Source organism: Aphelocoma coerulescens, chromosome 12 (assembly GCF_041296385.1).
Source record: "Aphelocoma coerulescens isolate FSJ_1873_10779 chromosome 12, UR_Acoe_1.0, whole genome shotgun sequence".
NCBI lineage: Eukaryota > Metazoa > Chordata > Aves > Passeriformes > Corvidae > Aphelocoma > Aphelocoma coerulescens.
Window position 1 is genome coordinate 11,152,434 of NC_091026.1, and position 236,709 is coordinate 11,389,142.

General features: G+C 45.8%; 3 protein-coding genes and 2 long non-coding RNA genes across 12 annotated transcripts; 1 reads left to right on the forward strand and 4 right to left on the reverse strand.

Annotated features, from left to right (window-relative positions):
- The first annotated feature begins 10,732 nt into the window (after positions 1 to 10,732).
- On the forward strand, positions 10,733 to 39,393 carry CHST13 (carbohydrate sulfotransferase 13). The gene is made up of 3 exons (XM_069028205.1): positions 10,733 to 10,859; positions 35,089 to 35,165; positions 38,083 to 39,393. The coding sequence occupies exons 1-3, from the start codon at positions 10,766 to 10,768 to the stop codon at positions 38,926 to 38,928; spliced, it is 1,017 nt and encodes a 338-aa protein (XP_068884306.1). The 5' UTR covers positions 10,733 to 10,765; the 3' UTR covers positions 38,929 to 39,393.
- Positions 39,394 to 46,698: 7,305 nt separating this feature from the next.
- Positions 46,699 to 72,141, reverse strand: SLC41A3 (solute carrier family 41 member 3). Of its 3 annotated transcripts, XM_069027375.1 has the most exons (11): positions 72,042 to 72,141; positions 70,681 to 70,997; positions 60,313 to 60,420; positions 59,423 to 59,494; positions 58,490 to 58,634; positions 56,281 to 56,427; positions 53,536 to 53,680; positions 52,748 to 52,827; positions 50,877 to 51,011; positions 49,935 to 50,083; positions 46,699 to 47,626 (listed from the first exon to the last, which is right to left on the reverse strand). In XM_069027375.1, the coding sequence occupies exons 2-11, from the start codon at positions 70,969 to 70,971 to the stop codon at positions 47,441 to 47,443; spliced, it is 1,458 nt and encodes a 485-aa protein (XP_068883476.1). In that variant the 5' UTR covers positions 70,972 to 70,997; positions 72,042 to 72,141; the 3' UTR covers positions 46,699 to 47,440. The 3 variants fall into 3 exon arrangements, with proteins under 3 accessions (XP_068883476.1, XP_068883477.1, XP_068883478.1); XM_069027376.1 differs by lacking the exons at positions 70,681 to 70,997; positions 72,042 to 72,141 and adding an exon at positions 65,969 to 66,291; XM_069027377.1 differs by lacking the exons at positions 70,681 to 70,997; positions 72,042 to 72,141 and adding an exon at positions 60,899 to 61,751.
- Positions 72,142 to 78,994: 6,853 nt separating this feature from the next.
- LOC138117436 (uncharacterized) lies at positions 78,995 to 196,389 on the reverse strand. Of its 3 annotated transcripts, none has more exons than XR_011154639.1 (5): positions 196,251 to 196,389; positions 89,494 to 89,678; positions 85,819 to 88,804; positions 80,108 to 80,829; positions 78,995 to 79,943 (listed from the first exon to the last, which is right to left on the reverse strand). It is a non-coding gene; the product is annotated as an uncharacterized lncRNA (long non-coding RNA). The 3 variants fall into 3 exon arrangements; XR_011154641.1 differs by having other exon boundaries at positions 80,417 to 80,829; positions 196,251 to 196,386; XR_011154640.1 differs by lacking the exon at positions 196,251 to 196,389 and adding an exon at positions 170,624 to 170,678.
- Positions 196,390 to 204,420: 8,031 nt separating this feature from the next.
- Positions 204,421 to 218,288, reverse strand: KLF15 (KLF transcription factor 15). Of its 4 annotated transcripts, none has more exons than XM_069027609.1 (3): positions 217,899 to 218,288; positions 212,533 to 213,640; positions 204,421 to 206,439 (listed from the first exon to the last, which is right to left on the reverse strand). In XM_069027609.1, the coding sequence occupies exons 2-3, from the start codon at positions 213,573 to 213,575 to the stop codon at positions 206,271 to 206,273; spliced, it is 1,212 nt and encodes a 403-aa protein (XP_068883710.1). In that variant the 5' UTR covers positions 213,576 to 213,640; positions 217,899 to 218,288; the 3' UTR covers positions 204,421 to 206,270. The 4 variants fall into 4 exon arrangements, with proteins under 4 accessions (XP_068883710.1, XP_068883712.1, XP_068883709.1 ...); XM_069027611.1 differs by lacking the exon at positions 217,899 to 218,288 and adding an exon at positions 217,306 to 217,497; XM_069027608.1 differs by lacking the exon at positions 217,899 to 218,288 and adding an exon at positions 217,125 to 217,259.
- Positions 218,289 to 220,062: 1,774 nt separating this feature from the next.
- LOC138117458 (uncharacterized) lies at positions 220,063 to 232,029 on the reverse strand. The gene is made up of 3 exons (XR_011154650.1): positions 231,941 to 232,029; positions 226,036 to 226,140; positions 220,063 to 224,294 (listed from the first exon to the last, which is right to left on the reverse strand). It is a non-coding gene; the product is annotated as an uncharacterized lncRNA (long non-coding RNA).
- Positions 232,030 to 236,709: the final 4,680 nt, after the last annotated feature.

Below are 236,709 nucleotides of genomic sequence, written 5' to 3' on the forward strand. Positions count from 1 at the left end.
TGCAACTATTTGGGCTGAAATGTACTAAGCAGAGAGTGTCTGCTTCATGCTGATTAATTTGCTTTAAATATCAGCAAAAATGTTTCAGCTGTTCTTTGGCCAAGGTTAAAGAGATGTAATACTGGACATTGTTCTTACTACTTTGCTTATGGTGGAGGTTTTTATCCCTTTCATAAAAGAAATTCTACCACCCACATGTGTTGTACTCTAAGCTTGTCATTTCTTGGATGTGCTTTCTGGTGTCAGGCAGGGCTGTCCTGAGAGCCTCTATGAAACAAATGGTAAAATCACAGCCCATTTCATTGCCTCCTGTTATAGTCTGTCTCCTGGAAATCTCGCTTTCCCTGTTCCTGTCCTCAATCCCACCATCCAAGCCAAGTAGCTTTCTGCTGTGCCCTCTTTCAATCAAATACACTTGTGGTTTCACATCTCCTTCCCCTCTGTGTGGCAAAGCTGGTCCTTACAAATCTGTCCCAGGTGCTCAGGTGTACTTTTTTCCCTCCCTCAAGTCAGCAAATGGGCTGATTTGAGTTGGTTGTACGAGTCTGGACATTTTGAACATTTCCCACTTGATAAAACCTCTCTGCACTTTCTGCATCTGGAGAGGGTATGGACACTGAACTCCTGGGAAATGCTTGTGTTATGTGAGTTTATTCTGGCTTCTTCAGATTGTTGATTGATTTTACGCCAATATTCTTAGGGGCAAGTGGGTGGAAGAGGTTTATTGAATGAGAAGAGAACCAGATACCTGAAGCTAGTTAAGGAAAGATTCCTCCCCCTCCCACCCCCCACTTAGTTAATATGATAATTACTTAATATCACTTAATATGATTTAAAGTTGGCAAGAAAGATTTGCTGCAGGAAAACAGAAATATTCACATCTGTCACTGTAACTAACGGGGACTTTCTCTGAGCACAGCCCAGAAAGTCAGGTGCATTTGTTTTCATTGCTGTTGGATCTTTCACCAAAAGCATTTGGTTCCCCAGCAGGATTTCCTGCTCTGGCTTTCATGAGATTAATTGTTTCAAAAGCTGGAGTGGATGGAAAGTTGTGATGGTGAAGTCCACATAGAGCTAGCGTTAACTCTCCATGCAGGAAAAGCTGATATTTTCAGCAGTGCCATGTGTTTCTGTGCAGCCTAATATTTCATTCAGCTGTTATATATTTTTACTTTATTAAGATATTTTTTAACACATTAAGGAAGGAGATGAAGAGGTTTCATGCTGCTGTTGATTGATACCTTTTCCTTTATAGTCTTCTCACAGCAATTTTTAAAGTTTCATTGTCACACCACAAATATCAACATGCAGTCACAGATCAGACTTCTTCAAACCCAGGGCAGGTGTTTGAGGCACTGCAATCAAAATGAGGAGATTTTGCTTTGTGTCATTCACTGCTACTCTCAACCGTGGTCACAAAGAGTGGCATTTAGGATTAAGTTTCTCTCTGCAGTCCTGACTGATTGCAGAATACATTTGAGAGACTTCAGCTGAGAATGGTTTTCTTTTCTTGGCTTCTGCCTTGTCCAGTGAAGATTTCATTGGAAAACCAGTTAAGTATATCTCTTCTTCAGCTGAAGCTGTAGCAACCACATAGCTATAAATTCCTGTGTAGTCAGACAGTGCCTCACAAGATCCATGGAGTCATGCCGACTTTGTCAAGCTCTGGACATCCTGACAGGAGACTCTGGAAAGTTAGCATTTGCCTTGACTGCATGCTTGGCTGGTTTAACACCATGAGTCTCTGCTGGGCTCTGCAGGAATAGTTTGGCTGGCTACAAACCAATGACCAGAGAAAGTACAGCTAAGGGAGCAGAATAGAAGAGGACAGTAGTCGTGGTTTAACCCAGCAGGTAGTAAAACACCACACAGCTGCTTGACAGACTCTCAGACACACACACGACTGGGGAGAGAACTGGGAACAAAAAGTACAGGACAACAGTAAGGTCATATACACTGCACTGCAACTGACAGAATAGCAGACCTTTATTACATTTTTTCCCCTAATTCCTAACCTTTTCCTAGCATGGAGCCAGAGTTTATATTCTGGGCCAGCCCTATTTCTAGATAATGTTTAACCATGATTCCCTCCCACTGATTGTCTTACAGCTCCGTTTCAGCTGCTTTGCTGGGCAGCACAAAGCTTTTCCACATGGTCTGTGGACATCATTAAAACGTGACATGAACTCAGTGCTTTCAGCCCAGAGGGATTTGATCCCCCTTCAGCAGAGGGCTGAGGCACAGCAGCAGCCCCTGGCTCTTCCCAGCCTCATGGTGCAAAGAGGAGCTCTGCACAGGGAGCTTCAGCCTGCACACTCTGTGCAAGCTTGGATGAGAGCCATGTTGCAGTACAGTATGGATTCATAGTTCGCTCACAGCATGTCCCTCTCTGCCACCCCTGCAATCTGAGCAGCAGGTTTGTATTTCCCCACTAATTATTAGGCATTCCTTGTCTTGCTTTGTTCAAACCAGGAGGTTGGGAGTGGCTATAGTCCCCCATCCTGCATTTGGGAGAGCCCTCTGGAAGACTGCAGGACAGAACTGTTGGCCAGGGGCATCTCAGGGCATAAGCCACAGAGAGGCTGACTGAGGCACTTTGTTCAAGCTCCTTCACTCCATTAGCTCCAGGATGCCAAATGGAAATAAAACAGAGCAAGCTTCAGTGCAGTTCTCATTGCTTCAGGTTTTAAACATCGCAACACACGCCTGAGCTACCTTGTACTGCATCCAGCTGGTGCTTTCTGGACGTGCCCTCATTGAAAGAGATAATCATGTTTTGTTTAAATTAATTTCTGAAGTTTAAAAGCCCATTTATATCTGTGCAGTTCACTGAATTGAACCTCTGCACAGTAGCATATTCAGTTTCTGCTGTAACCTGCTACTGCTGCTTTTAGCTGTAGCTGTAACCACAGAAGTAGCAGCCAAGAAAAAAAAACCCACCAACACTCTACTTGCTTCATTTTTTTCTATTTTTTTTTTCCAATGACACTGCCTGCACTGTTCATTAGAATGAGTGTTTGGGCAAGGCATTATGATCGTGCTGTCTTCCTCAACTGAGAGAGGAACTGGAATTCTCTCTGGCTTTGCTGAAATCACACTGTTGCTGAGAGCGTCTGTAGAAACGAAGTAGCTTTTTCTCTTCCCCTCTCACTGATGGTAAACTTCAGAGAAGGTCAGGCTCATGGGTGTTTCTGTGGATTATTTTCATGACACTGAAAAGGATAGAGCCTGTCTCACTGCAACCTGCTGGAAATACAGCAACTCTTTAATAGCTGCCATCAATATATAGATTTGGTAGTAGTCAGACTGTTCTTCAACACTGTCAGCAGTACTAACACAACAAGCCAAGCTCTGAGAGGAGGTCTGGCCGTGCCCTGGGCAGTGCAGAGCACCAGTAACTCACCCACACTATCTGTGCTTGAATGCTGGTGCCTCCACCAGGGTGGCCCATAGTAGGGGACAGGCTGCAACTGAGCGCATTTGGAAACTAAGAGTGGAACTCACAGGCTTCAGTTTCTGGGAGCTCATGGAGCAGAAGCTCATGAATCATCCCTCCATGGCCAATCTCTGCAAGAAGAGGCCAAGGCACTACCTGGAAACCTTTGATCTGAGTGGTTTGGCCTGCAATCTGCAGGGCTACTTGGGCTGTTTCTCCTGAATTAATTGTGGTAGTAATAAAAGCTCCAGCTGCAAATCCAGTGCCCTGCTGCCTTCTGTCTTTGGACACTGGGCTGAAGTGCTTGTTTGAGAGATCTCTTTAGGAAAGACTGAAGCCAGCTGGCTAGGCTTTCTTTGCAATGGCTCAGAGACTTGGAATGGGCTTTCTCCACTCCATACTAAGCTGATTTGGTACCTCTCCAGGACTAAACTTCTTGCAAAAGATACCTCCAGATATAGTTTCTGGTGGAGGCAGACACCATGCCTCCTTGATAGACCTCCTAGACATTATGGGTCAGTGGCTGTCTGATTTTAGCAGTGCTGGAATTTTCTAATGCAGATGTAATTCAATTAAGGCACCCAGAGGATTGAAGAAAAGCCTTTATTATTTTTATTCTAAATAAAAATAGTGTCTCAGGCTTCCTAGAATAGTGAAAACGTAGAGTATCATGAACAAGAGCTGGACTAAGAATATTTATATGCCTTTTCAGCCAGGGTTTCCATGAAACAGAAGCTGTTTGAATTGGATTTGACCAGCCCTGTCATGTTCAGACATATGCAATTACTTCTCTATGCTTAAAATTGCAGTAACAAACCTGAGTCTGACTTTGTACAGGCTACAGCCTCACTAATGGTATTTAGTTGATGATGATGATTATTTTAACTTCACCTCCTTCAGTAAACAAGAAGCTCTGTTTTTAGTCATGAAGGGAATGTTTCAGCAGTCCTAAAGGGATTTGGGAACCTACAACCTCATCTAGACATGGTCAGTGAGGACAGTACCTAAGATACACCGGTTTCTTTGAAAATGTCATTCCATACCATTATCTTTGTCCATTTTCCTCTCTCCCCAGGGCCAGGCTGCTTCACTGTAGAAAGATTCAGCAATGTCAGTATTTCAGGATGGTCTGGTTGTGCTGTCATGGGGTGCTTGTTATGGAAGGGGAGAAAGGACAGACCTGCTCAAGCTTCCCTGATGTGAGAGGGACAAGAACAAATGGGACCTCTGTCCCTGCCTATAACACAGGGTTTAAGGAAAAAGAGAAGTTTCTCAACATGTTCATTCTGTGGTTGAGGAGACTTCTATAGTACTGCTCTGACCACTGATGGCAATTCACACTTGTTATTTACAGTGTGGGTATTTCTCCCTCCCTTTGGAGCCATTTCGGATGGACGTGTGCATTGTAGCAGCAATGTGAATGCTCCAGGGAAGAGAGCTTGCTCCAGCAATGCCCTGCAGGGCTGGGAAGATGCTTCCCTTGGCCACAAGCATTTGTCCCCACAAAACACCCCCTCACTCCGCTCTCAGGGACTAATTTGCCTTTGCTCAGACCAGAGGAGTTATAGAGTTACAGACAGGTCACAATCTTGTGCTCAGTGCTGCTGTGCTAAGAAAGAGACGCTCCAGATGAGGTGCTAAAGCTGAGGTATCTCTCATGCTGTTTCTTGGCTGTGGCTGGTTGGATGCAGAAGATCCCAAGACCTAGGATTCTGGTCATGAACAGTCAGTGTAAATAAACTGAAGTCCAGGAAACAGGACTTTCCAGAGAGATTTCTGAGCAGTCTTTGCTATCTGCTCTGCTCCTAAGACACACCAGGCTTGTCTGTGCTGCTGAGTTATGTGCTTTCAAGCAAATAAAGCCCAGTTTAGAATAATCTACCTTTTGTGAAGGCATAAAAGCATGCTGTTAACAAATTTCTTTCTATCAAATGTATGTATCCTGGACGTGGTCCCTCAGCTGGAATAAAAATGAATACAGTCTCTGAGCAAATGCTTAGAGTAGCCACAGATCTGGCCTTTTCATTACAGGCTTCAATCGAACAATCCTGGGTTGCAAATCCATCACAAAGGCACTGTGTCTGCATGGGTAAGCACTGCCTTTTGCTTCCCTATCACCAGCTTCAGCCAAATGGTTGAAAGCACGGTGCTCAAATTGCCCTGAAATATGGAGAGGTTTCTCAATGGCATCTCTAAGGCCCTCTTTCCCCATTTTGGGAATATTTAGAATGCAAACTGTGCCTCCAAGGAGAGAATTTCTTGTTCTGACATGCTGGAACTGTGGTAGCAAGGTCAGCGTGTGGTGCAGGTTTTGTACCCATCTCACCTGGCTCTGCTGGGGAGGTCCAAGAGCGCCTGAATGCCGACAGAGGCTTAACAGAGCTGCCAACACTGGATTCCCAAACACCTTAACCAAGTCATGGTGAATTTCTGTGAGGTTTAGGGCTACCCAGTAATGCAGACCCTGCAGCGTGTTCCCCCCAGATGTAGAGAGTAGTCAAATGAAGCATTTTTTTGGGGAAGACTAGCCATGACCTGTTTTTAACCCCAAATTTGGGCAGTAGTGCAGCTCTCATAATCCCCCAGGGATTTAAATACTGCTGTGTCGCACTGTGAGGTGATGCAGCAAGGTGTAGGATGCAGTCAGGCTTTTCCATTGGTTCAAAAATTACAGGCTTGGGCCTTTGAGAGACCATTCTGCCCTGAGGGATTTGGGTATATAACTATAGGAATATTTGCATTTTTTTTCCCCAAGACAGGATTTGATGTTGTTGGGATTTGCAGTACGAGGTATGAACAAGAAAGAAGGTATTTTTATTAAATAGTGAACACTCAGTGGTGACAAATACTGAGAATCCTGCAAGAGAAGGTAATTTGGGTCCTATAAAAAGTCTGACAATGTACCTGGTCTGAGTTAGGTGTTTGTGAGCCAGGCAAAATTCTATGGGTCTTGTTTCAGGAGTTTTTACCCTTCCCTTCAGAACCCTTGTGATACTGTGGACACAGTTCTTCCTTGGAGGGAGCAACAGCTTAAGGAATGAGAGGGAGAAATTCCCACCTCCAGAGGAAACTTGAAATGCATGGGGTTTTATTTGTGCATGAAATGCTCTAATTCCTCTTTCCCAGCCACCATAACCAGGCTGTAAGAATGAGCACTGAGCATGAGAGACCCTGATCTGTGCAAAGCCTTGTGCACAGGAGATCTGTGTGACACAGCAGAAAAATTCCTTCCCTCCATCTCCTCCCTCTGAGTTGTGTTCCCTTGCAAGCCAGAGAAGCTGAGTATTGAGCTGCTCTGCTCTGCTACATGATGGGCACGAGCCTGGCGAGGTTTTGCTGCAGAGATTTACTGGGTTCCTTTGGGATACGAGGTCCTTGGCTGGTTCCCATCTCAGCCATCATCTGCTGTTTGTACAACCCTGACCACAGCTGGTACAGAGGTGCAGGGCAGAGCCAACCAGCTGCTCTGGGCAGCAGGGAGAAAAGCTGTGGCTTTCTGCTCGGAGTGTGCAAGAAACAGCAGAGCAAGAGACAAACCCTGACCGTGCTCCTCATGGGAGGCTTGGCAGGTTTACTGCTCTTGCTGTTGAAGGAACTGCACAACTCCCATCATCATGCCAAGGTCAATTGGCTTTCCAGTGTCTATCTGTAAATCACATCCCTTTCTCAGGCGAGCCTCTCAATCAGACATCAGCAGAGAGCAAGCTCCCAGCTGGGAACAGTATATAAACTAATGAAATATAAATGCCTGGTACAAAAGACAATACAGTCCCTAGTTGCCACCACTGAATAAAAAGGTTGATGGGAGTTTCCATCCTACCAACAGCATTTCCTGTAGATGCAGGCAGAGAGTTGTCCTGAGAGCCTGTAATTTGGTTTGCTTCCATTACCACTGGTGCTTTTAAAAGAAAACAGCTGCTGGGTTTTGTTTTATTTTATTTCATTTTTAAATTGTGGTAGAAAGAAAGTTAAAGGTATGTTTCCTTGAAATATATTTTGACAGAGACCAGCATGTCAAAATGAGAAAAGACAGCCCAGTTTTTAGTTCCTTGGTCTTCAGGAAGATTTCCAAGGAGATCAGGAGATAATCGTAAAAGGATCCCTGGGAAGTCATTAGCTTTTTCTTTTTTAGGCGGTGAGGGGGTAACAGAAAGGTTGAGAAGCTGTGAAATTAGCCAGGTGACAATACTGACTACTCAGAAGCAGATGCTATGTGCACCAGGGCCACCAGCAGATGGGAGTCACACCGGCAGGAGGCCAGGGAAAACTGCTTCTGCAGCTCCAGAACTAAACAACTGGGTGCAAAGTCAAAATATCCCTTAAAAAAGCTCTTTTTCACAGTGGCTGGACAGCCAGGCCTCGGGGAAGAGTACAACAGATTCCTCAGTTTCCAGCAGAAACTAGACGCTGTTTAATTTCTATTCAACATGGTCATCAGACCAAAGCTCGGGGTTAATCTCACTCAGTGGCACCAAGGTCCTGGGAAAAAGCAAAGCATGTGGGAGAAACCTGCTGAGAAGACAGTAATGAGCACTACTAATGAGCAGGGGGGGAATCAAGCATGAATCAAGCATGCACTGCATCAAAGGCACAGCATCGTTCTGTAGGCAAACAGCACTTCCTCTTCACCTACAAGTCAGCTGCAGTTCAGACCTTGGCATTAACAAATAATTTCCCTCCGCAGCATGTTTTTAGTGCCTTTTGATCATTATTTTTGGTTATCAGTATTGTTTTAACAGTCATAAACAGCCCCAGCCATGGTCTGAACCCCACGGTGGGAGGCACTGTGCAGACAGGGAGCAGGGCGGCCATTCCAGGAAGAGTTCACAGGCTGTCAGGGAAGGAGCCATTGCCATACTCGTTTCTCAGTTCTTCCAATTAACCTGGCAAAGCAACAGATTAAGGCACCAGGGATCAGTGCTTGCCACATTCATTTCACATGTGCTGCTGAGCAGTTGTATTTTTATGTGTGCTCTATGCATCTGCTGTTCTCCAGCCACCAGTGGTGCCTGGGGAGGGAGAGAAGGGCTTCTCCAAAGCAGACTGAATCTGATTATTCCATTAGTAATAGGCTTGGGATCATAATCTGAGACTCTGACAGTTTAATCTCATGCCCTTCTACATATCTGGGGTGGCCTTTCTTCTCAAGCAAGCCCTGGTCACTGTTGTCTTAACGGGCTGGGGTTGCTCTTTTCTGAATGGTGGGGTTGCAGGGGAAGGAGGACGGTACAAGAGAGCAGCATGTGTGACCAGGAAGGTCTGTCACACCACAGGAATGGGCAACAGCAAAGGCCTGACCTCCCAGCAGCTGGTGCCATTGCCAGCAGTCACTTCTTACCATAATGTACCTCTTCCCCCTGGAAAACGTGTTTGTCCATCTAAAAGGGGTTTGTCCTTTGAAAAAGGGTGCATTTGCAGCTGAGTTCACATAGGAATCCTATGAAATCCTCATGATGTGCTTCTGCTTTTAGCCCTGTGGATCTGAACAGCACGTTCACCTCGCTGCTGGATGACCAGCCTCGCATATGTGATGTGCTCACAGATGGCCCTGGCCCTGCCCCCGGGGGTGAAATACAGACAGCAGGCAGCAGGACTCAACAGGTCAGTGCCTGAGTTTCTAGTGGGATGTTTTACTGTATCTTCTTTAAAGAATTTCCAGCTATGGGTGAAGTTTGGTCATTTCTACTGTTTTTATTCCTCCTGCTGAACCCAGGGAAGCTGGGCTAAAGGGATGATTATTTTCCTTAGCTCCTCTGGGGGCCTTAGGCTAGATTTTCTGGTGTTTCAGTACTGGGAGATGCAAATAATGAAAAATTCACCAACAGTCTCAAGTACACCTTCCAGCTCCTGGAAAGCTACTCCAAAGGGGTTCCCACTGCCCGGGCTGGATATGCCTTCAGTCTTTGAACTCTCTCTAGCCTCAAGGACAGCAGTACCAGCCATCCCTTTTGCTGCCCCTGAGGTCTCTCAGCCCATCTTCGCACGTCAGGCAGACCCCAAATCTTTCCACACTCATCAAGAGGCCAAAATTACCGCACCATTTGCAACAGAGAGCAAGGTGCATCTGCAGAGCCATTGCCAGCCAGCAGTGCTCTCCTAGCACTTTATCCTGCTCCCCAGTGGTTGGAGTCACAGTCTTTCCCTGCATGCATCAAACAGGCACAGGGCTCTGATGCCGAGGTTATCTTAGTGGCTGGTTACTGCACACACTGGTGTGCCCTTGCAAGAAGCTCTCAGTTGTGGTCTCATTTCTATTGCCCCTCTCTAGACCATCCAACAAGGACTTGAAAGAACTGTGTAATTCCACGGTCATAGCCCAAGGCAGCCGGCAAGGTGCTGCATGTGCTCTTATTTCATTGCAACTTCCTTCACTACAGTGAGATTTTCCTCCTGGTTTCCTCTGCCCTAAATGAGGGCAGAATGAAGCCCAGCATGCACATATACCCAGACTTTCTTTGTCATTCCCAGTGGCTCCTCCTTGAGCTATCCTCTTTTTCTTAAAACTAAGTGTGTTGGGGCTGAAGAGAAGCAGTGAATGAGTGTTGTCAGTGGAATCTAGCTCTCGGCCTGGCTAATTTGGCAGGTGGCCTTTGAGTAGATCTCAAGTGTTTTACAGAGCTTGGTGAAGAGCATTGCTGCTATTTCAAAACTGGGGCAAAAGAAGCTCCGGGCTGGTTCTGCCTGTGATTACAGAGCCTGGGGGATAGAGGATGCAGTAAGAGAACTTTGCGCTCTCACTTTCCAAAAGCATGCCGAGAGTAGTAGAAAATTATGTCCTCCTTCTACAGAAATTTATTGCTTGAGGTGGAATTAGTCAGAAGCATTACTGCTTTCACTAAAAGTCTGCAGGGCCGGGGGTAGCCAAAAGAATATTAAGAAAAAAAAAAAAAAAAAAAAAGGTGTATTTTAAGGCCACGAAACTTTGTGATGCTTCCGAAGTACTGACCGTGCAGAGGAAAGTCACTAGGAAACTCCCGACCCTGCCAGCACATCAGCGACTCCCTCTTCCCCTCGGGGACTCCTGGAGCCGTGACGGGAGCTGGGCAGGGAAGCGCGCACTCCTGAGCTCCGCCGGGGCGCGGACACGGCACCGGGCGAGGGCGAGGCAGCCCCCCCCGGCCCCCGCCCCCCGCGGCGGGGCTGGCCGGGCCGAGCCGCCGCCGGCGCCGCGGGGCTCTCGGGGGGCGAAGTTCCCGTTGAGCCGCCCCGTGTCACTTCCTGCGGGCGGGCGCGGGGCCGCGGGCGCGGGGCGGGGCGGCGGCGGCGCCCGGCGGGGCTCGGCGGGCCGGGGCCGCGGGCGCTGCGCTGCGCCGCCAGCCGCGGCCGAGGATGCGGCGGAGCCGGGCGCCGCGGCTGGCGCTGGCCGCCGGCCTCGGCTCGGTCTTACTCGTCCTCTTCTACTTCCAGAGCAGCCTCAGCCCAGGTGGGTCCGGGAGCGCCGCGCTCTCGGAGGGTCCCCCGGCGGGAGCGGGCGGGCGGAGCGGGGAGCGAGGCACGGCGGGCAGCCCCTTCCTTGCTCCCGGAGCCCCTCGGGTGTCGGCCGGTCCGCGGCGAGCTGAAGTTGCGTCCGCCGGTGAACTGGCCGGGGGTTGCCCATCCCTCGGCTGAGCCCATTGAACTTCGCCGCTGCGCTCGCCCGCGGCGTGAGCGGCGTTACCGTCCCGGCTGTTCCGCAGTGGGACCCGCGTCTCCTTTCTAAGCCTTCTCTCGGGCGGCTGTCCCGCTCGGTGTCCCTGCGGGGCATGAAAGAGTGTTCTGCGCGGTCATGGAACTGTGCACAGCTTCGTGCAGCCCTCCCGAGGCTGTGCCGGGGTCGGGACGGGAAAGGGGAGCTGCTCTGTCCCGCAAGCGCCGATTTACACCCGCGGTCACTAAAATTCCTGGGGAATCTGTTTGAATGGCTCAAGGGACTTCACTAGTGTGTGCTTTTAGAAGTTTCTTTCAAGTTGGGAAACAATTCTGAACTAAAATCTAGACCGTTTTGTGTTGGGGGGGGTAATTTATTTCCCTGCCTTTTTCTGCTCCTTTGGGGAAATTAGTTCCTCTTTCCTAAGAAACGTTATTGGGTAATTCCTGCCGTTTTAACAATGTACTAATGTTTTCTGAGTACAGCAGCAATCCATCAATGGGGCCTTTAGAGCTACATCTTAAAATTCAGAAGACTGACTTGACTGAAACGCTAATGGAATTTTATCAGTATGGACTAAATGAAATGTGATTTCCTTTTATAGGGGCTGCTCCATCACTTTAATGTGGTTTTTTCCTAAAAATAAAATAGGCATAACTTGTTGGCTGAGTAAGATTGAAAAGGAGTTGGGTTTCAGTGAGCATTTGTTATTTCTAGATGAGCATGTGAAGTTTGTCAGATGAATTCAGAAATCCCAGAAGACCATAATCAGTATTGTATTCCTTGGTAACTTTCTTTTTTTAAGGAAATGATTTATGCATCCTATTTTAGTATTGGGGCTGCTCAGTAAAAAGTGCGGCGTTGAATCAGCTTTAATCTCCAGGGGGGCTAATGAAGAGATGATTGTGTTTCACACGGGATATACTTTCTAGCATCTGACTGGAAAACGTGTCTCTTTTCAGGGCTCTGGTTTTCAAAAATGAGATTCTGCTGGTCTGAGTCAGCAGAACTTTCTGTGCTTGGTTGACTTTAATTCCTTACCTGATCTCAACACAGTTTCACACAGAGTTCCCGTGAGGTCGGAGCAAACCAGGGTGATGGTAATGCTGGTGGTGTCTCACGACAGGTTGGAGGGAATTTGGGTCTGGAATGCTACCTTGAGAAGCGCTGGCCAGCTGAGTCCTTGGGAAATGCAATGCCCTGCGAATCTGTTCTTTCACGTGGGCCAAGTGTGGTTTCTGAAAGTTCCCGTAGGTGGTGACAGGTCTGAGGTAGGGATCTCCAACTAGTGCAACCAAGTAATGTTTGTCACTCAGCGGGAACCCATTTGTGAGGGTGGTGGATGCCCTCTGCAGATTTGCCCCTTTGGGTTCAAAAAAGCAATATTCATGTTCTCTAACATTGGCTTATTTTCTAGCCACACAGTTCTCTCCCTGGGTCCAGCCTTCTTTTTTGTGCCATTTCTTTCCCTTATTATTTTTGCAGTTTACAGTTTTTCCTTTCCTCTTCAGATCAGTGAGAGAAAAAGCAGAGGAAAGGTCATTACCATATACAGAAAAGAAGCAAGCTAAAGATTGCTTCATTTTTTATCCCAAAGGAAAACAAACTGAGGCCAATTACTTGAATTTTAGAAGTTACAAGTTACAATAACAGGTAAACAATTTGCAAACGAAAATGTCATCCTTAAAGTGATGTCTGCCTGGGGGTTATTTGGAGTTCTAGTTGTCTGGTGTCATTTGGTTTTTATACAATAATGAAGAAAAATGCTAGGAAAAAAAAGCAGCAATGCTAGGAGTTTCCCTCAGGAGCAGTCAGATCCTTTCTCTGTCGTTAGCAGGATTGAGCAGGTTGCCTTCCCTGGGCCACCCACAGTCCATGGAACATGCTGAATTAATCCTTGCTAATGGCACATAGAGACCAAACCTTCCTGTGACCAGGACAAGGAATAGAACATGGGAAGAAAGATGATATAACCAGAAACCTTTAAGCTTGAGAGTGCTAAGGGCTCACTCAGCTCAGGGAGCAGGAATTAACTGCTCTGTTTGCATTGCCCACTTATAACTCCATCCGGACAGTTGTATGCCAGAGTGGTTTGCACTGAGCTCCATGGCTGTGCTGGAATAAGGCTTTCTTGTTCTACCTCAGGAACACCCACACACCAGCCTGGGCTGAAATAACTCTGTTCCTAAATGCCACTGAGTTGGTTATTTTGGTGGTGGGCTGAATTTGTTTGTACTGAAGTCAGTGGCAGAATTCCCCGTTGTACCTCCTGGAGGCAGGAATGGGCTTGGTGTGTTTGCCAGAGGGGTGGGACAGGTCTCGGTGCTCCACACAGAGATGGGCTTGAGTGCCCTGACTTCGTGGCCCTGGTTGTTTTCTGTTGCCTTTCCTTCCTGCTGGCTGTACCAGTGAGCAGACACGGGGGCTGTGGTCCCAGCTCTGCCCTGGCCCTGGGGTGCAGCTGTGCCATGGACTGTCCTCTGCTCGCTTCAAGTCGGTGATGTCCTGTCTGTCCTGTTGGCCATCAGTTGTCCCGCTCCAGGCTCACAGATACGTGGCCAAGGGCAGGATGTCTGCGTTGCAGGAAGGTGTTGAAGTGGTGCTGAGCACACTGGCCACTGGACCTTCCACACCCTGCCACAGTGAGTAGTTCAGGGGTTTACCTGGAGCAGTCACCTTTCAACACCTCCTGCGCCATGGTCAGGTGCGCTCATCTCCCAGGCAAACCTCATGCCATCTCAGCTGGGCTCAGGGAGTGATGAGGGCCATCAGGAGGCCTTGGCTTTACTGGTGCCCACCCTACAGCCATCCAGGAGATCCTGTCTGGCCTCGGCATGATCGTCATCCATCTTCTGAGTTGACGTTCCTCTGCTGTTCCCTGCAGGAATAGCGCACCGTTAGCTGTGCTGACTTGTGCACACTGTACATTTTCTGCATAGAGGTGAGAATACGCAGCGGGGCTCTCAGGCTGGTGTTTCATCTCACTCTGCTGGCAGCACATCTAGGCTGGCACAGCAGGAGATACTGGAGGCTGCCATTCCTTGTCTACATCAGAGCTTTGGTCACTGCTGTTCTCAGGGGGACCACACTGATTTTAGCAACAGTGGGGGAGGCGGGATGACTCTGCTAGTACAGATGTGGGATAGAGGGAAGCGGGAACATGTGAAGGAGGTCGAGGGAGGTGAGTGGCAGGTCCTAAGGCCCTGTGTTCTTCTGGTCTGAGGTTTCTGCAGGCCACTGCTGTGGGGCCACCCCAATGGTATGTCTTTGGGGCAACCGTGAGTAGGCAAATTGCACTGACATCCAGAGAGCTGGCAGATTTTCTCCAATAAAAAAGAAGGAAAAGCTCTCAATCTCAAAGTACACCTGTATTTCTGCTCTGGTTCTGTCCATCTGCAGCACCCAGATGTTGTTTCTTAGGTCCTTTTAGCAGCACTTGCTCAACGCTGGGTTCTGCACTCCCTGTGTTGTTTCACAACCTGCTGTCAGCACAAGCTGTTGGACCTCATGGGGCTTTGCAGGTGAGACATACTCAGCCTTTGGTCTGACTCTTTCCCAAGGAGAGATACCAGAAGTGCCAAGGTTGTGATACTGTTTCAGAAAGCTTTCCAAGTGAGAAAGCAGCAAGAGCCCTCTCTCCACCCTGATCTTCTCCTGTATCAACTAGCTGGATCTCCTCCGGGCACTGAGGAAAGCCTTCTCCAACCACTCCTGGAGTGGAGGTACCCCTTCACCAGCCTGAGAGAGAAGGGTTGGGGTGTTGCAGGAGGATGAGCAGCAATGCCAGAAGCCACATCAACACATGTAGCAGATATCACAGGTAGGAAACTGCCTCACCATTTTTGTGTGTTTCTTAGCCCTCTGATGTGCCAAGGTGGATATGGAAGGCACCACTGCCACAACTCTCTGCCAGTTCTCAGGTGGTTTCAGTTGCCCAGCCCAACACCCCTCAGCACCAGCAGGTCTTGGAGGAACTCTTGCTTCTCATTGTTCCAGATTTATTGATCTCAGTCAGCTCCATCTCTGTGCCTAAAGATTGGTCCCTTCAGGGGAGTACAAATTATTATAGAGATTATAGAGTTGATCAGTGATTTGACCCGCAGAGCCCTAGTCCCTGAACCTACAAGTGCACCTAGACCTGGTGTGAATGGAGATAAATACACACTTAAATATTAGCAGACCTTTGTAAACCAGGGATTTTTTTTTTTTTTTCAGAACAGGAAAGAGCTTATTTTAGGCCTCAGTTCCTCCCCATTGTTTAAAGGTATTTGGAGGCTGAAATTCAGCCGCTGCCTTGGGACGTGCACAGCCAGCGAATGCTCTGAGCCTGGGTCATGCCTGCAGCTGGCTGACACATGTCCTCAGCCTTCCAGATAAGGAGGGCAGTGCTGCTCTTACCCTGGCTAGGGCTGCAAGTACAGGCTGGGATGAAAAATCTAAGACACCCTCAGATGGTGTTGGTTTTCTTTTCTTTGTTTTGGTCATGGGGCAGTTTTGCCCAGCTCATTTTCCCAGTCAGAGTTGTGATGCCCAGGATGCAGCCCCTTCCTTTTGAGGAGCCAGTACTCGAAGTACAGAAACATTTGTCAGCCAAGATGTTGGCAAACACAGGCTGGAAGGCCTCAGATTTGCTGTGTTTGGAAAAGACATGAAATGCTCCATCCATGACCTGTCAGGGTAGAAAAATCCACCCCGTCTGGTGCTGAGAGCAGGACAGTAATGAAGCCCATCTGCTCCCGAGGGCTGGGCTTTTCATGAGGAATGCTTTCTCTTGTCCTTCTTGGCTTTATACGGTTTCCTGAGAATCTCTGATACGTGCAAGAGATTTTGGAGGGGAAAGGAGTGGGCTTAGCACACCTGGAGTTAACTCTGTCCCCACAGGAGAAATTCGTATCCCAGTGGCTCTGCCAACTGGATCCAGCATCTCCTGGCCTCGCATTCCTCTGGCATCTCAGCCTGGCTGTTTCTGTCTGGCAGCACGATGCACCTGCACCCACTCACAAAACTACGGTATCCTGCAAAAATTACTCCACAAAAACATCACCAGTAGGACTTTTGCCTGTGTTGGTTCAGGTCGGTGAGGTCCGAGGCTGGGAGATAAGTGCTCATGCAGTGGCAGGGCTCTCCTCGGGGTGTTGGGATTTGTTATGTGCTTGGTTTTCTTTCTTGGTCCTTGCTTCCTGCAAGCATCTGAATGGAGAGCATGACAAACCCTCCATCTTAATTCCAGTGCAAACACAGCTGTCTGTCCCGGGATTCGTTATCAGAAGCCAAGAAACTGCAAAGGCATTAGGTACTTAACTCCCAGTACTCCCCCTTGGAGCTGAGTACCCAAAGAAGAGTTTAACTCCCCAAATACTTCTGAGGGGCCTAGGAGGGATGTTTCACTTTGAGGCTTTGAGGCGTAGCTGGGCAAAAGCCCAAAACTTGCCTTGTTCAAAGGCAGTTAAGGACTACTACCAGTCTGAGCAGGGGGAAACATCTCACTGAGTAGCTCTGGTGGCCTGAAAGGCCCGGGTTTAACACTCTTGTGCCTTGGTCCTGCCTGCACAGTACAGCTTGCACTGAGAGTGAAAACAGGGACAAATGGACCTGCCCTAGGAGCTGGAGGTATTTTTTTCCCCCAGTAAAATTCTTCATGGATGGAGGAGAGCGACTGGTCTCCATGGGGAGTTGAACGCCACATTCCCAGGCCCTGCTGCCCAGTTCAGCCCAGTCTGCTCTCTGCCATACTTGCACCTGTACCTGCAGAGCTTGCAGTGCTGTAAACTGGGACACCCTTTCTCTGTCTCCTGTCTGGATCTGCAGCTATGGGACATGTCTGTATTCAACCACAAGCTCTCTGCAATTTCCCCACTGATTCACACAGATCTTTTAATTTTTCCCTTCTTCAAATGCAACCCCCCGCCTTGGCAGTAAAATCCTCCCAGCAGGGCTGGGTGGTGGGAGGTATTGCTAAATGGCCCCTATGTATGCTGCTGCCCTATGAGGTTGTCCCCCATCCCTGATGCTCATTTCCAGATATGGGATCCTTGCTTCATGGCTGGTTGTTGTGGTTTGTTCCAGCTATGCCAGTTTTTGCTGTTGCAGGTTTGTACCCATGTCATTCTAATAAATTACCCATTATAGTCAGTTCTAGAGCTCTGATAAATAGGGCTCAACCCCCAAATGTCTCTTCTTTCTCTGTTCTCCATTTCCCAGTTGCCTGTGGGTTCCACTGGGAAGCCAAAATTTCAGTCTAAGTTAAAGCCCTACACAGGCAAAGGTGAAGAAAGAGTTTCTCTGTATCCCCAGGAGCTGGGTGGCCACTGCTTGGATAAACTCTTCCGGCATGTCCTTCACAGGAGATCACTCAGTGTAGGAAATAGCACTGGGCCATAGGGCTGTTTGGTTTCTCTTACAGTTCAGTGAGCTGGGGAGCAGAGATGATGCTTCATTCGTTGTGTTGGAAGGAGAGCGTGATGCTCTGAGAGACACCCAGTGTGCATGGGGACAGGGAAGGGAAGGGGAGCCAGAGGACACTGTGAGAAATGGCTCTGTGTGACTTGGATCCTGGACACAAATGATATCAGCATTGCCACTGCAAGGCTCATGCTGTCAGGAGCCCTGGTGTGCTGGCTGCTCAGCAGATGGGGGCTGCAGCAGCACCAGCCAGACTGTGCAGGAGGCAGCACGGGTGGTTCCAGCAGCCACCAGTGCCAGTTCCCCTCTGCATGGAGCTGAGCAAGCCCAGGACACCCAGTAGCCAGAGGAACCTGCAGTGACCGACATCCTGAACTGTCACCCCAGCACTTCACAACCCACAAATCTCTGCTCCCCTCTTGCTGGGCTGAACCTGTCAGAGCTCAGTAGTGCCGGGGGTGTGCTTTCAGTCTGAGCCCCTCAGACAGGACAGCGATTGCAAAAAGCAAACACGCACACACTGCCCTGTGCACACACACTCCCCTGCTGCTGGCATGTTGGTCTCTGCATCAGCCCCACACATTGCTGTGGCTCGCCCTGGGCAGCTGCCTAAAATATGGATTTTCAGTCTGAAAAGCTGAGAGGGCACCTCATGGGCTCAGGGCCACAGCCATGCCATCGGAGCTCCATCTTAGACCTGGTGCTGTGCTTCTGACCTGCCAGCCTGGCAGGACCTGTGGATGTGGGGACATCTTTATGCTGGCTTCTGGTGGGCAGGGGGAGGGCAAGTGGGAGGGAAGCTGAGCTCTCTTCCAGCATTTCTTCTGAATGCTACTGAGCAAGTTTCACTTTTCCCCAGCCCCTTTGCAGCAGACCTTATTGGGATGTTTGGGGTCTATAGACTTTTTGAAGGTCCCTGCCTTATAACCCTTTCCACTTCCCACCTTTTAAAGCCTCAGAGGCAAAGGTCTGCCTGCATTTTGTTTCTAGACGTGGTGATTCTTGCCTCAGAGATCCTTGCACAAGTCCGCTCCCTTTAGCTTGCTGGGGTGGCACTGAACACAATTAGCTTCAGGGTGTGGAGGTGTCCAGCCTTGAACAGCCAGTGGGGAATTCCTGCAGCCTGTTGGAGGAAGAGGCTGGCTGCTCTACCTGCTCCTGTTTTCCCCACAGTGCCCCTGAGCTCTTAATATCTGGATGAGCTTTGACTAAATAAATAGTTGTAAATTTATGGGCAGGCAGACTGATGGGAATTTGTCTAGGAAGGGCTTGGAGTTGGTCTTTCCTGGAAGAAGAAAGCAGAGTTTCTCTGCTGGCTAGGACTGCAGTGGCTCCGCCACCCTGGGTTCGGCAGCTACATCCTCAGCTGAGGTGGCTCGTCACTGTCTAGCAGTGCAGGAAAGCCTGGCCACATAACCCACATCCTCTGGCAGCTCTGTGCTGAGAGGACAATCACCATTTGGTGTTGAACATGGTTGAGAGCCTGGTTTTGAGGGTGTGAGTGTGTGTGGATTCAGTGTCTGCTGATTTTTCTGTCCCAGTTGAACATGCTGTCCCGTGCCACCTCAGGTCCTTCCTTGTGAGAGCTTCCTGACCTACAGTGGGTCTCTTCAAGCACCAGCCACCCCCAGCCCTGTAGACGGCCCCAGCCTGGCTCTTTTGAGTCCTGGTTGCCTCTATGTCTGTTGGCATGTCCTGCCTTCTCTCCACCTTTCCAGTGATCCCTGATACACTGGAGCAGGGTGAGTGGCAAAGGTGCTCCCAGCAGTGCTGCATCTCTGGTCGCTGTCACCAAGCCCTCGTCACTGACCTGTCGGGGTGGTGTCACACTGTGGGGCTGTTTTGGCAGCTGTGAGATGCTGAAAACCACAGTGCCCCAGGTCTGTGTTTGGTGTTGTGCTCGGGGGAGTCTGTTACGTGGCTGTGTATACAAACCCCTGAGCGTGGATGCTGAGACCTGCTGTGCTGAAGAAGCACCGGATTCTGGTGAGACCCAGCTTTTTCACAATTGGACTTAATTTTCATAGACTCCCTCAGAGCAGTATCCAACTGGACTTGAGCTGTTTTCTCCCCAAAGAGTGTCTCTGAAGGTGTTGCTGCCTCTGCAGTGGCTCAAGTCACAGATGAGGAAGACTCTAGCCTGGGCATGGCAGATGGGCAGGTGCTGGTGTCTCTACCCATGGTGCTTGTGCAAGGAGATGTGCCATTGAATGTTTTGGATCTTCACAGCAGTGCACAGGCCCTGTAGGTCCCTTCCCATCAGCTTGTCACCTGTGATATGGAGGAATGCTGAGGCCGTGAGTCCTGGCCTCCAGTCACAACGTGCTCACAGCTTTTCCTTCTCCATGTAAATGCCACTTGATTTATAGCCCTCCATCTCCTGGCTGCTTTCCCAGCTCTTTCAGGGAGGGAGCAGCAGCAGGTTTGAGCCATCCCTTGCAGTGCTCTCTCTCCCTACAAGTTTGCAGCCTCACTGCTGATGTGGAACCCAATCCAAGCCTGCTCTCTGGCCAGATGTTGCCTCACTGACCTCGCAGGAAGATGGGTAATATCGACATGAGGTTCAAAGGTGATGTTTGTTTGGAGCTGCTGAGCGTGGTGTCTCTGGGGCTGCCTTGCCTGTTCCAGAGGGCTTTCTTCAAAGCAGGGACCTGAGAAATCAGCACAAACTAATTGGAGGTCAGAAGCTCCTCAGCAGTTCCCCACCCCCATTTGTACTGTGTTGCCCTGCAAGCGTGTGGCTCTGCCTGCCATGGGAGTGTCTCTGCACTGGCAGATTTCCTCATGACAGGGGAAGGCAGCGAGTTCAGTCCTGCACATATCTACAGAGCCAGGCCCTTCCTTTTGGCAAGGGTGCAGGGGTAGCATATTCACAGCTGGGTCTCTTCCAAGTTTACTCCTGGCAGTATCAGGGAGATTGATTTCCCTTTAGCTTAATAGCATCAGCAGACACAGGCGCTGTGAGACCCAAACAAGGCTGACCTGATGCTGGTGGAGTTTTGCATCAGTAGCCCATAGCTGCTGCTGGGTGGGGTAGACACAAGCCTCCCAGTTCCCTTCTTCCTGAGGTCCCCATCAGAGCTTGCTCACTCCCTGTGAAAAGGAGAGAGATGTCCCCAGAGCCAACAGCCACTCAGGAAGGGTTACATCCAGCAGCCACTCAGACAAGCAGCTACCAGTGATGCTGCCATCTGTTGTGCCTCAGAGCTGCTATGGCACTGGAGATGTTTGTGTCCTCTGCTGAACATGCTGGCTGGGGAGACAGGGCTCTTTGATGGCCTCAGGCAGTGGTCATTACTAAATGCAGCAGAAGTAGGCACAAGGGGCCATGTGGTGGGACCGTGTGTGCTGGAGATGGTTCTCAGAGATGGTTCTCCCTAGTCTCCAGCCGGCTATAATTTGCTACTCTCCTCTGTGAGCTCGTGCATCCCTTCAACTCTTTGTAAAGCCTCTTATGGTGCATCTTGTGACAGAGAGTCTCACTAACTAATGACCTGTGCCATATAGAAAGGCAGGACACAGCCCCTCGGCTGCCTCTGTTGGGAGCAGAGGGATGAGAACCATGAAGCAAAGCCTGGGGAGGGATGGCTGCCTGCAAACTGCTGCCCTGGGAAGAGTTTGTTGAGTGTGCATTTTTTCTCAGATCAGCTTATTGAGGCTTTCATCAATCCCAGATGCACAGAGCTGAGAAGATGGCTTGAAATATTCAGCAGGCAAGCTGAGCCATCTGACATGAGAGAGACTCCTGTTTGTTGTACCTGTGCAGGTGGCCTGTGTGCAGAGGGCACAAACAGCATCTGCCCAAACCAGACCTGAGTGCGGGCAGGTTTTGAGCAAGCCCAGCCTGGTCCCCTGCACGCTGGCCTGCCGTGGCCTCAGCAGCTGAGCAGGAGGCAGCAGGCTGGCGCAGATGGTCTCTTGGCTTGGCAGCTCCGTGGTGCTCTGTGAGCAGCTGTGGGCTGCCTGAGCCTGCCTGGAGATGGGGGCCTACGGACACCACAGGAGCGGCATTTTAGGGAGAGGTGGATCTCTGGTGCAGCCTTGCCCAGGGAATATCAGCCGCTGTCCATCCAGGCAAGGATCCCTGCCTTGGCACTGCTGGTGCAAGCCCTTCTTCTGCAGTTCCTTCGGGCAGCAGGCTGCAAAGGAGGAGTTTATTGACAAGGAATGGAAATGCTGGCAGTTCAGGCTTGTACTATAAATGTAGGCAGCCAACTGGGGCCAGGAGAATGACAGGCATAATGGGGAAGAGAAATTGCTCTTGGAAAGCTTCTAGCTTGGCTTATAGGAGGAATTAACCATTTGAAAACAGAAGATTGCATGGTACTTAAACACAAATACTTTATTTGCTCACAGAGACCGTATTTCTGCTGGATATTGTTAATTTTCTGTTTCCTATAAAGATCTTAACTGCAGTCATTGTGACAGCAGAGACCTAGGGACATTGCCCCAGCAAAATGCATCCCTCCACCTCAAATGCCTGTGATCTTTCTATTAAACCTTCCTGGCATCTGCCTCAGGCTGGTACCAGGTGACCAGAGCCTCCTGCTGCTGAGGAGACATGAAGGTTTAGGAAGAACCACTGAATGGGGCAGAGTGTCCAGACCAGCTGCCATTGGCTCTGTTCCTAATATGATCCCCACAGACCATGCTGGGGCATTTGGCAGGCTCCTTGAAGCAGCTGGATCCTTCTCTCTCTTTCTGCATGATTTATTGTGAGCTAATCCTATCACTGTCACCGTTTTCCATCACTTGATTAGTTTCCCTGGCTGATCCTTGACTCAAATTGAATAAATGGGAGTAAGAAGGCCTTCCTTGAAAAACAGAGCCTGAGCCATCCCCGCTTCTGGGGAGGAGAGAGCCACACAGCCAAAGCCCAGCTGTGCCAGCCCCTGTGCCTGGTTATGGCTGGTAGCACTGTGATGGTCCAAGAGGTGTCATCGGTGAGAAATGAAGAAAAATTATCTTTAGAAACATAAAGGCAAAGGAAGCTGTGCAAGAAAGCGGGAGCCAAAAGAGAAAAGAGCTTTCATGAAGCTTTATAGAAAACAAGGACGTTCTTTATGTAATTTTAATATCTTCTAATGGCAATGGCAATAACTTCTTCCTAAGTAAACCTTCCAGGATCTCGAACATCAAGAGCAATGCACAAGTGGTTTTAAAGCATGTCCAGAAGCCAGATCTCTGAATCAGTCACTTCTGGAACCAGTGGTAGCCAGTCCCTGCACTGGCTTGGGTACAGCCAGCACTCCCTAAGTAGGCATCTGGCTGAAGCCAGAATCCCTGAAGACCAGGGATTTCAGATTTCAGAAGTCTCTTCCAGGTGGTTAAAAGCTGAGCAGCCTCCTGTTAGGGGGGGAAAAAAAAAAAAAAAAAAAAAAAAAAAAAGGAAAGGCAAAACAATAAAGTTAGAAAGATAATTATTTTCCTGCCCAATGTGTATGACACGCAGTAGAAATCTAAACTAGTGCAGGATGTTCTGACCCCATGTCACGTCAAGAGTTTAATGTTCTTTTTGTAGCAGCTTAAAAAAACATCCATCTGATGACACCCCCTCAAACCTCACAGTCACCTCTGCGGCTGCTGCCTGAGCTTTGTGTACAGCAGATGGAAGGCAGAGAGGCAGCGCTGGCTGCAAACCCCTCAGCGCTGGATCGTCCCTCAGCCTGTGCTAGCTGCAGAGTGCTGAGTGTGCACTGCAAGTATGAAGCTCTGTGGGCTGGGTTTGTCAGCCAGGCACGAGGAGCAAAACACACACAAGTCCATTGTGTCTTTTGCCAGGCAAGTGCTCCAGCAGCCTGCTGGGAAGTGCCCCTCCAAAGGGTGATGGTAGGGGCTGCACGCAGGGTCACACTGGCTTTGCTCATCTGGGAGTTCTTGCACGCCTTGGCTGGTGAAAAGTCAGCTCCAAGCTTTCCAGTTCCTGCTAAACCTGTAAGAGCATTAATAGAAGTGGACAGTGGAGATTATACTGTCAGCAGTGCTGGCTGTGTTTCTTTGGAGCACTTTCAGCAGAGATCCCTCTTTTTTTAGTGGTTTGGAGAAAAACCCAAATAGCTCTGAACATTGGCCTGTTGCCTCCCTCCCTCCTATCCCACATCCCACGTGGTGCTGAATGGGACACGCTGGCTGTGTTGCGGCAGGGGCTGGTCTCACCCAGTCCTGTTCCCAGCCATGAACTGTGCCAAAGGCACAGCAGATCCTGGGGAGTGGGAATGGAGAAGTTGCCCCTTGGAGAGGCAGTTTCTGGATCCTTTCAGTGGAGGAGGCAGTGGTGATGGGAAATAAGGTCCAGTTGTCACATTTCTGTAGTGACGGCAGTGGCAGCCCCGTGTGTGATCTGTCAGAAGGCTCTCTTCAGGTGTGACTGCTGGCAAGGAACATGGCTGGGACATGTTCAAGCTAAAAGAGAAGATGCTGAAAAGTTGGTGGCAAGGGCAACAGCCACGAGGAGCCTGTGGCTGGGAAGGGGGTCAGGTCAGCTGTGGGGCTGCTGCCTGTCACACACCGGCTCAGGAGGCGTCTGCACTGTTCTTGGCACAGGAGCATTGCCTGCCCCACAAAGGTTACCTCAGCACTTGAGAGGCTGGGCTGAGGCATTTTCCGATGAAAGTCAATGTGTCTGTCCTGAGCTGGATCCAGATGGAGAAACCTGAAGTCTGGTGGCACTTGGTGCCAGCGGCACCTTATGCTGCTGGCCACTGCCTCGTGTCTGCTGTCTGCGGTTTTATTGCATCTGGCATGAGTCACTGAGTGTGAAAATGGTTGTGGGTAGGTGACAGTCGTGAGCACGGGTCACTGCAACCCCAGACTGAGGAAGCAGGGAGCATCCATCTGCTTCTCACAGGCTGGAAACCATGTGAGTGCATCTAATGTGCCTGGGGCTTCTGGGCTGTCCCTATGCCTGTCAGCCCTCGGATTTCGGCGTGAGAGTCCTGCGCTGTGAGTAATTTGCACTCTGTGGTTGGCATAAGTGCCCCAGTATGAGACAGAGAGGTGATGCAGCTCTGCTGCCTCTCCATCCCCCAGTGCAGCATGCCAGGGGCACTCCAGTCCCATGAGCCCCATTTACAGGGGTGCTGCCTGCAGATGACTGTGCACAGATATCAGGGATCTTGGGCACAAGTGGAGGCAGGTGTGCTTGGATTTTTGGTCCCACTTCAGTTTCCTGAGGCTGTGTGTTTCCACCTCCAGACATTCACCACAACCACTTCTGCTTCTGGCAGGCCTGGCTGTTCCCTGTCTGGCTGGAATGAGAGCAGGACATGTACTCACTCCTCTGCATTGCTCTTCCCATCCATCACTTTCCAGAGAAAATAGCTGAGAACCTTCTTCCACGCCCTGCATTGACATTTCCTGAAGGCAGCACACCCCTTGTCCCTCTCTTGCCCATGGGCTGCTGCCTTCCAGCCAGCAGGCCAGATCCCTGGAGGAGTGAATGAGTTTTCCTGTTAAAGGTGGTGCAGTCCCTCGAGCTATCCCATGTAAAGCAAGGACTCATTGTCCCCTCTTTGGAGTGTGTTTCTTGGCTGGAGGAAGGCTGTTGTCAGTGCCAGGGAGCCTGGCTGCCATCACCACCCAGTTGTGCCACACAGCCCTGCCACTCTGGAGAAGCTGCAAGGGGGTAATTGCTGAAAACGAGGGTATTATTTTTAGGGGTTGACACCTCCTTTCATCTCCTTCCCAAATGAAGCAATCTTGGACATCTTGCCCATGCACGCCTCGTAATGGATCCCCAACACTTCTACATTTGAGTGTGTGTAGGAACTGTGTGGTTTGGGGCAGAAAATGCTGCAGAAGGGTTTGTCCCAGGGGATGGTAGCTGTGGAGCATAGGCATTTGGGGGAAGGAGTTTGGAAAATATTCCTTGCCCTCTTGGCTAAGAGGTTTGTACCGCTGTGCCTCCTCAGAAATGAGCTGTGTCACCTCAGTTCAGTGCCTGTGGAGCCTCTTCTGAGAAAGGTGGCTGGGAAGGAGGTACTGGGGTGCTTCAGCAGCATAGACATGGGATGAAAATGGGTCCTGGGGATGGGTGCCCCATCACCATCTGTGACTGCTTGGAGTTGGCCTTAAGGAGTGTTTTTCTTCCCAGAAAACAAAAGAGTCATTTGTGCAAAAAGGGGAGATGTCTGGGGAGGAAGGTCTGTGTGATAGAGACTGTAGGAGTCCTCCTCTGGCTCCACAGGAATGGGAAGTGTTATAGCCAGGTACTGGAGAAGAAGAAGATGATGGGCCATTGTGCAGCCTTCCTCCCTCTACCACACCCCACCCATCATACTGCCCTGAAATGGTACTTCATCATTGTGGCTAAAACATCACTTCTTAGTGATCCTGGTGCCTGTGGAGATGCAAAACCACCCTCTCCCATATGGAAACATGTGCAGGTTCACCTCTCTGAGCTGATGGGAGAGAGGACCTGTCATCCCTGCTGCAGCTTGTTGTCCGTGGGCTGTTCTCTGTGTAAACCTACTCATGTGCACGCCCTGTCTTGCCCCGCTCAGGTTTGCCCTGAGCTGCTTTCCTTGTGGTTTTTCCCCGGCTTTGTGGGTAACCTCCTCCCAGTGCATCTTTATTTCCAAGTGCTGGGAGGTGAGGGGAGGTAGGGGGGGTTTAATTACTTGGTTTGGCTGTTTCAAGAGAGCTAGGGGGGATGGGAGAAAATGTGCAGCTCTGGGAAAAAAAGCCTGAGCTAAGCTTTCAAGCATCTCTGTGTTGCTGGCACTCAGTTCTGTCTGACCCAGCCAAGTTCTAGTCACTTGGTTTAATTTCTGCTAAATGAAATATCATTAAGTCAAGAGCCACCAAATGGAGTCCCTTTGCCATGGGGATAACCAGGCTGACAACATCCAGGTGCTGGCTGTGCTTCAAAATAGAGTTGTATGGCCCACAACCAAGCTACTTGAGGCAATTTCTGAGCCTGAGAGTTAGGGTGCAGGGCTGGTGACAGACACTTGCCCAGTGGTTTCAGAGGGACAGTTGAGCTTCCTGGTGCCATGCCAGTGCCTGAGGGTTGTGGCTGAACTGGTGACATGGAGGAATGCCACTGAATCATGTGATGACTTTGCAGGGCGCAGGGATGTGCCTGCCTGCTGATCTGCTCAGGGAAGCAGAATCACAGAGGTCCTGCCCTTCTGATGAACTGCGTTAGCCTGGCTGGGTTGTCTGGGAAGGACCTGCTCCAGGACCCTTGCAGGGGCACAACCATCCTGGCCCTTGGCTCTGCTCTAATGTCTAAAAATGCTCTGGAGCAAGTATAGGGAAGGTCCTGCATCCTCCCCAGGATGCTCCAGGTTGTCAGTCTGCTGTAGGGAACAGGAGGGGAGCTGGCCGGGGAAGGTCTGATGGAGAATTATTCCTGTTCCCTAACAAGTGAGCTGAGACAGACATCTCCAACAGACTCTCCACCGCCTGTACCTCAGCAGAGAGACACGCAGAGCAGGCAGCGCTTTCCAAGGCTTGGCCCACAGAGCTGAGGGCAGGCTGTCAGGAATGGCTTGGGTTATACATTGCTGGCTTGTTCATGAGCAAGGAAAACACTGGAGGAGGCCAGTGGTGGGTCTGCCTGTGACCACACTGCATGGGGCTGTGTTAGGTGGCAGTCTGCTACCTGTGTCAGTGCAGAGCCTCTGCTAGAGGACATTGTCATGAGGCAGAACAGGCTGAGCAAGGCATAACTGGGGAGAAAAGCACCCTAAGAAGAGAAGCAATGGTGGGAAGGGCCACGGGGGCATTTCCTGAGCTACAGAGGATGTTGGTCTGGAACAAGAAAAGCATGTTTGTATTGTAAATATTGGAGTTACAGAGTTTGAGAGTTGATGCCAGCTCCTCTCCGTCACTCTTCCTGCTCACCACTCGCTGGCACAGCCCCAGGATGAACAAAAGAGGTCAAGTGCAGTGTTTGCTCCGCAGGGATCTGTTCGCTGCCACGTGGAAGCTGTGCAAGGTGGGGGCTGTTGTGGGTTGATATCTGAGCTCTCAACTTCTTGGGGAGCAGTGCTGACCCTGGGAGAGGCCCAGGGAAGAGACCAGAAATCATCTCTTCTGGTTTTTCTCCATAGGGCTGGTTGCTTTTTGCCATTGCCTGTGCTTGTCTGAATATTGCTGTGACATGTTTTCTCTCCCCAAAATTCTTTCTTATGTATGTGCTCTGCTGCCAGTTACCTGCCAAAATGGGGCATGGGTGCTGCCCACTCCCTCTGAGTGTTCTGGGTGCAGACACCTGGGTGAGCCCAGCCACTTACACCTCCTTACACTTGCAGCTCCCCAGCAGATGTGGTTGTGTCTGAATTCACAAAGCTGAAGGATGCATTTAAGCAAATCAATCATGTGGCTCTATTAGATTTCTTTTCATTTCTTAAGCTTTTTAATTAAGCCTCTGTTGTCTATATCCTTGACTTTCTAGATGCAGTAAAAATGAGCAGTCACAAGAATCTAAGGAGATTTGATTGCCTCTATGAAGCCAAAAATTTGATTTGCTTTTGGAGCTAAAAATTCCCATTCCCAAATCAAAACCTTTCAGTGAGGATTAAAATAGGAATAATTCCCAGAGGTCCTCCTCTAGCTCTGTGAACACCAGAATTGCCACAGTTCTTCACAGCCAAGTGTATGATGTGAGAAAGCAAATAGTCACTTATTTGGTCATCTTGTCTGTCAAACTGAGGTCACTGCCTTCCACAACTTTAAGGCAGTAAGTGAGTCTGGAGGTCTCTGTGGGATTCTGATGTTGGTTTCTCACATCACCATTGTTTTGAGAAGGATCTGTCTTTTAAAAGAAAACCAAAACAACAAGCAATAATCAGCCTTTGTGCGTAGGCAGAAATTAAGGAAATGTGTTCTCCACCAGTAGGAGCCCAAGCATAAAAGCCAGAGCTTCCTAGAAGTAAACTGCTTTCTGAAGACAGCCCTGTTTGACCCTATAGCTCTGATCCTTCCAGGCAGGGCTCTTCACGTGGACCACTGAACACTGCCCAGGAGTTCAACTGGTGCTCCCATGTGGGATTTCTTGGCATCCATGTCCTGGACCATCCTCATGTAGTCTGGGTTTCTAGCTGCATGTCCCAGTCTTTGCTATCAAACCAGAAGGGAAAACTGAGCTCAGACTGCAAGAACTTTCTGGATCCATCACTGCTGCTGCCAAACTCTATTTTATTTTTCTCCTTTTTTCCTTTTTTTCGTCCTGCTTGGATGTTAAAATCAAAACATGGACAGATTTAGCAGCCGGTGGCTGCAGCTAGGGTTTGGCTTTGACTAGCACAGTCACAATATCTTCTCGGAAATTCTCTGTGTCTCTTGGGTGCATTATTTCAGTAGTGAGGAGCCTGTCTTTGTGGAGCGGCATCTTTGTGGTCAGGGGTGAGTGAGCCGTCACTGCTGTGACTGAAGCACTCACTCATTGCCCCTGGCAGGTCCTGGAGAGGAGTCAGCAAGGTCTGGAGAAGCTCATTGCTGTGCCCACAAAGAGATCCAGGTCCTAATTTCTGGCTCTTTCAGTGACTGACTTAAAACAAGTGCTAATCCCTGTACACCGTAGAGCTCTGGGCATTGTTTACCCTTCTAGTAACACAGTTATTTGTTTCCCACTGCACACTCTTCCTTGTCCCATGAATGCAGTTCAGCTGCACACATGGCATGTGTGCCAGGCAGACATGCCTGTCACCAGTCCTTTTTCCTTTGTTCAAGTCAGAATCTGTCAAAAATATCGCCTTCATTTTCAGAACTTTTTCTTTGGTGTGAGAGAGAACATCCCCTTCTGAGAGGGTCTGCCCTGAGAACTGAGTCTTCCTACAGAACAAAGCACCTCTCCCACTGACTGGCTGGCATTTGCAGGCTGTCATTTACACTGATCATTTCAGGCACCACAATTATTTTTTTCTCTTTTTTTAGGTTTTGCACAGACACAACAGGAAGCAAAGCTGGGGCTGCGAGACGGCAGCGGGGAGGCAGTGGTGGGGTCAGGATTAGCTCCTCAGGGCCTCTGGGGTGCCTGCTCATGTGCAAGTACTTGTGCTCTCTCTTCACTTCCCTTGGCTGGAGACCACTGGATTTCCTCCAGGTGTTAACTCTCTCCAGTGCTTTGTATTGGAGACCACATGTAGAGTTTTTGGCTCCTTGTGGCCCCAGGGTCCAGCCTGGAAAATATCTGAAAGCTTCATCCTCCATCCCAAAATGAGTTAGGATTCCTCCTGTTGCATCCCAGCCACTGACTCTGACCGATCTGGGGTTTCCAAACCTCTTCCTATCTGGTACCTGAGCGAATGGGCATGAAGATGTCCTGCATGTGAAACAGCTCCCATCCCTCTCTGCTGGCCTGTTGAAGGGGCAGTCGCATCCCAGCCAGCTCATACACACATCCAACCTTTGCAGCCTCCCATGGCACAGCAGGTCCTGGGGTCACCTGGCAGCGCCTCTCAGCAGCTCTGGATCTGCCTTGGTCCCAGGAGAGCAGAGCTGTCAGTGCTGCAGGTGAGGGTCACCAATGCTATGGGTAATACCATATGGATAATGCTGTCTTTTGCTGCGATGGCAAATATCTCACCTGATTTGTTTCAGGGCTTCATTTGCCTTTTTTTATGACTGTCACACTAGCAGTTGATGGCCCAGAACTAATGCATCCGGGACCTCCTGCCATTTCCAGCACCAAAGTACCAGAAACTGCTGAATTCCAACATTGTGAAATTAAATGCTATTAAATTTCCACTCCCCTCATCCAGGAAGAACTTCAGGTCCCCCGTTGGTCTTTCAGTCTCTTCCTGCCATGGCAGCCTTTCTCAGTTCTTTCTCCATCATCAGTATCTTTCTGGGTTTATGTCAACTCCTTCTCAAAGTACTAATCCCAAAGCCAGTCTGGGAGGTATTTTTCTAGAAATCTGCCCTCTGCCCAGTATTTCTCATTTAAGTGCCACTTGCTTTCTCATTGCTCGTGATCTTTACAGTTCACCTTCTAAACTTCATCCTCTCTGACTGAAGTCCTTGTTTCCTGTGCTGTGTTGCCTCTCATGTACTGTGTGTATCTGGGTGAGGATCTACCACATAGGCTTGATCTACAGAAACAGCTTATTTTATTTACAGACAAGTTTGCTTGGGTATGAGCAGTGCCTGGTAAATGCCATGTTGATTTTCATTCTAAGTTATTTATTATCCAGTTGCACCCACATCTTTTAATTGCTTTCTTTCCTTCAGACTGTTTTCTAAAGCCTGGGTAATGCTGATGTCAGCCTAGCAGGCTTGTTGCTGCCTGAATCCTGTCTCCAAGCCAAACTCTTCAATTCACGCACTGGATTTGCTGTTGTGGTTGCAGAGAACCTCCCTCCCTTATTAAGGGTCTCTGCAGCCAAAACAGCATATTCTTTCACTGCTGCTTCCAGAAGTCTGGAATTGGCATGATCCAGTCTTTCCCTCACTTCACACATGTCTGGCTGTCTTTGCAATCAGCTAGTACACCTAAATATTCACAGCTTTAAAATCTATTCCCTTTTCCAAGGACAGCTGGCAAGACATTGAAGCCCCAGATCCTGCTTCGGTCTTGATGTCACACACTGCAAGAGAGTAGCTTCAGCTGTAATGGGACAGCACTGAAATCTGGGCTACAGGAGGAAAGAAGGGAGGAAGTGTGGCACCTTTTTAAGCTCCAAAAGAAAGTTTGAAAGCCCTTGTAGCACAGGAGATTCAAAAATGTTCCTGAGCTTCCTTTCAGGCGCATCTTATTCAGTGATTTCTGGTCAGTGTCCCTACCTCAGCACAGTGGTTTTGGTCTCCTGCTCCACATCACTCCTATTCCCTTGCCTCACCATTTGAAGATTCAAAGGACACGTGATACTTCCTTCTGCTTGTCTCAGTGAAAAACACTTCAGATTTGGATCATGGACATGTACTGTGTTGATACTCCTCACCCAAATAGTGATCCTGCACTTGCCAATGGTTGGTGTTTTTTCTGCTTTAGAAAGTTGATATGCCTTGGCTAAGTGATGTCCCTGCTTTCAGATGCAATTGTGGCAATGCTAAATTGCCAAGGATTACCACTGTGTGTGGTGGAATCTGGAAGCCTCGGCAACAAGCTATAAAGTCAGGAGAAGAGCCAGGATGTGAAGATCTTGGCAGCTCCTGCATGATGGAATATCCTTCTGTACTCAGGGCCATGGTACCAAAATGCAGCACAAACCATTAATTCACTCACATGATACTCCCTCCTCAACACCATTTATTTCAGTACTCCTTGGCCTTCCCAAACTTCTTGGGAGTCCCAGGGCATTCCAGATATGGGTAGACCATAAATGGGATGCTTGACTCACTCTCAGCATGAATGAGTGGAGTAGGAGAGATGTGTAAATTCCAGCCAGTGTCTGGCAACAGGGAGGGCTGAGACAGGACTGTGTGAGCAGTGTGCTGCATGTGGTGGGGCTGAGGGGTGGTGAACAGGGGGTGGCCACAGCTTGGGGTCATGGGGCAGGGCTGTGTTGGGTGTCAAAGGCTGATTTAGTGGGGTGGACTCCATTAAATCACTGTCTACAGCCTGCTGCTGGCTCAAGTGGGTTGCAGCAGCCCTGGCCCGCCTACCGCTGTGACAGCCAGGTGATCCCAGATGTTTTGGGGATGCTTTGGGCACAGACAGCCTGGACTTGTCTCTGTTCACACACCTGCAGCCGCTCTGACCCAGCCTTATGGAGAATGGACATTCCATCCCATGGGACACAGTGGATGCTGCCCTCCTCATGCACCGATGCTTCCTGGAGCCGTGCAGGGCCACAGCTGCATCTGCCCCTCTGCCACGGGGCTTAACCCTGGCTCCAAAAGTCACTGTCATGGCCCAGCCAGGATCCCGGCTGCCTTTCTCCTCGGGATGCCGTGTGCAGTGCGAGCAGACAGTTTCTGAGCAGGGAGACTTCTTGCAGTGGAGCCTTGTAATAACCAAAAACCTGCTGCTGGGCCAGGCCTTGCTCTGAAGGCTTTGGCAGCACACGGGGCAGGGATGGTGTCATCGCTTCGGAGCGCACAGGCCGTCAGGATGCGGCCAGCGCCGGTGTCTTCCCCTGCCAGCTCAGCACTCCCGGCCTCCTCCAGCTGCACGGGAGCAGCCTGGCAGGGATTTTTTTCCATTTTTTTTTTTTTTTCCTCTCTTCCCCTTTTTTTTTCTGGAGCCCTGTACAGCCAGAGCATAGCAGGGATCCTAGGGCGTTTGCTGCTATCCAGAGAAGATGCCTTGTTCTCTGCCAGATCTTGCGCTGGGGAAGGGCTGGAGGAAATCCATTCTGCAACGTTTCAGCTGGGGCTGTTGGCAAGAGCCCCGCGAGGTGCAGCAGCCACTGGCCAGGCTGGTCCCTCTGAAAAGGACTAAAGAGGTCAGAGCATGGCTGTGATCTGCCTGACCTCTGCTCCCTCCCCACTTTGCTGCAGATTTGCCTTTTGTTGATCCCAAAGAGCCTCCTGCCGAGCCAGCGCTCCTCCAGGGGCCATGACCTGACGCTGCAACAGGCACTGAAGCCTTTCCCTGGGACATTTCCATGCTGCTCTGAGCAGCACCAGCACGAACTATTTGCATTTCGAGCAGCCTTCAGTCAGCCTGAACCACCCGGGGTTTGCTTCTGTCCCGGTGAGAAAGGTTCTGGCTGATGTGCCTGTTAATCTCGAAAACAAACGCCTCCACATTGTTTTTACTAAATATAGGAGCAGTGTCTGCTGCAAGGTGCTGCTGGCAGCCCTCAGCGGGGTCACAGTCCTGCATCCCACGGGAGTTTATCAGCCCCAGCCAAAGGGGAAAGGGGCTCAAGTTTAGTGTTCTCTGTTCGCAGATGTGAGCTGCAGTGAGTCGAGTTTTCAAGGTCGATCTCATTCCCTGCCATTTGCAGAGAGCTGAGCCTGGAAATGTGAAATGGAGCTCCTCTGGGATGAGCATCTCAGCCCAGCACTGTACATTGGATTTTCTGCTTATCTCCCACTGGCACAGATGCCATTTCACCCTCCCGTGGGGTAACTGATATAGAGGATTGAGGAAGAAACTGTACCTTCTCATTGAGTCACATCTTGATCAATTCAGTGCTGCAGGAAGTGTCATTTCCCACAGCCACGCAAGCATACAGGCACTGCTGATGAAATCTTGTGAGGTCAGGCAGTCATTTCCTCCTAATTACAGCTCCAGGAATGAATAATGTTTAGCTGAGACCCTGGTGACTTTGTGCTTTGGAGCAGTTTTCATTTAAGCAAAATACAAGCCTGTGAAAATGAATACAGGATCTGGATATTTCCTTCTGGTTATTTTGGCTATACAGATGCCATATGGGACTTGTATAACAAATTTGGGGTTGTTTGGTGACGGTCAGTGAATGAAAAGATCCAGAGCTCCAAACTGTCATACGAAAAGCTTCTGTTAGAAACCTTCACATTGCCAGAAATGGCTTGTGGCAGATGCTTTTTCCAGGAACTTGGAGGACTGGAAGAGCCTCCCAGGCCACAGTTTCCTGAACAATGTGTCCTATCTTCCCCTTCAGAAAAAACATAATTCTCAATTTTAAAACTCATGGTGTGATTCCTTCTGTGGAAGCCAACTCCAGGGCTGCACAACCCCCATGGTTACAAACCTTCTCATGTGGAGACTGTCGTGGCATCCTCTGCCAATGGAGAGAGAGCCAAGAAGCAGAGGGTGGGTGGGTGGTGGGAGAGCTGCTTGGAGGTGTTGCTGCAAGCAAGAGCCTGTGTCCCTGCCATGGCTGGCTCCATGGGTTGGGTTTGGGATATCCAGGCCACATGGTTCGCCCCCCCTGTGCTGGAAACAGGTCCCTGGGGCTGAGGAATGGCAGCTGAAGCAGATGCTTCCTAGCCTGGAAGGTGGTTGCATCCCTAAATAATTTATGAACATGAGAACTTGAGCAGCTGTCACTGATTGGGTTTCTGGTGCAGCGCTCATGGCTGGCCAGATCCAGCCTTGGGTTTGGTGCTGCTGCAAATGGAGCTCCAAAGTGAAACAGCTGATCTGCAGGGCAGGGAGGGGGCAAGGACTGTCTGGGTGGCTGTCTTGAGCTTCACACCAGAGGAGATGCTGCTGGTTTAGAAGGAAAGAAAAAATATATAAATAGCTAATAAGAACTTCAGTTGATTTACCACTCAGAACAAAGCACCTGACCAGTTTGTGTGCTCCTGTCCGTGTCTCTGAGCCTGGAAGTGCAAACTCTGAGCCTGTGGGGGCTCAGCACAGAGCTGCCAGTGTTGGATCTGCCCCTTACCTCTGCCAAGCACAGAGGACATCTCACCCCTCACAGGGCTGTGGCAATGCCAGTCAGGTCCTGTCTCCTCTGGGCCATTCCCTCAAACATACAGCCTGGGGGAAGTGGCATTTCCCAAAAGCATATGGATCAAACTTTTCCCAATTGCTCTTGAGATTGTAACAAGAGCAATTACCTTTATTTATGGTCTTTTATTTGTTAAAAAATAGGTCTGGACCTTTTGACTCCTAACTGCAGGTTTTGTTAAAAAGTAAGGGGCAGGGACAAGCATTGCTTGAGCATCACTTCCAGAGCAAAATGGGTTTGTCTCTTCTTGGTAGATGTTGTCTTATCCCGACTTGGGCATCTCAAGAGAAGGTGAGGGAAGCAGACCCTTCCAACCCCTCTGACTTTCCTCACTCCTTTTTCAGCCTCTGAAGATATGAGATCCACCTGGCAAGGCAAGGCTGGTCGAAGCCCACTCCAGGCCCTGTATGAGAGTGACCAGGTAAGGGGACAGGGACCGAGAAGTGGTGGGGTGAAGATCGAGTGGAGCACTGAGTGCTGACCCTGAGCTGTGCCACCGATACCTGCTGAAAAATGAGCAGCCAGGCACAGCCTGGGAGGAGAATCACTCCCCTCCAGGTGGGGTTAGTGGGTCCCTCCCTGTGCAGGAATCAGGGAAGGTGTCCCGCTTCCCCTTCACATCGGGGTTTGTGGTTGGAGCTGCAAAAAGTGTTTGTTTGTTTCTTTCTGCTGCGTTTCCCCCAGGGCAGGCAGTTTTCCCCTCGTGCAGCCACACATGCCTTTGCAGAGGGATCTTCACCCACAGCTTCTCTGCAGGAAGTCCTGTGGGAAACCACCCTCCAACGGGTGCCATGCCACGTGCCCCAGCCACCGAATGTGCCCTGCATCTCCCCGTGTCCGTGGGGCTGTCATCTGCTGCAGCCCCCGAGAGCAGAGGGCAGTGCTGTGCCATCCCTGCTGCCTCCCCACTGCCCATGGGCAGTTCCCAGTGCAGCCAGGGCCAGATCTTTCCATGTGTGTTGCTCTGTGTTACTGTCTAGGTTGATGCTCTTGTGTCTCTAAGCAGCCAAAGTACGTTTGCTCTCTGAAAAATGGCAAATATGGACTCCCTTGGCCACGATGCCAGCAAACCCTGATGCTGATGGAATGTCGTGGTGTTATTTCCTTAAAAGTGATACTTAATTTCCCTGGCTTTTTAAGGGAAGGAAATGAAGGGAGCAATTTTGCTCTGAAATAACTGCAAGACATGCATTTATTCCAGTGGGCGGCTGCTGCAAAGTAGTTACATTTATTTGTTGCCATGCCTGCAGACAGTGTCTGTCTGTCTGTCTGTCTCTCTGAGTTTTGAATTATGCAAGTGCAGGAAAAAATACCTGAAAAAAATCACATTATTAAAATGCCTCTTTTTTTAAGCCTTTGCAAAAAGGTTTTCCAATTCTAAAAGCTGATGGGGAGGCTCCAAACAAAAGAAATTTCTACTGAAAGGTTTGGCTGTGTTGCAAGGCAGCATGAGATTGCTTCTTTAGCCGTGGTTATCACCTCCATTGGTGCTGTATTTTCTTTGTAGCCCAGTAGCCAACAATGTCAGTCATATCTTGGTGGCAGTCACCACCACATCTATTCACCTGCATTTCCTTTGTTTGGGCATTCTCCCCGTTGGCAGGAGCAAAGATGGGATGCTTTCTCCTGTCCCTGTCTCAGAGTACTGCCCATGCAGGTTCCTGGAGAAAGTGGTCACTAAGGTGACCTGGGAGAGGTTATTTGTTTTGTGGAAATGAGATCCAAAAGGGTCTGAGTGGGGTTCATCCCTTGCAGAAGGAGCTGTTTGCCCAGATGTTAGTGTCTCTCTGAAGATGGCAGGTCTGCTGGGTCATCCACAGGATGGACAGTTTGTCTCAGTGTCCCAGCTCCTGGCAGGAGCTTTACAAAGCCTTACAGCACTGCCCCTCGAAACACCTCATTAGCCCCCAGGGAACAGTGAGGGAGCACCTGAAGCCTGGCAAAGGGTATCCTTAGGCATGTCTAGGCAGTGACACCTCTCAGCAGCCATGTAGGCACCAAGGCCTGCCCTTGCCCTTCATCTGGAGGTTGTCACATCTGTGCACTTGCAGAGCTGTTTGCTGTGGCACCCTCTGACACTGGGAGGACTGTCTGTACAGCCCCGAAGTGGGAGCCACCGTGATGTTGTGACATGGTGGTCACTGCATGGCATTAAAGCCACAGCCCTGTGGGGTCAGGGCCTCCCTGGGTTAGTGGGTGCTTGGTGCAGCCGTTCCCAGACGAGGCTGTTGGATCTTCCCAGCAACGGCAAACACGGAACTTCCCAACCCTTGTGAGCAAAACAGGGACAGAGTGGGCAGGAGGAGGAGGGGACCTTCCCCTTCTGACTTCCTGGAAATAGTTTCTTTCCCCAGATGTTCTAATGACATTTTGGGATTTTTTTATGAAAACCATGACAGAAAAGGTCGTGTACCCAGATCTGGAGGGGGTTTTCAGCTGGGTCAGGGGTTAAGGGACTCTGGGCTTCTGGCAAGCCAGTGCAGCAGCTTCCAGTTCTTGATGGAGGGGTCAGAAGGGTTCAAGATAAAGGACCATGTGTTGATTCCTCGTCCCTGCGGCCAAAGGAAACTGTGACCAGAGCTGAGGCATTGGGCTGGCCTGTGTGTAAGAAGTCCCTCAGGAGAAGGAACCCAAAGCCCTCAGGAAGGGCCCCACCACCACCTACTCAGCCCCTTGCTCCTCTCCATCATACCTGCCACCCCACCTCATCTCTAGCTCCCCTTCTGCTCACCAGGGTTTGACCGTCAGTGTTAGAGACCATTTCCATTTGCCTTTCCTTGGCAGGACGCCCAGATTGCTTCCATCCAGCAGGTCCAAATGTGTGTGCCACGTTTCTGCCCTCGGCTGGGTGTCACAGCAAGCACACGTGTGTGGGTGTCAGTGAGAGGCAGCAATGCCCCATCGCAGCAGGAGGTGTGCAGGGCCCTGTCCCAACAAACAGGCTGTGCTTTCTGTCCCTGGGGCCATGCATCCCCCTGAGCTGGTGTAAGGGAGAGCATGTTAGCCCTGTGTGTGTGTGTGTGTGTCTGCTTTTAAAAAAATGCTCCCTTACTGACCCTCTCTGCAGCGCCTGTTCTTCCCTCACCCCCTTTGATTTTTCTTCTCATCCAGCTCCTCATCACATTTTGTCCTTTCTTTTGATGCCAGCCTGTCCAAGGATTAAATGCACCAAATCGATTGTGTTCAAAGTCAGTGCTGTCTCCAAAAATCCCACATGGGTGACAGACCAACCCAGTAAAGGGGAGGCAGTGGGGACAACTGCGGGCCAGGTGTTGTGTGTAGGCCACAGTCAGCTTGGGCAAGTTGGTGACCATCTCTGTTGGGTTTTTTCTCCCCAGTTTGAGCAGTCGTCCCTGCAGGCAGTTCACCAGCAGAGACGGGAGATGTTGAGCAACGTCTGCAGCCGTTACACCCGCAAGCGGCGTCTCCTGCAGCCGGATGACTTGCGGCACTTGGTGGTAGACGACACACACGGGCTGCTCTACTGCTACGTGCCCAAAGTGGCCTGCACGAACTGGAAGCGGGTGATGATGGTCCTAACGGGGCAAGGCAAGTACCAGGACCCACTGGAAATCCCTGCCCACGAGGCCCACGTCCCCTCCAACCTGCGCACCCTCTCCGAGTACAGCGTTCCCGAGATCAACTACCGCCTGCGCAGCTACCTCAAGTTCGTCTTCGTGCGGGAGCCCTTCGAGCGCCTGGTCTCGGCCTATCGCAACAAGTTCACCCTCAGCTACAACACGGCCTTCCACAAGCGCTACGGGACCAAGATCATCCGGCGGCACCGGCACGAGCCCAGCGACAGGGCCCTGGAGCGCGGGGACGACGTGCGCTTCGAGGAGTTCGTGTACTACCTGCTGGATCCGCGGACGCAGCAGGAGGAGCCCTTCAACGAGCACTGGGAGCGGGTGCACTCGCTCTGCCACCCCTGCATCATCCACTATGATGTGGTGGGCAAGTATGAGACCTTGGCCGAAGATGCCAACTACATCCTGCAGCTGGTGGGGGCCGACACGAGCGTCAAGTTCCCGGCTTCATCCAAGACCACCAGGACAACAGACGACATGACGGCCCAGTTCTTCCAGGACATTAGCCCCTTCTACCAAAGGAGACTCTTTAATTTATACAAAATGGACTACTTGCTCTTCAATTACTCCATCCCCTCGTACCTCCGCATCCGATGAGGCAGGGGCTGGGGGGAAGAGGTGAGGGAGAGCTGGATAACTCTCATCTTGCCACAATTCCTCCCTCTCACCTTGTGCTCTTCTCTTGGTTGACTTCTTCCCTGTGCCCTTTTGCTGGGGTCTGCTCCACCTCCTGATGCCTTGTTCATGTATGGTCTGGAGGAAGACCACTTCTCATAACGCTGGGGCTGGAGCTTTTCCTTCCCTTTCCCTCCCAGCCTTCAGTATCTACAGGGAATGGTAGTGGGACTGGACGCTGCTTGCCTTGGTTGGGGACTTCCTTTTAACTAAGAGACTCCTCTGTAGATCCAAGTCTTGGGAAGGCTCCTTTTTTGGGCAGGATCCCTTCGGGTCTTCCTCCTCCTTACTTGGCCTGTTTGGGGGCAGACATGGAGTCTCAGGAGTCAGAGTGGAGTGTATCAGACACTTGCATAGAACCAGAAATAAAGCAATAATTTAATGTAACTTTTCCCTTTTATTTAAAATTGCTCCCACCTTTTCTTTTTGTCTTGTTCTCCTCTGTCCTCATCCCACTTCCCACGCTGTCCCCCACTGAGGGGGATGTAACACACAGAGGTGTGTTGCTCTGACCACATATTTATCCCTGGAGGGGCTTTTTGTTCCTCTCCTTCCACAAGCGCTCAGTTGGGGTGCAAAATACTCCAAAGACAGAGAGGAAAGGCTTGCAGCAGGTCCACAGTGCTTTCTACTGAACTACCACAGCAGAGTGCTCAGTGCCTGTGTGTGCATATCTCTGGATTTCTGGTCAAATCCGTTAAATCCAGGCCCCACACATCCCATTTTTTGAAAGCAGGTGATAACAGTTGTAAAGGCATATGTACAGCAGGGGTGCAGGTGTCTGCTCTGATGAAATCCCATCGTCCACAGTGTCCTGCCCATGGCCCCACTGGGCAGGCAGGGCCCTGCTGGCAGCGCTGGTTTCTCTTCCCCTGACAGCACAGGCTTCTCTGTGTGCAGCCCCTTTATAAAAGTTATGAAGTGTTTTGGGGAGCACTGGGCTGGGGTGTGGGAGGTTGCTGTGGGAACGGAGAGGTAATGTTGGACTGGGAGGCCAGGTCCATGTATGTGTGTGTGTCCCTGTGTGTGTGAGAGAGAAAAAACAGAATAAAAACAGGAGAGAGACACCTAGAGGGAATCAGTCCTTTGGCTGGCTGCCTTTGGATAATCATTCCTTGAATTAAAAATGGGGAGGAGGGGGTGAAACACAAAAGGAAATGACAAACCGAGCCCTAGGATTTTAAATTAAAGCCAGTCCATATTTCAGTCTTTCCTTTTCTCTGTTTGGCTTTGTCTTGCTGGCCGCCTTTGTAAATAAGCACACTGGTAATAGATGCTGTGGAGTGTGTCTGCTGGCTTGGCTGCAAACACTTGACTTATTAGTGCAATACAATGGGAGGTTTTATAAAACCACAGCGCTCTCAGGCTCTGCAAAAAAATGATGTTTCCATCTAACAACTTTCAGCTGTTGTATCTTAACCTTTTTCCTCTCTGCCTCTCACTGGCACCTACATGTTGACACTCCCTCCTTGCTTGCTCCATGCGCAGATTGAGTTTAGCAAAGCAATGAAAAAGAAAAGTAGATGAAGCTGCTGGTGATCCTGGCAGTGTGACTGATTCTCCTAATCTGGACTGGAGATCTCGCAGAAATGGCCTTTCTCGTGCTATCTTAGAATCTCCCTGTCTAGCTGAAACACAAAGCACAGAAACAGATAATGTGATGCAACAAATTTCATCTGCAGCGTTCAGGCTTGGAGTGCATTCCTCCTGCTTTCTCAGGAGTCTCGTGTTCCCTGCTTAGAGCGGCCTCTGCTTGGAAAAATCATTTTTCAAATCACTGCAAGATCTTTTCATCGCTTGTTGTCATGAATCATAATTTGGGGAGGGATGCAGAGTCATAAAGGGATGGATTTTTGGATGGTTGTTTGTTTGTTTTTTTTCCTAAATACTGTTCCCTTCAGGTACCTCTAAAGAGCTGATGGCACAGTGAGTGGCAAGGACAGATATACTTGCTCCCAGCTGTGCTGTCTGTAGGTGTTTAGAAAATATCTGGCTGGCTGGGAGCCGCTTTGGGCTTTCTTTGGTGTGAAAGTGAGGGAATAGCAACCTCGGGGCTTTGTTCTTCAGCCACGCGGTTTCTACTCTTTCCTGCAATGGTGACAGTGGGGAGATGCTCCCAGTTGTGAGTGGCTGACTGGCAGCCTGTCTGTCCCTGGCATCCCCATCAGACCTGACCCACTGACCCAGTCAACAGCCCAGCCACACACGAATGGAGCAAATGCAGCCCTCCAGCCTTGGCCTGGACTGCTAAAGGCAGCACCCTATAAAGGTGTCTTTTGGGTCACATAGAACCTTCAGAAATACCCATCTTTGGGCTGTTTCTATGAAATCCCAACAGCCAGCATCCTCAATCCAACCCACTTAGGTCATACCCTTGGCTTCCTCTCTGCCTACATTCAAAGCTTTCCAAAGCAAAACCTAACCTTGCAAACAGAAAAAAGGCACTTTGTATTTCTGAAGTGAACATCTTCAGCCTGGGCTGGAGCTTTCCGGGCCGGGAATTGCTCTGCCCGTGCCAAAGCCGAATTGCTGGGACCAGGATGCTCCGGGGCCAGCTCTGGAGTCGGGATGCTGTGGAGCAGGGATGCTGCGGGACAGGGGCCGGGATACTGCGGGACGAGTGTCGGGATGCTGCGGGGCCGGGATGCTGTGGGACGGGGGCCTGGATGCTGCGGAGCCGGGATGCTGTGGGACCATGATGCTGTGGGACGGCGGTCGGGATGCTGCAGGGCTAGGATGCTGCGGGATGGGGGTCGGGATGCTGCGGGACGAGAGTCGGGATGCTGTGGGACGGGGGTCGGGATGCTGCAGGGTCGGGATGCTGCGGGACGAGGGTTGGGATGCTGCGGGACGAGGGTCGGGATGATGCGGGACGAGGGTCGGGATGATGCGGGACGAGGGTCGGGATGCTGCGGCACCGAGGCCGGCGCTGGGCAGCAGCGGCCCTCGCCGCAGGCACGGTGCGACCCTTCCCGGTCCGACCCTTCCCGGTCCGACGGAAAGCGCTGGAGGACGGGAGCAGGACGGAGCTAGGAGGACCCCGTGTGACCGGTGATCCCAACTACAGGCGGTGTAATTCCCTGTACGGGGGCTGGGAACAATTTCTCTGAGGGCTCCTGCTTGGTTGTGGCTTCACAAACTGTTTCACTGCGTCCCTTTTTCTTTTTAAGGAGAAAATATCAAGGAGGCCTGGGTCACCTCTAAAGTGTAACTGGATTTGGTTTTCTCCTCTGCGTGGAAGGGGGAATGTGGCCGTGCCTGATGTGCAGCAAGGGCATGAACTACAAGGGGATGCCCCGGGGTCTGCCCCCAGGAGCAGGGCAGGGCATCATCCCCTCGGCCCTGCCCGAGCAGTCCTCTGTGAGCAGGGAATGTGACCAGGAGAAGGTGCCAGTCCTGGTCTCGCTGAAGAGAGGACCGTGATAGTAATGTCCCCCAGCCTCCTGCAAGGTTCCCAACCTGGCTTCAGGCTGCAGAGCTTGGGGACAAGCAACTCTAAATGAGTCAGGTTGGTCCTGGAGTTTGGCCCAAGGCTTGGGAGCTACTGGGGAGCTCTCAGAGCACTAGGGACACAAAAAAACCAAGAACAGCCTCACTTTGATATGTCCACATGTGCACAAATACACAATGAAAATAATGATTATATTATAATGTATAATAGAATTACTGCTGGGTCAATCTACATATTCTATATTGAACAATTACATTTGTATATGGTTCTAATACTTAATAGACATTTGGCTTATGCATGTGTACATATGTGTGTCTGAACACCATCCCATTTATTATATAAATACTCACATACCCCCCAGCATAAAAGAGAGAGTACCTTTCCTTGCTGCGCTGTTGAGCTTTGCCACAGTCCAGTGTGGCTCAGCAGTTAATGAAGAGCCAGCCCCTTCCTCCCAGTGCCTCCAACAGCTCCAGCCTTCGGAGTGGTGGGCACTCTGCCTGTGCTGTGGGTTTTCCATGCTGTGGAGCTGCTGTCCCCGTCCCTCATGGCCCATGTGAAACTGTTGAGTTTCTCCTTCCAGTGGAACAAAACAGAGCTTCAGTGATCAGGAGGTTTCCTTCCAGAGCTTGCTGTGCACCACAGATTAGGTTGTTTACCAGCTGGAGGATTAAATAAACTTTCATTGAAGGGGGAAAAAAAAAGGGTGTTCAAGTATGTCTTGGAAGCAGTGTCTCCCTTGAAGGAGGCTTTTCAGACTTCCTGTGTTTGCTGGCTGGCACTTCGCTTGTCCTTGGTAAGGAAGCTCCATTTCACAGAGAGTTTCTGGAAAATTACTGTGTTAGGATGGAGGCAGTAAGTGGAAGCAGTGGGGGGAGAAAAATAAATGGTTTGACTGTCCCTGAAAACAAACCCCTGTTCCTATCTGCATCTACAGATGGTGACAGCCCCTTCTTTGCCTGCAAAGAGAGACCCTTATGCATCCAGGAATGGGGGAGCCCCTGACCAACCTTCCTCTCTAGTTCAGCTGGGATCTCCCCAAGGTCCCAGCAGCCACCCCAGCACCCCAACACGTGTGGTGGTGCAGGGCAGGCACCCACCCTCTCCCAAACTCCAGTGCTCTTCCTCAGTCCCCATCCCACAACACTGACATGAACCTGAGATTTAGTTTATTGGGGGACAACCAGTGGCTGATGTCAGGAGAGAACCTACCTGCACTGCTAATACAGTGGGAAATAAAACCATGGGACATTAGGAAAAATTATATTGTTTCACTGCCCACTACTAGAGTCTAGATCAGCTGGCTGATGGCTGCACAGGGCTCAAAAATAGCCAATCTCATTCTCTACCAACACTCCACATTTTCCTTTATTCCCTCTAAAGGTTACAACAAGGTAAGCCTTCCACTAGCATCTCACAGCATTGGATGCATTTCTCAGGCCAGGGCCAGCACTGAGCCCAAAGGGGCAATTCAGCAGCCAAGGACTAAAGAGCAGCAAAAAGAAGTTCTCTTCTTCCACCTCCTCCTTTTTTAAGGCTATTGCTTATTTGGGAGCCATGAGGACTAAATACAAATAAAAGCACTGTCGGCTGGAACTGAGGTGCTGGTGACTCTGGCAGGGTGGGTCCAGCCCAGTGAAAATCTGGGCACTGTAATGACACAGACACAGCAGCAGAGAAGCCAGGCCCACTGCTGGCAGTGACTTTCATGCTGGGTTAGACTGAAGACAGAAATCACTATGAAATGTCCCCACCCTGTCTGGGCTCTGCTACCCACACAAGTCTGCTCTGAAACTGGAATTTGTGGAGGAAAAGGGAGGAAAAAAATCCCCTCCCCAAATCTTCTCCCTCACAAAATCACTCCAACACAACACCACAGGGAGCATAAAACCAGGTAGGACCCTGCTGTGATGTACTGAAAGTTCTCAAAAGCTGAGGAGCCTGCAGGTATTTAAGCATCAAATTTCTGCTTTTAAGGGGAGGGAAGGGGGAGGATGCCTGGACAACTCAGGAGCTTCTGGCCCTGCTGGGGCAATTGGTGCCAGGGGACAGAGCAGTGCTGCCCACTCACTGGAAGGGCTGGGGGTGCTTTCTTAGAGGAGCAAGTTCAGATGGAGTTACAGGAATGCTGATCCAAGTTGTGCTCCGGGGTTACATATAAGCTTTGTTAGCAAAGGCCCTTTCTCATTTGCACAAAGAAAAAAGGAGGAAAGAGAAAGAGTAAACAGGCTGAGCAGCCAAATAACTAGCCTCTCACTGCCCTTAAAAAAAAAAGGAAAAAAATCCCCTTTTATTGAAACCATTTCCTTTGGTTATATCATTTCTCTTGAGGCTGGAGGCAATTTTAAGTGCGTTCCCTGCACTAAGTGCACGGGCACGAGGCTGATGCTTGGCTGCCCACCAAGGGGTGCCCTGGAGAGCAGCACGTCTCGCTGTGCCCTGTGCCATCCTCCCCACATCACCTCTGAGCCTCAGTGCCTCCTGCAAGGGGGCAGCCCTCGAGCCCAGCATGGACAAGGTGCAGCACAGGTCACCTTGGTGCAGCTGTGTCCCACAAGTAGGACACAGATGGCATCCATTACGTGTTCCCATCCATGTCCTCTGTCAACAGTGACAAGCAGATTAAGCTGAGTTCTGCCCAGAAATCCCCCGATGAAGGGACATACCAGTGCCAGGGCTTTGCTGCAAGCACACAGCAGAGAAGCAGCCAGCGTTGGGCACTGGGATTTGATGCTGGAGGAGTGTGACTCGGGTCCCTCATAGTCTGCACCAGCCACCCCCTCCAGTCTAAGTCTTATGCAGGATTGGAGGAAGCAGGGGCAAATCTGTGTTAGTAAGAGAAAAGCAGAAAGAGTTTCATGTGTTCAGGATCCTGTAGAGGGCTGGGGTATCCCCAGCATCTTGGCTTTAGCACCAGCCTTACCTGATTCACAAGATCAGCAAAAGCACCAAGCTCCAGAGAGGACCTCTCTGAGGTGGTGGGGACAATGCAGCAAGGAGGAGGAAACATGGTGTTGAGGCAGGAGGAGTTATTTGCCAGGACTGCTCAAGCCAGTGCCAAATTGGAGCTAATAAAGGTTTACAAAGTAAAGCACTAAGCTTAAGTTATTAAAATATATATGTACATCTGCTCTAATGCAGCCCCTGAAACTGGGACTGGCAGGCAGATGCTTTGCTTTCCCCACAGGCCCCCTCAGCTGCTGCTGCTGCTGCAATTCTCACCCATGGGTGCTCTGGCCAAGCAGAGCTGACAGCACAGAGGCTGCAGGGGAAGATAAAGCAGCGAGACCCGAGCCAGGGTAGTCTGTGCCTCACATCCTGCAACCTCCCTGCCGGGGAGCTGCCGTGCACAGCCTCTCCAGCTCTGCAGCATGGGGCAATTTGTCCCTCGTGACAATAAAAGGAAGAGGAAGCTTGGAGAAAGGGGAGACAACAGCTTATTTCATTCTCAGGGAGTGCTTCTCCCCATGCCTGGCAGCCCAGAGCTGAACAGCTTTTGCTCTTAGGGACCTTCAGCCATGTGTCAAACCCATGCAGGGGCTTCAGCTTTGCAGCAGCTCTGGGACACCAGAGCAGAACTGGGAGCAAAGAAACACCCAAGGCCAGCAGGCACCCAACACATCTCAGATTTAAGTGTTTTAGAGATGGCAGGTCCTTGAATAAGGCATCTGTCAGCCAGCAGACTGGGGGACTTCACCTCCACTTTCCCCTTCTCCAACAACAAGGCAGATAATAAATAAAGGTGAGGCCTAGTGACATTTTTCAAAGGTTTGATCCGTGTCCTCGACTCCTGACTCTTCAGCATCTTATTATCTTGAGGATTCTATTGCTTCTTCAATTTCAGGGAGAAATTGGCTGCTTTCAGCCCCACAAGCCTCCCTGACATGTCCCTGGTAGCACCAGATTGCCACCCTGGAGCAAGGACCTGAGGAGTCACTGGCCACAGCCTTGTGCCTGATCGTCACCCAGACCAACACAGGCGGCTTCTGGACTCATCCCAGAGCAATTGTTAATGAGTGGATGGTGACTGTGGGAGAGGGAATGGGCTTTAGTTCTAACTTGAAACATATGGGTGGCAAAAAGTTCTTGGTCAGGAAACACTGATTTTCCTGAAGCCCTATTAAAATTGTGCTGTCCAACACTGAGTGGATGAGAAAGAAGCAACAAGTTCTACCTGACAAGTTAGAACTAGAAACAGGCAGAGTCATGGCAACAAAAAAGCAACCCTCAAATCCACAGCATTACTTTTTTTTTTACCCACTTTATTTATGTGTGTGTTTCTATAAACATTTTAACTACTGGACATTTCATAAACCGTAAAAACAAACCTTCCTGCCCCCAAAATGCAATCTAACCAGCTTTTTGGTCAGACACCAGCAATGCTGCCAGGGCAGGTAGGTGGTATCCCTAGATAACCTCCTGCTGGGCCTGAGCCAGCAGCTCACTGCCTCAGATCCTGAGCCTCTGAGCGATGGAGAGGAGACAAGTTTAAAGACCTGGTTGCTCTCCTACTCCAGGGATTCAGCAGGAGGAAAGTGGGCTGAATCAAGAATTTCCCTTGATGGAAAGTCAGAGTCCGATGGAGGGGCTGCAACACCCACTTGCAGGATCAGACACAGTGACCTCAGCAGGCTTTGGAGCAGCCTCGGGGCCGTATCAGGGCTGGGCACTGAAACCACGGCCCAAATGCTCCTTCCTTCCAGTGGCCCAAATGCTCCCTGTTGCCTTGTTTGCCAGGTGCAGGTGTGAGCAGCAGCTGCTTCTTAAAACCGTCTCGCTCACTTGCAAGGGCACGAGTTTGTGGGTGCTGATTCCTCGAGGCGGGTGAGCCTGGCTTTAAGGCACCATGGGGAGGGCAGGTGGGGTGTCGGGGTGGCAGGGGATGCCCAACCCAGCCGGGTGACCCAGCGTGGATCGCCAGGAACCCCGTTGTCCTGAGGAAAGCACCGTATCACACGAGTGATGAGAGCAGCACGTGGACTCTCAGTTCCCCAGGTTCATGTCTGTGCCGTGGATGAGCCAAACCAGGCGGAAACAGATGGCCAGGAATCCAGTGCCCAGGAGATCACCCAGGGCAGTGAGGTAGGGGATGGAGAAATTATCCGGGTCCAGAGCCTTCCTCCACATCAGGCGCACGATCAGGTCGGCCACGTAGAGCAGGATCCCCACCTGAGAGAGGCAAGACAGGCCCTGCTGTGAGGCAGGGAAGGTAACGCCCAGAAACCCTCAGCTCAAAGCCATGTGGCCATGGCCAGGGTACCAGGGCTAACAGGAGTCACTGAGCAGCCACACCTTCCCCAGAGAGCTGGTGTGGAGATCCTGCTTGAACTGCTCACCAGCACCGCCTGCCCAAGCCAGAGCCTGGCCACACCAAAAGCATCTCCCAAAGGTGCGGTTCCTACCTCCCATGCCTTGAATGGGAGTGCTCCCACTCCCTCCACCAGATGAAGGGTTCCTGTGAATATGCAGGCAACCCCAAAGGACAAATTCGTAGCCAGACTTTTTTTCTCTTCAACCTTCTTTTTTCCATTAGAAATTCAGGTCACGTCTACTTTGTTTTTCCTAAAAGTCTCAGTGGACAACTGGAGTTTGAGGCAGTTTTTACATCAAAGCTATCCCAAGCAGAACTGACATGTGAAAAAAATAAAATAATTTCTTTTTTTTCACCTCAACATTTTAAAAATCTTTGTTGTGATTTCTTTTAATTCTTATTTCATTCCCAATTCTGATAAACAGATGGAGGAAAAAAATACTTTGGTTAAAGACTGTCTAGTTAATTGAACTAAGAAGGGAGAGAGAATTTGCACCCCACATCTGTGGTCCCTCCATGGGAGACCACAGCACATCAGGAACCAAAGCCTGAGGTAGCATTTCTAAAGGTGAAAACTGCAAGCTGGGTTGGGAGAAAGGGAGGAGGAGAGATGGGGGAAGCAAATTAAATAACAGAATCACAGAAACTAAAGCTGGCTGGAAACGGAAACTTGAGAGTTTTACCAAGATCATTTGTCTTCCTCAATTCAGGATCAAATACATCCACATCTTTCCTGATGGAAAATTTGTTTAACTTGTGCTGAACAACCCTCAGAGATGGAGATGCCACACTAAGCAATCAACCCCATGGCTTTTTTCCCCCGTTTTTGTTTTTCCCAAGGCCTAACATGAATCTGCCTTTTTCCATTTGAAATCCATGATTTCATGTTTCCTCCCCTAGTGACCACACAGCACATGTTATTCTGTCCCTCCCTACAGAAATTTGGTAGTTTAAAGGTAGTTTAACCAGATTTTTCTCAAGCCTCTCTACTTTGGACTAATTAACCCCAGTCCATTCAATCACTCCTCTGAGGTCTTTTTTTCTGGGCCTCTGATCTTTCTCTTTGGGCTTCCTCCAACTGACCCAAACTTTTCCCACCCCTTCTTTCTTACTGTCTTTCTTTATAAAAAGTGTAACAGAGGGGAAAAAAGGACCAGGCTGAGTGTATTCTCCTCCTTTGGCCTCCACGGGAATCTTTCGGGGTCAGTGGTGTTGCTGGGATGCTGCTCTTTATGCTGTCATTTATTCTTCGTATTTTCATGCTTGGCTTTGGTTGAGGAGTTACCTCGATGCATAAAGAGAAGAATAAATATTTTCCTTTACAACTATGGCTGTGCTGCTGGGCTCAGGGTTGTGCAAAGGTCGAGAAAAACTGATTGTTTACACACACAAGGAATTCACCCTCAGAGACAAGGGTGCTTGTAAGGCAAAGTGAGAGTCAGCCACCTCACTGTGCAAATTAATTAATCACTGATTTAAAAGGGCAAATGAAGTCAGAGCCTCTGTGAGTTCAGGCAACAGCCACATGCATTTCTGAGTGAGAATAATAAAGTTTACAGGGCAGGAAAAAACAGCAAAAGGGAACAAGCAGGACAAATCAGATGATCTGCCCATTGCCTACCACAAATTTTTACTTTTGAAGAAGAACTGCTCAGGGCCTGGGTTTTCCCCTTGTTTTTTACCCACATGGCCCTGCCAGCAGGGATTCTCTAGGTCTTCACCATAATATGTGACACTGGTTTCCAAAAAGGGTGGGGAAACCTGCTGGCTGGAGTTCACTGCTTTTCACTTGCCCCTTGCTGGGGTGACTAGAGGCAGCCTAGAAATACTTGGAGCTTAGAGACTGAAGAAGTGAACACTTTAAAACAAGGTACTTCCTTGCTAAGTGTGTCTCTGCACACTCACTGCAGCTCAGTGGACCTTGAGAACTTGTTCCTCCTCTCACCCTAAAGCACAGTCGTGCTCATGTGGGAAACCAGAGCCTGGCAATTTGGGTGAAGTATTAGTGGACCTACAGAAGGTACATGATGCTTGGTAGAAGCACACCTGAGACGACAGGAAGCAGAGGCTGCTGCTGGATGTTTTACTGTGACTCCTTTTTAACCTGGAGAACGCTGGTTTTATGTTATCTGATAGGTCCCTTTTGGATGAGAGTTTGGGGTTTACCTGCAGCAAAGCAGCGGCCAGATAGAACATCACAAAGGTGAAGGACAGGGACGTGTGGCCTCCCTGCAGCAGGTGGATGGTGTAGAGGAACACGAGGTGTCCTGGGATAACCAGGAGGAACAGGACCCGGGCTGACTTGGAATTCACCCCTGCAGAGCACAGAGACAGAAACAGGGGTAACAGCAGCTGCAGAGGGTGGGGGAGGGCAGGACACGGTGCATGTTTTAATGCATAAACCTGGGGCTGTCCCCTCCCACCAACCACACTGCTAATGCCTTCTCCAGATCACACAGACATGGGAAGCATCTGCAGGATCAGCCCAGCAGCTTTGTCTAGCACTGAAACTACATGCCAAAGACTTTGTGCTCCGTGCTCATCCACTCTGATTCTTGCAGACACTCCTCTCAGCTGCTCTCTGCCTCTCACAACTTCTGCTCTGCCTTGCTGCAACAGATTTTCCCAGTTTATAGTTTGATCTAGCACTAACTCTCAACCTAACAGGGAAAATCAAGAGGAACTCTATAAAGACAACAGACCCAAAATTGAGTTTTGCTGATGCTTAAGTATTTCCAGTGCTGAAGACGGAGGAATTGCTGATTTTCAGCAAGATTATGGTCTATTCACTGCTCTGTCCACAGGTGACAGCTCTAGGCTGGCCATTAAAATGACTTTCTGTTAGATCAGATCTAAGATTCTTTTTCAATTACTTTCTTTAGTGCTCCCTGAAGGCCACTTTCTCTGCATGCCAGTGAGCAAATATGCCATAAGCCTTTTTTTCACCTGCCCACTGCAAAGATGTTTTCTCTCTGATCTGAGAATTCTCTGTGGAAGGGGGAAGTTCTGCCTTTGAAACCCACCTAGTCCTTCACCAACCAGGCTTGGGAAAGGAGCTATCTGTGATCACAGGCCTTGAGACATGGACACCAAGGGTTCAGGGTCTACCTGATGAGAAGAATGTGGTGCATGGGTTGGGCCAATTCTGCCTCATCTTGTATGGCAAAACTCCAGGCATGCTCCAGAAGTGCAGGAATGTAGAAATTCGGCTGGCTTGGATGGCAACCAGATTCCCTCCAACACCTGTGAGGCCAAAACGCAGAAAACTTATAAACCAGCTTCACCAGAGCAGGAAACATCAATCTAAAACCTAACCCAAGGTGAGTCGACCTGCATCCACTGAGAGCAGCAGGGAGAGAAAGAGAAAACCTGAACCCTGCATCCCTAGTGGTGCTGAACTATTCACTTTGCAGGAACAGCTCTTAAAAATCAGGAAGGCTCCAGTAATTGTATCCTTCTGACTGCTGACTGAAAACATTTTCCCTTTGTCCCCAGCACTGGATGTAAATGCCATGTGTCCTCCGAAGAGGATGTAATTGCACCTGGTGTGACACAGTCTGTGAACAACATCCAGGGAAAGCAGTGCAGATGCTGCTCATGGCCACTTCTTGGATTTACTCTCTCAGAGAACCATTATTATTTAAAAGGCGACAAACATCACAGAGAGTGATTGTATGTCTGTCTGAAGGTACCTAACACATTGTTAAATGAGAAGGAATCATGAGAATGAATTAGAACCCAAATATGTTAGCTAATCAAAGTAAATTAATTCCTTCCAGACTGATTAATTCTAGCAAACATGAAAAAGCCGCTACATTTTCCAGTAGAAAATAGAGAGATAATGATCTGTGGAGCAAACCATCACCACCCTAAGTATTTTCAGGGTGAAAATGCCACATGAAAGATGACGGTGAGCCAGATGCTACAGGCTTCTCATGTTTTCCCTTCCCTGGAGAAGAAATCATCATTAAATGTGAAATTTTCCAGACAGGAATCAAAGTGAAAATACTCAGGCTGTCTCATTGTGGCTCAAGGTGGGACCTGAGCCATGCACTGCCATGCTTTGCACATTCAAACTGAAGAGCTGCCTGTGCAAAGACACAGAGCATTGCATAACTCTGCCACCAGCTCTGCCAAACGAGTCACCTGTCCCCACAGAGCCACCTCTGAGTCAATCATTGCTCAACTAAATGGTTGTTGACTTTCCCAAGCAGGTTCCTTGGCTAACCCTGCTGGAAAGGGTTTGTCAGCAAGGTGGTTGTCTTTATGCAGATCCAGTAAGGTGGCAGCTGGGTGACACCCTCTGGCACTGCAACAGGACACCATGCTTTGGGGGTGACATGAGGCCAAGCCTGCCCTAGGAACCTGGGTTTCCCCTGGAATGGCCTGTCCTACAAGAATGTTATAATAGCAGATAAATAAGCCAGTGGATCTTCAGTGATACAAGGATTCCCAGCAGTTTGTACTGATAGGTGTGTGTATAAAAGTACTGTGAATATAAACATAAATACACACAAAATATGTTGAGACATATATATTAAAAAATCCAATTATATCCAATCCACATATATAATCTTTTATATACATACACATATATAATCTTATTATATTAATATTTATCAACAATCTGTATAGGGGATGCTTGCACAGCACAAATTACTGAGTGGAGGGAAGGAAACAAGGGAAAATGGATTTATTGTGACATCCCAGTAGGTTTGATGTTATGAGAAATGTCAATGTAGCTCTCAGAGATGCTGTTAACCTTTCTGCACAGCTCTGTCCTCGCTGCAATTTTGCTCCAGAGACACTTCAAAACATAAGCAGGGATGTGATGGGGACCAGTAGTTCCACTTCCACTCATAATGGGAGCAGGGACTTGAACATTGCTCTCTCTGCAGGGGCAACAGTGGATACCAGAACCCTTGGGAGGAGGAGGAGGGATAAATAAAAGCATGCATAACCCCCCAAGCCCAACCTACCGTTAATCACAGGTGTGAAAACTGCCATGCCTTCAAAGTTTGGGTCAGTTACAGTTTTGTCCAGGATGAGCCCACCAATGCTGTTAAAAAAAGGACAGGCAATGAGGGTGGATCAGTCTTTTCCCAGGGAAGTTCCTACACTGTGAAAATAGCACACTGATGTGGGTTACTGCATCTTCCCCATTGCCAGGGTGGGACTGTTCACCATGTACCCCTTTTACAGCTCAGTTTTCACCAACAGAAAGCATTACACATTTTGTGAATGGCATAATGAGTTTAGAAGGACCTCTTGGCCACCCCCAGGCAAAACTGGTAGTAGTTAGGAAAGCTTTATTATCCTCGCACTAAGTTTTGTTACACTTCTATACTGGCCTTAGCAGTTTTTAAAAATTCTCTCCCAGATCTCTGCTGCTTGTGAAAGATGTAACACAGGAGGAATGAACTACCTGGCTCTATGTTTACCAATATTTTCCCCTTGCAGCTGGATAAGAATGAGGTTGAAGCCTGACAATTTGTGATGATCCTCATCTGTGCTTTCAGTCTCCTGGCTTTCACCCATGTGGTGCCTGGATGTGCGAGTGAGACTTAAAATGATTTGCTTTTTCCAGTCCTTTGGGGGCTCCTTATCTGCTGTCTTGCAGCCTGTTGGAGAGTCACCAAGGGCTGAGAAGCTCTGGGCAAACACCCTTCTGCAGTCCCTTCCAGTGTCACTTTTGATGGCCTAAGTGAGCACGGGGTCTCTCTGCAGTGTGCACACAGGGGTGGGCTGGGAGCAGTGCCTCCTTTACCTGCTGATGCTCATGGCAACAATAACCGGCTGCCACCCAGATTTCAGGACTTCGGCCAGGGAAGGACTTTGCTTGGCTATAGCAACCCAGAGGGGGATCATGACAATGAAGACAGCACAGATCAGAGGAGAAAGGTACTTCACATCTGGCAAGGAAAAGAAATCTTGAATTAAATGCCGGTAGCTTCACTGGTTGCCAAAATCGTATTGCACAAAGATGGGAAGAAAGGCAGCAGGACTCTTGCTCCAACCGAGTTATGTTAGATGAAAAATCACATGAACCATGATAGTCCCCACAAAGCCACCTCATTCCACCACAGAAATCCATAATTAATCCCTGAAAATCACTGCTAGAGGATGCTGCCTGAAAATCAGCAGGATTCAAAGCAAGTTATATTTGAAGACGAACAACTCTCTAATTCCATCTCCAACTAAGAAAGACAAAAAGTCACAAAATTTCTGGCTTCAGGGTACAAATCAAACAGCAGGGCAAGGGGGAAACTCCTCTGTGGAACCTGTATCCTACTTAGGGCACAGCTCACACCTCACACTTTCACCTAAAACAGGTAAGAGGTAATTTAGGAGGCAAGCAAGCAGAATTGCTGAGCAGCTGGTCTGCTCTATAGGAACAAATGTTCTCTGGCATGTATAAGCCACTTAAGATCTGGGGTTTCTTTTGTGCTAGCTTGCATGTGTTTCCATTAGGTGCTTTTTCCATTCAGCAGAGGCATAGCCTTGGAGTGATCTTTAGAAGCAAAGAAATAAAAAAAATAAGTAGATGTGCAGCACTAAAAGAAAATAAACATGACTCAGAAGCATGAGAAACACCTTCGAGCAATGGGGCTGTTGCCAACCCTTTTGATACAAAAATGCTTCTTCAACAAAGCTCTCCATCTGGTCTCTGAGCTGGGGCCAAAGGCAGTGGGATGTAACACCGACTTTGCAGGTAATCTGGGACATGAAGCAGCTCCAAGTGTGCATTTTTAAAAACATCATTGCCAGGGCCTTGGGCTACCTGGATGCAACAGCACTGACGTGATGGCATCTTCTGTGAAGCAAAGGCTCTTACACAAAGCAGTGCAACTCTTTATGAGTGACTTCAGTGGGCACTGAAATGCAACTCCTGGGGAGTTAAGAGTTTTGTCAATGCACTTTGCCCCCTGGAGTCATCCAGGACAGGTGGGTTGTATTACAGACTTAGCTGCTGTACTGGGTCTCTTACCCACACCCCTCGTTGTTTCCAGCAATTAATTCCTTCTTAAATAATGCAGACACAGAGCACTGGAGTCTATCAAACCTTATCAGAGCCCACAGAAAGACTCCTGGTAGGATGAATGATCTTCAGGCTCCACATTCCAGTTCTGCCACATTCTCTCACAGGCATAAGCAAGCTGAAACCCTTTGGCACAGTTTGTATCTCCACTGTGCAGGACCAAGAAGGACCAGAGAAAATTTTTTAAAAATTAAGCATCTTCTCTGGCAAGAGGATATTCTGCAGAAGGAGATGGTGCTGCATCAGGTGGCACACAGTACTTCAAACTTTACAGACTCATCATTATTTTTGAAGGATAGATATATATTTTGCTAGGACTCAGAAGTTTTTAGAGTGTGACCTGTTCCTTACTACACACTGGGGAGGGAAATGGATTTGTTCAAGCACCATCAGCAGTGCCATCCTCCTACCTGCCTCACTTCATGCTCTCAATGACTTGGGTGCTGACTATTTTCCATCTCAAAAGGCTCTCTAAACTACTCTGGCAACCCCACAAATGCTCTCTGGTCATGGCCATAGAGGTTATCAGTTGTTCTGCCATGTGCTCCCTGGGAGATATTATCTGAGGCATAGCAACTGAAAGACAGATCAGCTTTACAGAGGCAGGTGTGATGGCATCATGGAAAAATCCTATTGAAAAAAAGCACCTCTGAAGCTCAAGGAGGACAGGATGGAAGCGATTCATAGGCCTCTCCCTGCAGTGTGTGCTCCTTCACTCCCTCACTTGTGCTTGCACATGGAATGAGTTATGCAAACTGAGAACAGCTGCCTCACTGCTTTTGCTCACAGTCTGAAGCAACAGTTTGGGTTTCAAATGGTATTGAGTTTGCTGGATCTTTTTATTTTCCCATTTCTGTTCTAGGTTAGGCTCACAGTAAATAGCCTAACACCTTAAAAGCAAGTCAGACATATATCACCAATGTTTTGAGCTTCTGAGGTTCAGCAGGTGCCCAAGTCTTTGGCAACCAGCAGCACAGCTAACCCCAGAGCCACAACTCCTACTCAAGAGTCCTGCAAGCACAAAACACTGCAGACTGCTTCCCTCCAGCTGGATAGCTTGTTTATCCATGACTCTCCATGTGAGAGGATACAAGAATATTTTACAAAGGCCAAAACCCTGAAATTGCCTTGTGAAGAAGGACCTGCTATTACCCATGCACAGGAAGTAGTTTTGCTTGGCTAGTGGCAAATCCAGGAACAGAGTCAGTGTCACATATGTCAGCCTGCTGTTCCAAAGCTGCACAATACATGTTGGTCATTTCTTTGACAAATCCCAGTTGTGTTTATTAGGCTCTGCCTCCCAGTTTGTTACTAAAAGAAAGCCTGGAAAAAACCTCTTTGGTTATTTTTCTACCCCAGTGGCATGACAGCCTCCGTTGTGAATCATGCCAGAAATCTTAGGCAGCCTGCAGTAATTTCACAAGGATTTGTGAGCTCCCTTGCTGAGCTGCAATTGCCTGCCCAACACTGTACCTATGTACTTGAAGAGTGTACTGCTGATTCCTGCCAGGAGGGAAAGGGTTATCAAATCTCCAAGGCTCGCTGCTATGGGTGTGGCGACGTTGTCTGGATTGATCCCAACTTTCCTTGCTCCGATGATCACTCCAATCATCACCAGACCTAGAGAAGACACAGAGCAGGCATCAGAGGAAGCATTCTGCTATGTTTTGCCCCAGAGGGACGTGGGGGTCTAAGAGAAGCGAGAAGCACATTACCCACAGCAGCACCACACAGCTGCAGGTTGGACACCCCAGGAATTTGTCCTCTTGCTTTCACCAACCTGAAGGGCATGACTCTGCCCTTATGAACTGCACCAAGGGCCCAGAGGCACACAAGCAAATTCCAGGGATCAAAGGAGATACCAGCAGGCAGCCCAAATGTAGAAGCTCCCCTCCTGAGCAGCCTAATCTTTACTGCCTTGAAGCAGGACCAGGCACGAAGCACACTCATAGATAAGCACACAGCAGGGATACAGCAGCCTTCTGGTGCCATCCCCTCCTCTGGATTCCATAGCACAAAGATATTTTCCATATTAGACCAAAATTCCTCAAAGTTTGAATCACCAAGGAGCAATGAGTTTCCTTACAGGAGCCTGCATTAGCCTGCCAGCCCAGCCATCAGACTGAGCCCTCATGTCCCAGAGTCTTTGGGGCTACTTTAATTTGCACAGGGTGGATATTGATGCTGTGAGCAGCTCCAGAGCCAAGGGGTTATGGAGGTGGCCCCCATCTCTTCCCTTGTACTCTGAGGTGCACCTGGAATACTGAGCTGCATTTCAGCATTGTAGGGGAGGAGGGAAGTTTTGCTTGCCTAGGTAAGTTTAGGAGCACAAACCCCAAACCCTGATGAACATGTGGGAATTCCTCAGCTATCACATCTCTCACAGGCCTGTGGAAGAGGCACCTAGAATAAGCCCTGCCTGGCCAGGTCCCGCTGCTGTGTAAGTAGCATGGGCAGCCTTGAGACAAGACAGAAGACATCTCTTCAAAGTCCTTCCGTGGCTGACAGGCTGCACCAAAGGAAGCCTGAGAAATGGTGATTCCCTCTAGCCCCCCACCTCTCTGTGCCTGTCTACACAGCCCCTCCAAAGCTGAGCATGCACAGGAGCATCAGCTCTACCCCAAGAAATGCCACATGTGCACCTTCTCTGATACAACATCCCTCATGCAAAAACACATCCTCACACAGCATGACATCTCCACAGCGGCCCTCCCAGACACCCACGCTCCCCTCCCCACAGCACACTTCATGCTGCTTCTCTCCCTGGCCATAAAAATAGCAGCTTCCCATCGTGCACACCCCCACACAGGCTGCCTGTGACCGTGTCCAGGGAAAAAACTAATGTCAGCAGCAAACCTGAGCCAGTACAGCAGCAAAGCCTCTCTGTACCACACCAAGCAGGGAGATTGTAGGGAAGGGTAATGAAAGCTGAGGTGCTGCTTTTTAACAACTGCCTCATCCCACGTTTTTCATCAAAGGCATCTACAATCACCCTCTGACTCCAGCTTCGGGATATGCACTTGTTCTAACTCGTCCTTTTCATTTAGAAAACTTGCTGTATCCGATGTGCCAGCTGCCTCTATTCAGGGTACCATGCTGCCCTCGTATGGCAGACCTACAAACTGGCGATCTCCAGGCCACTCAGAACAGCTCCTACTGTCCAGCCCGTGAGTTCCCCTGGAAGAGGAAGAGCCTGGGGAGACGACTGCCTGGTTCCCAGCTCACACCAGGTAAAACACAGCGCTGGCCACAACCCCACTCAGGGTATGAGGTGACCCAAGTCCATCTCGAGCGTGGTCTGGATTTGTCTGCTAACAGACCCTCCATTTCCTGGGTGACATTATTTCACCCTCCCCTGGGAAAGGGCCAGTGTAGATGGCTCATGGGGCACCCAAGGGACACGAAGTGGGGGGGGGTGGTGTACACCCATGCACAGTGTGTGGCATTTTTCATGTGATTTGATTGCTGCCTGTGGATGCTGAGAGCCCAGTGAGCAACAGATGATGGGGGAAGAGAAGCAAAGGCAGGATGCAGAGAGGATGAAAGCAGCAGACACAGCTCCCTGCCTCCCTCCTTCCTCTGCCAGACCAGAGGGATGCCAGCTGGGCCTCCCTGGTGGCAGGGACAGTTCATTCCTCACCTGAGTGCTGCACGTTTGATCTGAGGAAGCAGAGCCACTCACCGAGGGAAAGTGCAGCTATGAAGGCCGTGGTCACGCTGCTGGCACACAGCACAGCAGCCTGGCTCAGCTCCACAGAGCCCTTGGAGATGGCTCCCAGGATCACAGCAGCAACAGCAGCCAGAAGTCCCACCACAGTGGCCTGGACCTGGGGACCAAAGGACAGCTGGTGAGCACTCGCCCACATCTGCTCCCCGGGAGCCCTGGCTCCACACTGCCACACAGCTTGGAGGGCAAAGCCTGGCACAGATGCTGATTGTTTATGTATTTAAACAGCATCCCTGCAAGGCTCCACTGGATCAAAAAACAAATCCTGACAAAGTTTGGAGAAAAACTCTGTGGGCCTGCAAAGGGCAGATAACACTTCAGCATAGGATACCATCGGCAAAGGAATAGCCCTGGTCAACACAAACCTGGGCTCCCCATCAGCACTGCACTCCTAGGAGGCTGGGAGCTGTGGAGGGAGATAAGGGAAAGCACACAGACCCGTGTCACAAGCCCTGTGGTCTTGCCATGTCCAAACTCTAGGCTGGTTCCTGGATTTTAACAAGCAGAAGGAGCTATAAGGGGCATTTCCTCCCATCTCTCCCCTCCTGCCCAAGGCTGATTCCCAAACACTGCCAGTAAATGACAGGCTTTATCCAGGGGCTGCTGTGAAACAGGGATTGTGCCACAGCTCCTGCTGCAAAAGGAGTTTTATTATTTCAGTTTGTCCACAAAGGCAATGAATGTCTAGATGTGTTTTACAGCTAAACTACAAGCTCTGGGGCCACACAGAGCTTTACTGGAGGTCAAGTCCTGGCTCTGCTTGGCTGTGTTGAGGATACCTGCCCCAAATCACCAGCTCTGCATTCAGCACTGCTGGAACAGATGCTGCTGATCTGCAGCATAGCAAGAGAAAAGGGACTTTTTCATCTCCCAGCTGAAGTGACTTACCTGGATAAGGGCTAAATTGCAGGTGGCCATTTTCCATTGCTTCTGAGCATCATCCATCTGTCCAGTGTTAGCCTAGGAGTCAAGAGAGACATCCTGAAAAGCTGTTTCTGTGCTACAGGTGGCTGCTGAAGGCAGCTTCACCTGGTCCCTGGGGGAAAGGGGCTGTCAGAGAGATGCAAATGAAGGGTCACCATCTCCCAGCCTTCCCTGCACTTCCCTCTTGACACTTCTCCACCATGCCCCAGCCCAGTGTCCCAGGGGCATTAGAGGCTCACGCTGGAGGTGCAGAGGTGTTGCAGGGCACCCGGATAAAGGTGGAGTGGGCATATCCACCACGACCCACACATAGAAAAAGCTGAACAAATTAAACCATTTTTCATCCTTTGTTCCCCCTAAATTGCTCTGGTAAGCTACAGTTTCTCCTGAGGCACAATAAAAAGAGGCCAAAGTAAACGAAATTGCTTAGGGAGATAGGCGAGATCAAATATAGAGTAGCAAAAGCTGCTGCAGGTTCCAAGAAGCCTCGGTCTGCTCCCCTTGAAGTAGGATTGCTGGGAAGTCCTCAAGGATCCATACCCACAGAAAAGCAATCCAGTACTGCAGTTGACAGCTGTGGAGCCCTGGCTTTGTCTCCTTCATGTGTCACAGGGCCCCAAATATCAGCAAGTGGCCACTCAGGGATTAATTCACCTTCAAAGTGCAGATGGAAATTCTCTGTTCCAGTTAAAAAACGAGGGCAAACACATTATTTTAATGCTGACACCCCACTAGTTTCTACTTAGCAGAAAAGGGCATCTCTCATACAGTGTGATTATATAAATGAAGAATCTCCTGATGCCCCCTGTTAATCACCCCCCTCCCCACACCCCCACCAGCTTGTTAACACTCACAGCAGTGGAGAGCCTGGATGCCAGTGTCATCTCCAGATTACCCTTTAGGCCAACCAAGGCAGGAACCAGGATAAACACTTCTGTAATTGTCCGAAACACATCCCAGTGCTGGAAGAAAACAAAGGCAGCGACCTCAGTTTGTGATGCTGACCAGTCCAATGCTGTTGCACCCCAGGGCAGCAGGTTCTTGGCTCACCACCTCCAGGTATCCTGTGCACATGGGGGCAGATGCTGCCCTGATGCATTTTGTGGTTTGCATTTTGGGAGGGAAGGAAGGAATTTTCAGCTTGCAGTATTCTTTCTCGCTTCATGCACAACAAAGCACTACCCTAACAAGGAAGGATTTTTCTTTCTGGGGGCAACAGAAGATTTTGGAAACCCACAAATTAAAATGTGCCTTTAGCATTAGCTAAGAACAACACGGAAAATAATTAAGGTTCACAAACCAAACAAAATAGAGCATGTTCTCCATCCTTTGCACTGACACTAGATACAGGAACCTCTATTGCTAACCAAACTCATAAGAACAAAAACAAAGATCTGGAAAATTATCTAACAACAAGAAATTGTGTCTGTCTTTTCTCACCAAACTTGTAGTCAAGCATCTAAGACTCATGGTGGGAGGGAATGAGATTTCTGCATCTCTTCTCCACAGGCAGCTCCTAAATCTTCTTGTTACCAAGTACATTCCCAGTACAGCTGGAAAAAGGTTTTGAATTAAGATATCTCATAAGACAAACTGCTGGGCCAATATCTTGACTGTTGTTTCTCCTCTGAAGCTGAACTGTATAAAGCTGTTGAGTCAGCTGCAACACCAGAGACAAAAGGAAAACTTAAGAAACTTTTTTGACTGACATGTCTTCTCTAATTTCTGTTCCATACAGTGCCTTGTAATATAATTAATTCCTCTTCTGTGCTTTCAAGGGTGTTGGCAAAGTCCTGCTGTAGCCAGAGAGGTTTAAATCAGGATGAGATCACAGAATGGGGCAGCTCAGCATGAAGGAAAAGTAATGAGCCCAACATCTAAGAGCAGAATACATGGAAAAAAGGGTGGCTGTAATGAGTCAGGTCAAAGGTCCATCTAACCCATCCTTAGCTCTGCCAATAATCAAATTTGGGTGTATAAAACAAGAATGTACAAAAATGGCAAGTCAATGGGATAATTCTCCTGTGTATTCTCCAGACTATGACTATCTGCCACAGGGTACTGAGCTGCTGAGTGTTTTCTGCACACTTACCAGTGTTGAAAGCATTTCTCTTTCAGGCCCCCATCCAAACTCCCCCCTCCAACCCATGTGCCATCCTGTGGCAAAAATTTCCATGGTTTAGCTACGCACCATGTGAAGGATCAATTTGTTCCTCACTTCCAACCTGTCACTGGCTAGTACCCATGGTGGTCCTGAATCCTGGCACTAGAGGACAAAACAAACCACACATCCCTACCCACCTTTTCCACATCCACTGGGATTCTATAAACCTGAATATCCAGGCAGTTGGGCAGACTCAATAAATGTTGACACATTCAGCTGCCAGCCTGTTAGGAAATATATACAGGGTGTAACAGCTCAGTGTTTTTCTCTGGCTGTGCCATGGGAAGCTGTGGGAAGCTGTGGGAAGGTGGTGGTGTCTGTCTGCTGGGAAGACCTCACAGGTTCCTTCTCAGTCAGGATGAATGAAATTGGAGCTGAGCACGTTGTGGGAGGCACCTCTCAGAAGTGCAGATAACAGGCAAAACATTATTATCAATATAAAAAAGGTGCTTTTCCTGGCAGTGGTGACCTGGAAAAAGGCACGTTTGAAAATGTTAAAGGTACGTTACTGTTGTGTAAACAACCAACAACACTACAACAGTCCCCTTATTTGACACACTACAGTTTTGTTTAAATTTGTTAACATGGAACTTAAATACCTGACAAAAGCTAGGGGCGGACATCTTTTTTAAAGATTCATATCCCCCTCTCTCCTCTCTCTTTAATTAAGAATAAAGATCCAAACATATCTTTGACACTTTCAAAAGAAAGAGGAGAAAAAACAGACTTTGTAGTCACAAGGTAAAAACCCCCAGTGCTAACCTATGACACCCAGTCATTTAAAGCACAGAGGCGTGCAGAAATTCATACTTAAGACCTTGCATATTTTGCACATAAAAAGACATAAATAGAAAGCAACAGGAAAACTCAACTGTTTGTATTTTCTGTGCATGCCACCTTTAGGAAAAATGACTTTGGTATATATAGGTAAGCTCCAATCCTTGTGACATAATAGATTTTGCAGGCCTCAAGCCATCATAACAGAAGTTTCAGCATATGAGGTATGATTTTTTGGGACTCTGCCTTACATATAATTACACCTAAAAGCTCTGAACAATTAATAATCACACAACTGTGCTAATAAAAAAAGCTGACTTAATTGCCTCTATTTGAGTCTCATTAGTGACTCATCATGAGCCCGAGGACAGATTCATAATGATTTATACCACAGCATCCAGGACTCCATTGTGTTAGTGACTGCAGAAATACACAATAAACAGATGATGCCTGTGCCATCAACTTGCAGGACTGTCAGCTGGAGGAGTGGGTGAGTGGGGCAATTTGGAGCCATGCAGGCAAGGAATGACCTGAATGAAGACACCTGAACAAAGCCTAGAAAATGTCTCTGTCCTTTGAGACAAAAACTGGCCTCAAAAGAACAAAAACATTCCATGCAGCATTGCAAACCCACAGGGTGACACAGAGCCAGGAAGAGACTCCTTGCCACTTCACATTTTCATACTGGAGTTTCAGCTCTAAAACTCAGCTCTGAGGAAATTTGGTTAACCCTGTGATCTACCCATGGTGGCAGGATCTGCTTGTGGGGTCCCTCAGACAGGTCATGATGGATGCACTGAGCCAGCTTCCCCAGCTGCAGTGCTTTAATCCTGCTCCTCACACTGTCCTCACAGACCCACACACGACCTGTTACCTCCCCAGGACATCCATCTCCCATGGCAGCAGCTTAGAAGCCTCAGAGGTTTTCCATTGCTCTGCACAAGTCAACAGAAAGATCAAAATATCCTGGAGTACAAAATGCAAGCCAATTCAAAATCTTTTTCAAAGCTAATCAGCTCACGGGCTTTTGTGAACAAAGGACAGAGATACCTTATGTCTGTGACTTTTATTTGGACTGTGTCCCACTCCAGGAAAGGAAAATGAAAGGGAAGCTTTCCTCCTGGATTCTCTGCTTCGAAATCTGATCATCCAGCTTCAATCTGATTCTTCACTTTACTGTAAAAGAGTGGGCCAAACACTGGTAGGGCCCAGCAACACCAGCCAGCCCAAAATCCAGATGGACCAGCTGGCCAAGGATCACTGGAGCAGAGGCAGAAAGAGAGTCCAGAAGAGAAAAACCTGTGCCGTGCTATCAGCCTTGCAGAGAGGCTGCATCACCTGCACACACAGGAAGAGAAAATGGCAAACATCTACTTCTTTGGGCATCCCTTTCCTACAGCATGGGAGAGCCAGGTTTGAGCCTTAGAGTCAACTGGGCTAGATAAATCTCTTTTGTTTATTTTTCTTTTAAACAGTAACATGAACAGTTCTTGGTTTCATCCCAGGGCAGATCAGAAACTGCTAAAATCCTTAGAAGTTTGATAAGATACAAATGAGCAAATTCCACTTTGTTCTCTTTACAGCAATATGAGCACTGCAAAAGACAGCATCAGCTGGACTCACAACACAGAACCAAGTTATTTCAAGATATTTTGTATGTAATAAAAGAAGGGTAGCAGGATTAAACTCAGTATTATCTATGCTCTAGATACCATCCTTAAGCTTGCCCATATATCTCCCTGTCCAAGGCAGACACAGTTTCCTAAGAACGTTTTGCAGTCACTACAAATAGGGCAAAACATTCCTCAGCCAGATGAACCACTAGAAAACGGGCAAATCACAGACTCCTGGACTTGAAAAACCTGTAGTTTCAGAATGTGAGCCCTCATGACTGGCAACATGAGTCTTATGGGACCTGGCCTCAAGCAAACAAACTTAGTGTCAGGTTTTAGTTGGACAGGACTGTTTCTAGCTCTCACACTTGCAGGGAGTTGAAAATAAACAGCTCAAAGACAAAGAAGCACAGAAGAATATCCCAAACCTTTAAAGGCTAAGAGCTCTGCACTTTCCCAGCTACTGGTTTTGTTTTTAGCTATGTGGTTGTTGATAGCATGGCAGCTCACCTTGCTACATCTCTCCTGTGCCAGTTGGGACTCTCAATGCACTGGGCTCCCTCCTCTGGGAGCTGAACTCATGGACTGACGGCTTCTATTTCAACACAGTTCACCAGAAAGTACACTTCTTATGGTTGTGCTTCATGCCTGACTCCATTTCTAGAGTCTAGTGAGCAAATACACAAACTAGATTGCACATTGTTATTTAAAGGACAGGTGCAATGCACACATACATGGCTTGTGGTTTCCATCAGTTTGGATACAGTTACATTTTTGAACCCAGCCCAGTTCTTAAGTGAATTGATTCCTTCTAGACAAAGACCAATTCACTCCAAGGTACAGAGTGGGTATGTTCTGTCTTTCTCCTTGTCTGAGACAACTGCTAACTATTAGCATAACATCTTGGGTAGTTTGAGAACTTCTGTAATGCTGCAAGACAGGTCTGTGCCTAAGCACAGCACAAGGTGGAGATGACAAACACAGCTCACAACAGCCTGTGCCACTCCAGTTAACCCTTCTTTGATATTCCTTGTGTTCCCTTTAATTCAACCTCCTGCCTTCTTTGTTTCTTCCAGTGCAAGAAAAAAACAAGCAAGGTATTGTCTTTCCAAACATTCAAGTATCCATATTTAGCTCCTCCTGTGGTATTAATGCCAGAGAATCCAATGTACTCCAGTGAGCTCAGAGTGCAGGATATATCCTTGGGAAACTCTGCCAGCCTTTTGATTTGTAAATCCACCGGCATGAGATGCCCAAACTAGATCAAATTTTACATTTCTATTTGTGCCACTGGTACAAAGGAAAGATGGATGGGATAGATCCTGCTTGTGGGCACAATGGGGAAAATGCAGCAGCACTTCCTGGAAGTCAGTGGAAGTTATTCAATTTAGAATTCCCACCTCAGAAACTGCCCAAGAAGCACACAGTTTGTAGGCAATGCTAATCATCTTATGGTGGCATGCCTCTCATCACAGCATCTAAATGCTTTCTAGACCAAAGATTACATCAAGTTGTTTCCAAAGAACTGAAAGCATGAACTTGCCTCTAAGTAAAACAGGTAGTTAGTAACAACCCTGGCCTAGATCTCCTTATCATCAATTTTTGAAGGAAAGAAATGCTATCATGCAACTGGGGAATATGCTGCAGTCTGATCCAGTTGCTTCACAGCAGTCCTTACCAAAGTGTTTAGCTCAATACAGAAAAGGGAGCACCCAGTCTAATGCACCCAGCACAGTGTTAGGCAGCCAGTCTGAAAACCACGATCCCACATTATAAGGAGCCCAGCTACTGATCTAAAGGAGATGGATAGTGTCCCTCTAGCACAGCAAAAGCCTACAGCCACACTACTGACTGGCTGCTAGGACTGCACTCATTAAAAACAAACAAGCACAAATACTCAAGGTCAGAGCCTTAGCCCACCCTCTCACCACAAGTTGCCTAATCACAGGTACCTACTTGAACAACATCCATCAAGAGGCCAGCAGCTACCATTCCCAAGCCAGCCAGAAGGAACGGCACAAAAATCTGGGAGGCAATGGAGAATGAAGTCTCTGGGAGAAATCCACTGGCTGACCTGGTCAACTTGCAGGTGAAACCTCTCAGCTTCTTGCCATGGAAGCACAGTTCCAACTGTAACTGGGTGACCACCATGGTCACACACTGTTACCCCATGCTCAGCAGGAAAATGGAGAGAGATCAGGACATCAGACAGATCCTCCTTGTAGCTCTCTCCAAAGTCAAAAGGAATGTTTTTCCTCAAACTACAGCAACGATGCCAAATTGCTTTAGTTTCTTCTCCTCCGAGGAGCACGTCCAGACGATTGCAGCAAGGGTATCCTCCAAAATTGGTTCAGCTGGGTTGAGCCCAGGTGGCAGCAAACTTGATGGACACAATTTCTCTGATTTATATCCAGGGGGGAATTAAAAAAGAGAAGAGAAGATTGCAGAGATGTCTGTGGATGAATAGAAATGAGCCCACACCCCATTCAGCTCCCACCACTTCGGTAAAAACCAGTAAGACCTGCTCAGGCTACAGCACTGAAAGAGTGACAGGTCATACAAGAATCCCTCAGCATGCTCAAACACACTGGTGTCCTTTCTCCTCGGGTTACACTTCTTGTCAGAGCACGGCGTGCGTCTGATACGATGGTTTAATGTGTAAGCCTGCTGCAAACCAGCCCAGCTCCCTCGCTCCCACCGCAAGCACTGCTGAACTTTCCTCACTGTCCCGAGGCCGAGGAGGTGGGGAGTTACCGACCACGATCCATTCTGCACTTCTCCAAGGTGAAGGAAGGTCAAGAAAACACGAGCCCGCGTTTCTCTCAGCTGACGGCACTACGCAGGTCCCAGCCCCGGGCAGGTGACACAGCTGAGCCGGCTGGTGACACAAGATCTGCCCTTCTAGACCCCGGCCCCTCGTGTCCGCTCCGTGGTCTCCGCGGGACACAACAATCGGGCTATGCCAGCTGTACCTCTGAATGACTGGCTCTCAGGGGGAAAAAGGTTCAGAGCCAGCCAATAAGCTTCAAAAGCGAACACCCTTATCTGCTGTCATCACTTCAACTTTCTGCTAGTTTGCAAAGGCCAAGATAAGAGTCATAGCCGGAGCCTATTTAAGGTAGCTCCATAATCTCTGTGTGCTACAGGCAAGGGAGAGAAAGGGCACTCTGTGAGCTGCTCTCCCTTCCTGCTCTGAAGTGAAACACGCTGCCCCTGCATGCTCCCGGGAAGGCACTGTCTTTGAGAGAGGGGGTCTCACCCCAGAGCCTTCATGGTTAAGCAGCTGATACAAGGTCAAAAACCAGAGCTACATACGGCCAAAAAAAATTTTGTATCCTGCTCCATAAAGGCTTCAGCTCAAAGTCAAGGATGTAGGGAAAAGAGTCATGGTATTTTGCTGGGGCTCCTTTCTAATAATGAATCTGGGCAGACTAATTGAATCAGAGGGTCAAAAATCTCTAAAAAACACAATTTAGGACGGATCAACCCCTTCCCTCACACCCTCTGCAGAGAGAAAAATGGCTTGTGGACTCTGTCCTTGTGACAGGGTCCCCAGCATTGCGGGGGAGTTGGAGAGAACGTGATGTGCTCGCAGCTAAATAGGGAACTGAGGAAGCTCTCAGCCATTTAGACAGTGTTTCCTTGGTCTGAATTCACACAAACCAAAGCCCGGAGCCTAACAGGCTGAGGTGACAGCAGATCTCCCTGGAAGCATGGCAGGGTGGAAAACAAACCCAGGCTGCAGAGGCTCTGTCCTTCGCTGTTTTCTAGGCTGTTATTTTGGTACAGCCCCTAAAACCTTCTCCACTCCCAGCTGCCTTGGTGTGTACATGTGTCTCCACCACCTAACAATGGCCCAGTGAGCTGAAAGCTAACAGGAGAGTACATTTAAGCTAATCTAACTGGAAAAAGATCCCACAATAGCTGGAAGAGGGGGGTTAATAAAAATCCTGTAATAAGCACACACAACCCAACCTCTTTATACCAGCTGGGAATAGAGAAATGACAGTATGAAGGCCCAGTTCTGGTTAGTCATTCACAGAGGCTTCAAGGAAATAAAAGACAATTTCTGGACAACTACCATAGGTTTTCAAGTTCAAATAATGTGCCTACCTAGTCCCATACGTCACTGTATAAGCTAACTGGGTTGATGACAGGCAGAAACATTAATGTAAAGGAAATATCAATGAGCCTAAATGACTCAAATGACATTAAAAAACACAGCAGCAACACATCCTGTACTAAACGTCAGCCTGACAGGGTTTATGAGTTTATCACGCTCCATCTCTCACCTTCTAAGCAGGCACCATAAAAAGCCCTCAACCGATAAATCAGTATGCAGAGAAGGTAATTGGTTCAGGTGACCCATGTGTGCACATTGGGTCCTTTTATTATGCATTTAAGGAGCCTCTGATAAAGAGCTACACCATATTCGTGAGCAGGGAGATGCATCACATTTTCCTGGCAAATAAATATACCTTATTTGTCCAGAATAGATACAGCAGCTTTGAGAAGAAAGATAGCATTGCTCAACAGTGGGAAAAAAGATTGTTAACAACTAGTGAAAAAATGAAAAAAAAAATCCCCAACAGCTGATGGCTGTACCACTCAAGATGGTAAAACGTGGGGAGGTGCACTGCTGCCCTTCTCTGCACACAGATACACCCTATCCCCACACTGCCAACCAGTCAATGAGTAGCATTGCCCTGGAGGAGCCAAAGCAGAAACAGCCTCTTTGGTGAGCCCTGACCCTGATCTGGGGCCTCCATCCACTGGCACAGTACAAAAAACAGAACAGAAAGATGGCAAGTGTCTGAGAGCACATTCTCATATGTACCTTATCATCCCTGCAAAGAAGAGACAGAAATGCCCGTGCATGCTCTCACAACATGGCAGTGTGAGCAACAGGCAGTTCTATTCCAACACCACGGACTCACAGGAGGACAATGATTTTCAGGGACTGCACGTCCCACTTGCTCGAGCACTACTACTCCTGATTGAGCCCTCTGTCACATCAAGCAGTGTATTTTTGTTTCTAACCTTGCTCTTCTCTTCCCCACTTTAGGAAAGCGCAGAGAAGAGAACTTGTGTGGAGAGAAGGAAAGCAGGCAGATGGAGAGTGCCTGGGGCCCCAGGACTCTCAGGGACCCACTGTTGTTCCACAGAAACAGCAGCAGCAGCAGCCAGGCAAAGGCCAGGAAGGAAGGGCAGCAGCAAGTCCATGATGAGATGTGCTCAAGCAGTCCATGGTCATGCACGAACAGCCGCTGTGCTAATTGCCAGAAGCCACGTTTCCTATGGGATGTTGCATGGGTTGATTTCCCATACTTTAAGCACTAACATGATACCTTTTAGTAAGCTCTTTATTTGGAAAAACAGAAACCAGACTTTTGCAGTTTCAGAGGAGAATGAGGTTTGCCTCACATTTTGTTCATATTAGTGGCTCAGTTCTTCCTAGAAAAAAAAAAACTCCCAGGGAAGAAACATTGAAAGAAAAGTGCTCCTCCAACATCATAAACCCATCTGCAATCCATTTCACACTTTAATAACTCACAGTAGGAAGAAACATACATTTAATGTCAGAGATCCATTGGAACAGGCAGGTCTAAAAAGTCTAAAAAATAAAAATGGAAGTGGCTGCTCAGTGTTCAAGACTCTTGGGAATAATGTCTAAGGACACAAAAAGTGGTTTGACACTGTGTTCTGGATTTGCCTGGTGTTCTGTGATCTGACTAGACATTTTGCTGGGTACCAAGTACATGCTAAGGTCAGTTAAGGATACTGTGTCACTCCTAAGCCTTTATAGCTCTTCTAGCTCAGGGAGATCAGCCCTGGGTTAATGACAAAGGAACACAGCTCCAGATTTGTGAAAGGTGTCGATGTAAGCACAGTAGTTTCAGTGTCACTGTATCAGATAGGTCAGGGTAGTTTGACCTCACAGCTAGTTAGTCAAATAACAAGGTTAACAAAGAGGCATGCAGTGAGAGTAACCCAGAGTGCAGAGGCACGGCAATTTATAATCTGGAAATTAACTGCAGCTTTAAACTGTCTAAAATTAGGTGCTGACAACTGACTTAAAGGTCTGTATTGCTGCAGCATAGGAGGAAAGATCCCTGACCATCACGGAGTCAGAAATGGGACTTGAAGGATTCAAGCCATCAGCTGTGAGGCCTTATAAAAGGATGTGGTGCACAGGCAGGGCTGAGCTGTTGTATGAAGTGTTAACAGTGCTGGGCTAGCTGACGCCTTGTGCAAGGAAGCAGCGGATGCAGGGCTGTCCAGAGCTACCTCCGTGAGTGGTATCACCACTCTATCTGCTGCAGGACAGCACTGTGCCACCCCAGCCTTGGGGCTGCACTCACCCACCCTCTTCCCAGGGCCAAAGGGAGATCTCTGCAAGGACTGCATGCTCCTAATCATCCTTCAGGTACTCTTTAGTACCGTGTTCTCTTTTTTATCCAGAGGAGGAAAGGTGCCAGAAAAGCACCACAGGTTGTCTCTTGAGAGCTGCACAGTGCATAATAGCTGACTTTGAGGGACATGATGGCATAGGAAACTGCTGCAAATCCTCCCTTACTATGCCATTCCCAGAGCAAGTCCCCTGCCTCTGAAGGAAAGTCCCCCAATTATCCCATATCGGGTATGTCAAATGAGTTTCTTTCCCTTACCTGAACATAATCCAAAACCATGCCTGCCAAGACCATGCCAAGCCCAGCTAGGAGGTATGGCAGGAGCACTTGCAGGCAAATTGAGATGGCTGACTCTTCCTGTGACTTTGCCATGGCCGCTTCCTCCTCAGCCAGCAGCTTCTGCTGTGCATGCAGAGAGACATCCTCTGCTTCCTGGCTGCCAAGTCGTCTCTCTCTGTGTTTACCCTTGCTCTTTCCTTTGTGCCTGGATCGCTCTCCATTCCTAGACCTTCCCTCTTTTCTCCTCTGCCGAACTTCCTCACCTTTCATAGTGGCTCTCTTGAATCACAGTTTTTCTGAAAAAAGAAGTCAGAAACAATGAGATAACAAAAAGAAGGATCAAGTAGGTGAGAGACAGGAAATCCTTTGTCCTTTGTGCACTCCATTAACCTGACAGCAAACTACCACCTACTCCCCAAACCCAAGATGCTCTGCTGGCCCAAATACTAGTACTTAGTTTACCTTCAACTTTGTACAGTGTCAAACCAATCTCCCTTTCTGTAGTTGCACCTCTTCTTCGGCCTGTGTTCATGCTGCAGTGCTTGCTGTGCATCCGGGCTCTTCCCCTGAGAACACTTAGAAGAATGCAGAAGGTGCTGCACATGGCCTGAACTCTTGACCCACCAGCTCTCACGCTGGGAGTCACACGAACTTATGAGCCCAGCAGAATCCAACCCTTTTCAGGACCTGACCCCCAGCCAATAAATGGGAGCAGTTGACTTCCTTATATCCTAGCATCCCACAGTCCAGCAAAGGACCGGCATCCAGCTGTGTGCTATGCATACTACCTAGCACAGCTGTCCAGCACTCCTCAATAACAAGACAGTTCTTTGATCTTCATGCTAACCCGGATACTTTTCCTTCCTTTTGTGCCTTACTTGACCCGCATGCACTACATGACTCATCTATCTGCAAGGAAGTTGCCATGACCCCACAACATCTTTTAAGAAAAAATAGACATGCAAAGCTCTCACCAGTAGCCCTTTTGCTGCCATCAGATCTCATTTCTTGATAGAACTGTCATCCATACTGCCTGTCCCACTGCTGGCCCAGGCAGTGCCCCAAGTCTTTCACCCATCACCTCCTGCCAGCTCTCATCTGGATCAGCCTCTGCCAGATGTTCTCTGATGCTCTCATTTTCAGGATGGCCCCCTAACACCCCGAGGCCCTGCGCTACCCCACGTAGGACCAGTCCACTTCTTGCCCAACATCTGGGGGAGCAGAGGAAACAGCTGGGAGGCCCCAATCACGGCTGGGGAGGGGTGGGAGGAAGGATGGGCAAGACAAAGTCCCGCTCTGCGGGCGGAGGAAACGCGGCCCCGTCCCCGCGCGGCGCTTACCGGCTCCGTGCGCTGCCCGTGCCGGGGCTGTCCCCGCGGGCCCGCGGGCGCGGCCGGGGCGATGCGAGCGCGGGAGGCTCCCGCCACATCTGGGCGCGGCGGGGGCGGCTCGGCGCCCGCCCTGCGCGGAGGCCGCGGGTTCGAGCCCGGCCCCCGCCCGCGGAGGCGGAGGCGGCGCCGTGAGTGGCAGTCGCCGGTCCTGCCCCGGCGCCGTGCCCGCACCGCGGCTGCCGCACGCCCCGCCACGCCGGCAGCAGCCTCGGCCCCCTCCCGGTGCCCCCCCGGCCGCAGCGGGGGCAGTCCCAGCAAGGACGGGTCCCGCTCGGGGGACAGCCCCCGGGACGGCGGCGCTCGGGGGCCCGGAGCGGCCCCCGCTCTCCCGCCCCGCTCCCGGAGCCCGTGGAAGATGGTAGGGAAAGGGTGACAGCTTCCAGCGTGGGCAGCGTAAACAGGAGGCTGCAATTAAGAGCTGCGGAAAGACGTTTCCTCTGTTTGGGTTTGTCGGGGTATTTTTTGTTGGGCTTTTTTCCTCCTCATTTTGGCATTTGGAAGAGCTCGTGTTGCAAGCTTCCTGTGCAAAAGCCTGCCTCCACCACCGGCACAGCAGAACTCCTGTTGATTTGTTTTTTCTCCCCCTCCCGTTCTGAATCAGCGTGTTAGAAATGTGATTACAGCATCCATCACACTTAAGCACATAAATCTCATTAAGCACTGGAGTAACCATACTCATGCAAGTCTCCTGAATCATGCAGCTCAAATTTCCAAAACAATTGAGGATATTAAATCATACCTCAGTACCAGAGCAAACTTATATCCTGCTGAAGTCTCTCAGATGTCATGCTATGCTAAAGGGCTCTTACAGATAAAATGGTGCCTCTGGCTCAAAGCAGGGCACACCAAAAGGAGTTGAAGGTTTCTGTAAGTGGCAGTAATGAAACCCTGCAGCTGCTGTGTGTCGAGGGTGCGCGGTCACTGTTGAACGTCACTCTATAAGGGCAAGGCTTTAAATTTCAGCTCACTTGGTGTAATTTTACGTCTTTACTTTGCAACCGATGCTTCCCTGAGAGTGGCCAGAAGACAGCGTCTTGGTGTCAGAAATAAGAGGTGAAGGAACGCGGTTTTAAAAAGTAACAATGTTGCCAGGACAGTTTTAGACCTGTTAAATATATTCTCCCATCATTTTACCACTGAGCTTCAAAGAAAAATATCTGCAGAGCAAGCACAAATTATCCCGGGGAACTTGATTGACAAGGGCATTTTGGTGATGCTTCCAGCTCAGGAATGTAACTGTTCTGCAAGGGCTCTCACACCTGGGTCTGAGCAGCAGCCACAACGAGAGCCCCCAGCTCCCTGCCAGAGCACACTCTGCGAGCAGAAGGCCTGTTTGGCTCCTGTGCCATGACCTGATGCACCAGGCTGCAGTCCCTGGAGCATCCCCAGCGGGGATTTATTTGAATGGGCTGCCTTTCAGCAGCGGCAGAAAGCTGCACTTTCTCGGAAATGCAGCAGCCCTGTTTGGATAGGTCCCGGCTTTGACGTAAGGGAACGGTGGCTGGACCTTGATTGCAAACAGAGCTCCGGTGACCCTTCAGATAGGATGGCTCAGCTGCTCCTTGCAGCCTGGGAAGTGCTTGTTGGCACAAAGCTCAGCAGCCTCATGCTAAAATGTTTTATCTCCCCCCTGAGTTACAACTCACGTGTGCTGCTTTTCTCTGCTCCCTCGCAGTTGTGCAGGTAGCACCAGCAGTTGCAAGGGCATTGGAGAACTCAATACACTCATTTCTGTTTCTCTCCACAGTGCTTTTGAAGACTGTTTCCTTCAGCAGGAAAAAAAGAATAAGATTGGTATTCCCTTCGTCCCTTCCATGTTGCTTCACAACTGGACTTTCTTTCCAGCAATTATTCCCTCAGCCAAGAAGAGTGGAATTTTACAGCTTTTTCCGGTATTCTGTCTGAAGACGTGATTTCTTTTTTTTTCCCCTTCCCAGTTTTCTCCTATAAAATGACATTTCTTGGGTGACTAGGGACTTCTGGAGACCCTTCTCAAATATAAATCTTGATTTATGACTTCAGTTAGCCCTGGTCACAGACTTAGTTGGACTACTGGGCCATGCAAGCTCCCATGTCACCACTGGGGCTGTGTTAAGGCTGCTGGAGACTGCTCCATGGCTCATCAGGCTGCATTCCCATCATGGGACATGCCTCTGGATGCCCACCTGCTGCAGCTCAAGGATACATAAAGAAATAAGCATTCTCTAGCCTTTCTCCTCTGTGAGACAGTGTTAGTATGGCTTAAAAAAATTATTTGGAGACTTGTCCATAGACAGAAACAGGCAGTGCAAAACTGATACATGATAAATACTTTTTGCATTATAAATCTGATGGTTTAGAGACAGAAAACAGCAGGAAGAAACTTCCTGGAGGCGGTAAAGGGAGAGAAGGAGACATCTCTTTGCTTTGCTTTTCCTTTTATGTAATATTTGAAGAAAAGTGAGCTTTATTGTCTGCTAGGCCAGGCCAAATAATTTCTAGGTAGTTAATTTTGTTCTAATCTCCACCTTCTTCTCCTTCTGATACAAAGGTCTGGGAAGTCCAGATGTTTTGTGTGCACCAGTGACATTAAGAGAAATTAAAAGTGCCATCTCCTACCTTCTTTCTCTCATCACCTCCCCTTGTCACAGTCACTCACCACTCAATTGCCATTGCCCTTGGGGCAGTTGTTAAGCCAGGCTACAACTACAGACTTCCCCTCAGGTTTCCTGTATGGAAATAACCCAGCAGTGTGAAGACCTGGTGTTTGTAGTGGGACACTTCTGTGTTGACTTGCAGCGCAGCAGCCCTTTGTCAGACTATTCCTTGGAGGAATAAAACCAGCCTAAATCACCACACTTCCCCAGCACTCTGATGAGAACTGTCTGTGCAGGTTCTACCACCTACTAGAATCCCAAGGGTGATATTTATGTTGCTGTTGCTTGAGGCCTTTCCACTCTCCATCTGCCATTAGATGGCAGCAATTGAATGCGAATGAGGCTCTGCAACTCCTATTTATCCCGTGGCTTGTGCAGGGATTTCAAGCTTTTCACTTCTAGGTCAATGGTTCAAAGCTGGCCCAGGTCAGGAGGGGCCAGAGATCTTTATAATCCGACAGCTGCTCAGCGTCCTCTGTGAGAGCAGTTTGTGCATTTCCGCTTCTGATCTTGTGGACGAGTGCCCTTCTCATCACTGGCACTAATTGGCACCAGTGATGACAAACCAACAAAGAGGCGGAAGATGCTCCAAAGAGACGGAATTCTCCTCCCTGAACTCCATATGATTGGACAAAGGGGAGCACTCATCCCTGTGTACAAGCCTGCCCTCAGTAATGATGCCAGAAGAATGTGCTGGCCCCATTCCTCCTCTAAGCGAGTAACTGCCCAAAATTATCTCATTCCGGACAGGAGGGTGACAGTTGGGGTCTTTCAGCAGATAAAATTAATTTGTTATTAATTTGAGATATGATATTCGGAGAGAGTAGTGATGGCGCAATGAAATCCTGTCAAACATGTTGTAATACCTATGTTATTTACGGCCTCTGTAACTGTGGGGACAAACTCCATCCAGAACTGCCTTACAAGGTGACCTAATTTGGAAAAGAAAACAGATACAGAATTTTCTCACATTAGAGGATACCTCACTGTGACTTCTTCCCTTACAAACTTAAAGCCCTGTGAAGGACTGGAGCAACTGATACTCTCCAGAGAAACCCATGAGATAAGAACTGAGCCTAGCAAGCATGTGATCGTGATACAGTTCAAGCCTGTGAGTGTATCAGTCAGCTTGTTCTATAAAGATTTGAGAAGCGTGTCACTACGTAAATCCCTCTGGGCAGCTGGGCTCCCCTCCAACGCACAGATTTCCCTTGCTGCTAATGAATCAGCCTCTTTTGCTAACTTACCTCCAAAGCTCGTTTACTTGGAAACCAAGGGGGCTTAGGGAACAGGGTTCTCTCCGAGCATAACAATGACCTATTTTAGATACTTCTCCTCATGAGGTCACGGAGAAGGGGCAGCAAAAGAGTGCTTCTATCCAAAAGGCATTTGCTGGAATCGGTCCTATGCAATGCCAGCCATTTCCATTTTGAGACCTGACATTTCATGGTGCCAGTGCCACCACACAACAGAAAATGCCGGTGTGAGCCAGGGATGGGATCCAGCTGCCTCATTCCAAGGACACGCACCCAGGCCTGCTGCATACATGGTTATTATTCCCCCAAACAGCCCCCTTCCCATGGAAACTGGGAACCCAGAATGGAAATGCTTCACAGCACTCCCAGAGCAGGATGGCATATGAGGCCAAGGGCATGTTTCACACATCTGGGTATGTTTACATCACTGGGCTCTCTCAAGTATCATGAGCAGTACAGTAAGGAGAACACAGAAATGCATTAGGGAATCTGTCCTTCCTCACCAAGCTCTGAGGTGCTACCCATGCTGAATTAGCAGCACAGCTTACAGGACTGCAGGAAAGAGGCACCTGGTAGCCCAACAGGGAATGCTTGGAAAGAGGAAATGTTTTCATGTGCCATCCTGCCTCTGAGATGTGGGCTACTGCCCAAGCTCGGGAAGAAGCCTAGCACTTTGGGATTTTCCCACAGTTAGTGTCCTGAAGCAAAATGGGAGGAACATACAGATTATAATGTATTCATTTTGTATTTTATTTAACCCAAACCTCACCAATTTGATTACACGGCTCAGATCCCAGACTGGAACTCTGTGGTATCAGCCCATCTATGCTTGCTATCCTGCAAGGCAAGAGAGAACAATTGTCCTGTGTGACTCCAAGGACACAACATGTCTTTAGATTAGCTCCTGGTTGAACTGGAGCATTTCTGTTCGAAATTCTGTTAGGATTTCTCTATGAGGCTAAATTTAACCCATTTCAGCTTTCAGCCCCAGAATACTGTTACGTCTGTATGACTACATAAACTCATTTCCAAGCTGCCCTTTCCCTTCTTGCCATTCTCCTTGAGTCCCTCACATTAGGGCAAGCAGATCAGCTTCCACTCACTCGTGTGGCTCTCCCCAGAATTTCCCCAATTAACTAGCAACTTTCCAGTGTGCAAAACAACGGAGCCCAGTATTGGCCAGTAGTGCTGAATCCAGAGAGAGCCAAACTATCTGTGCCAGCAGACAACTTTGTTTGTCAAACCAGCCACCATTTTAGCCCTGCTAGACTTTTAAAGACTGGCACACTGGCCCATGGATTTTCATAACTGAGTGCTGGTTGTTTGCCTGTCAGTGTGTTACAGTGTCACCTCAGCCAAACAATAATAGATCTCTGCCTGTAACCCATCAGCCTACCCTGATTAATTTGAAGGGACCCGTTTTTTCCTAAATAAATGTTCACTGGCATCAATTACCCAGTTATTTTCATTCATGAGTCACCTCTGAGCTCTCCCATTATTTTGACTAATAAGACTGTCACAAACAGTGACACACAGCACGGCCTTTTTCCTGTTCTCCTGGAACATACCTGTGCTTTGCTGCCCCTGCAGGGTCCATTTCTCACCACCACCAACAGCTCAGGCTACTGAGTAAGAGCGAGAAAAACAAAATAAAATCAGTGTTTTCATGGAATCACAGAATGGTTTGAGTTGGAAGGAATCATAAAGATCATCTATTTCCAACTCCCTTGCCGTGGGCAGAGTTTTTTTTCTAGCTACCAAAAGGTAGTTACTCAGTCTGCTTCACCTCCCAAGTTTACTCATGGCAACACCAAATACGCTCTGTTCAGTTACTGCTATTTTTAGTATTAAAAAGGGAGTCATCTTCCTGACCCCTGAAAATTCAGTAAGATAACATGATGAATAATTATTCTTAGTCATCTCAGCATGTTTAATTTAGCATAACTGCACCTTTGCCAAGAAACAAGATGGCTGTAGTTATGCTGAGCACTGCAATTAGTTCCCTGTAGCTCACACCAGAGCATGAGGTAAAAGCTGTACTCAGTATTTCTCAGTTTCCCAGTTTGCAGTGATCACTTCAAGATACCTTGAGGAACCATTCAAGAATACTTAAACTTCCAGTGCCCTGGTACAGAACACAGCCTCATGATGGGTTTTTTAGCTGCTCGGAGTATGATGGAGCTGGCAGGAGGAAATCTTTCTGCTGGGATGTAGCAGCTCCAAAAGTAGGTAACAAGAGCATCATTTCTTCTATTCAGTTCTGCCTGGAACTGATACCTTAAAGTAAGGCAGCGATGCTTGTACTCAATTCTTTTTTTTATAGCTCTTAAAATAAACCATCTTTCAAAACCAGTCAGTTTTGCAGAAACTTGGATACTATTGAACATATTTGGAGCTGTGTCACTGCCCTCAAGGAAGACGAACAAAGCAACCTTTCCCTACAGATAAATGCCTCTTGCTTAAGAGGAATTAAATTTAGACACTTATTCCTTAGGGCACAGTTGTACTGAAATGAATTTTAGTAAATGACTTACAAATGATCGTTTTTAAATGTTCTGGTTTGTTGGGACACTTCCTCAGGAAACTGTTTCATTCTTACCTTTTGCTGATCTGTATTATGAATTGTTGCCTTTGATTTCTTAGCTGTTTGCTGCTGCAAATAGCCACAAACTTTCCTCTCTGAACACTTTCCAGAAAAGCTGAATCTTTCTTGAGAAAGGATCTGGGAAGTCCAAACAATATTGTTTAGCAAAACAAAATATGCACTGAAAGTATCCCAAAGATCACTGTAAGAAATGGTCTCAAGCTTGGCAGTCTTAGCAGAAAACTCGGGGTGTAAAGAGGACTATGAAGTCTGAGCATGGACACACTCATTACCAGAACCAGGCTTTTAAAAAACCTGGCTATAGCCGTAGGCTTTCAGGAGCACCTTTCCAAAGGAATTGTCTAACAAGGCAGGTGCATTCTGTGTACTCTGTCTCAAGACTTGCCAAATGAATATGCAAACTGGATGTTGTTATTATGCAAATATATTTTAATCCCCAGACATCTCAATGCAAAACTCCCATAAGGCAGCATTTAGACCTTTTGGAAACCACGGGAGGCACCAAGGTCTGGGTACACACCTCTGACAACACCCTCAGACTGTGCTCTTTACTCAGCCAGCCCTTGGGCACCTGGGGGACCAATGTCCTACCACTGCTGTGGAACAGACACACACAGGTGTCACAGATCACCTTCTAAGAGCAGAATCTGCTTGTGGGTTGGGTGGCAGGGAAGGCATTTCAGCAGCATGAGAAAAACAGAGTCATATTTCCTCCAAGGATCCTTGAGCAATTTACAAGCTTCCTCAAGCAGATTTATTTGTTAGGTAGTATTCTGAAAAGATGATAAATGTTACATAAAGGTCCTGATGCTGCTGTTATTAGGCCCCAAATGGCAGGTTATGGAACCAGACTCAATCCCCTTCAAAGTGCAGATAGGGAGGGTTTTTTCTCCCCATCAGTTACCATGCACTCACATGGTACTTCCCTGGCTGTAGGCCTGCACACCTGCAAACTCTTGCTCATGATATCATTTATTTGTGCAAATCCTAATCTAATGAACTCTCCTCACTGAAAACCATCAGCAACAACCTTTTCAGCACTTTCAGTTCTATTTCAGTCATGACTTTTCTCCTTTTTCTCCCACACACCAAGAAAAGCACCCAGTTTCTTTTCCCCATCAATGTGCTCTCCACAGGCAGGAGAAAGGGATGCTGCTCGTCCTTAGGCACTGCAGCCCTGTTCAGAGCATGTCAGCCACAGGCAGAGAGAAATGAGGGGGAAAACTTGTGTCCCTGCTCTGCAGCTGGGCTGCAGCATGTCAGCCTGGTCATGTATTGAGTAGGTTTGCAGCTGCTTGTTACTCAGCTCCACAACACAGGCTGATCAGGCTCGCTGGGGCCGTGCCAGGCTCTCCTGAAAAGAAAAAAAAAAAGGAAAAGGTATTTATTTATAACTGGCTTGTAAGATGGAAAAGTGGTTTCTATATTTAATAGAAAGTGTTCCCAGAAGATTAACCCTGGTAGTATTGGGTTTGGGGACATGATGAGTTCTATTTGAGCATTATCTACTATACTTACCATATTTCCTGGTCCAATCCTCCACAGAGTGGAGTCCAATAGCATAATTGTTTACTGGTTAGAGAGGGAATAGTTTATTCTTAACCTGACAGAAGATCCAGACTTAGAATTGTACAGTCGAGAGGAAAGGAAGACAGTAACTTTCAAGGTTTGCCAAGTTCTTATTTTATATTTGAAAAAGAGAATTAGTGTTTGAATACACTCGATGCTTTGTGCTGCAGCCATCAGTACCACATGAGCCCCTGTCCTGTGATACTGCAGTAAGATCACTTCTGCCTTTTGAGGCCAAATTCAAGGGCACATTCTCACCTCAACAGCAAGCTCAGAAACACTGCAAAAGATCTTCTGGGTGGATGCATGCTTCAAAGTAAGTTTGAGCATGTGTTCATCAGTAGCTCCATGCAGTGAGGCGATGCAGGAACTGCGGTGCCCATGTGCAGAAAACAGCTGGATGCAGGCAGACACTGCTGCTGGAGCTGCCCTGCCAACACCTCACAGCATCTCTGCAACCAGTCTCCTGCCACCATAGCACAAAGGCAAAAGACACTGTGAGAGAAGGGCTGTCAAACATGGGTGCAAACTGAAGGAAAGAAGTTCCTTACACAGATGATCTCCGAGTTCCAGCCTGGGTAGATTACATTCTTCAAATTTGCTTCACCATTTCTTCTTCAAAGGTATGCAGTGCATGATCCCTCTACCCTGCTGTGAACTGCTGTGCCAGGCTGTGAAAAAAGCACTGCTGTAACATTCAGTCCCAGACATGAGTACATTCCTGGAGCAGGAGACACTATTTCTGTGCATTTCCTTCTACACAGACCAGCTGAGCTTGTTTTGAAACTGACTTTCTATTTGTGAGAGACTTTGGGGATATTTGGATTAAACCTACACATAGATCTCCCTTTCCAACTTAGGCTGCACTTCTCTTGTGGTGCATTAAAGAAATTGAGACACAAGAAGCTCTAATTAACCCACACAAAGCTATGGACATATCTGTAGAAGACTCCAAGCAGAAAAAAAAACCTGTAACCCCTAGACTGTACCACTTTTCATTATTCTCTAACCTCTTCTTCTCCAGCCCCTTCTCCCTAATAATGAGGAACATCCTTCCAGACTCAGACTCTAATCTGGACTGTTCATATACCCCACCATGCAAAGAGATCTCATCCCGACATGGCAAGCCCAGATACTCTATCAAAGTAGCTTAGAAATCTGATTACATACAAGTGTGTATATTTGTAACATTACAACACCAGAGATAAATATAATTCTAGGAAATCTTGGTTGTTCTCCTTTCGTTTGCAGCCTGGACAAAGGGAGAAGTCTGCCTGTTCTTGCTTGCGTCCCACCACTCACTTGGTGCAGGGAAATTCTCAGTTCCTGAATGCAAGAAGTGCCTGGTCAGAGAGGGGCCTGCCCAGGGGTGTACAACCCACATGCTGCCTTCAAGTCTCATACCAGCACGCTGAGAGTAGCCATCACATGCCTTGGCTTTTCAAGACTGTGCCTACAGTCTTACTCCATCCTCTACACACTCCTGCCCACAGGGAGAACCATTGCTTGCCCGCATCAGCAGTGAGAGGTTTATATTAGATGCAGAGCCCTTCTGATTTAGAAACAATGAGCAGCCACAGCATATGATATATGCTAAGCAGCTCTTCAATCTATTTACCAAAAGCTTTAATATGACTCTGAAGGATATTGGCAGTGCTGGGCACTTCAAAGGCAGCACAGCCCAGCTGCTGAAAAAGCAAGTTTGGAAGAGGCAAAGTAAACTAGCACGTGCTGCTTGTGTGAGCAGCATTTTAGTCTCCTGTGTCTCAGTCTTCTCATGTATGCTACCAGGATAATTACAGTTAACAACTGAGCACAGTCTGTGGTAAAGCTTTCTTAAACATTTGGGTGATAAAAGCTGCCGACAACATTTATGGATTTTCATTCCATTAGCAGTTAGCTTTTACCACAAATAGGACCCAAACCAGCTTTGATATCTTAAGATGAGATCTATTTATGTATCTGTGTGCTAAGCAAAAAAACAGAGTCCTTGAAATGACAGACAAACAGGTTTCTCTGTGTGGAGAGCCAAGCTGCTGAGGAGAACCAATCTGCTGAGCACCATGTGTTTAATGTTCTCCTGTGCCACAAGAGACAGACACTGGTGAATAGACACTGCCCTGTCCTGCCTGGAAGCTCTGACCTGGCAGCAAAGTGGTTTGGAGTAATGGGAGCCATAACAAGTATATGAGACCTGAGCTTTCCATATCTGTGGGGTGTGTGGAGCCTGTGCAGCACTGTCAGTAGTACATTACGTCCCGTGACCTGCCCTGTAATAATAAGCCTGAATGGATGGTGACATTAAGACCAGGGGTAAATGTTTTGCAGTGTGCACTCCAGGATGGAGGTAATAATTTAATGAGCTTTTGAAGAATTTGCACCCTTCCAGAAAACTCTGGCTGGGAATGAGCTTTAAAACAACTTCCTTCCCATCTATAACACCAAGGGACTATCACTCTGGTTGAACAAATACCACGTCACAAGTACCAGAGAGAGTCTTGTGTACAGGTGAAAAAAAGATCTTGCCAAAGCTCCCCTTACTTTTCAGATTGCTATATAATCAAATATACTTCATTAACTTGAACTGGAAGAGCCCTCAAAGTCACTTGCACTTTTTCCAAGCAAACTGGCTTAAATAAAGGTAAATGTTCCAACCTTCCACAAACAGAGCACTTCCTAGAACATCTCTTTAATGCTATAGACAGTGACTATCTTCTCACTGTCAAAATCTAGTTATGTCTGCAGATGTACTGCAACCTCCCTTCTCCTTCTTTGTCCACTTAAACATCCTTTGGGATCTTTTGCTTTATTCTGTTGTTCATTAATACATCAGCTTAATTACCTACGCTGAAATGGTAACAAGTACCCAGAAGGACATGGTAAATTTGACTTCGGCTTAGGAACAGCTTACAGACTACAGAGGTAATGAAGCATCAGGCCAGCATGCCTCCAGTAATTGAGATCTTTACAGACATAAACATCTACACACAGGTAGCTGCAGCAGAGGATGGATGAGCAGGCTTTTAGAGATGCCTTCCCACTCCACAGTTTGTTAATTAGCTATGATAAACATCGACTACCCACTTTCTGAAAGCAATGAAGTGTAAGCAACTAGAAATACATCCTTTTGTATTTTATAAATTGCAGTTGACTGCATTTCTCATTCTCAGACACTCAATTGAGTTGCTCTGGTTTACTGAGCTACTGCACATCAGCTGAGCTACATAAATCTTTGCTTTTCACAGATAAGGGGGAAAATATAAGCTGTGAGCACTGTTAACCCAGATGAGTAATGCTAAAGCCCCTGACTGCATGTCAAAATTTAAACAGGCTGGATCAAACCCATTAAACATTAGGAATGCCAGAGAGCCAGGGAGCAAATCATCAAATCCATCTTAAACACATCTCTTCAGATGGGACCCAGTAAAAGTGCTCATTGTTCTCTGCTGGCTACAGAAGGAATCTGCCTTAAACACTGAATTTTAAAGTAAACAGACAACAAGAGTCTTGGAAGAAATCTCCAGCACTATACAAACCCTAGTAACAATGCTCACCTCTGCTTGTACGTGGATGTGCTGGTTTTGGTTAAACAAGGACAAGGAGAAAGGCTTTTATCTCAGAATGCAGTGAACACAAGATCCAAGTGGCTTTGGGGTTCATGCCTGTGGACTGAGGTGGATTTCTTCTCATCTGGTTAACTACTCTTTTGGAAGAACTGCTTATCTCAGCCCTGCAGCTATGCAGGGAGGTTTGCATTCAGAAGAACACTGAGAGCCTCTCAAGGGAAACCTGCCCAGCATTTTCCCACATTACAGCCTTAATCCTCAAAGTTCACACTGTAAGTGCCTCAGCTCACTTTGTCTTTTGCACATGGCAATGGATTCTTCGCAAAGAGACACTGAAATATGAGTGTTTAGCATTCCTTTCCTGAGCTTCACAATGTGATCCTTTTAGAGCAAGGAATAAGTAAAGCCCACGATGAGATATACTGATATGGCTTGGTTGAGTTTCCCAGAGTAAAATACACATCACTTACTCTTCCTTGTCCCACAGCTGTTTTGCTTGCCAGTATCTGCCCAACATCCTGTCCTGTCCCAGGCAGCAGAAAGTTCACTGTCTATCTCTGTCTACTTACAAGTAGAAATCTTACTTACAAATCCATCCTCTCCACAAGTAGTACTGACACTTTCATACCATGTTCATTTTTCAGTGCGTTACTTCTCCTTTACCTATGCCCAAATAAATTAATCCTCAAGCTCAAAATTAATCAGAAGATTTAAGCCTTTGGAAATGGAGAGCAAAATTGGAAAGGGGTGGACTAACCTGGTTTGGTGTTGCAGAGCGGGCTGGATGTCAGAGCCCTGCGCTGCGGTCACAGCCAGCACTGTCACACGGCAGGCACACAACGCGCCCCGGGGCAGCAGCTGCTCCACAGCTGGTGCAGGGCTGGCTCTGGCTCCCTGTGCTCCCAAGCACGGCCACTCAGTGTGTTTTGGCAGCGCGTGTGGCTGACAGTCACTCAAGTTTGGCCACAGAGCAAGTGCAAAAGGAACAGAGGTGGTTGCAAGAAGCAGCTCTTTTTTCTTCCCACCTCCATCCTCTGTGTGTTGAGATGAAGAATAAAATCGTCACCTTAATTCGAAAGTCTTCTTCAGACAGAGAAACCTGACCTGTCCCTAGGCAGGACAACATTGCCAGATTAGATTGACTACAACCAGCTATAGACAACAGTGCTTCTGGCAGAGGTTCTCAAAACACATTCCCATTAAGGACTTCCACCCTCATCTCATTCATTTCCCGAAGAGTGGAAGCCTGCTGTCAGAGGGACATTGATGGCTAAAGGGATAAATGTCCTTCAGGACATAAAATTCATTACATGTTTCCAGAAATGATGAGCTAACCTGCTAAACCGTTTGCAGTGAGAACATCTAATAATGGAGTTGTGCATCCCACAGGGATGGAAGATGGGGCACAAGATGATAACATTTTCCCCAATAGCTGAGAACAAGACACTTAAGACAACATTTTAATTAGCTGCTTCTACCTAGGTCCTTATGAGAGTGTACAAGCTGAGGAACACTTTCTCCTCCTGTCCCAGTTCAAGATAAGATCAAGTTGTAAATACAATCCTAGCTTGAAACTCACAAGCCAGCACTCCTGTCTCCAAAGCTAGCCACTGGCAAAAACACCACTGAGTCTGAGTCAAGTGAGGCCAGAGACTGACGCCAGGATGGTCACCCTTCCTAACACCATAGTCAGCTTCCTAACACCACCCCTGTTTGGGGTGGCTGGAGCTGGAGTTTCAGTGCTGGCCTTTGTCCATGGAAGTGAAAGCCAGAATTATGATAATGACAACAAAAATATCTAGCACTTCAGCCTCAAAGAGTGGGGTGGGTGGTTCAGTCAGTGCCTAGCTAATCAATGGCACAATATGAACCATGCCATCAATTATTCATACAACATCTTTGCAAGCTACACATGAAAATAGCCTGTGGGGTTGATAGGTATATTCAGATTTATTTTGCTCTAGAGTTTCTGCTATTGCTAGATTCCCCAAACAACAGTAGCAGCAACACATTTTGTTAAAGGGTATTGTTATGATCTAGAGGCAAGCTGGAGGAGAGGTGGGAATGGATACTCCTAAAGTGATCATTTCTTACTTTGTATGTGGCTTTCTGAGCAATTCTTGTGTGTCTTTTTACCCTCCTGCTGAGGGATTTGGCTGGAAACATTCTCATCAGCTGCACTGCCTCCTTGATTGTTGGAGGCATTTCCTTGGTGACCAGAAAGTGGCACAGAGGAGTAATTGAACGTGAACCCTTTAAAGGGCTGGCACAATCCCAGTAAATGAGTGATCAGAAAAGCCACTCTTCTGAGCAGCCTGAGAGGAAGGAGCTTTTTGTGAAGCAACCAGACTGGGAACAGAGGCTCAGGTTTTTTAAGTCGGAAACTTCTTGTCCAGAGGATCAAAGTAGGTGCATAAAGAAACACAGAATGAATGTGTCAGAGTGCAAGAGATGCCTGCAGAAGATGCTTCCTTTCCTTCTTGGCTCAGGTAGGGGAAGTTTGCTCGACACACATCACGCCACTCTTACAAAGGAGCTGATCTTGCTATGTGCTGTAGGGCTTTGGCTTTCACACTCATCAGTGACTGGAGGTCACCCAGTATTTTGCAGGAACATGTTTCCTGGAAGGGTCAGGTTCTAAAGCATCTGATGTCCAGTCCTTTCTTTGCTCTTAAACATGTCACATTGTTTTTAAAAGGATCAAGCTCACTCCGGGGCAAAACACCCTTAGGATTTTTCTCAGTGCAGAGAGCTGTGCTATGTGTTTACTCTTCAGTGCACTCCTGTGGATCACATACACACTGTGGGCTGGAAAAACCTCACAATGCTCCTTGTACTGTCTTTAACTCAAGACCAACAGGCTCTTCTGCTTATATCACAGCCAAGTTTAGATAATTTGAAATAGTCTCATGAATCTCAGCAAAATCTGGCTTAACCAATCTCATTTCCTTCCTTTCCATAGGCAGTTTGCATTAATTTCTTGAGCTACAGTCAATCCACAGCCATCTCCTTCCTGAAACTCTGCTGGTTTGCTTTGAACTTCTCCTCCTGGAAGGGTACAGTGTTAAATGATCAGGTTATGGTTGGCCCCTGAGCACTTTGGTTGGGGGCAGAGGGATGTCATGGTTTCATGGCAATTACTACAATCAGAGAGACTTTCCATCACTTGTGGTAATTTAAATTACGACCCTTCTTCTAAAATGTATCTTTATAGCTCCCATATAAACAGAGGACTTGCTCCAGGAATTTTTGGATGTGATTATTTGTCCTATGTCATGGAAGTCAGAGGGTTTGGTCATAATGGTCCCTTCTGGCCCTAACATTTATTAATATATGAATAATTTCCTTTAGTCCTGTCATCTGGTCTCCATTGTGGCACTAGCTCTTTTCATAACAAAGCAAGGGGTCCATCATGTCTTGGAGAATGGAAGGAACAGAAAATTACAGCAGGAACACCCTGAAATAGTGGAGAGGCTGTCACAGGCCTGATTTCAAGTACACCTCATTATCCAAAGGCAACTGGTGATTTTTTCCCAGTGTTGGATGAAGTGGATTTATTGAGCTCCAGTGTCAGTTAGTAGTGAATGTACCTTCCTGAAGAGCTGACCTTGCAGCACTGGGGGGTTGTTCTGTCTGACTGACAGATCTGGAGGAAGCCCACCGAGGCCTGCACCTCAGGTGTATAATGAGTCATGTCAAATATACCATAATTAACTCTCTGGGCACAGTCATGAGTTCTGTTGATAAATCCCAAGGAACAGGAGCTCACAGGCACTCAGCCTCTCTGGATACTGAAGCTCTGTAGGGCTCCTTACACCTGAATATGTGAAGTTTATCAGGGATTTGTGCATATATATTGAGTCTCTCCCTCTAGCACCAATCAGCAAAATTCTCCCTAGCATTGTATCTGGAAGCCCTCTCAACAGGGTAATTTAGGAAAGCAAAGTCATTCCTCAGGAGTGATCAATCCAGTCATTGCTCCACATGGAAACCACATCTTCCTTTATATTTTCTCACAGGAATGAAAATCTGGCTTTGAAACTGGAGTCATACACAGATGTTTCTAAACACAGAAAGTCACGATGACCCTCCCCACACCAGGAAAACCACCTGCCTGGGAGATCATTGAATCCTGCAGCCTCCTGGAGGGCTCCAGAACATCTTCAAATGTTGTGAAATGAAAAACTGAAAGAAAATCCTGAATACTGACTGTTTAGGTTGCAACACAACTCCAGCCCAGTTCTAGGAAAGTCATGCTTTGCCTCCTCTACAGAGATGTTTCAGAGATGCTCCTCTGAAGGAGGCTCAGACACTAAGAAGCATGAAATAAGACACTTGGAAGTGGCAAATCAATTCCATCTTCATCAGTAACAGGGAATTAACTGCTAATGGCTAATAGCTGACTGTAATTACACATTAAGTGTAGTAATGAATGAAGATGAGAAACATGAGAGCCTTCATATGCAAAATTACCCAAATTACACAGTCCTTTCGGTTTTCCAAATAGTCAGTCAGCAACCTCATGAAAAAGGCTCATAATCAAAGGGATTTCTGCATTTTGTTGTTCCTACAGGTATCCCAGAAAAGGCAGCATGGTTTCCCCAGAAGTCCAGGGCTGCATCTCAAGCCTAATTTATCTTTTTGCAGCTGAATCAGCAGTCTGGGCCAATAGCTGGGACAACACGTTACATCAAACAGTAATAAACCTGAAGTCTGATGGTAAAGCTGATTGACAAGGAAGAAATTTCTTGTTCTATGGATATTGCCAAAGTAAAAGCATCTCTCAGAAGAGAGATCCTCCTTCTGCTGTCTCCAGAGAGCTTCATGTGCCACTGAGAACAACCAACCTTTTTATTTCCTGGTCTATTCACCACCTCTTCTCAAAGGTTGTTCTGGCAGGGTGGCACCTTTCTGTAAATGCAGGAGCATAGGCTGGATATTCCCCTTTTCTGGAGAGATTCAGAGGCCTGGCACCAGCAAAGAGGACTGTGGCTACCACTAAATGTCACCATGCAATCTGGGAATCTCTCCTCTGCAGGGACAGCAATAAGCTCTTGGCAACTCTTCCACCGCTGGTTCCCTAATAGCAAAACATAACATTAATCAGAATATTTCCCATGCTTATTTTCCATGTGGCTCTAAGCATGGTCTCACCCACACTCTCTAGGAATAGTCAGAAAATAACCCAATTGGTTAAAACATAGGCTGGATCATAGGGTGGTAAGAAAGGAACTGGATGGGTTGTGCACAAGTTCCCAGACTCCAGGGGAGTTTGGGAACTAGTCTGAGTGGTAGCACCAAAAAAGGGAAGCTCAGGATGTGGAGAAAAAGACCAGAACAAAGCCTGTGACTGTGTCCAGGAAGTAGCTGCAACTTGACGACTCTCATTAGTGCCACTGAAAGGAAAAGAAAGCCTCTGTGCACTCAGACAAGTTTCTCCTTGTTGACATGATTTTCATGTGCCACGAGCTCCCTGGCTCACTTCAGGGGCTGGTTTACCTCATTCCTCACAGACTTGCTTGAGCCTGTATCAGACATACTCCCACTCTCCATCCTTCTTTCACACCCCCTCCTCCATTTGCTTTCATGCCACCTCTCTGCCACCCTTTTTTGCAGCACCATCTGCCCAGAATGGATTTGTCTGTTTTTCCTCAAACCAAGTTCATCCTGAGAAACAAGTACACGATTTGAGAGAGTCCAAAATCAAAAGCCAGGCTAATGATAAAAGAAAATCCATCTTTCTGACTGTCCCTCATTCAGAATTCTCACCTGGCAGACACGTTTTCAACTCCTTGTCAGAGGATTGTTTCATCTGCTGGATATGCATTTCACTCCACAAGCCAGTTCTTCCCCAGGTGTCTTTCACGTGGGGTCTTCCATGCCAAGTGACAAACTGCCACCTTTGTGTGAGATAGTGGCAGCAGTTCAGAGAGAACAAGCTTGGAAGCAGCAGGCTGGAAGGAAAAGAGCAGGAAAAACTTTGAGATGGAAGGGGAGTTGTTTGAATCCCTTCCATCAAACTCCAGTGATGAAGGGGGGAAAAGAAAAAAAACAAAGAAGATAAATGCTCTGCATACCAGAACTACAGCCAGTGAAAGTCAGCACTGCTCTACTGCCATGTGGATGACTTCAAACCCTTGCCCCTCCCATGGGCAAAGTCCTACAAAGTGCAGATCCACAGACACACAGGACACCTACATCCTAAATGCAGAGCAAATTAAATCCCAGCTGCAAAAAAATCAATGCATGGCTCCAGTGGTGCAGTGTAAATTTGCACTGACTTTTTGCATTAACAAGTATATGTTTTATAAAGTAAATCTCAAGAAAGGAGTTTTCAGAAACTAAAATCGAGCCAAGTTGCAGCCAGCTTCTCAATTCCCTCAGCACCCTTTACTTAGGCAGCTTTCCAATTAGTGTCAATGAAAGTTTTGCCTGAGTAGTGACAAAGTAAAAATAGACTCAGAATTATCAGGATTCGACCCAGAGCCTTTAATACACAGAAATAGACAGACCCACACACCAACATGCACAGAGAGGGCAAACCTCAGGAGTGATAATGAGCTTTGCTTTTTCATCAGCCATAAAAATATGAGCTATGCCGCCAGTACATTCCACAATAGGGCAATATTTATATTTGATCCCTGCAGTGGTTTCATGCTGCACATTACATAAGCCAGTCATTCCCCATACAGTAATGGAAACAGACAGCATTTGCCATGGTTTATTTTTTGCATCAGGCATTCTTTGCCAGGTACTCATGGGAAGCAAGATGGCAGGGGAATGGCACTAGATTTCCCCTGTGCAGACTCCAGGGAGGCCATGAACAAGCGGTGCAGGAGTTTTGCTATTTTTTTGGAACTCATGCAGGAGCTACTGGCTCATCTCACCCCCTTTGCATACCTAGAAGGTGTCACGTGCTACGAGGGCATATTTGCTGACAGAACATATTTGGCCCCAGTGCCCAGAAAATACTGGTCTCTGCAGTGAGCTCCTCTCCTTCTACCTGTGTGAATGGGATTCAAACAATCCTCGAGGTGACATCACCCTTCCCCCAAGTGCCATTATTTTCCTGTGATCTCTACTAGAAAAGCACCACACTGTAGAGAATGAGTTGAAAGATAGGTTGACCCCTTCACTGAGCCGTAGGCTGTGGGATAAACTTCTAGGCAGAGTAAAGTGAAAAATTCAATGTTATTAAAAGGGACTGACTATTTAATATTGACACCAGCATTAACTACACAAAATAGCTACTTGGTGACCTCTTGTGAGTCCATCCACCACCATACTCAGGTTATACAAATATAGGACTCTAAAAGAAAACTTGGATCTGAAGATGCCATTACAAATTTCACTTCCACCCTGGGTTTAGACCCACTACAGATGTGGGATCATCCAGCAACATTGCTTGTTCTCTAATATTTTTTAGAATCTGTTCTTCAGGATTGGGTTTGGGCAGATTATTTCCTGCTGTTAGACATTCTTAGAGGGTGAAAGTTGAACCATCAAGAACTTCACGGAGCTGTAGTATTGTTCTTTGAGCCTTTTGGAAACAGGCTGGAAGAAAAGAAGCTGCCTAAGCCATCTCTCCCATGTTAAAATAGGATCACTCAAGCCTAGAATAGAAACCATTCTTGTTATATCTGAGCAAGCCACTCTGTGCACCAGGTGCTGAATATCCTGAACCCCAGAGGCAGCACCGAGGAGCTGGGAGCATTTAGCCTTTGACAGGCTGGGCCCTAAGCTTGAGCTTACACAGAACAGCATCTTTCCCTGTGTCTCACCCCATGCTTACACAGTGCTGAGAGCCTTGCAGAGGGCTTGGCAGGCAGGGAACCTCATGCTCCACAATTTGCAAGCTGTGCCCAATGCTGCCTGGGCAGACTGCTAACATCTGACTGCAACAACAAGGTCAGGGAAAGAACTGGGATGGAAGAGCTTGGAACATGCCCCCTGATGAGCTAGAACAGCCTGGAAGCAGCTTGAAGGTTTTATTATCAGGGATCAGAAGACAGCAATGGACTTTAAATCTGTCTTTTCTCTGTAACCTGTGTAAACTGCTTTTCTTGGTGCTTAATTGCTTACAAACTGTGATGGGACACAACGGCTGGCATTTTTCATGTCTTTTGCTTCCAGCAAACAAGCACGATTATTTTTTGCATCCTTGCTGGAAAGAACAGAGCAGACTGTACTCCAGGACTTAGTCACCTTAGGACATATGATCACCATTCATATGTGTCACAGTCAGACTTACACCAGCCTGTTAGCAGAGCTGGAATAGTAAAGGCAGCGAGAGACAAGCTGCATTTCCACAACCCTCCAGCTGTCAAGAGGAGCAGAGACTGACAGAAATAAGCTACATAGAGGAGACAGGCCAAACCAGAAATAATCCATCATGTGCCACAGTTCCCAGATTCCTCAGGATCCTTTCTGAGGAATCTGATGTCAGGCATTGAGCATGTCAGCACGACTTGCACTTTGGGGATTTTCCATCTGTAGCTGCTGTTTCTGATATTACACACAGGGTTACCACTGACATGGAACACTTTAGGAACAGCTGGAGGAGCAGTGGCCAACCCTCCTTTGCATACTGAAAGTTTTGCATGGCCAACAGCCACAAGACACATTCTGCAAGGCTGGGAATATCTCAGAGGCAAAGATAGCAGCTTCACTGGGGTCTCACTGCTCTCGTGCGTGTTGGCACCAGGTTGAACATGCAGTGAATAGCAGGCTTAGCCCCCTCCTGGCTGACTGCTAGAGAGATCTGAAGTCACAGAGAAGCCCTCAGAGCCCCACAGACCCCCATTGCTGGTTGTGTGACACAGTCAGTGCGTGAGGAGTTGTACTTACAAGGCAGCTGTGGCTCCATAGCCACACAACCATCTTGAGAAAATCAAGGCATTAATGAGGGGAGTCAAGTAAACAGCCAGAGAGAGGCAGATCTGTATTTCTTAGTCCAAGTGGAACATCTGGGCCAATTTTGAGGGGAGAGTAGCTTGGAGTTTTCAATATCTGGTTTGACCAGCAAAACAGACCTCAGAGAAAGCAAGAGCAAAAGAGAACAAGGATGTTACAAAAACTTCTCCCCACTTTCCCTGTTACAACTTTCTAAAGAGTCATTTAAGATGGAGCTTAAACCACTACTTCTACCTTTCTCCCCCCTAGAAGACCCCTTTGCTAAAAATTTTTGGAAGGGACAAAAATCCAAAACGCACACATGTTCCTTCAACAACAGATGACATTTCTTTTCTGCCCCAAACCTGGCCATCAGTCTTGTCCTGCTCTTTCCCTCTAAGGTAGATGTTGAATTCCTGCAGATGGGACCAAACTCTGCTGCCAGCCGGTTCTGGCAAGTCATAGAAAGGGAGCAGGAATCCAGAGCATGGCCCTGGCCTGGAGACACTAGTCAGGAAAACAGTCCCACAGAAACTGAAATCTGGATCACCCTGACTGCACACATGGACATTTCCCCATCACTCCTCCACTCGCTCTTCGTCTCCATTCCTATCTATTCACAACCATGTTAGGCATTTAAACAAGTACGAGGAGAAAATGATCCATGTAAAGAAGGCATTTAAAAAGAGGTAAATTGGTATAATTTGGATTATTTTGAAAAGTAGAATGCCCTCAGGAAATAGGAGGACTCATGACTAGGCAGTTGCATCTCATTTCTCTTTGTTGTGGGGCTACAGCACCACAAGCATTAGAAAGTATGAAAAGAAGCAACTCATGTTCAGAAGTAAAACACTCAAGGTCATCTGAATAGACACTGAACAATGCACTGAACAAGAAATTAAAAGGTACTCAAGAAATGCCAACCAACTGAAGAAAACACAGTCACATTTCTCAGCCCCATGTCCCAGCAGCTGAACTTTCTGTCCCCTTCTGTCATTTAATCCCAGCTTTTCCCAAGCCATCAGAGTGCTTCAAAGGAAACTGTTCACCAGAGTGCCCAGAAGCTGCACAGCCCTCCTGTCTCAAATTTAACACCTCTTGAGCTACTGCCTTTCATACCATTAAAAGGGCCTTACGGGTATATTTCAGGCACTAAGTGATCGTTTGCAGCATTTACTGCAACAAGCTCACTGCTTCTCCCTTTCTTGCCTTTATCCAGGGAAGTTGGGTTTTTATTTTAAAATCTTCCTGTTCTGATTTTGAATGGCTTTTCTTCCCTTGCCCACTCCGTCAGCAATGTTTTGTGCTCTTCCATGAAGTCTTGCTGCCTTATATGCCTCTCATCTCATTCAGTTGTTGCAATGGAGTTATTCCAATCTAGCCAGTTAGACTGAATGGACAGATTCCTGCACAGGGCTCTCCTCAAAATATTCTCAGCCCTCTCCCTACCCAAGTGCACTCCCTGTTCACACGAAGAAAATTAGGTCATCTGGTTGCAAGTGTACACAACAAGTGCTGCAGCAACAGATGTTACAGAACTGTGGGGTGTTCAGTGACACGGTTTACTGTGACCCGGTTTTGAGTCACCATCTATACCACTGGTGCTCCAAAATGTAGGATCTTGACTTAAAAGAAGAAAAATCCCACTTTTTTAGAAAGCTCTGTGGTTGGTTCTATGGCTGAAGTGCTCGTACAGCTGTAAGAAAGAGGGAAAAAAAGGCATTTGTGCAAAATAAGATGCAGAGCTGCAGCTGCCAGCATTGATTCCAAGCCATGATGTTAATGTGTGCCACATGAGGGTTGGGCAAAGCTTCAGCGCATGCTGCACTACAGCAAAAATCCACACTTAACTCAAGACTGGGCTAGGCAAGTGTGGCAATGGGGATCATCACTGGTTTGTAGAGCTCAGTTCTACCACGGTGTGCTGGTTTTGGCTCGGATAGGGCTAATTTTCTTCACAGTAGCTGGTATGGGGCTGTGTTTTGGATTTGTGCTGAAAACTGTGTGGATAATACAGGGATGTTTTCACTAATGCTCAGCAGCATTTGTACATGAGTCAAGTCCTTTTCTGTCTCTCACCCCAGCAAATCAGCTGGGTGTACACAGGAATTTGGGAGGGGACAGCTGACCCCGGCTGACCCAAGGGATATCCCACACCATATGGCACTGTGATCAATGCACAAAACTCAAGGAAGGAAAAGGAACGGGGGACATTGGGAGTGATGGTGCTTGTCTTCCCCAGTGACCATCACACACAGAATGGAGCCCTGCTTTCCTGGGGATGGCTGAACTGGGATCTGCCTGCCCACAGGAAGTGGTGAGCAAATGCCTTGTTTTGCTTTGCTTGTGTGCACAGCTTTTGGGTTACTTAATAAACCACCTTTATCTCAGCTCGAGTTTTCTCACTTTTACTCTTCCAATTCTCTCCCCCGTCCCTGCTCAATAGCACTGCCATAAGATGCCAGAGCTGGACAGTTCAGCCCTCCATATCTTCAGCTCTTTGTTATCTCATGTACCACCAGCCAGCAGGGATGGTCACAGAAACATAATCTTCTAGTAAAAATAAAGAATAACAAGCTATTCTATCTAGGGGAGTTTTTGGAAACAATCCCTTCACTTCTTAATCTGGAAACAGCACCCTCTGAAGTCAACAGCACAACCTAGTGCCACTAATTCCCAGCTCAGGCAAAGGAGCTGAGGTTCCTATTTCTAATCAACTCCACCACCAATGTTTGATTTTTTGGTGACTCACTTGGACCCAGCAGGGAAACCCAAAGGAGAACCCAAGAATGGAGATCCCATAGCATCAGCATCCTTTTTTTCAAGTAACTTCATCTAACTTGCTTCCATCCAAACCTTTCCCCCTTTCAACAAAACTTTTCACCAGTCTAATTCTAGCTCCAAAGCCTTTCTCTTATGGGGCCCTCTTGAAAGTCTTGGACTCACCAGCACTGGGGATTAGACTGTACATGGCTGTCCTAGCACAGAACAGAGAGAACATGATGTAATTTCCATTTTTCTCCCGTTTGTGCTCTTTCAAAGCCCCAAACTACTTATGGTTTCCACACCACGTATTCTTCTGTCCGTTGCCATGGTGCAGCCACTGGTTTGTCATTAATATTGTGGGTAACTTCAGATCCTTGACCTCAGGGCTTTCAGAGCTTTTCATGGTGTATTTTCCTCTTGATTGAATTGCTCTGCATTCCCAAGCACAGCTAAAACAAAAATAAAACACTGCGGCTTTTGAATGGTGAAAATTCATTTCACAAAGACAAGCTAGCAAAGGCTGGAAACCCATTGAAGAACAGCAGATTAAAAGGAAAACAGCCATTCTCTGCAGACGTAGCAACTGTGGCACAGATTTACATTTACCTACAGCATCTGAGTCAAGCGATGGTCCCCAAGGCCCATGCATGAACTCAATATCTGGCACAGTTCCGATCCTAATAATATGCCACCCCACTGGAGAGGACTCAAATCCTTCCATAAACTCTCATCCATGAAGCTTCACAGCAGTTCTAAGCAGTGCAGAGTTCCTTGTTCCCAGATCACAAATTGAAAGACTGAGGTATAGAAAGCTGAATGAAGGTGTAGCTCGTGGCTTCCCGTGCATTTGCCCTGCCTTGATCCGTGTTCTTGCCTTAGGGCAATTTGCACACCCAGGGATACCTTATTCCCACTGAAGGCCTGTGCAACTGATTTTGTGCCCATGAATTTTGCACAGTGGGATTATTATTTAGACAGCAATTAGTAAATCAAGTGTTGTCTATCATTCTCTATATTCAGGACTTGAATTTACTGAGAGCAGAATTTCATGTCAAGTATTCTTTAATGCTAGTGACAATTCTCAGTTCAGAAAGCAGTCCTTTGCTAAAGTCTCTGAGAAATCAGCAAGTCTACATACACTAGACTGAGTCTGTGGTATCCCTGATTAACAGAAGTATGATGACGTTTTTTGTCCAGCTTGAAGAATATAGCCATTACCATGAAAAATGTATTAATTGTCATATGAACAAGAAACTGCCAAAGCTAAACTATTCTTCAAGAGAAGAGATTTTAAAAAGTGCACCATACTTAAAGATGGTGCTTTCACACAAGCTCTTTCTGTTAAATGGGATCCCAGAAACATGGATTTGCATTTAAAAGGCCTAAGCCATCACATTTCTGAAGGTCCACCCCTCCTGCCCAGCCTGGCAGTAGTTTGTTTGGTGAGGGGCCCTTCAGGATATAAAACCCTAAGAGAACAGCAGCATTAGCATTTTCCTTTTTTTTCCTGGAGGTATTATTTGTTTAAAGAGAAAAGTGCATCTACTACCTACTTGGGGAAGATGCTTCAGAAGATGCAAAAAACCCATCTGAATTTACAGGCTATGAAATGCTGCACGGACCAGGCAGGCCATTTTATACACTTAGAAATGCCTAATAACAGGACTGGGAATGACACTAAGCACTTGATCATATCAGAATCCATACAACACCTGTCAGGAAAAATAAAGAGCAGCAAATGGACAGTAAGACACAAAGCCTGATGGGATTTCTGGAAATGCTGAGGGAGTGAAGAACAGGCAAAGGAGAGAAGGACAAATAACACAAAGTTATATCCATACTCCTCAGATTTGGGGTCTGGTTGAGCTCATGTTGCCACTGAAGCAATTTTAGGACCACTCGTGCCTCAAGAGTGTCTCCCCTAGTCCCCTTCCTGGGCAGGACAGCTCTGTCCTGGACACAGAGCAAAGCCATATCACAAGAGCTTAGGGACAAACCCCTCCCCTACCACCACCACGTCCCTCTTGCCAGAGGCTGGGAGTAAAGCCAATCCCACAACTTCTTCCCAGCAGAATAAGGACTCCCTTTAGGATTTGCTCAGTCAAGAGAACACTCCAGCTGGCTTCACTCCCTCAGAAGCCTGCACTCCTGTGTATCCATCCTGCCAGGCCAGCTACAGCAGAGCCACTCTTTCACTCTTGCAGTGAGGGTGAGTCGGCTGTGAGATCCCCCAGGCAGCCCATTTGAAAGCCTTTCATTGGGAAGGCCAGTCACATTCCACTTTAGACAAAAACGCTGCCTGACAAACAGCCTTGTTCCTCAGATCCCCGGCTGGAATAAGGGGGGAAAAAAAGGAAAAAGAATAAATAGAAAAAGGAAAGAAAAAAAAGGCCATGAAATCCCAGATCTCTTTAGGGGAAAGTGTCTCTGTATGCATCAATGTGTCTGTACCTGACATTTATTCTTATAAAAGCAATTAAGAATTTTTTTCTAAAAAACTCTTATGTTCAGGATTTCTAGAAGCAGAGTAGAAATGATGAGAAATGCCAGATATCTCTTCCTGGGTTAAATCCTGTGAGGTACTGAACATTGTCACCTCCTGAATAAGCCAGTTTAAACCCCAGGATCATAATTTAGTTTTCCTTGTATTATCAGCCCCATGCTTACATTCAAGATGCTTGCTTTGGATTCAGGTACCAGCCTACTGCTTCCCAGTCACAGAGGTGTTCTGTTTGGTTTGTGGGGATTTTGTAATAAATTTATGAATAAAATAATGCTGTAAGTGGAATCTCTGTCTATATATTGCAAAAAGCCACATTTGTTCCCACAGAGTGAACCATGCAGGATTAGCGTAATAAACTCTGCTGTAAATTAGATTCATAGCTTCTTGCTACATCTAGGAAGAGAAAAATGCAGGGTACCTGCTGAAATAGAGCTGCCTGGCCTTTTCCAGGCCCAAATCTATCCATCCATCCATCCATCCATCCATCCATCCATCCATCCATCCATCCCTCCATCCCAGAGCAGAACCAGTCCTACCATGAAGCACATAGAAACATGAGAAAATAAGAACTTAACACGCATTTAATTCCCATATTGTGTGCTTTGCCACCCTCTCTGCTCCAGAGGGGTCAGGATTCAGTGTGGATGTAGAACTGCATCTCCTCATCACAGAGGAAAGAGATTAAAGAGCTTCAAAAAACAATTTTTCAGTTGAACGCATTTCATTAGGCAAGATTTCTCCCACATGGAGAACAGGATGCTGGAATGGAAATAGCTTAACCCATTTTATAAATTGGCATGAACCAAGGTAAACAGCAGGCGTTAAACAGGCTCCAGTCGTGCTGTTTGCATGCTTCACTTACTGTATGATGATATAATTTCATCACTGTTGATTAACTAATTTTGTTAGCATCTAGAGTAGTCATCTAACAGGGCCTTGAGGTCTCCAATTATTTCCCTGCCAAAGTTATGACCTACTTATGCATCATCCAATTACCTAACAGTGACAATAAAAATCACACCTGGTAGTTAAACTGCAAAGTGAGTGAAAGTCAGGAAATGGGAATTTTGCCCCAGCTCTATTTCTCACTTGCTGTTTGTGGCCAGCTCAGGCCACAGTTTCTTCATATCCACTAATCTGGGAATTCCTGTTTCAGACAATCAAGATCTCTATCTGACATCAAGAGAAAATACAGATACACCTCCAAGCGAGCTCCCAAATGCAGTAGAGAGTCTACAATTCAACTCTGTAATGATTCTTTAGCCATTTAAGCTGCTATTATAAGCTTCATGCACCAACTGGTTCCTGCCTGATGTTCCCCCCAAAAGGTGCCTGGAACAGCTGCAGTGCAGATCCCTCTCTCCTGATGCAACATCCCATGCAATAAATGCACTGCAGCAGCCACCCAGCTTCGTTTCTTACCTGGAGACAAAACAAGGGGTCATCCCTTTGTCTGGGGTTGGGCCACTTAACAGCCCTGAGGCCAGAGGAGATGCAAAAAAAACCATCCCCAGGTGCATCTTTATGGTGAGGAAATCCACAGTGTGCTGCCTCATGGGATGGGGGGAGAAAAGCTCTGCAAAACAGGGACAGTGTGTGTGTCTGCCTCACACGGGCTGTGACAGGTCCAAGGAGAACAGATTTTAGTTCCTTTATGGAAAAAGTGCTGCACAGCTCTCCGTTCTTGTGCTGTCCTCTCATGTAGCGCAGCAAGTTTTCACTGCTTGTTTTCAGTCCTGTAGCCTGGCTAAAAGGAAACACTGTTCCACTAAAGACGGAATGTGCTCTGGGAAGCTGAGCTAAAAGCAGAGCTTCGTGCTGAAGCTGGAACAAGGTGAATCCTTTACACCATGGCACCTACTCACGGTACAATGTGCAAGCAGGAAAAATGAAACCAGCTGAGTTCTGCACAAAGCTTTTGTGTGTGTCTGTGTCTGATGTGCTCTGTGAATCTTTTGTCACAGCTCAAAGTGCCGTCCCCAGAGAGGGGCAATTTTTTCCCTTCCCTCAACTGTTTTTTATGGTTTTATTCTAATTTTACGACCAGTCTGTGACAGCTGGTCACACAGTGTGTCTGGGTTGAATAAAGCCCAGGGACCCTTTGCCAAACTTCTACGCAATGTGCTGAGCTTAATGAAATGTGTCAGCTCCACTGTGAATCGTGCATTCATGGAACTGAATGAATCCGAGTTTTCAAGGAAAACTTAAGGGATACGTAACTGCACACAGCAAATCCAGGGTGGGTGGAGAGAGGAGAGAAATCCCACAGAAACTCTTAGCAGCTCTACTAATAGCCAAATAGATACTGATAGCTGGAATTTAATCAAACTGTTTTGAGTAAAGATTTAAAAGTACCAGCCACTGCTGAGGCCTCAGGGGAGACCAAGTATGGTTCAGTGCCTGAGGAGCACTGAATGAGTGCTAAATTGCTGGGTCCCAGTGGTCAAGGTTATAGTGCAGCTCTGCCACATGCATCCAGCACAATCCCAAGAAAGTCACACAATTTCTGGGCCTTTCTCTCCCATTTATGTAACAGGAACAAAAGTGCTTCATTCTGGCTCAGGCTGCTTCTCTGATCTATTGAGGTTATCAGCCCAGCACGACACTGACCACTCCTGACACACAACAGTGTCTAGTCAGTACTTGAAGCTATTTTCATGTTTGGGAGAGGACAGACATCTGACAGATGCAAGGTACACAAATCAAAGTGTATAATGCAAACTGGATTGTACCGTGGTGAACACAAAAAATGTTAATTTTGACAGAGAAAGAGGACTTCAAAAGGTTTAAGATTTTCCTGCATCATGTCAATGCATCATGTGAAACTCATGGTGCCATTGCATTTCTCATCCTTGTAGTTTCCTGTTAGAAATCAGTCTATCAGTTAACAAATTAATGGCTTGATTCTCTGTTGAAAGGAAAAGGAAACAGAGGTGCTCAGCATCCCTCAAAATCACCCATCGTCTGGGAATTTTTCTGACCTAAGAGATTCACAGGGGAAATAGGTAAATTGTCACTGTTACCTGCTGTAAAAGAGCTGCTTAGTTTTCCTTTTCCTCAATGTTTTCAGTTAATTGTCAGCTAAACTGCCCCAAAACCAGACCTAGTTGTGTCATACCCAACACTCTGCTACAAAGTAGGGAGATCTGTAGGAAGGCACCTGATGTCCCTGGCTGGGACCTGCTGCAGTTTGCTGTCAAAGTCAGTCTGACATTTCTGCATCAGACAAGAAGTTATCTGACCTTGACACATCAAGGAAAACAGCAAACACACTCGCACAAACATTGTAAAACAGGAGGACAGATGTCAAAATGTGGATGTCCTTTGGGGCAGAGTTAAAAGTCCAAGACAGGACTCCTGGGTGTGTTACCAGTGCTTTCAAAGCTTTTCACCTCTCACCAGCAGCTTTTACCTTAGAAGTGCTTTACTAAAGAATTAAGACTTAAAAGATCCTTTTAGATATTCTATTTTACATTAAGGGATACAGAAGATTAAATGACTCCTGCAAACTTTATGCTTCTGCTGGAATCAGATATAAACCCCAGCTATCTTTGCTCCACTCCTTGGCTTTAGCCCAAGGCCATATTTTTTCACCTCTTAAAACAAGTCCTGCAGACATTTGCTCAAGAAGAGAAACTTCCTCTGCAACCAAGAGCCCTCGGGCTGTAAACACAGCTCTGAATTCTGCCAACCTGCCACGTGCACTAACAATGAAAAAAAAAAAAAAAAAAAAAAAAAAAATCCACAGCGATTTGAGAAGACACTTTCAAAAGTGGCCCAGTTCCCACCACGCTGTCTCCAGCCATCTTCTTTTTGCACCTGAACCCACCGCACCATCCTCCTTGTCCCTGAACTCTCCTTCTCCTTCCACATCTGTTGCCTGCAAATCTTCCTGTCACCACCTCCTTTTTTAAATGCCAAGATCTGGATTGCATCCCCATTCCTTCAGGCCTTGATCACTTCTGGCCACGGGGAACAGCAAACTCCACTTCTTCCATGGAGCCTCCCCCGTTGCCCACGGCACTGACCTTACCAGGTGCAGTGTGTAATTTTCCACCTCCTTACCCTACATGGAAGGGTGAGACGAGGGCCAGTCCCACCCTGATCAGGGCCTTGCAGATTCAGCTGCATCACGAATATGAGATCCCACACATAACAGGATGGAGTCTAATAGTGCTAGTGGGATCCAGGCCAGCACCCACAGCCCCCTGATTTCACCAGCAAGTCTTTGACACAAGACAAACCTTGCCTCCAATGTCTTGCCTATGTCCCATCGGTTCTGGTGTCCAGTTCAAAATAATCCTTTTGGATTTTTTACTCCTCTCTCTTTCATTGCTCGCTCTATTCCCTAATACTCTTCATCATGACACAAATGCACTGCTGCTGCAAGACCTTTCCATTGTACAGAAAGACACAGGGTCTTCCTCTTCTGCTCTGGGAATGAGCTTGTGAATATTCAGATATATTCCAAGTATTTTTAACCAAAGCTTTATGTAACTACTAGCATCTATTCTCACTCTGCTGCACATCATTCTGGAAATGGTTTGGGAGTGAGAGTGATTCTAGGCCATGGCAGTGTGTTCTGTGTAGAGCCGAGTGAAAGCAGGGTTTACCCCAGAGGAAGGATTAATTTAAGTGTCCTGTATCTCAGCTATAGCAATGCTTTTAATTCATATGTTTGTAGACAAGCCAACAGATTCAATTCTAATGACCTGTGCAAGAAATACATTTTTCAAACAAATTCTCAGGATGATACTTTCCTTTAGCATATCTGGCAAGAAGGAACTCAAGTGATTTAGTTCTGAATCTTACAACTTGTTCTGGAAGTGCCCTTAATAATGGTTGTGTTCTGAGTTTGTAGAAGCGTTTTTAATTACTAAGGGGAAAAAAAAAGAAGTCAAAGCTTAGCCAGCTGCCAGAGCTTCCAGAGGACTGACTACATTCACAAATCTTGTAATCTTTTTATGTTCATTATGAGGATACTACAAAAAAAAAAGGGCAATCAGATCTTGGCCAACAAATGAAATGCTAATTCAAAGATTAATTCACATCATCTGTACTCCATTAGATGTTCTCCTCTGCCAGGGAATATAATGCAATATTTTCAGGGGGAATAGTTGCTGCTATTGCCAAGAGCTTGCAGTTTACTGGCTCTTGCAGCACTGACATGGGAGTCACTGGGCTATGGGCACAGCTAGAGCAGATAGTGGAGCAATATTCAGTATGAAACATATGGAGCAAATCTGCTTCATTCTGGTGTTAAAAGGTGCTGATTATGACCCTGAGAAGCAGCCAAGTGACAAGGGGGAAGCAAACCCATAAACCAATTTAAGTTTATCTTTCGTTGTATCATGAAATGAACAATTTGTCACAGCTGGGTTTGGGCTCCCCCTCCCCCAGTTATAAATACATCAAGATTTCATTTGAAAATCACAATATGTGGCTAAGGGGAGTGTGACTTAATTTCAGTGCATCTAACCTGGAACCCCCTAAGAGGGCAAACCTTCCAAAAATAAATGCATAGGACTGTTAAAGGCAGATTCCCTGAGTAATAATTTAAAAGATAGCTTTCCTAATCAATTTGTGATTCCTTTCAGAACACACTGTGCCAGAATGCAGTTCTACTATTCTGCCTGTTCATCCATTTGCTAAACACGAAAATTTTACCTTTTGTTTCCCAACAACAAAGGCCATCTCTGCAGTGCTTACTGTTGGGTAGATGTTAGAAGGGTTCACGTACCACAGCGAAATTCATGAGAGCCACTGTGCAGTGCAGAATTGCCTATGTTAACCCATAGGAAATCATAAATACTTAATTTTTGTCCTTTAGGGAGCTGTTGCTACTGGATGTACATAGCTACAAGGACAATTACACAAGGCAAAGGTATTTGCACATTTTACTGGATTTGATTCCTGATCCCTTTTCTGGGAAAACCTCCTAGAGCCACAATAGCAATAATTATCCCCAAATAGTCCTCAGTTATCAAAAAAAAGTTTTCATTATTTTTTTGTTTTCCATCCAGGGTTCCTAATATAGTGATCACAAAAATCTCAGAGAGGTAAGACTTTTGAGTAAAAACTGGCATCTAAATGACAAAGATGACACTGCAAGAGCAAACGCAGAGAGCACATCCAGGAGAAGGGGCAGATAATTCCAGCCACTGAGCTGATCTTGAGAATTCAACTGATAATATGGAGGCTGACTCATACTGCACCTCTGATTTAGTTAGGCAGTTCTTGCTTGTGGAACACTTGGTTCTTTCCAGATGTTCTATTGCGTCTGTGTGGTTGAAAGAGATTAATTTACAGCTATCACAGAATTTGCCTGCAGCTATTTTTTATTTTTATTCTGCAGTATTTACAATAAACAAATCACCATGAAATCTAGATGCCACAGTGCCACATGATGTACCCCCTCATTTGATTTGTCTGAGGTTCAAATCAAAAACAAATTATGTCCTTCTATTGACTTCCCTGGATACTGGAAAGGACCCTCCTTGCATTTGGCTCCCTGTGAAAGCCAGATGCTAAGAAGTGGCCATTTCAAATGGCTTAAGAGCAGTACTAAGCAACAGAAACCTTTCTTTCCTGTAAAAGTCATACAACATCTGGGGTACCTAGCCCAGCTTTTAGATACAAAAGTAAATTTAATTCCCAAAACAATTTTGTGTAAACTGTTACTTTCTGCTAGATCCATGAAGATTTAATCTCTGCTCTCCACTATATTGCACACTGCCTGTTTCTCCCACTAGCCTCTCAGAAGTAAGGTAAATGCAACTGCTCTGTTTAATGAGCAGCTATTATTTTTATTATGATGCCCAATAAAAATTAGGATTTATTTTCCTGAACTCTTTCCTTCAGGAAATGTCAGCCAAACATAACCCTGCAAAAGCAAACACCATGTTTGCCTTGGCTTCTTGGACATGCCATGTTTCCAGAATGAGGGCAGAACAAAATATTGGGGCCTAGGCACATTGCCTGGCTTGCAAATTGGGCACTGACAAAAGCTGGTTTGCAGATACTGGAAGCCAAACCTGTATTCTGTGGTTTGCCAGGTCTGGTGCTTTTCCTCCACTTTCCCAAGCCCATGGTAGCCACATCAATATATGTATTTGAGAAAAGTTTGAGTGCACTTAAGGTGTTATGCAAATATCCTCTCTTATGTGCTGCTGCAATACCTGTATTGAATAACATCTTGTAAAGGTTTTACAGACAGCAACAGTTTTGGATTAATTACCAAGCAAAAGCCAACCATTCTCCTGTGTTACTGTACATTAATATAACCAATTAGCAGAGTCTAGCTGCCAAGCAGCTCCAAAAATAGGGTATCATGCCAGGTTTCTGAAAAACAATTTGGACATCCTGCTCTCTGGTTTTGGCCCATGTGCTGTTAGAAAGAGGACACACTTATTTCTTCAAATTTCCCTGGTGGAATAGGTTCATACTATAAATCACTCCAACTTAAATTGTGATTTTATTTTATGCATTAAAAATTCCAGAACATGATTCATCCTCTTGTCACTGTATTTTGACATGAATACAACTCCTTCACAATCAGTGGAGCCAGACCAAACTGGGGTGCTAAAACAGGCTTTTAGGCAGCTCTCTTTTTTTTCTACGTCCATCTCCAAGCAGTTTCTCCTTTCACTAAGATGACAAGATTGAACTACAAAATTATTGTAGTTCCATGATGTTTATTATCAAAAATCTCACAATCCAAGTGTGGATTCCTTGAGTTTCAACTAAACCCACACTCAAAGCTAAAAATGAGGATGAGGTTAAGAACTGTGTCCCCAATCAGCTTTCTCAAGGGACAAGAAAACTTTGAAATTTAGTCTTCAGATAAATAAATTTGGCTCAGTTTTCAGTCATATCTGTCAAAACTACCCATTCCTACAACTGCAGGAGCTGTCAAAATAAGGGTACAGTTGCTATTTTCGGGACGTAGAAGCTTAACCTGCTAATCCCTCTGTTTATCCCCATCTAGATGGGAATAGAAAAGTAGAAATGGAAGTGAGAGCAAAATGGTTATAATTTCACACCCTTTTCCAAGGGACTCTTTTAGTCTCACCCCAACTAGTCTCTGCTCTGTGGCCTATCATTAGAGTCCCTCCTCCAGGGTGGTGTCTGCAGAATTTTTCATTAATTTACATTGCCTTTACAGATGCTGAGGTTTAGAGTTCTCTGAAAGCCACGTGAACTTGTGCACTTCAAAAAATCAAAATCAAATCAAGGTGTCAAGCTCTTACTTGGTGCTTTCTGAGTGTATGTCCTGACATCTCTGTACCTCTCAGTGTTAGACCAGAAAACTTTCAGCAGAATTGCTCCTTCCTAACAGGAGAAATCTCCAGTGTTGTGATATCAGACTGCATTTACCATATGCCACATTTAAATGCAGATGTTTTCATTGGCACAACATTGATCTGAAACATGCTAGGCCTTTGGAAGGAAAAGAGAGAGAGAGAAAAAGAGAGGGGAAAACAACCTCATCCCTCTAACAAGTTACCTTACAAGCAACCAGCTTCCAGGATCCTGGCAGACTGGGACCTCTTCTAGGGGACAGAAGGGATGCTGTGACCTGCACATGAAATGCAGTCCATCACATGGCAATGCTGTTTATCATTCATATTCCACTCCTGTATGGTTAGTAAACCCCACAGACACTAAAGCTGCACTGTATCAGCATGTTTCTGTTCCTACACGGGACCATCATCAAAGAGCTTTGCCAGCAGCTAAAGCAATGAACAAGGAAAAAAACCACCAATAATCCCAGGCTCTGTAGTTTTCTCTTAAACAGCTTTGACAGGACTTCTTGAATGGACAAGAGAGCTCTGAAACTTTCAAGATGAAAGCAGAAATACAAGCAAAACTGTCAAACTTCATTTGAGTTAACACCTCTAATAAATATTGTGACCAGAAATACTTTTCCAGAGAAATGCAGGCATGAGACTAAATACATAACTGAAAGACATTGCTCCTGGACTGTAATCCCAGCTCTGCCACTGACTTTTTCAGTGATTTCATTCGGGGTATTTAACCCCTGGTTATACCACCTTCCCTACTGGCAAATGAACAAGAGGATATTTAACTTCCTGGGTGAGGCTAAGGTAAGTGGATGTGTTTTGACATCTGTTCCCAAGGCAAGTACCATACTTGAGTAAAATAATCAATATGTTAGCCACATGTTAATTCCTGTCTCCAGTCTGCTAGTGCCAGCAACTCTGCTATTTATTTTAATTGAGAAACTTCATATTCCTTTTTCCATGGGTGCACAAACGATACTACACCTCATGGGAAGCTGGTTTTAATAAACATCTGTAAATCCATCTCATTCTTGATTTAAATCCTTACATCAAAGCAATTCTGCCACCCTAAAACATGACAATGATGAGGCAAGCTCGTAAGCTGACACCTCGTCGTGTTGTGCCTAAACCAGCTGTGGCTGCACTGCAATGAAATCACGAACAGGAGGTGTCTGGACCAGCACTGCTCCACACACGTGTGAGTCAGTGCGTTCCTGTACAAAACCATCGGGAGGAAGCAGCCTGTGTCAGAGTGAGCTGCGAGCAAGTTTTAGACAAACCAGAGGAAGAAGTTTTCCACACAACTCAAGCTGTGGAGCTTGTGACCACATGAGCTCAAAAACGGATTAAACACTTTCGCAGGGTCACAGGCTATTAAAATCTCCAGCTCAGAAATGGGCTAACCTTCCAGTCAGTGTTCTGTCAGGTGACAGACCACTGAACACATGCCTTGCTCCCTGATCCCTTCCTTCCAGCCTTCGTTAGCAGTCACTGTCAGAGGGAATGTCAGTTTAGACAAACCTGTGCTCTCACCTGGTACCATAGCCCTTACATTTTTAGGTAAGTTAATAAGAATTGCTTTTTGGCAAAAAGATATTCCTTCTGGCACAATATCATGGTATATTGCATCTAGCACTGTGGCAGCTTTCAGGGAGCTCAGTACCTCTGCACGCTGTTTACGTTCCCATGTTTCTTGTCCCCACTTACTTGCTGCTATATTTTATTTAGCATGCACATTATAGGGAGTGGAACACTTGTTCAGTCCCATGTTTATTGAATGCTCAAGATGACTCTGTGTAAGTGCTAGACACTAAGTTGAGCTGTCAGAGAGCCCCTGTGGAGCAAAACCACACAGGCCCAACCTCCAGCCCCTTTGGTCCATCACCCCAGGTTAGCTGATATGATAAACAACACAAATAGAAACGACTTGTTCTAAGCAATAGCTGTTAAACCAATAAACATCCAAAACTTAGGAGAAAAAACACTGCTTTTCCTCTTTTATCAAACAAGACTCTATCTATTTTTTTTCTCCCTCTTCTTAAACAAGTTCAGTTTGTAAAGATTGAAGGAAAACAAGACGTCCTTTCAAATCCCTCCTCTGGATCAAACCTCATTGGGTTTTGATGTCAGTGGTGCATAGAAGGCTGACCACTGCCAGCACAAGTATTTGGCGGCCAGGCTGTTACATAATACAATCCTGTCTTTCACAGGAGAGAGTTCTCTGTGCTACTCAGTGTGCTAAAATTTAACCCACTGCTTTGCTCCATCCAGCCAAAACAACCTTGTACATTTTTCCATAGCACTAAACGATGGCTATTAAAAAAAGAAAAAAAAAAGGAAAGCTTCTGCTCGAAAAATAAAATACTCAGGAATACTAAAACCACATATAGGTATTTATTTAAGGAAGTACACATTTCCCTTTCCCCACCTCTGACCAAAATCTGCTCTGAGAAGAGAGATGTTTATCCCCAAAAGCAAGAAGGGTATTTTAAAAACTTGTACACCTACTGCAAGAAATATACTAACAAAAATAAAAGAAGTGTGTTACTCTCAAACTGTGTCACTGCCTCATGTAAATGTTTGGATTCAGAACTCTGGAAACATAAAATGTTTTCCAAGGCTGTTTACAGTAAGTTTGAGTTTTCAGCTCCCATGAGTAGGAAGAAAATGTCTAACTTCAACTTTTTTTCCAGAATGGTTTTTTAGCTGTTGCTCTGTACCCTGTGATGCTAACAAAAAACAGTATCAGCTTTGAGTGGTATAAATCAGGGGCACTTTTAGTCCCATTCGTAGTTCTGCCAGCAAACTGACATGGCAATTTACAGTGCCAGATGCTGACAGGTGATATTCCCACTGAACCCAAGTTTTAAAAAACAAATTATCTTTTCTGAGCCCCAGTATAAAACAGCCCATATAATATCAACCAGCTATCCCTGGACCAGCACCAGTATCTTGTGTTCAGCTCATGAATACCCTCCAGCAACAGTGATATTAGCAAATCTGGGAAAGAGAAATCCCAGTTATGGGACTTACTGAAACTGGAAGAAAGGCCTTCAGGATTTGCCTCATAGGGGCAAATGGAAATGCAAAGAGCCCAGAAGGCCCAGCTTTTCACAGTCAGTTTACGGTCACCAATAAAGATTACCCAATGGGACTCTCTCAGGGAGCTGGAGAAATACTTTGGGGATACAAATCCATACTCAAGCACAGAGTTAAGGGGAACTGTGGAGCAGAGCAGAGGGAAGAGACATGTACTCGACCCCACACTGAAGACAAGGGAGCATGATATGACCAGCCATCTTTCTACTCCATGGCTAGTGTCAGGCTTCTCTTGGAAGCCCTGGTGCCAGCTGCTGCTGGAAGAAGAGTTTAGAGTCATAGGCATTCCTTTATGGAGTGTGGACACAGGTAACCACAGATGCCCAGCACACAGCACATATTGTATAATGTCTATAACTGATTGCATCCCCTGTCCTGGGCTCCTACAACAGCGAAGACTGATCCTGAACAAGGGAAGATGTCCACTGAGGCATTTAAGGAAACTTCTATCCATAAGCCCTTCTGATAGGAAAGTCAATATAGGATTTATTATAGTGATTTATATAGTCTGAATTATCCACTGAAGAAGGTTCTCCAACCACTGAGAGCAGAAGCCTCAGAGAAACCAGGGAGACCTGAGTCCCAGGAACTGGGCTCACCTCTGGGAACACACCAGTCCGAATGCCCCGGCTGGGAAATAGGACAAGCACAGCACCATCTCCCAGTGGAGAGTGGCCAAGCTGGCCTGTGTCACTGGAGCATTCCCTTCAGAGATTGTGCTACCACAGTGTCCAGCAAAATCCTCCTCAGCACAACCTGGAGATCACCTCTTGGTGCTCCTCCAAACCCCAGCTGAGCCCAGTATGGTTTTAATAGAGATGTGTGTTTCATGAGTGGCCATTTTATTGTACACAGGGAGGAACATAAGAGGGGAGAAAGTAGGTGGGAAGTGTTATTTATTTAGCTTTAGGGAAATTTAGTTTACTTTAGGAATTTATCTTTTGTTTCCCTGAATCAGGAATCAATTAGCCCACATTGCTCCCTTTGTTTAGATGTTGTGTGTTATGCTTTGCTGGTCGGGAAGTGGCCTAGAGCAATAAACAAACACTTGTAATGGTGACTGGGAGTGTGATGGAAAACCTGGGGATGCAAACCAGCCAAGCAGAGAGACAGATCAGCCCCGGGCTGGTGAACGGGTATCACACACACATCCAAGCCCTTCAATGCTCCCCTTTCACACACCACGGTCCCTCGCCGAGGTCCCAAATGACAGATCCTACTCCCAGCACGTTCCCGAGGCCTCGTGCTGCGAAGGCTGCCAGTGCAGGATTTGGGGAGAGGGCTGAGTCCCTCTCAGCTCCGGGAACTGAGCAGCCCCTGTGAGCCCCAACCCTGGCCCTTCCTCAAGCCTGCCCAGTCCCTTGGAGGGATGATACAGCAAAAACCTGGCTCCTACCAAGCGTTGTTACAGCCAGAGAGCTCAGAGGTTTCTCTTGGCTCACTGGCTGACTTGTGTAACCAGGGTGAGGTGGTGTGGGGAGCACGAAGGACGAGGGGCCAGATCTGCAGTGCTACGGGGAATGGAGGGGAGCTTAGCTGCACTTTACTGGGTGTGAGAAACATAATTAACAGTTTGGAGTCACTATGGCTGTGCATGGACAAGAGCTGGGTTATGCAGAAACAGTGACTATACTGAGGGAGCTGTGGAACACCTCTGTGGGCAAGGACATAAGGAAACCTTGAACCAACAGCCCCTGTGCAGGTTCCCTTCCTCTTCCTACTGCACTCAAAAGCAGTACCTTTCTCCCCAATCTTCAACATTTTCTTTTGGTTTAAAGTTCAACTCATTGCACAGATCCCCACTGGGGCATTATTGACATTTTGAATAATCATAATTTCAATGCCATCTGTATGTGATTCCCTGGTATTCACAGGCAAGAACCAAATTGCTTTGATTTTTTACCAAGTAGGCATTTCAGTAGATCGATAGAGAAAGGCAGCACTTGGACAAAGGATGCTGGTCTCTTGTGACATGACCATTCTAGAAACCACTCTGCCTGCCAAAATTTGCCACATTTCTGTTGAAATCAGAATATTTATTCACTGTTGATTATTACAAGTTTGCTTGGTGCTCTCTCTTTGCAATGACAGGTACTGAATAGTAATTTTATGAGAGTCCCTTGGTGCAAATATTACAGCAGAAACATAATTGCATGTCATTCATGCTTGGATACTATTAAACTTCCATCATCAAATAGAGTGAGTCTTTGTGACTACACATCTAAATGGGGAACTATTTCAACTGCTCACAATATTTTATCATGCAAACACTACAGGCTACATGCATCACTCAAGGTTAAAGCACGCTGAAGAATATTCGAAAGCTTTGGTGCCTAAATCACTCAAAACCACTTGATGAAGTATTTTAAATCTCACTGAAGTCTAACCTCTCTCAAACCCCTTTTTCCCTCCTAATATCACATTACACGCTACTTCAGCCTACAGACATGTTAGGCCTGAATTTTAAGTCATGTCAAGAACAACTCTGATCAACTTACAAACATCTGTGACCACATAAGAGGGTTTTTTGCATGTAGGATATTGTTTGTTGGCTGAACTTACCAACTTCTAGAAACTTCAGGCCACCAACAGAATCCTCACTTACCCATAAAATAGAAAATATGGCTTTGGACTGCATTTAAAAACCACATGACACCTTTGGTACTCAATCCCAATTTGGCTTCTTTGGCCTTGCCTGCAACCACACAAGAGGTTAGACTCAAGACATTAATTTAAACCCTCTGTCTTCCCTATGATTTGGGAAGAGCTGAACAATACAACCCACAGGCATGTGAGCTAAGCATGAAGGTACCATGTAAGCAATCATGTTCTTACTACTACTTGGTACTTACTTGTTTTCCAGATAAACAAGTAGATAGAAATGACCAGACAAAAGCATTTTTAAACTACTCTTCCATTGAATCATCTAAATACTGCAGAAGCACTTTAATCAATCACTGGTTCATTTTTTGCATCCTTGAATTTGGACTCCTTTTCTAGAATGCCCCCTTATAATTATTAGATATGCCATTCTTCTTTGCAGATGGGATGTTCAGCTGTGTACACATCAAATGCGGATAAATTCACATCCCAGAAAGTCCACCCAGAGAAATCCTTTGGCTCTAGCAGCTCCCTCAGAAATTAGAAACGAGGCTTTCAGCTGGTCCATAGGCACCATAATTTATGAGCCACTAGTTACATGTACCTCAGGGCAAGGAAAGCCCTGCAAAATCATCCTCCACCTATTTTTTTCTCTAATGAAACTGTGTGATTTAATCCTAATTTTGTGGGGAGAAAAAAAAAATCACACCTAAATAAAGGTTAGCAATCAGGGCTTCAGGCTGGAAGCAGATTTGACCTCCACATGAGCAGACATTTCTGCAGAAATCTTCTGTGAAAAGACTAGTAAAACATTCAGTTCGACCAATATATGAGGGATAAAACCAAGATCGTTGCAGCTTAAGTGATTTGTCACTAGAACTCAAGCTGGAAGCTCAGTTTCTTTGAGCTTAACAGCCTCTAGAGACTGAGCAAAGATCTCTGTACTGCACACTCAGCACATGGAAACACTCCCCAATGCCCTCACTGGGGACTGAAGGGGTGCCAGGACTCAGCTCCTCTTGCCCACACAGAGAATCCCTTGCTCCACCCTGAGAGAGAAAAAGATGTCTCAACAATTCATGAGTGCTAAAAATAAACTCAAAATTAAATAAACAGCTTATCAGGTTGGGACATTTTGTGCTACAACAGACATTTACTTTTTTTTTTTTTTAAAAGCTTCATTTGGCAGAGCAGCTCGTTTCCCAACACGGCCCAGGCACCCTGGGTTACTTCAGAGACAATGTAAACAAGCCAAGTTTTTCAGATTTGCAAATTAGCTACTGCACACGTACATGTAGCATTTGCAGAACTATTTCCCAACACGTACATTTGTACCAAGAGCCTGAGTGTCCCTGTGGTGCAGAGTGATTTATATCTGAGGCGTGTGTGCCTGATTCATGTTGCCCGCCCAAAGAGGCCGTGGTACACACCATATATCAATCCTCAGGCTTGTTTTCTTTTCATTTTCTCTATTAAAAAAATGAAAGAAAATTAATCAGGGAATAAAGAAATGCAATTTGCCAGTCTCACAGATTTTTCGCGGTGATTTGAATAAATCAAATCAAGATTATAAAAGGGCCGAGATCAAGAATAACTATTGCGTTAGAGAACAGTGCTCTGAATCTGCAGCAGCTAACAGAATAGCCTCGGGTCTTGACTCTTTCCTTTAAATACAAGCTATACAGGAGCAGCTTCAAGAAATTAGCACAAGTAGAGAATTGTCTTCCCGAAAATATGTTAAGCACCAACTTTTTTGTATAACAGTTGGATATTTACAGCTTTGTAGAAACACCACAGTGAGCCACAATGTCTCTGGCCCTTGCATGGGACAAGCACAGCTGGAAAAGGAAGACACAAGGAGGTGGCAGCATTGTGCACCTTGTTCAGAGTCTGAAGATGATCACAATCCCTCTGCTGAGGAATGCTAAAGCCGGGGCTCTGCCTACATGGGACGTTCAAAATCAACTCTTGTGCACGTACAAACAAGCATTGCATATTCTCATCAAGGGGACGCCAGGTTTAAACACTCCTGAGTTTTGGGAAAGTCTGGATGAAAAACCACATGGCTCATGTCCACTTCTCACTGCAGCCACGTGCCCAGTCCTGATCTCATTGAAAACAATGGCAAAACTCCTGGAGAAAATCCAGGTTATAACTAGCCAACTGTCATTTTTCTCACTACGTAAGCTCTTATTTTTACTATTATACCTGACTAGGCTCTCCAAATTGTGGGTTTTTTCCCACCCTGATCTCACTTGAATGATGTCAGACAGGGAGGTAGGGAGACAAATACAGAAATGTGGTAAATGACAAAGCTGGAACCAGCACATCCAAGAAATAAATATAATAAGTAGATACAGTGCCAAGGCTGGATACAGCAGCTGAGAAAAATGGGAAATGTAAAACTTTCTTGGCAAGGGCACATAGATTCATCCAGCTGAAAGAGGCACATTCCGGCCCACACCATTGTAAGCAATAATTGATGTCTCCCTCGAGAAAATACAGATGTTTGTAATTTTTTTGATTTTTTTTTTTTTTTTTCTGACTGCTCAAATGAAATAACCTTGTTGTCTTGAAAAATTCCTCTAGGAATTGGTATTGCAAATGTTACTTCTGTACAAACTGTAAACTTCTGATTCAAAGCAAACACACAATTACATACAGGAGAGTTTTGAAATGCATTCTAATAATAAAAATGTACTTGAAGATTGACTGATGCTAATGAATTAAAAATTCATTCAGGCTAGATAAGATGCAATTAATAATAGTAACAATAATAAAGAGACTGCAATCAGATCTTTTCTTGTCTGCAACAGTGTCCTCCTCTCTTCATCATCTATTTCAGAATTTTCTTTGCAGAAATGAAACTCATGAAAACTGAAAAAATATTTTAATTCTCTTCTTTTAATCGAGCTGATACTGCAGTAACTTGTCTTTTAATCAGATGTTGCTGATTTACAGGAGTGTAAGTGGTTGAAGAGTACAGTCATCACATTCTTAGAGAGGCTTACTGAATTTGGCACCAAGTCCTGGCAACTCCCATGATCTCGGCCAGAGAAATATTTTAACTGAAAAGGCCCAGTTCTCCTCTGCTTTATTTACATAAAGCATATGGTAACTGTTGACTTCAGCCCTTCTGATTTTCACATCTTCTTGGGGATGTGGACAGCTGTGTCCTGGGAAAATACTTCAATGTTCAGGTGAAAAAACTTCAATGTTCAAACACATTTTATTACACAGGTTTTCAGTTTTCATAATTAATCTTTCTCTACATTACCCAGAAGACTGATTTGATTGTTCTTCTCTTTTTTCCTTTCTGGCTTACAAGTGCTGTAGGTTCAGTCAGCCTCCTGGCTGAAAGTCAACCTTCAGTTTTTGTCTAGCTCTAGGGAAGATGATAAATTGGGAGAATTTAAAATACTGGAATGGCCCAAGAGTCACCACTCAACCTGTCAAGCTCAGAAGAGAACCCCAAGGCAGTTGCTGGGGACAAGTGTCAAATCCGGATCTGCTGGAAATCCTCCTGGTTTTGTCGAACACTGACAGTTCACACTAGCAAAATTCCAGCCCAGTATTTCAAAAATGTCCATCATTAACCCAGAACCCTTAGAGAAAGGTGAACCTCTGAATCCCTGGAGATGAAAGATACCTTCTACAGATCAGAGCCCAGCCATCAAGAATAACAACATGTCCCTTCCTGTATGGGATCATCACCCAACACTGAAAGCCCACACTCTTCTACAAATAGATTCCAGTCCTTTCTTTGAAGGGCCCTTAGAGGGATAAGGTGCCAGGGATTTACCCAGGTAGCTTATAAGAGCTTTGTGTGATCTTCTTTAGGTATCCCATGTTCTCTTTTACTTGCAGAAAGCAGCTTCTTAACAACAGCAAGACAGGTGGATGCAGGTGGGCAGAGGTGGTTTTTCACAATGCCCTTCATTATCTACTTCAAGCAGTTTCCATGTTTAATCTTTTTTACCTGAACACTTCTCTGAGAAGTCCTCAATGACCTCCTTCATAAACAATTCTGGTTTTTAATTGATCACAGAGTTGAAAGGTTTTCAAAATTTCTCACTTAAATCTACCTGTGTTTAATTTCACCGTGTAGGTCTTTGCATGCATCACCTATGCCTCTCTCAGACATCATCTTCTCCTGGCTTTATTTTTTTTCCACTCTCAGTTATTCAAGTCTCACTTTTCCTCCTAAGCCTTGTAGGGTATTAAAATTGGCAATTTAAGATGCACTATAAAAATAAGACCACTCCTTCCTTCTGAGAGGACACATGGTTTATTGTTTTCTAAGCTCTGCTGTGTCAGCTCCTCCAACCAGCAATTATAAAATTGAAGCCGCCAAGGTTGGTAAGTCACTTTCTCACTAGAATCTAATTATCTACCAGTAGATCTGGGTCCAGCCAATGGGCCATTGAACACATATGATATTGGTTAGGGCAAGCAGAAAAGTTATGATTTCATTTTTAAGGAGTCTTGTGAATAGAAGTGGAGAAAGAGTTGGAAAACACAAGGAAAGCAATTAAAAACCTAATACAAACTTTTTGCATTGCCAGAACCCATCCCATCCAATTCCTTTCACTCCACACATCATCCATTAGGTCTAACAGACTCAATTTCCATGCAAGCTGCAATGTCCCACCGGTGTAAGCCCTCTGAACTGAGAGTGCTCTTGAGTGGGGAGCTACGTCCACTCTTTCCTTCATCTGGAAAAGTGGCATCAGTGAGTTTCAGGCTGTTTTCCTAACAACATCTCCCAGAATACCACTCTGACCTGACATAACAGATACCTGTTCTCTCTGGAGAAGACAGACTATTCAGGGGATGTTGTTGCTCACACACCAGGTGACCTATCTGTGTGATTCCCCAGCAATGCAAGAACTTTGCAAAGGCTCAACGGAAATAATTTACTTGGGAAAGATCCATTGAGGGTTACTAATTAGACTATCCACAGAAGGCTCAGGTCTCAGGGAAAATAGTTGTGTGTTAAAAGACTCCCTAGGGCAGAATATCATGTGTGTTTGTCCTGTTCCTGATCTCCCCTGAGTATGCACTTGGACACCATTAAAGATGGGGTGTTAAGCTGGAGGCCCTTTGGCATGTTCTCAGTACCGCTATTTTTATGACTTTTAAAATTAGGACGATTTACTTAAATATATCAAGTGCTGAGACAGCACACAGAAACCTGCAAACACACTGGTTTGTACCAAGGATCTTCATGAGAATAGGCATGGGAGGTCCTTCCTGGTTCCAGTTTCCTCCCAGCCTGGTAGAGCAGTGGTTTCCAAAGACAAATGGGACTACCTGGATATCATCACATAAGGGAACAACGCCAAATTCAGCACAAAAACGCAGCAGCTTCACTGACCTCTGGCATGTTTACTCAACCAAAGCTAGGAAACCCTGACTAAGAAACCAGAATGACAGAACAGGGCCTCTCTGCACAAACAGGCTGACAAGTTTTGTTAGTAGCCTGAATTGGATGTGCTTTCCTCTGGTTTTCCTCCACTGAGAAGTATCAGAAAGTAGGCAAAAAATAAAAGCTTCACAGTCTGTCAGAGCACCCTGCCCATTTGTGTACACACTGTCATTTTCTTTAAGGCCTGTTTCTGTCCCTTACATGCAGCAACACCCTGTGTTGTTAATGGCTCTGTCACCTTAGTTCACCAGGAAACAAGGGACTAACCCCAAATCCTTTGAAGTTGATTAAAAGTCTTGTAAAGGAACTTTGAACAAAGTCCTCAGCCACCTTCAATCAGTTCTTATTAAGTTATACCATACTGGTGGACAAGTGTGGAGCTTGCCTTCATGGATTTAAGACTTTCAGATCATAACTCAAGAGTTAAAATTAAGTATTAAAAAAGCTGCTATTCAAGTAGATAGTGAACCACCATAGAGTCATTGGATGGTTTGGGTTGGAAAGGACCTTACAGATCATCAATTTGAACCCCCCCTGACATCACAGGGATGCCTTTCACTAGATCAAGTTTCTCAGAGCCCCATCCAACCTGGCTTTGACCAATTCCAGGGATGGGGCATCTACAAATCCTCTGGGCAACTTGTTCCAGTGCTTCACTGCCCTTTGAGTAATGAATTTCTTCCTAACATCTCATCTAAACTTACCCTCTTTCACTTTAAAGCCATTTCCCCTTGTCCTGTCATTATCTGCCCATATTAAGAAAGTCTCTCCCCCTCCTTTTTATAAGCTTCTTTAGGTACTGAAAGGATACAATGAGGTCTCTCTGGAGTCCTCTCCAGGCTGAACGAGTCAAATCTCTCAGCTTGTTTTCACAGGAGAGGTGACCAAGCCCTCTGAGCAACTTTGTGAACCCTTCTGGACCTGCTCCATCAGGTCCATGTCCTTCTCATGTTGTGAGTCACAGAGCTGGACACTCCAGGCAGGGTCTCACCGGGGTGGAGTAGAGGGGCACAATCACCTCCCTCTCCCTGCTGGCCACGCTGCTCCTGAGGCAGCCCAGGAAGCTGTTGGTCTTGTGAGCTGCGAGTGCGCCGTGGTAAAGGTTAAGTTAGGGTATGTTGCTTCAAAGGTCAGTGCAGAGTACTCAAAACTGTGTTTCAATAACTTGGATAAATTCACATGAAACAGTGGTTTCTCAGGATATTGAGAACTCAGTCATTTAACAAACAGGGTTGTTTTCTGTTACAGGTAATAACTAGTGACTGTTAGGACCATTTTCTTCCTATCACCAATGGGCTCAAGACACGCAGTGTGGGTCCAATTCCAAACAATCCCCAAATTCAGGTAGCTTGGATCTAAGATTTGATTTCAATTCAACCTCTTTTTTTTTTTTTTAAATTTCCTTATGTTTTGGCCTATCTTTAAGCATTACTAGGGCCAGAATAACTATTTCCAGGATCCAATTCAGAAGGAAGCCCTCAAGCTGCTAAGAAAGGGGTTTGCCATTAAATTACCTCCTCATCTTCCAATTTTACTGCTGAATAAACTCTGGACAGCTGTTAGCAGCTTTTTCAGAGTCTTGATTTGTAGATTTACAAACTGAACAACTTGTAGCTTGTACATGACTCTTATATCTGAATGCTTGTCAGACACGGTTCTTATTCAACACTGTTAGCCATCAAAAACTGGAGAGAGATCTTCCTTCCTCAGCATGAGGAAACTTGTTTTGCTTTTCTGAATTTGTTGCATCAAAAAGCCTGACCAGCAATTGCAGAAAGTTAACTCTCCAAGGATGGTGAAAATCCTCTACTTATTACTTTGTAATTATCTGAAAGTTTTGGATGAAAATGCCTGGAGTCCACTGTCCACATTTCACCCTGGCTGACAAAGCCGGCAGATGATCCAGCACCAAGAACAAAAGAGTAGGAAATTATTTGGAAACATGCTAAATCTGGAAGACAATCCTTTGAAATGGCAAAGGAGCCTCTGATTAAGTGATCACTCAGAGTATTTGTGATTGATTCAGAGTAGAAGAAATTGAGCAAAAAGCAAACTCATTTGGGACTTGGAGCTGAACTGAACCCAGAGTAGGGAATTGTCCTCATCCTGAGGGTGCCTTAGCAAGGCTGAAGCTGTGAGGGCAAAGGGGAATAGGAAAGCCAAATATAGAAAAGTTCCACTTTCCAAAGAGAAACAAGGGATTTAATCTTAACTTTTTTTTTTAATTACCTCCAGTTTATATCCTTGCACCTCTGGATTTAGATCTCAGAACCCCTGACCAATACAACTACCCAGGGTTTTACATTACTCACACCCACAGTACCCTACTGAGAGCAGCACGTTGGTCTCTTGGAGCTGAACTTGAAATTGATTCAAAACCTTGATTCTAGAAAAGTCCTTGATCATATCCTGGGGTTCACAGAGGAGGGATGAAGTCTTCCCTTCCTCTCCACTCCTGAATGAGTTACACCTTTGCTCTCCATTTCCTCTCTTTCAGATGACAAGGACAGCAACTTGTAAAGCAAGGAGCACTGTGAGTAACAACCTGGAATCTCCATCCCAGTTCCAGAGGCTGGGTAGGATGCACAACATCCTAAGAATGTTAGGAACCAGATATTCAGGCATACACAGCAGCACATACTACACCATCTAATTCAAAGTAATGTTCACACTTCTTTGCAAACAATTTAAGTATCTTATTAAATTAATTCAAATTGTTGTTATGAATAAACAGAGAGTAACTTAAGACTCTCAGAAATCTCAGTTGAAAATAAAACCTAATTTCTTTCCCTAACTTATTTTCCTACTGCAGGAATAACCAAACCAGGGTTAAAAATGCAATTTTTCCTAAAGGATTAAGAGATTTTTAATTTTTTTTTTCAAAGAAGGAAATAAATAAATAAAAAAAAATCCATCATTTAATTGGCTGGTGTCTCCCCATGACAAAGTAGAAACACATTCATGACATGACATGTATTTATCTTCAAACCATTCACTTACAGTCAGTGCCATGGAATATGGATCTCATTGAGCAGGGTGGAAAAAACCCATCTTTTGGAAAGAATAATTTCATTACAATTATGGGTTTTGAAAAAGGCCTGAAATCTGATGATTTCCGAGCAACAGGGCACTAAAGCATTTCCCTCCAGGGAACTAGCTTTTGTTTAGGGACATTCCAGGAAAACAGTCTGGACAGATATATTTTGTTGCCTTTAGGTTTTTTGCAGACTTGCTTCTGAGTGCCATTAATTAACTGAAGAGGCCCCAAAAGAGAGCCTATTCCACATGAAAGCAGCAGCACACCAGAGGACTCAGCTCCACGATTAAACTGCTTTTCTATACTGTTCTGTTTGCACCTTTCATATCCACCAAATTTCACTGCTGCACAGGACAAGAGACCTTTCCTAAATGAAGTTAAACCTTGCATTTTGCTCTATTTTTGCTTCCTACTCAACCACACTGAGTCAGCCACCTCGCTGTAGCCTTTGGTAACCACATCCGTCATAGCAGCTTCCTTCTACTCACAGCTCTTGTTTCTCAGAGGTTGTCTGCAAGGGAAACCAAAGAATGCCTCTGACCTATTTTAGACCCAAGTGACCCTTCCCGAGAACATGCCAAACTTTCTGCACCTCACTATTGGAAAGGGCCCTGGAGGCTGCAGCATCATTTCTTGCTTTTCAGTATAACCAAACCAAAATTACCAGGACTAAAGCGAAGAAGTTTCTTCTTTGCAGCCATTTAACCCAGTTACTGTACACAAGCCACTGATGCTGCTTATCTCTTCTACAGTTTTACATTTCCTTCCCTATTTCTTTGGAACTCTAAGCACACAGCAGTCAGCCACAAACTCAGAGATGTAGATTACCAGTTCAAAGGGGACACCTCAGAAACAATAGCAAAAAACCCCAACAACCAAAAATTGAATACCTGTACTGTTGGTCACAACCAAATCTCAGTACCCTTTCAAAATACAAGTATCTTACTTCAAAAGGTGTTAGTGAGCTGACCCTAACTCATCATTAGCTCCTTTGTGGGCTGCATCTGCTCCAGCAGACCAAGAGCGAGTTTGCAAACACCAGTGTGCACCAGATTGCTGCTTTCCCCAGGCCGTGTTTCGTTTCACATGGTGGTGGTTTCTCTTTGACCAGGCAGCACAATGGACTCTCTGTACAGCCAATACACTCAGTTTTTCTGGAAATCGCCATGTCTCCAATACTTTGGCAGGGGGGGGAACCAGGGAAAGAGCAACAGCTGAAATCCAGATGACTTGAGTATTTTGCTAACAAAGAAAGATTGTTGGAGGCTAAATCAGACTGATCCTTCCTAGAAAGAGCTCTGAACAAATAAGTACTGCATGTGCATAAGTGCAGCATTAGGATTCAAATGAGGATTTCTGCATAGATCATATATCAAACCTAGCAGTGGAAGGAGTTCATTAGAAGAGCAAAGCAGATGTGCAATCTCTGCCTAAGTGTTCTGTTTTTTCCCTTCTAAGATAAGGGGTTTCTGCTTTAAAGGATAGAGTAAAATTTGGAGTTATCCCTAAGATTGCACCAGCTTTATGAAAGGCAGTGAACAGGAAAATGGGGGACATTTTAGATTTGCTCCTTTCTATTGGCTGCAGCCACTTCTTAGTCACAGTGTGCAGCCCCAACCTCCACTTTGCTCTGGGCAGTCCAGATGAATTCCACCAGTGCACATTTGCCTGAATTTCATGCATCTAATACAAATATCCACCCTGAATGCAGAGTCACGTGAGAGGGGTGCATGTCTGACCTGGAACGAATTCAAACCCACACATGATTTTTCCACGGCGGAGGCACATGCCTGGTGTTGGGAGATGATGTAACAAGAGTCTGTAGCTGAAGGCTGCACCCTGGGAACATGCATCAGGCCTCACCACAAGTACATTTCTTGGTGGTCTGGGCATAACAGCTAAAGTTAAAAGAGCTGATCGGCCATCCCTTTTTCCCTAGGCAAGAGGAGCTTTCAGCCCAGGAGCAAGAGTTCCCAGTCTGCAGAAAACTATTCTGTTTCTTAGACAACAGTATGTACATAAAGCTAAAGGTGAAAGAGAGAGATATATATAGGTGTGTGTATATTTATATATACATTATATATATATATGTATATGTGTGTGTGTGTATATATATATATATAAGGTTATAAATATAAATATATAGATATATGAGCTGTTTGTTTGGGGTTTTTTTAGCAAGATTTAATTATGCAAACCCAGCACCACAGTCTGTACATTAGACTTCAGTCTCCCAAATCACAGGCCTCTGATGCAAAGTGAACATGAAATGTCCCTTAGCTCTAGCAGTCCCAAGTTCTCCTCATTAGGCTTCCAGACTCAAGAGGGCATGTTTGTCCCACATACTTCAGCAGATCTCCTTTCCAGCTGTGAGAAAACAGTGCTGGGACCAGGTACCAGTGCAGTCCCAGTGAGTACTGCCTTCAGATACGTGCTTGCTGCAGTAGATGTGAAAAACATGAGCTTTCTGTAGTGTTCACCAATAAATAGGTGGGAGACTCTTTTCCTCCAAAAATCAGAACATTGTTATGCTGAGGTGGCAGAGTTGCTTCTGTGAATCAAACCTGGTCACTTGTGCAGAAAGAGAAGAAATGGGTCCCATGAACCCTTTCCTCAGGAGGCCTGTGTGCGGGAATGACTGGAAGCCAGCATATTTTGGGCAATAAAGATTTTGGGAATGTCCTCCAGCCAGATCCATTAATGATCTCCAAAAAGGATCCCATGTCCTTTCTCCCTAGACCACATCAGTGAACAGGGAAGTTAAAGCATTGATCATCAGCTGATGTCCTTTTCACAGGGCCCCTTCATTCCCTGGCAACTGGAATCCAGCTGCAAACATGCCACAGCCCCTGCTGAGAGAAGGGGTTTATGAGCACAGGCACAGTCCTGTTGTGATCAGTGCATCACTGAGCCAGCCCAGGATGTGGGCACAGCTCACCCGACTTCCAGCCAAAGTTCTTCTGCATGGAGTGTTCAAACTGCTGTGTAAAAATTACAGCTCCTCGGTTTGGAGCTGCAACTGCCACGCCAGAGCCTTGAACTGACCAGTCTATAAAGTGAGGAACACACCATTGGTGTCCATCCACAAAAACTGGGCCCAGATAACTTCCCTAGTGACAAGGAAGACCCTTGGGGGCAAGAGCTGGCATAGGCTCCAGCCCAGCAAGGTGCAATTCAGCTGCCTTCATAAGGACACCCTCCTGTATCATCTGCACCCCTTGGCCTTGTTTCATCTCACAGCATACATCTGCCTCTCCACCCAGCACAAATTCTGCCCTAGAGAATAGCCACCTTGTGTCTTGAAGCAGAGATCTTACGAGATGTTGAGAAAGAAAACTGAACCATGGAAGACTGTATGACATACTTATTCACAAAGTAGCCAAATTAACCTTTCCTGTCCTAAGGAGCACATGCCCTTACTTGAAAAACTGTAATTTGTTCCACATGGCAGCCAGAAAAGTAAACATGGACATAAAAATAGGTAAAAATCATGTGCTTTAAAACAAGACTTTGAAAACCCATTCATAGAGCCCCTACAGCGTGAGTTCGATGGGATTTCCATTCTTTGTTTTTTTGTTTTCTCCAAATAGCCACATATGTGGCTGCAACATTTCTGTGGAGACAAATACATCTTTATTTTAGTTACTGGAGTCCTCTCAAAAATGTGCCTATAAATCCTCCAGGAGCGAGGAGGAGTCACAATGGAAAGACTGATGGATCCGCAGCACTACCGCGGCTCGCACGGTTCAATTGCCATGACTGCTCCTTTGTGGCCTCGGGGTAGCTCTGTGTCACCAGGCCTTAAATACACATTTTGAACTGTCATATCCAATATAGTGGGCCCTGGTGGATAGTTAAAGGCAGCAGAAAAAAAATAGAGAAGCACGGAAATAGGATGTGAAAAGGCTCACTTTTTAAACAAGAGAATAGGAGCTGTTGTTGAACAGCAGCTGGTGCCCAGTATATTCCATTGGCTTTGAGATGATAAAGGATTTAGTAACGCAGCCTCTATGGGCTTGCTTAGTTGTACGCTCTGGATGAAGAACCAACAGTATTTGGAGGCTCTCCTTGCTCCTTTTTTTTTGTGTTCTCAAGACCAGAATATTCTCCAGCAATGCAATTTCCATCTGACCTATCCTGAGGCCAAATGGAAACAATAGAGAGAGATAAATGGTGCAGGAAACTTTGAAGAGAACGATAGCACAATCTTGGGATGAACTAGAACACGTGAGATGTAATAATCTTGGAGGGGGGAAGGCAGTTCTGCAAAAAGAAACCTTTTCCACAGCTTATACAACAGTGAGTGTAAAATGAAAACGTGCCTGACTGTTTTGATTTAAAATCTGCTGGCTATAAACAATGATTTTGAAATAACATGAGTCAATATTATTTTTCTTAAAATGTGACACAAGGTCTAAAAGCCAAGTTCTCCTCTGGGTGAGGCTAATACCAGTGTGATCAAAAGCAGAATTCATATTGATTGCATTTGGCACCTAGTGATGCTCACACATGAGACACGGGCAAGAAGAAAAACTCCATGAATGAATGGGTTTGATCTGAAAACAGCAACTGGTTGTTCCAAGAGGAAATGTGCTTTTATTATCAGTATGGAATGACTCCATGGTAAATAAATAATTTGTCTTGCAACTGAAGTAATACTCCATTATACATCAAGGATGTGTGCAACTTTTCCACTTTTTTGTTTCATTTTGACTTTTTTTTCCAGCTTGTTAAGTAGCTCTCCCAGGACCTATGAACTAGCAACTAGAGGTTAAAAAAAAGCAAAACAAATATGTCCTAAGAAGTATTCAAATTATACAGAAATCCATCCAAGCCACAATAAAACACAAAAAACCTCTATAGCTAATCAGCTTAAATTGTCTTTCAGTGTCTGCCTTCTATTATTGCCTTACCCAAAATTCAGCCTTACGAAGAATCTGTGAAGAAAGGTAATCTTTTCAGAAGGCAACCAAAATCTAAGCTCGGGCTATCCAAGAAATCAAACATTTTGAAGAGTCTGGAAAGCGCTTCCATGACCTCTGGAACAAGTCATGCACAGCTCTCTGTGGCATTGAATCCTGATGGTGGATCACTTGGTGTCACTTAATCATTTATGACACATAGCTTCTCTGGTATCTCTCACAAGATCTTCTCATGTGGCTTCTCTGACACCTTTTCAGAGATGCCTTTCTTTCTCAGAGCTGCTTTTCTCTGACGCAAGCAGAAAGACAACAAACTGATATCTGTCCATCCAGCAGAGGTGGAGTCTCCCAAGGGTTCCTAGCAGGACAATGGGGCCTGACACAAAGATCCTAAGTCACATTGCTTCAGAAAAATATGTTTAAAAACATTATATAGGAGGTTGTAGGCAAGGATTTTCCAGCATGGGCAATTATACTAAATGTGCAACAAGGAGGGAAAATCCCGATGTAATTTTAAATTCAGGTTTAAAATACTCCTGGGAAGAGTTATCTTTCCACTGCTCCTGTTGCATTTGCATAGTAGGGTGGAAGGCTTTTATGTACTTTCCTACCAGCCCTGTGCCTATGCTGAGAAACTCAAACTGCCCTTCAGAGCCTTTAAGGAGTCAGTGGGTTGGACAGGCAAATTATCTTTAAGAACTCACTAAGAACAGTGAGCTCCCAAACACAACTTCATTTCTACCGTGGTGTCCTGGAGAGCCCTTTGTAGTCAACATATGATATGTAGTCAACAGATGATATAAAAGGAGCACAATCGTTGTGTATTCCCAGGAGAAATCAGATGATCTGGTATCATCAGTGACATATATGCTTTGCCCAGTTGAAAAGGATTTAGAAAATTCCAAAGTGTCCCAGTTGCGTCTGCTATTATTTTGATGACCTACTTCCTATTACCAAGCAAAGATGTAATGTGGATCAAAACAAAGAGGAACTCTCCATGTGTCACAGGCAGAGGATGTAATTCTAGTGTTTTCCCTTTTTAAAAATCTGGATTAATCTCAGGGCTTTTTTTCCTTCATATGCAAGAAAAAGGAGATCATATTTCCCTTCAACCATCCCAAAACATTTCCACATGCACCATATGCAAAAAATGAAAAACAAGGCGGGAAAAAATTAATCCACCTCATCAGAGGCACAAAAAATTAACATGAACATCTACAAAACATCTTGAATGCTTAAACATTCTCCTTACTTTGGTATGCACTGCATAGAACAGACAGCTGTTGAGTGGAGTGATCTGTCCTCTGAAGAATGAACAAGCAGAGTCAGAAGCAAAGGAAATATCAGAAATGTTAGAAATGTATCCTGCATCTGCACCACCAAAAGCAGAGATTATTAATCCACATTAGAGGTCAGCTGCATGGCAAGGCTGGAAGAAAAACTAGGAAAGAAACTACTCAGCAGCTGAAACCAATGTTCCAGTTTACAGTATTTCCAATTTATTAATACTTGGATAAGTTGCACAGTATGGATGAGCAGACAGCCCTCCTTCTACTTCAACACTTTTAAAGGATGACCAATACTCCCACTGTAGTACAACCCCTAAGGTTCACAAATTTCATACACTCGCTTCAAAGACAGGGCAGTTGATTTCATTCTCCTGTGTTACTTTTAGAACAGATTGTTCATAAAATTGTCCTTTGCAACCATCTCTTCTTTTTAAGGAGAAAAATGTAATGAAGTTTATTCCACAGCAAATTGAGATTTGACTTTACAATCAACCCAGACTAAAGAGTGGGAGAAACACATCTCTTAAGAAGGATAAGAGAACATGGCTAGTAACACAGCTGGGGTTTCTTTCCTCTTTTTTCATTTCTCCTTTGTACCTTGTTTGCTTGAATAAGTCGCAGGGATGAAGCCTCCTTGTGGAAAGATTTTACACTTTTCATACATCCCACTATTCATGCAGATCAAGTGGGGCAGAGAAAGAAAGCAACACCTGGGTTCCTCCAGCTCTCAAATCCCTTTCCCGTCAGTGTGCTCACTTCACTAGCCCAGGACACATCAAAAAAGGAACACCTTTCAGCAGCAACTGCATCCAAGCTGCAGCAACCACAGAGGCAGCTGCAACCCCTGACAATCCAGCCCTGGGCACTGGCTGTACTTTCAGGGTCTGGCACCAGTAGCAGCAAGTAAAAAGAAGCTGAATAACAGCAGCCAGAGATCACTCTGCAGTTTTGCAGACACAGATCCAGCATATTCCCCAAAACACCCCAGAGAGCTGCTGAAGCAAGAGCCAGCATTGCCATTTCCTTGTGGCTTTGGTGAGGGTGGAGTTGTGACCATTAAATGGGTACTGCTCCAGTGAAGGCCATGATGGAAGGGAAAGGCTGGAAGGGAAAGTGATGAAGGTGGGAACAGGAATCCCTTTACTGTATGTGGGAAGATGGACTTGACATTTACACTTTAGAATAATTTAACCAGTTGGATGCAGAGCCAAGAGGCCACACTGGGTGAAGTGCTAACTTGAGACCTAGGCAAACCCCTTGTCTGATCTGGGGACTGCCTGACCTGGGCACTGTTCCCTGGGCTGCAGAATGTTCCCAGCCCCATCCTGAGCTCTGTGCAAAAGGGCCTCAATTCAACCAACAAACACTGGAGATGACCAGACACGAAGCCTCAGCAGCACACAGATCCTCAAGGAGAGAGCTTTCAAACAGCACAATGTGGTTACCTCAACATACTTGGCATGAGAAGGAACTGGAGTTGAAGGTGTTTGGTGGTTTTGAAGAAACACATAAGGCCCTATTTCACCAAATACCTTTCTTTTTATTTTTTTCATTTAATAGCAATTTTTTTTTCCTGTTGGGGAATGTTATGCCTGCAATGTACAGATTCCATTAATTTGTTCTCTTTTCTATTCCCTGAAATTTCTCCTCCAGCTGCTTTCTCCAGCAGAGGACTTTGCAGACTGACTTTCTCTCCATACGCCTGATTTTCTCTGTGAGTAAATTTATCTTCTGGCATTCTGCTTAGCAGAGATGCATGGTCCTTCCAGCATCCACAGTTATACACACTAAAACAATTAAACCTGTTTATCTTCCAGCCTTTTGTTGTGCACTCACTTGATAATTGATGCACTTGCGTGCTTGGAGATCAGCTCACCCATGCTGGATCTGGATCTCCTGTCCATGTGTGAAAAAAGTAATGAAGTCCAGTGAAGATAGGACACTCGGCCAGAGGCAGAAGTTCTGCCTCTTGCATTCTATTCTAGCACAGAAAGCAGAAATAAAGGAACACTGACAAAGAAATTGAAAATCTTGGCTGCTTTGGAACGTGTGTTCCCTCCTCGTTTCTTTACAGCACATTGGCTTGGTGTTCTCTGTCATGTGAGCAGTGTCAAAAAAAGCCAGATCCTTCTTGCTTGGACATTGATGGTCTGTGTGCCAGCAGTGATCCAACTGCCTTTATGGCCCAAGAGCAATGCTTTCATCTTTTTTTTGTCCCCTCAAGCTTCCTAATGTTATAGGATAGATTGATACAGAGCCCTAACATTTATATATGCCTTCATTCCAATCTTCCTTTTCTGAGGCTGCCACAAAGTTTGAACACAATCCCAGGCCAACTGTTTCCACATCCAAGCATCCCGCCCTTCTCTTACGTTTATACCACTTGCTCTGCTTACTTTAACTTTCTCCTGGCTGATTTCCCAGAATATCCTTTGCCTCTGGCAAGATAATTGCAAAAGTGTAAAATACTGTCACCACAAAACTTAGTTATAATATATGCTGTTCTCTATACGCCCAAGGGATTGGAATCCTGTGGGAGAGAGGTGCTAGTCCCTGAAGGGTTAATTATCTTTCATGTTCCAGAAATCCAGAATAGTGCCTCCAAGTTTAGCCTTTTGGACTTTTTAAACCTGGGATAAAACATTCAGAGAGAAATAGTGAGTGAGGGTAAAGGGGATGGTCTTTTGTCCACAAGGAAAAAAAAGAAAAAGTTTTAAGCAACGTGAGTATTTTCACACCTTTTATTTTATTCAATACTTAGTCATCTGCTGAAGAGCAAATGGAAAATTTTAAGCTGCTGTCTTAAAATGTTTGATCCACTTTCACTACACTTTTCTTAACTATGCCCTTAATAGAATGAATGTTACCAGCCAAATGCCAGTCAATGACACAGCAGAGACTAAAACCTCAGGTCAGTGACCTTTCATGGGCGCCATGAAAAAATTCAGCCTTCTTTCCAAAATTAGAGGCTGAGGATGATGACAGACAGCACAGCCATGCTGGCAGGCAGTGTTTGAGTGCTGAAGCTTCAGCTTTTCATGGAGGCAGTACACTACTATCAGCCACTCACCTCTCTGCAAGGTAGCAGCTGCCAGTTCCTGCTATTTTGATATCTCACAGGGGCCAGGGACTCACCTCATTTCCCAAGTCTGCCCCAGTGCCCCTGCTACTCAACATCTGCCCACTGCCCTCTTTAACAGAGTCTCTGTGATAAGGTATCACTGATACCCTCTCTACCACTTCTTTGCAGGCAATTGCAAAGCATCCTACTCATAGAAGTGTTGTTCACATCAAAAAGGCTATTCCTTCCAATTTGTGTCCATTTCTGCTGTTTGATTCAGGCCATGTTGCACATCTTAGTGACACCAGTATTAGCACAAAGTAGTAAATGGATTTTTGCCTTTACCATTAAGGGCAGACATTATTCTACTGCCTTCACTTTCACTGTTTTTGTTTTGCATGTGTGGTGGGAAAGAGAAGGAAGGGTGGGTCTCTCAGCCAGCAAGGATCCCTGGCACTGGGGGAAATTTGAGGGTAGTCCCACAGGGATTGTTTGTGTGATCTTAGGATAGGAAGCCAGACGTAGGTGTAATTGCAAGGACAGCAGGCAAGGCATGGTAAAAGTTGCATGCTCTGAGCATTTGTTTTCCCTGGGCCACAGCCCTAGAAATCCACAGGGCTGTCTGAGAGAGGGCATAAGGCACCTAGAGCAGTAGGCCCTGATAGCAGATAATGGGAGGGGAGCTTTGTGTGAATAACCATTAGTGCCCTCAGCTTCAGGTCTCCTTCAGTGTCGACTCCATGCATTTGTCATGTCTCTCTCATTGCAAGAACAGTCTGATCCTGGTCCCATTATGGTTTCCAACTCCACCTATAACTGAGACAGCATTGTGCCAGGTCTGCCCACAGCCTCAGGGATACTTAGGTATTTTGCCTTTCTTAAATGTGAAGTGAGCTGGATCCTTTGAAAAAGCTAGGTCTGAATATCTCAGACCTTTGTTTGGACTTTAGGATATACTAGCTCTTCTGACATTCCCCTAAGTTCATGGATTCCTCAAGATCTTTCTTACCACTCACTCCATGTGTTTGTGACTCCCTGCCTTCAGCTCTGCAAGGCATTCTTCAGTGCTGACCTTCCTCCTTGCAGACACATGCACATTCTGGTATTTAAAGGAAAAGATTTCACTTTCACAGCAGGGTAATTGCATTAAAAAAACTTAAAAGTGCTTTCCTTCAGCAGAAATCCTTACTTAGAAATAAAGAGGAACTTCTTATTCAAACAAAAGGTTAAACAAAGAACAGTGATTGCCACACTGCTCAGCAGCAAAACCACGGATCAAATATGATTGAACTCAGTCCAGGATTATATTGATTATAATCACTTGGTATTCACTTTGATAAAATTAAAGAGATTGGATTCTACTCTCAATTACACCACAGGTTTCAGTGAAATCACTTTGAATTCATACTGTTGTCACAGGACAGCACACACCCCAAGTCTGTAATTCTTCCCTCCCCAGCTTAGTTCCTCTCACATAATTCATGGCTGAATCTCCACTGCTGAAGTTTAACAAGTACTGAATGAAGAAGGCCATTCTTCAAATACACATTCAGGAAAACATTAAGAAAGCAATAAAATGTCCATCAGGTCAGAAGCCCAAGTTTTGTAGTGTGTAAGGAAAGCAAATTTTATTTGGAGCTTGGGAAGGGAAATTACAAAACAATTCCATTAGTTGGTAGAAACCCAAGAAATTATTTTACACCCAAATTTTTGATGCCCAAATTCAGAATTGCAAATCACATTAAAGAGTCTAGCATTGCTGGCTGGGCTGACCTAGGCAATGAAGGAGAAAAATGGAGTTTAAAAAACCAACTTGCACACAAACCCCAACAACCCTTATTCTTATTTTACTCATCCACATGAGCAACACAGTTGAGGAGAGTATTTCAACAATCTGTGTAATTTTATCTTTCCTGTGTTCTTTGGATATTATGTGTCATCCCTGTTTGCACAATAGCCGAGTGCCTGATCCTGCTTTCTTTGCCAGCCATACGGACCATAAATCAGAAAGCACAGCTCATAAATCATGTGCCACTGAATACTGAATCAAAGCAAAACACCCACTTGTTAGGAGCTGCAGGACTTCCATGGGGCTGGGGGCAGCTGAAGTATCCCCTGAACACGTGGGGATAGGCACAGGCCCAGTCACCCTCAGTGTTAAGTGTCCCCTGGTGAGGTGCCTCAGCCAAGCTGTTCCCAGTCTGCTCCTTCTCCTTGGCCCATTCCAAGCCCATCTCTACTCCCATGCCACGTACATGAATTGCACAGTGCAACTTTTGCACCATGTCCCTGTAATCCAGTCTGTAAATATTGTGAGCAAGGGAAAAAAATGTCCACAAAACATTCAGACCTTTGTGGGTAACAATTTTTGTTTTCAGTGACATGAAGGTTCCTTTCAAACCTTCTCTATGTGTACATCTAAGGGAAGGGAACCATTCAGCAAACAGCCTAGTTGTGCTCAGTGAGACACTCCAGAAACATCCTTCTGAAGATGTAACGTGGCCCTGAATGCACCACAGCTGCTCATAACACCCAGCCAGCCAGGCTACTCATACAAGCACTCCTCAATCCAGACAAACATGAGCTGAATCAGTTTGAACACCAGATCTTTTCAACCCCATCACTTTCAATCCCTTCCTTCTGCAAAGCAGGATGGAGCGAGCACCTGCATTGACGTTGTGCCACAGCTGAAAAGAACCATGCAAAATGCAGCTAAAATAACCCCATATGCCAGGATCATCAGAAACGGGCTCAGCAAGCAGCCCTCACCCCTTCTGAGAGCTCTGTGCAGCAATACATCCCTGGATGTGGGTGGGGTGGGGAACGTTGCTTGTGCTTTGGGGAAGAGCAAGCTTGGAGTGACTCAGTGTTGTTTTTGGCTCTCTGTTTTTAGAGACATGGGGAGGAGAAGCTAACAACATCCCCAATGAGCTGAGAAAGAACCTGCAGTGGAAACTTTCTCATTGCCTGATCTCTACTGTCCCGAGTAGTGCTGAAATACATGAAAGGTCTCTTAGAGAAGGTCCCAGTTGATACTGGATGACAGCAGAACAAGAATGATAAAAACCTGGATGCATAGGAACAAAACCATGTGGCAATGTCTCTTTCTTCACAGAAACATTTATCAAGCCATGAGCTACAGCACTCTCCTGCATGTGCTGGGCCATCCGTGCATAGGCAGCCTTCTGCTTGTGCACCCAAGCAACGACCTCGAGAGAGCAAGGCAGCTTGTCTGTTGCATATCATGGTAATAACAATTACTACTACTCCTCCTTGCTCCTCTCCAGACCCTGACTTAAGTAATAAAGGGAAGTTTTAAAGACAGAAGTGCAAGTGCTGAGTAGTGCCCAGATATGCACACCCCCCTACCACACTGCTGGGAATAGAGCCCACTTGCCCCAAATTTTCTAATGCCCTTCTCAAATTGCTCTAAGCCATACAGAAGAAAATTAAAACCAACACACTAAAAGATAAAACAAGTGAAATTCCCAGCTGCTGGAGCCCTGTTGAAACCCAGGGAGTTATGCAACAGCCTTACAGCCCAAAATTGAATACAAATATTATTTCCATATAAGAAGGCAAGATTATGTTCCCAGTAATCTTTAGTAGTATCCATAAGACAGAAAAATCTGCATTTGTGATTCCTTTTCTCCTCATCCCTGGGGTTCAGAAGAGTTTGGATCTCTGGGCTCAGTTCAGTTGTGAACTCAGATTAAGAAAGGACTAAGGCTATCTCACTGGCTGCCCACAGAGGTAAGACAGAGATGTGTACACTATCCACAGAAGGTTAATCTCCATTGGTAAGGGAGTTAGGCTGAGGCAAAGGAATGACTCTACCAGGAAAAGCAGCTGTCGAAACAGTTGGGACTTTGAGGATTTTTAAATCTTTTTTTCAGGTTTATTACTTCTTTTCAGAGGCTGAATCAAGCCCTGCTCTGCACCCATCTGTCAGTTATGCAAGGGACTCATTTGGAGCTCTGATGGCTTTGACTGCTGGAACACAGACCTTCCCTCTGCCCAGGAAGGCTTCAAAACAACGAGTTGGTTGCCTCGGGACATACAGAGACAGGCACACTTCATCCAAAAATTGCAGGACCAACATTCGGAGTCTTGGAGCCCAGCTCCTGCTGGTCACTCAAGAACAAGAAAATTCCCCAGGAACCTCTTCTAAGCTAAGAAAAAGACAGGCACAAGAGCAACCTTTGGCCCTATCTGGACCTTCCCCAAAACACAACCAGCTGTGGAGAAAAACCACAGCACACTGATGCTCTGGCCTTTGTGGTAGCTCCAGAAAGAACCACACTGCCTAAAGACCTCTTGGAGCTCCTTCAGCATGCAGCAGTCAAACTCATCTGGGCACTATTTTTGTCTGACTGACCTCCCCTGCACACCACTCTTTCTCTGCTGGTAAACACACCACCTCTATCAGCTGTTTTAGCTTCTCTCCTAAGTCCTCTCATGGTGTCCAGGCCTACCAGAAACTTGCTATTTGCTACATGCCATTGAATTTATCAGGATATCATGTGGCAGAAACTGCATGGAAGGTCACCAGCATGGCCAAGACACAGGGAAAGGCCTTACTGAGTTGAGAACTGTCCAGCTGATGTGCCAAGAAGTTGTACCCTATCCATTGGACACCTGGAAAGTCAGCCTCATGCTGTCCTATCTGGTGGACTAGCCCACAGAACAGAAAGACCTAAATTCCAGCTTAGCAGAGCCCAGATCTCCAGCTATGTCCCACCTAAACTTTGATGGGAGTTTTGGAAGTTGAAGAAAGAGAAAAACTTGATTTTCTTCCAAACCTCCTGCAAGTTGCATACCATTACCATAGACATCTGTCACAAGCTGCTGGGGGATTACACATTTGGATGTTCTTCACCTTCTATAAGGAGACCACATCTACAACACACACAGTCACTGAACCAAGGTCATCTGTTTCCCCAAATGCAAGTTAGTCAAACTGAAGGTGAAGTTATGGTGGATTGCAAGTAAATGAAAACTGTATTTTAACCACAGTGTACCAATTATAAGTGAGAGAACTGCATTTTCTAGAGCACAGGTGAGACCTTTCTAACTCTAGAAATCAAAATATAATACACCAAAGTACCACTAGCCTTTTGTTTCCTTGTCTCCCTAGAAAGAGTATCAGGTACCATCATATTTTCATACCTACACTCTGCACTGCAAAAATCTGCTTTAAGACAGACTGTTTTTCCAGGCACTAGGTAGCCATATCTCAGATAACCCCCAGGACACAGGTGACAGAGAGAAGGATGGACCAGAGGAACTTTGCTCCTGGAACAGATCAGTGTGCTTTGCAGGAGCAGAACAAAGGCAGCTAATGGGTGGGAGTTGAAAAATGGAGGTAAACTCTCAACCTGTGTCTGCATCCACCTTGCTACTCAGCTATAAAGTTTTGCTTTAAACTGATGATCTATTGGTTATGTCAAAGTAAGTGTAGAGTGCCTACAGTTGCTCTGTAACTAGTTGCCTCAAATACAGTGTAAACACTTCAGGATGCCCAGAAAAGAGGCTTCTCCCCTCCCCTCTTTACTTTACATTTCTTAAATTTGGGGTTATCTGTTTGCTAGTGAGAAAGAACACTAAGTAGCAGCAAGAATACAGTGCCTTCCCACAACAGTATTCTGAAAATGACACTTGTAAACAGTTCCATCAAGCAGAGAACAATAATGCAATTTGGCAGAAAGAATCTTAGAAGCCAAGTTACACAGAGAAATTATGGTTAAAATTATATTAATCAAAACCAGTTAGGAAAAGATGAGAGGAAGACTCTGGCAGAACACATGTGGGATGTTACCAATCAAACTTGTTTTTCTTCCTAAAAGGCAACAGCATTCTTTTTAATTAGCCTCTGTCACTGTAATTCTAACAATAACCCATGGTGCAATTACTATTTGAGCTACTTGAAAACTTAAAGCATGTGCCCAGTTTCTTTAAAAGACTGCTCTGTGGACAACCAATGGGGCTGGGTAGAGAGAAATAAACAGTTTCCTTTTTCATTTCTGAAGCTAAGTTTTATTACAAGATTTAGTCAGATGCTGAGAAGCCATTCTGGGAATAGAAAAAAGTTATCTGTAACAAATAAATCAGCTAGCTAAGAGTCAGAAAAAAGCAGAAAGACATTTCTTTCCAGATTTAACTTTAATGTTCTCTGTGGAGCAACACACTGCCATTTATGAACCACCACAGAGTTCTGCACATACTACTGCAACTCATGAGCTCACAGCAGGCACACACTGGCATTTCTCCTATTCCTGCTGCTGCCATTGGCACTGAAGAAGTTAATGCCTGTAGGTTTCAATGCTAACCCCAGTTTGGCTAATCCTCTGGAATTACTACACTTTACAAAATAAATGCTTGGCTGAAATGAGATTAAAAAACCGAATGGCATTAACAAAAGTCTGACCTATAAAAACTACTTAAAACATAGAAAAACTGCATTTTTCAGGTTCTCCACTCTGAAACACAGATTCTTCACTTCCCTTTGCTGATACAAACTCAGAACTAGAAGTGCAATACTTCAGACCTTCCAACCTCAACACAAAAATCTTACTGTAACAAAGATGGCTCATTAATAAGTTACATTTTGTCTAACTGAATTTGTACTAGATTCTGGTCTTTGAAGCTTTTTTTCTTCCTCCACCATCAAGGACACATCTCTTCATCTGCATCTCTGTGGTGTGAGTTATAGAAGATAGTTAGGGATAACAGGAAAGGTGGCAGTTTGATAAGAGTTGCATCATGTGTAGTGGGAAAAATCTCAGTTCAAAGACAACTGATTAGACCTGCTCTAGAAACACGTATTAAAACAATTACAGATTAAACTCGTAAAATGCACCTGTTGTTATCAAGAATCCATTTTCTATCCTGATAGTGACCCATTTACTGTGCTGAAATATCTTAGTTGGGATAAAAATCTGCAATATGTTCAAGTTACTTCTTCTCTGTGGAAATGGGTTACTGCTAAAAGGGTCACTGAACTCTTCATATCTTTACTAGAAAACAGAAGGCATTGCCAGAAGATCTATCTGCTTTCCAGCTTTTTCAGTGCTTGTCCTGCAGCAGCTCATACAAATGGACAGTTTCCCCTTAGACAATGTGATTCTCTGAAATTGAGTCAAGATCTAAAGAAGGGTTTTGCAGCCAGCTCTGTATTATGAATGTTCACAGTGGTGGCCTTTTCTCCAAAGGTGTGAAATAGCCACTTTCCATCTGGCCACTTTTAACTTCCTTCTATTGTTACAGGAGGACAAGACACAAAGCAAAGTCACAAGTCAGGAGATCTGAAATGGTGGAGATTATTTGTGCCTGCACAAAACACATCCCCTCCATCCAGCTGGTGAGACATTCCCCCAGGATGAAAGTAAAGCAAGCACTTTGAGATACAATGAAGCACATTGAAGGACTGAGAGAAGGATTCAACAGTTAAACAGATAACAAGAAAATATTCAGTGTGATACTAAGTAGGATGTGAGATATCTACCTTCAGGCTCCAGGAAAGCAGCCAAACATTTACTGCCAGGAATTCAGAGGAAAGTGCCTCTTAGTAAAGATATCATATAATTATTTAATGGGATTTTACACCATGCTCTGAAGCATCTGTTAAGATACTGGATGGAATACCTGGCTTGACCAACTAATGTTAAAAAGGGTGGTAGTACTCATATTTTGCCCTGCAAAAGAACAGCATGCAACTCATAACAAAGACTATATCAACCATGTTTTACAGCTTTGCATACTCTTGTCATGTGCAGTTTCCATTAGAGGCTAATAAGTATTTTAAAAGCCTCTCAGCTCTTTTACAGAATAGACTTTTAAAATAGCCCAGCATAAGACATGTGGTATGCTGGCAAACACTGCATATGTTGGCAGCCAGTCGGAGACCACTGCTGGCAAAAACAGGACACCTGTTGTCAGTATTCTATCAAACACGATCATTTTAGCATTGGGAAAATTTGGAACAGCTCCATGAAAACCTGTCTGATGTCGAGTCAGCATGCCAGCCAAACAGCAACTCAACTGAATTTTTAAAAGTGTCATCAATTGACTAATGAAGTGACGTGAAAATTTAGATAGGCTCATAGGTGAAACACAGTGCACGTCAACTTGAAATATTTACTTGTAAAAAAGACATATGCTAAAAATGCTATTTGAAAGGCATACACATGTTGTAAACAGGTATTTTTGGTGGAAGCCCCAGTGAAAGAAAAAGAATGACTAGAAATGCCTGCTTTGAAAAAAAAAGCCACATCAGAGATTGAAGTCACTCCTGTTACTAATCTGGGAACTGATGAACAAACAAGAGGAATGGAATAGCCAGGATTCCACCAGCTAGGCCAGTTCTGCCCTTTCATGCTCTCCTTTTTGAGCATTTTTTTTGTATTTTCTTCTTGGAAACAAGTTCCAAGAGTATTTGTATGAGTTAGCACGATGGGAGCTTGAGAACAACAGAAATGAACCTGTGAGATGCTCTGGAGAACAGACATGTTTGGCAAAAGAATCTTGCATTAACTACTGCAGCAAGAGGGCATAGCTCAGTCAGAACAGAAATACACTGGGCACCACACTTTCTATTCCAAGGAATCCCAGAGATAGCACAGTTTATTTATAAAGCTACCCTGAGGCCAGCATTCAGAGAACTTCTCTTTTCCAGGATGTGTATTGCTCTCTTCCAGAGAGAGCCTGAGAGAGGAGAACATCTGTGATTCAACACTAGTGGTTTGCAAAATGCATCACCATTAATGTCACTTCGATCTACCATGTATGTGGCACTGCCCAAGCCTGCCAACTTTATTTCTAGCATCAGTTAGATCTGAGTTTGCTCAATAAAACTCTGGTTCTTACAGGAGCTGAGCTCATCAAACCCAAGAAGTTTCATCTGAGGATACACTGAAGTACTCTTGAGAATTAGACCTGTAAAATCAGGAATCCCTCTCATAACAAGAACAGTTAGTTTTTGAGAATGCATGGAAAGGGGAACAGCAGAAAAATAAAGTTACCCTATTCATGTTCCCAGCAAAGTGAGGGCCTTGATAGCACGCCCATGGCACAGCACATAGTATGTGATGGGAACAGTTGTGTGGCACAGCAGAAGCAGCTCTGACTGCTCCAGGCACTGGATGTCATGAGGTAGCATCTTTCCTGCCATCAGCCTGAACTGATACCCTGTGGATAACATTCAGCTCCCAGATGCAGACTCAGCTTGATAGGTGTAACCTGGGAATGACTTCACTCATCTCCACATGTATGCTGGAACAATCAGAAGCTGAAATCAGTGCCTTTGGAAAGTGATCAAGAAGAAATGCTGAGCAGAAGGGTAAGGCAGTTCCAGAACACGAAAGAAATGGACAGGCATCCAGCACAACATAAAACCAAAAGGCAACTACTTTCCTGTGTTCCTTTTGTCTTCTTGGTTACTATTAATTCAGTAGAATATTAAGGCTCCAGAAAAGATCGATGTCTCATTTCACTAAGCACCATATAGACATGTGGGGTGAAATCTAGCCTCCAAAATCAAGTTAAGCATGGCTTTGTTACTCATATCAGCAGAGGCAGCATTTCTCCCACAGCAATAGGCCATCCCTGCCATAACGTGTTTTTACCTAAATAAGCAAGACCAGTGAAGAAGGGAACAGAACAAGAGGAGCAGACAGAGATAAAGTTCAAAATTCACAGAGCAAATCATCAACAAGAGCAAAGAGAACCAGAACTCCAAACATTGCTTCATGACAATACAGCAGAAAATCCTGCCGAGCTGTACAATATCAGCTGTGGATAACACAGGAGAAAAACCATCCCTGCTGTTAAGCTGGTACTTAATGTCCAAGGAAAATTGCAGAAACTATGTATTCAAGCCATAAATAAGATTAGATTAATCCATCTAAGGTGGTGAAGGTGGTACTAAAGGGTAGAGAACATTAACACTGTGGGAACTTGCCAGCTCTCTGACTGGGCTTTGATGTCCTTTGGGTAATGCCAGGAGCAGCTACCAGATAAACCTAGCCAGTGTCCTTAAATTCTGCCGTTAAAGAGCTGCCTGAAAAGGTCAGATAAGCCTCTGTGATTGCATCTGTCTTGACTTCTCTGTGTACACGAAGTCCACTGACTACCAAAAATGTCTGGGGTATTGACAGAGAAATCATAGTGGATAACATTCAGTTAGTATGGCAAACAAAGCAGCAAACCCATAATCTCTTGGGTCAATTCCAGCTCCAGTGCACATTTCCTAAACCACTTTGGACTTCCATTTGTTTACTATAAATGCAAGCAAGTTCAATAGTGGAAAATACCCAGAGAAGAGGGGCCAGAGACCAGAGCACAGTTCTTAATACATGCAACCTGACCCTACTACGATTGTCCTCCCTGGCAGCACTAATTTGCTCTGAGTAGACAGCATTTGGATGCACAGCCTGGGGCATAAGGCCCCAAGGGGTGTTCAGACAGCTGTCACTTCTTGGGTACTGCATGAAAGTGCAGGGAGCAGGCCCTCCACAATTCAAGATGATCTTCACAGGCTGCACTAAATGTCTGCACAAATATTACACCACCTTTTTCTTACAGGTGCCGTGATAGCATTGGCCTCCCCTGTTTTATAATTAACATCCTTTAACTATTCCATGCCCAGTCAGCAGTAATTTTAACCAGGGCATTTTCCACACAGCCAGCAGTCTGAATTTTGTGCTACACTATCTATCTGCATTCTCCCTTTTTTCTTGTCTTATTCCTTAAGATCTATCAGGAAGAAGGCAGAGTTAATATTAAAAAAAAAAAAAAAACAGGAAGAAGGCAGAGTTAATATTAAAAAACAAAAAAAACTTACTGTTTTCTTTGGATAGGAAAGATCACCATGATTTTCATGCACTTCTATGCATATCCATGATCCTAAAGTAGAGAGTCTCTTAGTCTAAGAGCCTGGAATATGAACATTCTCACAGCTGTTAGTGTGGAGGAAAGGGAAAGGGAAAGGCAGAAAGAGATGCTGAAAGTCTCTTTCTTTTGCAAGTGTTGCTCTCAAGCACCTGACTTGATTCTGGTTTAATTTACACCAGAGGATTACTGTAAAAATTGAGTTTCATGTCTAAAGCAATCTAAGAGTGAGATCAGAATGGGAGCTACAAATTATTCCTTTGCAAAATTGTACAGATTGGATCAATCTAGACAAGAAGATGCTACTTAATCCTGAGGGTCATTTGGAGACATTTTTTACATTAAGCACCATCCCCTCATCTTTCTTATACAAAATTGTGTCTTTGCTCATGAATTTCCCTCTCCATTGGCTGACCTGTCCCTAAGAGATTTTGTAGTATCCTAAGGAAATCATCTAGAAAAGAGTCCCCTGCCTTCTGTCTTCAGTTTTAACCCAGCTTGGAGATAAAGGGACCCCTTCTGACTTGAATTTCTGGAAAAAAGTAACAACTGCTGCACCAACATGACTCCAGGTTTACTCCAGGGTAAGTGCAATCACAGTTTGTTACCAATCCTGTGGGTTATGTAAACAGGCAGAGTAAATAACAGGTCTGCAGCAAACAAGCCATGTCCTGTCCTCTGACAGCACAGAGGAAGTCTGAGCACATCTGAGTGAGGATGTCCACAAGAGGAACGTGGAGTCAGGACAAACATGAAAGAAACACAAAGTATGTCTTTGCCCTGATACCTCAGTGACAAAGTAGAATGGGCTGAATTCCAGGTGGCTTCACTGATGCCTACAAGTGCTGGCAATTCTGCTTCACCCCCAGGAGCACCTGCAGTGAGCACCCTCCCTGCAGCGAGCACCCTCCCTGCAGCCAAGTCTCAGCTGACTCTAAAAGTTGTGTCAGGACTCTCCAAACCATGTGTGGTGCAAGAGGGACTTAGACACGAGTTCTGGCCAAGTATTTGGGGATAGATGAACGTGTGGTCCTGCTGTACCTGAGTGCCTACAGGCCCTACACTGTCTCACCTCTGCATGGAACACCCCGAAGGTGTGGTTGACCACAAGGACACAAGTTGAGTGAGAAGTTTGTCAGATTGGATCCAAAGATCATACAGCCCCTTATCAGAAATCAGAGTCCCTCACACTCAATAGCTTCTCCTGGTTTTGCCAAAACAGAGCCAAGTCTGCACCTCAGTTCCCTGAGCTGGACTCCCTAACAGATGTCTTAGACTGATCAAGCCACCAGGACTATGGTGATACCATTTCAGATGGCACCATTTTGTCTTTTATAACCTACTGATAGGACAGGATGCACACTCTCTCAATGCCTTTTAGTGCCGAGACTGTTCCTGTTGTCCAAGAAAAATCACAATTGGACAAGTGATAATGGTTTTAAAATAAAAGAAGGTTGATTTAAATTAGATATGAGGAAGGATGTTTTACAAGGAGGGTGGTGATACACTGGAACAGGTTGCCCAGAAAGGTGGTCAATATCCCATCACTGGAAACATCCCAGGTTAGTCTGGACAGGGCTCCAAGGAACCTCATTGCATCGAAGATGTCCCTGCTCACTGCAGGGGCGTTTGAGTATAGGGCCTGTAAATGTCCCTTCCAACCCAAACCATCTGTGATTCTGTGAACTGAGGCTCTCAGCCCTGAAGCCCCTCCATTCAGTCCTCAGAGCACTTGGAAAGATGAAAAGCTCTGCAAATGCATCTCATTTTTGAACTTTTTTACAGTTGATGCCTCCAAGAAATCCAATTGTAGTGCTTGCCAACTAGACAAAACACCATATGGAAGTGAAGGGATGATGAAAAGGAAACTGAAACCTTGGGGAGGGAGTGGAAAAGGAAGGAAGCCTGAGCAAGTAAAGCAAAAGCAAACAAAATCCAACCAAAAAACCCAACTAATGAAATTATTAAATAATAATAATCTTGAACTCTGTCCTACAATTCTCACATGGTTCTCTCTAAATCTGTAGTGTATGAAATAAAGGAAATGGGCTGAGATTGTGAATACAGTATATAGCACAGTATATATATGGATGGATGGATGTGTGCATATATATATATATCTATATATATAGATAGATATATCTGTGCAGTGTTTTCTTCCTCCCAACCAAGCTCTCTAATAATCTCAGGCTACGAGATCTTTGGGAAAGAGCATTTGCTGTGGTTGACAACAGCTGAATTTGGTCAACCTCTGGCTGACACAGCAGTACAACATCATTATTATCCTTTCTGTGAAAAGGATGTTTCACCAGGGTAATCTCTAACATTCTGGATTTACTCTTGATGAACCCAATCTTTTCTTGCAGAGTAACTTGAATCTCAAGTAAGGAATTCAAAGACACTTAATACATCTCACAGGAGGTATCATGACTTTTTTCTTTTGTTTTGGTTTGGCAGGGCAGGGGGGGATGTTTAACTGTGCCCTGGTTTAACAAATATCACCAGCATAAGCAGGATTGTTCTTGATTAATTTACTAGTATAAATAAAGCTAATTAATATGAAACATATAAGACCTGATTTGCTTCTCACATGGGGTTGTTCTTTAGCAACAAGGCATGGCAGCCTTCCACAGTCACAGTATTAACTCATTTCCTTTTTGGAACAGGCTGGTCACACCTATGGAGACTGGTGCCAAACAGCACTGACTCCTGAAGCCAAGGAATTGTTTGGGAGAGCGCTGGATGACCAACAGCCTGCCAGGGACAATGCCAGTAATATAAAGGCACAGGTTATTGAGTTGCCATCTCTGAGAACATTTCTTACATGCTTTAGCATGGATAAAGGCTTAAGGGCTTAAGTGATTTTTCTCCTGCTACCACTGTGTAAGTACCTATGCAAAAAAACAGAGATAATATCCCCAGTACAGGAGAGTGTGTGTGTATACAAATACACACAAATATAATATTAGATTCTCTACCTTAAAAAGTCAGAAATACTACAGAATAACTTGTTGCATTTGATAAGCTTATGTGTAAACACTGTACTTTAAAGACAAAACTGTTCAAAAGTAAAGTCCTAAGGGCTCCACATAGCTGGGAAGATTAAAGCTATTAAATATACAGAAGCATATATTGTGTTAATCCACAGTCTAAAATAAGGCAGTTATGAAATGTTCAGAAAGAGCTTTCCCAGCTTTCATGGCATTCAGCTGATACAATGATGGATTTTTTTCACTTCTGTGCAAAAGCTGTTATCCACACAAATGTAGAATATGTAGGGAGTCTTGGAACACTTCACCTGTGAGACCAGGTAACCAGTAACTGAAAATACATATTATATATTTTGAAGCATTTTGAAACTAATAATTTAGGGCAGGACTGTTGAATCCTTACACTTAAAACTCATCCCCACTGCCTGCCCCTAAACTATTAATAAATACTAAAGGACAAAAGAACACAGTTTGGCTTCAGTAGACTGGTGAAAATCTGGAGCAACTCAGCTGAGGCCAGCGTAACTGAGATCAGAACTTGGCCCAGACTCAACAAACTAAGCCAAATTCATTACCACACTCTTTCCCTACATGTCTGCATATTAAAGAGTATGCTTTTTTGGGGTTGTTTTTTTGTTTGGCTTTTTTTTTTCTAAGTGCACACTTCAGCCGGTCTAAAAGTACATTCTGTAATTGTGACAAAAATGCCAACTGACGTAAAGAAGCTCCACAGATTTAATAATATTTTGCTTGGAAATGGGTGTAGAAATGCATGCATTTTCTAATCCAATGTGCCTTGGCTCTGAGCTGTAGGAAACACCTTTCTGAGAAGCAAGGAAAAGGAAACTTTTCTCCCACATTGCAAAGCTTCAAAGATCTCAGCAATGACAGTTATTTTTATCAACTTGGACACTGTCTTTACTGCTCAGATGAGGAAAATTTAATCAAGATAAACAAATTAAAAGCAGTCAGAAATGAAACCAGAAAATTTTGAACACACCATATGAGTCCAGTGTAAAAATCTTTCTTCTTGCCACCTTTTACTTTTATCAATTATATCCTTTTTAAGCCCAGCCTGCCAAGTGTAAGAGCACTGAATAAAAAAAAAAAGGTAGTTATCTGTCTGCATCTTTGGTCTTCTTTGAAAAGACAAAGCTAAAACCTTGCCAAGTTCTGCCCCCACATAAACAAGTTCTTTGCTAGTCAGTCTTGGTCCATATTCATGAATGTGGGCTGTGAAAAACCTGGGCACAGCTCTGAATCCAAATTGACCGAGGGGAAGGGGCCGTGCACAGCAACAACTGCAGCAGACAGAGTGAAAAGCAGTGGGGAGAGGGGAGGGGTGTCTCATCCCTTGGCATCACTATGTGCATCCCTGTGCACCATACCACAATCAGACTTTTCCTACACTTTAAAGCACTAAGACAGAGCTATACCAGACAGTTATTTTGGGTTCAGACAACAACTGAAATCATAATCCAGCTCCCAAAGCCAGCGTACAGCTTTCTCAGTAGAAGGAGAATCATTCAATTTGTCTCTCCAAGAAAAGGACAGAATTTATCTCATTTTTCTCTTGTGATACAGTGAATTCTAGAGGGGGACAATTGGTACCCATAGCAATGTCAGCTGAAGAAGCATCCTGGGCAACCTGAAAACAATTGGACTTAAGGTCAGTTTGTCTTTTCTACTCTGTTCCTAGTTTCTCCCATTGCCTCAAGGACTCACCCTCCTTATGCAGACACCCTCAGAACATACACTCCTGGGACATTCATGTATCTCTCCTTTATCCATGCTCTGTCCATGTAATAGCTGTGGAGGGCTCCCCTGCTCCTCCCTTCCCATCATCAGCTCCCAGTCTGGACTCATTCCGCTCATGGAGTGGGAAAGATGACCTGTGCCAGAGCACCATGGAACACAGGTACAGACTGACACCTTCAAGGTGTGGGGGAAAAGGAGGGCAGAGGCACCAACCCTTCTAATGTTCTTCAACCCCAGCTGCTGCAGAGGCAGGAGGAGATGCACCACGTGGAGCAGGACCCTGTAATTCCTGATTTGGCCGAGGCAAAGGAGTTCTTTGCTGCTCAGAGCAGCTCCTGGACCACCCATTGCCAAAGCCAGCAGTGGGCCCTACTGTCACTCCAGGGGCAAGCCTGGTCCATGTTTCTGCTGAGTCGCCCTCACACAGCTGTGGCCTCAAAGTCAGCACTGGTGACTTCTACATTCACTTGAAGGCTGGTCCTCACTGCCAGATGTTCTCAAAGTGGCTGTGGAATAAGTTAAGTCTGGCCTTAATAAAGCCTGTTGATGCTGTCTCATTTAGCAAAGCTCATGTTTATAGGGATTTATTAGGCACTTAACTGCATGAAAGAGGAAAATAGTTGCTTGTAATTTCAATTGCTGCGTATGGCTCTCTGACTCAGTGGCCTACAAAAGCACACAAATATTTTCCAATAAACAAAGAACTGGTTCAAACTGCTGCCCATTGAAAATGAGAGACTGAACACAAACACATTTGATTCATAAGCTTCCCCCCCCCCCCCCAAAATCTGGAACAGATACAACTTTTTTTTGTTTAACTCTGATGTGACTAAAATTTTCAGTTAGGATATCTACACAGGGCAGTGACTCCTTCAGGCCTCAAGAAGTCACTGACTTGACAAGGGAGTGAAACACAGCATTAAGCTTGCCATGATATTAATCTCAAAAATACAACAGCACATGGTCATTATTTTGACCCTTGCTACTAACCCAGCTTCAGTGACTGAGACCAAACCAGAGACTTCTTGCACGCAAACATCTTTCAAACAGAACCCAGGTGTGGAACTACCAGCAAGTAACTTCCCTGTGTAAGTCAAATTTGTGCATCCGTGCATCCACATGCACAGGACCCAAAGAACTCCCAATACCAGAAAACAACTGGAAATCATAAAACCAAGAAATAACTAAATAACTGAGCCACTGCAGGATATTAGTGACTAGGCTGGATAGGCAAAAATCAGTGAAGACAAATAAACTGGGCCATTCTGCCCAAGAATCAAGAAAAAGGTGTTCCATTATCATTAAGGCTCCCTGCTTCTCTGTCAACAGTGGCAGTTTACCCAACAACTTCTGTTTGTTTTAGTTTCTCAGGTTGTCAGAAAGCTTGTTAGAATGTTGTCAGCTGGGCTAATTTCTCATATTTATTATGCAAATAATTTTCTAATTGTTCTTGCTTTGTAGCTGGTTCTCTACATTTCTCTTCTGACTACAGAACAGCCACGGCACAAACCAAAATGTCAAATTATTTGTAGTCTGGCATACTGAATTGTGCTTTCTCATCAAACAGAACTCTTGGACTTGAACTGGTAGTTGGTGATATTCATACTGAACTGTATCTTCTTCTCCCTCTATTTTTGCATGTTTACCTCTCAACATACCTTGAAATTTCAGTTTAAAGCCACTGAAAATAGTCTAAGAAGAGACTCAGAAAGTCCATCACTCTTCCAAGGGAATTACCCTTAATAATTTGGAGGGATGAAGAGCTGGGTCTTATCTGTTTTAGTTTTTTAAATAATCATTCATTTATTGTCGAAGGTCTGTCAGACCTAAATAAAAAATCACTGCCCACAGGTTTTACCCCCTTTTTTTCCAATCCTGCTCCCCATCCACCAGGCCTTCATGGTACTTTACTGACAGCTGGGATTAAACCAGAACAGCACCTTCATAGGTGTCATAGGTTAGCAAGCATAGTCCCGGAAGGGATATCCTTGCTAAGGGGTGCTTACAGCTTCCTCTGGGACCTGATAGAACCTATCAGCTGGCCAGTTTGAATATGGACAATTCTTTAAGCCACTTAAAGTTGTGACCGCCTCTGTGATACACACTTAAGAATAGACAAACTCCCCCCCAAGCTCTCTCTCGTTTCCGGCGCTGGGACAGGTGGCTGCAGGCCCCGTGCGGGGGCCAGCAGGCCCGGCCAGGCCCTGCTTGGGCCAGGCCGGGCCGGGCCACGGCCAGCCTGGAGCCATGGGCCTGTTCCAGCTGTGGAACCCCCCCCCACTGCCTTGCCGTGGGCAGCCAGAGAGGCTCGGAACCCCCCCCCCTCCACTGCGGCCGAGATTCAGCAAAGCGGCACCTCTGTCCGGCAGAGGTCAGGTGACCAACTGCGATAAGCCACATTCCAGCTGTAAGGCCGAGGTGAGATTAACCCTTTTATTGCTGTGAAGAGCTGAAAACCTGAGGGAAGAGAGAGAGGAGATGCTTAAAGCTGAAAGTCTGTTGTGAAGCTATGATATATCAGAGTATCCTGTTGTAATTTCATGAAGATATGGGGGGTGGAGTGTTCAACTCATAAGCAGAAGCACCTGCGCTGAGATAGGCAGATGCTGACGCAGCTGTAATTTCATGAGAAGTTTGGACAGAGGGAGATGAACCAGATGAACCAGATGAGGACTTTTGCTCCAAAGAGGAAAGGAGAAAAACCTCAATTCCTAGAGATGCTTCCAGTGATAGTCTCAAAGATGAAGATGACCCTTTGCTCCCAGGGAAGGAGAAGGGCCTCTGTTTTTTTCTGAACAGCTCAACCTTAAAATTGTACCCCGAAAAACTTCAAGAGTGGACCCTCGAAAGCAGTTGCGGGAAAAGCTGCAAGTCGGGGGAAGGGACTCACATCGCAAGCAGAGAGACTCCTCTTCCTAAATGGACTGAACAATATTTGGAAGGGGGTGGCTGTCTCGGTGTGATACTGTTTTCATAGCATGAGCAAAGAGACTTCTCTTTCTAAATGGACTGAACAAGGTTATTATGGAAGTGGTAAACAGACTGAACATCTTAAGGGTTGTCTTTACATTGTCAGTGGGAGAAGGGAGGAAGGTGGGGGGAGGAGGAGAGTTCTAAAGGTGGTATAATTTTTTTTCTTTTCTTCTTTTAGGTCTGTTAATAAACTTCTTTATATTCATTCAAGTTGGTGCCTGCTTTGCATTTCTCCTAATTCTTATCTCACAGAAGATAAACAGTAATGAGTATTTTAGACCAAACCACTACACTAAATTGGTGTTTCCGCCCGGTTACAAACCCAACCCGCGACAAAATGGTAGAGAATGCGGGCAATTGATGAGATCTGTGAGATAAAGCTTAATTAGGAGGAATACTGGGCAAAGCAAGTATTAGGTCATAAGTTAAGTAGCATGATAGTGAGAAACTTATATTGTAATTGTACTGAACTACCTAGGGGTGGAATATGGCAGAAGTTGAATGCAATTTTGATAATAACTCTTAAATGTGTCTTCACAGAGGCGAGGGGTGGAGAATGTCATAGGTTAGCAAGCATAGTCCCGGAAGGGATATCCTTGCTAAGGGGTGCTTACAGCTTCCTCTGGGACCTGATAGAACCTATCAGCTGGCCAGTTTGAATATGGACAATTCTTTAAGCCACTTAAAGTTGTGACCGCCTCTGTGATACACACTTAAGAATAGACAAACTCCCCCCCAAGCTCTCTCTCGTTTCCGGCGCTGGGACAGGTGGCTGCAGGCCCCGTGCGGGGGCCAGCGGGCCCAGCCAGGCCCTGCTTGGGCCAGGCCGGGCCGGGCCACGGCCAGCCTGGAGCCATGGGCCTGTTCCAGCTGTGGAACCCCCCCCCACTGCCTTGCCGTGGGCAGCCAGAGAGGCTCGGAACCCCCCCCCCTCCACTGCGGCCGAGATTCAGCAAAGCGGCACCTCTGTCCGGCAGAGGTCAGGTGACCAACTGCGATAAGCCACATTCCAGCTGCAAGGCCGAGGTGAGATTAACCCTTTTATTGCTGTGAAGAGCTGAAAACCTGAGGGAAGAGAGAGAGGAGATGCTTAAAGCTGAAAGTCTGTTGTGAAGCTATGATATATCAGAGTATCCTGTTGTAATTTCATGAAGATATGGGGGGTGGAGTGTTCAACTCATAAGCAGAAGCACCTGCGCTGAGATAGGCAGATGCTGACGCAGCTGTAATTTCATGAGAAGTTTGGACAGAGGGAGATGAACCAGATGAACCAGATGAGGACTTTTGCTCCAAAGAGGAAAGGAGAAAAACCTCAATTCCTAGAGATGCTTCCAGTGATAGTCTCAAAGATGAAGATGACCCTTTGCTCCCAGGGAAGGAGAAGGGCCTCTGTTTTTTTCTGAACAGCTCAACCTTAAAATTGTACCCCGAAAAACTTCAAGAGTGGACCCTCGAAAGCAGTTGCGGGAAAAGCTGCAAGTCGGGGGAAGGGACTCACATCGCAAGCAGAGAGACTCCTCTTCCTAAATGGACTGAACAATATTTGGAAGGGGGTGGCTGTCTCGGTGTGATACTGTTTTCATAGCATGAGCAAAGAGACTTCTCTTTCTAAATGGACTGAACAAGGTTATTATGGAAGTGGTAAACAGACTGAACATCTTAAGGGTTGTCTTTACATTGTCAGTGGGAGAAGGGAGGAAGGTGGGGGGAGGAGGAGAGTTCTAAAGGTGGTATAATTTTTTTTCTTTTCTTCTTTTAGGTCTGTTAATAAACTTCTTTATATTCATTCAAGTTGGTGCCTGCTTTGCATTTCTCCTAATTCTTATCTCACAGAAGATAAACAGTAATGAGTATTTTAGACCAAACCACTACAATAGGCCATCTTGCACTGTCAGAGTGCAGTTCCTACACATGAAATATTCACAACAATTGATAGAATAAGCTGTTACAGTTAAGCATATCAGTGGGTTTAAACATAAAAATCAGATTTAGAGAAGTTCCTCACAATGTGATACTCTGGGAATGAAGGAACTACAAACAAAGCAATTACTAGCACTATGGCTCACGGGATATTTAGCAAGCCACATTAACACTGGCACAAGTGCCTGCTGAACTGACTCTGGTGTCCCTTAGGAATGGATTTCTGTGTCTGTTTGCTCTTAACACTACAGGGCATCTGTCCAAAACTGTGTACTAGGAAGAGTGTGCACATTTTTGCATCTCTAAGATCTCTTTGCATCTCTTGTCTGTGTCAAAAGTTTTCTTCCTGAACTATTTATATCAATTGGCTCAATTCCTATTTATTTATTGGTTTATTTTTAACAGAGGAATTTGAAACTTTGTTACAAACTTGCTCATCACATAATTGAGGTAAGTTGCATCTTTCCTCTCTCCCCTGTTCTCAACAAGAAACAAGGTCTCTACATCAAATTTTGTGTGAAAAAGTTGCTCCTTAAATTTCTTTAAAAGGAATCTTCTGGATCCAATGCAAAAAAATCTTTTTTTTTTGACAGAAGACAGAATTTCCTCCTCCAAATGGAAAAATTTCAAAACTCACCACAGCAATAACATCTTAACTCTAGATGGGGAGAGATCTTATTTCTCTGGAAATACTTTTCTCAGAGGATGAGATGTTCAGAACAAAATGAGAAATTATATTGAGAAAGAAAACAGTAGAGTTCTACATGCAGCTTCCCACTTACTTGCATTTAAAACAAAGAAGAAAAGTTGCTTTTGTACAGCGGCCTTTTCTGTTGAGAAACACCGCTTAGAGAAAGAGAACCAGCTTCCCACCAAGCCACATACATTGAACAATTTCAATACAGAGAGCACAAGAGAGGCTCAAATATGATCTGCTTGATGAGTGATGCATTTGTCCCTGCTCAGAGTTTCTTTATGTCCAGTTTATTCCCATAACTGCTGGTTTTTCAGGCAGCACCATTACCTGGGAAGGAGAATGGCAGTAGGACACTGCAGGGACACTCCTCTGGGTACCAGGAGTGGTATAAGCTCCCAGCAAGAGAACACATCCTTGTGTTCACATCCATTTCTCACGGGAAAACCAATACCAGAAATATTTAAACCTCTTCTTGGGTTGCCATATTATTATTCTTAAGGCCCTCCTTGAGCTTCATAATCTGTAAGTCTTTCATTTGTTATTGATCAGCATATTAATACAAGATTTTTTGCATCATCTTTGGCATGATGTCAAGATTAAGCATCACACACAACCTTGATGGAAGACTGATACCTGGAGCATAAGGCTGGCAAGACTCAAGTGTTTCACACGTTGACTTTTGGGTTTAAAGGACTGTCACCATGAGGAAAACTCATTCAGTTATTTAGCATTTGTCCCCTTTCAGAGATTACAACAAACTGATTGCTTTACCATGGACTATGAATCATATAAAGCTGTGCTACATTCTGGAAAGTCCTTGATCTCATCTGCGTCCAGATCACACACTTGACTCCTACTGTCAAATAAGGCCAAAAAAAGACAGCTTTGCAAATGTCATTATTTCATTTTGAAGCTTGTGATCAGCTCTGTCTTGTGATTATCAACAAGTTCCAGCTTCCACTTTAAGAAGTCAGTGTCTAATTTCAGTGTCGTTAGAGAACAACATAATCCCATGGTACTCTTAAACCCCAAATGGTTCAAAGACTAAGCCACAGGATGCAACATTTAACTCTTTTTGGAGAAAAATATGTATTTTCACTGCACTTTCATTAAAATCCTTTATTATTTTCTTTTCCTTCCTTGCAGAAAAAATATCTCCACCAAAAAAAAATTTGACGTCAGTAAACATGTTTTGAAATATTGAAAGCACCTCTGGATTCCAAAAGCTAATTTCAATTTTTTTTCTTACAGTTCCTCCATAGTTTTTCATTAATCAGTATTCTGATAGTCAAGCCAGCAATATTTAAGGAGGACTTAGAACAACATTTAAAATTTTAACTACTGCTGTCCCATATAAAAGATTCATGTGTTTTTAATTTTGCAACACTCACTGTATAAATGCTGAGGTTTGTGTAACAGAATTACAAACATATTTTAATTTAAGATCTCATAGTACCTGGGAACCATAGCTTCTAGAAAATACCTTGTTCTTTTGTGGGAAAAACTGCCTGCAGATTGAAAAAAAAAAAACCAAAAAACTGCAGACTGATGTGTCAAATAGCATTTATTTCCTCTCCTTTTCTGATGCTTTGAACTGAAATCATTATTGTAAACTATACTTATGCTTATTGGAGTAGACTTACTCTTAATCGAGCAAATCTATCAGTGCGAATTTCACTGACTGGGAATGGCAGGAGAAGCCTTGAACAGCATAACAATGGGGCTGCTTCTGCTTTGAGATCACACAGACTTAGAAATAACATTTTCATTTATTCCCATGGTTTTGAAGAGCCAATATTCCCCTAGAGAATAACTAAACAAAAATAAAAATCTGATTTTTTGATTCTTTGCATAATTCACCCTTATTTATCTTAATACAATTTTCTCTACAACAGCTCAGCAAAAGGGACTAGAGTCTTACACTTACCATATGTTCCAAATTATCACTGTTTGAAGCTTAAGTGGCAGAAAGGATGAAATTAATTCTTCTTTCCCTTTAAAAAAAACACAAACTGACAGAAATAAGAGAATTTACTGCATCTGCTTCCAGTCTCAAGTCCACCTTGTAAAGTTCAGTACTTCAGATTCAGTTTGATACCAAAAGTGAAACATGGGGACAATAATGGCTTATAAAATCTTAATAACAGTGAACTTATTTTTAACTGTATTGTGCTAAATTAGACTGGGAAAAAAATCAAGTCCTGAAGAGGTCCAGATAAAGTCAGAATTCCAAGCCTGATATAAATACAGACATGAAACAAATTTTATATCAGACATTGGCAACAAGTAGTCTGGTCTCCAAACTAGTTCAGTGGATGGCTCAGTCAAATGTTGTACAAAACTGTCAGGTTTATACTGCACAGATCAGTTGAAAAGCTTTTTATTTACAATAGTAGTTTGTATGCAGCTATGCCCTGACATTCTTTCTAGAGTGCTTTTGCAAGCCTCCCCCTTGCAGAAATTCCTCCTCTACCTTAAAAGCAATAAAGAGCAGATTGTAACCAGAAAGCCAAGAGTGCTCCAACCAGCTGAAAACACAGAGGGGAAGTAAATATGGGATTACGCAAATTACAATCTGGCCAGGGGTCTGGGATCAGGGTAGAGCTCCAAATCTCCAGCTCCATATCTGCTGATCTCATCGTTGCAATTCCTCCCACCTCCCTTAAGGTCTTGCATTAAAACCAAAAAAAGCAATAAAGAGGTCATAGCCAAAACACATGCTTATTTCAAAATTCTCAATGCAGCCTTTAGATAAACAGTTCCTGTAGACACTACTGAAAATTCCTCTGCTACAATAAGGAAGGAAATGCAAATATTGGACTCTCCAGTATCACATAGAGTCATCCAGCAACTTCCAAGGTCCTCAGAATGTTTTCCCCAACTTCTTCTCAGGGCAATCTTTCTTTCCACATCCTATAAAGAGTGAGCAGGCACTTTGAGGTAGCCAAAAGAAGTAGTTCCAACTCCTTAAGAGCAAGCACCTTGTTTCAGGGAAGCTCCAAGGTAATTAACTCAGCTTTAGCAGAGTGGCAAGAAGGTCCCTTAAACACAAAGGAAGAGGTGGAAGGGAAAGGAGGGTTCAGACCAAGGGGGATGGGCTGCTTATGCTTAACCCAGAAAAGGAACCTATATAAATTATATGTGTTTGATAAATAGCCCCACAGCATCGCTAAAGAAATGCAGCCATGGTGAAAGGTGAGATGGGTAAACAGCTTTACTGCTCCGAACAAAATGATCATTTTCTTTCTCCTAACTCGTGGCCTAGTGTGAAAGGAATGCAGCTGTCTGACATCCTGATGGTTTTGTTTGTTTTTGCAACAGATAATTGTCCTTTTAAGCTCCACTACCTCCTTTGTGTTATTTGTACTGTCCAGGGTAATGCTCAAGGCTACCAAGACAGAAACTCAAACAGCTCTTTTTTATAGCTATTGTGAGCTGCAATGCAACAGCAGAGAGCACTGCAGCCCTACAGCCTACATCAAGGGTCCCCAAATCACCCACCATCAGTTTTCATTCTACCATCTCTGCAAGTCTTTCCCCAAGTTCAATGTTGCTGCACCTTCACCTTCCTTGAAGTAGAGGGTCCAACCATCTGCAGTGGAATTAACAGGAGAGAAGATATTCTCATTTCCTACAATCCTCTCCAGAGCTCTGGTCTGCCAGAAGAAACCAATCTCACAACCAAAAAGGGGACAAGTGAGCTGAATCTGCTAAGGAGATGGTGACAGTCAAATAATTCCCACCTTGAAAACCTGAGCTGTTGCTCTTCAAAGTTGTGGCAGGACCCAGCACCTCTCTGCAACAGCCCTGACTGTAACAAGAGGCATCTGAAAATGCTTTTATACTTAGTCACAGCATAAACCCATAAAAAGAAGCTCAGTGGTTGCCATTCCAGGAGTTCTAACTTAGCTTCAGATCCAGATAAAATATCTCTCTTATGGGTAAGAAGTGATTACAAAAGGCATCTATTTATGGGTTCTGTGACTTGCAACCGGTTTATTGGAGCCTAGTTCTGGGCCCCTCACTTCAAAAAAGACATGGAAGTGCTGGACAGGGTCCAGAGAAGGACAACAAAGCTGGTGATGGGTTTAGAGAATCAATCCTACAACAAATGGCTGAGGGAGCTGGGGGTGTTTAGCTTAGAGAAAAGGAGGCTTATCAGTCTCTGCAACACCTGAAATGAGGTGGAGGTTGGTCCCTTCTCCCATGTAACAAGTGACAGGACAAGAGGAAAAGACTTTAAGCCGTGCCAGGGGAGGCTCAGTCTGGACATGTTCACTGAAAGTGTGGTTAAACACTGGAACAGCTGCCCAGGGAAGTGGTGGGGTCACTACCCTGGATGTGTCCAATAAACAGCTGGACAAGGCCCTCAGTGACATGGTTTACTTGACAAGGTGGTGTTCAGTCAAAGGCTGGACTCCTGATCTTGGAGCTCTTTTCCAAGCCCAGTGATTCTGTGTGGGCCCTTTCTCAGGAACCAGCAGCAGTCCCTCCCAAAGAAGGTCAAGTTTCAGACACTCACTCAGAGCCTGTAACAGGGTTTTGGTTTTGCTCAGTTTGGGGTTTGTATTACGAGAGACTTTAAAACAAGAGGCCAGATTCCAGCTGTAGTTTCACAGACATTTCCAACCCCCCTTCCCTCCACCACAGTTTCCCCCTCTTCCCCCCAGGATCTGCTGCAGTATCTGTGGCACATCAAGATGGATGAGGTGAGGGGGATCCCCAAGCGTTAGACACATCAGCATCACCATGACTTCCTCACACTTTCCAAGCTGCTGAGCAATGTGAAAATCAATCAAAATAGGACAGCTGTAAAAGGCAATCTGTATCCAGGAGAAAACAGCTTGGTAGGACCACATAACCTGAATCAGGCAATATTTTGATGGCATGAATTTAGCAGCTGGGGAGGGCATGTATTACATACCTAACCTTTTTTTTTTTAAATACAACTGCTCTGCCTCTCTCTGGTTTCGTGGGTCCCATTGTTTACCCAAAATGGGTACAAGGACGACCTGTGTCCTGAAGCCCAGAAGTACAGCACAGTACAGGAATTAACTAATGTCCAGGAAGGCTGCCTGGGCACACCACTGCTCTGGCTGCGTGGAAGAAGAGATCTGAGCAGGAACATCGAGCTCCTGGTTGTTCTAGCCTGACCTGCAGGATGTACTCGCTACCTTTCTCCACAAGCCTTTTCTTTGTGTAAGGGCTTCATTGCAGCATCCTCAGGCACACCTCACGTGTCATAAAACTACTGTCAACACTTTGTTTCTGACACAACCATATTTTGGAAGGGGGTTTGTTGGGGTTTTCGTTTTGATTTTTTTTCAGGTTGGTTGGTTTTTAGGTTTAGGGGTTTCTGTTTGTTTGTTTTGCTTTTTAAAAAGGAGGAAAGAGAGAAACAAAAGTCCTGCTCATACTGCAATTTTACTGCTCCAAATGTTTCAGAAAATTTGCCTGTCAATTTATTAAATATTAAATATTTTAATTACAGCAAGCAAGGTCTTCCATCATAAACCTCTTACTTTGCATTATTTTCCTCCTGATCTAGCCTTCGTCAGACCAAGACAGAAATAAAGAGGTTAAATTCTGAAGTTAAAAAGGGCAAGAAATATTTCTTACCACCCTATGCTTGCCTCTATTTTTGCCCCTTTTTGTTTAGCTCTGTAGCTGCATCTTATCCTGGTCTAAACCATCCTTCCTTTCTCTGTCCCCATTCCCTTTTACAGCTACTCCTGCGTAAATCAGATTTCTCTCAAATAGCTTCTGTTAATCTGACAGCTCAGCAGGGACTAACCCTGTCACTTCCTGCCTAAAGATAAATATCTGCTATAGCATAAAAACTGAATGAGAAGGAAGGGATGCTCTAGGTCAACAGCTATCTTTGTATCACTGAGGGGGTGGGGACACAGGGGAAGAGTAAAAGCACCTCGAACAGTAACTTTGCCACCAAAATAACAGCTCTGAGATATGGAAAAGAGGTGAACCATGTCTGCCTATCCACCAGGCCACAGCAGACCTGATAAATGTGGCTCACAGTTCTTATTAAAGGCCAGTGTGGATGTTCCCTATTTAAACCTTCCAAATTTTTCTCATCTTGACCATTATTACTCCCTTTTACACTCTCAGTAGCACATCCAGTCATCTCTCATCACCTGAACAGCGGTGATCTCACAAGGTTACAAACCCTCATGTCAAGAGGCAATGAGCCAACAGAGAAAACATAACCCAGTCTATAATCCCTTCTGCCCTACACATACATCCACTTACAAGTCTAACAGAACAGTTACATATCCTCATTTCTTCCTCACTCCTCATTCTTGATGCACTTTTCAGTGACGGAGGCAGGAGGTGAGAAGCAGACAGGGTATTGTAGGAATTTCAGGATGGGTGTTTAACACCAGCTGCCCCGTGTCACATCACAGGTGCCACACAACTCACATCCAATCTCCTGAAATTGTCAGCATGTGTGTATCAAGAGAAAACAGAAGGAAGCCCAGATTTATTATGTTCAAATGATCACACTTAAGGCACATCCAAGCTTGACACATGAATTAGGAATGACAGGAGCAGCTGCTGTAAAATACATTTAAAGAATAACACATAATTGTGATAGCTCATCACACATTTTCTCCAAGTAGCTGCATTTGCTGAAAATCCTCCTGCTTTTTCATTCCCCTGGCAATGGGAAGCCTCACTTTCCAGAGGATTATCTGCACCATTAGCCAACCTCCACCAACCAGGCGCCACTAATGAGAGCAATGCCTGGAATACTCCCCCTATCAAGAAACCCAGGAGGTGATTACTGATGTGTTTGCAGAAACACAAACTGACTCCAGACTCAAATAATAGAGCAGGAAGAGCAGCCAAACTACTCAGGTCCACTGTGAGCACCTGACTGGTCACTGGCGTGGTTGGGTTTGTTCCCTGATTTCAGTCCTTACTCTCTGTTCTCACACTCAAACTCACACTGATGCTGGCCTGGAGAGATGTGGGAGAAGCAAAACAGCACCAAACAGCAACATCCACAGTCAGGGATGGGGTTGCAGGTTCACAAGCAAGTGCTGCCAGCTATCACACACAGAGAAGGTGTCGCTGATGGCAGCCGAGCAGAGGATGAAAGATTGAGGGAGATCCAATTCCCACCACAGCAGCCTCCAGCAGGTCCTGCCAGCCTGGACACAGCTTGAGGCCAGTGCTCCAAATACGCATTTGCAAATGTCATACACTGGGAAAGATAGTGCCAACTTCAATTTTGGTTTGAGAACCAAGGAATCCAATCCTTGGTTCTTACCAAGAGCCAAGATTAGAGAGGTTTTAAAATCTGAGGTCATATCCTAGAGAAAATTAGCAGCACCTTCCATCACTAGAAAAGATGGTCAGAGTTTTGTTTCCACTCAGCTGGTTTCAGCTCTAAGGAAGATGACTGTGAAATTATATTGTGACAAAAACTAGAGCCCCTGAGCTGGGCATTGAGAAAACAACATTGAGCTGCAGGGGAAATGCACACTAATACATTCTTCCAGTAGAAGGCTGATGATTTTGGTGACAGCTGAGCTGTACATGAAAGGATATTTCAGTCTTGTCTTGGGCTCAAGTTCCTCCCATCCCTCTATTTCTCCAAGAAGCCACAAAAGACAACCGCAGGCCTCCCAGAGAAATCAGGTGATTGCTGCCTGTGGACTCCTGTCTTTACTACAGAAAAGGCTGCACTTTTAAAACCTTTTGCAAAACTGTTGTGCTATCCTGATACCAACAGCAAATATAAAAAACCAGCAAGGAACAGGTACTGGTAAATCTTCAAGTTCGTTTGGTTAGAAAATTTACTCCATATTTTCATCTTGGTAAAGCTGATGTGCCTTTGTTACTCAAGAGACAAAGCACGTTAAAAACAGTCTCAAGTCTATGGTGAAGTTGATTAAGCATTCTTTACCATCCTATCTCTTAGAGATCTCTCAGGGTTGCATCAGGTTTGGAGAATGAGAGACAAGGCAGCAATTCACCAGGGCAGCCTCCTCCCTCTGCATTCAGCACACTGCAGCAGTAACACAGCACTGAGGATGTGCCCCTTGGAAATAAAGAATAAAATAAGAAAAAAATCATGTTCAATCTTAAAGAGAAAGATCTAAGTCAGTCTTCCAGAATGTAGCACTCAGACTCTGGAAAACTTCATTCTTGGATCCCAGCTTTACAGCCTGGCCCTAGATATACATCTGGTTCAACCAACTCCATTTTACCCCTTAGTAAAAAAACTAGCAATTGTCAAGGAGTTTCCTAACTGCCAACAATTGTTTTCCTAGATATGTATCCTTCACTGTCCATTGTTCAATTTATTTTTAACTAACTACTTCAAGTTTTAGCCTTGATCTTGCTGCTCCTTGAGCAATTCCTTTCCCTTGTCTGGATGCTAATGCATTTTAGAGAGTCTGTAAATGGCTAATAAAAATTTCACCATCTCCCTGATCAGATTAAGGCAAGATATTTGCTTTATCTGTTCTCTAAACTGCTAAGGAGAAGAGCAGGATAGAAGGCCTTATGGAGAAATGAAGGAAAACATTTTGTTGAAGGGGTCAAGACATGGGAATGGGGAATAATGAATGCAGTAGAAAGACCAGATTTGTGTAAGGCAGCACGACCTCTTGAGAGTAATTTTGCTTCACCAAGTTCAATTAGAAGCAGCTAAGAAGGTAAATTTGTTGTGTTCATTGAACTACAGACCAAGAATCTAGAAAGGGGGAGAAGCACCAAACAAATGTCACAGTACACAAGCTGTCAGCACAAACTCATAGAGACCTTTGTGTCTCTTAAATACTTTGCACACAGCAGTTCAGCAGGGCAAGCCCTACTTCTCAGTGGCTACAAAGGCTTTGCACATTGTAAGAACCTGAATGAACTCATGCATGATGATGAATTAAGTCAGCATAATGCAGGTTCATAACCAAATCAGCCTTTATAACCCAGTTCAGCACTTTTTCCCCCTCCCTTGCACTGCCCTAGGCAGGGTAACCTCAGGAAGTTGCATATGCAACAGAAAATCACCCACTTCCTCTCTTAATATGCTCTCATACCAGTTTCTATAGTCCTCACAGCTTCCCCACCTCTTCTGACTGTGGTGCACACATCTTGCTGTGGTTACCAAGGAATTCAAAGGAACACTGGAGCAAGCTTCTTGGCCACTGCAAACAGGTCAAAATTTCCCAGCAGAAACCAGGAGCTAAACAATTTGACCTGAACAGTATTCATTTCAGGAGTGAAACAACTCTGTTCGAGGCACTCCCCCCAAATCAACAGGTTAAGCAAACACTAGGTGTAATTTCTCAGCTGCTGGTTGAATGTCAGTGTTTGAATTAATTTGTCTGACAAAAGACACTTACATAAAACAGTGATCAAGCAAGGTCACAATGACACCTGGCCCTCAGAGCAGCTCCTTGCTCCTCCAACACCTTTGCTCACTACCCTGTGCACAACAGCTTTGGCCTCAGCCACTTTGATAGTCAGCTGAGCTACAGAGCTTCTCCATGGAAGTAGAACCTGGCCTCAGGCTTTTACAAGACACCTGCTGCAGACAGAATGCAAAGGGTGAGCAATGGCCACCGCTGAAGATTCCTTCCATCAAGAAAAGCTGGAGCATGCAATGACACAGGAGGCAAACTGAGATCCAAGCACACATTTCAGCAGGGAGCCAGCAGGGTACAACTGTGTAACTGCTGTCACAAGTGAATCAACACACACCAAAACAACGTAACAAAAACTTTCCTGTTTCAACCCCTGGCACAAACATCTCGAGAGTTTGAGAAGGACTCCAAACCTCTCTGCACTGAAGAGCTACTTTGGTTTCTCCTTCTGAGGGCTGAGCCTTCACCAAATAGGATGAGGGATGGAGGGTTGTGAGCCAGGACACCGTGAGGTCAGGGGAACATCAGGGTTTTTGGTACCTCATCCAAGGCACACCTGAGCAGGACAGGACAAGTTATGCAACCCCATTCTGCTGCTGGAAACTGCAGCATTAAAAACTTAAGAGCAGAGCTTTTTGCATATGAACAAGTGTTTTAATTGCTTCTAATCCCAGCTGTACTACACTTTCTCCTCCTAGGCCTTACCACATTTTGGTTGCTTATAAACATCTCAGCTTATTAAGACTAAAGAGTTAAAGTTTTGACCTTTGCATCATATTCAGAGACACTTCGCTACTGTGTTGGTATAAAGATGCTTCTTCAGCTTGTTTTGACACATCTGCCTTGCTCAGAAGTGGCAGAACACCTCTCCCATGAGACATTCTGGGAAGAGTCAACAGGAGAATTAACCAGAAAATCTGCATGGGTAAGGCAGATGTTTATGTGGGAGAAGAGCTGCCACTAATTACAACTATTACAGCACGGAAAGGTATCAGTACAAGTTCACATTTGATGGAACAACATGTTGTGATACAAAACATCCTACAAGGCCTGATCTGACCCAATTCCCAGAAGCTGTACTTTATTAACAAGTGTTATTAACTTCAGTGCAATTACTCAAACAGACAAAGGTATCCACAGACAAGTCCTGATTCAGTAACCCCTACAACGTGACTAAAGCTCTGGAATGTGGATAGTCAGCATTACTTAGAATGACTCAGGTCACTCTAAATACAAGATACCCACTTTGCCTTATAGCTTTAGAGTGTTTTAAACCATACATAAAATGATCTCATCGTGTGCTGCTCTGCACCTTCTTGCTCAATCAGGTGTTGTTAACAGGAGCATTAAGTGATTTACTGAATAGCAGACAGCACTCCATAGAACACACAGTACAGAGAATTCCACTCCAATTCCATCAGCAGTTTGCTGTGTAATTTCTGGTGCAAGCAATGTATTGCTGTGTCCTGTATAGTAATTTATAAACCCTTAAAGGTTTATAAGGGCTGAAAAGGATGCATTGCATAATGATAGATGCTACAAAGTAAGTCTTATTTTGAAAGAGTCAGAGAAATCTTCTGGCGTTCAGCACTCACATAGACTCCACAGAACCATCCCTCTATCATTTGACCTCTTTCTCTCTGTCACTGGGCAGTCACAGATGTGATAAAACTGAAGTACAGCAATGTGTAAATGGAGCAGAAGGAAGATGTATGCGACTTTGAGTTGGGTCACCATCAGTTAGTGGACTTGTGCTAATTTATGCCAGTAAAGTTATGCACTTGTAATTGTGTGCACGAAGTTTTACTCAGAATGTAATTCTCCCCAGATTAAGAAGTCAGTTCTGGTGTTAAAACCTTCTTCCCTTCAATGAGGTCCCAGCTTCAACCATCAGAATTTGGGGGGAAGATAGAATTATGGCCCGTGCATATTTTCCTTATTTCAGCTCCCTTTTTTGGTCTTTGTATCTTGTACCTCATTATCCCCTTGGCTGATTCCCTGCACTGAGGCAGAGGAGATAAATCAGCATTCCTGTGCTTCAGACACACAAAGCTTTACAACATCTGTGGCTAGTTTTTTGGGTATTAGTCTGAAACATCTTCTTTACTTAAAGCCAGGGAGTACAGCAGCTTAAGGAGAAGACCAGAAGAATTCACTATAAAAAGCACATTCCCTGGAAAAGATCTACACTTCCTGATGCATGCTCAAGTTCTGCATAGACTTGCCTGCTTACCCTAGCTCCAAGGCAAATCCTTGGCTCTGAGCAGAGAGCCAGCACTGTGAGCAATCCAGCCCCTCATCCGGCCATGGAGGAGCCATTTCTCAGCTGGCTCAGCCCCAGCAAGGAGACTGACCCAGGACAGAACACACTGCTCCTGCCACCCACCTACTCTTGCTTTGTAGTAGAGCATGAAGGTCTTTAGTGAAGTGAAATTGGCAGAAAGCCCTGAATTTCCATCAGTTGTGCTCAGCAGGAAGGAGATATCACACTCACATCTCCCCTGGGAGACCATGAGTCCTTCCAGAGGAGACTTTACCAGTTGGTATCTGCCACCTTTTTAGTATCTGCCGTCTGGGAATCCACTCCCAGCTTCAGGTCTCATAACTCTCTGGCTAACAATCTGTCCCTCACAGCAGGATACAACACAGAATAACCTGCTATAAAATAAAACAATGCAGGGTCATCAAACAGTTCTACCTTCAAGATGCATGCAGCCATTGTGCTTCTGAAGCACAACAATCATACAATATATTCCCTTCCCATCTCCATTTAAAATTTGCTCCGTTACTAAACCCAGCTCAAAACCTTCTGTCATTCAAAACAGGCCTGTGCTTCCAAGCAGTGCAAAGACTTCAGTAGCAAGTAGCAATATAAAAGGTTGCACCTAATGAATTAGGGCCAGCTCAGTTAACAATTCTCTGTGGACAAATTAGAAATACCATAAATAAAAGCCAAGGAGAGAGACAGTTTTGGAAAAGTCTTGCTGGATTTTGCTACAATTAACAGGAAATTCACTCATTTTATTTAGGAAAAAAAAGCAGAAAGGGATTATATGCATGAGGTGTTTGGAAAGAATGGGTGCACTGGAAGGCAAGACCTTGCTGGGAGGTAAGTTACCTGCAGAGCTGCACACAGGAATTCAGGCAAAACGTGCTCACTGCAGTGGTGCAGACAGCAGCACATAGATGACATCTATGCTGTCCCCTTACTGATCTGTGATCAGCTTTCTTGAACTGTCTTACCACGCTGGTATTGCTGCCTAGTGCTATTTACAGCCCAAGTGAATTAATACAGGTATCTGGTGAGTCCTACACCCAGTGCCATATCCAGGAGAAATCAGAAAATTTCATCTACAATGATATAAGGGGAACAGATCAAGGACAACTTCTACCAGCTCTCTCTTTCTTTTCTTAAAAGAAAACGTTCCCCTTACTTGTCCCACCAAGCACATGCTGTTCATGTGCAACGGCCCTGTCTTTTAGAGATGTGCACATAAAGGGCAGGGTACAGCGTGGAGGCAGGTCAAAGGGTACAAGGGAAACAGGCTGCAAAACCCAACCAAACACCTCACACCAATCATCACCCATTCCATGCTTTTGTGAAGATCTTTGATATTTGAAAGCAGATGCCAAACCTTTTGAACAAACAATTTTTAGCCTGAAGAGATCACAGACCCTTTGCTGCCCTTTCTTTGTGGGTGGATGGCATTATTTCTTCTCCGCAGCTGAATGGCAACAGCATTTTGAATAATGAATTACAAAATAGGAGAATTGCAAATACTTGTCTGAGCATAAATTGCTTTGTTTGCCTGAGAGGGAAGGTGTTTATATGAAGAAGGATCACTCTTGTACAGGCACCTTCAGAGACAAGACACATTCACAATCACAGTGGAGTTCCCACAGCAGCTCACCAGTGAGCACGAGCAGCTCATGCCCCCAGGGAGGTTAATTGAGCACTTTCTCAGTTCCCATCTCCACCCAGAAGCTGGCATTCTCAGGCCTGCAGTAAGTGATCCACCACCAGCCATCTCTCTTGCTGTCGCCCCCATTAAATTAAACATGCTTTATTTCCTGCCATTTACCTCGCCTTGATGCGTTGCTGGAAAACAGAAGCCTGCAGTTTGGGAAAACTACTCCTCTGCATAATTTGAAGACTTGTGGTTTGACATAGCACATCATAAAGAAAACAGATCCAAAGATCAGCGCTCCTATAAGTACACCCCTCCATCACCCCAGGAGTTATGGGGGAGAGTAATTTGGCAATACAGGCTGGGCTTCTATGTTGGCATTCTTCACAGTCCTGCAGAGGGTCTCCCGACCCTTTCCTACAACAGCTCCCCAGCTGTGGTGGCATGTGCCACATGCTGTCAGTGCCAAGGTCTTGCACAATTTACTTTAAGACAAACTCTGCCGCCTGTTCTGGGCTCAGGCTGGAGAGAAAGGGAAAGGGAATGCTCCCATCTTAGCTTTGGATTATTTTGAACACATGATGACAGATGCTCTGCAGTGAGGAGGGTTCTGCAGCACAAGAGCACACAGGCACAAATGCCTGTGACTGCAGGAGATGAGGAGAAGAGCTCACACATGTCCTTGCCCAGCCAGGTGACCCTGCTGTATGCTGAGCAGCAGTGGTACAACCTGGGCTCCAAATCAGGTGTCTCCAATCTCCAGGCCACATGTTTCTGTCATGAACACCATATGTTAAAAACCTCACAAGAAACAATTCAATGTGGAAGCAATTGAAAGCTCACTCCTTGGTATTTGTTTCCATGCCCTCAGTCCAAATGCCTGGAACTGACACAGTATGAAGGCACTTTCTGCTGGACTTCAAGGAGGAGCAGTGGATGCTTTTGGTGCAGGAAACTGTGCTATCTTTCTTCTGTGAACTGTTATATCTCCATCTGCACTGGATGTAAATTCCTAAACCTGGGGGAAGAAATATTTGAAAGCAGATTTAAGCATCACAGTCACTCCCCTTTTCTGGAGTGGCCTGAACTAACTTTGTCACCTTTTTGACTGACAAAGTGCAATGCATATCTGTCTTCGAGTCTCCACAGCATCAACACCTTCCACAGGCCTTTACTTCCTCTAAAATCCTAGACAACACACCTTTTCCAGTATTACTGGAAACAAGCAGCAAAGAAATCCACTTAGATACCAAAGAGTTATGCCAGATTCTATGAAACAAGTGCCACTCTTCAGCCTGCACTGCATTAAAGAGAATTTCCCAGAGCTGGAGGATACTATCATTTTAAGTTTTTTGTCAGCTCTCTACCTGTAAGCACAGAGCACAGCTAGTCTCAAGAAACCTTGCTTGACAAAGGACAAGGCTGAAGATCAGAGCAGAAACAGGACTTGCTGGAAAACAGCACTTCTGAAAAGGGCTTGGAGAGCACCAGGGCAGGATGTGCCCTCTGGCAGCAAGCACTGAGGAGAAGACACATCTTTGTGGAGCACAGACTGATCTCCACCCCACGTTCCTAACTCAGAATTGTTCAGCTGTTCCCCATTAGCTACAGAAAGAGCCAGACACATCCAGATCTTATTTTACTGAAGGTTTTAGTACAGGTTGAATCATCTTGCAGGTACAGTTAGCCTTCATCAATGAGGAAGAGCTGGTGAGTAACAGATAACCAAACGTCAGTAGCTAGAGGTGACGACTGTCATCCTTGCAACAGCTTTATCAAAGGCTTCAGTGACTTGGAAATCATGAAATCAAAGGGGAAAATGAGAATGCACAAAAAATAAAGAAAAACATGTATTCTTAAATATTTTTGGCTTTTTTAGATATGAATTTCAGTGTGACTTATAACTCCACATGTAGTAGCCTTTTTTTTTTTTTTAAAAGGTACTAAAAGCCAGGGCACTATCAACACAACCCTATACACTTCCCAGTCCACAAAACTGTGCCTATAGCCAGTCTCCCAATTCAGAGCTTCATTCCAGATCCCAAAGCTTTCTTTCAGTCATCTTTACAGCTCCAGGAACATTTTGAGTTGTAGATCCTGAGCCCACAGTTTCTCTCTACACCCATGAAATCCACACAAGACAGCCACACACATTTTTCAGAACTTCTCACACTGCCTGGTTCCATGCCTTCCAAAATTCCCTTCAGACAGCACCTGGGGTCCCTTTCATTAGCTATCCAAGGTGACCCTAAGACACCCATTATTTTGCTGACATGAAGATCTGTGCCCATAAATCTCTGCACACTGAGAGGTGCCTGAGCAAGACCCTGTGAGACAGAGATGATCACCTTGTCACATTAGAAACTGATCCCATCCCTTGCCAAAAGCAACTATCACAACTTAAAATATATTTGTTCTCCTTCCTTTTTCCCTTGAAAAAGGACTCCTATTCAGACATAGCAAAGGGGATGCATTTCAAGAACAAATTTAAAGCACATATGCTTCAGAGGGTTACAAAGGAAACAGCACACACTCTCTGGGACAACTTGCTTTGGTTCTCTCAGGCCCCAATTATACAAACACATAGGCCTGTACTTAATTTTAGTACAGAAACCAGCAAGTTTTGTGGAAACTAGGGTAGGGACACTCCCATCTGCAGAATCAGGGCTCAAGTCACCGCCTCTTACTGGAGTGAGGGCTGAGAAATATTTCCCTCCACAAGACAGAAGTCAGCACAGTAAAAGCACACAATTGGAGCAGAAATTGTAGAAAAAAAGCAACAACCCTGTCAGTAATGGACGGATCTGCAACACCCATTTTATTTGGCTCTTTAATTTGGGGAAAAACTGCAGTCTGAACAGCTTTCCATTTCTACCCTCATCCACATGGGGCACTTAAACAAGGGTTCAAATATAGTACGTGTTACAGCAAAAACGCCAAAGGGTTAAGCCCATAATTTCATAAAAGGGAGCCAGGGAAGCACAAACATTCAGACGGAGGGCACAAGCCTAGAGCATTCCTACTCTCAGCTCAAATATTGGAGCAGCAATTTTAAGCAAGTGCTGTGGCCACCTTTGCACTGTTCACTGTTGTCAGGCTGGAACTTACTCGGCTGCACCTTACCTGCCAGAAGCAGCCTTGCAAAAAAAAAAAAAAAAAAACAAAACAAAACAAAACAAAAAAAAAACAACAAACAAAAAAGACTTGTTTTTTACAATCTGGGAGGCATCCACTCAGCAATAAATAGCACAGCATTCATTTAGCAATATCCCCTTTCCTCCACCCACTCAGCCTGGGCTAAGCTTTTAGCACCTCATAGTCTATTCATTCTGAAAAGCCATCAGGATGAAAACAAGTACTCAGAGGGGATCAAGGATCTGTACCTTCCTGGGTATGAATCATTACAGCAGACTCACCATGTTCAAGTGAGTCTCAGTAAAGGTACTTTCATGAGAGTTTCTCTCCAAGAACATGAATAGAATGGTCGAGTAGAACATTCTAGTGTGCACAGGCTTTTGAAACGCAGCTGCCTCTTCTCAAGTGCCTGGCCCTGTGATATGTCCAGCATCATCAGCAAGAGTCAGGGGACTCAGCTGAACTGCTGTTGTCTGATTGCTCCCTTCCCAGATACCGTGACTTACAGGGCAGGACTTTTTGCGGCTTCATTCACAACTTAAAAGTTTCCTATCACAAACAATTATCTATTCAATGTTTTAGATGGTTTCACAGTCTGAGTTGCATTGCTGGTCTTCCAGAAACTTGGCATAGCATGTTGACAGATGGTCTATTTGGCATGTGAAGAGCTTTGCTTTTTTACATTGGTCAGATTCAGGAATTTGGCCTGCCCCAGGTAGCAGCTTATTTTACTGGCTTTCTGTATTGATATAGAGATCAAGGATCTCAATCATAAGCAGTCCTGCTGAGCAGGAGCTGTACAAATGCTGAACAAAAAGACATCTCATGCTTTTTACTTCACTTTGAAATAGATATTTAGATGTGAGACAACAAGATCTTTCTTCCTCACAATAAGTACACGGAGCAGCATAAAGAGAGATGGCCAGCAGAAAGAAAGTTCTTTCATGGAACTCCCCAGAGGAGGGGCTGAATAGATTGATAAGCAGGCCTAGATCTGAAACAGGCTTTGGGACACTTATGAAAAGCAGTGATTCAGTGTGTTTTCCTCTCCCATCACTTCAAATTACCCAGAAAAATACACACAAACACACACAGAGCAAACACAGATTTCACTTACCATATTCCCACCAGTGTCTGGTTAATTTTTTTAATGCATCCATTTTTTGCTCATAAAAGCATGCACACACACACAAAATCCTGTGAATTTCAATCTTTCTTTTTGGGTGCTGATATTACTGTTATTATTTCTACACACACATACTCCTGACAACTCTGTAGCTTATTGCAATTTCCAAAGAAAGCCCAGAGAATGCTGAGTAACCCTGGTTTTGAGGGAAAGAATAAGTGATGATGCAGACAGCTGTGAGACAACCCGGTCAAAATACAAAAATTGCAAGGCCATGGAAACAAAACTCCTGTACATGCCTATAGAGAGAGCTGTACACAAGCTCTGGCAGGATAGTTCTTACTCACTGTCACACACACACTGCTTTTACACCAGCTAGTGCTGCGGACCTCGGATCTAAAGAGCTGCAGAGCCTATTAGATGCCTAATCACCCATGATTAATTCAAATGGAGCTTTCCCATTCACAGGAACACTCCCAGCTTCCGAACAAGAACAGTGTTCTCAATTGTGTCTCAACACGCTCTATAAAGTGTGATGAAAGAGGACAAGAAATTTTCCTCGAGAAAGACAACAGTCTACTCGTGTTTTAATAAACTTGTACATTTACAGTTCTTCATGAGTGCAGACTTTTATTACCTGTGGCAAGCCAAAACTGCTAAGCAACACACGCCTCTGGGATAGTCCCTTTAGAGCTCTCAGAGTCCACATTAACATGCCAAACACGCTAAGGTTTACTTCTCTTTGTCCTTCTCACAGTTCCATCTGCTATTTCCTCAAAGTGAGACCCAGTTTCAACAACACGCACCACTCGCATGGAGAAAGATACATTCTGGCAGGTTTGTAGCTACATCTGCTGTTCCTTGCATAAGACTTGTATATTTTAGAAATGGCAAGTCACGTCCTTGGCAGCCCATTCTCACCTGTGTACTACAGCAGGCAAAAGCTAAGTAGGTTTCTCTGAATCAGCCTCTAGCTGCAGGGTACATGTAGGTGGAACTATTTCCCTCAGGTAGTCCTTCTTACTCAAGGAAGGAGGTGGGTGCGAGGTAAGAATTTTTCGAAGACATGTATTATTCAGACAATTCACTTCTACCAGAATTCAGCACCCAGAATCGTGCACTGAAAAGACACCATACACCTCACAGACAGGAGTGCACACCTACAGTGGAGAGAGAGAGAATGAGATGGGGTACACAGACAGGGCCGACACAAAAAAAACCCCAGCAAACAAATAAAACCCCCAAAAGCACACACCAGATTCTAAAGAGGTCTTGCACTGAGACACCCAAAATCATCTGTTCTAGCCAAAAGTCCCACCCAGAATCCTTAGATGACATTCTAAGCTCTCTCAATGATTTCTTGGTCGCTCCCTGCCTCAGTTTCCTCGGTTACACAATTATGAGATAAATTCTTATTTGCCAATACTGATGGAATGTGGATAACAGCAGCTGGGGGGGTGGGAGAGGTTTGCTGTTTTCTTCTTTTACTCTGGGATACTGCCCTTAAATTACTGCTTCATTTCATGCAAAAGCTCTGACTTTTTTTTTTTTTTTTTTTTTTTTTTTTTTTTTTTTTTTCTTTTAACAACTGCAGAAGCCCCAGCCCTGGCTTGGAACATCCAGTTCCAATTGAAAATGCCCAGAAATTCTCTCCCAACCATAAAATTTCACGTGCAGGAACTTTCAGCTTTCAGCTTACACTTTCAGACGCAAGAGCTAAATCCTGCCTCTATAACCCCCGTGAAACATAAAGAGATGCATAAACACAACACAGAGAAAGAAAAGCTCCTCCAGTGCTTTGCTGAGGCTGCCGAGCCTTTCTCTTGACATCAGTTGTACCAAACGACCTCTTCCTACTTCAGTTCCAGCCAGACAACAATGTAAATGTTATCCTACAGAAAATGAGTTGTTGTAACAACAAAAAGAGGTGTTACAAGCTTCCAGGTAAGTAGACAAGCAGGAAACGAAAATGGATAAAGCAAGTGCAATCACAAGAGAACAACCTAACATCACCAAAACACACACCAGGAGCTCCACACTCAGCTGGTCCAACCCAGCTCTCCAAATACACCCAGAGGCTGAAACAAGCTGCTCCCACAGGCACGCTGTGCCCAGGGTCTGCACCAGCAAGATAACACTGAGAGAAATGAACCCAAAAAGTGCACAGAGCCTTCCTTCCCTGCTGCCCTGGACCTTCCCCACCTGGCCTTACCAGCTCCATGCAGGCAGAGCTCTCCTCCAGTGCCTTTGGGATGCAAGGACAAGGCCAATGCTTCACACTCCCAGAGCAGCCAAGCTTCTCATTCCCACAGTAAATACAATTTAACACAGCTGTTTTAAACACTCTGCAAACTGAGCCCACCCAATCCTCCTGCCCAGCCCAAACCCCATCAGCTGAACTGGTGTCTCTGGGTGCCTGGGTGCTTTCAGACAGTCACAGCCCCTGACAGCTGCAGCCACCATCCCTTGGCTCTGACGAGGGAAAAAAGAAAGTGAAAAATTGCTAGAAAAGAGTCACTTCCCTCCCATTGCCCTGCCCGGGATGTTAATTGACTCCCTGATGAGAGAAGTACACCAGTCCCTCAGCACTTCTCACAAGCAGGCTCTGGAACCTGTGGGGAAATGACGGCGTTGCCCAGGGCTGAGATGGAGATGGGCAGAACTCTGGAAGCCCCTTTCTCCTCCTGGTGAACTGCAAAGTGTCTTGGGATCTGTTTTCAAATTAGCAGAGCACTTCAGGCATCACAAAGGCTTGTATTCTTGCAGTACAGAAGCCATGGGCTACTAGAAATGGCCACCATCTGAGGTATGGCATTGCTCTGAAAACCATGAGGTGGTACCAGGCCAGAGCACACAGTTAATGCAGTTTTATAAGATCTCTGCACAGCCACAAGTCACTGTATGATTTTACATCCTGCTCTGGCCATCCTGGCAAACTACCTCTACCTCTCCCTTGAGCTGACATCCATCTTTACTGTAAGTATGAAGAATAAATGAAACTTTCTTGAACTGGGAGGTTAACCTGCCTTCCCAAACAAAACCAAAAACAAACAAACAAAAAAAGTGTGGTTAGGGCTGCAAGTTTTCCTGATGCATCAGAATCATCAGTTTCATGGAAAGGACCACGGGGCTGACAGAAAACTCTGACGTACTCAGTTTCCCAGGAAGAAGCCTTGGTGTTGTAAAGTCTGTCCTCCTCTGTCAAAAAAGGAAGCTATAAGACTAAGACTTAGCTCATTCCTCCCACACGTCACTCCTTTAAAGTATCACACCAGTGCCCTAGGTTGATGCAGCTTATTCAGTTTTCTTCCCTGTTTCCAGCTTGTCCTTAGAGCTGATGAAATCATTTGTCCTGTAACTTGATAGTAAAATTCACCTATAGAATGTACACAAGCTCCCAGCTGGTTGCCAGATGGCAAGAAAGCCATCTGATTTCTATTAACTTCATTGGATTTGAACCTGGGAGCTGAAAAGCCCCACATCTCACAGCCAGTCCTTGGCTGAGTCCATTCCCTGCTGCTCTCCTTTCTTTGAAGATTTGGATTCCATTCACACGAGACACAAGTCTGGCCAAGCACCACCTCCAGCCCCAGCTAAACTAAACCCAGCTACCCACGTGAATGATGAGCACAGACCTAACTATGCAAATCTGTGAAATACAGTGTCTGAGCAGACACTTGGAGGTGTTCTCTCCCATGACAAGTGTAGCCAAGCCGCCTGCACCTGCATCTTCCAGAAAAAGCATTTCAAATATAGTAATGATTTTAAATTCACAGTTAAGTGTGACAGCTCACACCACATTGCAGTTTAAAAGCCATGAGGCAAAGGTGTGTCAATCAACCCAGGTCTATGGCAAAGCTTATAACAAAACCCAACTCTCCCTGCCTATGGTGTTAAGCTGCAACTAGAAACACAATCTTCCTTTATATTAACACCTCCTCTGCCCAGTGTCATTGAGAATAATTAGATAAAAATTGCAGCAACATAACTGCAATGGAAGTTAGTTGGAAGTCCTTGATAAGATTGTCTTCATTGCAAGGTGATACTGCTTTGTTAGCTTCCAGCCGACACACAGAGACCTGGCAATAGCTTTGTGGTCTTGCATGGAGCCTGAGATGGATGCATTCCCACCCCTTCAGCTGAAAATTGAATGTCATGCATTGATTTTCTGCTCAGGTTTGATGTGTCCTTCACAACCTGAGGCCTCAGGCAGTTGCACTGGGAGCTCACCCTAGAACTGGAGATTTTGACAGGAAAGTTCTGTTAGATGTTACACCATAACTTTGTTTGAAGGGTGTGGAGGAAATGCTGTCCAACCTGTTAACTGCGTAAAAGGCCCTTTGAACTGTAGTTACCTGTTGGCACAGAGCTCAGTTAGGCAATCTTGTTTGCATTTGATTATACATATAAAGAAAATGTGGAGCTGTGTCACATTGAACTGAGATATTTTCAAAAAGATGTGGATAAAGAGCTCAGGAACACACTGCAGGAGCACTCGGAAGTTTGCCAGAGGAAAAACAGGGGAGAGAGACCTCAGGTCAACCTTTTACATTCATTCATGTGGTTGTTCATCTATTCACAGTCACCGTCCTCCTCCTTAAGTGCTAGCAGGCTTTGGTAGAGCACAAAGAAGGAAAGTTTTGAGTGGACAAAACACAAAATTAGCATCCTCATTTGGTGGCCAGTCCTCGTATTTGGACTGGATTCTGCCACAACATCTACATTTTGGGAGAGTGAAGGTTCACAGTCCAGACCCACATGCACACATGCAAAAAAACACAGTAACAGGCACTTATCATGGGGTTTTATGGGACTGGTGGCAGCCTAAAAACACGCACAGGAGTGCACAAAGTTTTCTGGTCACCCAGTGTACAGGCATCACCCACTCCCTGTGGCCAGGCTCTCAGAGGGTATTTGCTGTGTAGTGAGGGAGTTTTGGTAATGAGGAGACTACCAGAGGTACAGAAAGGCAGCTGGTTTGGTTAACAGAGGATGTGCTGTGACTGTTTTGTAGAGGAAAACACAGCAATGGTTAAGGGAGGAAAAACAGAAGAGGAAGAAGATATTTCATGTCAAAGGGCTCCAATGCACATCCTGATTTTTAGCATCAGCCTTTTTGGGTCCAGACACATTTATATGGAACAATTCCTGGGTGGTGAGAAAGAAAATAAATGTAGTTCTGCAGGCTATATGTCAGAATATTCATGACAGCTGTAGATGATTTATAGCATACCAGGCACTGAGATCGGTGCTCGGCCCACACGGGCTCTTTTCCTAAGACAAGGCACAGGTCTATATAACACAGAGGGATTAGGGCCTATCTGTCCATCTGAGACACTCATGGGACATAAGGTTTCTGATGCCAGGGGGAAAAAAGTTTCCATGTACTGCCTCCTGGCTCTGCCCCATGAGCTGCAGCATGTCATGTGCACCACTGGTGTTTCAGCCGCTTTGTTTGCTTACAAAGCAGATGTTTGACAGGCACAGAAATAATTCCTTCAAGATCTGCAACAGCTGTGGCCAGCTCTTATTCAGATAAGAGGCCCTCTATTTCTACAGCCACCCAGCCAAGGCCTTATGCAACTTGGTTAAATTGCCTTTTGAGACGCTGCCTTGCCAGCTCGAGTAAGTGGCAGATACCTCTCTATGGGAGAAGAAAATAAGTCTTTTGTTAGACGTCAATTTGCTTTTCCTTTGGGCTCACATTTTGAAACACTTTATTTTTATCTTGTTTTGGGAAGGTTTTCATAATGTGGAGTCTTTATGCATCAAAACACGTGCTGCTCCTGCCCCTGCCAGCCTTCTGTGCTTTGGTGTAGAGGCACGTCACTTCTGTCTCTGTAGGAACACAGAGCTTTCCTGAGGTCCATTGTGGGACTCACTGGTGTTGAGTGGCCATTTTCATAGCCCCAGATCTCCTCCTCTCTTGCTGACACTGTTCATTCTGTGCAGGGTAGAATCTACAGCTGACATGGGAAGTTTAAAAGATTCTTTCCAGAACTAAAATATCATTCCGTGATCGTCCTTTAAGGAAGGGAAAAGACAAACCAGGCTGAACTCACCAAAATCCTCCTCTCAACAAGCAGAAGAGAGTCCCAAGACATTTTTGCACACAAATGGGAAATGTAGGAACATATAATACAGAGGTACTCACGCTGTGTGGACACAAGCCATCCACAGTAGCTTAACACTGACCTAGTACTGTACCCACTCAATAGAGCAAGCCCAGCATCAGGGATTAGTGCATGGTCTCAACAGCACCAGGTGCTGCAGACTCAGATCTTGTTGGCTTAAATGTGTTTTTCTACAGTCCCTATCTATGGTGTTATCACAACTTCTTGGTTCACTGAAGTCACACCTGGCTCCGAATTTAAACACTGGAGCTGTGTACATGAAGCAACAGAAAGTCTACCTGGCACATTTCACATGTGTTTTTAGATCCTAGAAGTAAGAAAATATGTGCTCATAACATGGAAGAGCTGACATCAAAGCAGCCAGAATTAACTCACAGAACTTTAGTTAGGAACACCTTGGTAAAAATGCAGATAGAAGAAAAACTTCCATTTTTCCAGTGAGAAGCTGAGAATAAAACTGAGCTTCATCAGTTCAGACATGAATTTCCTTTGGGTTGATTGCTCTGGGAGTGGCCATCACAAAGGCAGATCTAGGAAATACAGAAAACACGGGTGAAGTTCAAAACAACAGCACATGACCACTCTTTGCAAAACAGGAGTCATAAAAACTCAAAGGATCTATTAACACTTCACCCTTCTATTGTACCTCCCTCTGGAGGACTTCACTGGAGACACGTGCCAGGTTGTGACACCTTTACTCTGCACCTCGCTGTCTGCGTGACCCCATTTGATTTTATGATTCAAAGCAGTATCTGAAGTACAGAGGGATCAGACTCCTGCCCTAGCTGGTGCTCTGTCAGTCAGTTTAGGACTGATGAAAATGTTGAGCCAAAAATTAGTCACTTTCCCTTGGCATTATTTTGATATTCAGAGTCTAATGAAACATCAGTTACAAACACAGAGGTGTGATAATCAAGGTACTTGTCAAGGAAAAATGGAAAACTACCCGAGGTGTTAAGCACTGCTCTCAGCAGTTGATACACTGCATATGCAACATTATTTACTGCATGAAAAGGTATGAAGGGCTCTGGCCTGCTCTTACACCTCATCTTCCAGATTCAGGTGAGGGACCATCTTAGCTCCTCCTTGGAAAGGTCACTGAAGTCAGGGCCACTGAGGTAAGGGAGGGTGAATCAGGAGCCTGCTCTGTGCTACATTTCACCCTTGTTGAAAGAAAGGTCACCCACAATGGCAATTCCACAGTGAGTAAAGTGGTGATCATTAGATCATCACAGCATGGCACACTCCTATTGCTGTTACAATGATCCAAATAAAAAAATCTTCATGAGGCTTCTCTTGTGACATTTGTCATTAATAAGCATTTCCTCTTGCAATTCATCTCAGTTCAGTTAAATGATAATTCCACTAAGAAAGAATGTCCATACAGCAATAGTATGCATGACATGATCCTGCAGGTAGCCAACATTTAAAAGAACTAAAAATATGTTGAATGTGTTTATGGAGATTTCACAGTAGTGAGAAATTAAATTACATTAGATGGGAGTGGATTAGAATAATTTTTTGGTGAACTATTGTGGGGGATTTCTGAGAACTTGAAATCACATTGTGAATCCATTCTTCAAAGGAGAAACAGATGGAGCAGAATTTCCTAGAGATTTTCTGCTGTTTCCTCAGCTCCCAGGTGCAAATTGTGTTGATTCTTCCCTTTTGGCCTCCTCTGAATTTTGAGTGTTCAGAGAAAGTGCTCCTCAGCTCTTGCCAGGCTTGTTGAGGTAGGGGCTGCCTGAATGTCCCCTGCCTGTACATCCCCTTCACAGCCCAGGACTGGGCTGCTCTGCCATTATCAATCAACATCTTGGAATACTCATTTCTGACTTTGTGTCATGTTCAGTGTTGAAGTGCCCACTAATACCAGAGATGCTTCAGTGTGGGAATCAGACCTAATTAGATGCTGCACCTTCATGTTTCAGCCAGTAGCCCACATTTTGAGTCAAAGGAAGCAGCTGAAGCTTTGATGGAGGGGAATGGAGCCCTCTCATTTATCAATGGCACAGAGCAACTAAAATAACAGCTGCCCAAGAAGATGCAGAAGAATGCATTGAAGCACCAGTGCAGCCCTGGGAGTTATTTCACAGTGAAAATGTTCATTACAGTGCTGCTCTTTAACCAAGTATTTCCATTTCTGGTTCTCATTGCTGGTGTTTTAGCTTACAGAGGTTCTTCAGAGTGGCTAAGATCTTCCCTTCCCCTGTACAATTGCTCAACACGCTCACAATTTTGAGACAATCTGTATTAGTCAAGGGCAGAACTTGGACTGCCATGCCAGAACCTTGCATTCGCAACTTTTCTGCAAGCATATTTTTTGGTTTAACCCTCAGGTCAGACATCTAGCTGATATATATAGAAATTACTTTCTGTGGACCCAACTCAAATGAATCTGAGTGTCCAAAGAGGGAATTATTGTTTGCAACTGATTGCACTTAGAGTTGCAACACAGGGGAGAGTGGTTTTTTGCCTTTTTGCTTTTTTCCCCCCTTGTCGTCTTTGGAAATTTCACAACCTTCAGTTAGCCAGACTCTGAGTCTGAGCTGAGGATCTTGCAACACTGGTTTATCAATGCCACTGAAAACCAAATCTGCAGTGTCATAACTTTCATTGATCCACCAGGTTGGATCTAAGCTGATAGAAGATCAGATGAGATCTCAGGGGAAAAAAAAGTCCAATCTCTTGATTCAGCCTGACATGGAGTTGCAGCCTGGCAGCACATCAGCCTTCTGGCTAGCACAGAGAGCAAGGCTTCACCCAGGACAAACTCTGACACAGTGCAGTCAGTCAGGTGTGTCCCACCACAAAGAGAAGCATTCTCATGTCCTGGGACCTGTGGGGCACAGCCAGGAGAGGCACTGCAGACATGTTCTAGTGCAGGGTCTTCGAAGCCATAGCCCAGGCCAGAGACCCAGATGCCATTCATCCAGAAAACCCCATACAATCAATGTTCACTAGTCCTGCTCTTGCCCAACAAGACAAGCTTAGAAATGCTCTCATTGAAGCTTTTGGAATATGTGACCTGGGGGCTGTTGGTTTTGTTTGCGTTTTCCTCTTTATTTGCTCTCTGTTACTATGTTAATGTAGTTCTCCCTACATGTACTGTTGCCTGAATCTGTCCCATGATCTTGTTAGTGATGTCACAAGCAGGGTTATGACTACTTGTGACAGCACATGCTGAAACAACCCTTCAGAAGATTAAGAAGCCACTGGGAGGACTGACATCCTGGAGGCAGAAATTCCACTTCTGTGTGAAATGGTCCATGTCAGTAAAACTTTAAAGAAGGGGAGAAATATGTGGAGGTTAAAGAATTCTGCATCAAGCACTGGATTTTCCTTTAGATCTCATTCCAGGCTCAACAGAGAGACAAAGGATCAGGGACTTCATGTTGACTGCATCTCTTTCATTCTGTATTCTTGAAGGGAACAACTGAAAATGTGAGAACTGACCTTTCCTAGAACCTCTTCCGCTTTTCCTGGAAATCAGTCTTCAGTCACATGATAGGGTTTTGCTGCTCTTTAGGAATTCCAGATCCTGAATGAGGCAGACTGTAAACAAGGAAACCTGATACCTCAAGGACAGAAGGAGAGAACAAGATGTCCATAGACACACTGGAGTGTTTTCAAGCATTGCAATGTGTTCTGTGGTTTGTTTATAAATGTGCCTGTCTCTGAGTGTACACACACATATATACACACACTCCTACAGAGTACATACTATCATTTATTCTCCCACATCAGTGGAAGCAGAGAGAGTCAGTCAAACAAAGTGACATTCTCCAGGACAGGCACTGCTCTTTCAGCCCAGTCCCAACCACAGCCCTCTCTTTGTGTTTGCAGGTCTGTGGTTTCAAACCCAGTTATGTTCTGGCACAAGGCAGAGATGGCAGGGCCTTGTTTGTGGGTGCAAGCTGGTATATGAGCACCCACAAGCTACCACTCAATACCAGTCTCTCTTAACTCGTTGGTTACTAAAACCCTGTCTGGCTTTTATGGAATGTATCTGACTTTGTGGCTGCTGGAGATGAGACATGGGGTGGGCAAACAGAGAATTTTTTTGACAAATAAGCAGTATGGCTAAAAAACAGATGGGACAGATTCCTCAAAATGCACAAGGAGAAAAATGGAACCTGGGGAATCAGGGTAGCAGCTGGATTGGTACAGCCAGAGGGAAAATGAGAACTGCAAGAGAAGCTGAACCTTTACACTAGAGCATGTTCTTTCTCCTCCAAGTCAGACGCAGTTAGCAGTCCTGTGCCAGACATTCATGTTAACTACTAAGAGCTCCTTAATCCTAAGACATTTTTATTCTTAATATTAAACATTTACCCCTTATCAGAATACTAGCCTTAAACCTAATACAGCTGGAACTCAGAAACAGGGTCAAAAATTGCTTCTTCACCCTCAATTTATAATAGACAACTTTCAGGCAGTTGGAGGCAAACATTTGCTATCGAGTACTTCCCAAGTGAGTTAATTTCTTGCCATTTGCAAAATGTTGATCCAGGAGCCCTGTTTGCTCAAGTCTGTTTTGGAGGCACAGTTCTGAGTGGTACTCTGAGAGGAACACTCACAATCACAGCATCCAGGCCATTAAATAAAGCCTTATAAAACCCTAGCAGAAGTTACTGGAAGGATTCCCATTGATCCATTAGATTTTGGATAGGGCTTGAAATACAACAACTTAACTGATAAATGCAGAGACCTCTGCCCTCTCTTGCAGGAATTTTCCTGCTATTTGGATGCTTTGCATGTCAAATGCCATCAGGACCGGTGGCCAAAATCTCTGCCAGAAAGAAAAGGTGGTTTGTTTTGTGTGTGGTCACTTCAGGATTGGTGTTAGGGCTCCGTTTGAGCTGCCAGGTGCTATCTCTCCATCTTCCTTCTGTGTGGGATCTCCAAGGTCTTGCAATCCCAACATAATTCTGCCTGTACTGCACAGAGCAAGGAGAGAGCCTTATGGGCAGTTTTGCCATATCCCACTGAAACAGGCTGAGCTTTACTGGTCAGTGTGGGCAGTGACCTCTGGGTATTTATCTGAACAACTTCACATAATAAAACTGCTTGCTTACACTGAATGTGGAGCCACCATCCAGAGCCATCCACAGAATCTTTTCTCAGTCCTCTCCATTGTTATACCCTGCTTTAGCCGAGGAAACACCAAGACCAAAATATGGAGTGGTGTAAATCTGAAACTATTGGAAAGAAAAAGCCTCCCTCATCTCAAGGACTCTGGCAGTAAAGCTTCTTGCTTAGGCAGCTGCTGGAGACTCATTTTGTTCTAGCCTTGAGCTAAGCACCTGCCAGGCCATTTTTCTGCTGCAGTTTTACTTTCTGTAAAAATAGAACTAATTATTAGATGTCACTAACACAATTTATACCCATCTTAAGAGGCCTAATAAATAGTGGCAAATTAATGAGGAAATACACTTAGACTTGAAATACAATGTTAATACTAATCACATAATTGAAAAATTCAGCTCCCCAAGAAAACCAGTGGGGCTATGACATTCCTGCTGTTCCCTCCTGTCCAAGTACAGCTACACAAACAACTCACCGTGACTTTGCCATCCTGTGAGGAACTGCCTGTCTCCAGCTGGATACACCCTTGGATAAATGTCAGTGTGCTTCCTTGGCCATGAAAACATGGGAAGATGCTTCCTACCCTCTGCAGTGTCATAGTGGGCAGCTGGTCTCTGACTGGGACCAGCCAGAAATCAGCCCCAGTTTATCTCGCTCATGCAGTCATAGCCTGGAGCTGCTGCAAGACAATTCTGGTCCCAGATTTTCATCCCTGGATCCTCTGGAGATAGTTATAATGGGCTGAAACATCTCAGAGGAAGAAGAAGAAAAACAGCCAAGAGCAGTATCTTTAGCCAATCAGCAAATTTTTTTCCCAACGATCCACCAGTGTGTGGAGGCCTGATGGTTTATGTCCCTTCTGATATTTTTCTCTCCTATCACATATAATTGTGAATCCTCTCATTAGTCATACTGCACTCATTCCAGCACATCATTTAATCTTTCTTCATCAAAACACCATTTAGACAAAGATTATCTTATTTGAAATGTGGCTGCTGTCGTCACTTCCCTCTCTGCTGTATTTGTTCGCTGCTCTATTCTTTTTTTAGGCAGTCGTGCCAGGTAGCTGTTGATGAGTAACACACTGTTCATCTGTTGCTGTCATGTAGCCAACAAAGCCCCAAAGATGCCATCAGAAGTAAAAATAAAGCCCATAGCACGATACTGAAATCGTCTTTTCTGCATGAGAGTGCAAGCCCTTCCCCATCAGGCAGTTCTTCTCTCTACCATTCTCTTAATCCCTCTCAAGAAAATATCTTGTTTATTTGCAGAAAAAGAAACCACAAATGCCCTAGACTTCACTTGAAAGAAGCATTAAAAAACTAATTGCAGATAAAAGTTGCTCGAGAGGGTGCAGAATGTTCCTGCTGTGGCTACAGCTGCTTAGGGAGGCAAATTGTCCCTGTTTAGGTTAGTGTGAGAGCATGCCCGTTTCTTGGCTGAAAAGTCATGTGTGCACCATGGATGTTTGCAAGAACGAGCTAATTTATGTTATCGATGAAAATGTGTTTGCAAGTAGAGTACTCAGCTTCAGAAATCTGCTGCGCTGCCTTGCTTTGCAGAAGTGGCCAGCAGAATGCACTGTACGTGCAGCACAGATATAATTTGGATCATTGCTCAATGCCCACAGGGCCAGGGTTAATAAAGCAAAAGGGAACAGAGCACCAAAGCACTGTTGATATCTGTATGTGCACCAGAGACCATTTCATTGGCTTTGCAGAGGAGCTTTCTGTCATGTAATTGCTCAATATTCAAAGCAATACTTGATACTGCTTATCCAGAGATCTACAGTTCCAACCAGAAAAATATATAGACTGACAAAAAGGGCAGTGTGGGGAAAGTCATAGCAGGAGTAGCAATGAAAAATCAAGTAGCCAAAGAAAGAAATTTGGTAATCAAGCAACATGACATAAAGGTTGGTCTAGGATCTATAATGAAACTCAAACTTTGGGTGTTTGGATAGCAAGGGTGTAATTCTGAAAGGAATTAAGGGATTCCCACTCTAATTTGAAGTGGGCTGCAAATCATTCCCATCACAAAGGCAGGAATGAAGGTTAAGGGTCTGCCCAACACCTTGTGGCAGAGAATTAAGCAAATGTGGAGTCTGGTGATTCCTGCATGTGATACCAGTTCCTTTCTCCTTGCTTAGAACAAAGGTCAAGTGCAATTTGTGAGGACACCCATGGAGGAAGAACTTGTGTTCAGGGAAAAGTTTTAAACAGGAATAAGAAGGAAAAGGAGACTGCTGTATTTTGGTCATGGCAGAAGTGGAACTGGGGGTGCAGAAGGAGACAAGACTAGAGTGAGGAGGGCTGTCAAAACAACGCCCAAGCATCTCTGGAGGGAAGGCCTGGGACACCTCCACATTCCCTTCTCTAACATGGAGGGATTTGGGGATCTGAACTAGAGGGGGTAGGAGAAGGAGGAGGAAAGAGAGACACTTGCAAGCCAGATGTGAGCAGCATTGCCCCCAGAGTCAGGTCCAGCTGTGGGAAGGAGGGAACCTGGCCAACCTGGGATGCAGCTGTAATTTTAACAACCAGATGGCAGGCTCCGTGCCCAGCCTGAGGACAGAAGCCTGTAGGTTTTCCTCCAGCAGCTAGGTCACCTTTTCCTTTCTCACCCTGCTCTGACAAGCTCCACCTCAGCATGATTTGCTGTCACAAAGACACAGAGAAACCAAGCCAGACATTGCCAGATTAGAGAGCTTTGAGACAGCCACATAGTCACACTCATGCAGGTGGAGGAGCAGTTTGAGTCAGTCTTTCATAAAGCAGCCTTATAAGCCACAGGACAGTGGCTCCCACTCTCTCTTCTCTCTAGTACAGGCTCACAGAGGGTCTCAGCTGGCTGTCCTGGGTGGGCAGGCTTTCCCGAGGAAGGGAAGGGCAGGACTTGACACAGTTTGTTTTGCACATGTTTAATCAGCAGAGCAGAGCTTCATGAGCACTCGTGTACATGTCAGAAACAAGCCTCCTACAAAGAGTTGTCAGTGATGTTAAACAGAGCGAGAAGGCAAGCAGACCCAACCTCATATGGGCTAGAGCTGCTATTTTTGGGGTCAGATCGAGAGCCTGAGGGCTGGACTCTGACTTAGGAGATTTTCTCCCAATTCTGTTGGATGCAGTGAACAGGATCTGCACTGGTGCAGAGGATGTGGCAGGGGAGAACAGGAACCCCCTGCAGAAGCTTTTTGTGGCTTTATATGACAGGCAGATAAAGCTGGGGGTTTTCCACAATTGTTTGAATGAGCAAGTGCCTATTTCTCCTTTGCTGAGTTTGTATTTGTCCTTCTCAGCAGTGCTAGGTTGCTGTTCTACTACAGCCCAGTGGCTGATGATAATAAGATAATGCAGAGTTTGGACTGCTAGGAGCTTATAATTACTTCTTTTGAATGTAACTGTAAGTACATGTGCATGTTCTCACACAGATACATCTATGCACACAGATATACACATATATATGCTCACCTATTGATACCCTGCACATCCTCTGCAACAAGCAGGGAGACAAATGTAATACTTAAAGACACTGAATAATGAGTCACAGATTGTAGGGGCTTAACCCCTCACGTTGCCACTAACAACAGAAGCACTTTTGCCCTCAGTGGTGTGATAAGCCCAGGTTGTTCTTTGGTACTGTGGGGATCAGTGCCTAAAACAGTCACAGATTCATAGATCCTTATTTGAGATCTTACTTTTATTCCTTTTTGGCAAGAAATTATCTTTTTACTCCATCTGTAGTAATACAAAACCCCTTTTGAGCATTATAGTAATTACCACTGGTAATAATTTCTGTAATGATGAGTAGCAAACTCCTCTGGCACCATACAAGAAATACCTACACTCTCCCCCAAAATGATGGCAGGGAATTGCTCAGGGATACTAATCATATTCTCCCATCCTTTACCACACTGGAAGCAGGAAGAGCTGCCAGCAAAGCCAATGAGTTGGTTGTTCCCCAAGACCTGTACCCACCACCAAATTAGAGCTAAGAATGCTGGTGGACAAATGGAGTCTGCCATGGGAAAAACTCTTACTCCCAGCAGCTTCCTAAGATTGCTGTATGAGTGCAGGATTTCTTATCTGCAGGTCTAACCCTGTCCAACACAGGCAGTTTAAGCACAGACTGCTAAAGATCCCCTCGCCTTCCATGGGCTCATGATCAAGTTGTAATTGCTCAGCTATTGCATCTGTTTGCCTAATTAAAACCAGCTGTCTCTGTGCAAGCTCCCATCCAAGAAATAGCTGTGCAAATAAATTTTTTACTGTTAATGTAAAGAACACATTTGTGGCCTCTGCCCTAACTGGCCCTTCAAAAGCAGCATTGGTGTTTTAATTCCTTCCAAGTTCACACAAAAATGTGATTCCCCAAAACAATCAGTTCCTGTCCTTTCCTACCATCCAGCACAAGGCCTGAGACATTTCCCATTTGTATGGATTTATTGCCTAGTAATTATACTTCATGAAATCCATTCACAGTAAAGTGTGTCCTGGATACTCCCACTCATCCTGGCAAGCCAAATGTTTAACATCATGAGGGGTATAAAAATATAAGCAATCGTGTTTGAGTCACTTTTAGTGCAACAGATTAGTTTGCAGGGTCTGGCAGTGTTTATAGTATAAATCACACTTTAGAGATGAGAAAATACTCTGACATTATCTAGTTCAACTGGATTTTTATGTAAGTATGTATTTTCTGCTGTTTTCATCAAAACCTAATTTGAGAAACATCTCCATGTACAAGATTTCCACTACTTCCCTTTGGGATTATCCAACAAATTGACAGAAATCACTATTAGGAAATATAATCTGACATTCAGATCTACAGTCTCTGTTGCTCAGTTTAAGCTTTTTACATCATTTAACATCTCATTCCCTTCCTTTCTTACATCCTTCAGTGTTCACAGGCTCCAGATCCTTGCAGCTGGTTCAAGCATCCTGTCATTTATCAGTGTTTCTCCCAACTAACCTGTGTGCCAGTATAGACAAGGACACTTCTCCAGCTCTGCTTCCCTCCAGGTGAGGAATCACCCTACAGCTCTTGAACATGGGTTTGTCAGCAGCAGAGAGAAGAAAGCATTGCTAAGGACAGGTCCGTGGCCAAGTCAAACAGTCATGCTCACATAAAGGAGCTACTTCCAGTGTTTTGAATTATTTCATTTTTAATAGGTGTTTTTCCCCTCTGGTAATGGTTCAATCACCTTTCCCTTAGCTGAAGCACTCCCCTGACAAGAAAACACAGGAGCAACCAACTGAGACGTGTTTGGAGCTAAAGGCAGCTGCTGTTTACTTGTGTATTTTGCTTTCTCACAGAAGTGCCCGGTACGTTGTGGCCTGACACTGAGCAAGGAGAGACTGTGTGCATGGGGCATGGAAAGGGCATATTCCCCTCCTTGGCAGGAGTCCCTTGGCAGCAGCAACAGCTTAATGCACAGGTCAGCACCCTGACTTCCTCCTCCTGACCCCCTGCTTTATTCTGCACTCACTCCACGTGAGCACTCACCCCTCTGCTCACTCAGTGCCCTTGTGGGGACAGGACAGCTGGAGCTGGGACAGGACAGCTGGAGCTGTGGCCCTGGCTGAAGGCAGCTCAGAATTCCCACCGACTCCTCCAAGGCCAGGATTTCACTTTAAATGACCATTCTCCAGAAGCAATGAAGGATTAAAACTGTGCCACATGAGTGCACTGGTTAAAATGGAAGACTTGCTAAGCAGTTGCAGGGTCCAAAAAGAGTTACAGAGGGTCAAGTTTCCAGTTCAGTGAACCCTGTCAGCTGTCCCAGGGCACTGCCTCACTTGGGAGAACAGACACACACACCACCGAGAGTTAGAGGCTGAGATTTTCAAAACTCAGGGCATTGGACGCACAAAATCCATTTGCTTTTATGCTGATTGGGAATCAGATTCCTACCAGATCCAAGCCCAGGAAGGTACACACTCTCCTCCAAGTTCAGAATGAGGTTTTCTGGATCTGTCAATGCCTGGCATTGCCACAGCACCTGCAACAACTCCACTCAACGCCACGACCCACGTGGCTCCAGGAAGAGGCGACAGCTCTGCTGAGAGCCACGTGCTGCTCCCAGCAGAGCCATGCTGGTGGGTGCAGTCACTGCTTTGGTGGCCACAGGGCTGTATTGCTCCCTCTACATCACTGCCTTTTGCCATAGAGGAAGCTGTCAGCAAAGACATCATGGAGTGACTGAGTTTATTGGAAAGAGAAGCAATGAAGGAAAGGATCCAAGGCAAAGAGAAAATCTTTCCCTTTCAGAATGGCTGACCTCTTAGGAGTTGGGTACCTACATGCTCATACCACCTGAATGTAAAAAAGGCAGCTTGAGGTGCACACCATGCAATTACCTGTGCTGTTTTACACATGCAGAGATGTCCTGCAGCAAGCACTAAACTGTTTCACTGCCAACAATTTAGCCATATTTTAAATAAGTGCAGAACAGAGTATCTCTTTTAAAATGTTTGAAACAAGCACCTGGCCAAACCTGGCAGCCCCGTCCCTCTTTTCCTGAGGGCAAAGCTCCTGCTTGATCACCTTACAACATGCTGCAACCTGCAGCTGGGAGAAGAATAAACCCCTTCTCACAGAGATGAGGTGTTTATAAAACAGTGACCTGCAGCAATGGTAAAACAAACACAATAGAAAATGTCATGTTCAGCTACTTCTGTGCCCACTTTCCCTGTGTGGAAATGTCACCAACTGGACAAGATTGGCACACAACCAGAGAAGCACCTCAGCCCTTTGTACAGACTCCTGCTCATGAGGAAATTCCCTTCTTAATCCCCAAAACACATATCTACAAGGAGGCAAAATGCTGCTTTCCTCACCTTAGCACCTTCAAAAGCACCCAGGTGAGGCAGGGTGTAAGGAGCAGTACAATCCAGAATGCCAGAGCCAGTGTTGAGCTGAACTCTTGCATTCACCTCTCCTGCTGACAGGCTGCAGCACAGCTGGTCTTACCAGCACAGCACAAGTGTGGGTGTGTGCCAAAATCCCTATTTTGACAAAATAAGACCTATCTGTACAGAACTCTCCAGGGCCAAGAGGTCTTCCATGGTGCTAGCAAACCAAATGCCCTCACGTTACCTCCCCCTCTTGTCAGAGGCTTAGTGCTCTGATTGTTACTCTGAACATGTACCACAAAATGCCTCTGCTGTGCTGGGGTCCCAGTTGTACAGGATGGAAAGCTCTTAAGATAAAAATTTCTAGGGCTTAAATGAAAAGCCATTCTGAATGCAAAGCTGAATTCAGTTCAAGGTAAGGGTTTTTCTTGTTCAACATATCAGACTGCAACATAATTTGTAGAGTGAGTACGTCAGTCAAAATGTCTGCAGCTTTCTGACAAACCCTGGCCCATTGATTGCAATGTGCCCCTCTCTCCTGGGAGAGTGCAGTGTGAAGATCTACACAGTGTCCTGTCATCTCTGCAAGGTATTTCATCAGTCACCAGGCTGTTCTGCAATGTGCTTAACAGCAATATTGTGTAAGCTCAAAGAAAGTGAAGGCAAAGATCAACTTTGGTAATCCCTGGCCAGGCCAGTGAAGGTGATGAAGTCTGGGAATGGTCCTGCCATTCAGTCACATTACAGGTGGTCATTAGGTATTTGCCAAGGGTTTTGCAGGTGTTTGCAGTGCTGAAGCAAGGAAGCAAAGGCTCTGAAAAGAGATAGATTTAAGCTCTTTTACTGCATCAAGCTGGTTGACTAAATGCAGCAAACAGTGTAGGGTTTCATGTCTGTGTTTCTTCCCTTTGCTGGAGCTCATACCTCAAGATAAAATTGTGGTTTATAATACCTTTATCAAAAAAAATGGTAATCAGCAGAAATCATAATCAATACTTTGCAAAAGAACAGCCAAGGAAGGGAACTGAGCCTGGGGTAATGGATTTAATCAGCTTCGTTAACATTTGGCCTGGTTAATATAACTGGAACTGGTCTTCTGTCTTGTTTAAGGAAGGAAAATCTGCCAACTCAGCACCAGTGAACCCAGACTATTCATAAGAACTAGTCTTAACATTAGCTCGGGGGGTGGGGGAGGGAGGGGGAAACCAACAAACCACCAACACCAAACCACATTTGTCTTGGGCTTCCACAAAGCTTTCTCCTGCCCTGAATGACACTCCAAGAGCTGACAGTGGCTTCCTCCTGCCCACAGGATTTCAGTTAGAAAACACCTCACTTTGCTCTCTGGAAATGGATACATTAATGTAGTTCACACTGGAACATGAGATGGGGTCTTTGCAGCCTTGATCTTCCTTTCATTCCCCAATGCACTGTGGGGTGTTTTTTCATGCTGCTCTTCTAGTTTGAGGGATACACAGCAAAAGCCATAGTTTCCAGGAGCAGAGGCAATGCATCCAGACAGGAACCACTCCACGCAAGCCACCTGGCAGGACACACGTGCTGCCCCGAATGGGAACTTGAGATGCACCTGGGTTTTTTTCACATGGTAAATGCACGTGAGGATTGTTCCAATGAAAGGTGCTGAAGTCCCGTATCGATCTCCCTAACAGGCAACAGCAAAGCAACGAGCCCTGGCCCTGACCCCAGGGGTATCCACTCTGGCTGAGCACTGGGCCCCTCCAGGGACAAAGCCAGCACACAGGGCAGGTAACGTCACCACCCTGATGACCAGACAGAGGATGTTTATCTGTTGGGTATGTGAACTCATTCCCATCAGGAGACAATTTTGTTTAACACTGCCAAACATCTCCATAGGACTTCTTATGGCTCACAGCCTGCATTGCAAACTACGGAGGAAACCTGTACAGTGGGTGCTTTTTATGGAAGGATGGTATTAGGGCCTGCCTCTGGCCATTTGTGCAGCAGCATCCTGCCCGCTCCAGGGATGCTGGAGAGAGCAATACCCACTTACTGATCATAGACAAGGGTGCAACTACTCCACAGAAAAACCTTACCTTTAATAAAGGTTAAAGCAATTAAAAGCTGAATCAAGTATTTCGTGCTGAGATACAAAGTCTTCTTGGTTCTAGATAACTGCTGCTAATTATGTAGATTTTATTTTATTATCACGTTGCAAAGTCATGATAGCTCAGACAGTTCCTGGGTGAAATGAGCCCAGTTCAGCTCAGAGAGGGCATCAGGCAATGAAAGCCCAAAAGCAGTTGCCTTTAGGCAGAGCCCTGGCTCGTTACCTCAGCTTCAGGGCCAAGGCTTGGCAATCCTAAAACAAAGGCTGGCTTTCAAAATGGCTCTTCCCTGTTGAGAAACAAGCCGTGTTTCTGCCATCCTCCCAACAGCGCAGAGGTAAAAAGGTGTTTTACAGACAGTCTTGGAGGCAAGATTCCCCACATTAAAGACTCACAGTCAAAATAAAAAGCTAAAGAAATAAGAGAACACAACATGGAAAAAAAAAGGAAAAATGAAAAAGCAACTGGAGTGCACTGACTGGGGTCCTTTGGGACACTCAGCCAGAGCTGTCCTGGGGACTGGCAGATAATCCCAGAGCTTTGACTCTGAAAACTTTTGCCAGCAGCATCCTTTAGTCCGAGTAACAAAACAGTCAAACACCTCAAAAGGGGCTGCTGAAGGCATTTTGATTCCCTTGTGACTAATTATAGATTTTAAAGCTGTGGAGGGAGCGGGTGTTTCCCCATTAATAAAAAAGTATAATTGTATATCTCCACACCCCCTTCCTTTCTAATGCAGCACACATAGGGAACCTCATACATCAACTACAAAGTGCGCATTGTTCTGTGTCAGCAGATAAATAATTTGCCATCTGAAGGCTTGGAAGCTGTTCTCTTAGTTCAGGATTATTGTTCCACTTGAAGCATGAAGTTGGCAGCTTTACTTTCTTCTTCTTCTCCTCCAGAGAATTGGATCGCTCTAAGACTTGAGTGGCTTCCAGGCTAATAACTCACCAAGATATTTGTGTGAGCACACACATGCATTCTCTGGAAGGAGTTAGGTGGAGAGGTGATTTCATTTGTCTTTTATTGTCATGCATTCTTAACTCTATACTCTTTAAAATAAAAACCCCTGTGATGTAGAAACTGTTGCCTCTTCAATTTCCTTCAGCCATCTTTAAAATCCTTGATGCTCTATCAGCCAAAAGTTTCAAGGGAGGAAAGGACTGTGCTGCTGCTTGAGGGTTTATTTTTGTTTTGCTTTAAAAAAAACCAAACCAAAACAAAACAAAAAAAACATGGGAGTGAATTTTTTATTAACACACATCTGACCAGGGTATCACTTTGTGGTCGTGTCTGCCCCTTGCTAGACTGCTGCAGCAATCAAAGAAACACATGTTTTCTAGCAGGCATGGACTGCTCTCATATCCCATTTTTCAAACCAAGGGGAAGTCCAGATCATTATCCAGTAGCCCTATTCCTAATTTTCAGTAGTCCAGAAAAACAAAAATCAATATAAACCTCCTTCAAGAGAGCAAATTCCTAATGTGGTTACGCTTTTATTCTGGTATTCTTAATAGTAATTAAAATTCTTTTGAAGAAGTATGTTTTTCATTGACTTCAGCAGGCTTTGGATGAGAAACAGTCTGAAGGTTTTTGACAAAATGTTATTTTGACAGAAAATGCAGACTCGCTGAAACTGAAACAGTTCCTGGGAATAGCTTTCACAGTGACAGCTCAGTGAAAACGCTGTTGCTATCTCAGGTCCACAATGTACTTTTTAGAACCAGAGCAGGAAGAGAAAACATGAAGTAGCAAAGTGCTGCTGGCCAGGCCATCCACACTGAGACAGCAGGCTCAGAGTTGGATTCAGACTGTGGATTTAAACACCTCTCAACTTCTCCAAGAGAATCCAAATTACTGTGGCTTTAACTAGTTATAGTGGGTGGCTTCTCTCCAGTTTGGGAGCTGTCAGTCCATCTCAGTACGGAGCAGGACTATTTTTTGAAGGTTTGAAGTGTTCTTCAGGATAGGAAAAAGCGTTTCCTCCCAGCTGTACTTTAAATTGGGCCATAAAGCTTTACATTTAAAAACAATTGTGAAACATGACTCAAACAAGATGCCCTCAGGGCTACACACTAAAGACAACAGCAGCTCTGCCATGAGCTTTGATGAGCACTCAGCCATACATTTGTAGCCCCACATTTCATTAAAATATTTACACCTCTCTAAGAAAGAGTGGAAGCATTCTACCTAGAAAGAAAAATGTGTGTAGTGCTCACAATCTCATTCTGGACCTCTGCCTATATCACGGATGGAGATGCAATTGCCCAGATGAAGAAAAAATTCTTCACCTTGAAGAATCAGAGAGAGAACTCAAACAATCCTGTTAAGATAGACATTCCAAGATGTAAACAGAACTGAGGAGGTTTCTGCTGCTGAAGTGGCCAAAACCTCATTTGATATTAAGTGGAGTACTTGCTGTGAATTCAGGAAGGTGGTATTGGTTTACACCCGCTTAGAATTCATCGCAAAAAGAGTTTTTAAGATAGAACCAGCATTCAGGGGGAATTTGAATGTTTCAAATCTTGGAGACGTCCAAGAAAAAAGGACCTTTTAGCCAGAAGTTGTGTGTGAAAGGGACAGGAAAGAAGCTGCTGAGATCTGGCATGGTGCTGTGTCCAAACACATGCTGAAAGAGGGGGGCAGATGAGCACTGTCCTTCTAGAAGTCAGCCTGTGTCACACCTCAGACACTGCTCCAGGACACCGCACACTGAGGGCAGAGCTACAGCGAGTGTAGAGATAACTCTGCAAGAAGAGCAGACCAGTCTGTTTGCTTTCTTAAAACAACATCACTGAATGTCTGAGTGCATGTCAGAAGAGGCCACAAAACTTAAGGTTTGTTGTGTTGGGGTTTTTTTTACCAGAGTGCAAGAGCCCATGGCTTGGAATGGGGTTGTGCAAGGATTGCATTAAACCCTGTGGTACATTTCCAAGCCTTGTTTGTCTGAACAATTGACTCTGAGCACAGACACTTATCAATAGAAGCCTAAGCAAATTAAAGCAAGCTTTAATTTTTTTTTTTCCCCCGACTTGAACATCAAGGTCTTCCAGGGCTGCAGTTGCTGTAACAACAGAAAGGAGCTCATTAAATGATCAGCCTGAAGGCCAAAGCTATCAAAGTTGAAATGACCAAAAGTTAATATTTAACCTAAATTTTCTTATTTGTTTAAGAACATGCATCTCACTTGTATTAGGAGCTGCCTCGTGGACCTACTTCAAAAATAACTGTAGAACCATGAGATGACCAAAATTTTCATACATATCCCAAAATAATGTCCAGTTCCTCAGTGGGGCAGGCTCTGAAAGCTGCTTTCTACCAGAAATCATGCAACAACATACTTAGGTAGAGACCTATTTCCTCTGATCTTTTGTGTCTGACAGTCACTTAACATGCAAGTGTCTAAGCATGTCACTTAATGATTTCCACAGTTTAATGGCATTATACATTATTTTGTTTTAAGAGCTAAGGAAAAAGATCATGATCCTGTTTTAGCTTCACTAGATTCTGTCCTTTGGACAAGCTTTCCAAGGGTGAGTTATGCTTTGCCTTGGGCCCAGCAGGCAGAACCAAATGGAAATAGATTGCTGAGGCAGAATTATATGACCCATCCCCTACTATTGCTTAAACATGTCTAGCCTCCCTCACTGCTGTTTCAAGTGCCTGGCAGGCCACTCTTTGTACAGCTTTCAGTGCTAGCTGCTGGTTTTCATCAATGAAATAGCATCTGTGGACAGCCAGGAGGGACCTATTAACTGGGGCTGCTTTAGGCTTGTCCACCAGCAGAGCAAGAGCATGTTAAAGATGGCCCTCACTCAGTCAGCCCCTACTTTAGGAACACACACATTTTCTTCAGTTCACCAATGCCAAAGGACCTCAGCAGACCATTGCTTTCAGTGATTTCTTGTGCCTACATGGCCAGGTCCCACATGTCTCTGACAACACTCATCCCAACTAAACATAGCTTTTAATGAAAATAGGAGGAAAAAATGCCTCTCTAATTCCTGCTAGCAGTCCTGGCTCAAAGAAGGGTTCTGCCAGTCCTGGATGTGTTCCTCTTCCTATAGTTTCTTTTTGGAAGATCTCATTGCAGGTAGCAGCTGCTGACACAAATCATTTACACACAACCAGAAATGAGTAGGACAGTAATGTTCAAGTCTGCCCTGTCCCAAGGTGAAGGCAGTTTCTCAGGACAGATAGGGCATGGCAAGTCTACTTCATGGGATTTCTCCAGGCTGTTCAAGGCTTTTAATACACAGAAGAAATAACAGTTCACTGTCACTTGTGAACTAATTAAACATCATTTTGTGATTCTGATTAAACAACAGCCGATCCCAGGCAGAAAAACACAGGTCGTGCAACCAAGTGCAGTGACATACTGAATCACACTGAATCACAGCACGTTCTAACACTTCTGATCCTCCTTCCCCCAGATGTCAAATCCAGAGTGAAGACCACATGAGTAATTCCAACATTCAGGTTTTGCACACTAATGGTCAGCAAAATCACCACGTAAGTAAAGCTGTGAAGCTGATTATGTTATCCAACAGCTTCACAAAAACAATCTTTATTGCCACTGCTGATGGAGTGGGAGGACCAAAAGCTTTAAAAATATGTTGAAGGAGCCCAGCCCAGGTGCAACACTTTCAGGTGTGAACCTGACATTGCCTTTGCACCAGGACAGCTGGAGGCACTTGGGTGGGAGGCTTGGTCTTAATCCAGTGCAAGACTATTGGTTTAATTCTAAAGAGACTGGTCCTTAATTAAACAGTTGGGTCTTTTGCAGAGCTAGAAAGCCGTGTAGAAAGACCCAAGACACCCACCCACACATCTTAACGTGTCCCAGTTAGACAGTACCTTGCTGCAGTTCTTTTTGTTATCCTTTTGCCTGTTGTTCAGCATGTTTCAGCTGACCCTGTGAGGGAGCAGAAATAGCAGCATGGCTGGAAGGGTGGCACACCACAGCTTGCAGACAGGAATGAGAAAGAAGAAAAGGAGCCATCGTGATGGATGCATCCACCTGGAGTTTCTTCAGCCACCCTGACCTCACAGCACAGGAATGACACTTGTCATTGTGAGACCCTGATCTTCCCTTCCTAGAGACCCTCTGCCAGGTCCTGGCATGCCTTGGGGGCACTCTTCCCCCAGCTTCCTCCTGTGCCTCCCTCATCCTTTACCCCTATATTCAGCTTAGACACAAATCACCATGAAAGCAACCAGGATAGGTTTGCTTGAATCACCTTTACACTGATGTTGTGAAAAGAGTGCTCTGCAAGGCAGCAGATATATTTGTGCAAGAGTAAGGCATCTTCTGAGCCTTCCCAAAGAACAGCTCCCCAGGCAGTAAGCCCCAAAAAATAAATGAATAAAATAATAATTTAAAAACCTCCACAAAATAAAGCACAACAGCAAAGCTGAGCTTTGGTGCTGGTATCTCCTGGCTGCTTTCTCCAAGCTGCACACTCCAAGGAGGAAATGCATTTGGACTTTACACAAGTACAGTCAGCATGGAGAGAGGTTGGGAAGGATTTCTTGCCAGTCCCATCTCCCAAATGCTCCCCTGTATGCTCTAACTGCAACCTGCACATCTGCAGCTGTCAGAGAATCGTCTCTCTCCCTGCACTTGGTAATCCGAGGCTCTGCAAGCCAGCAGGAGCTGCTCCCCTCGCCTGCCTTCCTAAGGCAACACTTGCTCAGCAAACACAAATATGTTTACTGTGGAAACTTCATACTTGCCTTACTGCCCTCACTCTTTGCCAGGTGTTTTTCTTTTTATACCCACAGGGGACGCAGAGCCATGTTCTAATATAGAAATATATGTTCGTGTGCATGTGTTTATTAATAAACAGGTGGGCAAATCTATTTGCTTACTGCCCCATTTGAGTGATTTATTTAGTTATTTTTAGACTTGGTAGATGTACAGCCTCAAAGCAACAACATCAAGGGCTGACTATTGTAATATATTGAAGCTACATTTAAGACTGATATTTCCAGAGAGAGAAAATAAAAAAAAAAAAATTAAAAAAAAAAGGAGACATAGCTGTAAGGGTAGCCAGCACAAATCAGCCCTGTTTTCCACTCACAAATTTTAAGTTGCTGTCATTACTGTCTTTCCTAATGGTGCCCTGGGGATAAGCTGGGAAGAAATTCAGTGCCTAGGTATACCAGGACCCCTCTCAAGGACTGCAGTAGAGCACCCTGATGGCATTGCTTAGAGCAGCATCTTACTGTACTATCTCTGGGAATATATATACACACATGTAAGAGGCCACGGTTTTATCTTCTGCTATAAAAAGGAGCTGGAGGTACTGCTTTCATACCCCCAGATTCAGGGGGCATCAGAGGCAGACTGGGTAGCCCATGAAAAAGGCACACAAAGCAGAAGGGAATGAGATGTTGGGGACAGTGTAAAACAAGGGGCTACAGCCCTGGTATCTCCCCTTCCTCCCCCACAAGGAATCTGAGAGATGCTGGGAATTCAACCCAAGCAAACCCTTATTCCACTAACACCTGGCTGCTTAGGGATTCTCCCAGCAAAAAAAAAAAAAAACACAACAAAAACCACCTTGAAAAACCCACTTGTGTTATTTGCAAATGCAAGAAGATAAAATGCAAAACCTCCTTTCCTGGGGTATTGCTTTCACTTCCTGAGGATGGAGTCCTACTCAGATCCACGAGGACACACCACAAGGAGAGGGGCTAAGACAGCACTGCCAGACAAGAAACACTGGCGAGATGCACCACAAAACAAGAGCTCCTGAATGGTTATGGGGCAGTCAGGGCTCCCCAAAAGGTTTTGCTTTGGCAAGACAATTCTTGCTGGTTTCTGGGCCCTGCCTCCCTCTGAAAATTGCACAGACCCTCCCCAAGGTGTCTGCCACGGGTTTTGGATCCCTCTGAGGATGCAGGCAGAGCTGAACAGGCACTTTCACTGTTTCGAGCATCCTCCCGTTGCCCTGTTGCAACAAGCAGAGTTGATTGTCAACTCCAGCCAAATAAGCAAGCATAAATGCCAGTAAAAGAAAACATTGCATACATCCCTCATCTGGAAATTATTTTTGTTTGTATTTATGTTCCCACATGTTGTCAGGGTGATGTCTGGGCTCAAGCCCACACGTGGAAAAATCTGGACTGTGCCCTGTACTAGGAAACTCTCTAGCTCAGAGGCAAAACTGTTTGCTCCTCCTTGCCTCACAAAAAACAGCCTGTGTGCTTGTCTTTGTGGTTCAGAGCACAGCCTCTTTTATCCAGAGAAGAAGAAAATAAATAATCGAAAATAGGTTTATTTTTACACTAGGACACTGGAGAAGGAGGAAGCCCTCTCTTCTGTGCCAGGAGAAGAAAAAGGAGAACAGGTCCAGAAAGGAGCATGATCCCCTGAGTCATAGTTTGTGGCACAGCCTAGGTTCAGTCACCTGAGCTGAGCCAGGGATAAATCCTACATCCCTGAGCAGAGCCAAACACAAATAGGACACTAAGCTCAAACACCTCACTGAGGGAGCACCACAACATCCTGCCAGCCAAGCACGATTCATCATTGCCTGAGCTTAAACACCAGCAAAACAGGCTTTAGCCACCAGCCTCAAGCCTCTTTCACACCTGAATGGAACCCATTTCCTCAAAAAAACCCAAAGGGTTCAGCCATGTCAGTCACAGCCTTCCCTACACAGTACCTGCTGAAGGTTCATTCCTCAAAGTATCTCAGCATGCAGGCCAGCTGCTCCTTGCTGTAGTCTCCCTCCTTGAAGGTGTCTGCACCCAAACCACCCCCCTGGCCAGCGATAAGCTCCCCATCACCATCTCACCCCTTCACTGAGCTCCTCAGCTGAAACCTCTGATTGGACCCAGCCCAGGTGAGGCTCCCAGCTCCCTCCCAGATGGGCCCAGCAGAGTCATCAGCCCTGGGAGGGAGGGTACCCCACTACACACTGAGCATAAAGCCATGGCTCTGACAGATTTAGTAAGGCTTTTGCCTTTACTGACAGAGATGAGACTTCACCTGGGTGAGAGCTCTTTTTTTTGTGGGTCTCTGCACCCAGAGCCTAAACAGGAGAGGCTCCAAATCCATGTGCTGCTGCTTATCAGGCTCCCAGATTAAACATGAGGCAGGACATCAAAAGCTGCTGTTCCACCTTTACCAAGGAGGTCCACCTCTGTCCTTGTGCTCATCCAAAAATTTAGGGGAGCAAATGCCTCTGCATTGCCCCAACAATACAGCTGAGCAAACATAGGAAAGCATGGTGGAGAATGACTGAGCTCAGGAATGACTGGGAATATGATCTTGGATATTTAAATATCTTCTCTCTCCAGAGGTTTTCTCTTTGCTAACATAGTCTTAACTATGGCTTCATGAGGAGTCTTCAAAGACAAACTTAGAGAAGGTTTTACTCCTCATTGTCTCTGCAGTTGTGTGACCACAACAAGTCCCCAAACAGCACTTCACTCAAATAAACCCCCAGCTGACTGCCACGTTTTGCACTAAAAACTTTATTTGTCTTTAACATTAGCTCACTCATAGAGCCCTTCTGGCAAAATCACAACTTCTTCATTTCACAAGGGGAGCCTCAGGGGAAAGAAAATTAGGAAGAAGTAGCACCACCTCAAAACACCCAGCACTGGCAGGCGTAGGTGCTGCATTGCCCCAGTGAGGGACCAGCAAACCAGCACAGCCAGCATCCCCAGTGACTGCCTGCCACCACATTACCAGTCCTCCTGTCTCTCTTGCCTCCCTTGCTCTTCTGGTGAGCACTTTCAATTTTTTTTTAATGCAAAAGAATTTATTTCTTTTCTCAACAGCTTTATAAATCCTGTGAATCTTGTTAGACCGCCAGCTGACTCAGGCTATTAGCTTTGCAAATATACTGCAAAGAGACCCTACTTGCAATGTTTCTCTGTGGGTTACAAATACCTCCTTAGTCACTACAAGGCAGAAATCTCTGCCAACAGCACATTGCTCTAGCTAGTGACTAGTTATTTGTTGATCAAATAAACTGCCTGGAAAGCAATAATTAGAACTTATCACAGCAAAGAGTATAGTTTATTAATTCCCACACAAATTATCTAGTTCCAGAAGTTGAATGAAAGATCAGGATAAACAGCATAGATTACATTGGACTAGGTCTTCTGTACTAACTTTCAAAACAGACACTTATGCAATCTAAATGTTTGGGTTAATTGATAACAGCTCGTGCATCAGTAGCAGGTCGTTTTCTTTAAAACAAATGTGTTTGAGAAGAGTAAGCTGGACGTATCAAAGTTAAGGAGGAAAGATCGTAGGTGGATGTTTAGGAAGCTGGTGCAAGGTGCAAGTTGAATTTTAGTGCAAGGAAACCTGTGAGGCTGCTAATCAGCCTCCTCTTGGTCACACCTCAAGGGTGACAGCTTCACCAGCATGGAAGTGCTTTATGGGGTGATAAAGGCAGGAAAAAAAATTGAGCTGAATTTCTTGCTACTTACTGTGGGAGCCAGCATGCCCCCACAGAAGATGAAGAACATGACCCCGTCTTGCAGAGGTCATTGCAAGGGCCATTGCAAGGACTCAAAAAGCCACAAGCAGATATAGCCCAGTTGTTCCCCTACTGCTCCCCAGGTCCTGCAGAAGCTGCAAGGGCCACACCTGCACCAACATCACTCCTGCTATATCAGCAAAATGAACGTTTGTCATTCCTTGCATTTCACCTCATGCAAGTCTTACACCTACCTAGAGGGCTAAAAAGCATCCCCACTTCTCCCTCAGTGTGCATCTATACATCAGTGTGTAGATGGCTCCAAATCACACCAAATCATTAAGCTGTGGTTGACGTCTGTGTCTTAGGAGGAACTGGTACTTTTGGACTTCCTCAACAGCTCTGCCACAAGCTCCCCAAGGACTATTGGTCAAACCCTTTAAATCATTTTTCTGACCTTGCACGGTGAAGGTGACAACTATTCTTCAAGGGGCTGGAAAGGCTTAATTTCCCACTGGGAAGTATGTTCTGCTCCTCAGCTGGAAGATGCTAGAGAGCTGCCAAATACCATTATTAATTTAGAACAGATAATTTGATTCAATGAGGTTGGCGTGCAAATGCAGGAGCAAAGCTAGGAAGGTGGCTCCAGCTCTCCCTGGATTCATGGTCCTCCACCCACCAGGGATCAGTCACAGGGTATCAAGTAACTTGCATGAAGTCATCAGGACCAATTCTAATTTGCTAATCTCTCCTTTAGGCATGACAGAGATTGATTCACATTAAACTTTCAGGGCTATTACTGATCTCAAGCCTGGATTATCTACCAGGCAATGCCAGGGACACTGAGTGAGGGATTAGTGCTCAGGAGCTCAGGCAGGGCAGTACTGGAGAAGGGCTACTGGAGTTTCAGTACCAAAAAAATCCACCCAATGTCTTACTAATGTGTGTTTATTTATCAGTTGTTGGAATACCAATACCCTGTGAGGAGACTAAAGGTCCTGGGTGGCAGGTAAATGAACACCCTCCAGTTGTGCCATTAATTCCTAAGGAGCAAGTGGGAGAGTTTACCAGCAAACTTGTCAGCTGTGACTAACTTGGTTTTCTGAGAGGGGACAGATTGCTCATCGTCCTGTGCTCCCCTTCCAGCCAAAGTGGACCTTCCCCAGGAGCATCTGCCACTTCCAGCAGTGGCAAACCCACACCAGAGGCCATTTCTACATCAGCCGAGGCAGAGAGGTCTCATTAGAGCAAGGGCTTCCCACGTCAGCCCAGTCCTTGGACATGCACTTCCCAGCTCCGTGGAGCCACAGTGTCCCAGCCAGACCCGAGAAGTGGCACAGGGGAGCTGAGGTCCAGCACGGGCAGGGGTCCATGGGGCTGCCTGCTCCAGCACTGCCACCGTCAGCACAGCCCGGGTGTTATTCCAGCCGTGCTGGCTGCAGGATCACCATCCTGACATAACAAAATTTCCAAGCCCTTTGCCCTCCCTGATGCATTATCTGCCACCAGGGACACAGGATCTGAATGAATCTAGCTCTGGCCAACTCTCTAAGGTCCAGAACATGTTGTCCATGGAAAAACAACACACACTAGAGAAACAAAAAGTGAGAGACTACCTGGCTGCTGTTTATAGACTTCTCAGAAAAAGTCAGCAGTCAACAGCCAAACTCAAATATTCATGTCACTCTCCCACTTATGGAAGGTGAGTTTATTAAATGCCTGAATGCTTTTCAGCATAGCCCAATTCCTGTATTTGCAACCAAAATGTTGGAATAAGTATCAGGGCTTACGATGGGGCCCACTGGACCCAGTAGGAAAGGCAGATGCCAGAATCTTTTTTAGATACATAACAGTAATTCTTTGTACTTCTCTTTTTGTGGGCTACTGGACTCCACCCTCAGTCACATGCAAAACAATTCCTGGATAGAATTTTCTATTAAATGCCTCAGACTGCCTATGGAGGTTCCTGGTTTATATGGATAAAAATATTTCTGCTTTGGGGAGTGCTAAGAATCCCTTGAGTCCACTCCAAGAATCAGCTACAGATTCAGGAGAAAAGCAGTATCATACAAGGAAGAGACCTGAGGGACTGACAGCAAGCAGTCCCAAACCCTTCTCTTTGTGACTGCCAACAGTCCAAGGCACAACCGTCTTATTATTCACTAAACCTCCTGATGTAAAGCTGCTGTTGCCCCAGAGCAGTGCAGAGCAGCTGCTCTGACGTGGGCTGCCAGCTCAGACCTTCCTCCTGCGCAAGCAGAGCCCTTTCTGCGAAACGAGCCCATCACTCTCTTTTAACTGGAAGACAGAACAGTGCCTTTTATGCCATAACTCGCTCCAGCTTCTGTTTTCCTTCCTCAGCTCCCTTACAGAAAACTATAGGCCACATTCACCTCAATTTTCTCTCCCTTTCAGGATGCTTTTGAATCCAACATCAGCAGGACAAGGGTTACCAGATCCACACCAGTGTGAGCAAGAGGAGAGCTGGCTTTCCAAACTGCTGCTTGTCACTCCTGTATTTCACTCCCATTCCACCTAATACTTTGTCTTGCTGTGCTTGGGCAGAGATGCAAACACTGCCCTCTTCCCATGATGGCCAAGCCCTTGTCAGATGTTGCTCTAATCTTCAGAAGGACTTAAACAGCAATCTGGGGCTCAGTGAGATGCTGGCCAAGGCACACACGCTCTGTAGGCAGGATGGGTGAGCTGATGAAAGCTCTCTGCAGTAGACTTCTCTAAGAGCTGGGGTTCCTCCAGCCTTATCTCCTTAGGAGATCAAGTACTTACATGGGCTTTGAGTCAGCCTAACCACAAAACCATCAGAAAAGTAGAGCATAGTAGAGAACATGGCAAGAGATGAAGGATGTGCTCCCGCTCCAGCTGGAGGAAAACCTGCACTGATCTGGCAGAGCAAATGAAAGCTTAGACCTGTGAAACACTGAGCACTGAGGAGCTACAAACCTCGTGATCTGGATCATTTGACCAGAAGAGGCATTATGTCCCAACCCTCTGAAGATTCTTCAATATCTATTTTTCACACATCACACACGTTCAAACATCTCACACACACCCACCCAACCCCCCCCCCCCCCCCCCAAAAAAAAAAGGCAAGAACAAAACTAACACCCGTGGAACAAGAGATTAAAAGCCACAAAAACACCAATGTCCCAGAAGGAATGAGCAAGGGAAGCCAAGGACCTGTTGGGATTTGCAGCTCCTGCCTTAGCTGGGAAATTTTTCCCCTGGATAAGTCATGGCAGTCACTGTCTTTGGCTTGTGCTGAAGCCAGTGGGAGCTTAGCACAACTCATTCTTTAAGAGCAACGTCTCTGAATAACAAGCAAGCATGGCATGGCAATCACTGAACTGAGTGAATAACAGGTTTCATAGGTGCTGTCAAAAGGAAAATCCCAGCTGGCTCCAAACAACTTTCTATGTGTGTTGGCAGGTCCTTGGTATTTCTCCCAGACGGGGAGGGCAGGTCCGAGCCGAGAGCTGAGTACAGCACATCCAGGCTTACATAACCCAAGGGGCCCAGGGTAATAATTAACGCTGGGTTATTGCCACCAGCTTTGTACTGCAGTCACCTGGTTGTTTGGATTAAATGTATAGTGGCCATTTAGACAAGGAGAAGGCTCCTGGCGCAAGGACTTCAGTGAAAACAACCCCCAGGGAGGGCGGGAAGCAGAAAATTGTTGCAAATATCACAGGATCTAGACTCAAGCGCTCCTCCAGGGAGCCAGAGTTGCTGCCTCCCATCACAACACCCTGCTCCATGGGCTCGTTTGCTTTCCACAGGGGTGCAGCTCCCTGAGCTCCCCTCAAAACTGCCGGGGTAAAAAGTCCCACACAACACAGGTCAGGGGGGCAGGACTCTTCCTAGGGAGCTCTGCCTTGGTGACTCCCACGTGTGGCACACCAGCAAGCGAGATCTCGTTCCTCTCCCCCAGCATCCTTTCCAAAAGCACACATTATCAGTGCAACCTGACTTTACCTGTGTCCCATCTTTATCTTTCTTTGTTTATCTGATGTCTCACGTGTCCTATTACTCCTTGCCTCCCGTAACCCGCTGCGTGTTACTGGCGTGTGATCTGTGCCACTGTCTGGGGCAAAGGAGATTTGGGACATCTTGGTTCCGCTCCCATTTCCCCTCTGTGCTGCTCTGTGCTCTCCACTGCACTATGTTTAATCACAGGTCACAGAAGTCAGGTCACCTTAGAGAAAGATCACTTTACTCCTATTCCTTCAGCTTAGTCCATACCTCCAGTACAGCCTCCCCAGGTGACAGCTCCTTACTTCTCCTAACACTATTCCTTCACCACCAGTTCTGACATAGGGACCATAAACCTTTTAAAAACAAAGTTCTGGTAAGCATTAGGAACCAGATCATGATCATCTTGTGAAGGCTGTGCCACTGCACATGCATCCATTCACACTTCAGAAATTACAGAGGTTTGAAGTCAATGAGACTGAGGCATATGCATAACCATGCCATGCTGTGCTTTGCCATGCAGAGTTGCTGAAGCTGGGACATAATAAACTTATCTAGTTGTGGCATCAAAGCACTTAAATATATATTTATCTTCAGGTGGATAAAGCCAGGCTTAAGGCAAGGCCACATTTTTCTCACAAATCAGCAAAGCCCAGCCAGGCCAGTAATTCCACATAAAACAAACATCAAAATCTCTTTTGGAAATTTCTAGTTTTTTGTGACAAAACTCTGAAAGCGTCATTCATTTCATGCAGAACTAACTCTGCTGTCACAGCAAACATGGCTCTACTCTTTTCAGCAAAATATTGCAACTTTTACATAAACTTATATTTCCTTAGGTATTAACTAGAAAAAAAACCCACAATTCACACTCAAACCCCTTATTAAAACAAAGAGAAAAAGAAAAAAAAAAAAAAAAGAGGGAGAGAGAATATGCATTTCATGGAAAATATTCCAGGCTAAAACATAACTTAGATCTTTCTGCCCTGCTGTGCTCCAACAGCAGGGATTTTACATTACTCCACTTCAGCTTCAAGTATTACCTCTTGCAGAAAAATAGCAAATTCTGCCCCAAAGGTCTTGCAGGGTGAATTGCCCAACTTTACAGCAATATCAGAACTCCAGGTGAGATGGGGAAGAGACTGAGATGCTGGTTAAAATAAAGCAGCTGGTTTAACGGATGAAGTGGATAGGGTGAGAACAGAAGGGAATTGCAGATCCTCTTGGTGCAGGCTTGCTAATTAAAGCTTAAAACCACTGTCCTGAGCCCTCTGATCTTCAGGCTACACCTCAGGAGGTAATAACAACCTGGAGTGCACAGAACTTAGTCTGCCTCATCCCTCGGTCCTCTGGCCAAACTCAAAGGGATTCTCTGGGAAAAATAATCAGGGGTCTGGAGAGCCCAGGCTCATCAGCTGGCGCTTTTTGGTGGCTGTTCTTCAGGGAGAGACTTTAATCCCTCAGTGCCTGTTAGTGTCAGAATGATTCCTGCCGGGAGAAGATCTGGACCCACTGCACCATTGCTCCCATGGAGACTCAGAAGTGACTTTAACACCAGTCATGTTGCTGGTTTCTTCTTCCAGTGGAGGACAAAGAACCGAAAGCACAGTGCAAGAGATGTCCCGGCTTGCAGATCACAAGAGCATGGTGTTCATGCCCCTATTGTTACAAATGGAAGCAATGGATGTTGCAGGGTGTCTTCTCCTCAGGCCTGAGGCCATGCTTCCTACCACAGCTCCTTCACATCATTCTTTCAGGCGTGGGATTTACAGAAGAGCCAACTGAGGTGCCCTGGCACCAAGACCTCCGTCGTGCTGGGCCTTTCTGTAACAATTTAATCCTGTGACTACTGGTCTTACTGCTTGCTCCTTCCAACCAAGGGTCACACAAACGCAAATTAAGGCCCACAGTACCACTGTGATGCGTTATTATCCCCATTTTACAAGAAAGGGAACTGCAGAACACGGCAGTTGAGTCCTTTGTCTTGGATCACACGGTGAGTCACTGTCACAGTCTGAAGCAGACTTTGAAGCCCTTCCTCCTCCACTCTAATCGCTAAAGCTGGAATTCCCTCAAAACCTGCTTGCTCTGCTTTATTAACCACAGTTTTACTGCATCTGCAGACCTGTTCCACAGCAGTCAGGAGCCACGGAAGGCGTTTGTGTCCCAGCGTGGCTGCCAAGCGAGGTGTGAGGGCTCCAGCGAAGAGAGAGCTGAGACATCTCATGCCTTCCGAGCACTTTCTGAGATGAGAAAAACTGAAGATAACTTCAGAACTGTTCCATCCTCTCCCTGTTACACAGCACCTGAAAATTTACATCCAGGTGAATCGAAATTTCAAGTGTGATTGTCCTGATTACAGAGCTGGCTATAAATGAAATTAATGAATAATAATTTCAAGGAGGGATTTAAAATTTCCATTTTCATTTTATTGTCAAAGTAAATATATTTTTATGAAGAACAAAAGAAAATATACAGAATTGTAACTTATGTACACTGGCTTTATAGGTATTTTTGTTTCCAATTTACACAAATTTGATACGTTATTAAAAGATATTTTATATAGATATGCATCTATGTACAGTTTTATTTACATACATTCATAGGATGTGATATAAACCAGTCAATAGATGATAGTTCATTTATATTAATTTCTAGAGGACAAAAGGAATGCATTCACTTTAGCTAGACCTGCTGTTCTGGCACAGCGCGGGTTCCTGCTCTGCCTAGCACTAGGATCACACTTTCCTACTTCCCATTTTGCCGACAGAAAAGACAAACAGATGCCATCTGCGAATGGAAAGGAAATGCAACATTCATTATAAAATCATTCCTAATTACTGAATTCTATTTTCTTCTAAAGCTTCTTACAATTGCCAGAGTTCAAAAGGAAAAACAAAACAAGAAGAAACACAAATAAAATCACTTGCCTGCTACCATCTGATTATTTGCTTAAATTCCCTTCTTAGCCAGCTATCACACAAATTTGTTTCTTTTGGCTACTGTTCTCACCCATTCGCCCACCCCAGCTGCATGGAGCTCTGACATGGCTGTTGGCAGGGAGAGGATTAGCACTGAGGGTCACCCCTAGACCCCGATCTCCCAGCGCTGCCCCACCAGGCCACGGTGCCTCCCACCCTCCCTGGGCACAGGCACAGCCTACAGACCCTGCCAGCCAGCAGGCAAAGAGAGACTTAGCTCCAGCCAGCCAGGCCTTCACTCACAGTGGATGTGGTGATGCCCAGTGCTCACCAGGCACCCCCGTGGCTGGGGCTCTCCTTTCTCCCTCCAGATCACACGAGAAGGCAGGAGCAGAGACAGGAACAGAGCTCAGAGGCTCTCACAGACATCTTCGTGCTGCTTTGTGTGCAGACAACAGCTCTTCTGCTAAAGACAGTGGATGCTGCAAACCAGCCTCAAAGGAAAGCAGCATCCTTTGACACCTGGGCATCCTTTCACCCCTTGGCAGCACAGGACAGAAGCACGCACACAGTTCCAAAGGCTCCACTCCAAGCCATTCCATCCAGCCTGAGCCTCTGGGCTTGCTTGGGACGTGCCTTTGCTTAAATATATATATATGTATGTATGTATGAATATATATACATAAATATTTATATATAGCCCTAGCCAAGGGAAAGGTAAATGTGAGCCGGGAAAATCAGAGATGCATGGAGGCACATTCCAGTGCTCTCCAAGCCTTGTCTGCCCCATCCCCGACTCCCACTGTTCCTCCTCCTATGGCCAGCCCCTACAAATCCTTGGCTCAGACGACCCAAAAACAAAGGAATTGTTCTCATTTCAAAAGGAATTTGCTGTTTCCAAACTGGACAAATAGAGCAGCTTAATAAAAACTCACAATGAATGGCCTGTACATGAGCAAAGCCCTCAGGAATGCCAGGGCTATAATTAACTAGCAGCAAGCAACTTTTACATTTTCCTGTGCAGCAGAAAACAGCTAAAAATAAAACACTGTAATTTCCAAAAGAAGCAGCAGCAAAGGAGAGACAGATAGAAGGAAATGAAAATAATATCCTTAAAAGAAAAAAAAAAAAGGAAGAGGCGCCCCGCTCTCCTGACCCAAAAAGAACTTCATTCTCAAATCATCTTTAAAGGACATGGGGCACTCAAACATGGTGATATCAAGTAACAGCATTGACTGTTCTGTGGAGACAAATAAATTATCACTAGAAATAGTGAGCAAAGTGCTGTCATTGGCTGTTGTAGGATGGCTGGGTGGGAAGGGGAGAGTGGGACCCATCAGTTCACGGAGCGGACGGAGCGGTTGCTTCGTGGGAACCGGTGCACCTTGACATGTTTGGACAAGTGGTCACTTCGAGCAAACTTCTTCTCGCAGACAGGACACTGGTAGGGTTTCACCCCCGAGTGGGAGCGCCTGTGCCGGGACAGCTCATCTGACCTGGAGAACCTGCAAGAGAGGAGAAGCCTTTTCAGATAAATGGGGTTTTATAACACTAAGTCTCTCACAGCAGGTTAAAAAAAGTCCCCTCAGGCCACTGGGAGACTCCAGGAACTGAAAGGAACACACAGCAGGGCTGGGCTGGTCCCAGCCTGCTGCCAGCAGCATTGGTGGAAACACCCAATTGCCAGCCTCATCCTGTGTCAGCCCTGGACTCAGGGCAATGCACGGAGGCAACGTTTGTACAGCCTCACCCTAGACCCCACAACATGGGTGCAGCTTGACAAAAACAGCGCTGCTCTGATCCCTCTGCCAGTCTCCTCCAAAGCCACTCCCACCATCTCTCTCCTGCAAACCCAAGCACAGACAATCCAATCCTCGAGCAGAGACAACAACCACTGTCCTGCAGGTGAGGTCTGTTTCAAGCTCCCACGGACATGAGCACAACAGACACGCCCTAACTGCACCCAGTTTGAGTGGGACTCCAACTAGGTAGCCACAGCTACCTAGAAACACCATGACTTATTAGATCCAGATGAAAAATGACTTATTAGATCCAGATAAAAATTTACTTCTGTGTGTGCTCCTGCAGGCTGCATGAAGAGTCGTTAATAGTACCAGAGATGCTCAGCATCTCAACAGCTGAAATTCAGGTGGGCCCCAACGGCCATTAGCATACTTATTTGCATAGGTAGCATGGGTAAATTGAAATCAAGAATAAGCCTTAATTACCAAAACTGCACTCCATAGTCTTTTAAATTTTAGATATTTTCCAGCTTCCATCTACACAGAAAAATCCCCAAATAGCCACCATGAATCCCAGAGGCATTATTGAACTCAAATGAGCTAATCCTTTGGTCTTAAGAGCAGGGCTGGCTCTATTACCACTTTGGACATGACTGGGAGACAGAGGGTTAATTAACAATGTCACACTAAAACAGCCCTGTCCAAATGGGTACAAAAAATTTGCTGCCTGACAAAGGGCAATTAAGTGTTTTGTTGCCAGAGCAGTAACAAAGAGCAGCACAGAAAGAGAGCTTGCAAGAAATGGTATCAGCTGTTTATTTACAATAAATAAATGAAGTCATGGGCACTAGCTGAACAAATTGGGGAAAGAACATGTAGAAAAATGTGCCCTTCTGGAGCAAAATATCACATCACCAACAGAGTGAATACGCTATTTTTATGAAAGGGAGAAAACAGGACTGCTGGGCTCCTATGAATAAGTCCCTCATGCAAGAAAAGTAAGTTTCCACATAAAGGTTTTAATTAGCTCTGATCTCCTGCCAACAGTTGAGGACCAGGGCATAGGCACTGGGAAAGCTGGTAATGGTTTCCTCAGTTGCTGCAGCTCTTCAGTCCGATCATGCTCCCCAGAGAGCACTCAGCCAGTGGGAAGCAGATGCAGGCACTCACCGTGGGTAAGATACAGTGTGGACACATCTCTCCCAGAGGCATTTCTAGGGGAGATTCTTTCACCTATTCACTTGCTTTTCTTCCTTTCCCTGCCCTGGTATCCTCGTGGTAAAAGAGTCAAATTCTCCACGAAGAACAGGCAGTTGTTATGGGGCTGTCAACCTGGTCCTTTTCTGGGATGAGTCTTCCTCATAAAGGCTATGACACAGGTTTCTCTTCACGCCTTCTACTTGCATGTCTGCTTCCTCTAACACCCCTGCTCCTTTCAGCCATAGCTTCCCAAAAACACAGTGTGGACCTGGGAGCAGCAGGGTCAGGGATTTCTCCCAAGTCCTTAACAATGAGCTGGTCCCAGTGCCAGATCCCTGCAGGGAAGCTCTTGTAGGGCTATGGGTGAGTGGGCCTGCAGAGTGCAGGATGTTGCCTGTGCAGACTGGCTCAACAGGACTGAGTGCTGGACAAGGAACAGACCTGTGCTACATCCAGGGAAAAGAGGGAGCAGAGAGGGAAAAGCACTTTTGCAAAGAGCTGTCCTCTTATATACAGACTTCAAAGGAGTAAAAGCAGATGTGGCTGGGTTGCCTTGTCCTATGTCCTTGGCCACTGAGGTCACCATCTGCAACAGAAGCACAGTAGCACTTGGCTAATGCTGCACAAGAGCTTCACAAGTGCATTTCGAGGGGAATTGCACGGATGGTGGGGGAGAAAGAGGCGCACGTCAGGAATGAGCTGGGATGAGTTCATCCGATAAAAATACACTCTGCCTCATAACGATGTCCTTAGCTGAAGAGGCAGGAATGTTGCAATACTGTTCCCCAGCAGTGACGGAAAGATCAGCTTACAGAGCCCACAGAAATAAACCTCAAGCTGTCTGTGTGTTTACAAAAAAACAACACAAAGGTTAGGACAAGGAAGCTGGGAGGATCTGGCGGCCTGACTCTGCAGTGAAATATCTGCAGCACATTCTGGCACTGAGATCAACCCAAAAAAAGTGAAAATAAACCCCTGTGTAATGTAAAATTAAAGAAAAAAAAAAAAAAAAGGGAAGCCCAAAGGAATACCTCACTATTTTGCCACTGCCATTTCCAGAAGGACTCCTCCTTCAAAAGAAAAGTGAAGGGATGTGGGCAATCCCACAGCAACTAAAAGAGCCTTCCTCATCCTTCTATCTGGCAGGACCCCAAGGGACTGTAATGATATCTCCCTTGAAGAAAAATCCTAGAGCTCCCTGATGTGTAGGACGTGTCCTGTGTCTCCCAGCCATATGGGGACATCCCTATGTGGCTCATGGGACAAGAAAGGTCAATAGCTTCAGCCTGGTACTCCTGGTCCCTGCCATGCCCACCAGCCATTGAGGCCAACTCAGGCTGTACCTCTCCTCCAGATTGGAGGGAAGGCTCTAGATTGATTCCTGCTGCCCATCCACAGAGCTTTGCTACAATAAACCAGCACAGCTCCTGTGCACCTGCCATCCCTTCCACAGCATCAGCAAGAAAAACCAGTGCAAGATGCCGGCCCTGCCCCATGCGTGGTACTGCTCACAGTCACTCAGGCCCAAGCACACTCCTGGCCACACATGTTAGAAGCCTTTAAACCCTCCCTGCCAAACCAGGCAGAGCTTATGTCCCATGCTGTCACCTGTGGAGCCTCCAGCCAGAAGATGCAGTGGGGCATTTAAAGCCAATTGCCTCATCCCACAGCCTTGCAGGAACTGCAGCTTTGCACAATACTGTGCCAGGGAGGGGAAGCAGGAGCTTCTCCTGCTCTGTGCCATCACACAGCTCCTGGGCCCAGCCCACGCTGCAGCTCAGCTCTTTGGCCTGAGCAGTGCTAACCAGAGGCTGTGGTGCCAAAGGTAGATGGTGACACAACACGGATCAGTGCCCTGACCCGTCCAGGGAACACAACGGGTCACTGGCCACTGCCAGATGAGCACCACTCTGCAGCCTGCCGAAACAGCCCTTGCCCGGTGCCTTGGAAGGGCACAAGTGAGCAGTGTTTAGCCTCCATCAGGGAGGTGCTAAGGCTCTCCAGCCCTCCTAGAGGTTAGCAAAAGGGTTTGCTGGGTGCACACTCCAACCCTGGTGAATTTAAAACATCACAGCATGGCTGCACAGAGAGCTGAGAAACCTTTAACCGTCCCACCGAGCTCAGGCACTTTGTGCTAGGCAACACTTTGTTTTGGTTTTGAAATTACTGTCTCCAGTGAGATCAGATCTTAAGTGTCTTCAGTGAAAAAATAAATACACAAGCACAAGAACGCAGGGAAAAGAGGGAGAAAGCAGAGCCCGGCAGTGTTTTACTGCTTAAATTCATCTGAAATTATATAGACCTCAGAGCAAACAGAGTGGCCAGATGCATTGGACTTAGGTCATGTGAGGCTTAAGTCATAGCTCTCACTGAACTTCTGGAAAAGGTAAACATGGTTAATTGATGAAAGGAGACTGAGTAATTCAATGCTCAATTGGGTCTGGCCTTCGATGTGGGAGCAGCATGCAGGGGATGTGCAGCAATCTCAGGCTGGTGCTAAGGATTGCTGAGAGCACAGGAGGCAGCTCCCCAAACACAGACTCTCTTGCTGGCTATAAAATTCTCCTCTCATAGCAGAGCCCTTCCAAAGTTTGGGGGTTTTGGGGATTGGGATTGCAGCCCAGGCTCTGAAATTCAACAAGACAAACAGCAGTAGAGTTTGAAAAGTCCTTGCAGCAGCTGTTTGTGGACAAGACACATGTTCTTCATTATGAAGGTGATTAATTTCTCATTACTGTTGGGCTCATCTTTAAAAAGTTGTGGTGGTTGAAAGTTCAGGGTGCTCCAGGTTGAGGGACCTGCACTTCTCTTGGCCCACGAGCATCCTGCTTTTGATGCACACCATTCGCCGTAACACTTCGAGAAGGGAGGCACCTGTTGTAAATTTAATCATCCTTTATCACTTAATATTTTTCCTAAACGTTCCCCTTAGTTTTGTATCTTGGGGAACACCAGCTTTGTGATAAGACAGGGCTGGAGAAGGTCACCCACAGGCAACACTTCAGGCTCCTGATCTTGAGCCACGAAAGTCACTGGGAGCATTGGTACAAATCTCAGCGTGGATTAGACAAACCCTCACATGCCACGTGCATGTGTCACAAAAAGGAGAGCTGTGCTCACATCCCAGCTCAAGGAAAGCCAACATGACACCCACAGGCACATCTGCTGCCTGTGCACACATACTCTGGCAAACAAACAAAAAAAGCAGCAAGAGCCTCTACTGCAGGTCAGGAGCAACCAGCCCACAGTTTTTGGGACAAATCAGCTGAATTTGGTGAGAGGGCACCCTGAGCAGCAAGAAACTGAGCTCATGAGAGGTGCTGCACGGATAAAAGGAAACAAATCACCACCCATTTGTAGAGCCCCATAAACTAACCTGCTCAGCCCTTCTGAGAAGCAAACTTCAGACTGGTCCAGCTGGGGAACAGAGGGTTCAGCTCCATTGTGACCTTTTCCCTCAAACCAACCCAGCCATCTCTAACTGCTGCATGTCTCACATACTTGCATTTTTACAGAACACTCTCCTGTTACTTTTTACCTCGTCTGTTGCCCATGATCACAACCCATTTTCTCATTAGGCATTGCTCACTGAAGCTCTGCAGCATATTATTTGAAAGAAATTCAGTTTAATTTAACACGAGGTAGTTAAGATTATGTTTTCTCCCATCATCATTTGTGGTGCTATATATTAGCACTTGCTAGCAGCCAAACCAGTAATACAGCTAACTGGAAAGAGGGAGGAAGGCACCTGTCAAAGTTTCCTTAAAATAAAAGTTGTTGTTTTTTAAAAGACTAAATTTTTCAACTTGTATTAAAAATAAAATAAAATAAAATAAAATAAAATAAAATAAAATAAAATAAAATAAAATAAAATAAAATAAAATAAAATAAAATAAAATAAAATAAAATAAAATAAAATAAAATCCCTCTGCAAAGCATTTTTTCAATAAAACCTGCAATCTTTCATTCAAGCAATGTTTAACTCCACCTCAGCCTTCTGGTTATGTTGTTACATCTGACAGCTTTTTTGCAACTTTGAGTGGCACCCACGCATTTTTCTGAATCAAGACAGAGAATAAAATCCAGAGTATGCCAGAGTGTCACTGCTAGCATTTTCAGGAGTGGGATGGAGTGCATTTTCTATGAAAGCGCACAGAATACTGCTTTTAACCACACTTGCTTATCACAGCCGTTCACTGACCACGTTTAGTCCCACACAGCTGGAGCCACACAGGGCTGTGCACAGCAGTTCTGCCCTAAACCATCCAGTTCACTCACAGCCTCAGCTGGTGCCAGCCACGGCTCTGCTGGGGCTGGTGTGCTGCAACCACACCAATGCAAACACCAGGTCTTACCTGTAGTAACAAGCTTAATCTGACCCTCTAGAATGAAATACAAATTATGATGGACTACTTTTATGGTTTTTACGACACTAAAACTGCTGGTGCCAGCAGGTGATGCTGTGCTATTTAATTTATCAAAACCCATGGGTTACCTAACAGGAAGAAAAAAGGTCTTCATTGTCAAACCAACCAAACAAGTTCTGGCAACAGAAAGAGTTTATAAATCAGAGTGCAAACATACTTGCTCAGCAAGTTAGGTCAAGTGAGCAAAAAGGGAAAAGGGGATTGGACAGAGCTGCACCCCAATACTGACCTCCATCCACAACCCGGCCACGTGCACGCAAAGGGCTTTTCTCCTGTGTGCCTCCTCAGGTGGGCTTTCAAATGGCTGCTTTTCGTGTACATCTTGGTGCAACCAGGAAAAGAACATTTGTGCATTTTAATGAGTTCGGCTGCAGGGTTCTTTTGAAATTTCTGACCCATGATGATTCCCGTCTGCCCCTGGATCATGCCTCCTGGCCCAATTGGCTTGGCGGCGATGGGGACGGGAGCAATGCGGACAAATTTAGAGGACAAGTTCAAATTGGACGACTGAACTATCTGAGGCACAAGGGCAAATGTCTGTCCTTGGATGTTGACTAGGAGCTGTGCAATTTTAATGTTCTCCTGTGCTGGTCCTTGGGAACTGGGGCTTGTGTTGGACTCCTGTTTGATCTGTACAGGCTGAATTTGGAGCATAACCGGTATCCCATTCTCTAGGGTCATTCCTCCATTTGAAGCTTGGCCACCTTCCGTTGAGCTGTTCAACTGCTCATTTTTACTCTCTTTTAGACTAGCACTGGGTAACATATGGTCTTTTTGCTGCAGCGAAGCAACAGAAACTTGGCTGCAAGCTCTCAAGTCCTTGGTCTCACTTTTAGGTCTTTCTTTGAGCTCCAAGTCCATGTTCTCCTCCAAAAATTCCTCAATTTCCTCAAGCGTGGGCTGAAATGGTCCTGAGTCTTCCATATCCACGGCAAATTCAGGCAACCTAAAGTACTCCTCTTTCACTATTGGCTGAAGTCTCCTTTTGTCCCACCATGATGCAGTGGTGTTCCCCAAAGATGCCTGGGACAATAAATAGTCTAAGATACTGTCCTGACTTTCCGCACTGGATGTGCTTCCATAGCTGGAGCTGAGCACCTGGGAGTCAGGGCTGGAACAAGAACAAAAGCTGGACGAGTCACTGTCATCTTCTGACAGGGGAGAGGGCAGCATTTGGTAGGACCTCACACCTGCTGTCATGTCCCCAAAGTATCCAAGAGAAGATCTTGTGGATGAAAAGGATTCATCAGTAGGCAGCAAGTGATCCACCATTCCTGGACGATCTCTTAAGGATATCCCAACAGCATATAACAGGCAGCTAAAGTTCAGGTGAGAGCCTGAGTGCAGGAAAACAAAACAGCAACAGTCAGAATTTGGTTTAATCATTTATCTCCATGAACTGAAGCTCGTAAAGCCCTCTAGCCCACAGGAAAGTCCAGAGCATCCAGCCTCCCTGCTACAAGCTTTGATATGTCTGCACCACCCCCCTGGAGGACTGTCAGGGCTGAAGTGTTTTGCAGGATTGCACCACATATTTGCAAAAGAATTCTGTCAGAAATAATTTCCCAACTGTGTGTGCTCCAGATTTACAGCTCCCTTACAGAATATTACCGACAATAGAAAATAAATAACGAGCTTTCACCTAGCAGTGAAATCCAGAGCAAAAGAAAGGAATGGAAAGAAAAAAAAATAGTGTTGAAATTTTTACCACCAAAAAGAAACAAATAAAAAAAGTTTATTGCTGGTGGCCATAAAATGCAAATCCTTTCCCTATCTTGTAGCTTTCCACCAGCCTTATTTTTAACTTCCTCAGTTCTACAAATATAGGCTGTTCAGCATAATGCAAGGATCAATCTGGCAGGAGCCAAAAATATTTACTGTGCTTCAGCATTTACTAGGCGGATTTTCCCCTCCAGATGTAATGAATCAGTGTGCCAACGTCATCATCACCTGCACTGTCCTTAATAAGGCTGTCACTGCACTGAGCTAATTACCACGTCCTGCCAGCCAGCTGGTGGCTGCTTTCACCCCACGCTCCTGTCTCTCCGGGGCAGAGGTTGGGGTGAGCCCCGTGCCAGCTGCCGCACCGGCGGGGCTGCACGGACCCCCGGCACCCCGACCTGCCGCGCCGAGCGCCTGCGCTCCCAGTGCCCCCCTGCCCGTGCTGGGGCGGCGAGCGGGCAGCATCCCACAAATCCCGGCTCACGTGAGCCCTAATCCCACTACAACCCCACAGCAGCAAGCCCCACCTTTCCCAGCGCAGCCCACCGCAGTGCTTGCTGACAGCCGCGATTGTCCTGCGCTTTCCCACCTAAGGCAAGCAAACTTCATAGAAAGGCGCCTGGGGAGGGGGAGGCAGGAGGGACATCTGCGTATTGTTTTATTCCTCGCCTCCCCGAGGGGAAAAAAAATTGCTTACGGATGGAGATTATGCCCCTTAGAGAGCGAACGCAGAGACCTCTGGATGGAGCGAACACTGGCCCTCAGTCATTCGCTCAAGGTGACTGATTGAAAACAGAGCTGTACATGTGCATAATAAAACAACTCTTTCTGTGGAAGGTATGTGGACTGCAGAGATAGAAGTCATTCGATCAGCCTATGAGGCTGTGTGTGTGTGTGAATTAGGAGGCATGTGACCCAGCGTGAAGGAAATGCCAGTCAATCTTGTTACACACTGTCATTTTCCACAGGCTCTGCCGCTGCGCTTTGGACGCTTTGCCATGAATAGTCAATAGCTCCCAGTTTTGTGCAGGCGAGAGGATGGTTGTTACTGCTGTTGCAGAGCATCTCTGCTGCCTCATCTCCAAAATTTGCCCTGTCTTTACTGGAGAAAAATCAAAAGGTGGCTGTGTGCTCAGTGCTGCAGTGAACACAGAGTGAGATATTTTACACAACACCCTTAAAGAGCTCTGTCCCACTGGCAGCATCTATTAACATTTCACAGGAAGAGTGGGGGGAAAGCTATATTTCTTAAGGGTCTTGTTCTTAAAGATATGGCTTCCTCCTTCATATGCACGTGGAGGAAACAGGGATGGGTTGAAAGACTTAAAAGTAAGATTGCACATTTTCCTGGTATGTGTGTCCTGTCAGTCAGCTATGCCTCTGAACCGATAATGAAATACCCACATGTGCTGAACACGAGGAAGTTCAAACAGAGGTTAGTGGCTCTGTTTTGTGACCTTAGCCTATAATCATGTCTTATAGTAAAAGCGAAGAGTCAGAAGAGCTGAACTATTTCTAACACGCTTCCTTTTTTTTTTAAATCTCTGTGTTGATGGTAAGTTCCCCCAGCAGAAGTCCCAGAGCTGAGGTATTCCAGTTTTGAAACAGAAAGCAACATCTGCTTCTGACAAATTAGTATTGGCATCTGGTAAGTATTCACCCAAGCTGATTGTTTCTATCTTGCACCAAAAATTGGTGACTGCCTTGAGAAACATGGGGCAGAAAGGAAGACTTGCCCTCAGATGGTTTCTGATCCTTCCTCCAATGTCTGTATTATTCCAGCTTAAACTTCTGAAGAATGGGGCTGTGAGGGAAATCTGGCCTGCAACATGTGTTTTTCTAAGAAAAGCTGGCGTGCTCTGCATGCACCAAAAGCAGTTGGTGAACTTCTTTAAAAAAAAAATTAAAAATTTAAATGTTCAAGTTTTCTTTAAATGCCTGCAAGAACTAGGAAGACACATATCAAAATATCCATATATTTCCCCGGGAATAGAACTAAACTTAACTTGAATAAGAGCTTAAAAGAGGGGAAAAAAAACCAACAGTGAACCCCTAGCAACTGCTGTGGGCCAGTTACCTCAGCAGAAAACAGCCAGCACGCTTGTTTCCCATCTCTTTTGACAAGGAACAATGTCACTCGATGTAACCAGAGGCTTTTTAAGTGGGGACTGTTAGAGGCAAATAGATCCAGGCACATTATGGGCCAGTTCTGCTTTCTGTGCACTCTCAAAGCTTGCAGAACGGCCAAGAAGATTTTGGAGAATGCCTGGAATGCAGGATCGGGCCCTGGCTATATTTTTCTCCTAAAGGCCAGGCTAACAACCAAAAGGCTTTCATCCTTACTTCACCTGAAGACACAGCCAAAACCAGAAGATTAGAAAACAAAACCAAAAAAAGTCAGGGCGGTGAAGGCTATGAAAACTAATGATGTTGTTTCCATAACGCACTTTCATCTCTAGGAACCTTCAAAACATGTTAGAAATGTAAGCACCTATACAGAGACCACAATGCCTGAGCCGCTGCAAACAGCACTTCTGGAGTGAAATACAGCAGCTGTTCAGCAGCACGACCGTCTCCAACTTTTTTTACGAGTTCCCTGGGTTGTTATGATGTCCTTTCTGCCAAAAACATGTTGTTCTGTTTAAAATCTGTCCATCTAATCTCCAGCTAAAAAAAAAAAAAAAAAAAAAAAAAAAACCGACAAAAAGCAAAGCAGAGAAGACATATTTTGATGCAGAGCAACATTAAAATGTAAAGTCCTGGGAAACTGCTGAAACATGGGGATGTATTTCCCAGCCTGTCATTTCTGGACAGCAAGCCCAGCACAACTGATCACACAGCATATATGAGACGCTGACAGTCATTTCCTACGTTTACTGCCACAGCTTTTTCCAGTTTAAGACTAATCTCTTCAGGGTTTTCTCTTGTTCCCTAGAAGGTTTTAAATCTGTTCAGGCTGACTTCTGCTCCACAGACAGAGCCATAAACCAGGCAATGAAGCAGGCCCAGAGTTTCTAAGAAATTAAAAGAGAAATGCGGAGGGGGGGGGGGGGCGAGTAATAAAAATAATAAAAAGCCGTGAGCCAGGAGTAAACCCACTTGCTCTCATCTCTTCCGCAAGGTGGCTGTGCTGCTCCCCGGACACAGCAGGGTGTTCAGGTTTGTTTTTCCCAAACCCACTGCTCCTGGGAAACTGCAGAAACACTCCCAAAGCTTTCTTTCCGGAAAACTATCCCGCTCCAGCCCCAAACTTTGGCTTCCACAAGAGGAAGCACTTCACCTGCAGCTGGCACAGGCAGTGGCCCCGCCGGAGCGCACCCCGCTGCCTCTGCACCCCGGCAGTGAAGGATGCCCCGAAATTACGCGTGGCACCAGCCGCTTGGGCAGGGAAAAGGGGGCCGGGGACGCACACACGGAATTCCCACTCCAGCACGAGCACAGCCAGGCTTCCATAGCTGCAAAACATGTTTGTTTGGGGTTTTTTTTAATCGTGTTTTTTTTTTGTTTGTTCTGTTTGGGGGGGGGGGGGGTAATTTTTTTTTTTTTTTTTTTTTGGCTTTTCCTTCCATCCCTTTTCAGAAGGCTTTGGGGGCCCGAGTTCCCTCTCCCCCCCCCCACCCCCCCCAGTGTGGTCGCAACGATCGGGAACAAACCCCCCCATCGCCGCCTGTCACTCCATGGCACAGCACCGCTCCAGCCCGAAAACAGCCCCCCAGCGCTGGCCGCTGCCCCGCCGGGGATGGAATTCCATCTCCCACCTCCGCCGTGCGCGGCTGCAGGGGCACAGTCCCCGGCCCCGCGCGGTGCTGCGGCAGCGGGCGCGGAGGCACCGCCGGCGGGACGCGGCCCCGCGCAGCCCCCGCTCGCCCTTACCTGAACTCCTCTGCGAGCCGGGGGGCAGCAAAGGCTACGAACGACCAGAAGAACGCAACAACAACAGCGAAAACGGGGGGAGAGGAAAAACCCCAAACAACACAACCAAGCCACAAAAAAAAAAAAAAAAAAAAAAAAAAAAAACCAAAAAAAAAAACCTCTAGAAATAATAATAAAAAAAAAATTAAAGAATAATTTAAAAAGCCACACACGCGCAATAAAAAGGCAGGATTAAAACCAAGCAAAGCCAAAGCAGCAGCCCGCAAAGGCAGGAGCGGCCGGGAGCGCGGAGCGGCGGGAGGCGGGCGCAGCTCCCCCGGGAGGCGGGTGCGCGGCTGCGGAGCGCGGCCCCGCTCCTGTAGTACTATATCCCCCTCACATGACGGGCGCTCGGCCGCGGCGGGGGAGGCCGGGGAGAGGCTCGACCGCGTCCGCCGCCCCCATTGGCCCCGCCGCGGCGGGGGCCGGCCCGGCACCGGCCTCAATGGGAGCCGCGCTCGGCCCCCGGGGCGGTGCCGCGCGGGCCCGGCCGCGGGCGGGGTGCGAACCCCCGCGATGCGCGGTCCTGGAGCGTTCGGCGGGGCCTGTTCGCCGCAGGACAAGGGGGAATGGTTTTAAACTGAAAGAAGGTCGGTTTGGATTCGGTGTAAGGAAGAATGTTTTACAATGAGGGTGATGAAACACCGGAACAGGTTGGCCGGAGAGCTGGTTGATGCCCCATCCCTGGAAGTGTTCCAGGTCTGGTTGGACAGGGCTCTGAGCAATTTGATCGGGTTGAAAACGTCACTGCTCCCTGCAAGGAGTTGGACTAGATGGCCTGTTAATGTCCCTTCCAACCCAAACCATTCTGTGGTTCCGTAAGTGTGCAAGGCTCTGGACATCTCCTGGACATAAGCAGGTCCCTGGGGAGGTGCGAGGAGTCCCATGCCCTCCCTCCTGCTCCACACCTGCCCCTTTGCTGCCTGCCAAAGCTTGATGGTGGGACTTCCAGCATGCTAGAAACTATTGGGATGTGTGTCCCACACACACACCAGTGTTACTACAGACATCACTAGTTTTTCATATAAGCACACATAATAATTTAAATATATGTATATACATACCTATATACACAAACACACTATAGTTATGCAATACTTGGTATGGATCAGGGTCCATGTTCAACTCCTACTGAGAAAGCTCACAGTGGGGCCAGCTGCAGCAGCAGTCAGGTTTTCTGCTCAATCAGTGGTTTTTCAAATTCAGTTTTTCCTTTTTTTAGATTCTTGGGAAGGTGCAGCCCAGGATATCAGAATGCAGTCTTATGAGAACAAGTCTGTGCACCCTTTTTTGAGGGCACATGGACAGCACACCCTTCCTACTTCTCCACTGTAGGCCTCCCTGTCCTGCAGGGAAAATGAAGTATTATTCCCATTTTATCGGGAAACTGAGGCACCGAGGATCAGACAAAAGGTCTGTAGCAGAACCAAGGTGCAGTCTCATCTCTTTTCAAATCCAGCTCAATTTAAACTTGCAAAAATACCCTCCCATCTGCATTTCTTCAGAATTGCCAGTAACACATCCCACAGCCTGGCAAACATGAACCAGTCTCTTCCCAAGAGGACATTCAGCCTCAACAAGTCATGGCCTGGCAGCAGCACAAGGGTGACCCTACAGGTGCTCTTTCATCCTGCTGGGGACGATCAAAGGACCTGGGGGTGCTCAGGGCTCTGCTTGCATGCACAGACCTCGTTCCTCCTCTCCACATTGTCTCGATGAATAATGCATGAATACGTACTCATCAAAATCCTAGATACTATATTTGTACGACTACATCAGGGCCAAATTCTGCATTAGTGTAACTTCACTGACGTAAAAAGGATTACGTTGGTAAAAATGTTGGCCTTAAATATTATTACCCAAAATAGATGTTTGGCAAACCTTGCTTTACTGCTTTTTCTCAATTAAAACCCCTTTGTTTCTTGAGTAGGTGAAGTTTAGCATGATTTAGCAATGCAAAGGACATGAAATTTAGATACAGCTAAAATCCAAGCTCTCAAGGCTGGGCTTACATGGAATTTGAATTGTTGGCTGTACATATATAAAATTTCCTTGCAATGTTTATTACATGAAAACAACTGAAAGTTGCAATCTTAATTTTATCATTACTATAGCCTACCTAGGCACATTAGAGGTTTCTCTAACTTGCATTTTTCCACTTGCAAAAGGCAATGTCTTCATATTTTAGTCACAGTAGTTCTGAACTTTCTTTAAATTGCTAGAGACGCAGTGAAGTCCCATATTTACCTTATGTGGAAATAAAACGGTGTTTTCCCAGTTCTGCTTTTCAAGTTTCATCTGTTTTACTGGGCCCACAACCTTTTCGCTTCCCTAAAAGCACCACTGGTGGCTGGGTCCTTTGCCCACTGTGCAGCTGCAGGGCTGTGCTGTTGGCTGTCTCTGATGCTGGAGATAGGAAGGTGAGAAGTTTTCAGTGGGCTCAAGCAGATCCAAACATGTGCTGCTGTGGGAGGGGATGCACAGCCACCATCCCTTGTGCCAGCACCTGCCCCTGTGTGGCTGCATGCCATGATGGAGGAGGGATCTGACACTTTTTCACATCTGAAGAACCCTACCCAGCATCTCACCCTTTCAATACTGCTGGGAGGTGAAATGCAAAGGAAAATACCAGGAAAGTGTAACTAAGGCAATCTGTATTTCTCACTGAGATTTCCCTGTGGGGAAAAAAAAAGTATTAGGAATGCAGGCAGGCAGTGCACAGCACCTGGGAAGAGAGTCCAGAGCACGCAGAATGAACCCCTGACCCGAGCTCACTCACACACTGTGTGACAAGTTGTGGATGCACCAAACTTTTTGTCCAGATCTCCTTTGCTGTGCACACAGAATCCATGGGAAACTTCACCACAGCCCTTTTGTGAAGGCTCAGTGACTGTGCCTTCAGCATTCCTGTAGAAATTGCTGCCCTGACCAGGCTGTTGGACATCAGTACACCCTGGACAAATATCCAAAATCTTCTTTTTCTGCCCAGGCAAAATTTCTAGACAGAGACAAAGGACACATTAAAACCAAACAAACAGGATATACAATGGCACAAGTTCTGATGCCTCACTGCAGCACAAACCTGTCACCAGAGAATAATGAGAAAACACACAAAAATCACTGCCTCCTTGAATTCCAGTCTGGGGTTGTCCTCGCTGAAACATCCCCTCAGCTTTCATCCATTTCAGCATCTTTCCTGAGCAAAGATTTTATCAGAGAAATTTCCTTTCTCAGCAAGACTGTATTGTCTTATCCATGAGTCTGCTGGGAGTGACTCAAACTGCAGGCCTGGTTCTGAGGTCTGCAGGCACACTTCGGGGCTTAAACCCAAAACTGAGAATTGCCAAGCACAGGTACCAGCCTCTGATCTGACTCAGTCACTTTTCCATCCCTCCATGATCTCTGAATGCACTTCTCAAGCTGTGAACTGGTTAATTCTTCTGAGCCCCATGACAGTGAAAGCAAGCTGACACACATCTAAGTTTTCCTCAAGGCTTTGGAAACACTACAAGCCTTTATTAACAGCAGGGGAAATGCACATATCTAGACAAATATAATTACTTCTGATCCCTTTTTTCTGCCAACTTTTCATGAGAACCAGGAACAACTGTTGGGCTGGGACAGGATTTTGGGAATGCATGTTTGTGTATCTGTGACTGATGTCCTTCATTTGGTACTGCAGCACAACTGAGTCCTCATTCCATGCTATGAAATACATCTGAATTTTCCCAACCCATCCTTTTTGTGCATCAGTAAGAGATTTCCTTCCCTCTCTTCACCTCTTCAACAACTCCTTTGAAAATCTATTGTTACTTCTGTCCCTTGATATTACTTGGGCATTTTCCATTCTCTCTTTTGCCACCTTTCAGAGGAGAACTTCAGTCAAACTGGTTGCCCTGCTCAGACAGCCTTTCTAGCATTGCCACAGTTGTCAAACACTGGGATAATGCAGAGGTAAGGTCCTTTTAACTGGTTTTTGTCTGATGGCTGTGTGCTAAAGATCTAGTCAGGAAAGGCAGATAAACCTCAGCATTCACGCTTTTCAATTTTTTCTGAAGATAATAATTGCCATGCTTTATAAAGTTAAAAAGGAGCCATAAGCTGAACTATTCATGAGTTGTTCTGTGCCACACAGCACAGAGCCATTAAAGGTGGGAAAGGCAGCAAAGGGCTCCTCCACACCACACTCAGCAGTTTACACCTAAGAGTTGTCTGGCTCTGCTCACACTTTGCCGTTCCATACACACTCCAGAGAGGCTGACTTTTCCTGCCGTGGATTTTCTCCTTTTGTACGTTGCTTGCACAGTTCTGTGTTACAAATTATTTCTTCTTTTTGAGGGGGCTTGAAGGAAAAGTGTTTGGACTTCATGGATGGGCAAAAAGAGGGATTGTGTTGCACTGGGAGAGTGCTCTGCTGTCTTTAGAGGTCACCTGTGGTATTTCTGCCCCAGCCCTTGCTATTTCCCATTTACTGCAGCAGCAAACTATCAGTAATCTAATGACCAACCAGCCACCTGGCAAAACAAGGGTTAGTCAGGCTGAATTGATTACTCACATATTTCCATCTGATTTACAAATCAAGGTTGCTCTTTATCAAAGGAAAGAAGCAAAAATAGTCAAGCATAGAAAAAAAAAATGAAGTTTAAATTCTATTTGTTGGTTTTGTGTGTTGTTTGGAGTTGTTTGTTTTGTTTTTTTTTTTTAATTAGTCTCCTGCAGATGGATCCCTTCCATGTGCCACAAAGCCCATGGTCACATCCAGCTGAGCTCTACTGGGCTTCAGCTTTCAGCACCAGAACAGTTACATGGGGACAGAGAGAACAAAAAAGCCTGTCAGACTCTCCAGTAATGTTATTATCATGTTAACTTACAGTCCTTATCTGTGGTGTCAAGGACTGCTAAGTTCTCTTGGTACTACAGAAATATTGACACAAAGAATATGTTCATCCCTGGCTGCGTCTCTGCAGGACAAGGGGGAAACAGCAACAGCAATCTCAGGACTTAATTTCTTTGGCCTTGCCAGGGCATCTGTGCTGCAGGGCCAGCAGTTTATTGATTTGGGTTTTTTTTTTCTTTCCTCCATGGGTTTGGAAATTATGTTGTCTTTTCAAGTCAGAGTCATAGGTCCAGGGGAAGATAAGTTGGAACAAACTCATTTTAGGATTTATTTTGCTATTACTCTTTTGACTGTTAAAAACAGTGGGGGGACCTGGGGAGAGTTTGTAATTTTCTCCCAAACTTTCTGTTCATTAATACACTGAGAGAGAAAATGTTAGCTGACCTTCTGGCTGCATTTCTCTAGGCCATCTTTAGCCAGGTCCAGCTCCAGCCTCGGGTTTCCATGTACAACCCCTGCACTTTAATCTGGCAAAAGCACCCACGGAGCAGAGCTGTTCCCGCTGACATCATGGACATCCGAGGGAATCAGACCACCCTCTGCAGGGACAGGGGTGTGCTGAGCGGGTGATACACAAGTTGTCCCATCACTGCCTCCCCTGGCTTGATGGCGAGGTGAAGCACAGGAGCTGGGGCTTGGCTCTTTTAACCCTGCTCCTGAAGCTGCCCAGCAGGACAGGACACACAAGGCTCATTGCAAGGGGTTCAAGAGCAGGGGGCACAGCCCAGTCCAAGCCGCCCCTCCCGAAGGTGACTAAGGGACAGGCAGGTCTGTAAATGTGACAAAACCCACTGACTCACCTGGAGGAGATTCAGCACCCATCTCTGCTCATCCAAGTTTAGGAAAGCAAAATATACTGGAAGCCGTACAGGAAGATCTGGGATAGGATGGACGTTGGCTCCACTTCAGGAGCGGATCTGCGATAAACTGTATTCCCCTGCCCTCTCCTGGAAGGAATACGCCAGGGCTGGGTGTGTTTGTGCAGGATCCTTGTGCGGAACACTGCGGGGAAGGGGCTCAAGGAGGGGGTGAGAGGAGATGGTGGTTTAGAAGACAGTGTTTACAGGACCGAACAACTGTGACCATGACAACACACGGTCCACCGTGCATTGCCAACACCACGTCTGCCAGACACTGGCACACCTCTCGAGAATCTGAATGTCTTCAAGGAAAAGCTGCCTGCCCGTCTGGCCATTTGCATTGAATTGGGAAACAGAGAGGGTGACCCAACCAAGGGAATTCAGAGCCTCTCGCTCACCTTAAATAGCAAACACAAAGCCTACATGCAAACACAGGAACCTTCGCTCAGGTCACAGCTGGAGCACCACCAGGTCAGGAATGCAGCACTGACAGACAGAGCTCCTGTGGGTACCAGTGCAGAACAGGCACCTGGGACCCCATCACTTGGCCACTGATCTGGTGAGAGCCCAGCAGCGAGGTTGACTCAATCTCCTTGGAGGCTGTAGAGTAGAGAAAGCATGAAATTCCTCAAAATTAGGAAGATCCAGGTCTGGTGCCTGGTCCTGAGCCTTCAGCTGTGATGCAACTGTTACTGCTCCAGGCACACCATTCAGTGAATATGACCCATTTACATAGATTCACACCCAGATATATTAGGAGATTTTGCAAAGCTTCCTGCTTCTCCAGAGCCACTGGAATTACATTCTTCTTTTTTCTAAACATCAAACAGCCAAAGCAATACTAGTCCTGTCCTACAAAGGACTGATTAGCAAATCACTGCTGCTGAGATAATAATGGGAGCAATGAACCACAAAAGGCAAGTGCAGAAACTCTATAAATAAGTCTCTGGTTCAGTAGTTTCAGCACAAGACTATGGATCAGGAGCTCTGAAATGGCAGGACCAACCACATGTGCACTAGATAACCTCAGAAGTGTCCCACATGCTTAAAGATTTATTTGTAGTTGTGTTCCACCAAGTCTTTCTAAAACCAGCAAAGAGTTATGCAAAGAGGTATCCTCTGGCATGTCAGGTAGGTAAATCACCTCCTTCCAGCTGGGGTGATCTAAGCCCAAGGGATAATGAGACCATGCACTGTAGACAGGCTGTGAGCAAAGGTTGGTGGGGACATGATCTTTTAAACCTTGACTAACTGCTCTGTCTTCATGATGGGGGAGTCTCTGAGAGCAAAACAGACCCCACCTAATGTCTTGACCAGTTCCACAACTGTTTTTTCACTGCTCCACCTGAACATAAGTCCTGTTTGCTGGATTTGCAGTATTTTCAGCACCTCTTTACCTCCCCTTCACCCTCTTATCAAAGAGATGAACTTCAATAAAGTAGTTACAGCTGTCTTAAAAAGCTAGGTTTGTATTTCCTGCTTCAATACAGGGGTTAAAAACAATGTTTCTGTTCATCTCAGAAATAAACGTTAAATGGAAGTTGAGTTATATCCCTCCTGTGACTAATGTTCTAGCTTGTTTTCTAAAGTTAATTCTTCATACGCTTTTTTTCCCCTCTTGTTCCTTTTTACATTTGTCCAGACTCCTGTGTTCTCATGGGACTAATTACCCACTCAGCAGTTATTCTGAAGTCCAATTGTAATAGCTGGCAAAACACTGCTCTTCTATGCAAGCTTTTAAAATATTTCCTCAGTTTATTTCAAACAGCACCAGTCTCTGGAGCTTCTTCCCAATTCGTGTTGCTCTGGACTGAGATTTATTTTGCTGCTGTTGAGAGCTGATTGCTTTGCTTGTCCCAGGGCAGATATTCTCAGCAGAATAATTAAGAATAAAAAAAAAAAACAAAACAGACAAAAAAACCCAAACAACTGGATTGCTCATATAAAAAATTATCAATTGTGATGCAATCTTCTATTTTTTTCATCTAGTGGGTCCTTGGTAGCAATGTAAGCAATGAAAAACCACTGATTCAGAACTCGATTATTCTTCCTCAAAATACAGATGTGATCATAGTGTTTTCATTCACATCCACCTTAGACCTGTCTAAAAGTTTGGGGGAAGATTAATTATATATCCTCTAATCTAAAGATGCCCGTTTTCTTATTCTGTAGGTGTTTGTGAGCAAAATATTCACCCCTGCTGGTGTTACAAGCAATAATGGAGAGCTAAATTCAGAATTCTGGCATATATTTTTTCCCCACAAACACTGCTTGAGAGGAAAATACATCCCTTCCCAATCCTGCAACTATTTAAATGTCTATATGGTCAGAAGTGACTCACCTCATCTCCCTGCTCTGCGGTTTCACCTCCTGTTCCCTAAGGATAATAATCTTGGCAATGTACAATACAGAACAAAATGATGTTCATAAAATGGGTTTCAAGTGCCTGGTGAAGAAAATACAGAAAAAAAGATTATGAGAAAGCCTTTTTTTCAGGACATCTGAATTGTGCTAGAGGCAGAGGGAATATGGCAGCTCTTACAAGAAGAGCCTGTAATCACTGAATTGGGGAGAACATCACATCTTATTGAGTGGTTTAATTCTTCTACAACCTCTACTTAATGACATGCTAGTTCTTTTTTTTTTCCTAGGGAAAAGAGATCTCTAAACCACTGCACATCAGCCAGTTTTTGTCCAAGTGGACCTGGGATCTGTCTGCTGCAGAGGCTGGCACAGCAACTGCCCTCAGCTCTAAAGCCAATTTACCCCAATGATCAAGCCACATTTAGATGGTTTTGCACAAGCTTGCATTTAATGGTGACCATCCTGTGAACTCCTGCAGGCAGTCGGGTTTCCCTGGATACCATTAGGGCTCCTGGCCATCAGCAAGCAGCATCTCTCTTGCTACGGTGAGGCATTGATCATGCAAACCTGTCAGAGTCAGCTGAAGTTCACTCTGGTGGCTCCCTTTGGAATTCCTGTCTCAGTATCACAGCCCCTAAGGTAAATCCTGGCCGACTGCTGCCCTGCAAAGTGTGAAGCATTGCCAGGCCAGCCCTTCTCCTCACAGCCTCATTAACACAACCAGTCAAGGAAACTGCTTTTGCTTTTACATCTAGAAATAAACTAGTTATCCCTATCAGAGAAGACAGAAGGGATGTTGCCGTTGGAGCATCAAGTTCTTCACTTCCAGCATGCGAAGTCTGTTATGATCACAATAATTTGCTGATGGGACTCACAGCAATCCCACCCAGCAGCACCAGTACTAACCAGGGGTTTTGCTGGTGGGCTCAGCAGAGGCTAATGAAATCAATTGCAAACTCTGGATCTCTTTAGCAAAAGAGATTTTGTAATTAAATATTTAATTTTGAGACTTGCCTCAGTCCTATTTCCAGCTCAAAATTACAGATTTTTAAAGATACCTTACCTCTGTACCTATATGTTAAAAGCCAATCTCTCCCATTTTGGTAAGGCTAGCAATTTTTTAATAGTTTTAGACATCATAAAGTTATTTCATTTCATGAGCCATTAAAAATGTTCCTGCTAATGTTAAAGACTCTTTTTTCACTTTCCCCAGGGCATATCCTACCTGTGGCCACATCCAGGGAGCAGCTACCACCAGCAGCCCTGAGCTGCCTAAAGGAGAGGATGCTGTGCACAGCCACAGGCATGCTGGAACTCCTCCTGCTGGATTCACAGCAGCTTGGAAAACCCCAGTACTTCCAAAATCCCAAGTTGGGACCTGTTCTTAATCTGTCATCAGCTTTTTAAGAAGAATCTAAGAACTGTCTGGGCATTCATATAAAAATTGAAAACGTCGAACACTCCTTCCTTCCCCCTGACCTTTGTGCAGAGCTGACAAAATGGACCATGGCTCAGGCCAGCACACAGCTGATCGGATCAGGAACAGCATTTCATTGAGCTCGGGCTGGATGCAGCCCACTCCAAGCTGGGTCTGGCAGATGTGGAATGTCAGCACTGCCTCAGCAGCAGGCAGGGCTGGCAATGGTGCCAGGAGGTCACTGTGAATCACATCCTGTCACAACCCCTGCCCTGCCACAGCTCCTGGGGAGTGCAGAGGCTGGGGTGCCTCAGGGAAGTCCTGCCCCAGGGATGTGGCAGTCTCCTCCTTCCCTGCAGCACCGGGAAACCTTCCCTGTGGCAAAGGGTCAGGTGTAGCAGTGTTTGTGACCCCATGTCACCACGGCTTGTTGGGTACAAGCTGAGGCTGCTGTTGCCTTCAGCAGCCCTTCACACAAGCATCCAAAATAGCTGCACATAGATAACTCCTGTTCTCCTAATGAGTGCCATGGAGACGGATGCCAAGTCACATCCAGGGATTTACTGATACTCTCTGCTGTGCTGGCTGCTGCAGCTCCATGACAAATGGCATTTGTTTGTGCCAGCCTGTGTCCCAATACAGGAAAGGCTGCGGGTTTGCTGGACTTTTATCTGCTCACAGGTGAACAACGGAGGATGCTCCTTTTAAAATCAACTCCCATTTTCTTTTGGTCAGAGGTTTTTGGAGTAGCAGGAATTTGCAAGGAAGACCCTGGTGTGTAAGCAGATCTCCACTGTGCAAAGTGGCAGGGGCCACCTGTGCTGGCATTTGGTGACAGATTAATGCCACTGAGAGGGGTGAGGCGGCGGCAGCCCCACGGCCTCACGTGCAGCCACAGGAGCCCCTGGCCAGGCCGTGCCAGCCTGTCCAGAGGGACAGTATTGCAGCCTTTGACGTCATTCCAGCGGGATCAAGCTCAGACATCTGTCCCAGGCGGAGATTGCGCACGGCCCCCCAGAGAACAGACGCGTTGTGCAATGCCACCACAGGCTTTGCTGAGGGATCAGGCACATCCCTGCCTCCAGCAACTCAGCACCAGCAGGATCGGCCTGAAGTGGTAGAAATGGAAAGAGTTTGGCAAAGAAATTGGTGCAAGTCTGCCCAAAAAAGTTGTTTAATAATTTGCCTCCAGGTAAAACCATTTTAAAATAGAGGGGATATCACTGTGCAGCAGCAAAATGATGGACAAAAGACCTGTTTGCCTTCACAGGCAGGGCTGTTTGCATGGGGTAGAGGAGAGGGTTTCAGTACTCTTTGGATTTTTTTGTTTTTTGTGGGGCACTGCTAAATACAAATGGGTTTGGTAAAGAGAAATAAAGGCTACAAATATCCCAGGGACCCATCAGTTGGTGTGAGCATGTAGAGATGTTTAGGCCTTGTCCAGGCAAGAGAATCAAAAGAAATTCATGGGGAAGCCAGAAGATGGTGATGAATTTGGAGTTGGTGGGAGGGAGAAAAATCAGAGCCCACAGAAGGGCTCCAAGTCAGCCAAAGGAACTGGACACAGGCAGGAACATAGAAAGCCCCAGGACACTCCCAGGATGCTTGGGGCAAATGGTTCAGTGCTGGACTCAGGTGTGGGATGTCACCTCCAAGGATGATGCTGAGGGCCAACATTTCTGTCCAGGCAACAGAAGACAAGCAACTGAGGAACCACTGGGCTCAAAGCTGGGCCAAAGAATCGAGAGAGTTGGAGGTTTTTCAGAAAAGGAATGAGAGTCCTGCTTTTCCCATAACGGGCTGAGCAGAGCTGCTGGTGGAGCTCCAGCCAGCCAGGACAGAGCCAGACCAGGCCCAGGCACCCCGGTGAGCTCAGCTGTGGCACGGCTTTGCTGGAAACCAGCCATGAGAAGGTGGCCCAGTCATCAGAGCCCGATGGGTGAGATGAATCCTCATAAAAATACAAGCCAGCAGAAAAACTTCAGCAATCCAGAACAAGAGGTGCAAAAGGAATAAAAACGCTGAAAAAAGTCACCTTGAGCAGAGGCTCCTGGGCCACACTGGAAGGCAGCCTCTATGTGGGACAGGGCCAGCCTGAGGACTTGGCACTTCTCGAGCCTCTTCTGGAGCCCATTGAGACCCAGACAGGAGACAAGAAATTTTGTCAGCTCAATAACTGCTGCCTCCTCCTCCCTCACACCCACTTTCAAGAGGAAAATGTGCCAGGAGCCTTCTTTGGCTGCCTCTAAGGCTGCAGACCTGCTGAGGAGCCGCATGAGCTGCTTCAAGGGGCTGTCTTGAGCAGCCATACATTAATGGAGCTGCCGGATTTACCACCTGAAAAGAGACCAAGCTGTGACCCAGGATGAGCAGAGCATGAAATCCCAGGTTTAACACAGTGTATGGAAAGTGGAAGGTAAATGAGGCAAACTGCTAGAGGTTTCATTGGTCTTGGCCCAAAGCAATGTTGCATATTCAAACAGGGAAACTCAGAACTTAAAAGATCTTCAGTTAGGAACTTCTGCAGTAACAAAACATAGAGATATTGTAGTGATAGAACTCCTTGATTCACCATTTAACAGTGTCAAAAGCAGAAAATTACTTACAAGATGCTAGAAAAAGTATCAATAAAATAAATAAGAGTCTTTTAACTAATCCCTTGAGCATGGTATAGCCATAGGCCTGGCTCAGAAAGCATTGAAAAGTCTGCAGGAAACTAAATACGAGGATAACAGAAATCTAAACACTGTTTTTTTACAAGACCCTTTCCCACAGCCACCGCTGACCTGAACAACCTGGACAAGCTCCATTAGATTTTATCAGGGAAGCTTTGAAAGGGAGAACTGGAAAAAGGGCCTGGATCTGAAGGACAAGAATCAGATGCTTTCCCTTCAGGATACAGTCTGGATACAGGATACAGGGAAATTTGTATCAGTAAATGTAACACATACGTGGCAGACCATTGGAGAGGGTCAGCCTGTTTCCCATACCTGGATGGTGTTCTGCTGCTATATCAAAAACGTTCACAGTAAGACAGAGGCTGCCAATCTCAGTTGGAACCAAAGCTGTTCCAAAACCAGGTAATTTACCTTGGACATGCTGCTGCTGACAAGGGAAAGCCATGAGCAGGCAGGGAGCAGAGTCCCTGCTGAGTCAGCCAGTGCCCAGGACCCCCCAGCTGCTCCTCTGATCCTGGGCTGACCAGGCTTGCCAGTCTTGCACAACCCTTGGGGAGATGGGGTGAGGAGGGAAACTATTGCAGTGGGTACCTAAATGCCTCAGAACCTTTCAGCAGCAGGAATGGCTCTTGTCTCTAAGCCTGACTCAGCCTCCCAGTATTGCAAAATTCCTGCCCGTATCAAATGCAGGTGGTAGGATTTCTAATTTAGAAGCTGCTTGGGAACAAGAACAGAGAAGGCATTTAAGGCTGATGGCTCAGCCTGGCACAAGTCTGCTTTCAGCCAGGTGAGAGATCGTTGCCATGCCCCAAAGAAACTCCTGCTGGAAGCTCTGAGAACCACTGTCCCCATATTCCACAGGGGAAAGTCTAGGCTCAGGACACACCTTACGTCTCTGGGGCACGAAGGCAGAGTTAGCAACCACAAAGAACAACACAAGGAGCAATCACAAACCTCCCCTCTGCCCCAATGCAGCAATGAAAATGCTCTCCCCAGACAGCTCAGCTGCAAACACGGCTCTCGAGCACCACAAGGGGACGGCTGCCCTGGGGCAGAGCCGTACCCAGCACTGGGGAGAGTCCTGCAGGAGTGGGATGGGCTGCAGGGACACAGGCGGTGGAGCATACATGGGAGTTTGTCTCCTTTTGGAAGAAAACAGGCAGAGTCTAAACCTGAACCTGCCCAATAGGGAAAACAGGACAGGTGGCAGAGCACAGCAGAGATTTGGAGGGCAGTGAAATTGGGGTGGGTGCTGAGGGGGGGGAGATGCTGACAGAACATGGGAGGCAAACATCAGGAAACAAGGTCCCATTTCATCTCCTAACCTCTAAATGTCTAAAAATCAGCCATCAGTCAGAGTATGAGCCATTCACCTGTGGCTCTCAGTAGTCAACAATACACATCCAGAAGGCAGACACAGAGCTCAGCAGGAGAACTGAGTCAGAAGGAGCCACCAGCCCCAGGAGATGCCTGCATGCAGCTGAGCTAAGTGGAAAGAATATTTTTCCTATAGGCTGAAGAGACCCATGGGAAACAGATGTCATTTAGTAATGACAGCATTCCCACCTGAGAAAGCAGCCAAAAAAACCCCAAAATTACATTAAGAGCAATATTGGCAGCATTGCTGAGAGAGACAGTCCAGAGGTGGGAGAGCAATTTTGGGGCAGAGTCCTGGCTATCCAAAAAGAGAACAGGGACTGTGAGTATTTCAATGATGAACTCAGTATCACAGGAAAAAGACCTTTTCCCTGCCTTGGGAAAGGAGGTAATCTCTCAGAAATACCCACCTTCTCCACCAAGAGCAGCTCTCAGGAGCTAATTCCTCCTGCGAGCAGTGATGGGGTAAGTGATCTGCAGGTTGTTTTCAGGTGAGAGGCCTTTGAGTTAACAGCAGATACAGGCCTGCTGTGTTAAATGAACTTTATTCCATTTACAAAACATTGTGAGCTCCTCACGCAGCCACTGAGCTGGCTGCCAGCTGCATCTGCCAGGTCAAACAGTGTTGGAGGGATCTGACTCACTTCTTTCATCAGACCTGCAAGAATATGAGTCAGGAATAATCTTTAATATCTCAATCAGCCCCATAATCCTCCATAGTTCTCCTGCCTAAACTCATCACTCCCTGGCAATCTCTTTGGGAGCTGAATTTGAGGCTCATTCAGTGCCAGTAAGGTGTGGGAAATGACAACAGTTATCACCCAAGGAGGTCAGCAAAAGAAAAAGGAGTTAAGGGATATGCTGCTCATCCACTGGAAGCCAGAGCATTTTGTGTTTAGATGGGAACACTGGTGCTCATGACAGTGTCACAGGACACAGCTCAACAAGGATTGACCTGTGATGGATTCAGTGAGCCCATGGAGGAGATAGGATCCAGCCCTGAGGGAGGGGGAGGAAACAGAGTTTGGGAATGAAGGGAGTAACAGGAGCCTGGGGTGGAGTGCGAGCAAAGTGGTAGAAAAAGTCCAGGGCTTGTCATTGTGCTGAGGGAGCCTCTGCCTGTTACAGGGAGCGGGGAGGGCAGGGAGCAGTGGAAGAGCCTCACTGCTCAAGCAATGCCTTTGCCTGATCTCTTAAGAATTGGAGATTAGGACAAGACTAAGGGGCTGCCAATCTGAAACAGACCAGTGGTGCCTGCATTCAAGCACCCAGTTTCTAGCAGAGTCCAAATTTGGCTGCTTTAGAGGAAAATCTTCGATAGCATCCCAGTTCCAGGAAGAGTGTGATACAGCGAGTGCTTGCTCCCGTCGGGCAGAACTGTAGCAGTGCAGAAAGGCTATTTATAAGTGTATCAGATGTCAGCTGAGCTCTTTGCACTTTGTTTTCTTGATCATACATCAAATCTAATGAGAAGGAATACAGGCTGAGGGGAACAAATGAGCCCAGGTTAAAAAAGAGGTGTCCATCTAATGCAGTACATACAGGGAAGAACAGCAGCTGGCTCTGTGCCCAGCACTGCTACAAGGCCTCTGAAAGCTGAGCAAGATCACTTTACTGACAACACAGCGAGAGGGAAGGGTTGAGAGTGCTGTTTGTGATGATGGTTCTGCATTATTGGACAGAGAATTGTTTTCACCTGAAAAAAACTTGGATCCAAACCTATTCATAGAACTTGCATTATGCTCTCTTCTAAGGACATGCTGTGCCTAAAAAAAAAAATAAACAACCTAAAGGTTTAACTCTTTCTCTCCATACCTGGTATGAGAGAGCTAGAATACAAATTTAAGCACAGAGAAAAGTTGATAGCTGTTCCAATTAACGTTCCAGCTAGCATCTGCTCTTTTTAATTAGTTGAAGTCGTATGTTGTCTGGAGACAGAACTGCTGCGTGGAACTGTGCTGGATTCTTTTCTGCTTAGACAGCTATTCTGGTCCCTCTTGGTCCTTGGAACTTCTTCTCCATTTCACAGAGGCCAGAGCCCTTTGTGTGTGTGCTTATACTCAGGCTGTGCCCTCAGACTGTGTAGATGTTTCACTGCAACAGGCTTCAAATCTGTGTTTCCCACTGGAGGGAAAACTGACAGAGGAAGGTACTTTGCACATGCCCTCTCCCCCTCCCAGACACGTGTTTGTACATTGCTTCACTTATTGAAAACTCAATTTTCATCTGCAAAAAGCACTGCCAAGGAGCAGATGCAGGTAGATGGAGAAGGCTTCCCCAGGATCTGCCAACCTTCCTGTTTTGCTGGAAGCTCACTGATCCTTCACCTCACTCTTTGTAACATGACCTTTGAGGATCTGAGTGTTTCAATTACATACAGATGAATAATTTACAAGTCATGGCTGTTGCAATAAACAAGTCCTTCTGCTCTGTCCAAACATTCGACATCTTGTCTTAAATTTTCCTCAATTTGCAAAAACCTCCAGGCCTTGAGCAACATTCAAAAAACGTTGGAGGAGCAACTGATGAGGGAAGAGCAGGGTGGCATTTCACAGCAGCAAACAGCACTGGCAGCAAGTATTCCTCTTATCTGTCGGCAGGGCATTGACCTGTTGTACAAACTCCAGGTAGGAAAACCACTGGCAAAGCAACCCCAGATGTAATATTTACCTAAGAGGAGACATTTCAGTGGAAAACAAGCTACAGGATCTGCTGACATCCTGGTGGGGAGCACAGCGGTCATTCGCACTGGTGCAGGCAAAAAGAATAGGAACGGGATCTGGAATTTTGAAGTATTTCTGAGTAATAAAGCTGTTGTTGCGTGAGGAGCATGTTTGTGCTGCCCATGACTGCAGCTAAGCAGACATAAAATGTGGATTTGGTTCTTGTCCCACAGGAGATCCACTACCCAGGATCAGCAGAGTCACTGTGTTTCTGTGTGCCCCAGTGCTTACTCAAATTACAGACGCAAATAGGCAGATACTGCAAGAAAACAACCAGGCTGGCAGTAAACATTCCTGAACCCCTGCAGCTGGTACCCAGTGATGCCTCATTTTCTGGCAAGGGGAAGTGGATCCCATGAGCTGCCCTGGGAATATGAGCCACAGTTTTGAGTTACAGATAATAGTTCCTGTACAAGCTTCTTCGGAGAAGATAGACAGGATTGAAACAGCTCAGGAGCAAAGAGCATAACAGGGTTGTTTTTATCTTTAATCCATTCCACATGAGTAGAAAGCTTGGAGCCGTGAAGCATGTGCTTCCTTCTGCAGCTCAACCAATAACTTTGGTTTATTAATCCTTTTTGCTCTGCTCCATAAGCCCCTGTTGAAGAAAATTTGTGTGTAGGACTTGCAGTTTTACCAGCTGCAGTTTCACTATCTTCCTAAGTGATCAAAGCACAGGCTGTCACTGAAAAGGGCAATTCCATCTTCCCCCAGCCCATGTGTCCCTCTTCCTCAAGCCATCACAGTGATCATGATAAAAAAGGATCTTTTCCTTGGGCAGAGTATTTTTCAGCTGGATCAGTTCCCATGGAGTCACAGCAGCTGAAGTTTTGCCACAAAGCAAGAGCCAGGAAAAAGGCTGGAACTGTGCCTCAAGAGCTTAATGCAAAATCATGAAGTTTCAGTCTCAGGTTCCTGGGTCATTTGTCCGTGCAAATAGTGTGGATTTATAGTCCCACTTAGGAAAGTGTCCTTGGCTGCAGCTTTGTGGCTCTCTTTTGCACAGCGGGCCAAATGCAATCTCTAGTTCCCAAAAGTACTGAGCTCTGAGGGAAGTCTGGAACTAGTTACAGTTTTCATCTGGGGACCAGGTCTACATGGTTATTCAGAACTGGCCTTGAAATTGCAACCATATTGTTTATTTATATCCTTACCAGAGCAGAGCAGGGGGGTCACCCACTGGACCCAGGCTCAGCCTCCCAGATCTCACCCTTCATTGTCCAGAGACTTCACGAAATCTCCATCCTTAGAGATTTTCAAAAGAGCTGGGCAAGGCCTCGAGCAGCCTGATATGACTTGGAAGTTATCCCTGCTTTGAGCAGGAGGCTGGACTAGAGACCTCCAGAGGTCCGTCCCCAATAGCATTATTCTGAAATTCTGACATCTTCCACTGCATCTGCTCGAGGCTCTGCTACAGCACCACCAAGCAGTCCCACACTGCCTGAGCCACACGTCAGGGAGCACAAGCCAACCGATTCTCCATGGCCTTGGCTACGTTAGCTGGGAGCCAGAGCAAAGCACACACCTTATCTGTGTGCAGACATCCCAGCACACACCAGAACAAGCTTTGCATTGCAAAAGAAACAGTCCCAGCTCTGGCCAGGATCCCAGGTTGAAGACTGCAGAACATTTTCTCTTCAGCAGGAAGGAGCCTGCATCCTCAGCAAGAACAAGTGTGAAATACAAATCACAAATCACTGAGCACCTGCTGCTCGTTGTCCAAGTCATCACACAGCACCCCTGAGTACCCACAGTGAAAGGAAGGATGACAGGGACTGTCTTTTAATTTCCATGTGGCCCTTCAGAAACGTCAGCAATTTTGATCCACTAGACTGAAATGTGAGCTGTTGAAAGAATTATGCACGTTTACTTTGGATGAGACATCCCATGAACACACTGAGGGCTGGGGATCAGGAGACAAGGACCAGAGCGGGTTCTGCTCCATCAGCTAGTTTGTAAAAATGGGAGCTGAACTCACAGGTCTTCTTTCACAGCCTTCCTCTGGAGTCACTTCTCCTTCAACCCAAAGGATGGAAGAGGGTTTTTGGTGCTCGTCAGACTTGGAGACCTCATCTACAAGGTGAACGGGGCATGGAGGAGCCGGAGTGGGAAAGGCAGGACAGAGCCAAATCCCAGCCCGGCAACACAAGGCTGCTGCCATCTCGTGGCTGGCTCTGGCCATGCAAAGGTGACCGGGGACATTTTTCCAGCCGGAAAATTTTCCTTTGTGATAAGATCCTTCCTGCAAGTAATGTTCAGCTGGAAGGAGCAGGGGGCAAGCAACAGTGCCAGTGGTTAGACCCCAGTGGATGGGGCCACAGCACGGGGGTAGCAGCGCTTTGCTGATGTTCCTGGGAGGTCTCCTGCTTTCCCTTCTGCTAGAGCTGCTCCTCTGCTCTGGGATGGCTCCACCCCAAGCCATGGTAATCCTTTTTCCATCAGGCCAGCACTTCCCT

Coding starts and splice junctions, on each gene's coding strand:
- CHST13 (XM_069028205.1), top strand. CDS start 10,766: ATGCGGCGGAGCCGGGCGCCGCGGCTGGCGCTGGCCGCCGGCCTCGGC. Junction 10,860..35,088: donor CCAGAGCAGCCTCAGCCCAG/GTGGGTCCGGGA, acceptor CTCCTTTTTCAG/CCTCTGAAGATATGAGATCC. Junction 35,166..38,082: donor CCCTGTATGAGAGTGACCAG/GTAAGGGGACAG, acceptor TTTTCTCCCCAG/TTTGAGCAGTCGTCCCTGCA.
- SLC41A3 (XM_069027375.1), bottom strand. CDS start 70,971: ATGAAAGGTGAGGAAGTTCGGCAGAGGAGAAAAGAGGGAAGGTCTAGG. Junction 59,495..60,312: donor CATCCAGGCTCTCCACTGCT/GTGAGTGTTAAC, acceptor CTTGACTCCTAG/GCTAACACTGGACAGATGGA. Junction 47,627..49,934: donor TGGCCGCTGCTTTGCTGCAG/GTAAACCCCAAA, acceptor TGCCTCTCTCAG/GTGGGGATCCTGCTCTACGT.
- KLF15 (XM_069027608.1), bottom strand. Junction 206,440..212,532: donor TGGCCGGGTTGTGGATGGAG/GTCAGTATTGGG, acceptor CCTCTCTTGCAG/GTTCTCCAGGTCAGATGAGC.